Source organism: Ranitomeya variabilis, chromosome 7 (genome assembly GCF_051348905.1).
Source record: "Ranitomeya variabilis isolate aRanVar5 chromosome 7, aRanVar5.hap1, whole genome shotgun sequence".
Taxonomy (NCBI): domain Eukaryota; kingdom Metazoa; phylum Chordata; class Amphibia; order Anura; family Dendrobatidae; genus Ranitomeya; species Ranitomeya variabilis.
In genome coordinates this window covers 48,119,718-48,331,566 of record NC_135238.1, presented here as the reverse complement: position 1 = coordinate 48,331,566, position 211,849 = coordinate 48,119,718, and the positions used below count along the sequence as shown (strand labels likewise).

Below are 211,849 nucleotides of genomic sequence, written 5' to 3'. Positions count from 1 at the left end.
TGGGAAATGTTACTTATTAAGTATTTTGTGTGACATATCTCTGTGATTTAATTGCATAAAAATTCAAAGTTGGAAAATTGAAAAATTTTCTAAATTTTCGCCAAATTTCCGTTTTTTTCACAAATAAACGCAGGTAATATCAAAGAAATTTTATCATGAAGTACTATATGTCACGAGAAAACAATGTCAGAATCACTGGGATCCGTTGAAGCGTTCCAGAGTTATAACCTCATAAAGAGACATTGGTCAGAATTGTAAAAATTGGCCCGGTCATTAACGTGCAAACCACCCTTGGGGGTAAAGGGGTTAAAAATATAGTGGTAAAAATCATTGGTTCACTTGACATGGAATGACCTGATTGTGGGAAATGTTTTACTCTGAAATCACATCTTTTTACACATGAGAGAATTCAGACAGGAGAGAAGCAATTTTCATGCTCAGAATGTGGAAAATGTTTTACACAGAAATCAACTCTTGTTGCACATGAGAGTTCACACAGGAGAGTAGCCATTTTCATGTCCTGCATGTGGGATATTTTTTAATCTAAATCTCAACTTCTTAGACAACAGAGAACTCACATTGAGAAGAATGCATTGTAATTCTTTAGTGACCAAACCTAATTTTTTAAATTTGATGTCACTTTTTGTAGTAATAATGATGGATTGTCTCACGGCCGTGGCTATGTAAGCACTGAGAAGTTGCATCTGAGAGGAGCTCCAGCCATCCGTACATTATCCTTCATCATACCTGACATCTGAGGCTCTGATAAGCCTGTAAACTTCATCATCCTGGGGTGGATTTAGCCTGGCTCCAGAGGGGCTGTTTTGGTTCAGCCTCAGTTGGGCAGGGAACTTCAAATCAACCACACAGAATACAGCTCTGGAGGTGTCAGCGTCCATCTTGGGTCCATTTTCTAAGGTACAGAGAGAGAAAGCAGTGAAAGTGCTCACAGCCTACTGTGGGATATGAACTTTTTCAGATACAGCCTGGGAGCTGTGGTGCAGAGCCCTGAATAAGGGACCCACAGCCAGCGTTCCTCTGCTGGACACAGGAGCTAAGGAGGGATCTTGATTCAGTGAGATTCTCCCACCCTCCTCCCAGAGATTAGTTCACTGGCAGTGGAAAACTGATTGTGACTCTCAGCAGGCACAGAGGTAAGCTGTATTAAGAGCCCTGTGATGAGGAACTGATAGCAAGCCTTATAACTCTCTAAAGGTACCTTCACATTTAGCGACGCTGCAGCGATACAGACAACGATGCCGATCGCTGCAGCGTCGCTGTTTGGTCGCTGGAGAGCTGTCAAACAGTACATACTCACCTTCGCGTCCCGCGGCGTCCGCTTCCTGCACTGTGTGAGTGCCGGCCCTAACAGCAGAGCGGTGACATCACCGCTGTGCTGTGCTTTCACTTTACGGCCGGCGCTCAGTCGGTGCAGGAAGCGGACGCCGGGGGACCCGAAGGTGAGTATGTAGTGTTTGTTTTTTTACATTTTACACTGGTAACCAGGGAAAACATCGGGTTACTAAGCGTGGCCCTGCGCTTAGTAACCCGATATTTACCCTGGTTACCATTGCAAAACATCGGTGGTATCGTTGCATTTGCTGTCAAACACAAGGATGCACGGCGATCTGACGACCAAATAAAGTTCTGAACTTTCAGCAACGACCAGCGATATCACAGCAGGATCCTGATCGCTGCTGCCTGTCACACTCAACGATATCGCTAGCCAGGACGCTGCAACGTCACGGATCACTAGCGATATTGTTTAGTGTGAAGGTACCTTTAGACTACTTTCACAATAGCGTCGGCCCGACGTACCGACGCAAACTGCGAACAAAAAGAACGGGGGCAGCGAATGCAGTTTTACAATGCATCCGCTGCCCCATGGTAAGGTCCGGGGAGGAGGGGGCGGAGTTCTGGCCACGCATGCGTAGTCGGAAATGGTGGACTCGATGCACAAAAAAGTTACATGTAACTTTTTTGTGTTGACGGTGTGCCAAAGCATGACACATCCGTCGCATGACGGATGCGACGTGTGGCAATACGTCGCTAATGCAAGTCTATGGAGAAAAAAATGCATCCTGCGGGCACATTTGCAGGATGCGTTTTTCTCCAAAACGACGCATTGCGACGTACAGCAAACAACGCTAGTGTGAAAGTAGAACAATAGACACAGGCTGAGTGTCACAGGTCCCACAGTTCATAAACAAACACGGGCATTGCAAATAAATGGACCAGGCTGTTAACAAGGAATATAGAATGCCCCAAACAGTGAGCAAAGTCCTATATTGCCTAAGGCCTCTTTCACACTTCAGTCTTTTTGTTTCAGTGAAAATCCGTTGTTTTGTGAATAAAACGGATCCAGCTAATTTGCCCGCTGGATCCGTCTTTTTCTCATAGACTTGTATTAGCGACGGATTACGACGGATTGCCTCAAGTTTCATCTGTGCTGCGCTAGATCCGTCGGAATTTGTTTATCCGTCTGGAGAGGACGGACAAAGTAACGTTTTTTGTCTGCATCGAAACGTTGGACAGCGACGGATCCAGTGCCTTCCATCGTTGGCTAGAATGGAAGCCTATGGGCACAGGATCCGTTGCTGTCCGTCAAATAACGGAATTCAGCGATGGATTCCGTTTTTTTACACTGAGCATGCTCGAAATCTGTATTTATTAGCCAATTGGCCAGACAGCCCCAAATCTAAACCTGCCATGTGGCTCCATTCCTCAATGTGCCAGCAAGAAGTATACAAGCAAGAAGCCTGCCAGCCAGCAAGAGGCCTGCCAGCCAACGGATCTGTTGGAAGAAACGGATGAAAAGACTGGTGCAACGGATCTGGTTTTTCGACAGATCCGCTATACGGATCTGTCAAAAAAAGGGATCTGTTTTTTCACTATTTTTGACGGCTCCGTCGCGATGATGGATTTTGACTGACTCCAGAAGACTGAAGTGTGAAACAGGCCTAAGCCATTAACTGATCTCAATTTATTAAAAGACTGCTCACACCGCCTACAAAATGAGTCCTGGGAAGAGTTCAAATCTGGCAGAAAAGCTTAAAAAATATGCCAGGGCTGAACAAGCTGACTCCCCCGTGCCTAAACAACATACCTCAACAGCTAAAAATACAGAGCAGAGCAGATCTCAAATAAGCGAGAATGAGGGTAATGAATATCAAGAGGATATGACTCAAGCAAGTAACTGAACAGCTACTACACGCTATCTCTAGCTGTAAAACATCCCTATCAGGGAAGATTGAGGAGCTACATTCTGAAGTGGGGTTTCTCCGGCAAGATATGCAGGCCCTGAGAGGCTGTATAACAGAGGCTGAAAATAGGTTGTGGAGCTTGGAGGACAGGGTGGGTGGCCACTAAACTAACAAAAGTATCGGGATTAGTCATGAGCGAATATACTCGTTGCTCACAGCCGCACCTCATTTTCAGTTATCGCCCCTCCACGCACCCTAGATGTTCTTAGATACCAGAGCTCTAATGATGGGACAGCCCAATAGCACATACAGAAAAACATTCAGAGAGGTTGGACAGCACTCCCCTATTTTTGTGCGATTTCTGAGAAGTTGCCAAAATTGACAATTCCACTTTACAAGAAAAGATGATTCACAAAAAAACAAGTGTACAGCTCATGAAACATTGTGACTAGTGATGAGCTAGTACACTCGTTGCTCGGGTTTTCCCGAGCATGCTCAGGCGGTCTCCGAATATTTGTTAGTGGTCGGATATTTAGTTTTCATGAATGAATGATTTACATCTGTTAGCCAGCTTGATTACATGTGGGGATTTCCTAGCAACCAGGCAACCCCCACATGTACTCAGCCTGGCTAGTAGCTGTAAATCATTCAGCTGCGGCTATGAAAACTAAATCACCGAAAACACTAACAAATACTCGGGAACCACACTTGAGTGTGCTCGGGAAATCTCGAGCAACAAGTATATTCGCTCATCACTAGTCGGGATCAATAAACGCCTGGCGTCAAAAAGCGGATGACTTGGAAAATCATCTGCGCCACAATAATTTGCGCATCATTGGATTACCAGAGCGCACAGAAGGGCAACAACCTGAGTGTTTTCTTGAGGAGTAGCTCAATAACACACTCGGGGACACATTTTCACGTTTGCAGTAGAAAGAGCATAGAATCCCAACCAGACCTCTCCCATCCGGTGCCCTCAACGTCTATTCCTTGCATGTATTCTAAATTGTAAGGACCGAGATACCACTCTACGCTTGGCGACACAAAAAAAGCCCCATCAAGCATAATAACGCCACAATTTCAATATTTCATGACTTCTCGGTGGACATACGAAAACATCACGCCCAATTTCTGGAGGTGAAACGCCCCCTCTGTGAAGAAGCTGAATAGCGAAACTGTGCTTGTCAGGCGCAGGGTTTTGGTACAGTCCTCCTTCCACACTGCATATTACTCCAGCATCTAACGTCAGGTAAAGAGATGTTTCTACGACCAGATTCCTTTCAACAGCCACTGCTTATAGTATCCATTCCATTCTTTGTTTAGACATTTACTGCCCTCCAGTGGGCTGTCTGGAAATAGCCGCAAGGGTTTATTTAGATACTGTATATATAACAATCTATTATCCCTTTCAGCAGGCCGCTACTTTTCATAGATATATATATATATATATATACATTTTTTTCCCCTTGGGAATAGCCGCAAGGGTTTACTGAGATACATAATGATTCATTATCCCACTTAGCAGGCTGCTACTGGGCAGACATCTTAATATATATACTTTTTATTCCTGTTGTTATGTGACTGTATTTACATTTATATTTTCTGAAAAGGGGTGCAAAAAAGGGTATGACACTGTAGTCAACTCTTTAACAGGAAAACACTGTCTTAAATGCAGATAATTTGTATATTTTCCATCTGACTGTACCATTCCCTGATATCATTTGGAGATCCCTTTTTCCATCTTTTCCCTGTCTTTTTAAACTATTTTAACCTTTGTTTCAATAAAGAATTCTTTTATTCATTTACCTCTTAGTCACTTCATACCTTTTTTGGTAGATGTGATATATTGACAATTTGAAGTGCTTTTGTTGCCAATTTAAATAGGATTATGGGATTAATAGCTCAAAGGAAGGTCAGGTTTATAGGTTCTCTAATCAGCCAAACTGTTTCCAGCTGTGCTAACATACTTGCACAAGGGTTTTCAAGGGTATTATAACCATCTATTAGCCTTCTTACACACTTAGCAAACACAACGTACCGTAAGAACACTGGAGTGATGGTTGTTGGTAATGGGCCTCTATAGAACCTATGAAGATACTGAATTACATACCAGATGTTTGCAGCTACAATAGTCATTTATCACATTAACAATGTATAGAGTGTATTTCTGAATCATTTAATGTTAGCTTCATTGGAAATAAAAACTGCTTTTCTTTCAAAAATAAGGAAATTTCTATGTGACCCTAAACTTTTGAACGGTAGTGTGCGCTCCACAACAACAATTATTGGCATTACCATAGCAGACCGAACTGATACTATTGGCCTATACACGGGCGATATGGTAATATTTATGGACAAGGATGAATAAACTTTACCACAGGTTATATTCATTATAGACACATTTAGCAAATATTCCGGACTCACTCGGCACTATTGCCTCCAACATTCAGCAGGGGTCCATTTGAAGCGGCTATCTCCGCTCCCAACTGTTTCTCAACTTAAATACCTGGGCATTATTATACAGAAAGATAGAGCAAAAATTAGTTCTAACATCTCCCCCCTGCTTGACCACGCTAAACTTAAATTCACAAAATGGAGCAAATTACCACTGTCAGTTACTGGAAGGATAAATCTATTCAGGGCTAGCGCTCAGTCAGTGCAGGGAAGCGGACGCCGGGGGACGCGAAGGTGAGTATGTACTGTTTGTTTTTTTTACTTTTACGATGGTAACCAGGGTAAACATCGGGTTACTAAGCGCGGCCCTGCGCTTAGCAACCCGATGTTTACCCTGGTTACCCGGGGACTTCGGCATCGTTGGTCGCTGGAGAGCGGTCTGTGTGACAACTCTCCAGCGACCACACAACGACTTACCAACGATCACGGCCAGGTCGTATCGCTGGTCGTGATCGTTGGTAAATCGTTATGTGAGACGGTACCCTAAGCCTAAACTTAAACTGTCTACAAAGGCCCAAACAGCAAGGTGGGGCGGCACTACCAGACTTCTTTTCATACTACCTAGAGGGACAGCTTAAGGCAATTGACTCGTGGATGCCAGATACTTCTCTGCCTAACTCAAAGAATCACTTGGCACAAGCGGCAGGGACAAACTGTTTATTGGGATTTCTGGAGACAGATAAACCAAACATTCCTAGAATGTTACCTCTCAAGCTTGCCCGCATAATCTGGAGACAAGCTAAATAAAGTAGGTGATTTCACTGATGTTGTGGCAGAAATGCCACTCTGGCACAACACATACTTCCCTTCTCTACAAGAACATCCCTCCTCTGCTTTCTGGAGCTCCAGAAATGTATTGAAAGTAAAAGACATATAATCAAAACATTCTAATGTCTTTTGAACAGATACAGACTCAGTATGCAGTCCCAAGAGCTCAATTCTTCAGGTACCTACAACTTAGGTCAGCGATCCAATCCCACATAGGTACAGGATTCATCCGTATTGTGATTAAATATTCATTGGAGGGTTGGATTTACATGTGATAGTCATCTATACTTACATCTGTTAGGTTGGCTCTGCTCCGTCTATGGTCTCCTCCTGTGTGCGTGCACGCCCGCTGCTGTGGGGCTGCGTGTTGCTGGCGTCTCTCGGGCCCTGCGCTCACGTGACTGTCCCTGGGCGTTCCGTGGGTGTGGTTGCCCGATGACGCCGGTGATAACGCGGGCCTCTCGGCGGTGGACGGCGCATGCGCCGCAACAAGGCGGGGACTTTATGACATGGCAAATTTTAAAACTGTGATTGGATTGCAGCGCTATTTAATCTCTACTGGATCTGATGATGCCACTCCCCCGGAAGAAGGCACATGCAGCCGAAATGCGCATAGGGGTCGTGGCACCATCAGACCAGAGGTAATACATATGCTATAATTCTGTATATTTATATTTATATATAAAGTTTACTACCTTCAATAAAATTTTGAATTTTTGTAATTTGAGGTCTCATATGTGCAATTAATTATAGGTCATATACAAGTTCTTGTGTACAGGACCGTATGGTATATATCCTCTGATGGACACAGGGTGTATTAATAGATAACCCTGTGTATTGTTTGTCTAATTGGTATTGATAGGTACAGGCACCAGATATCTTCTCTCCCACTGATCGGCATACTTAAATCACAGGGACCACAAGGTCTTATCTCCACTCTATACACCTATCTATTGTCAGCAAACATGGACTCTATCCCTTTGGCAGTTAAGGGTATGTGCACACGTCAGGATTTCTTGCAGAAATTTCAAAAAGGGAAAATTTCAACCCTTGATTCCTAACATTCAGGAGGAGGACTGGGAGGAGATGCTGGAGTCCTCAATCAAGGTTTCCCCATCAGCTAACAACAAAATTACCCAATTATATATAATTCATCAAGAATATCTTACACCAGCTAAATTAGAAAAAATGGGCCGTTCTCACACCTCGGAATGTCCGAGGTGTCATGAGTTGGAGGCCGACGTCATACACATGATGTGGAGGTGTCTAGTAATATATACATTCTGGTAGGAGGTTACCACCTTCTTGTCATCCCTAATAACAATAACAATTCCCCTGGATCTCTTGGTGTGCCTGTTTGGGGTTGTGGAAGAAGATAATTGGGACCATTATATTATATTATTTCTCCAAGAGATGCTATTTTTTGGCCAGGAAATTAATTGCTCTGAGATGGATGGGTGGTTCACACCCAACACTGAGATCTTGGGTAGAAATTGTCAATTCAGTGATTCCATATGAAAACACGGTCTATCTAAATAGAGGGTGCCCTGGGAAATTCTATAAAATATGGGACTTCTGGAACTCAACACCCGTCCCTATCTAACAAGTGGCTAAGAATATTAACGTGTGTGGGGGGGGGGGGTGCCCAAACCACATTTACAGGTGCGTCGGTTTTTCCAGCAAAAATGTTAATTTTTAGTTATGTAAATAGTTATTGGGTATTGATCTCCAAGTTTCAAGGTCGACGTTATATGCGATCCAGTGAATGTGTCCTGAGATACCAAGGTAGAATGTGTGGTTAGATGTATGTGAAATATATAACCACAGTGTAACATTGCTGGACGGTTTATGACCAGACATGGGGATGAACACTACTAATTCATACAATGTTGCTTTTAATTTTATAAACCAGTGTAATAACAAAGCGTACTCCTGTTTATTTGTGTTTGTTCTTATGTATATTTTCACTTAAAGTAAAAAAAAAAATGATGGAATGTCTCGTATCCCAGTTATTCTGAAAATATTTTTTCCTTATATGTTGTTCTTTATTTTGGTAATAAATGTTAGTAAAAATATGCAATATTCCAGCCTTGAATGTTTATACCTGTAAACCATATACGTATTTTTCGCTTTGTAAGACACTCCGGATTATAAGACACACCCCAAATTTTGAGAAGAAAAATAGGAAAAAAAAAACGTTTTTAATAAATTGGTGGGGCTTCTTATAATCCATGCAACTTATTGCTTACCAGGGGTTGTGGCTGCGGTGGATGAGGGTCCCAGGGTCGTTGCTGGAGGCAGGAGTGGAACATTGCGGCAGGCTGGGATTAGGGGGTCTGCAGGGGGGCTCCTGTGCTGCAGGGGGGCTCCTTTGCTGCGGGGGTGTCTCCGATGCTGCGGGGGTGTCTCCGACGCTGAGGGGGTGTCTCTGGTGCTGTGGGGGGGCTCCTGTGCTGTGGGGGTGTCTCCAGTGCTGCAGGGGTGTCTCCGGTGCTGCGGTAGGGCTCTGCCGACATTTTATGAAAAGCCAGAGCCCCCGGCAGTTCGTCCATGCTTTCCTGTGCGGTGGACTTCGGGAAAATGGCTGCCGGGAGGCGGCGCATGCGCAGATGGAGATCTTGGGACCAAGATCTCGAGAGATGAGATCTCAGCACTGAAATCTCATCTCCCGAGATTCCGGCGGCCATTTTCCCGGAGTCCATCACACAGGAACGCATGGACGAACTGCCAGGGGGCTCTGGCCTTTCACAAAATGTCGCCAGAGCCCCCCGCAGCAACGGAGCCTCTAGCATCACCCTGGGCAGCAGCGGTGGCGGACAACCGCGGTGGCGGGCGGCAGTGGTGGCAGACAACCGCGGTGGCGGACAACTGCGGCGGAGGACACTCCTCATCCCAGCCTGTAATGGTAACGGTATATCCGCTTTGTGAGACGCACCCCCATTTTCCCCCCTAATTTAGGGGAAATAAAGTGCGTCTTACAAAGCGAAAAATACGGTATACTACATAAAAAAACTTACAAAATCATTTACCTTATGTCTTCGATGTCAGTAATTTTTCAAACATCTCTTTATTTTGTTTGAAGGGTTAAAAGTTTAGTAGTTTAATAATTTTTCATTATTTTAAGGCAATGTGCAAAGCTCAAGTTTTTTTAGGGACCTATTCAGTTTTGAAGTGACTTTGAGGGGCTAATATATTGGGGATTCCTCTTAAAGGGATGCTGTTTTAACCCTTTCACACACATGACTGTTTTCACCTTCCTGACCAGAACAATTTTTTTCAATTCTGACCAGTGTCACTTTGAGGTAATAATGGAATGCTTCAATGGATCCCACTGATTCTGAGACATACTGACATACACTGGGTAACAAGTATTTCATACACTGCTGATCTTTCAAGTTTTCCCATCTACAAAGTATGGAGAGGTCTGTAATTATCGTAGGTACAGTTCAACTGTGAGAGACAGATTCTAAAAATAAAAAACAGAAAATGACATTGTATGATTTTTAAATACTTATATTGCATTTTATTGCATAAAATAAGTTTGATCAACTACCAACCAGCCTGTCTCTCACAGACCTGTTCACTTTTCTTTAAGAATCCCTCCTTCTCTGCACTCATTACCTTATTATTGATTAATTGTAAAGTGCAGCGGAATATATTGGCGCCATATAAATAAAGATTATTATTATTACTAGCTGTATTAATTGCACAGATCTCTCCATTCTTTGTAGGTGGGAAAACTTGCAAAATCTGCAGTGTATCAAATAAGTATTTTCCCCACTGTACTGTACTTCATGATAGAGGTATACTTTCTTCGATATGACTTGCGTTTATTTGTGAAATAAATTGGAAAAAATGTAGAACATTTTTCAAATTTTCAAACTTTTATTTTTTTTAATTCCCTTCTATCAGAGTCATGTTACACCAAATAGTTAACAATAACATTTCCCTTATGTCTACTTTACATCAGCACAATTTATTGAAACATTACTTTTTTTTTGTTTGGAAGTTAGAAGGGTTAAAGTTGACCAGCGATTTCTCATTTTTACAATAAAATTTACAAAACCTTTTTTTATGGCCCACATCACCTTTGAAGTGACTTTGAGGAGTCTATATGACAGAAAGTACTCAAAAGTGACACCATTCTAAAAACTGCACCCCTCAATGTGCTCAAAACCACATTCAAGTAGTTTATTAACCTTTCAGGACCTACGCAGGAATTAATGGAATGTGGAAGTAAAAAATGAACATTTTTAACATTTTTCACCAAAATATTACTTTAGACCCAAATTTTATTTTCACAAGGGTAACAGTGAAATAATGCACCCCAAAATGTGTTGTGCAATTTCTCCTGAGCACGCCTACACCCCATATGTGATTGAATAGTACTGTTTGGGTGCATGGCAGGCCCACAAGGGAAGGAGCGCTATTTGTCTTTTTGAACAGCAGTCCCAGCTTCTCCTATGTGATGTATATACAGCAGTCCCAGCTTCTATGTGATGTATATACAGCAGTCCCAGCTTCTCCTATGTGATGTATATACAGCAGTCCCTCCGTCTCCTATGTGATGTATATATAGCTGTCTCAGCGTCCTCTATGTGATATAGATACAGCAGTCCCATCGTCTCCTATGTGGTGTATTTACAGCTGTCTCAGCATCTCCTATGTAATGTATATGATTTACAAAACTTATTATGACAAAACGTTGACTGCTCTCCTTTCCTGGCTGACACAAACCTGGAAAAGCAGCTTGGAATCCATGTTTTTAAAAATTTTCCAATACATTTTTAATAAATGTATCTATTCTTGGATGAAGGAGCTGATTTCCTCCGTATTCCAATTCATTAGAGTTGAAGAGTCTGGTTCCAGGGTTCAAGAGGACCATTCTCAGGATCACTGGGGCTCCCAATGGTCGGAGCCCCAGTGATTAGTAATCTAGTCACCATCTTATGGATTGGAGGCAAGTTAATATCTTGGGAATAACCCTTTAAGGCCGCTTGTCTGTACTGTATACGGGAAAATCAACCAGCGTATAGAAAGGACGTATCCATAGACTCCTAAGATCTGGACATATGCCATTAGAGCCGGGTTGGGGAACCGCCTTCTCGGAATGCTAAGCTCTGTATATCCCCCCCCACACCACTGATTGTCAGCTTTCTGTGTACACTGTGCATAGGCAGAAAGCTTCCAATCAGTGGTGTGGGTGGGGTTATATAGAGATTTGGTAGATCTGCCACAGAAAAAAAACTGATTTTATAAAAACTGCAGCAAGTAGCCCAGAAAGTGACACATCGCTGGAATCAGGCTCTCAGGCCCTACATTTCTCTGCTCTCGGAATACATAGCAAAACCTGCTGACAAATTCCCTATGAGTTCTACAGAAAAACATTTTCACTACCACTCAAAAGTAATACAGAGTATTGTTTAAATATCCACAGAACATGGGCTCAATGTATCCACACATAGCAGAGTGTAACTATATTAGCGAGGCTACATTGCCACAATCAGTACCATCATTGTGCATCACATCAATATTGCCCATATTGCATGAGTTGTAACCAAAATAAATAAATTAATTACCCATTGGTGATGAAGTGTCCGAGCTGAGTCCAGTTCCCGTACCCCAACGCGCGTTTCGCGTTCGCGTGGTGCCGCTTCCTCAGGAAGCGGCACCACGCGAACGCGAAACGCGCGTTGGGGTACGGGAACGGGACTCAGCTCGGACACTTCATCACCAATGGGTAATTAATTTATTTATTTTGGTTACAACTCATGCAATATGGGCAATATTGATGTGATGCACAATGATGGTACTGATTGTGGCAATGTAGCCTCGCTAATATAGTTACACTCTGCTATGTGTGGATACATTGAGCCCATGTTCTGTGGATATTTAAACAATACTCTGTATTACTTTTGAGTGGTGGTGCCCTTGTGTCCCGATCTTTGGGTTGCACCAGTTTTGATCAAATCACTGTATAGTAATTTTGTGTGAATAATTTGGTACTATATGTATATCTATATTAACGTGATTTTATTGGTTTCATAACCTTAAATAAAGTATATCTTTTACATATTTTGGCGTAATATGACTCTTTTTCCTCCAGTTTTAATAGCTAATGATCGAGTAGCCGCATGTATGAATATAACTACTGACGTTTCCTTTTTTGTAGAAAAACATTTTCGTTGCATATCTTATTCTTCCAATATATTTGTCTCTCAGTATAGGTTCATAATTATACATTAGTCTCAATGCGGCATAAAACCGTACGGACGGTGATGTGCGGACCGGTCGCGGGTCTCTCAACCCAAAGTCAACGGTCTCGTAAAACGTGTTTGGTGCTGATGTCACTAATTAGCCACTAGTGTTCCCTTCTATGTATACAAATATCTACTATATAATTGTCTAAGGGTCACTTCCGTCTGTCTTTCTGTCTGTCTGTCACGGATATTCATTGGTCGCGGCCTCTGTCAGGGAAATCCAAGTCGCTGATTGGTCGCGACAAAATAGCCACGACCAATCAGCGACGGGCACAGTTCGGCAGAAAAATGGCCACTCCTTACTCCCCGCAGTCAGTACCCGGTGCCCGTATACTCCCCTCCAGTCAGCGCTCACACAGGGTTAATGCCGGCGGTAACGGATCGCGTTATGCCACGGGTAACACACTCCGTTACCGCTGCTATTAACCCTGTGTGTCCCCAACTTTTTACTGTTGATGCTGCCTATGCGGCATCAATAGTAAAAAGATCTAATGTTAAAAATAATAAAAAAACAAAAAACCTGCTATTCTCACCCTCCGTCGTCCGACGATGCGCTCGCGCCTGCCGCCAGCTTCCGGTCCCAGAGATGTATTGCGAAATTACCCAGAAGACTTAGCGGACTCGCGAGACCGCTAAGTCATCTGGGTAATTTCGCAATGCATCCTGGGAACGGAAGATGGCGGCAGCCGCACGCGTATCGCCGGAGCTTCGCTGGATCCCAGGGGTGAGTATATAACTAATTTTTATTTTAATTATTTTTTTTCACAGGGATATGGTGCCCACACTGCTCTATACTACGTGGGCTGTGTTAGATACCGCGTGGCTGCTATATACTACATGGGCAGTGTTATATACTATGTGGGCTGTGTTATGTACTGCGTGGGCTGTGCTATATATTACGTGGCCACTGTTATATACTACGTGGCTGCTATATACTGTGTGGGCTGGGCAATATACTACGTGGGCTGCGCAATATACTACGTGGGCTGCGCGATATACTACGTGGGCTGCGCAATATACTACGTGGGCTGCGCAATATACCACTTGGGCTGCGCAATATACTACGTGGGCTGCGCAATATACTACGCGGGCTGCGCAATATACTACGCGGGCTGCGCAATATACTACGCGGGCTGCGCAATATACTACGCGGGCTGTGCAATATACTACGTGGGCTGTCCAATGTACTATGTGGGCAAGTTTATTTTCAGAGAATGGTGTCTGCTGTTTTGGTTGCATGTTAAACCTGTTTTCCTTCCTAGTTTTTGCCTTCTCTTCCCTTCTCTGTGGTTGTGTGAGTATTTGGTGAGTTTGAGACTTTTAGTTACCTTGTCTGTATACCCTGTTAGTTGATGTATTTATACACTGGTGCAGTCCACCTCCCTTGGGGGGAGAGGGGGCTAGTGATAGGGCCTGAACAGGAGACAGGGATACGCTGGCGGCTCAGGCCTCCTAACCATCATAGGTACCCCTGAGATAAGGGAAAGCCAGGGCCCCATTATAGTGGCAGGGACAGATGCGGGTCAAAGTACGCCGTCCTGACCCCTTTATTGCCGTTAACGGCGTGACAGTGGCGTCATGAACACAAACTTTAATACAAATCCCTTTAAAGACCTTTTCCCTTTTACTTGAGTGCCCAGGGCCATGGACCGGGTCGCAGCCACCGTGAAATCCCCTTTATCTGCACCTGGACCCGGTACCGAGTATCCCCACTGCCCTGCCGGGCGACTAACTGACTTTCCTGATTGGTAGTATGGGATACACTTAAAACCCTAGAACGCATACCTGGGGCCTCGCAGGCCTGCCAGGTTACTTGTTTTCTATTTTCTGTAAAAGTACTTTAGTTAGAATTTTGAAAATCTAGGTAATCCTCAGGTATATAGTTGTTAGTAATTTCCAGTTATTCATATATTTTTTTGTTACAGACATTTCGGTATAACAACCTTTTTTTGGGACTACCCCATATTCACGCACCTAGGGCCTTTTAGGCCTGTACTAGGTTTACATGTGATACTCAGTCTTTTTGTCTGTATTGTTGCTGGGGAAGAACTTTTATGACTCTGCTATTGCTGGGAAGAGTGTGGATACTGCATGACAGCACTGCTATATTTGTCCAGCAAAGAAGGAAAGAAAATCGGAGCGTTTCTGTTCTACTTGCGGACAAAATGTATGCAAGGTACATTCAGCCGAAAAAATAATATGCGAGAATTGTAGGGGGAATATGTAAAGTTACAAATAAATATTCCTGCACCAAGTTTGCTACAACCAAAAAATGTTTTCATAAAAAATTGCATATAGAATGCCTATATTTGGAGTGCCCGTTTACTTACTTTTTTGTTTTGAAATATACACATCTTAGGCTGTGTTCCCAGTAGCGCTGGGGTTCGCCAGAAGGGGATCCATTATGGATCTGCCCTCTTGGTAACTCCAGCTAAGGCTGCCGGAATGGCGGGATTCCGCCAGCCTTAGCTGGGGTCACCAGGAGGTCAGATCCATTACGGATCCCCTCCTGGCGGACCCCAGCGCTAGTTGGAATGCATCCTTACCTTGCAATTGTAAAATAAATTTCGAAAAGTATTTTTATTTGAGTTATTCCGTGTTATTTGCACACAGGCCTAAAAGGCCCCAGGTGCGTGAATATGGGGTAGTCCCAAAAAAAGGTTGTTATACCGAAATGCCTATAACAAAAATATATGAACAACTGGAAATTACTAACAACTATATACCTGAGGAATACCTAGAGTTTCAAAATTCTAAAGTAATTTTACAGAAAATAGAAAACAAGTAACCTGGCAGGCCTGCGAGGCCCCAGGTATGCGTCCGCCAGCCTTAACTGGGGTCATCAGGAGGTCAGATCCATTACGGAATCCCGTCCTGGCGGACCCCTGCGCTGGTGGGAATGCATCCTTACTTTGCAATAAACTTTGAAAAGTGTTTTTATTTGAGTTATTCCATGATAATTGTAAACAGGCCTAAAAGGCCCCAGGTGCGTGAATGTGTAGATTTCTATGGGTATGCGTTCTAGGGTTAAAGCATATTTGAGTGGATGTCTCAAATCTACAATCTCATATATTAAAAGAGAATCCTGTATTCGAGAGCAGAGACTGGCTGAGGAATGTAAATTGTTGGAAGTTGAATATATCAATAACCCCTCTGATGATTCATTGCATAGGTGGCTTGGTAGCGGGAGGGAGTACCTGACGCATTTGAAGGAGAAAGCCCAGAGAAAACTTTTTTCTCTAAACAGACATATTTTGAATTGGGAAAGCAATCGAGTAAATTCTTGGCATATATGGTCCAACAAAATCAAACGACCCCGTCTATTCTTGCCATCAATGCAGTGGAAGGAACTCCGCTGCTTAAGTCTGACCAAATTGCAAACAGATTTGAAGAATATTTTAAACAATTTTATTTTTCCCAACTAAATCATACTATATGAGAAATTGACGAATATTTGAACCATATACAGTTTCCTAGACTTTCTTATGAAGATCGGGCCTTTTTGGATAGAGATATCACATTGGAGGCAATTCCAGTGGGAAAACTCCAGGCCCTGATGGCATACCCATAAAACTATATAAAAGAAATCTAGATCAGATAGGGCCGGTTCTGATGCAGACCGTTTCTGAGGCACTTGCAAGACATTCACTCCCCAATCCTTTTATGATGCCACCATAGTGGTAATACCAAAGCCAGATAAACCTGCTGAGGAGTGTGGCTCTTACCGTCCTATATCTCTGCTCAATACAGACTATAAAATACTCACTAAACTAAAAGCCAACAGCCTTAAAGCAGTAATAATAAGCATAGTACATGAAGATCAATCTGGCTTTATGCCAGGAAGATCCACCTCTAATATTAGAAGAGTACAGACTCTAACTCAGATAGGACACAAGTATGAGAAGTCTTGGGCGATAACCTCTCTAGATACTGTGAAGGCTTTTGATTCAATGGAGTGTAAGTTTTTGCAATGTGTTCTTCTGAAATTTGGTTTCTCAGACAAATTTTGCAAGTGGATTGAAGTACTTTATTACATGCCCAGAGCTAATATTATTGTTAATGGCTTGCTGTCGGATTATTTTGACATGGGTAGGGGAACTAGACAGAGCTGCCCACTATTCCCAATGCTCTTTGCTCTTGCAATCGAGCCAATTGCGCTTTCAATTAGACAGGATCCTATAGTGGAGGGAATCAATATCAACTCTAGAGTGGATAAGGTCGGATCATATGCTGATGATCTAGTGCTCTTTCTGGATAAAGTAGAGCAATCTCTTCCAAGGGCAATTGATCTTTTTAATAATTTTGGGGGAAATATCAGGTCTTAACCCCTTTACCCCAAGGATGGTTTGCATGTTAATGACCGGGCCAATATTTACAATTCTTACCACTGATCCTTTATGAGGTTATAACTCTGGATCGTTTCAACAGATCCCAGTGATTCTGACACTGTTTTCTCGTGACATATTGTACTTCATGTTAGTGGTAAAATTTCCTTGACATTACTTGAGTTTATTTGTGAAAAAAATGGAAATTTGGCAAAAATTTAGAAAATTTTGCAATTTTCCAACTTTGAATTTTCATGCCCTTAAATCACACAGATATGTCACACAAAATACTTAATAAGTAACATTTCCCACATGTCTACTTTACATCAGCACAATTTTAGAACCAAAATATTTTTTTGTTAGGGAGTTATAAGGGTTAAAATTTGACCAGCAATTTCTCATTTTTACAACACCAGTTTTTTAGAGACCATATCACATTTCAAGTCACTTTGAGGGGTCTATATGATAGAAAATACCCAAGTGTGACACCATTCTAAAAACTGCACCCCTAAAGGTGCTCAAAACCACATTCAAGAAGTTTATTAACCCTTCAGGTGTTTCACATGAATTTTGGAATGTTTAAAAAAAAAAGAATGTTTAAAAAAAACAAACATTTAACTTTTTTTCACAAAAAATTTGCTTCAGAACCAACTTGTTTTATTTTACAAAGGGTAACAGGAGAAATTGGACCCAAAATGTTGTTGTGCAATTTGTCCTGAGTACGCAGATACCCCATATGTGGGGGTTAACCACTGTTTGGGCGCATGGCAGAGCTCAGAAGGGAAGGAGCGCCATTTGACTTTTCAATGCAAAATTGGCTGGAATTGAGATGGGATGCCATGTCTCGTTTAGAGAGCCCCTGATGTACCTAAACAGTGGAAACCCCTCAAAAGTGACGTCATATTGGAAACTAGACCCCCCAATGAACTTATCTAGTGTGTTGGTGAGCACTTTGAACCCCCAAGTGTTTCACTAAGGTTTAAAACGCAGAGCCGTGAAAATAAAATATCTTTTTCTTTTTCCACAAAAAAGATTTTTCAGCCCCCAGTATTGTATTTTCCCAAGGGTATCAGGAGAAATAGGACAAATTGGACAACTTTTGGGGTCCAGAGTACGCTGATACCCCAGATGTGGGGGTAAACCACTGTTTGGGCGCACAGCAGAGCTCGGAAGGAGCACCATTTTACTTTTTCAACGCAGAATTGTATGGATTGAGATCATGTTGCGTTTGCAGAGCCCATGGTGTGCCTAAACAGTGGAAACCTCCTTATTCTAACTCCAACCCTAACACCAACACGCCACTAACCCTAATCCCAACCCTAACCACACCCCTAACCCTAATCCCAACCCTAACCATACCCCTAACCCAACCGTAATCCTAACCCCAACTCTAGTACCAACTCTAACTTTAGCCCCAACCCTAACTTTAGCCCCAACCCTAACCATAATGGGAAAATGGAAATAAATACATTTTTTTATTTTATTATTTTTCCCTAACTAAGGCGGTGATAATGGAGGGTTTGATTTACTCTTTATAGCGGGTTTTTATGTTTGACAGCTTTCACACACTAAAAGACGCTTTTTATTGCAAAAAAATAGTTTTTGCGTTACCACATTCTGAGAGCTATAATTTTTCCATATTTTGGTCCAGAGTCATGTGAGGTCTTGTTTTTTGCAGGACAAGTTGACTTTTTTTTATTGGTATCATTTTCGGGCACATGACATTTTTTGATCGCTTTTTATGCCGATTTTTGTTAGGCCGACTGAACAAAAACCAGCAGTTCGTGAATTTCTTTTGGGGGGAGCGTTTACACTATTCTGCGTTTGGTAAAATTGATAAAGCAGTTTTATTCTTCGGGTCAGTACAATTACAGTGATAGCTCATTTATATTATTTTTTATGTTTTGGCGCTTTTATACAATAAAAACTATTTTATAGAAAAAATAATTATTTTTGCATTGAGGGCTATAACTTTTTTATTTTTTTGCTGATGACGCTGTGTGGCGGCTCGCTTTTTGCGGGACAATGTTTTCGGCGGTACAATGTTTATTTATATCTGTCTTATTGATTCCGTGTTATTCCACTTTTTGTTTGGTATGATAAAGCGTTGTTTTTTGCCTAGTTTTTTTTTTACGGTGTTCACTGAAGGGGTTAACTAGTGGGACAGTTTTATAGGTCAGGTCGTTACGGACTCGGTGATACTAAATATGTGTACTTTTATTTTATTTTTTTGCAATACATAAAGAAATGAATTTATTGGAACAATATTTCTTTTTAATTTATTTAGAATTCTTTTTTTTTAACATGTAAATATTTTTTTTTACTTTGTCCCAGGGTTAGACATCATGGTAAAGTGTCAGATCGCTGATCTGACACTTTGCAATGCACTGTGTCAGATCAGCGATGTGACAGGCACTGCAGGAGGCTTGCCGGCGCATGCTCTCAGCAGGTGCTTGCAAGCCACCTCACTGCAGGACTCGGAAGGCCCCCGCAGCCATCTTGGAGCTGAGGTCTGCAGGGAGTAGGACGGAGGAGACGCTTGGAGCAACGCGATCACATCACATTGCTCCGAGGGTCTCAGGGAAGCATGCAGGGAGCCCCCTCCCTGCGCGATGGTTCCCTGTGCCACCGGAATGCAGTGATCTTGTTTGATCACAGTGATCATGTTTGATCACAGTGTTCCGGGGGTTAATGTGCCAGGAGCAGTCCGTGCCTGCTCCTGGCACATAGTGTCGGATGTCAGCTGTGATAGTCAGCTGACACCCGGCCGTGCTCCCCCCATGAGCGCAGCTGATCGTGTTAGACGTACTATCCCGTCGGTGGTCGGGCCAATACCACCTCGACAGGATAGCACGTCTAATGTCAGAAAGGGGTTAAAATTAATTGGAGTAAGTCTGTGATCATGCCATTAATAGATAACATAACTGAACCTGTGCTATGTGGTTTAAAGGTAGTACAAAAATGTAAATATTTAGGCATCCTAATTAATCAAAATCTGATTAGAGACCTTAAAGATAACATATACCCTTTGGAAAATCTGATGAGGAATAAGTTTGGGATATGGTCCCGACTTCCCTTATCTGTTGCGGGAAGAATTGGATTAATTAAAATGATAATTCTTCCTAAATGCTTTTATATGCTGGAACACACATTAAGGGTCCCTAAAAATTTTTTTTTAGAAAAATTCATAGTATGATGGCAGCATTTATATGGGGTCCGTCAAGACCTAAATTAAGTATTGGATCCCTGCAGAGGCCCAAAGACCCAAGTGGATATGCGGTCCCTGACTTATATTTGTAATATCTGGCTGGTCAGCTGCGCTACTTAAAATATTGGGTAAATCAGGGTGAACTTAATAATGCAGAAAACCCACCTTATGCATTTTTTTGAGTGGAAATACTCTTTGGGCAATATTGGAGGGTTCATACAGATCACCCCAAGGTTTGTTATTTGTGCATAGCTTAGCAATACAGGTTTGCAGAGAAAGTAAACGCATTTTGAAATCTACTGATCAAATTGGGGAAGTTCAGATATGGGATAATCCCGAATTCCCGCACCTTCAGAATTTACAGGACCCGGTTTACTGGAAACAAAATTGAATAATAACACTTAGTCAGTTTTTTGAAAATGAAACTTTATTATCGTTCTAAGAAATCCATGTCAGGTTTGGAATTCCCCACAGAGACTTTTATAGATATTTGCAATTAAGACATGCCATACTGTATCAGTTCCCGTATCCCAGAACGAGAATATCTAAATACCCACTGATAGTAACACTTCCGACCCAAGGACCCACAGAAGTATTATCCTCCCTTTATACCTGTTTGTTAAACTCTAAATTCGCATCCATTCAGCTCGCAGTGGAGAGTAAGTGGCGACACCTAATCCCCTCTATCACTGATGATCAGTGGAGCGATATCCTAGAAGCACATACGATGGTGTCACCTGCTGCAAATAATAAGTTAATACAGTTGTATATGTGGCACCTCAGGAGTTCGGGTACCACAGTGGTGCTGCCTTTCTCTCGGGGAAGGTAGTGCCATACCTGGAGACAGGAGGGATCCCTTTGGCATGTAATCTTACATGCAACATATTCTGACTCCAGGCCAGAAAGGGGAGCTCTAAACCTGGTTTTAGGGGAGCTTCCCTCAATATACATCCTGGTCTGGAGGAGGAGTTAGGTAGTCTGGTGCAGACAAGAGACAGGGAAGGAGCAGAGGAGTGATCAGGAGCTAGAGAAGGGGTGCAACTGGGCCCCTCTAAGCAGAGCGCAGAGGCCGGGCACCGATCCCGAGGCTGTGTGGAACTGCAAGTCCCACAGCAGAACCAGAGGGCAGAGAGTTGAAAGTAACCTGCCCACATAAAACCTGAGGTACAGCACCAGAGCCCGGAGTCACAGCATAAAGAGACCCAGAGAAACGGCTCATGTTGCCTACCGTGCAGGTACTGTCCCAGGACAGGAGAGAACGAGGACCTTGTCAGGATACTACAGGCAGCAAAGGGACTAATAGCGCAAAGTGGAAGGCTCCCAACCAGACCTGTCAAAAGGGTTTCCACCTGTCTTCAGGCTGCCTGTACTCCATCTACACCTGTTGCCGGTATCCTGGACTGAGGCTAACTACAACAACAGTAAACCAGGTAAAGACTGCAACCCTGTACCTTATGTTTACTTACTGGCAAGCCACCATCCTTGCCCACTACACTGGGAGTCCTGGGGACCTCGCTTCTCCTGTGGGAAGTGTGTGTCACCATCTATGCTGCAGTAACATCAACCCAGAGGACCCCTCTAAGCAGCGTCCCCTCTGACTGAGAACCACAGGTGACATCATGAATACAAACTTTATTAAACCCTTTAAAAACGTTTCCCCTTTTACTTGAGTGCCCATGGCCACGGACCGGGTCGGTGCCACCGTGACCACCCCTTAGTGACAGGACCCGGTACCAAGTATCCCCATTGCCCTGGTGGGCGACTCATATATTCCTCACCAATCCCATCTGACCCCAAGTAGATTGTATAAATTTGGTAGAGGGGCGACTGATGAATGTCACAGATGTGGGGAATCCGGGGCTGATTTCTGGCACCTTATTTGGAACTGTAGGATTATGCGGAGATATTGGAGTGAGGTCTTAGCTACATTGGAGCGGATAGTGGGGATACCGATCGAATGTGGACCGGAATTTTAAATTCTGGGGGTCGTGGATGAGGAGATGTGGGTCCACCATGATAGAATATTTCTTTGGAAAGCTCTATTTATGGCTAGGAAAGCGATAGTATTGAGGTGGATGGGGGGGAAATCTTCGATTTATCAGTGGAAGAAACTTGTGAATGACGTAATTCCTTATTAAAACATACTATACAGAAACAGAGGATGTCCCCAGAAATTTCAGAAGATTTGGGAAAGGTGGTGACTCGTCATTGACGCATATGGCTAATGGTGCTATGGTCTCTTCAATCTTGCGACATGGTCCCTGATGTGTATTATCTATTCTGAATTATGAATGTGATGATCTATGTAGGATTAGATTAATAATATGTGTCTATTATAACCTGAGCTTTAAAACATTTCTAAAAACTCTGTTGATTAGGAAGTGTAATGCCTGGTAAAATATATTATACTGAAGGTTATATTTTGTTTGTGTGTACACTATATTATTGAAGGCATTTTGTCATATCTATGTCAATGTAAATGTTGATATATGGATTTTTTGATGTTATGCTATGATATCATATGTTTGTTATCTTATTTTGTGGAATCCTTCAATAAAGAGTTTAAAAGAAACAGATTACTTACCGGTAATGCTCTTTTCTAGAGCCCACGACAGCACCCACCGAGACAGGGGATCCGCCCCTAAGAACAGGAAACCTACAGAGATAAAAAGGGGCGGCCCCCCTAGCTCCTCAGTTGGGTTACAGAGAATGAGAGGAAGCGCCAACGGGCTTTAGTTAATCTGTCCCGTAATACTTTTAAAGTATATCTACATATTCACACTCTTAAGCTATATACAGTCAACTATATACAAATAACCCCTCACCACCGGAATGCACTATGTGCAACTATAATTAAGGGAGGAAAGTGAGTAGGTGCTGTTGTGGGCTCTCTAAAAGAGCATTACCGGTAAGTAATCCGTTTTTTTTCTTTTCGCCACGACGGCACCCACTGAGAGGTTTTCATAGACAATCACCTGGGGGGACCACCGTGTCAAGAACTGATCTACCATAGACTAAGTCAGTTGAGGAAGATAAGTCTAGCCTATAGTGCCTATAAAAGGTAGAAGGCGAAGACCAGGTTGCGGCCTTACATATATAGTCTTTTGGGACATTCGCTTTTTCAGCCCAGGAGGAAGCTATGGCCCTTGCGGAATGCGCCCCCACGCCTTGTGGTGGATTCCTTTCTTTTGCCGGATATGCCAGTGATATCGCGTCTCTGATCCATTGAGACAGCGTGCCCTTCGTGACCCTGGATCGATACAAAGAGAGCCCTGCTCTGTCTACAAGGTTTAGTCCTATCTCCATAGGCCAGGACGGCCCTTTTTAAGTTCAGGGCATGAAATCTTTCTTCCTCTGGTGATGTGGGGTTATCATAAAAAGCGGGAAGATAGATGTCTTGGAATCTATGGAATTTAGTAGCCATTTTATGGAGATAGGATGGGTCTGTTTTTAACACTATTCTGTTGGAAAATACTGACAAGAAGGGAGGATCAATTGACAAGGCCTGGAGATCGCTTACTCTCCTAGCTGATACCAAAGCTATTAACAAAAGTCTTTAATGAGACACACTTCATTGAGGCCGAAAGGAAGGGCTCGAACGGGGCCTCTGTTAAGGCATCCAAGACTAAGTTCAGGTACCAAGGTAATAGGCTCAATAGGCCATAGTAATACATGCATTGGGGTATAGGATATTAGTGGCCTCCGGCCCATATGTGGCCTTGTTACTCTCCTTGTGTTAATTGTTGGTGGTAGACTCTAGGTCACATATTGTTAATTAATCCCTGTTTATTTTTATTCCATGCATTTATAGTTATATCTGTTCTTTATCTGTTATGCAGGTTTTTTTCTATTGCCTGCAACGTCATAACTATATACAAAGCTCCCAGAGCTGACACTTGAACTTTTAGAGTATTAACTGACAGTCCTAACTCACATCCTTTCTTCGGGAACTCTAAGATAGCAGAGATAGGCACCCCACTGGAAAAGCCTGCTGAATGGAAATGTTACATTTTATTCCAGACCCTTGCATAGATTTTAGTTGTGGCCTCTTCCCTGCTTTTTAAGAGGGTATCAATTAAATTATCAGAGAATACTCTAAGCTTCAGTAGCTGCCTCTCAAATTCCATGCCGTGAGGCGTAAGCCTTTGACCTGAGGATGAAAAAAGGGTCCATGTGAGAGCAGGTCTCAATCTCAAGGGAGAATCCATGGGTCAGAGATTGACATTGCAGCGCCCCAGAGTCCTGGTCGTTGCAGTAATGTCGCTCTTCCACCAGGGGGAGTGATGTTACATCTGATGGCACTAAAGGAGTTCACCTGACCAGGTATCACAAGACACACACTACACTTCACACTCCAGTCCACCAGGGGGAGCAAAGGTGCTATTTACTAGGCCACTCCTCACACTCGGGTAAAACTGGTGGGTTGGATAGGAAGTCAGTCAGAAAGCTCCTGGGCTTGACCAAGAGAAGACCTGTCAGGCAGACAGGGGGAGGAGGAACATCTAAGCTGCAGACAGAGGTCCCTGTCAGGGGTGGGATCCTGGAAGAGACAGAGCAAGAGATAGAGAGTTACGGAGCTGCGCCTGAACTACATTGCAGCAGCATCCTAAGAAAGGACATGAAGCGAAGTATATTGTGGAAAGTGAGAAACGAGATCACAGCAAAAAGGAGATAATACCGGGAGGAGCCGTGCCTTAAGATCGGCAACATCCTTCTGAGGTGCGTAGCCGGCGGCCGGAACACAGAGGGAGTAGTCAGCTCTACGCATTACTTTGAACAACGGCAGGACAGTCAATTCCAGGTTGCCCAACCTTTAAACCTAATGAAGACAACGGAGGCAATTGTGGGAGCGGGGCATCACTAGGGTCCCTATAAAATAGCTCCAGGCCTACCCCGTCATACGGGTCATCCTATCCATACCATCTGGGGGACAGAGAGAATCAGAAACAGACACAACACTTGTGAGGACTATCTCGTGGTGCTCAGCAGGGAAGTACTACAACACACAGGCGCAAGTAGGAAGGCTACTGATTTCCACCTGCAAAGGGAACTCTGGATGTGCCTTCGGACCGGCCGGATTCAGCCAGCCCTGTGAACAGTGCTCTGGACTGCGGACGCTGAAGTCTTCAGTAAAAGGTAAAGAGACTGCAACCTTGTGTCCTCGTTATTTAGTGCATCCTACACCATCACCAACTACTCTACTGGGAAGCCCTGGGGATATACTTCACCTGTGGGAAAGTATACCATCTAGCTGCCATTCCATCACCTAAGCGGACCCCTAAGCAGCGTCAGTCACCCTGACCGAATACCACAGGTGGCGTCATGAACACCGTACAAACTACTCCTTTTATTTGGGCGCCCCTCATAGGGCCACGGGCCGGGCCACCGTGACATCCACCTGAACTCAGAAGCAGGACCCGGTTCCGAGTACCCCATAGCCCTTACACGTGGGGGCGCTCCAAACTTTGGCGTCACGAACAGGATCTACTTAAGCCTGAAGAATCAGGCCATGTGTGCCTAAGAACTGTGCCAGAACTGTATCTGAATTGTGAATTGCTTAAGACTGTGTATTGTGAAAGACCGCCAAAATTCCCGCCAAAACTGCCGCCATTACAGCGCCACGAGGAGCGCAGGAGAAGGGTGTGCCATGGGAGGAGACTACCACAGCGGCGCCAAAAGTGGCAACTGCCCCCTTCGACTACTGTTGCAAGAGGACGACGTGCCCAGAACCAGAGGAGATCCGCCCCCTGATTTGCAATGGCGGGAACGAGATGGAGGAGCTCGACCCCCAGAAAATGGTGGAACCGTGTGCATGTGCAGCCGTAGACCTCGTGGCAGGGGGGACGACCCGCGAGTCCCTGAATGACGACGGAGTGATCCAGGCCTGCCCCCGCTGACCAGAGGCGGACTGGAACCTGCCGCAGCTGGAGGATCCGGATTCCTCGGATCCGCCGGTGGAGGGGCCGGGTTCCCTACTTCCGACCATGGAACCGACCGCGACGAGGAAATGGAAGTCGGAGCTGTGCAAGAAGGTCGCCGTGGACGAGCCGTGGTCCGAGCCTCCTCCGATTCTAGCGTCCTCATAAGCGGAGCGGACCGGTGGAACCACATCAGACGCAGGTATGGGAAACGCTCCTGCCCCACCGACCGGTCCTGCTCCAACGACCGCTCCCCGTCCCGACAGTGACCGATCCCCCGCCGTTGAGCTCATGGTGGTAGCCCCTGACACTATGGAGAAGAGAGTGCCTCCGTTACCAACAACTATGGGAGTACCACTAGACGTGAGCTCCGATGGGGTGATCTTTCAATGGGATACCCCAAGCACTGGACCAGACGGAACCAGGCAGGAGGGTCTCTGCATCGCTGCGCTCACCTGGGAGCAATACAAACAGTGCTTAATTTCACACTGGGAAAACCGAAAAGAGACAGAACAAAACGACCCACCGAGGGTACGACAGCCAAGGACCGAACGTGGTAACCGGAACTCGGTAAAGCAAGGGACTGTAATAGCCTTTCACCCGAAAAGGGATTGGGGCTTTATACAGGAACCGGGGCTGCCCACTGAAGTCTTTGTCGCCAGCTATGACGTGGAGGTCCAATTCCGCGATGGTTATCGGGACCGAACCCTACGCAGGGGGGACCAGGTGACCTACACCCGCCATCGGGGTGGACAAGGTTCGTGCGCTCGGAACGTTAAGTGTTGTGAACCTATGGTAGCGCCCCCTGCTGTCCAGACTGAAACTAAATCTGAACTGACAAATGCTAACGCTGCCACCATGGTGTGCATCATCACTACTACTGAGCCTGTCACTAAAGCTGATATTCGAATCCAGACCCATAGTGACTTGATCGCCTCAGAGAGACAAATCAACGACAGTGACATTGCATCAGACAAGAGTACGGAGCCAAAGCCTCCCCGGATGGGAAGTGTTCATTACCGACTGATGTCTTGCAGCCTACTGTGAAAGTAAACCTTGGATCCATGAAAATGTATATAGTTCTTTTAACTGTTTGTTTTCCTGCCTTTTGCTTAAACCCATCCAGGGTTAATTCTTAAAGGGATCCCTTCGTTTACCCGGGATCCCTATTGTTTTCAGTTTTACATCACAGAACATTGGAATCATGAACTGCAAATGATCACAAACTACCTGTAAATAGTTTGCACCTTCTTAAAGGTGCCCTCTACTGGTTTTACATAAGAGGCTTTTACAGAGACTGCCTCTTACAGAAGCTGCTGTAAATTATGCTTTGCCTTACAGACCTGAAGAAAAACCCCTTGCTGCGGCAGAATTCCGGGTCACCACTACACGTCTTGTAGCCCACACGACCAACATTTGAGGGTTCGTAGCGGGTCCTTCAAATTGCATCACGTCATGTTGCCTGTTATGATCCTAGTGGGAGAGGATCTCTGGTATTCCGGCTAAGTCTGCAAAAAACATAAAACAGCTCTAGGGAGGTGGAAACTGGGCTGACCGCATCCCTGATCCTAACACACAACTAAAAGTAGCCGGTGAACATACCTACGTTGATTCTAGACGTCTCGAGCAAGCCGGAAAACTAACTATCCCTAAAGGGAAAATAAGACCTCACTTGCCTCTAGGGAAATTAACCCCAAAGATATAGAAAGCCCCCAACAAATAATAACGGTGAGGTAAGAGGAAAGCACAAACGTAGAGATGAACTAGATTCAGCAAAGTGAGGCCCACTAAAATAGATAGGCAGAAAATAGAAAGTGAACTATGCGGTCAGCAGAAAACCTTGCAAAAACATCCACGCTGAATATTCAAGAACCCTCGCACCGACTAACGGTGTGAGGGGAGAATATCAGCGCCCTAGAGCTTCCAGCGAGCTAGAAAATCACATTTTGAGCAAGCTGGACAAAAAAACACTGATAATGCAAATGATCCAAAGTATGCAAACAGAACTTAGCTTTTCTTGCATGAGACAGATGGCAAGGAATCAGGAGGAGACCAAATTGGACTGAATACATCGATACCAGGCAAGAGACTGAGTCCTAAGGAGCACTAAATAGGGAACACCCACAGCTTAATGAAACAGCTGAAGCCCAGGCCTGCAGAAAGACATGACTCATACAGTACCGTTCGTGACCACAAGAGGGAGCCCAGAAACACAGTTCACAACAGTACCCCCCCCTTGAGGAGGGGTCACCGAACCCTCACCAAGACCCCCAGGGTGATCAGGATGAGCAGCATGAAAGGCATGAACCAAATCAGCCGCATGAACATCAGAGGCGACAACCCAGGAATTATCCTCCTGACCATAGCCCTTCCACTTAACCAAATGCTAAAGCCTCCGTCTGGAGATACGAGAATCCAAGATCTTCTCCACCACGTACTCCAACTCGCCCTCAACCAAAACCGGGGCAGGAGGCTCAACAGCAGGAACCACAGGCACCACGTACCACCGCAACAAGGACCTATGGAACACATTATGAATAGCAAATGACGCTGGAAGGTCCAAACGAAAAGACACCGGGTTAAGGATTTCCAAAATCTTATAAGGACCGATAAAGCGAGGCTCGAACTTAGGAGAGGAGACCTTCAAAGGAACATGCCGAGAAGACAACCAAACCAAATCCCCAACATGAAGTCGGGGACCCACACCGCGGCGGCGGTTGGCAAAACGCTGAGCCTTCTCCTGTGACAATTTCAAATTGTCAAATTTGAATTGTCAAATTTCAAAGGGGGCGTGTCCCCTGAGGAAGGATACCGCCGAAACACGTGTCGGGGTGGGTCTGTAGCGGACGCTCTCCCCGCACTGGCAGTTGGTAAGATCCTTCAAAATGTATCTTAGATTGTTGCCTTTTTGGGCATTCACTGATGGGTGCTCCTGAAGTACATATGTAACATGGGTAATGATTTCTATGATGGAGCTGTCAGTGAGCTATGAACATCCTTTTACTGTGTCTTGCCTGTCTGCCAGTGTGTGGTGCCGTGGTCTGTCTACATGCGTACTGTACATGTTATCTGGTTCCTAACCCACTGTTTCTTTTTGCCTTGTTTGAATATTTATTTATTTATTTAATAAAGATTGTTATTTAATTCGGACGTATTTGCACCTATTTTTTTGGTAGTTTTTGGTTTAGCCCTATTATTAAGGGCAAACTCGGCCAGTGGCAAAAAGGTCACCCAATCATCCTGATCAGCAGAAACAAAACATCTTAAATAAGTTTCCAACGTCTGATTAGTTCGCTCGGTTTGGCCATTAGTCTGAGGATGAAAAGCCGACGAAAAAGACAAATCAATACCCATCTTAGCACAAAAGGATCGCCAGAATCTGGACACAAACTGGGATCCTCTGTCAGACACAATATTCTCAGGAATGCCGTGCAAACGAACCACATTCTGAAAGAACAAAGGAACCAAATCGGAGGAGGAAGGCAACTTAGGCAAGGGCACCAAATGGACCATTTTAGAAAAACGATCACACACCACCCAGATGACAGACATCTTCTGAGATACTGGAAGATCCGAAATGAAATCCATGGAAATGTGCGTCCAAGGCCTCTTCGGGATAGGCAAGGGCAAAAGCAACCCGCTGGCACGAGAACAGCAAGGCTTAGCCCGAGCACAAATCCCACAGGACTGCACAAAGGAACGCACATCCCGCGACAAGGAAGGCCACCAAAAGGACCTAGCCACCAAATCTCTGGTACCAAAAATCCCAGGATGCCGCGCCAACACCGAAGAATGAACCTCGGAAATAACTCTGCTGGTCCATCTATCAGGGACAAACAGTCTCTCTGGTGGGCAACGATCAGGTCTATCAAACTGAAATTACTGCAGCACTCGTCGCAAATCTGGGGAAATGGCAGACAAAATCACACCCTCTCTGAGAATACCAGCCGGTTCTGAGACTCCCGGCGAGTCAGGCCCAAAACTCCTAGAAAGCGCATCAGCCTTCACGTTCTTCGAACCAGGCAGGTATGAGACCACAAAGTCAAAACGGGAGAAAAACAACGACCAACGAGCCTGTCTAGGATTCAGGTGCTTGGCAGACTCGAGATAAATCAGATTTTTATGATCAGTCAAGACCACCACACGATGTTTAGCTCCCTCGAGCCAATGTCGCCACTCCTCAAATGCCCACTTCATAGCCAACAACTCCCGATTACCAACATCATAGTTCCGCTCAGCAGGCGAAAATTTTCTAGAAAAGAAGGCACATGGCTTCATCACAGAGCCATCAGAGCTTCTCTGCGACAAAACGGCCTCCGCACCAATCTCAGAAGCATCAACTTCAACCTGGAAGGGAAGAGAGACATCCGGCTGGCACAAGACTGGCGCTGAAGTAAACCGACGCTTCAGCTCCCGAAAGGCCTCCACGGCCGCAGGAGACCAATTAGCAACATCAGAACCTTTCTTGGTCATGTCCGTCAAAGGTTTAACTACGCTAGAAAAATTAGCAATAAAACGATGGTAAAAATTAGCAAAGCCCAAGAACTTCTGAAGGCTCTTAACAGACGTGGGCTGAGTCCAGTCATGAATGGCATGGACCTTGACTGGGTCCATCTCCACAGTAGAAGGGGAAAAAATAAAACCCAAAAAAGAAACCTTCTGTACTCCAAAGAGACATTTTGAGCCCTTTACAAATAAAGCATTATCACGCAGAACCTGAAACACCATCCTGACCTGGTTCACATGGGACTTTCAATCATCAGAAAAAACCAAAATATCATCCAGATAAACAATCATAAATTTATCCAGATATTTCCGGAAGATGTCATGCATGAAGGACCGAAACACAGAAGGAGCATTAGAGAGTCCAAAAGGCATCACCAAGTACTCAAAATGGCCCTCGGGCGTATTAAATGCTGTTTTCCATTCATCTCCCTGCTTAATGCGCACAAGGTTATACGCACCACGAAGATCTATCTTGGTGAACCAACTGGCACCCTTAATCCGAGCAAACAAATCAGACAACAAAGGCAAAGGATACTGAAATTTGACCGTGATCTTATTCAGAAGACGATGATCTATACAAGGTCTCAAAGACCCGTCTTTCTTGGCCACAAAAAAGAATCCTGCACCAAGCGGGGAAGAGGATGGGCGAATATGTCCCTTCTCCAAAGACTCCTTTATATAACTCCGCATCGCGGCATGCTCTGGTAAAGATAAATTAAAGAGTCGACCCTTAGGAAATTTACTACCAGGAATCAAATTTATAGCACAATCACAGTCCCTATGAGGAGGAAGGGCACTGGACCTGGGCTCACTAAATACATCCTGGTAATCCGACAAAAACTCAGGGGTCTCAGAAGGAGTGGAAGAAGCAATAGACACCAACGGAGTATCGCCATGAACCCCCCGACAACCCCAACTTGACACAGTCATAGCTTTCCAATCCAAAACTGGATTATGGGACTGCAGCCATGGCAGACCCAAAACGACAACATCATGCAAATTATGCAGAACAAGGAAGCGAATCACCTCCTGATGTACAGGAGTCATGCACATGGTCACCTGCGTCCAATACTAAGGTTTATTCTCCGCCAATGGCGTAGCATCAATTCCTCTAAGAGGAATAGGAAATTCCAAAGGCTCCAGGACAAAACCACAGCGCCTGGCAAACGACAAATCCATCAGACTCAGAGCAGCACCAGAATCCACAAAAGCCATGACTGAGTAAGAAGATAATGAACAAATTAAGGTCACAGACAAAATAAATTTAGGCTGTAAAGTACTAATGGCGACAGGATTAACAACTTTTTTTAAGCGTTTAGAGCATGCTGAGATAACATGCGTTGAATCACCACAGTAAAAACACAACCCATTTTGACGTCTATGATTTTGCCGTTCGGCTCTGGTCAGAATTCTGTCACATTGCATAGAGTCAGGTGTCCGTTCAGACAGCACCGCCAAAGGATTAGCAGATTTGCGCTCCCGCAAACGCCGATCAATTTGAATGGCCAGAGCCATAGAATCATTCAGACTTGTAGGGATAGGAAACCCCACCATCACATTCTTAATGGCTTCAGAAAGACCATTTCTGAAATTTGCGGCCAGGGCACACTCATTCCATTGAGTAAGCACGGACCATTTCCGAAATTTTTGACAATACACCTCAGCTTCGTCCTGACCTTGAGAGATAGCTAGCAACGGCTTTTCAGCCTGATTTTCAAGATTAGGCTCCTCATAAAGCAAACCAAGCGCCAGAAAAAACGCATCAACATTCATGAATGCAGGATCTCCTGGCGCCAGAGAGAAAGCCCAATCTTGAGGGTCGCCACGCAAGGAGATAACAATTTTAACTTGCTGAGCGGAATCACCAGAGGAACGAGTTCTCAGAGACAGAAACAATTTACAATTATTCCTAAAATTCAGGAACTTAGATCTATCTCCAAAAAACAGCTCAGGAATAGGTATTTTTGGTTCAGACACAGGGCTATGGATAACAAAATCCTGAATGCTTTGCACCCTAGCAGCAAGCTGATCCACACTAGAAGTCAGAGTCTGAACATTCGTGTCTGCAGCAGAGCTCCAAGCCACTCAGAGTATAAGGGGATGGAAGAAGCTAGACAGACTGCAGCAAGGAAAAACAACACACAAAAAAAATAAATAAATACTCAGAACTTCTTTTTAATCCCGCTTCTGCGATGCAATAAACATTTCCTTTTGGGCCTGGTATACTGTTATGATCCTAGTGGGAGAGGATCTCTGGTATTCTGGCTAAGTCTGCAAAAAACATAAAACAGCTCTAGGGGGGTGGTAACTGGGCTGACCGCATCCCTGATCCTAACACACAACTAAAAGTAGCCGGTGAACGTACCTACGTTGATTCTAGACGTCTCGAGCCAGCCGGAGAACTGACTACCCCTAAAGGGAAAATAAGACCTCACTTGCCTCTAGGGAAATTAACCCCAAAGATATAGAAAGCCCCCAACAAATAATAACGGTGAGGTAAGAGGAAAACACAAACGTAGAGATGAACTAGATTCAGCAAAGTGAGGCCCACTAAAATAGATAGGCAGAAAATAGAAAGTGAACTACGCGGTCAGCAAAAAACCCTGCAAAAACATCCACGCTGAATATTCAAGAACCCTCGCACCGACTAACGGTGTGAGGGGAGAATATCAGCACCCTAGAGCTTCCAGCGAGCTAGAAAATCACATTTTGAGCAAGCTGGACAAAAAAACACTGATAATGCAAATGATCCAAAGTATGCAAACAGAACTTAGCTTTTCTTGCATGAGACAGATGGCAAGGAATCAGGAGGAGACCAAATTGGACTGAATACATCGATACCAGGCAAGAGACTGAGTCCTAAGGAGCACTAAATAGGGAACACCCACAGCTTAATGAAACAGCTGAAGCCCAGGCCTGCAGAAAGACATGACTCATACAGTACCGTTCGTGACCACAAGAGGGAGCCCAGAAACACAGTTCACAGCAGTTGCCTTTAAGTGAACTTGGAAAAATTGATGATGTGATTATTTGCACTACCTCAGAAAAGACTTGGTTTCCTTTTAAAAGGAATATTTACTTGTTGCACTTAATGTTACTTCAAGAAGTTAAATAGTAGAAAAGGTTTAATAATGTTGAAAAATAGAAAGTTCATAGAAGTACTTAGAATAAAATGGAGGACAAGAGAAAGTTGGAAGCTGAATTTCAATAAAGTGAACCTGTAAGGGTATGTGCACACGTCCGGATTTCTTGCAGAAATTTCCTGAAGAAAACCGGAAATTTTCTGCAAGAAATCCGCATTTTTTTCGCGGGTTTTTTCGCATTTTGCAAGCGTAATTAGCTTGCAGAATGCTAAAGTTTTCCAAGCGATCTGTAGCATTGCTTGGAAAACTGACTGACAGGTTGGTCACACTTGTCAAACATACTGTTTGATAAGTGTGACCAACTTTTTACTATAGATACTGCTTATGCAGCATCTATAGTAAAAGATAGAATGTTTACAAATAATAAAAAAATGGTTATACTCACCCTCTGCAGACAGCTGATCTCCTCAGCCGCGTCCGTTCCTATAGATGCCGGTGTGGTTCAGGACCTTCGGTGACGTCACGGCTTGTGATTGGTCACGAGCGGTCACATGAGCGGTCACGCGACCAATCACAAGACAGTGACGTCATCGCAGGTCCTGAACCACACCATCTATAGGAACAGAAGCGGCAGTATGCAGCGGTGAGAGGCGGGAACACTCCGGGGACATCGAAGGTGAGTATATGACTATTTTTTATTTTAATTCTTTTTTTTTGACCAATTATATGGTGCCCAGTCCGTGGAGGAGAGTCTCCTCTCCTCCACCCTGGGTACCAACCGCACATAATCTGCTTACTTCCCGCATGGTGTGCACAGCCCCGTGCGGGAAGTAAGCAGATCAATGCACTCCTAGGTGTGCGGAATCTCCGCAATTCCGCATTTTTAATGAACATGTTGCTTTTTTTTCCGCGATGCGATTTTTTCGCGGAAAAAATCGCAACATTTGCACAAAAAATGTGGAATACACTGTAAATAATAGGAGGCATAGGTTAGCGTTTTTTTCGCGTTATCACGTTATAGTGAAAAAACGTGAAAAATCCTGAACGTGTGCACATGGCCTAAGGGTTAGTGAGTCCTCTAGAGAACCATAGATAGATGGTTTGCAGACTTAGAGAAAGAATGTTAAATTATTGTTATAGCACTTAAAAGATAGCCTATCCGGATGGGTAATGGTTGTTCATGGTTAGTTAATAACTGTTTTCAAAATGCCCTTTTTGCACAATGTAAGTATGTTTTTGTTTTGCAACGTTCAAGTGTTCTCACCTCCCATAAAGGGAAGCATTGTTAAATTAATTTGTTTTAAAGCATTCCAAAATTTTTGTATGTCTTTCGCTAACATGTACTGTTGTTCTTCTTTTCCCAGTCCGGGAGTATTGGATTTAACGGGGAGGGGGGGGGGGGGGGGTTGGGGCTTGTGCAGCACCCCAGAGTCCTGGTCGTTGCAGTAATGTCGCTCTTCCACCAGGGGGATTAATGTTACATCTGATGGCACTAAAGGAGTTCCCCTGACCAGGTATTACAAGACACAAATTACACTTCACACTCCAGTCCACCAGGGGGAGCAAAGGTGCTATTTACTAGGCCACTCCTCACACTCGGGTAAAACTGGTGGGTTGGATAGGAAGTCAGTCAGAAAGCTCCTGCGCTTGACCCAGAGAAGACCTGTCAGGCAGACAGGGGGAGGAAGAACATCTAAGCTGCAGACAGAGGTCCCTGTCAGGGGTGGGATCCTGGGAGAGACAGAGCAAGAGATAGAGCGTTACGGAGCTGCGCCTGCACTACATTGCGGCAGCATCCTAAGAAAGGACATGAAGCGAAGTATATTGTGGAGAGTGAGAAACGAGATCACAGCAAAAAGGAGATAATATCGGGAGGAGTCGTGCCTTAAGATCGGCAACATACTTCTGAGGCGCGTAGCCGGTGGCCAGAACACCGAGGGAGTAATCAGCTCTACGCATTACTTTGAATAACGGCAGGACAGTCAATTCCAGGTTGGCTGCCCAACCTTTAAACCTAATGAAGACAACGGAGGCAATTGTGGGAGAGGGGCGTCACTAGGGTCCCTATAAAATAGCTCCAGGCCTACCCCGTCATACGGGTCGTCCTATCCATACCATCTGGGGGACGGAATCAGTAACAGACACAACACTTGTGAGGACTATCCCGTGGTGTTCAGCAGGGAAGTACTACAACACACAGGTGCAAGTAGGAAGGCTACTGATTTCCACCTGCAAAGGGAACTCTGGATGTGCCTTCGGACCGGCCGGATTCAGCCAGCCCTGTGAACAGTGCTCAGGACTGTGGACGCTGAAGTCTTCAGTAAAAGGTAAAGAGACTGCAACCTTGTGTCCTCGTTATTTACTGCATCCTACACCATCACCAACTACTCTACTGGGAAGCCGTGGGGATATACTTCACCTGTGGGAAGGTATACCATCTAGCTGCCATTCCATCACCCCAGCGGACCCCTAAGCAGCGTCGGTCACCCTGACGGAATACCACAGGTGGCGTCACGAACACCGTACAAACTACTCCTTTTATTTGGGCACCCCTCATAGGGCCACGGGCTGGGTCACCGTGACATCCACCTGAACTCAGAAGCAGGACCCGGTTCCGAGTACCCCATAGCCCTTACGCGTGGGGGCGCTCCAACATGGCTCTCAACCATGAGAACCACGGCCTCTTGGGCTAAAACGGAGCTATTAAGAATAGTATCATTGGTGGAAAGGCATAAGCCTGGTGAAATGTCCATGGGGTTTGCAAAGCCTCGAGTATATCTGTATTATTGTCTGTCTTGTATAGTGAACCGAATCTTTCGACCTGCCTGTTGTCCCTTGTGGCGAATAAGTCTATCTGTGGCATGCCCCACATGACCGTTATCATCCTGAAGATCTAACGTCTGAGCACCCATTACCCTTGATGCAGGGTATGGCGGCTGAGAAAATCTGCTCTGAAATTGTCTATCCTTCTGACATGCAGGGTGACGTCACCGCTGCGCTCTGCTCTCACTGTACGGCGGCACTCAGTCAGAGCAAGAAGCAGACGGCAAGGGACCTGACGGACATCAGAATGTAAGTATGTACTGTTTGTTATTTTTTACTTTTACGATGGTAACCAGGGTAAACATCGGGTTACTAAGCGTGGCCCTGCGCTTAGTAACCAGATGTTTACCCTGGTTACAAGCGAACGCATCGTTGGATCGGTGTCACACACACCGATCCAACGATGACAGCGGGAGATCCAGCGACGAAAGAAAGTTCCAAACGATCTGCTACGACGTACGATTCACAGCGGGGTCCCTGATCGCTGCTGCGTGTCAGACACAGCGATATCGTATGGATATCGCTGGAACGTCACGGATCGTACCGTCGTAGCGACAAAAGTGCCACTGTGAGACGGTACCCTTAGCCGTGATCGCTCTCCATTGATGGCAGAAATGGAGTAGTCTGCCTCCCACCGGTAGGGTAGAGTTATCTGGACTTATCTCCAGACTTGAAGGGGAGTCTGTTAAACAGGTTACTTTTCTGCTTGAACGCTCTATTATTCCATTGGCCCTTATATTTTTTCCTGCCAAATGATGGCTTCCTGAATGCCCTCCTGTAGGAGGGAACGTATGGATTAGGAAACCCTTTTTTTCTTTCTCCTGCTTTGGTCAGGATGTCATCCAATACTGCCCCAAACAGGTACTCACCCTGATAGAGTATAGTGCAGAGCTTGGATCTGGTTTGAGCGTCACCTTTCCATCACTTCAACCACAAAGCCCTGCGGGCTGCATTGGTAAGACCCGCCATCCTGGCCGCTAGGCGGAGAGAGTCACCTGAAGTGTCTGATAAGGATGCCGCGCCACTAAGGGACTGGAAGAACTTAATTTGCCTCTGGACATACCGTTCTTAATATTCTGCTCTAGCTGGTCTAACCAAACCAGCATAGAGCTCCCAGTACACGTGGCTGATATTGCTGGTTTGAATGCTCCTATGCAAGACTCCCAGGATCTTTTAAGAAGGCCATCTTACGATCCATGACTGACGGGAAGTAGAGGCGACTGATGGGAAGTAGAGACAACTGCCGCATCTACCTGGTGGGCTTTAGCCCAAGAGGCCATATCTTCATCATTGAATGGATATCACCGCTTAGAAGTTGCGGGCATGAAACCTCTTTGCCATTGTTTTTTCCATTCTTTTTTATCTGCTCTTTAATCGCTGGGATAACCGGAAATGCTCGGCCTTTCCGCTGGGAGAGACCTGCAAACATAATCTCCTGAGGAGTTTGGGGTTCCTTAGCCTCTGACAACCCCATCGTGTCTCGTACAGACTTGACCAAATTGTTAATACTGTCAACCGGAAAACATGTGTGCTCCTCCTCCTCAGAGGATAAGGACTCTCGGGATAAATCTGAATTAAGCTCCCCGGAGTCCGAAGGGGACTCGGCCCTGGGAGAAGAGAACTTTCTGCTGGATCTTCTCCACACAATACTACTAGAACCCCCCAGGGACTGTAGTTTTTCTGTGATCATTAACCGGATGTCCTCCATTCTTACTGAACCCTCCTCTTGTACGGTATTCCCAATACAAATTTGACATAACCTCTTAGGATAAGTGTCCGGAAGGGCCTGGGAGCATAGTAAGCATTCCTTATGTTTGGGTTTTCCATTCTTTTTATCCTACGGATACACAAAAAGGGGGGGCATCAGCGTGATAGGTGCGATCAATAACACTCACAGAATGACGCTTGTCAGCAAGATACCGGCTTCGGAGACGAAGGCACAGGAATTCTTGTCCTTTCCAGATTTGTCCATTGAACTACTCTGCTTAGAGTGTCCACTACCACTCTTTCTGCCACTGATGCGTGAAGGCACCGTTAGCTCCTCCAGTGGGCGCGAAACAGGGTCACTTGAGGATGACATTGTAGCAAGAAACAAAAGAAAAGGAAGCCACTATACTATGCACACCACGGGCATATAAACAATAATGAAGCAAATGTAGAAACAAGAATTTATTGGCACACCACACAAAAAATATTAAAACATAATTAAAAACAATACACAAGAAAACATGGTCCATATACATATGGTAACATAATATTTGGAGTATTTAAATAAACAAAAGCAAGCCTGCACAACAACACTAATATATACCTACCCCCTAGCTCATTGGACTAAAGGACAAAATGTATAGTTATGGCCTTAGCACCTATAGATCGCCCCCAGCCATAAATACACTGGCGAGATATCCAACCGAGGCAGAGAATAGCCCTGACTGCAGCCATCAATAATGAGCCAACTGGGCATAAACGGTGGAAAGTGCACCGCAAAGATGGATCACCGCAAGAAATGCGCAGTGTGTAAGCAGATAAAGTCACCCATGACTAGAGTAAGAGATATATAACCCCTTACTGACCTCGGACTGGATAGTACATCCGAGGTCAGCTCCCCTGCTTTGATGCAGGGCTCCGCGGTGAGCCCGCATCAAAGCCGGGACATGTCAGCTGTTTTGAACAGCTGACATGTGCCCGCAATAGCGGCGGGTGAAATCGCGATTCACCCGCCGCTATTAACTAGTTAAATGCGTCCGGATATGAGCGCATCACCGACCCCCGTCACATGATCGGAGGTCGGCGATGCTTGTATATTGTAACCATAGAAGTCCTTGAGACCTCTATGGTTACAGATCCCCGGCAGCTGTGAGCGCCACCCTGTGGTCAGCGCTCACAGCACACTTGATTTTCTGCTACATAGCAGCGAAAAGCAGATCGCTGCTATGTAGTAGAACCGATCATGCTGTGCCCGCTTCTAGCCTCCCATGGAGGCTATTGAAGCATGGCAAAAGTTAAAAAAAAAAGTTAAAATGTGAAAAAAATATAAAAGTTTAAATCACCCCCCTTTCGCCCCAATCAAAATAAATCAATTAAAAAAAAATCAATCCTACACATATTTGGTATTGCCGCGTTCAGAATCACCCGATCTATCAATCTATCAATTAAAAAAAAGCATTAACCTGATAGCTAAACGGCGTAACGAGAAAAAAATTAGACACGCTAGATTTACGATTTTTTGGTCGACGCGACATTGCATTAAAATGCAATAACGGACGATCAAAAGAACGTATCTGCACCAATATGGTAACAATAAAAACAACAGCTTGGCACGCAAAAAAATAAGCCCTCAACCGACCCCAGATCATGAAAAATGGAGACGCTATGAGTATCGGAAAATGGAGCAATTTTTTTTTTTTTTTAAGCAAAGTTTGGAATTTTTTTTCACCACTTAGGTAAAAAATAACCTAGACATATTAGGTGTCTATGAACTCGTACTGACCTGGAGAATCATAATTAAAGGTCAGTTTTAGCATTTAGTGAACCTAGCAAAAAAGCCAAACAAAAAACAAGTGTCGGACTGCACTTTTTTTGCAATTTCACAGCACTTGGAATTTTTTTCCCGTTTCTAGTACACGACATGGTAAAACCAATGATGTCGTTCAAAAGTACAACTCATCCCGCAAAAAATAAACCCTCACATGGCCAAATTGACGGAAAAATAAAAAAGTTATGGCTCTGGGAAGGAGGGGAGCAGCGTGATAGGTGCGATCAATAACACTCAAGGAATGAAGCCTGTCAGCAAGATGCCGGCTTCGGAGACGAAGGCACAGGAATTCTTGTCCTTTCCAGATTTGTCCATTGAACTACTCTGCTTAGTGTCCACTACCACTCTTTCTGCTACTGATGCGTGAAGGCACCGTTAGCTCCTCCAGTGGGTGCGAAACAGGGTCACTTCAGGATGACATTGCTGAGCACCAGCACACTGAGGCCAGAGTTTTTATGCAGCTTCCCATAGGTGACTCTCATTTTTTTTTCCTTACGCGGAAGTGCTCCACCACTTCCGGGTCCTGTGCCTCCATGCACGCAACCGCCGTGCATCTCCCTGATACCCTCATAAGTATTGCCAACTACTTCAGGGGAACGTTGCTGACTGAACACGCGCACACCGGCCTGCTCAGTGGGTGCTGTCATGGCGAAAAAAAAAAAAGAGACTGACACCCTGCGTCTCTAGCTGTCTTATGTTTACCCGGCTACAATCCGGACGATCAAGCGTGCGGTGCACAGCGTGAGTAAAGTCTTTGTATCGGCGTGCGGTTGCCCACGGAAACTGGACAAAGGGAAGTCCGGCCTGATTAGGGACTGCAAACTAAAGTCGCATACTATGTATTTCTAAAGGACTGTGTGTAGAAGCCGTGTACTGTGTATTTCCAATGGTCTGGGTGAAGAAGCCGTGTATGGTGTATTTCTAATGGACTGTGTGAAGTAACACAATAATGGAACATTTTGTCTGAACTTACTTGGGCCACTGTCGTTTCACTGCGTATGGTGCTACCGCTGCATCAACATTCAAAGCTGGAATATTGCACATTTTTATTTATTACATTTATTACCAAAATAAAGCACAACATATAAGGAAAAAAATATTTTCAGAATTACTGGGATATGAGACATTCCATCGGTATTACTGCAAAAAGTGACATGTCAAATTTCAAAAACTAGGTTTGGTCACTAATGGATTACAATGCCTTCTTCCCCAATGTGAGTTACCTCATGTCTAACAAGTTGAGACTTTAAAGGGAAGGTGCCATCAAAAAAATTTTTTTTCCAGCAATTGAAAAATTGTAAAGAATTAGTGTTTACATTTTCTTAAAAAATATTTTCATTTGTTTATAATTTAGTAAAATATGAAAAATAATTTTAAAAGCTTTGGCATTTCCACTTTTAAACACTAGGGGTAGCAGCTACTAAAATTTGACAAAAACCTCGTGTACAACTAGCTCACATTACAGCACTGCAGTAATTATGGGCGGAGTCTGCTCACATGTGTGTGATGTCTCCTCTCCTCCTGGGTGTTTGCTAAGGGATAAGAGAGGATGATATTCAGGAACCCAGTGAGCAGCCATTTTATTGGTGGCTGCAGAGTAAGGCTACCGTCACACTATCAGTATTTGGTCAGTATTATACATCAGTATTTGTAAGCCAAAACCAGGAGTGGAACAATTAGAGGAAAAGTATAATAGAAACATATGCACCACTTCTGTATTTATCACCCACTCTTGGTTTTGGCTTACAAATACTGAGGTAAAATACTGAGCGTGTGACGGCAGCCTTATACTGACAAGTAGACAGTTACCGAGGATGGCAGGCAGCAAGGATTCTGGGAGATATGTGGTGGAGGGAGCAGGGTGACAGCAGCACAGAGTATTTCAGGAGAGCAGTGTGCTGGTCTATGGGGGCCCCCTGTTTGGTGCGCGGAGCAGCCAGGGATTGTACATAGAGTGCTGTATTTTATACACGTGGATGGACCGTCTGCTCCACAGAAATCCAGGAAACATTTCTGCTGATTGATGACCTGTTCTGATCCAGACATTGCATGCAAAGACCCCATTCCCCTCCTCAGATCCTGTCTTCTCCATCCTGTCCTGGCGATGTGTGAAAGCGAGGCGACAGGCGAAGTACGGGGTGACGCTGGGAAGGAAATGTAGCCATATAGTAACGATAAAAATGAGACCCCTCTCTTCAGCTGCCTCACCAGCCCTGACTGCACCTAACTGGAGGTCATGCTGCCCCTCTATTACCCCAGACCCGCGTGCAGCTGCTCAGCCAGAACCACCATAGAATGGGTCCGCTTTCTGAAGATAATACTGCCATACAGATAACACATAATACCGCCATATAGATCACACATAAAACCACCATATAATTCTCACATAATACTGCCACATAGATAGATCACACATAATCCCACAATATAGTTCTCATATAATCCCGTCATATAGTTCTTATATTATTGCACCATACTGATCAAACATAATACAACCATACATATCACATATAATACTGTCATATAGATCACACATAATGCCATCATACAGGTCACACATAATTAGCGGCATCAAGTGTGATCTATATGGCAGTGCTATGTTAAAAATATACATTATATGGTGGCATCATGTGTGATCTATATGGCAGTTTTATGTAATAAATATATCCAGCAATATTATGTTTGATCTATATGGCAGCATTATGTAAAAAATATATATGGCAACATTACGTACGGTCCATGTTACAGTATTATGTAATAGATATATCTGGCGGCACTATGTATGACCTATATGGCGGTACTATGTAATAAATATATGTGGAGGTATAATGTGTGGTCTTTATGAGTACTATGTGATAAAATATATATGGCGGCATTATGTATGACCTATATGGCAGTATTATGTAATAAATATATATGGTGGTATATTATGCAAAGGCAGGACAGTTGTGAGCTATGCCCTTCTGTGACCCCCACAATTATTATTATTATTTTTTTTTTTTGGGGGGGGGGCAAATAGACCTTATGCTTTGTCGCCCTATGATTTGTATGTACGCCCTTGGTGACGATCCTCACAGCTTGTCCTGAAAGACACGAGGCTTGCGGTGTCAGCGAGATTGAGGTGGGTTTCAGGGAGCACGAGATGGGTGTCGGGGAGTATGGGGTGGGTATCAGGGGGCATGGGGTGAGTGTCAGGGAGTATGGGGTGGGTGTCAGGGGGCATGGGGTGAGTGTCAGTGAGCTTAGTGTGGGTGTCAGGGCCCAGCCACAGTCTTTCCTCTTCTGCTCCCTGGATCACTAGTCTCAGACTGCTGCCACCGGCCCTCTGCTCTGGAATGTATAGTAGGAAGATCAGGCAGGAGACCTGAGGAGCTGCAGGACTACAACACTTAGGAGCTCAGTCCTGTCATGCTGGGCCTTGTAGTGACACAGCAGCTAGAGCTTGCTGAGTGTCATCACCCCCTGGGGTCTGCTTCCTTGTGCCAACCATAGCCCAAGTGTTAGAACAATATTATTGTGCCAACCATAGCCCACCTCTTTACACTGTGCAGACCTCCCACCTGATCCATAGGTGAAGGCCCCAGACTGCTGCCTGCCTGCACACTGATCTTCCTGCACCATGCACAGCAGGCAGCGAAGGGTTAACCATTACTGGCCAGCCTGGGTGCCGCCCCTTGTAACCACCCAGGGATCCCCGGCTGCAGAGAGTTGCTCTATTTTTAGAAACATGGACTCCAGGCTGCACCTACAGTCACCGTGTGAGTGTGATGAAGTGCAGCACATCCAGGCTCCAGCCACAAATCAGTGCTGCAGAGAAGCAGCAGACATAACGCTCCATGTACAGGGAGACACGCTGCTGCTGGGGGATTTCCGGCCCCTGGACTGAGGGAGGAAGCTTTCAGCAAGACAGCGCAGGTCGGCAGTGATCGCAGCCTGTACTGTATTACTTGTTACAGGCTGCGATCACTGCTAGCACTGCAGATACTTACCCCGGACCCTCGCTCCCAGCAGCTTCTCCCCAACATCTTCGGTCATCGCAGCCCACAGCAAACAAAATGGCCGCGATCTCCTCTCACAGCTGTGACGTAGCAGCCCAGTGGGCGTGCCCAAGTCACAGCTGAGAGGCAGGAGGAGCGGCCTCAATGAAAGAGATGCGGTCGGAGCCCGACTGCAGTCTCCTATGCCCATGGCTGCCGTAAGTGAGGAGTGCAAGTGTCGTGCCCAGACACTTACACCCACACTAATGAAAATGGCGGCCTCCAGTGGCCAAAGTAAAAGTGAATAAATAAAAAACTATGAAAGTAGTACATTTAGTTTTGTATTAAAAATAATTGATTATATAATCAATAATTATTAATACAAAAATTAAAATCACGGCACCCTCCCTTTAAATAAAAAAAAATCCCACATTCAGTACATAAAATGGCTTCTCTCCTGTGTGAATTCCCTCATGTGTAACAAGATATGATTTATCTGAAAAACATTTCCCACATTCTGAACATGAAAATGGCTTCTCTCCTGTGTGAGTTCTCACATGTCTAACAAGAGTTGATTTATCTGAAAAACATTTCCCACATTCCGAACATGAAAATGGCTTCTTTCCTGTGTGAACTCTCATGTGTAACAAGAGCAGATTTATTTTTAAAACATTTTCAGCATTCTGAACATGAAAATGGCTTCTCTCCTGTGTGAATTCTCTCATGTGTAACAAGATATGATTTTAGAGCAAAACATTTCCCACATTCCGAACATGAAAATGGCTTCTCTCCTGTGTGAACTCTCTCATGTATAACAAGTTTTGATTTCTCAGAAAAACATTTCCCACATTCCAAACATGAAAATGGCTTCTCTCCTGTGTGAACTCTCTCATGTATAACAAGTTTTGATTTCTCAGAAAAACATTTCCCACATTCCAAACATGAAAATGGCTTCTCTCCTGTGTGAACTCTCTCATGTTTAACAAGATCAGATTTGTTTTTAAAACATTTTCCACATTCTGAACATGAAAATGGCTTCTCTCCTGTGTGAATTCTCTCATGTGCAACAAAATTTGATTTTAGAGCAAAACATTTCCCACAGTCCGAACATGAAAATGGCTTCTCTCCTGTGTGAATTCTCTCATGTGCAACAAGAGTTGATTTTAGGATGAAACATTTCCCACATTCTGAACATGAAAATGGCTTCTCTCCTGTGTGAATTCTCTCATGTGCAGCAAGAGTTGATTTTAGGATGAAACATTTCTCACATTCTGAACATGAAAATGGCTTCTCTCCTGTGTGAATTCTCTCATGTGTAACAAGATATGATTTTAGAGCAAAACATTTCCCACATTCTAAACATGAAAATGGCTACTCTCCTGTGTGAGTTCTCACATGTCTAACAAGAGTTGATTTATCTGAAAAACATTTCCCACATTCCGAACATGAAAATGGCTTCTCTCCTGTGTGAACTCTCTCATGTATAACAAGTTTTGATTTCTCAGAAAAACATTTCCCACATTCCAAACATGAAAATGGCTTCTCTCCTGTGTGAACTCTCTCATGTATAACAAGGTTTGATTTCTCAGAAAAACATTTCCCACATTCCAAACATGAAAATGGCTTCTCTCCTGTGTGAACTCTCTCATGTTTAACAAGATCAGATTTGTTTTTAAAACATTTTCCACATTCTGAACATGAAAATGGCTTCTCTCCTGTGTGAATTCTCTCATGTGCAACAAAATTTGATTTTAGAGCAAAACATTTCCCACAGTCCGAACATGAAAATGGCTTCTCTCCTGTGTGAATTCTCTCATGTGCAACAAGAGTTGATTTTAGGATGAAACATTTCCCACATTCTGAACATGAAAATGGCTTCTCTCCTGTGTGAATTCTCTCATGTGCAGCAAGAGTTGATTTTAGGATGAAACATTTCCCACATTCTGAACATGAAAATGGCTTCTCTCCTGTGTGAACTCTCTCATGTATAACAAGTTTTGAATTAACAGAAAAACATTTCCCACATTCTAGACATGAAAATGGCTTCTCTCCTGTGTGAACTCTCTCATGTATAACAAGTTTTGATTTCTCAGAAAAACATTTCCCACATTCCAAACATGAAAATGGCTTCTCTCCTGTGTGAACTCTCTCATGTTTAACAAGATCAAATTTATTTTTAAAACATTTTCCACATTCTGAACATGAAAATGGCTTCTCTCCTGTGTGAATTCTCTCATGTGCAACAAGATTTGATTTTAGAGCAAAACATTTCCCACATTCCGAACATGAAAATGGCTTCTCTCCTGTGTGAACTCTCTCATGTATAACAAGTTTTGATTTCTCAGAAAAACATTTCCCACATTCCAAACATGAAAATGGCTTCTCTCCTGTGTGAACTCTCTCATGTTTAACAAGATGAGATTTGGTTTTAAAACATTTTCCACATTCTGAACATGAAAATGGCTTCTCTCCTGTGTGAATTCTCTCATGTGCAACAAAATTTGATTTTAGAGCAAAACATTTCCCACATTCCAAACATGAAAATGGCTTCTCTCCTGTGTGAACTCTCTCATGTTTAACAAGATCAAATTTATTTTTAAAACATTTTCCACATTCTGAACATGAAAATGGCTTCTCTCCTGTGTGAACTCTCTCATGTATAACAAGTTTTGATTTCTCAGAAAAACATTTCCCACATTCCAAACATGAAAATGGCTTCTCTCCTGTGTGAACTCTCTCATGTATAACAAGGTTTGATTTCTCAGAAAAACATTTCCCACATTCCAAACATGAAAATGGCTTCTCTCCTGTGTGAACTCTCTCATGTTTAACAAGATCAGATTTGTTTTTAAAACATTTTCCACATTCTGAACATGAAAATGGCTTCTCTCCTGTGTGAATTCTCTCATGTGCAACAAAATTTGATTTTAGAGCAAAACATTTCCCACAGTCCGAACATGAAAATGGCTTCTCTCCTGTGTGAATTCTCTCATGTGCAACAAGAGTTGATTTTAGGATGAAACATTTCCCACATTCTGAACATGAAAATGGCTTCTCTCCTGTGTGAATTCTCTCATGTGCAGCAAGAGTTGATTTTAGGATGAAACATTTCCCACATTCTGAACATGAAAATGGCTTCTCTCCTGTGTGAACTCTCTCATGTATAACAAGTTTTGAATTAACAGAAAAACATTTCCCACATTCTAGACATGAAAATGGCTTCTCTCCTGTGTGAACTCTCTCATGTATAACAAGTTTTGATTTCTCAGAAAAACATTTCCCACATTCCAAACATGAAAATGGCTTCTCTCCTGTGTGAACTCTCTCATGTTTAACAAGATCAAATTTATTTTTAAAACATTTTCCACATTCTGAACATGAAAATGGCTTCTCTCCTGTGTGAATTCTCTCATGTGCAACAAGATTTGATTTTAGAGCAAAACATTTCCCACATTCCGAACATGAAAATGGCTTCTCTCCTGTGTGAACTCTCTCATGTATAACAAGTTTTGATTTCTCAGAAAAACATTTCCCACATTCCAAACATGAAAATGGCTTCTCTCCTGTGTGAACTCTCTCATGTTTAACAAGATGAGATTTGGTTTTAAAACATTTTCCACATTCTGAACATGAAAATGGCTTCTCTCCTGTGTGAATTCTCTCATGTGCAACAAAATTTGATTTTAGAGCAAAACATTTCCCACATTCCGAACATGAAAATGGCTTCTCTCCTGTGTGAACTTTTTCATGTGTAACAAGTTGTGATTTCTGTGTAAAATATTTCCCACATTCTGAACATGAAAATGGCTTCTCTCCTGTGTGAATTCTCACATGATTAACAAGAGCTGATTTATGTGAAAAACATTTCCCACATTCTAAACATGAAAATGTCTTTTTTCCTGTGTGAATTCTCTGATGTGCAACAAGATTTGATTTTAGGATGAAACATTTCCCACATTCTGAACATGAAAATGGCTTCTTCCTCGTGGGAGTTTTTTTATTTTCCACACTTCTTCTCTGACTTTTATTTTGTTTAACAGTCTGTGATGAATTAGGACAATGTACTTTAAAAGGATCCATGTCTGAGATGTTAGCATGTTCTTCATATGGGTCTTGAGAAATGCTTTTTTGGATTTTGGAGCTGCTGGTACGACCATCTGTCAAGAATATAACTGATGTGATTTTTGAGTCAAATAACCTTAATACTTATAGTTATCTAAATAGAAAAAGTAAAAATAAAAAAATACAGAAATTGAAAAGTGTGTAGCAAAGTGCTATTATTAACTGACTAACGGTGTAATTTACATGATGTGATGATTTCACAAAGAATCAATTGTGCTAATGTTCATTCCCATTCGTTGGCCAGAGAAAACATCAAATAATAAAACATTTGTCATTGGTCGCATATTTTATATGAAAATAAAAACGATTGTTGTTGACAGCACATTTTCCCCTTTGTGTAAATTGAGGATGCTCTGCAATAATAAAAAAGCCAAGAGATAAGGAAACAAATCATCATTCCTTCATCAAAATGAAAGCTAATAAGCTCCAATCACCTTCTATACCATCACTCACTGCTCATTGATGAAATTATATTCTCCTTGCAGCCGCTGGATTTTATTCTTCAGGAGACGTAGGTCTGTAGCAGTCACCTCTCTGTGCTAAGAGCTTGATGCACCACCTCAAGGACTTTAAGCGAGCGGCTGCAAGGAACATATTTCAATTTCACCTGGTAGCCGCTCTCCCAGCTTAACATGCTTTAAATACTATTTAAATGCAGGTTACCAATATATACATGTATAAATAAACACGCAAATTGTCTCTTCAGAGAGGAAGAGAACTAGAACTCTAGTGCCACCTATTGGAAGTAGCAATCCTAAAAGTCAATGTCGACCCTTTGACGAACCTTGTCACATGACTTAGGATAATAGCCAAACCAGAATCACAATTTGCAGATACTGTGTTTCAAGGTACTGAAGTCATGTGACAAGGCTCGTTAAAGGGTTGACATTGACTTTTAGGATTGCTACTTCCAATAGGTGGCACTAGAGTTCTAGTCCTCTTCCTCTCTGAAGAGACAATTTGCATATTTCCAGGAGGAGCATTGCGGCTTTAAGTCAGGGCTGTGGAGTCGGTAAGCCACAGTTGCGACTCCGACTCCTGGATTTTATCAGGTTCCGACTCAGACTCCTTCATAAATGGCCAATTCGTAACAATAAATTTACTGTTGTAAAATATTAACATCGTGCTTATTCAGTTTCTCACCATCACATAAGTAATCAGATAACTTAGAGCAAAAACTATATTTATTAGAATACAATTAGAATAAAGCAAATAACTTTTATAAACTTTTCTAAACTCTTGTAAGTAAATATGCAATAAACACTTATGCAGTTAATAAGAAGAAATCTATAAATTTGTCCTCAGAAAAAGTATTGCCTGTCAGATCCTCCTTCATTGATGCCCTCAAATCTGATCTAATTATTTTGGAAGCAGAGAACAACCTCTCTAAACTAACTTGGGTTGGTGGCAAAGAAGTAACCACTCGGGCAACATCTCTGACATTGTCAGGATACAGAGGAATCGATTGTTGCACTGTTATTTTTGATGAATGGTCAAATTTCTCAATTTCTTTTAGTGCACATGAAAAATTCTGCTGAAATGTACTGGCTGTGTTCTTTGATGGGGATGACTCTTCTATGCGGGAACGCTTTGCACGGTCCTTGTGATCCAAATATTTTTCGAAATTAAATTCTTCATCAGTTGATGAGGGTGAAGATGTGGCAGCCGCAGGACGACCAAATTCATCTTGTTCCTCCTGACTGTTCTGCAACCCTTTCATCCTTACTGCCATTTCAAACACAGCTTCTTTTCCTTTAGTTAGCTGTTGATCATCTAGAAGAATCCAATGCATTGGGTCTACATAAACAGCTGCCAAAAGAATGTTATTTTGTAATAGTAGCTCCTCTCTCCGTTTCATTGATGTAGCAATGCCACTTGCAATTAACCCTCCTCTTTGGGACAGGCGAAACATCAGGTTCTTCCACTCCTTTAAGACAATACCTGGAGTTAAGTCCTCTGCTTGTAATTTTTTATTCACGGTAAATGGGTGCTCTAGCAATTTTTCCAACTTAGTCACCTGATTCCACTGACTTTCATTTAGCGTCAGTTGAGGGTTAGCCATGTCTACAAGAAAGGTTTTCAGTTCAACCAAGCGCTGAATCATTAAGTACTGCCTCATCGTGTGGCTTGATCAATTATTGCCCCTTTTCCAGCACGTCTCTTCAAAATTAAGTCAACTTTAGGGGTTCTGGCAACAGTAGCCAATTTTCTCACCTTGCCAATCAGTGCAGCAGCATGTCCTTCTCGCAGACTGTCTCTTATAGCCAGCTGTAGCGTATGCACAACACAGCGCATGTGATGAATGAAAGAACGTATTGACACAGTTTCAACAAGATCATCTAAACTATCATGTTGCTGTTCATCTGAAGCAACTTCAGTTTGCTCCTCAGTTACAATACTGTGTTCCTCTATTTCAAACATTTCTGTGTCTGTGGACCCAGAATGTTCTTCTAGGTGCTGGTCACCATCATTACTCTCATTCATTAGCTTAATAGTACTTATCATATTTGACTTGCATTGTCAGTTACGACAGAAAGAACTTGCTCTTTTTTAAGTTCAGTCTTGCAGAACCTTTCCACCAAGACCTGGAGAAACTCACTGGTGTGATGAGCTTTGGTGTCTTTTACTGCCAATGTCTTGGTAAGGCTAGTTTTACACTAGCGTTTACCTGATCTGCGGCGGGCTGCAGACTTCCTCCGTGAAGCCCCGCCCTCGGCCGCTAGCTCCGCCTACTTCTGCATGCGGCCCGCATGCAGCCTGTGTACCTATCTTTAACATTAGGTACGCAGGTCGTGCGGCTGTATGCGGATGCTACCGCATGCGTCGCTTTGACATGGGCTACTTGCACATTGAACAAGTCTGTAGGAACCTGTTCACACCACCAGAAAACTTGAAGACACAAAAGAGCACACTGAGGTCAAAAATACTCTGTTGTAAAAAAAATACACAGTAATAAGCAAGTGCTAGTCAAAAGATGTAAAGAAATCAGGGTATTTAGTTGATACTTTTTTTGTTCTCTTGTTTCTACAAGACTGGGGAGTCCACCACTCCTCTGTGGGTCATTTGCATTTAAGCTGTTCCATCCTGCATGTCCACATGGATATTCCTTCTCTGAACCCTGCTTATACAGGTACTATACAGATGATCAGGTTTTAAATACATCAGATAGGGATTACATACATTAGTTAGGACTGCTCTATAAGGGTATACCTTGACGATTTGGTGGAGCAGCTTAGTATACATTTTTTTGCAAAAAAACGTATCAACTAAATACCCTGTTTTCTTTACATCTTTTGACTAGCACTTGCTTATTACTGTGATTTTTTTTTACAAGAGTATTTTTGATCTCAGTGTGCTCTTTTGTGTCTTCAAGTACAAGATTAGATAAGGGCAGTGGAGAACAGTGACACACAAGAAGTAAAGGTACCTTCACACTAAACGATATCGCTAGCGATCCGTGACGTTGCAGCGTCCTGGCTAGCGATATCGTTTAGTTTGACAGGCAGCAGCGATCAGGATCCTGCTGTGATGTCGCTGGTCGTTGAATAAAGTTCAGAACTTTATTTGGTCGTCCGATTGCCGTGTATCGTTGTGTTTGACAGCAAAAGCAACGATACCAGCGATGTTTTACACTGGTAACCAGGGTAAATATCGGGTTACAAAGCGCAGGGCCGCGCTTAGTAACCCGATGTTTACCCTGGTTACCAGTGTAAAATGTAAAATAACAAACAATACATACTCACCTTCGCGTCCCCCGGCGTCCGCTTCCTGCACTGACTGAGCGCCGGCCGTAAAGTGAAAGTACAGCACAGCGGTGACGTCACCGCTCTGCTGTTAGGGCCGGCGCTCAGTCACTGCAGGAAGCGGACGCCAGGGGACGCGAAGGTGAGTATGTACTGTTTTTTTTTTTTACATTTTACACTGGTAACCAGGGTAAACATCGGGTTACTAAGCGCGGCCCTGCGCTTAGCAACCCGATGTTTACCCTGGTTACCAGGGGACTTCGGCATCGTTAGTCGCTGGAGAGCGGTCTGTGTGACAGCTCTCCAGCGACCAAACAGCGACGCTGCAGCGATCGGCATCGTTGTCTGTATCGCTGCAGCGTCGCTATGTGTGACGGTACCTTTAGAAATGTCTATCTCCAGCAGAACTGCTTATCACTGTTGTTCATAGTTTGATAGAACATATATATTTGAGTAAAGGTACCGTCACATTAAGCGACGCTGCAGCGATATAGACAACGATGCCGATCGCTGCAGCGTCGCTGTTTCGTCGTTGTGTGGTCGCTGGAGAGCTGTCACACAGACAGCTCTCCAGCGTCTAACAATGCTGAAGTCCCCGGGTAACCAGGGTAAACATCGGGTTACTAAGCGCAGGGCCGCGCTTAGTAACCCAATGTTTACCCTGGTTACCAGTGTAAATGTAAAAAAAACAAACACTACATACTTACATTCCGGTGCCTGTCGCGTCCCCCGGCGTCTGCTTCCCTGCACACCGTCCGTAAAGCACAGCGGTGACGTCACTGCTGTGCTCTGCTTTACGGCCGGCCGGCGCTGACACAGTGCAGGAAGCTCTGAGCAGCAGCGTGGACGCCGGGGGACATGACAGACATCAGAAGGTGAGTATGTAGTGTTTTTTTTTTTTTTACTTTTACAATGGTAACCAGGGTAAATAATGGGTTGCTAAGCGCGGCCCTGCGCTTAGTAACCCGATATTTACCCTGGTTACCATTGTAAAACATTGCTGGCATCGTTGCTTTTGCTGTCAAAAACAACGATACACGCCGGTCTGACGACCAAATAAAGTTCTGAACTTTAAATAACGACCAGCGATATCACAGCGGGATCCAGATCGCTGCTGCATGTCAAACACGATATCGCTATCCAGGACGCTGCAACGTCACGGATCATTGTCGTTCTCGTTGTAAAGTCGTTTAGTGTGAAGGTACCTTTACATTTATAAAATTCATATGAAAGTTCAATTATGAAATATTAATACATTTTTTTTAAAGCTGGAGTCTGTACATTTCTACCGACTCCGACCAAAACTAACTCCGACTCCACAGCCCTGCTTTAAGTTTCCTCATCTCGGCATGCTTAGCATGTCAATCTCTGCAAGGAGAAATGATACTTCTTGGATATAAAAAAAAAACATATAACATAAAACTTCAATTGTCCGGTCTGGTGAATGAGGAAATATTGCATCTTCTCTGCTTTATTTAGTGGTGACTCCTCACTGGGGCAGTTACCTGTAGGAACGTCCTCTTTGCACCATTCATCATCCCGCACATCACTTTCTCCTTTCTCCATTATGGCTTCAGCTTTGATATTCTTCAGATATTTTCCTGGATGTCAAAGCTGTGAAAGTAATAATATAAAAGTCACAGACAGAAGGAAAACTCACGTGGAATGTTCTAGGTGGAGGCTTTTACTACAAACTCATGTGGTACCTGAGTCGCCAAAAGATGCTGATATCTCTGCCTCCTAGATCACTGAGGCTGCCATCAGTCAGTACAGCGGCGTGTAGTGATAGAAGCAGGCATCACTGTAAGTAACTGCATTATGGCAAAGTGATTTCCTTCACTAAATGCACTAGCAGTTTTATTTTTGCATTATTTAAGCAATGTTTTATCTGGAGATGTTGTATTTTTGTGAGGTTGGAAACATTTTTTTCTTTTTTGGCATTCATTTCTGATATAAATGTCATATGTCAATGTCTGGCCTGCGGACAAAATCTCTCTGGCAGGGTGATTATATTTGGCCCACGATGTTCGCACCACCCTTCACCGGCATCACTCCAACTCTTCAGCATCCTGGATTCTGATACAGTTGAAGGTAATAATGAATGAGGGATCTCAGCCAAAATTCTCCTTCTGCATCTAATGTCTCAGCGCAGCAGGTGCAATAATAACTTCACTATTCCGCTCCAGCTGTGCTGAGCAGTGACGAGCTTCAGAGTACTCGCTATCGAGTCTGGAGCACTGGGGAGAGCCGAATATTTCTATTTTTAATGTGGGGACCATTATGTACAGTTACCGTATTTTTCGGACTACAAGACGCACTTTTTCCCCCCCAAAAAAGGGGGGAAAATAGGGGGTGAGTCTAATAGTCGCAATGCTGGCTTACCGTGGCGGCAGAGGTGCAGCGGCAGACTTGAGGGGATGAGGAGGTGCAGTGAGCAGGGTCCCTTTCACCGGTGAGTTGATGCAGCAGCCCGGTAAGCAGCAGAGCCAGGTAAATCCTGTTGTTATCGATGGTGGCGGCCATCTTCCTGAGGCCGCGCGTGCGCAGATGGAGATCGCGGATTTAGATCTTGGCTTCAGGAAAATGGCCGCCGCGATCTCCATCTGCGCACGCGCGGCCTCAGGAAGATGGCTGCCACCACCGATGATAACAGGATTCACCCGACTCTGCTGCTTACCGGGCTGCTGCATCACCTCACCGGTGAAAGGGACCCCTCTCACGCCATACCACTCACTGCGCCTCCTCATCCCCACACCTCTGTCGGTAACCACTGATGCAACCCTCCCATGGACACCAGGCCGTGGTGTCGCCCACCTAAGCAGGAAGGGACCCTGCTCAGGTGCACGCCGTGCCGCATCACCCCACCTCCGCTGACACCATGCCTTCTGTGACCCTGCTATGCCACCGCCAGCCCTCAGGTAAGATTCTGTAAATTCGGACAATAAGACGGACCCCCATCTTATAAAAAAATCTTTTTTTCTGCAATTTTCACCCCAAATTTGAGGTGCGTCTTATGGTTCGGTGCATCTTATAGTCCGAAAAATACGGTTTAAGAAAAAGTTTGGGCACCCCTATTAATCTTAATGTTTTATAAAAATTCTACTAAAAACACCAGTAGCGCTAATAACCTAGTAAACCTGCAGCAGATAATGTTACGGTCACTCCTATCCGTAACTAAAAACAATATAGTCCAAAGATATAAAAGAGAGTTATCTGCGCTGGGTTACAATTGTTCCTTCTATATGTAGAGACTTACAAGGGATAATTGCTTTACATTCAATACAAAACATGGAATAAATATATATCTCTATATATATATATATATATATATATATATATATATATATATCTTTGTTTTATAAAAATTGTTTTATTTTGCAACAGCTATTTCAGTTTCATATATCTAATAACTGTTGGACACAGTAATGTTTCTGCCTTGAAATAAGGTTTATTGTACTAAAAGAAAATGTGCAATCTGCATTCAAACAAAATTTGACAGGTGCATAAGTATGGGCACCTCACCAGAAAAGTGACATTAATATTTAGTAGATCCTCCTTTTGCAAAAATAACAGCCTCTAGTCACTTCCTGTAGCTTTTAATGAGTTCCTGGATGAAGGTATTTTTGACCATTCTTCTTTACAAAACAATTCCAGTTCAGTTAAGTTTGATGGTCGCCGAGGATGGACAGCCCTCTTCAAATGATCCCACAGATATTCAATGATATTCAGGTCTGGGGACTGGGATGGCCATTCCAGAACAGTGTAATTGTTCCTCTGCATGAAAGCCTTAGTAGATTTGGAGCGGTGTTTTGGATCATTGTCTTGCTGAAAGATCAATCCCCTGCGTAACTTCAACTTTGTCACTGAATCATGAACATTATTGTCAAGAATCTGCTGATACTGAGAGGAATCCATGCGTCTCGCAACTTTAACAAGATTCCCGGTGCCGGCATTGGCCACACAGCCCCAAAGCATGATGGAACCTCCACCAAATTTTACTGTGGGTAGCAAGTGTATTTCTTGGAATGCTGTGTTTTTTGGCCGCCATGCATAACGCCTTTTTGCATGACCAAACAACTCAATCTTGGTTTCATCAGTCCACAGGACCTTCTTCCAAAAAGAAATTGGCTTCTCCAAATGTGCTTTTGCATACCTCAGCCGACTCTGTTTGTAGCGTGCTTGCAGAAACGGCTTCTTTCGCATCACTCTCCCATACAGCTTCACCTTGTGCAAAGTGCGTTGTATAGTTGACCGATGCACAGTGACACCATCTGCAGCAAGTTGATGCTGCAGCTCTCTGGAGGTGGTCTGAGGATTGTCCTTGACTGATCTCACCATTCTTCTTCTCTGCCTTTCTGATGTTTTTCTTGGCCTGCCACTTCTGGCCTTAACAAGAACTGTACCTGTGTTCTTCCATTTCCTTAATATGTTCCTCACAGTGGAAATTGACAGGTTAAATCTCGGAGACAGCTTTTTGTATCCTTCCCCTGAACAACTATGTTGAATAATCTTTGTTTTCAGATCATTTGACAGTTGTTTTGAGGAGCCCATGATGCCACTCTTCAGAGGAGATTCAAACAGGAGAACAACTTGCAAGTGGCCACTTTAAGTAGCTTTTCTCATGATTGCATACACCTGGCTATGAAGTTCAAAGCTCAATGAGGTTACAAAACCAAAAAAAGTGCTTTAGGAAGTCAGTAAAAAGTAGGTAGGAGTATTTAAAACAAGAAAATGATAAGGGTGCCCATAGTTATGCACCTGTCAAATTTTGTTTGAATGCAGATTGCACATTTTCTGTTAGCACAATAAGCCTCATTTCAAGGCAGAAACGTTACTGTGTCCAACAGTTATTAGATATATGAAACTGAAATAGCTGTTGCAAAAAAAAACAATTTTTATATAACATTAAGCTTAAGATTAATAGGGGTGCCCAAACTTTTTCATATAACTGTAATATGGAGTATTTCTTGGGCCCATTATACTGTATAAAGAGATATGCGGGGCCATTATAGTGTATGGAGGACTATATGGAGGTATTACACTGTATGGAGGACAATTTGGGACCCAATATAATGTATGTTGTTGTCATGCTATGACAGATGTAAGGGAGAGGGGGCTAAAACAGTCCCTGGAACTGGGTCCCTAACTATTCCTGTCTCAGGGGTACTCTTGATGTTAGGTAGAGGCCTGGGCCTCCAACCTTACTATGATCTTGTCCAGCAAGGGCCAGCTGGTGTAGATTGCCTTGACACTACAATGGAACGGGAAACAGTGGCTATCCTGGAGGAACTTGAAAGGGAGAACACCACCCCTGCCCAAGGTACCTTTCAGCGTCCGTTCTGACCAGGTCTACCACGTTCTCCTCCATTTCTTTATGTCCACAAATCGAGATTTGTGTTGGCACATTTTCAAAATATCCCGAGTTAAAGGAGGAGGGACAATTTAACTAGGGCACATCGACAGGTGCTGAAGGAATTAAAATTGATGAAGGATGTGGTTATTAAGCCAGCGGACAAGGGTGGGGAACGTGGTCATCTGGCTGACGGATCTGTATAAAAAGGAGGCTTTCCGCCAACTCAGGGATAGAGCAGCAGACATTTCATTATCTAAAAATCCTGTTGGTGATTTCTCGGCAATCCTTAGTGGGATATTGGAAAAAGCTTTTCAACAGGGCATCATCCCCAAGAAAATCTATGAGGGCCTTGTTGTCAAAGATCTGGTTATCCCTACTTTTTACTTGCTGCCTAAGATCCACAAGGATCCCCTATTTCCGCAAGGGCGTCCTATTGTTACTGGCATTGGAGGGCTATGTGATCCAACATGTAAATTCATTGAATATTACCTTCATCCATTGGTGGAGACGCTGCCCTCCTATGTCAGGGACACTACAGACGTCCTGGGGAAATTAAGTGGCTTAACTATGGAACCAGACATGCTCCTGGTCACAATTGATGTGGAGTCGCTCTATACGAGTATTGGACATCCCAATGGCTTAAGGTCGGTTACATTTTTTTCTTGAAACCAGCAATCTAGACCCTGATCTGTGCTCTCTTGTCCTGGAACTGCTGGAATTTGTGCTGACAATTTTTTCACCTTTAAGGACAGGTTCTTTCTCCAGCACACGTAGCACTGCGATGGGCGCGGCGTGTGCGCCATCATACTCAAACTTCTTTCTCGGATTATGGGAGAGGGAGGTTCTTGGTGATGGTGCTCGCGCCGCTTCCCATACGCAGTGCTGGTATCGGTATATAGATGATATTTTCATCGTTTGGCAGGGTCCCGAGCCTGGGCTTCGTGATTTCAACCATGAGCTAAATCAGAATCACTATAATATCAATTTAACGTATAAAATCGCAATAAAAAATTGATTTTTTTTTGGACATCAGAGTTATGATTGATGATATGTATGGTGCAGACCGACGTATTCCGTAAGGAAACGTCGGTCAATTCATTACTACATGTGTCTAGTGCATGTCTCCTCTACAATACGAGCTGTCCCAATTGGGCAGTTCCTACGGAGGAGGATTTGCTCAGTGGATGGGCAATTTGAGGCCTAGGCTCGTGACCTCTCCAGCAGATTCCGGGATCAAAGTTACAGCAATAGGAGCATTAAATAGGGTTACCAATTGGCCAGGAAAGCACCGAGAGATCAACCTCTCTGTTCAACAAAGACCAGCACTAAAAAGGATCCGTCTTTGCGTTTTATTACCACTTTTAACGATCAATGGGAATCCATTTGCAGGATTCTACAGAAACATTAGCCAGTGTTAAAAAACAGAACCCACTCTTAAATGAGTGATTCCGGACCATCCGCTTCGGACGGCGAAGAGAGGTAGAAATTTGTGTGATATTTTGGTTAGAAGACACTATGTGGCCAATCCCCCAAATCCTTTTGGGGCAGGTAAGCAAAAATGGGGTTGTTATCCTTGTGGTGCTTGTGCAACTTGCTGGAATATTGTCCGAACTACATCATTTACAACTGCTAATGGTAGTAGGAATTGCAGGATAACTAGCTTTATCACATGTAGTACCACCCACGTGGTGTACTATGCCATCTGCATCGGTAACCTAATTTATGTGGGCTTACATTGCGTGAATTTAATATTAGGACACGGGAGCATGTGAGGGACATCGTGGCGGCCAAACAGTTGGATGGAGATGTTGAGCTCAAAACCATTCCTAGGCATTTCAAGCTGTGACATTACTCTGACCTGACCGCATTAAAGATCCGTGGGATAGATAAGGGGCATTGTGGTACGAGAGGTGGGGATTTGAAACAGGTCCTGGCACAGCTTGGATGCCATTGGATTGTTACTTTGGGCACGATGTACCCGCATGGTCTCAATGAGAAATTATCCTTTGTTTTTTATGAATACAATGCTGCATTTCCTTCATGGCCTGTATTAGGAGTTATTAGTTAGCATTATTTATGCTCACCTATGTAGCTCTGTCTGTTTTTGGTTTATAGATGGTTTTTGCATTTCCTTTTTCTTTTCTCCCCCACTAATGTTGTATGTTTTTATTTTTTCTCTTTTTTATGATCTTTTTAACAGTGTTATATCACTAGGAACATCTAGGGGATCTTCTCCACTTCATTAGATGGTTCTCTATTCCTAATTATTGAATGGACTTCAGTATCATGTAGTGGACGGACATCGTATGGAATAGTGAAGAATATATTAATTTATGTGCTGAGGACTTTATCTTCTGTCTTTCATCATCTATGTTCATTATATTGTTGTTCCTTCATTAACTGTTGTTTTATAATTTTTTCATATATATCCTTTGCATACTGCATTAATATACTTACCAGGCATGCTTTAATTTATTGTCCACATTCAAAATGGCGTGGCATTGAGCGCATGTGCGGTGGGACCCTTGCCGCCTCGCATCATTGAAGGCGTCCTGTTGGCTCGGTGCGGGTAGATGACGTCACAGGAAGTTTTCTCTTTACCCGCTCCATAGCTTGGACAGCCGGAGGTGGGACCACACTGCACATGCACCGCAATTAATGCGGTGCTAATTTCGAACACTTTTGACTGTATATATCTTGCATGCAAAGGTGGTCTATACCGCCCCCTGAGGAAGCCAACTACACGAAACACATGTCCAGGGTTAGCGTGCACTCCTCCTCCCCACATGGGTAAGCACTGTAGCATCTCATGCAATGTGAGCTGCTGTTTCTTTCCCTGATCTTGTCAAGCATATGGCAAATGGGATGGGTTAATACCCCTTACATGTCCATATGATCTTTACTAGAGCTGATTGGGGTAAATTCTTTTTGTGTCATTTTTCCCTGTGCGACAATTCTTGTTTCTGCAGAGTTTTACTACACACGCACAGGGTTCGTTATTCAGCTTAATCCTCATTTGCTATCTTTGCATGTTGTTATGGAGGTCTCCTGGTTGTAGTGACACCTGGTTTTCTTTTTCTTCCTCAATTTTAACTTTTGTCATGTTTGTTGTTAGTGGGCTACATGCCCGCTCAATTTATGTGAGTGAGCTGTTTTGACTAATAAAGACATTTTGTATTTTAATATAACTGTTTCATCTCGCTTTCATATTTCACTCAGCTGTGGCTCCTTTTTTCGTTGTAGGATCATACATATGATCATGTTAAATCCTAACCTGTCCCCTCCCCCACCCCATGCGGTTTGGTACAGAGATGTAAGGGAAAAAAGACACAAATACAAAACAGGGATAACTGATTACCACTATCATACAACAGCACTTAAGGTACCTTCACACTGAACGATATCGCTAGCGATCCGTGATGTTGCAGCGTCCTGGATAGCGATATCGTTGAGTTTGACAGGCAGCAGCGATCAGGATCCTGCTGTGCCATCGTTGGTCAGAGCAGAAAGGCCAGAACTTTATTTCGTCGCTGGATCTCCCGTAGACATCGCTGAATCGGCGTGTGTGACGCCGATTCAGCGATGTCTTCACTGGTAACCAGGGTAAACATCGGGTTACTAAGCGCGGCCCTGCGCTTAGTAACCCGATGTTTACCCTGGTTACCAGGGGACTTCGCATAGTTGGTCGCTGGAGAGCCATCTGTGTGACAGCTCTCCAGCGACCACACAGCGACGCTGCAGTGATCGGGATCGTTGTCTAGATCGCTGCAGCGTCGCTAAATGTGACGGTACCTTTACCAAAATAGGCAGGAGGATAAGGAAAGGAAGGAATACACAAACCATCAGATTGATCCATCAATGTAATTCCTATTCAGAGCAATACTATATCCACCATGACTGCAGTTTATGGGTTAGAGTTTCTATCCCTAGGATACACAGGCATCACTTGTGCTAGCTAAAACTAACACATAGCTTCCCCAACAAGTTTTGCCTAACAAGCTTTCTCATAGGGTTGGGGCTATACACATTTTTTATAGAGATTATAATAGTGAGATTGCACAGGCACACTGCTTAACAAAGTATAATAAAATCCATGTTTTAATGTCTCCTTAATTAGGGCTTATTTACCCTCTGGGTAATTTGGTATTATGAATTTTCAATTCCTATGGGTCACATATAATGTTCCATACAGAATAATAGCCTCATATAATGTTCCATACATAATAATAGACCCAATATATTGCTCCATACAGAATAATGGACCCAATATATTCACCATACAGTATATTGGCCCCATATAATGTTCCTTAACCCCTTCATGACCCAGCCTATTTTGACCTTAATGACCTGGCCGTTTTTTGCAATTCTGACCAGTGTCCCTTTATGAGGTAATAACTCAGGAACGCTTCAACGGATCCTAGCGGTTTGGAGACTGTTTTTTCGTGACATATTGGGCTTCATGTTAGTGGTAAATTTAGGTCGATAATTTCTGAGTTTATTTGTGAAAAAAACGGAAATTTGGCAAAAATTTTGAAAATTTCGCAATTTTCACATTTTGAATTTTTATTCTGTTAAACCAGAGAGTTATGTGCCACAAAATAGTTAATAAATAACATTTCCCACATGTCTACTTTACATCAGCACAATTTTGGAAACAAAATTTTTTTTTGCTAAGAAGTTACAAGGGTTAAAATTTGACCAGTGATTTCTCATTTTTACAACAAAATTTACAAAACCATTTTTTTTAGGGGCCACCTCACATTTTAAGTCAGTTTGAGGGTTCTATATGGCTGAAAATACCCAAAAGTGACACCATTCTAAAAACTGAACCCCTCAAGGTGCTCAAAACCACATTCAAGAAGTTTATTAACCCTTCAGGTGTTTCACAGCAGTAGAAGCAACATGGAAGGAAAAAATTAACATTTAACTTTTTAGTCACAAAAGTGATCTTTTAGCAACAATTTTTTTATTTTCCCAAGGGTAAAAGGAGAAACTGGACCACGAATATTGTTGTCCAATTTGTCCTGAGTAAGCTGATACCTCATATGTGGGGGTAAACAACTGTTTGGGCGCACGGCAGGGCTCGGAAGGGAAGGAGCGCCATTTGACTTTTTGAATGAAAAATTGGCTCCAATCTTTAGCGGACACCATGTCGCGTTTGAAGAGCCCCCGTGTGTCTAAACATTGGAGCTCCCCCACAAGTGACCCCATTTTGGAAACTAGACCCCCCAAGGAACTTATCTAGAAGCATAGTGAGCACTTTAAACCCTCAGGTGCTTCACAAATTGATCCGTAAAAATGAAAAAGTACTTTTTTTTCACACAAAAATTATTTTTGCCTCAAATTTTTCATTTTCACATGGGCAACAGGATAAAATGGATCCTAAAGTTTGCTGGGAAATTTCTCCTGAGTACGCCAATACCTCATATGTGGGGCTAAACCACTGTTTGGGTGCACGGCAAGGCTCGGAAGGGAAGGCGCGCCATTTGACTTTTTGAATGGAAAATTAGCTCCAATCGTTAGCGGACACCATGTCGCGTTTGGAGAGCCCCTGTGTGCCTAAATATTGGAACATTGGAGCTCCCCTACAAGTGACCCCATTTTGGAAACTAGACCCCCCCAAGGAACTTATCTAGATGCATAGTGAGCACTTTATACCCCCAGGTGCTTCACAGACGTTTATAACGCAGAGCCATGAAAATAAAAAATTATTTTTCTTTCCTCAAAAATGATTTTTAGCCCGGAATTTTGTATTTTCCCAAGGGTAACAGGAGAAATTGGACACCAAATGTTGTTGTCCAGTTTGTCCTGAGTACGATGATACCCCATATGTGGGGGTAAACCACTGTTTGGGTGCACGGCAGGGCTCGGAAGGGAAGGCACGCCATTTGGCTTTTTGAATGGAAAATTAGCTCCAATCATCAGCGGATACCATGTCACGTTTGGAGAGCCCCTGTGTGCCTAAATATTGGAGCTCCCCCACAAGTGACCCCATTTTGGAAACTAGACCCCCAAAGGAACTTATCTAGATGTGTGGTGAGCACTTTGAACCCCCAAGTGCTTCACAGAAGTTTATAACGCAGAGACGTGAAAATAATGTGTTTTCTTTCCTCAAAAATATTTTTTTAACCCAGAATTTTTTAATTTTCCCAAGGGTAACAGGAGAAATTTGACCCCAAGAGTTGTTGTCCAGTTTCTCCTGAGTACGCCGATACCCCATATGGGGGGGGTAAACTACTGTTTGGGCACATGCCGGGGCTCGGAAGGGAAGTAGTGACGTTTTGGTATGCAGACTTTGATGGAATGGTCTGCGGGCATCATGTTACGTTTGCAGAGCCCCTGATGTGCCTAAACAGTAGAAACCCCCCACAAGTGACACCATTTTGGAAACTAGACCCCCCAAGGAACTTATCTAGATGTGTAATGAGCACTTTGAACCCCCAAGTGCTTCACAGAAGTTTACAACACAGAGCCGTGAAAATAAAAATAAAAAATCATTTTTCTTTCCTCAAAAATGATGTTTTAGCAAACAATTTTTTATTTTCACAAGGGTAACAGGAGAAATTGGACCCCAATAGTTGTTGCCCAGTTTGTCCTGAGTATGCTGGTACCCCATATGTGGGGGTAAACCACTGTTTGGGCGCACGTCAGGGCTCGGAAGGGAGGGAGCACCATTTGACTTTTTGAACGCAAGATTGGCTGGAATCAATGGTGGCGCCATGTTGCGTTTGGAGACCCCTGATGTGTCTAAACAGTGGAAACCCCTCAATTCTAACTCCAACACTAACCCCAACACATCCCTAACCCTAATCCCAACTCTAGCCATAACCCTAATCACAACCCTAACCCTAATCCCACCCCTAATCCTAACCCTAATCCCAACCCTAACCACAACTTTAACCCCAACACACCCCTAACCATAACCCTAAAGACAAGCCTATTCTTAACCCTATTTCCAACCCTAGCCCTAATTCCAACCCTAAGGCTATGTGCCCACGTTGCGGATTCGTGTGAGATATTTCCGCACCATTTTTGAAAAATCCGCAGGTAAAAGGCACTGCGTTTTACCTGCGGATTTACCGCGGATTTCCAGTGTTTTTTATGCGGATTTCACCTGCGGATTCCTATTGAGGAACAGGTGTAAAACGCTGCGGAATCCGCGCAAAGAATTAACATGCTGCGGAAAATACAACGCAGCATTTCCGTGCGGGATTTTCCGCACCATGGGCACAGCGGATGGTACTGTAAACCTGATGGATCACTGCTACGAATCCGCAGCGGCCAATAAGCTAACCCCTAACCCTAGTTCTAACCCTAGTGGAAAAAAAATATATATATTTTCTTTATTTTATTATTGTCTCTACGTATGGGGGTGATAAAGGGGGGGGGGTCATTTACTATTTTTTTTATTTTGATCACTGTGATCAAAATGTAGCTGGAACGAATCTGCCGGCCGGCGCACTGCGCCCGCCCTTTTGGAAGATGGTGGCGCCCGTGGAGAAGACGGATGGACACCGGGAGGCTAGGTAAGTATGAGGGGGGGAAATCGGAGCACGGGGGGAGCGGACAGGAGGACGGAGGGGAGCGGAGCACAGGACGGAGGACCGGGGAGGAGATCGGTGGCGGTGTGCAGACCAGTGTTTCCAGCCATGGCCGATGATATTGCAGCATCGGCCATGGCTGGATTGTAATATTTCACCACTTTTCATAGGTGAAATATTACAAATTGCTCTGATTGGCTGTTGAAAGTGAAACAGCCAATCAGAGCGATCGTAGCCATGAAGGGGGGGGGGGGGGGTGAAGCCACCCCCCCTGGGCTGAAGTACCACTCCCCCTGTCCCTGCAGATCGGGTGAAATTGGAGTTAACCCTTTCACCCGATCTACAGGGACGCGATCATTCCATGACCCCACATAGGCGTCGGATTGGCACCGACTTTCATGACGCCTACGTGACGTCAAAGGTCGGGAAGGGGTTAAAGGGGTTGTCCACTACCTTCAATTAACCTCCCCAATGTATCCCCCCAGGGCCCCTAATAAATTGTGTAAATACCTTCCGTTGCCGTTTTCACCTGTGAGCGGAGCTATGCTGGTGGCTGAGTCCAGGTCACGTGACGCCCAGGCTGCAGCCGCCGTTAATTTCCGCTGACGTCACATCAATTTCCAGACTCTGGAAATTGATGTGACGTCTTGAGCAGGCGTGACCCAGCTGCCACAGACAGCGGTCACTCATCAAGAGTGACTGGGCTGTGGGCGCGCTGTGCTGGGGGCTGGCGGGGCTAGGTAGTAGGCAGGGATGTGAACGCTGTGCTGGGATGGGCGGACGCGGGGGAGTCTGCGGGATGTGCCGTGGTGCCTGCGCCGGGATGTGCCGTGGGGCTGCGGCGGGCGGTGCGGTGGGTCCGCTGGCCGTGCTGGGGTCTGCGGCGGGCAGGCGTCATTGCTGTGTGTCTCTGTGAGCAGGCATCGTCCGATGGGACTACAAGTCCCATCGGGCTCTGCCTGCTACAGTGACAGTGAGTGACACATTAGCCAATGATCGGACAGTAGTAGTCCCATCATCCAATATTAGTTAAATGTAAAAAAAAAAACATACACATATACAGTACATACAACATACACCATGTAACATGCAACATGTGACAACATGCAACATGTGGCGACATGCAACATGTGACAACATGCGCCATCATGTGACATGCAATGACATGTGACATACAACATGCGGCAACATGCGGCATCATGCGACATGCAACATGACACATGCAACATGCGGCGACATGTTCCAACATGCGATGACATGCACCATTCGACATGCAACATGTGACGACATGCGACTTGTGACATGCACCATGCAAAATACGACATGCAACATGCGATGACATGCAGCATGTGACGACATGCAGCATTGCAACATGTGACGACATGCGGTAACATGCGATAACATGCAACATACGACATGCAACGTGCGATGAGATGCGTTGAAATGCAACATGCGATGACATGCACCATGTGACATGCAACATGTGATGACATGCAACATGCGACGACATGCAACATGACACATACAACATACATATAGACATACAGTACATATAACAGATTAAATACTCACCTGTTGTGAATTCTGCTCTTGGGCTCCCTCCGGTGGTTGTTGGTGGTAGTGCAGTTGTCTCTGGGTTGTAATCCAGGGCAGGTGTTTCTGCTGATTGCAGCTCTACTGGGTATTTGGGTGTGCAGTATCCATGAGTCCCTGCCAGTTGTCCATTGTTCTTGGAGGGATTGCATCTCTGTCTGGCTCCTTATGCCTTGCTGTCAATTCAGCTAAGATAAGTGTCTGGTTTTTGTCTCTGTAGCACACATTCTGTGTGCTTTACATTTCAGTGCAATTTATTGTGTTTTTGTCCAGCTTAGACTTTGTTTGGATTTTTCAGTCATGCTGGATTCTCTGGAGATGCAGATATACATTCTATGTCTTTAGTTGATGTAGAATATTTTGTATTATCTGCTGTGGATATTTTTAGGGTTTTAATACTGACCGCTTGGAGTTCTGTCCTATCCTTTTCTATTTGGCTAGAAGTGCCTCTTTTGCTGAATCCTGCTCTCTGCCTGCGTGTGTCGTTCCTCTTATCCTCACGGTCAGTATTTGTGGGGGGCTGCCTATCCTTTGGGGTTCTGCTCTGAGGCAAGATAGAATTCCCATTTCCATCTATAGGGGTATTTAGTCCTCCGGCTGTGTCGAGGTGTCTAGGACGTGTTAGATACACCCCACGGCTACTTCTAGTTGCGGTGTCAGTTTAGGGTTGCGGTCAGTACAGGTACCACCTACTCCAGAGAATGTCTCATGCGGCTCCAGGGTCACCGGATCATAACACTCACCATCACTTGTCACTTTGTTCCCCGAAGCCAGTGTCACCTGTAAAAAATATTAAAATAATAAACAAACAATATACTCCCTGATCCGCAGAAATCCAATTAAAACGAGTGTCCCTCGCCGATCTCCCGTGGAGAACGGCAGCATCAGCTGATGCAACCACTCTCCAGGGGCTCCAGGAATACAACGATGGAAGGTATCCTTCCACAATGTATTCCTCACAATGTATTCCCACGCCCCTGTGAGAAAATAGTCCCTAGTCTCACTTTTGGCATTGCTGTGTGAGAAATTTTCCCACACAGCAATTGCCATAAAGTGAGACCAGTGAACTAAGGTAACCTCTCAGTGATGCACTGCAGGAGCCATTGCCTCCTGTCAGTGTGTCACTGAAGGTACTATAGAGCAGTGACATAACCCGATGTCACTGTTCTATACGGGAGATCGTCGTGGGACAGGTAGTATACGGTTTATTATTTTACGTTTTTTGCAGGCGCTGAAGTATGGTAAGTATGGTGAAATGAAGAATATTAAAATACTTTTTTTCTGTCTGTGTCTTTTTTTTTTTTTTTTAAACTCTTTCACTACTATAGGATTAATAATGGATAGGTGTCTTATTGATGCCTCTCCATTATTAACCCAGCTTAATGTCACCTTACAATAGCAAGGTGGCATTAACCCTTTACTACCCCATATCCCACCGCTACAGGGGAGTGGGAAGAGAGGGGCTAAGTGCCGGAATTGGCGCATTTCACAGATGCGCCATTTCCGGGGCGGCTGCAGGCTGGTATCTGTAGCCGGGGCGCGGGGGGGGGGACCAATATCCATGGCCCCTCTCTAGGCTATGAATATCAGCCCGCACTGTCTGCGTAGCCTTTCTAGCTATAAAATATAGGGGGACCCCACGTCATTGTTTTGGGGGGTCCCCCTATTTTAATAGCCAGTAAAGGCTACGCAGACAGCTGCGGGCTGATATTCATAGCAGGCTACTAATATTGGCCACCGGCTGTCGGCTTTCCCCCTCTGGCGCAGAAAATTGCGCGGGAGCCCACGCCATTTTTTTTTTCCTTTTTTTTAACTGAAACATATTGTTCATTAACCCCTTTCTGCCAGCTGACGGAATAGTACGTCAGCTGGCAGTATCCCCCGCTTTGAGGTGGGCTTCGGCAGTGAGCCCACTTCAAAGACGCAACATGTCAGCTGTTTTCAATACAACAAAAAAATTTTACATGACCGCTAAACGGCGTAGCGAGAAAAAAAAATCAAAAGCCAAGGGTCGCCGTGACATTGCATTAAAATACAATAACGGGTGATCAAAAGATCGAATCTGCACAAAAGTGGTATCATTAAAAACGTCAGCTCAGCGCGCAAAAAATTAGCCCCCACCCAACCCGATATCTCAGAAAATATAGACGCTACGGGTATCAGAAAATGGCGCAATTATTTTATTTCCTTTTAGCAAACTTTGGAATTTTTTTCACCACTTAGATAAAAAATAACCTAGACGTGTTTGGTGTCTATGAACTCGTAATCACCTGGAGAATCATAATGGCAGGTCTGTATTATGCTGTGTGCACATGTTGCAGATTTGGGTGCAGAATTTTCTGCACAAAATCTGCATCTCCTTGCAGAAAATGCAGCTGCGTTTTTGATGCATTTTGCTCACATTTTGATGTCGGTTTTTTGTGCGGTTTTGATGCAGTTTTTGGTGCGGTTTTGATGCAGTTTTTGGTGCAGTTTTGATGCAGTTTTCTTGTGTTTTTGCTGCAGTTTTTGCTGCGGTTTTGATGCAGTTTTTGCTGCGGTATTGATGCAGTTTTTGGTGCGTTTTTTTCACAGTTTTGAAGCATTTTTTTATTTTTTTGGTGCAGTTTTTGGTGCAGTTTTGATGCAGTTTTGAAGCATTTTTTTTATTTTTTTGGTGCGGTTTTTGTGCATTTTTGAAAGCTAAATAAAGATATATTATTGAACAAAAAAAAAAAAGATTTGTGATGTCATTATTGTCCAACCTCCTCTTTTACATTTGTCCAACCACCCACACAATTACACACAGATAGATGAAATGGATAGACAGATCTACATATAGATAGATCTATAGATGCATACATCTATCTATTCAAATATCTATCTATAGATATATCTATTGATAGATGTATGGATAGTGTAGGGTGCGTGTCCACTGTCCGGATTAGGCTACTTTCACACTTCCGTCTTCTGGGCTCCGTCGCAATCCGTCGTTATGGGCAAAAAACGGATCCTGCAAATGTGCTTGCAGGATGCGATTTTTCCCCATAGACTTGTATTAGCGACGGATCGCGATGGATGGGCACACGTCGTATCCGTCGTGCGACGGATCTGTCATGTTTTGGTTCAATGTAACATTTTTTGTGCGACGTGTCCACCATTTCCAAACGCGCATGCGCGGCCGGAACTCCGCCCCCTCATCACAATGGGCGTTGTAAAAATGCATCCGCTGCCCACATTGTGCTAAATTTAGCACAACGTCCGTCGGGCCGACGGCCCCGTACCTACGGAACTGTGAAAGTAGCCTTACATCCGAATTAGCTGCAGATTGGATGCTGCGTACTTGTAGTCCAATCGGATGATGCCTGCACACACCCCAAAAGACCCCCCCGCACACACCCGAACAGTGCCGCACACACCCGAACAGCCTGCAGACCCCGCCCGCACACACATATACGCATACAGTCACCGCCCACACACTTCCCTACTCCCGAACTGCAGCGTTTCTCGGACCCACATCCGCAGCAAAACTGCAGATCTTTTTTACATCTGCGGTTTTGCTGCGGATGTGCCTGACTCAATGAAAGTCTGAGGGTGCAGAAACGCGTCAGTTCCGCACAAAAAGAAGTTACATGCTGCGGGGAAAAAAAAAGGTGCGTTTCGGTGCGGCTTTTTCCACAGCATGTGCACAACAAGTCTGGGGCTCCCATAGACTTACATTGGTTGTGCACTACACTGCGGATTTGATGCAATTCTGTGCGGCAAAAAACCCTGCGGATCTGCAATCAAATCTGCAACGTGTGCACACAACCTTAGCATTTAGTGAACCGAGCAAAAAAGCCAAGCAAAAAACAAGTGTAGTATTGCACTTTTTTTGCAATTTCATCGCACTTTGAATTTATTTCACATTTTCTGTTACACGACATGGTAAAACCAATGATGTCGTTCAAAAGTAGAACTTGTCCCGCAAAAGATAAGCCCTCACATGGCCATACTGACGGAAAAATTATGGCCCTGGAAAGAAGGGGAGCAATAAACGAAAAAATCTCCAGGGGTAAAGGGGTTTAGAAACATGGATATGGACATATCTATGGAAATAGACATAGATATATAGATACATATCTATCTATCCATCCATCCCATATCTATCTATCTATCTATCTATCTATCTATCTATCTATCTATCTATCTATCCCTCTATCTGTGTGTAATGGAGTGTGGGTTGGACAAATGTAAAGAGGAGGTTGGACAGAAATGACATCACAAATCTTTTTGAAGATAGAGGGAGGGGTTTGGGTGTGTTTTGGAGTGGGTGTGCCAGGTGCAGCATTACAGGCGAGTGCAATGCATCATGGAACTTGTATTAGAGCACAATAATTCAGGAGAAAGGAAGTTGTCGATTAACCCCATGAGAGCTGGATCCAGCACTGAAGATGTGCTGCTACAGCATGATAAAAGGTAATATTGCTAAAATAAACACAGTGGATGTTTTCAGTGGCACATAATAGCAAGATTTATGAAAAAAAAATTATTGTAGTGGACAACTTCTTTAAAGTATAATGGCCCCATATAATCCTGCAGACAGTATACTAGCCCCATATAATGTCCCATAATGGGCCCCATATGAATCTACATACAGAATAATGACCCCATATAGTGCTCAATAAATAATGGCGTCACATAATGCTCCATACAGAATAATGGACCCCAAATAATGCTGTATACAGTATAATGGCCCCATATATTGCTCCATTTATAAAACAAACAAACAAAAAAAAACAACAAATACCGTATATACTAGAGTATAAGCCGACCCGAGTATAAGTATAATTTTGCCACAAAAAACTGGGAAAACTTAATGACTCGAGTATAAGCCTAGGGTGGGAAATGCAGCAGCTACTGGCAAATTTCCAAAGTAAAAATAGGTACCAATAAAAGTACAATTAATTGAGACAAAAGTATGTTAAAGGGAACTTGTCACCCCTCAGGCGTTTGTAACTAAAAGAGCCACCTTGTGCAGCACAAATGCTGCATTCCAACAAGGTGGCTCTTTTAGTTATGCTCCCTGCACACGCTGAAATAAACGTTTATAAAATGTGCCCCCTAATACCCTGAAATTGTCCCGGGGGCGGGACTTTCCCCCAATCAGACGCAGCACAGCCGTCACTCCGGGCCTGTGCGCGCCGGGCGCCTCCTCCTCTTGCTGCATTATCGTCCCTGGCGCCTGCGCTGTAAGTACAAAGGGCAGCGCAACTGCGCATGCCCGGAAAAAAACTTAATATGCATGCGCTGGGGACGATAATGCTGCAAGAGGAAGCGGCGCCCGGCGAGCACAGGCCTAGAGTGATGGCTGTGCTGCGTCTGATTAGGAAGGAAAAACGGAGCGGCACAGGAGAGGTGAATATATAACGCAGCGCTCCCCCTCCCCATTATACTCAACTGCTCCTGGCAAGGTCCCTGGTTCTCCAGCGCCGCAGCTTCTTCCTGTACTTAACAGTCACCGTTACCGCTCATTACAGTAATGAATATGCGGCTCCACCTCTATGAGATTGGAGTCAGGTCCATATTCATTACTGTAATAAGCGGTACCATGTGACCGCTCAGTACAGGAAGAAGCTGCGGCGCCGGGAGAACCAGTGACCTGCAGGGACCAGGTGAGTATTATTACGCAGCTGCCACTCCCCCTCCCCTGCCGACCCCTGGGTATGACTCGAGTATAAGCCGAGAGGGGGACTTTCAGCATTAAAAAAATGGGCTGAAAATCTCGGCTTATACTCGGGGTCCTTTCTCCCCGTTGTGTTCCCTGCTGCCAGTGCTCCAGAGTCCACTGCTCCGGTCAGGCCTCAGCATATTCTAAGTTCTGACTCCCTGTGACGTCTCAGCACAGAGAGCGCGCTGTAGTGACAACAACGTGACCTCTGCACTGAGACGTCTCAGATAGAATGACGCTAAGCAGACTGGAGCAGCAGACACCAGCGCGCTGGCATCGGATTCGGGCCCCCCTGCCTGTAGTTCACCGAGTCCCAGATCATCAGCTCAGCTAGCCGGGAGCAGCAGCAGGAAGGTCTGCAGCAGAATTCCGCCATTTTCTGCCACCACCCTTCAGGCTCCCACATGACTCTTCTAGTCTTCTTCCGGGACAGGTCCTGTTTGTACTGCACATGGCAGCCTTTTTAGCGCATGTACAGTACAAACTTCAGGGGTGGGGAGGGAAATTCACTGGACGGTGTTTATTTCTGCCGGATGCTACGGACAGCAGAGAAAAGCATCAGGTTTTTATGGACTGTCCGTAAATTTACAGACTGTTGACAACTATGACCTTGATGCAAGCTCAATAATTGAGCCCACATCTCTGCCAGCAGATGATGGATGTGATATTCAGAAATCATCTCCCTCTAAAATTGCAAAAATAGAAACCACCAGCTCATCCCTGCTACATGAGTACGATTCTCAGTACAGGGGAAGCCACTCTTGCTACACTCCATGCTGTTCAGATCCAAAAGAAAAAAATCCTTCAGACAGAAAATCCAGGTATAAAATAGAAATGTATCCCACTGCGGTAAAAACTCAAATTTTCAATTCCAGCCAGCAATATAGTATAAACTTCCTACGCATTTCTGACTATACACCAGTCCTTAATCATGGACACTAAAATTAAATAAACTCTATTGTGGTTGGGTGAAGCCATTTATTGTCACATTACCGTGCTTTCTCGTTTTAAATCATAACGACATCCCAAAACATCCCAATGACCCTGATCAAAAGTTCACATACCCCATTTCTTAATATCGTATATTGCCCCCTCTAACATCAATGACAGCTTGAAGTCTTTTGTGGCAGTTGTGGATGAGGGTCTTTATTTTCTCAGATGGTAAAGCTGCCCACTCTTCTTGGCATAAAGCCTCCAGTTCCTGCAAATTCCTGGGCTGCATGAACTCCCACAGTCCAAAGACATACTGATAGGGAATGTAGATTGTGAGCCCCAATGGGGACAGCGATGATAATGTGTGCAAACTGTACAGCGCTGCAGAATATGTTAGCGCTATATAAAAATAAAGATTATTATTAGCTCTGATTCATCAAAACCAGCCATTTTCTCACTGATCTTGATGAGTGGGGGAATTGGAGCAAACGCACCTGATTCATTAAGGGGCGTACTTCATATATCAGGCGAGGTGCGTAGTGGTGTGCACCTCACTTGAGTAAGACTTGTGGAGAAGCGACTGCTACAAGTCATGAATTTGATGAGTGGGGGGCAGCCACGTCCCCACCCAATCCCACTTTTTCAGAGCTGGGTGACAATGGAGTGAGGACGCCAAAAGTCACTATTTTATTTTTTTTTACCAACCGATTTGTGATAACTTTGACGAATCGCCTCCTTTGCTTGAGAAGCCATTTGATTGACCTACTTTGATGTGGTCCCCAGAATGATCCAGGTGATTGACAGGTCTCATGTGCGTACATAGGAAGAGATCTGTCAATCATCTGAAGTGGGGTGGAGTCCAACTAGATTTAGTCAGAAGCGAAGCAGCATTTTAGATTAAATATACCTGGCTGCAATCATGTAGCCATACTTATAATGCTTGTGGTTCAGGCAGCAGGAATCTAATGACAGGTTCTCTTTAACCCCTCTGACATGCGACGTACTATCCTGTCCATGTGCCCTGGGCCTGTCTGACCATGGACGGGTTAGTAAGTCTGCGCGATCGGCCGCACACACGGGTGGTATGTGGCCAAGTGTCAGCCGATTCTCACAACTGACACCCGGCACTTTAACCCCTGAAATGCTGCGATCGAACACAATTGCAGCATTCTGGAGCCGGCAGAGGGGCTGTCAGCCCCTCTGCCTTTGGGTCAGAGACCCCGCAGCATGACGCGGGGTCCCAATAGCTGCCATGGCAACCCGATGTCGTCATGATGACATGCGGGTCACCAGAGTTGAGAAACTTCCCGTCATGCGCAGTGCATGTCAGGAAGTCTCTCAGGTTAGTCCATAGGAACTCCAGCGCTGACAGCTTCTATGGCATGCTGATGCTGCTTCATCTGAATGCTATAGAAGTGCTCAGCCTGCACAAAACAATTGTCCCATAGTGGGACAAAGTGTAAAACTTAGAATGAAGTAAAAAAAAATGTTTTTGAATAATTGTACAAACATATATTTTTTTAAATACCGTATATACTCAAGTATAAGCTGAGACCCCTAATTTTGCCACAAAAAAACTGGGAAAACTTAATGACTCGAGCATAAGCCTAGGGTGGAAAATGCAGCAACTACAGGTAAATGTCCTGGCGCGGTCCCTGCACGTCCCTGGTTCTCTGGCGCCAGCAGCTTCTTCCTGTATTGAGCGGTCACATGGTACTGCTCATTACAGTAATGAATATGTGGCTCCACTTGAGAAGCTGCCGGCGCCCGGAGAACCAGGGAGCGCACCAGGAGCAGGTGAGTATTACTAGACAGCTGCTGTTCCCCCACCCTGCCGACCCCTGGGAATGACTGAAGTATAAGCCGAGAGGGGCAATTTCAGCCTAAAATAAAAAAACGGGCTGAAATTCTCGGCTTATACTCGAGTATAAACGGTAATAATAATACAAAAAAATCTATATTTATTCTATCACAAAATAAATATTTGAATGAAAAAATCTAAACAATAAAAATACATATATAAAAAGGCAAAAAACAATACTTTATCATCATACCGCTGAACAAACAGTGGAATAACACGCGATCAAAAAGACGGATATAAATAACCATGGTACCGCTGAAAACGTCATCTTGTACCACAAAAAACTAGCCCCATACAGCTCCATCACCGGAAAAATAAAGTTATAGTCCTCAGTATAAAGCGATACAAAATGAATTTTTTTTTTATATAAAAGCACCAAAACATTAAAAAAATGGTATAAATGAGGTATCGCTGTAATTGTACTGACCCGAAGTATAAAACTGCTTTATCAATTTTACCAAACACAGAACTATATAAATGTTCATTCTGCCTCCCAAAAATCGGAATGAAGGCGATAAAAAAAAAGTCATGTGCCCAAAAATGGTAGCAATCAAAACGTCAATTCATCCCGCAAAAAACAAGACCTCACACAACTCTGTGGGCCAAAATATGGAAAAATTATAGCTCTCAAAATGTGGTGATGCAAAAACTATTTTTTGCAATAAAAAGCATCTTTTAGTGTGTGACAGCTGCTAATCATAAAACCCGCTATAACGTCTCTTTCACACATCCTGATGTTTCCAGTACCGGAAATGTCAGTGTCCATGTGTGTAATACTTGCGGCACATGTGTGGCATGCGTGTGCCGCATGAGTACCACAAGGACGGGCGCTAGGGAAGAAGCGTTACAGTAAGCGCTGTTCCCCGGCGCAGGGTGCTGAACAAGGCTCTCATCATTCTCCCCTGCTCTGCTGGCAATCAGCGCAAGCAGGAGAGAATGATGAGTTACATTTAGGTAATAACAGTGACAGCAGGAGCGGCGGATGGGAGTATTCATCTGCAGCACCTGCGCTGTAAATAAATACGGTAATTTAACCCCTTAGTGACAGAGCCATTTACAATTCTGACCACTGTCACTTTATGAGGTTATAACTCTGAAACGCTTTAACGGATGCCGCTGATTCTGAGACTGTTTTTTCGTGACATATTGTACTTCATGTTAGTGGTAAAATTTCTTCGATTTTACTTGCGTTTATTTATGAAAAAAACGGAAATATGGCAAAAAATGTAAAAATTGTGATTTTCAAACTTTGAATTTTTATGCCCATAAGTCAGTCAGAGAGATATGTCACAAAATAATTAATAAATAACATTTTCCACATGCCAACTTTACATCAGCACAATTTTGGAAAAAATATTTTTTTTTGTTAGGAAGTGAAGTTATAAGGGTTAAAAGTTGACCAGCGATTTCTCATTTTTACAACAAAACCATTTTTTTAGGGACCATTTCACATTTAAAGTCACTTTGAGGGGTGTTCATAACAGAAAATACCCAAAAGTGACACCATTCTAAAAACTACACCCCTCAAGGTGCTCAAAACCACATTCAAGAATTTTATTAACCCTTTACGTGCTTCACAGGAAGTGAAGCAATGTGGAAAGAAAAAAATTAACATTCAACTTTTTTTTTTACAAACATTTTACTTTAGAACCAATTTTTTTATTTTCACAAGTGTAAAAAGAGAAAATGATCCACAAAATTTGTTGTGCAATTTCTCCTGAATACACCGATACCCGATACGTGGGGGTAAACCACTGTTTGGGTGCACGGCAGGGCTTGGAAGAGGAGCGCCGTTTGACTTTTTCAACGCAGAACTGGCTGGAATTGAGATCGGATGCCATGCTGTGTTTAGGATGCCCCTGATGTGCCTAAAGGTACCTTCACACTAAACGATATCGCTAGCGATCCGTGACGTTGCAGCGTCCTCGCTAGCGATATCGTTTAGTTTGACAGGCAGCAGCGATCAGGATCCTGCTGTGATGTCGCTGGTCGTTGAATAAAGTTCAGAACTTTATTTGGTCGTCCGATCGCCGTGTATCGTTGTGTTTGACAGCAAAAGCAACGATACCAGCGATGTTTTACACTGGTAACCAGTGTAAATATCGGGTTACTAAGCGCAGGGCCGCGCTTGGTAACCCGATGTTTACCCTGGTTACCAGTGTAAAATAACTAACAGTACATACTCACTTTCGCGTCCCCCGCCGTCCGCTTCCTGCTCTGACTGAGCGCCGGTCGTAAAGTGAAAGTACAGCACAGCGGTGACGTCACCGCTCTGCTGTTAGTGCCGGCGCCCAGTCAGTGCAGGAAGCGGACGGCAGGGGACGCGAAGGTGAGTATGTAGTGTTTGTTTGTTTTTTTACATTGGTAACCAGGGTAAACATCGGGTTACTAAGCGCGGCCCTGTGCTTAGCAACCCGATGTTTACCCTGGTTACCAGGGGACTTCGGCATCGTTGGTCGCTGGAGAGCGGTCTGTGTGACAGCTCTCCAGCGACCAAACAGCGACGCTGCAGCGATTGGCATCATTGTCTGTATCGCTGCAGCGTCGCTATGTGTGACGGTACCTTAACCAGTGGAAACCCCCCACAAGTGACACCATTTTTGAAACTAGACCCTTTACGAAACTTGTCTAGATGTGTGGTGAGCACTTTGAACCCCCAATCGCCTCACAGAAGTTTATAACGTAGAGCCGTGAAAATCAAAAATCGTATTTTTTCCACAAAAATGATCTTTTTGCCCCAAAATTTTTATTTTCACAATGGTAACAGGAGAAATTAGACCACCAAAGATGTTGTGAAATTTTTCCTGAGTACGCCGATACCCCATATGTGGGGGTAAACCACTGTCTGGGCGCATGGCAGAGCTCGGAAGGGAAGGAGCGCCGTTTGACTTTTTTCAATGCAGAATTGGCTGGAATTGAGATTGGACGCCATGTTGCGCTTGGAGAGCCCCTGATGTGCCTAAACAGTGGAAACCCCCCCCAAGTGACCCCATTTTGGGAACTAGACCCCCCAAGAAGCTTATCTAGATGTGTGGTGAGCACTATGACTCCCAAAGTGCTTCACATCAGAGGAGAAATTAAATGGCAAATCGCTCTTTTTTGTGGTTGCCGGTAAACGGTTAACTACCGGCGATCGTAACCCGGGGGTCGGTGAAAACCGACCCGAATCATGTTCTCTGGGGTCTCGGCTACCCCCGGAGAAAATCTGACTCTGTGGGGCGCTATACACTTTTTCCACAGCGCCGTTAAAGCGCTGTGGTTTAAGTACCCTTAACTACCGCCATTAAAAGGCATAGGCGTATCGGCGGTCGTTAAGGGGTTAAAAAAAAAACAGCGCAGGTTCCCCTCTATTTTTGACAGCCAGCCAGGCAAAACTCACAGCTGGGGACTTGCAACCCTCAGCTGTCAACTTCAGCAAGGCTACTTATCAAGAATAGAGGGGAACCCACAACGTTTTTTAAAATTATTTATGATAAGAGCCGTGTTGAGCACCCGGCGCCGGGGAACAGCGCTTACTGCAACACTTCTTCCCCGGCACCGAGGCGTGTCACATGGCACATCTACAAACGCAACATGGTGTCCGATCTGAATTCCAGCCAATTTTGCACTGAAAAAGTCAAACAGCGCTCCCCCCCCTTCCGAGCTCTGCCGTGCGCCCATATATTCTATCATACAGACCCCTCAGTGACTTCGAATGTGATGTGGTCCCTAAAAAAAAATGGTGTTGTAAAAATGAGAAATCGCTGGTCAACTTTTAACCCTTATAACTCCCTATCAGAAAAAAAAAAAATTTGGTTCCAAAATTGTGCTGATGTAAAGTAGACATGTGGGAAATGTTACTTATTAAGTATTTTGTGTGACATATCTCTGTGATCTAAGGGCATAAAAATTCAAAGTTGGAAATTTGTGAAATTTTCACCAAAATAAATAAATGAAAGTCAAATAAAAGAAATGTTACCAATATCAGGAAGTACAATATGTCAGGAGAAAACAAGAATCACCGTGATCCATGGAAGCGTTCCAGAGTTATTACCTCATAAAGGGACAGTGGTCAGAATTGGAAAAATTGGCCGGGTCATTAACGTGCAAACCACCATCGGGGGTAAAAGGGGTATTCTCATCTCTAAGATCCTATCCCAATATACAGTAGGTGTAATAATAATATTAGCAAATACCTCATATTAGAAATGTAGTATAGTTCTTCTGATTAGCTATGTTGCAGGGCATTGCAGTAGCTTTGGGATCCATGGTCATGACCACTAACAACTGTCACTATATAAGTGGTCGTAATCATGGATACCTACACTACTGCAATGCCTGCACATGAGGTATGCCCTGCGACATAGCTAATCAGAAGAACTATACTATATGTCTAACTGGAGGTATTAGCTAATGTTATTCAGTATTGGGGCAGGATCTCGGAGCTGGGAATACCCCTATAATCAGTCTCCAGCCCCCCCACATGGAGAATACATTACTAGCAGATGGCCGCAGTGTATGGGGCACAGAACAGACTGTGACAACTGGAAACATCACTAGAAACAGAACAAATCGCTGCTAATATCCGCCCACAGCTGTGAGGAGAGGCCTCCAGACCCCGCTTATGGCGCTTATTACTGCAGCATTTCCTTCCTCACACTATGAGGAACACAGGCGCCATCTAGTGGGAGCAGCGCGGTGTGGTGGGAGATCCGGCCAGGAGGCCCGGGCACCGGCCCCAGCACGTCCCCTGTACAGCCGGGCAGGATGGTGCTGCAGCCCCGGGGAGAGCTCCGGCCTCACGCCCGCCCGCTCAGCATTATCACATCATATGGGGGCGAGAAACAGAAAACCGCCTGATCCCCGTCACCCCCAGAAGGCGCCAGTCATAAATCTCACCGTGGCGATCACCGCATAACTACCAGCCCGGCATTCCGCCTGAGCACCAGCCACGGACACTGGAACCTTCCGCCGTTTCCCGCTGACCACACATCCCAAAAGCCTTTGCGCGAGTGACCAGATCTTCTCTACATCCCAGATAAAACCTTCCAATCTCATAGTTCACAATGCAATAATAACCCAGATCGCTGATAATAATCGTCGCCATCTCCGTTATTCATACGTGAAACCGTTGCAGTAAAGAGATTTGCATTGAAAGGGACTATACTGTGTAGCGGAGGGATACTACATGTAAGAAATCTTATGATGTCATCAGCCTTGAGAATGTCGACATGCAATCCCATTGGCTCTCGCTGAGTCTGGTTAGGGAGCGCTAATAAAGCTTGGTTGCAGAGTTATAAAGTTCTTTATATAATCAGTGATAATCAAAAATGAAAAATCATTAACCATTTCACGACCAGACACTTTTTTTTAGATTTTTTAGATTTTTTCTTAAGCTCTAAAATGTTTTCTCATTTCAGCATCCAAACAATTTTTGCCTTTTTGCCGTGACTCCAGGTTTGAACCTTATTTTTATGCTTTTTTGTCATTTTCATATTCTTATATTTTTTATACAGGAAAGAAATATATCTTGGTACCTTTTTTATATATTTTTTTTCTTTGATATTGAGGGAAAGTGTTGAAAAAAAAGGAAAGATCTGGCTTGTTGTTCACACGTTTTTATTTTTCGCCTCCACATGGGCCGTATCATATATTCTCAATTGGGTTCCCCGTTAGGTAGAAGTTATTTTTATACATTGAATAGTTGGAGGACCGGGGTCTCGGCAGGGCTAGAAACAGCGATACAGATTGGCCTTTCTTTTTTTTATTATTTTGTTAGTATTTTTTTTTCATATTTTTTCTTTATTTTTTCATTATTTATTATTTTACTTGATAATATCGCGCTTTTAATTCCACAGCACTTTACAGACATTATCATTTTTCATTTATTTCCTACATTGTACCCCAATATGGTCATAAAAGACCTTTGGGGGGTGGACAATTCAATATTTATACATTTCATTTAATTGGTGATTTCCCCTGTAATTATACTGGATAGATTGGGATAGGTCTTTTTAACAGACTAACATATTAACTAATACCTAAAACAATTTTTATTCCAACTATTTAAAATTAGTATAGACAAATTAACCAAAAACCGTAACCAGCAACCCAAATATACAAATGCCCCTCGTCCACCCTAACAATCCCTAATACACCCTTCCTGCCAGCGGAGGTTGGCACCCTAGCTTGAACGCAAAATGGCGCCCCCACTCAGCGACGGCTCGCCCTAGACGTAACCTGGTAAGCCCTAGATATACCAACACACAACCAGTCAACGTCAAAAGACAAATATCAAAAAGGGGGGGGGGGGGCCGTGTGGATACAAATAGGAGGAAGAGTAAAGAGGTGGAGAATGAAACTGAGAGGGTAATACCTCCCAATTAATACCAAACGTTTATACAACCATCTTGATTTCAGGAGCAAAAAATAATGCAATTAATGCAAATACAAACACTAATAAATCAACTGACTGACTGAAAAAATGGAAACCCAGACAAATTAAGGCAAGGGTGAGAAAATGAAATAAGAAGGCCTATGCTAACTGGCCCTCCATTCACCCTAAATCAATTGTCCCTGCCTTGCTGCGGAGGTTGGCACCCTAAACCCAAACGCAAGTGGCGCCCCCGGTCTCGTCGGCTCACCCTCAATTACCCTTCACACTTGCCCTCTCATCTCTCAAACTATAGGAAAAGAGAGTGAGGGAACCACGTGCGTAAAGAATATCTGTATAAAGGAGGTGCAAAGGACAAAAGAAAAGCAAGGTGACATTAACCCTTCATTACCCCATATCCCACCTCTACAGGGGAGTAGGAAGAGAGAGGCTAAGTGCCAGAACACGAAGATGTGCCTTTTCTGGGGTGGCTGGGGGCAGATGTTTTTAGCCGGGGGGGGGGGGGGGGGGCAATAACCATGGACCCTCTCCAGGCTATTAATATCTGCCCTCAGTCACTGGCTTTCCCACTCTGGCGGAGAAAATTGCACGGGAGCCCACGCCATTTTTTTCCGTGATTTAACCCTTTATTTTATCACCTAGAGCCATCAAATTTTGCACACAGGCACTTCTTACATTATTAGTGAGGAATATGTTACAAAATAAGAGATATGAAATGATTTACTGTATGTAAACCATGTCTCATATCCTGTCAGGTTTGATAAGGAGTTAGCAAAAGCCGACAATTGAATTACCGGCTTTTCTGCTATCTAGCGCTGTATTAAATATAAATATATGTCTCACTGATATATATATATATATATATATATATATATATATATATACACACTTTATATATGTTTTCACAAATATTTGAGCCCATGGATCCATTCTATGTCCATTTTGCAAGCCGGCGATCTCGCCGTACGGATGCCATATGGAGGATTACATGCGCACAATACGCAGCTACACCTTGCCTACGGAAGACATACGGATCACTATTCAGGGAACATTTCTGCGTATTTGGTCTGTAAAAAACGGACCGTATTTTTATACGTTGTGTGTGACTCCAGCCTAAGAGTATAGTGCAGCAGGTGACAACTGACATCCTGTGTTATCGGCCCTGGCTGGTTTTGCAACCGATCGGGGCCGAATAACCCTTGTTCTCACAGTGTAAAAAAAATGAAAAAAGTAAATCAGAATATGTAAAAAAGTAAAAAAAAAACAAAGTGCACAGAAATCACTAAAATCTGTTTCACCACTGAAGATGCGTTTGTGATAAAACAAAAATATAAAAGTACACATAATTGGTATCACCACGTTAGTAACGACCCGCTCTATAAAACTGGTATGATATTTATTCAGTTTGGCGAACGCTGTAAATAATAAAAAAAAAACTAGCAAAAAATGTTGCTTATTCATCAAAGTGGCTCACATAAAAGTGAATTAGAAGTGATACAAGTCATACTGTATGTAAAATAAAATGGTAAAAATTAAAACGGCAAAAAAAAAAAACAATCCCTCACATGGCTCATTAGACAAAAAAAGTAAAAAAGTAACAGCTTTCAGAATATGATGATGCAAAAACAAATTAATTTAGCTAAAATATTGTTTTTAGTGTTGTGTTAAAATATCAAATCAGCGCAGCGCTGGGGTCCTGGGTTCAAATCCCACCCAGGACAACATCTGCAAGGAGTTTGTATGTTCTCCCCTTGTTTGCGTGGGTTTCCTCCGGGTACTCTGGTTTCCACCCACATTCCAAAAACATACTGATAGGGATTCTAGATTGTGAGCCCCATCGGGGACAGCGATGATAATGTGTGCAAACTGTAAAGCGCTGCGGAATATGTTAGCGCTATATAAAAATAAATATTATTATTAAAAAAAAATAAATCTGATATAGCTGTAATCATACCAACCCAACTAACAAATTGGTCATATTTCTTTTACCGCCGGTGAACGGCACAAAAAAAAAAAAACTGAATTGCTGGGTTTTGTTAAATCTCTGTCTGAAAAATCTGAATTAAAAGCAATCAAAAAATATTATGCACCCCAAAATGGTACCAAAGAAATCTGCAACTCGTCCTGCAAAAAAATAAGCCATCCTACATCTCTGTTTGCCAACAAATAAAAAAGTTACAGCTCTCAGAATATAGCAAGGAAAAAACTACTTTTTATAAGAAAAGCATTTTTACTGTGTGATAACAGCAAAACCTAAAAAAACACGATATGATTCTGGTATCGCTGTAGTCGCACCAACCCAAGGAATAAATCCGCCTTGTCACTTATACTGCCCTGGGATCCTCATCCGCACAAAAATAAAAATAAGAACTATTCTTGTACTACTGTCTTTTTGTTCATTCTACCTCTCAAAAATCAGAATAAGGCTCACATTTATCTTGCGCTCTCCACTAAGTGCTTACATTGGGGTTTCCGTGTAAATTCCCCAAACCGCGATTCAGACAAAACTCCGACAGAACCACTCACGTATGAGGCAGATGGCGTCACTTTGGACTGTTCCAGACGTGTCCCATCATTTTAGACGTCTTTTTAGTGCATAAGTGTGGGCAAGCACAGATCTGTGCACGCCTAAAAAGATGGATAATACCGGAGCAGATACCAAACAGAGTACAAAGTGTCTCTATCTGCCTCATGGTGGGAGGCTCTGTTGGGGGTTTCGTCTGAATCACATTTTTGTGAGATTTACACGGAAACCCCGATGTGGAGACACAACATTGTATGTTAATTAACCAGACGATTAATTTTAGCAAGCCAGAAAGAATAGACTAGCAATTCGTCAAGATCATGGCCTAGGGGATATTGGTGCAATGCTGAAGATACCAGGAGTATTGATTGTGGCCTTATAGAACTATATATCTCCTTTGGATATGGACTTATCTTTATTGGTGCATCCTGATAAATGGACTCTTGTTCTTATGTATCATGTTTTATAAGTCCACCTTTATTTTCCACGATGATTGTATTTTGCCTGTGTTCGATAGTGGGATATATAGACATTAGGGTAGTTCGATATACCTACCAGTATTTTTTGGTATGTCGGCATTAGTATCTCCCTTTGACTGGATACTCACCATATAGTGTGAATATGCGGGGGTTATGGGGGTGAACAGTGATGCGTTGCTGCATATTGGTATCCTGTATGTGATCCCGCTATCTGCCAAGTAAATCTTTAACATCTCCGCTTTTTGTGGCGACATTAATCAGGTCTTCTTAGGCCGAACACAGCGCAGGGGATGTGGGTTCATGCGGGGGCGATGGTTACTGTCGATGCCCCATCCTGCAGGGGAGGCGTCGGCTGTGCCTCGCTGTCCTTTGCATGATTCTGCCCCGTTGTGTCACGGCTTTGCGGGGGTAGTTTTTCCGTCTATTTCCGGTAGCTGGTGCCGGTGTTTTTTAATTCTCATCTGGCACTTGTGATTCATGTCTGCTGTGCATGAAACAGCGCGATGGTGATGGGTTTTAGAAATTCGGCATTAGATGCGCTGGCTTACCAATGGTGTGGGAGTCGGCACTTTTAGAGCACTTGATTGGCCGAGGTAGCACCGTTGTGATTGGTTTTATTTGAAGTATGACTCACCGGGGGTAAGCCCCAGTTTGGCAACCTGATTGGTTGCTTCTGCATTTAAGAAGTAGTGACGCCTTACCAACGACACGCCCCCAGGAAGAAGCAGGTGCGAAACGCGCGTCGGGGTAATAGAGTCTCAGCGTGCCACGAGGTTCGAATTGCTTGAGCATCCAGGTAATATGTATTACATCCGATATTGTCCCTAATTTGGTTTCACGGTTGGGACGTGTTCTTTGGAGCATATATGATATAAAAGTTTAAGCTGAAATTGCGGTTTGACTTTATCCTTCATTTTGGTTGGGTAAGGTTGTTTGTTCTCAAATAATTTTTTGTGAGGTGCAGGTGGCTACTTTGTGCCGTGGTAGACTATAAGGCCCAGGAACACAGTAGTTGCTAATTTTGACTATACTGAACTTTATGTATTGTATACAATGAGAGTGGGGTAATTTACTATTGGGTTATGATCTGCCGGAGGTCCTGTACTATAGTAGGATGTGAATGCACTTTATTGGGACCTGATCAGTTACTTAGTCTGCACTGCCACTTTAAATTTAAGTTAGTTTTTCTCATCTCTTTGCTGCATACTTACATTTATTATGCATATTATGCAAGGAAATATTTGATGTACCTGGATTTGCATAAAGCCAAAATTCGCTGGTCTCTATATTGACATTTTTATCTGTGATTGTGAGGCATTTTTTAACTTTGTGTATTTTTATGTGTTAATAAAGATTTTTGGTTAAGAATTCAAACGCTTCATGACTATGGGAGTTTAATAACTCTATTGTCAGTATGTTCTTATTAATGCTGAAGTGTTTCCCATTCTAGGTTTAGTGGAAATGGGTTTGTGCTTTATGTTTATTATATACCTTTCTGTCTTTTGGCAGTGCACAGGTTGGTCTATTATGGACTTCAAGGCCAAAGAATTGACCTGGCGTCAGAAGGCTTCTACTATTTTTCAAACCAATGCCTCTCAGTCAGTAACCGACGTTTCTAACAATGATAAAGATATGATTAAACAATATAGAAATTATGTACACAAAAAGACTAAGGTTTGGTGGACCAAGACCACCCTAGAGAACTATGTGAGTCAGAAAATCATCCCCAGGGGTTTGCGGGTGCAGCTATACCCTACCTTTGATCTGGGTGAGCAACAATTAGTGGACCGGTGGATGGCAGCAGCCTCAGCTTGTTCCCTGGAGTTCCTACAAATTATCATTGACAGTAACACTCTGTCTATCAATAAAATAGAGGATGAGATCAATAAATTGGATCTTTTACTCAAAAAAGAGTTGAAGAAGGAACAATTTGAGATCTTTCTCAAAGAAATCACTAGTGACTTGGAAAAGTGGGAAAAAGACATTTGTTCTGGCAAAATGAAAAAATATTCTAGGGATGTTGCTGATTATGAGAACAACAGGATCTATAAATGGCAGGAGCCTTGCCAGAGTAGGGAGAAGAGGGAAATGAGAACTACCTCTATCAGCTCCACGTCATCGATGTCTGATGCTGGCACTTCAAATCAGGGGGCTGATACAGTGCCATGGAATAAACGTACTAGATATGGGGGCAACTCTAGATCATATGATTTTTTTAAGAAGAGACCATATCAAAGGAACGATAGGATGAAGGTAATTAATTTGTCATCTCATATATTATCTGATGAGCAGACATCGATCCTTGAAAAAGGTCTTACCTTTTGTCCTTCTTTTTCTTTAGATTCCTTCACATCCGTGAAGGACCTACATCTTTTTTCGAGGAAGTTGATTTTAAAGAGGCTCCATCACAAGGGACAGGGTGATAACACTTTTGATACGGAGGAAGAGAGGGAGGCTCTGGCTAACTTAGAAGCTTTGGAATTGGAAAGTAATCCTATTGAGGTGAGTGGATTCCCGAACCATTTGGTCGGGAAACCAAAGAAATTCCCAGCTTTCAATACTTGTCCAGCAGTAGAGATCTTCACGAAGCTGGTGACTAATGATATAGAGAAACTCGCCCAGAGGGGCTTTGGCCCTTCCAATATTAGACAGTCTGAGAAGAAAGCATTGGATATCCTGAAAGGTTGGGGGGACGTTGTTTTTAAACCGGCCGATAAAGGCGGAAATTTAGTGATCTGGCCCCATACTTTGTATGAGAAACAGGCATATAAATTGCTTAACAATGGAGATTGTTATAAAAAACTGGTCGGTAACCCCTTGAAGCGTTTTCAGGACCAATTGAGTGATGTATTGGAAAGGGCTTTCCAGGAGGGCATAATTCCTAAAAGACTGTGGGAATTGGTTAGAGATATGCACCCCAGGATGCCTACGCTATACTTGTTACCTAAGATACACAAAGACCCCGTTGATCCTCCGGGCAGACCGATTGTGTCCGGCAACGGTGGTCTCTGTGAGGTAATCACCCAAGTCCTGGATTATTATTTGAAACCCCTGGTGTCACAACTTCCTTCTTTTATTAAAGATACTACAGCTGCTTTGCGCAGACTGGATAATCTTCAACTCAGTCCTGGGAGTGTTATGGTCACCGCTGATGTAGAGGCACTGTACACCTCAATAAAACATGCTGATGGGTTGAGAGCGGTGGCCTGGTATTTGGAGTGCAGTAATTTAGATAGAAAGCTAGTCCAACTATTGCTGGAGTTATTGGAATATGTGCTTTCACACAATGTCTTTGTTTTTGGGCGTGGCACGTATCTGCAGTTACAGGGCACCGCTATGGGGGCCTGCTGTGCCCCCTCCTATGCAAACCCTTTCCTGGGGGCCTGGGAAAGGGACATCTTTATGAGTAATCCCATCCCCCAGTGTCATCTCATCCAAGAATGGATGAGATATATTGATGACATCTGGTTTGTATGGGAGGGGAGCACAGCGGAGCTTAATTCCCTGATGACCAACTTGAATCAGAATGAATTAAATATCAGACTTACCTTTAAATACGGTAGATCGGTGGATTTTCTTGATTTGCAGATACGTGCCCGCCCGGAAGGAGACATTGTTACTAACGTATTCCGGAAGAGTACTGCTACAAACTCGTTGCTTCATGCCAGGTCAGCACATTTGCCCTCTACAATCAGAGGAATACCCGTTGGTCAGTTTTTACGGGTTCGCCGCATTTGTTCCAATGAGGCTGACTTCGTGATGCAATCAGAGGATCTAGCTGATAGGTTCTCACAATGCAGATATGGTCGGAAGACCATTAGGAGAGGGCTCTCGAGAGCAAGAAATACATCTAGGGACGTTTTGCTGTATGGTAACAACAGTAGTAGAGGGAAGGATGATAAGAACCAGATACGACTTATCACAAGTTATCATAACAAGTGGCAGGATTTTAGGCAAATTGTGGAGAGTCATTGGGCAGTTTTGTTTACAGACCCAATTTTAAGATCAATTATCCCCAAAAAACCAGATATAGTGGCTAGAAGATCAAGAAACCTTAGGGATATCTTGGTGCATAGCCACTATGAGCCTGTAAAGAGGAAAGATGGGGGCACGGATTTGGTGGGTTTCTTTCCGTGTGGCAGGTGTAAGGCCTGCGCCAACTGTATCAAAACCAAAAAATTCACCAATTTTGATGGCTCAAGGGTATATGAGATTCGGAAATTTATTTCATGCTCCACGAAAGGGGTGATTTACCACTCCACCTGCCCTTGTGGCAAGGTATACGTGGGCCTTACAACTAGGGAATTGAAGTTACGTGTTCGGGAACATGTACGGGATATAGAGAAGGCTGTGACGGTTGAAGATCTCGCCAGTCTCAAGACACTCCCGAGACACTATAAAAAGTTTCATAACTGCAATCCCCGTGCTATGATAGTTAAGGGTATAGATCTTGTGACTATAGGTCCCAGGGGTGGAGATTTGGGCAAAGCCCTAGCGCAGGTGGAGAGCCGGTGGATTTACCGTTTGGGTACACTGGCCCCACAAGGGTTAAATGAAAATTTTGGCTTTGGGTCTTTCTTGTAAATTGCCATTTCCTTGGTCTTTTTGTGTACATGGTATGTTAATGACGGTCTTTTATAAAAAAATTTTAACTTTGTGTGTGGTTTTTTGGTTTGGTTTTTATTGCTTTTGATTGTTTTTAATTGTGAGTTTATCACTTTCAGAATCCGTTGCCAGATTGTGATCTTTTGGACCTATGGTCAATTGTTCCGATTATATAAATACAGATGTGGATGGGATCCTGAGAGTTGGAAGATTCTGTACGTTCAACCACGGGAGCAATTCGTCAAGAACATGGCCTAGGGGATATTGGTGCAATGCTGAAGATACCAGGAGTATTGATTGTGGCCTTATAGAACTATATATCTCCTTTGGATATGGACTTATCTTTATTGGTGCATCCTGATAAATGGACTCTTGTTCTTATGTATCATGTTTTATAAGTCCACCTTTATTTTCCACGATGATTGTATTTTGCCTGTGTTCGATAGTGGGATATATAGACATTAGGGTAGTTCGATATACCTACCAGTATTTTTTGGTATGTCGGCATTAGTATCTCCCTTTGACTGGATACTCACCATATAGTGTGAATATGCGGGGGCTATGGGGGTGAACAGTGATGCGTTGCTGCATATTGGTATCCTGTATGTGATCCCGCTATCTGCCAAGTAAATCTTTAACATCTCCGCTTTTTGTGGCGACATTAATCAGGTCTTCTTAGGCCGAACACAGCGCAGGGGATGTGGGTTCATGCGGGGGCGATGGTTACTGTCGATGCCCCATCCTGCAGGGGAGGCGTCGGCTGTGCCTCGCTGTCCTTTGCATGATTCTGCCCCGTTGTGTCACGGCTTTGCGGGGGTAGTTTTTCCGTCTATTTCCGATAGCTGGTGCCGGTGTTTTTTAATTCTCATCTGGCACTTGTGATTCATGTCTGCTGTGCATGAAACAGCGCGATGGTGATGGGTTTTAGAAATTCGGCATTAGATGCGCTGGCTTACCAATGGTGTGGGAGTCGGCACTTTTAGAGCACTTGATTGGCCGAGGTAGCACCGTTGTGATTGGTTTTCTTTGAAGTATGACTCACCGGGGGTAAGCCCCAGTTTGGCAACCTGATTGGTTGCTTCTGCATTTAAGAAGTAGTGACGCCTTACCAACGACACGCCCCCAGGAAGAAGCAGGTGCGAAACGTGCGTCGGGGTAATAGAGTCTCAGCGTGCCACGAGGTTCGAATTGCTTGAGCATCCAGGTAATATGTATTACATCCGATATTGTCCCTAATTTGGTTTCACGGTTGGGACGTGTTCTTTGGAGCATATATGATATAAAAGTTTAAGCTGAAATTGCGGTTTGACTTTATCCTACATTTTGGTTGGGTAAGGTTGTTTGTTCTCAAAGAATTTTTTGTGAGGTGCAGGTGGCTACTTTGTGCCGTGGTAGACTATAAGGCCCAGGAACACAGTAGTTGCTAATTTTGACTATACTGAACTTTATGTATTGTATACAATGAGAGTGGGGTAATTTACTATTGGGTTATGATCTGCCAGAGGTCCTGTACTATAGTAGGATGTGAATGCACTTTATTGGGACCTGATCAGTTACTTAGTCTGCACTGCCACTTTAAATTTAAGTTAGTTTTTCTCATCTCTTTGCTGCATACTTACATTTATTATGCATATTATGCAAGGAAATATTTGATGTACCTGGATTTGCATAAAGCCAAAATTCGCTGGTCTCTATATTGACATTTTTATCTGTGATTGTGAGGCATTTTTTAACTTTGTGTATTTTTATGTGTTAATAAAGATTTTTGGTTAAGAATTCAAACGCTTCATGACTATGGGAGTTTAATAACTCTATTGTCAGTATGTTCTTATTAATGCTGAAGTGTTTCCCATTCTAGGTTTAGTGGAAATGGGTTTGTGCTTTATGTTTATTATATACCTTTCTGTCTTTTGGCAGTGCACAGGTTGGTCTATTATGGACTTCAAGGCCAAAGAATTGACCTGGCGTCAGAAGGCTTCTACTATTTTTCAAACCAATGCCTCTCAGTCAGTAACCGACGTTTCTAACAATGATAAAGATATGATTAAACAATATAGAAATTATGTACACAAAAAGACTAAGGTTTGGTGGACCAAGACCACCCTAGAGAACTATGTGAGTCAGAAAATCATCCCCAGGGGTTTGCGGGTGCAGCTATACCCTACCTTTGATCTGGGTGAGCAACAATTAGTGGACCGGTGGATGGCAGCAGCCTCAGCTTGTTCCCTGGAGTTCCTACAAATTATCATTGACAGTAACACTCTGTCTATCAATAAAATAGAGGATGAGATCAATAAATTGGATCTTTTACTCAAAAAAGAGTTGAAGAAGGAACAATTTGAGATCTTTCTCAAAGAAATCACTAGTGACTTGGAAAAGTGGGAAAAAGACATTTGTTCTGGCAAAATGAAAAAATATTCTAGGGATGTTGCTGATTATGAGAACAACAGGATCTATAAATGGCAGGAGCCTTGCCAGAGTAGGGAGAAGAGGGAAATGAGAACTACCTCTATCAGCTCCACGTCATCGATGTCTGATGCTGGCACTTCAAATCAGGGGGCTGATACAGTGCCATGGAATAAACGTACTAGATATGGGGGCAACTCTAGATCATATGATTTTTTTAAGAAGAGACCATATCAAAGGAACGATAGGATGAAGGTAATTAATTTGTCATCTCATATATTATCTGATGAGCAGACATCGATCCTTGAAAAAGGTCTTACCTTTTGTCCTTCTTTTTCTTTAGATTCCTTCACATCCGTGAAGGACCTACATCTTTTTTCGAGGAAGTTGATTTTAAAGAGGCTCCATCACAAGGGACAGGGTGATAACACTTTTGATACGGAGGAAGAGAGGGAGGCTCTGGCTAACTTAGAAGCTTTGGAATTGGAAAGTAATCCTATTGAGGTGAGTGGATTCCCGAACCATTTGGTCGGGAAACCAAAGAAATTCCCAGCTTTCAATACTTGTCCAGCAGTAGAGATCTTCACGAAGCTGGTGACTAATGATATAGAGAAACTCGCCCAGAGGGGCTTTGGCCCTTCCAATATTAGACAGTCTGAGAAGAAAGCATTGGATATCCTGAAAGGTTGGGGGGACGTTGTTTTTAAACCGGCCGATAAAGGCGGAAATTTAGTGATCTGGCCCCATACTTTGTATGAGAAACAGGCATATAAATTGCTTAACAATGGAGATTGTTATAAAAAACTGGTCGGTAACCCCTTGAAGCGTTTTCAGGACCAATTGAGTGATGTATTGGAAAGGGCTTTCCAGGAGGGCATAATTCCTAAAAGACTGTGGGAATTGGTTAGAGATATGCACCCCAGGATGCCTACGCTATACTTGTTACCTAAGATACACAAAGACCCCGTTGATCCTCCGGGCAGACCGATTGTGTCCGGCAACGGTGGTCTCTGTGAGGTAATCACCCAAGTCCTGGATTATTATTTGAAACCCCTGGTGTCACAACTTCCTTCTTTTATTAAAGATACTACAGCTGCTTTGCGCAGACTGGATAATCTTCAACTCAGTCCTGGGAGTGTTATGGTCACCGCTGATGTAGAGGCACTGTACACCTCAATAAAACATGCTGATGGGTTGAGAGCGGTGGCCTGGTATTTGGAGTGCAGTAATTTAGATAGAAAGCTAGTCCAACTATTGCTGGAGTTATTGGAATATGTGCTTTCACACAATGTCTTTGTTTTTGGGCGTGGCACGTATCTGCAGTTACAGGGCACCGCTATGGGGGCCTGCTGTGCCCCCTCCTATGCAAACCCTTTCCTGGGGGCCTGGGAAAGGGACATCTTTATGAGTAATCCCATCCCCCAGTGTCATCTCATCCAAGAATGGATGAGATATATTGATGACATCTGGTTTGTATGGGAGGGGAGCACAGCGGAGCTTAATTCCCTGATGACCAACTTGAATCAGAATGAATTAAATATCAGACTTACCTTTAAATACGGTAGATCGGTGGATTTTCTTGATTTGCAGATACGTGCCCGCCCGGAAGGAGACATTGTTACTAACGTATTCCGGAAGAGTACTGCTACAAACTCGTTGCTTCATGCCAGGTCAGCACATTTGCCCTCTACAATCAGAGGAATACCCGTTGGTCAGTTTTTACGGGTTCGCCGCATTTGTTCCAATGAGGCTGACTTCGTGATGCAATCAGAGGATCTAGCTGATAGGTTCTCACAATGCAGATATGGTCGGAAGACCATTAGGAGAGGGCTCTCGAGAGCAAGAAATACATCTAGGGACGTTTTGCTGTATGGTAACAACAGTAGTAGAGGGAAGGATGATAAGAACCAGATACGACTTATCACAAGTTATCATAACAAGTGGCAGGATTTTAGGCAAATTGTGGAGAGTCATTGGGCAGTTTTGTTTACAGACCCAATTTTAAGATCAATTATCCCCAAAAAACCAGATATAGTGGCTAGAAGATCAAGAAACCTTAGGGATATCTTGGTGCATAGCCACTATGAGCCTGTAAAGAGGAAAGATGGGGGCACGGATTTGGTGGGTTTCTTTCCGTGTGGCAGGTGTAAGGCCTGCGCCAACTGTATCAAAACCAAAAAATTCACCAATTTTGATGGCTCAAGGGTATATGAGATTCGGAAATTTATTTCATGCTCCACGAAAGGGGTGATTTACCACTCCACCTGCCCTTGTGGCAAGGTATACGTGGGCCTTACAACTAGGGAATTGAAGTTACGTGTTCGGGAACATGTACGGGATATAGAGAAGGCTGTGACGGTTGAAGATCTCGCCAGTCTCAAGACACTCCCGAGACACTATAAAAAGTTTCATAACTGCAATCCCCGTGCTATGATAGTTAAGGGTATAGATCTTGTGACTATAGGTCCCAGGGGTGGAGATTTGGGCAAAGCCCTAGCGCAGGTGGAGAGCCGGTGGATTTACCGTTTGGGTACACTGGCCCCACAAGGGTTAAATGAAAATTTTGGCTTTGGGTCTTTCTTGTAAATTGCCATTTCCTTGGTCTTTTTGTGTACATGGTATGTTAATGACGGTCTTTTATAAAAAAATTTTAACTTTGTGTGTGGTTTTTTGGTTTGGTTTTTATTGCTTTTGATTGTTTTTAATTGTGAGTTTATCACTTTCAGAATCCGTTGCCAGATTGTGATCTTTTGGACCTATGGTCAATTGTTCCGATTATATAAATACAGATGTGGATGGGATCCTGAGAGTTGGAAGATTCTGTACGTTCAACCACGGGAGCAATTCGTCAAGAACATGGCCTAGGGGATATTGGTGCAATGCTGAAGATACCAGGAGTATTGATTGTGGCCTTATAGAACTATATATCTCCTTTGGATATGGACTTATCTTTATTGGTGCATCCTGATAAATGGACTCTTGTTCTTATGTATCATGTTTTATAAGTCCACCTTTATTTTCCACGATGATTGTATTTTGCCTGTGTTCGATAGTGGGATATATAGACATTAGGGTAGTTCGATATACCTACCAGTATTTTTTGGTATGTCGGCATTAGTATCTCCCTTTGACTGGATACTCACCATATAGTGTGAATATGCGGGGGCTATGGGGGTGAACAGTGATGCGTTGCTGCATATTGGTATCCTGTATGTGATCCCGCTATCTGCCAAGTAAATCTTTAACATCTCCGCTTTTTGTGGCGACATTAATCAGGTCTTCTTAGGCCGAACACAGCGCAGGGGATGTGGGTTCATGCGGGGGCGATGGTTACTGTCGATGCCCCATCCTGCAGGGGAGGCGTCGGCTGTGCCTCGCTGTCCTTTGCATGATTCTGCCCCGTTGTGTCACGGCTTTGCGGGGGTAGTTTTTCCGTCTATTTCCGGTAGCTGGTGCCGGTGTTTTTTAATTCTCATCTGGCACTTGTGATTCATGTCTGCTGTGCATGAAACAGCGCGATGGTGATGGGTTTTAGAAATTCGGCATTAGATGCGCTGGCTTACCAATGGTGTGGGAGTCGGCACTTTTAGAGCACTTGATTGGCCGAGGTAGCACCGTTGTGATTGGTTTTCTTTGAAGTATGACTCACCGGGGGTAAGCCCCAGTTTGGCAACCTGATTGGTTGCTTCTGCATTTAAGAAGTAGTGACGCCTTACCAACGACACGCCCCCAGGAAGAAGCAGGTGCGAAACGTGCGTCGGGGTAATAGAGTCTCAGCGTGCCACGAGGTTCGAATTGCTTGAGCATCCAGGTAATATGTATTACATCCGATATTGTCCCTAATTTGGTTTCACGGTTGGGACGTGTTCTTTGGAGCATATATGATATAAAAGTTTAAGCTGAAATTGCGGTTTGACTTTATCCTACATTTTGGTTGGGTAAGGTTGTTTGTTCTCAAAGAATTTTTTGTGAGGTGCAGGTGGCTACTTTGTGCCGTGGTAGACTATAAGGCCCAGGAACACAGTAGTTGCTAATTTTGACTATACTGAACTTTATGTATTGTATACAATGAGAGTGGGGTAATTTACTATTGGGTTATGATCTGCCAGAGGTCCTGTACTATAGTAGGATGTGAATGCACTTTATTGGGACCTGATCAGTTACTTAGTCTGCACTGCCACTTTAAATTTAAGTTAGTTTTTCTCATCTCTTTGCTGCATACTTACATTTATTATGCATATTATGCAAGGAAATATTTGATGTACCTGGATTTGCATAAAGCCAAAATTCGCTGGTCTCTATATTGACATTTTTATCTGTGATTGTGAGGCATTTTTTAACTTTGTGTATTTTTATGTGTTAATAAAGATTTTTGGTTAAGAATTCAAACGCTTCATGACTATGGGAGTTTAATAACTCTATTGTCAGTATGTTCTTATTAATGCTGAAGTGTTTCCCATTCTAGGTTTAGTGGAAATGGGTTTGTGCTTTATGTTTATTATATACCTTTCTGTCTTTTGGCAGTGCACAGGTTGGTCTATTATGGACTTCAAGGCCAAAGAATTGACCTGGCGTCAGAAGGCTTCTACTATTTTTCAAACCAATGCCTCTCAGTCAGTAACCGACGTTTCTAACAATGATAAAGATATGATTAAACAATATAGAAATTATGTACACAAAAAGACTAAGGTTTGGTGGACCAAGACCACCCTAGAGAACTATGTGAGTCAGAAAATCATCCCCAGGGGTTTGCGGGTGCAGCTATACCCTACCTTTGATCTGGGTGAGCAACAATTAGTGGACCGGTGGATGGCAGCAGCCTCAGCTTGTTCCCTGGAGTTCCTACAAATTATCATTGACAGTAACACTCTGTCTATCAATAAAATAGAGGATGAGATCAATAAATTGGATCTTTTACTCAAAAAAGAGTTGAAGAAGGAACAATTTGAGATCTTTCTCAAAGAAATCACTAGTGACTTGGAAAAGTGGGAAAAAGACATTTGTTCTGGCAAAATGAAAAAATATTCTAGGGATGTTGCTGATTATGAGAACAACAGGATCTATAAATGGCAGGAGCCTTGCCAGAGTAGGGAGAAGAGGGAAATGAGAACTACCTCTATCAGCTCCACGTCATCGATGTCTGATGCTGGCACTTCAAATCAGGGGGCTGATACAGTGCCATGGAATAAACGTACTAGATATGGGGGCAACTCTAGATCATATGATTTTTTTAAGAAGAGACCATATCAAAGGAACGATAGGATGAAGGTAATTAATTTGTCATCTCATATATTATCTGATGAGCAGACATCGATCCTTGAAAAAGGTCTTACCTTTTGTCCTTCTTTTTCTTTAGATTCCTTCACATCCGTGAAGGACCTACATCTTTTTTCGAGGAAGTTGATTTTAAAGAGGCTCCATCACAAGGGACAGGGTGATAACACTTTTGATACGGAGGAAGAGAGGGAGGCTCTGGCTAACTTAGAAGCTTTGGAATTGGAAAGTAATCCTATTGAGGTGAGTGGATTCCCGAACCATTTGGTCGGGAAACCAAAGAAATTCCCAGCTTTCAATACTTGTCCAGCAGTAGAGATCTTCACGAAGCTGGTGACTAATGATATAGAGAAACTCGCCCAGAGGGGCTTTGGCCCTTCCAATATTAGACAGTCTGAGAAGAAAGCATTGGATATCCTGAAAGGTTGGGGGGACGTTGTTTTTAAACCGGCCGATAAAGGCGGAAATTTAGTGATCTGGCCCCATACTTTGTATGAGAAACAGGCATATAAATTGCTTAACAATGGAGATTGTTATAAAAAACTGGTCGGTAACCCCTTGAAGCGTTTTCAGGACCAATTGAGTGATGTATTGGAAAGGGCTTTCCAGGAGGGCATAATTCCTAAAAGACTGTGGGAATTGGTTAGAGATATGCACCCCAGGATGCCTACGCTATACTTGTTACCTAAGATACACAAAGACCCCGTTGATCCTCCGGGCAGACCGATTGTGTCCGGCAACGGTGGTCTCTGTGAGGTAATCACCCAAGTCCTGGATTATTATTTGAAACCCCTGGTGTCACAACTTCCTTCTTTTATTAAAGATACTACAGCTGCTTTGCGCAGACTGGATAATCTTCAACTCAGTCCTGGGAGTGTTATGGTCACCGCTGATGTAGAGGCACTGTACACCTCAATAAAACATGCTGATGGGTTGAGAGCGGTGGCCTGGTATTTGGAGTGCAGTAATTTAGATAGAAAGCTAGTCCAACTATTGCTGGAGTTATTGGAATATGTGCTTTCACACAATGTCTTTGTTTTTGGGCGTGGCACGTATCTGCAGTTACAGGGCACCGCTATGGGGGCCTGCTGTGCCCCCTCCTATGCAAACCCTTTCCTGGGGGCCTGGGAAAGGGACATCTTTATGAGTAATCCCATCCCCCAGTGTCATCTCATCCAAGAATGGATGAGATATATTGATGACATCTGGTTTGTATGGGAGGGGAGCACAGCGGAGCTTAATTCCCTGATGACCAACTTGAATCAGAATGAATTAAATATCAGACTTACCTTTAAATACGGTAGATCGGTGGATTTTCTTGATTTGCAGATACGTGCCCGCCCGGAAGGAGACATTGTTACTAACGTATTCCGGAAGAGTACTGCTACAAACTCGTTGCTTCATGCCAGGTCAGCACATTTGCCCTCTACAATCAGAGGAATACCCGTTGGTCAGTTTTTACGGGTTCGCCGCATTTGTTCCAATGAGGCTGACTTCGTGATGCAATCAGAGGATCTAGCTGATAGGTTCTCACAATGCAGATATGGTCGGAAGACCATTAGGAGAGGGCTCTCGAGAGCAAGAAATACATCTAGGGACGTTTTGCTGTATGGTAACAACAGTAGTAGAGGGAAGGATGATAAGAACCAGATACGACTTATCACAAGTTATCATAACAAGTGGCAGGATTTTAGGCAAATTGTGGAGAGTCATTGGGCAGTTTTGTTTACAGACCCAATTTTAAGATCAATTATCCCCAAAAAACCAGATATAGTGGCTAGAAGATCAAGAAACCTTAGGGATATCTTGGTGCATAGCCACTATGAGCCTGTAAAGAGGAAAGATGGGGGCACGGATTTGGTGGGTTTCTTTCCGTGTGGCAGGTGTAAGGCCTGCGCCAACTGTATCAAAACCAAAAAATTCACCAATTTTGATGGCTCAAGGGTATATGAGATTCGGAAATTTATTTCATGCTCCACGAAAGGGGTGATTTACCACTCCACCTGCCCTTGTGGCAAGGTATACGTGGGCCTTACAACTAGGGAATTGAAGTTACGTGTTCGGGAACATGTACGGGATATAGAGAAGGCTGTGACGGTTGAAGATCTCGCCAGTCTCAAGACACTCCCGAGACACTATAAAAAGTTTCATAACTGCAATCCCCGTGCTATGATAGTTAAGGGTATAGATCTTGTGACTATAGGTCCCAGGGGTGGAGATTTGGGCAAAGCCCTAGCGCAGGTGGAGAGCCGGTGGATTTACCGTTTGGGTACACTGGCCCCACAAGGGTTAAATGAAAATTTTGGCTTTGGGTCTTTCTTGTAAATTGCCATTTCCTTGGTCTTTTTGTGTACATGGTATGTTAATGACGGTCTTTTATAAAAAATTTTTAACTTTGTGTGTGGTTTTTTGGTTTGGTTTTTATTGCTTTTGATTGTTTTTAATTGTGAGTTTATCACTTTCAGAATCCGTTGCCAGATTGTGATCTTTTGGACCTATGGTCAATTGTTCCGATTATATAAATACAGATGTGGATGGGATCCTGAGAGTTGGAAGATTCTGTACGTTCAACCACGGGAGCAATTCGTCAAGAACATGGCCTAGGGGATATTGGTGCAATGCTGAAGATACCAGGAGTATTGATTGTGGCCTTATAGAACTATATATCTCCTTTGGATATGGACTTATCTTTATTGGTGCATCCTGATAAATGGACTCTTGTTCTTATGTATCATGTTTTATAAGTCCACCTTTATTTTCCACGATGATTGTATTTTGCCTGTGTTCGATAGTGGGATATATAGACATTAGGGTAGTTCGATATACCTACCAGTATTTTTTGGTATGTCGGCATTAGTATCTCCCTTTGACTGGATACTCACCATATAGTGTGAATATGCGGGGGCTATGGGGGTGAACAGTGATGCGTTGCTGCATATTGGTATCCTGTATGTGATCCCGCTATCTGCCAAGTAAATCTTTAACATCTCCGCTTTTTGTGGCGACATTAATCAGGTCTTCTTAGGCCGAACACAGCGCAGGGGATGTGGGTTCATGCGGGGGCGATGGTTACTGTCGATGCCCCATCCTGCAGGGGAGGCGTCGGCTGTGCCTCGCTGTCCTTTGCATGATTCTGCCCCGTTGTGTCACGGCTTTGCGGGGGTAGTTTTTCCGTCTATTTCCGATAGCTGGTGCCGGTGTTTTTTAATTCTCATCTGGCACTTGTGATTCATGTCTGCTGTGCATGAAACAGCGCGATGGTGATGGGTTTTAGAAATTCGGCATTAGATGCGCTGGCTTACCAATGGTGTGGGAGTCGGCACTTTTAGAGCACTTGATTGGCCGAGGTAGCACCGTTGTGATTGGTTTTCTTTGAAGTATGACTCACCGGGGGTAAGCCCCAGTTTGGCAACCTGATTGGTTGCTTCTGCATTTAAGAAGTAGTGACGCCTTACCAACGACACGCCCCCAGGAAGAAGCAGGTGCGAAACGTGCGTCGGGGTAATAGAGTCTCAGCGTGCCACGAGGTTCGAATTGCTTGAGCATCCAGGTAATATGTATTACATCCGATATTGTCCCTAATTTGGTTTCACGGTTGGGACGTGTTCTTTGGAGCATATATGATATAAAAGTTTAAGCTGAAATTGCGGTTTGACTTTATCCTACATTTTGGTTGGGTAAGGTTGTTTGTTCTCAAAGAATTTTTTGTGAGGTGCAGGTGGCTACTTTGTGCCGTGGTAGACTATAAGGCCCAGGAACACAGTAGTTGCTAATTTTGACTATACTGAACTTTATGTATTGTATACAATGAGAGTGGGGTAATTTACTATTGGGTTATGATCTGCCAGAGGTCCTGTACTATAGTAGGATGTGAATGCACTTTATTGGGACCTGATCAGTTACTTAGTCTGCACTGCCACTTTAAATTTAAGTTAGTTTTTCTCATCTCTTTGCTGCATACTTACATTTATTATGCATATTATGCAAGGAAATATTTGATGTACCTGGATTTGCATAAAGCCAAAATTCGCTGGTCTCTATATTGACATTTTTATCTGTGATTGTGAGGCATTTTTTAACTTTGTGTATTTTTATGTGTTAATAAAGATTTTTGGTTAAGAATTCAAACGCTTCATGACTATGGGAGTTTAATAACTCTATTGTCAGTATGTTCTTATTAATGCTGAAGTGTTTCCCATTCTAGGTTTAGTGGAAATGGGTTTGTGCTTTATGTTTATTATATACCTTTCTGTCTTTTGGCAGTGCACAGGTTGGTCTATTATGGACTTCAAGGCCAAAGAATTGACCTGGCGTCAGAAGGCTTCTACTATTTTTCAAACCAATGCCTCTCAGTCAGTAACCGACGTTTCTAACAATGATAAAGATATGATTAAACAATATAGAAATTATGTACACAAAAAGACTAAGGTTTGGTGGACCAAGACCACCCTAGAGAACTATGTGAGTCAGAAAATCATCCCCAGGGGTTTGCGGGTGCAGCTATACCCTACCTTTGATCTGGGTGAGCAACAATTAGTGGACCGGTGGATGGCAGCAGCCTCAGCTTGTTCCCTGGAGTTCCTACAAATTATCATTGACAGTAACACTCTGTCTATCAATAAAATAGAGGATGAGATCAATAAATTGGATCTTTTACTCAAAAAAGAGTTGAAGAAGGAACAATTTGAGATCTTTCTCAAAGAAATCACTAGTGACTTGGAAAAGTGGGAAAAAGACATTTGTTCTGGCAAAATGAAAAAATATTCTAGGGATGTTGCTGATTATGAGAACAACAGGATCTATAAATGGCAGGAGCCTTGCCAGAGTAGGGAGAAGAGGGAAATGAGAACTACCTCTATCAGCTCCACGTCATCGATGTCTGATGCTGGCACTTCAAATCAGGGGGCTGATACAGTGCCATGGAATAAACGTACTAGATATGGGGGCAACTCTAGATCATATGATTTTTTTAAGAAGAGACCATATCAAAGGAACGATAGGATGAAGGTAATTAATTTGTCATCTCATATATTATCTGATGAGCAGACATCGATCCTTGAAAAAGGTCTTACCTTTTGTCCTTCTTTTTCTTTAGATTCCTTCACATCCGTGAAGGACCTACATCTTTTTTCGAGGAAGTTGATTTTAAAGAGGCTCCATCACAAGGGACAGGGTGATAACACTTTTGATACGGAGGAAGAGAGGGAGGCTCTGGCTAACTTAGAAGCTTTGGAATTGGAAAGTAATCCTATTGAGGTGAGTGGATTCCCGAACCATTTGGTCGGGAAACCAAAGAAATTCCCAGCTTTCAATACTTGTCCAGCAGTAGAGATCTTCACGAAGCTGGTGACTAATGATATAGAGAAACTCGCCCAGAGGGGCTTTGGCCCTTCCAATATTAGACAGTCTGAGAAGAAAGCATTGGATATCCTGAAAGGTTGGGGGGACGTTGTTTTTAAACCGGCCGATAAAGGCGGAAATTTAGTGATCTGGCCCCATACTTTGTATGAGAAACAGGCATATAAATTGCTTAACAATGGAGATTGTTATAAAAAACTGGTCGGTAACCCCTTGAAGCGTTTTCAGGACCAATTGAGTGATGTATTGGAAAGGGCTTTCCAGGAGGGCATAATTCCTAAAAGACTGTGGGAATTGGTTAGAGATATGCACCCCAGGATGCCTACGCTATACTTGTTACCTAAGATACACAAAGACCCCGTTGATCCTCCGGGCAGACCGATTGTGTCCGGCAACGGTGGTCTCTGTGAGGTAATCACCCAAGTCCTGGATTATTATTTGAAACCCCTGGTGTCACAACTTCCTTCTTTTATTAAAGATACTACAGCTGCTTTGCGCAGACTGGATAATCTTCAACTCAGTCCTGGGAGTGTTATGGTCACCGCTGATGTAGAGGCACTGTACACCTCAATAAAACATGCTGATGGGTTGAGAGCGGTGGCCTGGTATTTGGAGTGCAGTAATTTAGATAGAAAGCTAGTCCAACTATTGCTGGAGTTATTGGAATATGTGCTTTCACACAATGTCTTTGTTTTTGGGCGTGGCACGTATCTGCAGTTACAGGGCACCGCTATGGGGGCCTGCTGTGCCCCCTCCTATGCAAACCCTTTCCTGGGGGCCTGGGAAAGGGACATCTTTATGAGTAATCCCATCCCCCAGTGTCATCTCATCCAAGAATGGATGAGATATATTGATGACATCTGGTTTGTATGGGAGGGGAGCACAGCGGAGCTTAATTCCCTGATGACCAACTTGAATCAGAATGAATTAAATATCAGACTTACCTTTAAATACGGTAGATCGGTGGATTTTCTTGATTTGCAGATACGTGCCCGCCCGGAAGGAGACATTGTTACTAACGTATTCCGGAAGAGTACTGCTACAAACTCGTTGCTTCATGCCAGGTCAGCACATTTGCCCTCTACAATCAGAGGAATACCCGTTGGTCAGTTTTTACGGGTTCGCCGCATTTGTTCCAATGAGGCTGACTTCGTGATGCAATCAGAGGATCTAGCTGATAGGTTCTCACAATGCAGATATGGTCGGAAGACCATTAGGAGAGGGCTCTCGAGAGCAAGAAATACATCTAGGGACGTTTTGCTGTATGGTAACAACAGTAGTAGAGGGAAGGATGATAAGAACCAGATACGACTTATCACAAGTTATCATAACAAGTGGCAGGATTTTAGGCAAATTGTGGAGAGTCATTGGGCAGTTTTGTTTACAGACCCAATTTTAAGATCAATTATCCCCAAAAAACCAGATATAGTGGCTAGAAGATCAAGAAACCTTAGGGATATCTTGGTGCATAGCCACTATGAGCCTGTAAAGAGGAAAGATGGGGGCACGGATTTGGTGGGTTTCTTTCCGTGTGGCAGGTGTAAGGCCTGCGCCAACTGTATCAAAACCAAAAAATTCACCAATTTTGATGGCTCAAGGGTATATGAGATTCGGAAATTTATTTCATGCTCCACGAAAGGGGTGATTTACCACTCCACCTGCCCTTGTGGCAAGGTATACGTGGGCCTTACAACTAGGGAATTGAAGTTACGTGTTCGGGAACATGTACGGGATATAGAGAAGGCTGTGACGGTTGAAGATCTCGCCAGTCTCAAGACACTCCCGAGACACTATAAAAAGTTTCATAACTGCAATCCCCGTGCTATGATAGTTAAGGGTATAGATCTTGTGACTATAGGTCCCAGGGGTGGAGATTTGGGCAAAGCCCTAGCGCAGGTGGAGAGCCGGTGGATTTACCGTTTGGGTACACTGGCCCCACAAGGGTTAAATGAAAATTTTGGCTTTGGGTCTTTCTTGTAAATTGCCATTTCCTTGGTCTTTTTGTGTACATGGTATGTTAATGACGGTCTTTTATAAAAAAATTTTAACTTTGTGTGTGGTTTTTTGGTTTGGTTTTTATTGCTTTTGATTGTTTTTAATTGTGAGTTTATCACTTTCAGAATCCGTTGCCAGATTGTGATCTTTTGGACCTATGGTCAATTGTTCCGATTATATAAATACAGATGTGGATGGGATCCTGAGAGTTGGAAGATTCTGTACGTTCAACCACGGGAGCAATTCGTCAAGAACATGGCCTAGGGGATATTGGTGCAATGCTGAAGATACCAGGAGTATTGATTGTGGCCTTATAGAACTATATATCTCCTTTGGATATGGACTTATCTTTATTGGTGCATCCTGATAAATGGACTCTTGTTCTTATGTATCATGTTTTATAAGTCCACCTTTATTTTCCACGATGATTGTATTTTGCCTGTGTTCGATAGTGGGATATATAGACATTAGGGTAGTTCGATATACCTACCAGTATTTTTTGGTATGTCGGCATTAGTATCTCCCTTTGACTGGATACTCACCATATAGTGTGAATATGCGGGGGCTATGGGGGTGAACAGTGATGCGTTGCTGCATATTGGTATCCTGTATGTGATCCCGCTATCTGCCAAGTAAATCTTTAACATCTCCGCTTTTTGTGGCGACATTAATCAGGTCTTCTTAGGCCGAACACAGCGCAGGGGATGTGGGTTCATGCGGGGGCGATGGTTACTGTCGATGCCCCATCCTGCAGGGGAGGCGTCGGCTGTGCCTCGCTGTCCTTTGCATGATTCTGCCCCGTTGTGTCACGGCTTTGCGGGGGTAGTTTTTCCGTCTATTTCCGGTAGCTGGTGCCGGTGTTTTTTAATTCTCATCTGGCACTTGTGATTCATGTCTGCTGTGCATGAAACAGCGCGATGGTGATGGGTTTTAGAAATTCGGCATTAGATGCGCTGGCTTACCAATGGTGTGGGAGTCGGCACTTTTAGAGCACTTGATTGGCCGAGGTAGCACCGTTGTGATTGGTTTTCTTTGAAGTATGACTCACCGGGGGTAAGCCCCAGTTTGGCAACCTGATTGGTTGCTTCTGCATTTAAGAAGTAGTGACGCCTTACCAACGACACGCCCCCAGGAAGAAGCAGGTGCGAAACGTGCGTCGGGGTAATAGAGTCTCAGCGTGCCACGAGGTTCGAATTGCTTGAGCATCCAGGTAATATGTATTACATCCGATATTGTCCCTAATTTGGTTTCACGGTTGGGACGTGTTCTTTGGAGCATATATGATATAAAAGTTTAAGCTGAAATTGCGGTTTGACTTTATCCTACATTTTGGTTGGGTAAGGTTGTTTGTTCTCAAAGAATTTTTTGTGAGGTGCAGGTGGCTACTTTGTGCCGTGGTAGACTATAAGGCCCAGGAACACAGTAGTTGCTAATTTTGACTATACTGAACTTTATGTATTGTATACAATGAGAGTGGGGTAATTTACTATTGGGTTATGATCTGCCAGAGGTCCTGTACTATAGTAGGATGTGAATGCACTTTATTGGGACCTGATCAGTTACTTAGTCTGCACTGCCACTTTAAATTTAAGTTAGTTTTTCTCATCTCTTTGCTGCATACTTACATTTATTATGCATATTATGCAAGGAAATATTTGATGTACCTGGATTTGCATAAAGCCAAAATTCGCTGGTCTCTATATTGACATTTTTATCTGTGATTGTGAGGCATTTTTTAACTTTGTGTATTTTTATGTGTTAATAAAGATTTTTGGTTAAGAATTCAAACGCTTCATGACTATGGGAGTTTAATAACTCTATTGTCAGTATGTTCTTATTAATGCTGAAGTGTTTCCCATTCTAGGTTTAGTGGAAATGGGTTTGTGCTTTATGTTTATTATTGTCTATATGTTGACTTCTGAATGTATGTATTTCTTGCTGGCTGATGAAGAAAACAGACTTTTGCTTGTGTAAGCCTTTAATATTGACTTGTAAGTTGACATTTGATATAGCATATTGTGCTCTTACCCTTGATAACTAGTTTACTGATTTGCTAATTATACATTGTCTAGGCCAGATAGTTTGATTTTTTAAAACAGAGGACAATCTATGCAAATAGATTACGCAATCAAACAGTGCGACTTGGTCATCACCATTCTTCCCCTTATCTGTGATGCTGGATTGAAGGACACTTGTTAAAAAAAGAGATGATATGCCTCTATGAGACAGAGAGAGAGCCAGAGATTCAGCCAAGACATCCAAGGACTCCACAGGAATGCAGCCAAGACATCATGGGTCCATCGCAAGGGACAGATTTATTATTCTACAAGATGCCAGCTGGAAGAATACAGATCTGCTCCATTGACCATCGTGAACCCATGGATACGTTTGGAGAAAGCCAGGATTGGGACCTGCCGGTCATCTGGCTTCATGGAGATGTTTGAAGAAGCCAGGTTGTGACCCTCGGGTCAACTGGCCTTGTACCTCAATGGACTGTCATTTTCCAAGTTTTCCAAATTTATTGATCACTATCTGAAGCCATTAATCGAAACGCTCCCCTCCTATGTCAGAGACACTACGGATGTACTAACCAAGGTTAACGGACTGTTTCTGGAGGATGGCATGCTGTTAGCAACAATTGATATTGAATCTTTATATACATCAATTAATCATGCAGATGGCCTCAGGGCGGCCCGCTTTTTCCTGGAGACAACCAACTGGGATGGCCATTTGATTGATTTAATTTTGGATTTACTGGAATTTGTGTTGACTCACAATTATTTTGTTTTCAAGGAGATTTTATTTACAGACACAGGGGACTGCCATGGGGCGGCCTGTGCCCCGTCATACGCCAACTTCTTCCTTGGATACTGGGAGAGGTGGCTATTCGATGGTGACGGGGTACAGGTCTCTGACCCAGTGATAGGCTGGTTCAGGTACATCGATGATGTTCCGTTAATCTGGAACGGAGATGACGCCAGCCTATCCAAATTCATGCAGCAACTCAATATCAACTTTTAATTTGAAATTTACTTATAATTGGCATCCTAATAAAATTGATTTTTTGGATATTAGTTTGTGTGTTGGAGAGGATGGGGCTATTGAAACGGACCTTTACTGTAAAGAAACATCAGTGAATTCACTGTTGCACGCCTCTTCAGCACACTATTCCACAATTAAGGCCATCCCAGTTAGACAGTTTCTTAGGAATAGGCGGGTCTGCTCCACTAAAGAGCGCTTTGAGAATCAGTCCGTTGCTTTGACCGATCGCTTTTGTGCCAGGGGATACAGCCATCGGTGCATTAGGGCCGGGTATAGAAGGGCCAAAAACACGAGAAGAGAGGATCTACTCGTTCAACCCAAAAAAAGTAAACAGATGGATGAACCCGTGGTTCGATTCATCTCGACGTCGAATTGCCATTGGGATCGGATCCATGGTATTTTATCAAAGCACTGGTGTGTACTACGTACAGATCCTACGCTGGCAGCGTTACTACCTGCGTCACCGAGGATGACACAACATAGAAGTAAGAATCTTAGGGACAATTTAGTCAGGAGCCACTATGTGGCAAAACAAAAAACTTTCTTCAGTGTCGGCAGTCCTAAACATGGATGCTTCCCATGCGGCTCATGTGTCGCATGTCCTAACATTCTCAGATGCAAAACATTCACATCTTCGGACGGTAAGAGAGAATATAAAATTCGAGACTTTATCTCTTGCAATACCACACATGTGGTCTATTATGCCACGTGTCCATGCTCTCGTATATACGTCGGACTTACATCAAGGGAGCTCAAAGTTAGGACACGCGAACACGTGAGGGACATCAAGGCCACTAAAGATGTAACAGACACCTCCATGTTGAAGACACTGCCTAGACATTTTCGTGAATACCATGGATCCGACCCTGGCCTTTTGATGGTGAGGGGGATCGAAAAAATTCATGGGGGTGTCATGGGTGGCAATCTGAATCAGCTTCTAGCACAGCGGGAGTGCAGATGGATTGTCACCCTTGACACTTTGACACCAAAGGGATTGAACGAGAATTTGAGCTTCACTCCGTTTTTATAACTTCTCTCTTCTCGTGTATTATGGTAGTGATATTCCTGTTCCACCACTCTTATCTTCAACCCTCTGTGGGTTGGTAATTGGTTTAATAATGTTCTCTCCGTTTATCCCTGGAGTTTTTCTTACCATTTGCTTTTATTTTAATTTGTGTCTTTGTCTCTTTTAGTTATGTATATGTGTATTTGGGGGAACCGGATCTCTCTCAGGATTTTTTCCGTATAATCACCTTGGGACATTTCCAGCTACTTACGAAGGATTCAGAAAAGGAAGCCCACCGTCGCTCGCTATATTATTGTTGTTATCTACTTATTTATTTTTTCTTATTTCTTATTCATTTTTTTTTATTGTTTTTCCATTTATTTTTCCATTATATTCATTATATTTATTTCGTTTTTGTCTTTTGGTAGTTTATTATTATTGTTTTTTATTTATTATTTTGTCCTCTGTTTTTGCTGCATATGACATAGTCAGGGGGCATTGCACATAGTATTCACCAGTGTATCATATGTGGTAATGGATCTGAATTTGGCTCCATGACATTTTTTGCACATGCGCACTTTATTTACCCATCTGGGTTAATAGCACAAAGTTGCACGTTATATTTCTTCTTTTGAAGGACACGTAGGCATAGTATTAACCCTATGCCTGTGACACACTTTTTCCATAAGTATTTGTCACCACATTATGTCGCACTTACCACTTTAGAGCGTGATAGTGTGGATGTTTCCTTTTGTTTTATCCCTAAGATCATGGCCGCTTGACCTGGTCTTCAATAAGATGGTGGCTGTTGGTGCGCACACGTACCCTGGCTGCTGTATTCCCCTTGTCTCGGTGGCTATCTACTCAGGTGGATTGCGCATGTCTTAGTGACGTCAGAGGCTGGAGTTCCGCCCACATGCGCACTTCCTCCACGACGGCCACTGGGATGATGGGTAATGTAGTCCGGGACGTGTGCGCCACTTTCCTCAGACACTTCCGGTTTCCCCTTATATAAACCTGAGAGACTAGCTTATGTGTGTCTCCCCTTTGAGAAAGCTGGACCGTGAAACGCGCGTCAGGGAGTCCGTGGGACTTACTTTCTACGATGGGTAAGCACTTATAATCACACCGGTGTACTCTGGCTGGCTGTAGTTTGACCTAATGTGGTTACGGATTTGATGACATGCTGTGCCTCTTGTATTGTGTACATTGGTATATGGACTGGGCTTTTACCATGGTATAATATACCTTTTGTGTTCCCATGAACTCTCTGCTATACCACTAGTCTGTTCCTGAGATAGTTCCTGTGTATAATGTACTATGTTGATATGTTATAACTGTTCTTTCGTATTTATCTAATAAACCGAATATTTTATAATGATTTGTGAGATTTTGTGCCTACTCCATTTTTTTTGTTTGGATTTGTCAGGGAGTACTCTCACACAAAAAACTATTATTGTGGTGGTTTCGATGGAAGGGTGATATTAGTTTAATCTTGGCCACGGTGTAACCCTGCGTTTTATGACCCGTTAAATAAGTATTTTGTGGTTAGAAAATTTTTAAAAATACAGGCCACATATTGAAACAGTCTTGTTATCTTCGTCCGACAGGCAATTTTATGTGTGGCCTGAAAACATTTTTTTTTTTCATACATACATTACAATTTTTGGCCTGTCTAATACCCTAGGTCTATACACTATCTTGGTTAAAATAAATTTTTTTTTACAGTGTGGTAGTTCTGTGACATGCCTCATCTATCTGTGGGCTACAAAGTGTGCTTTTGAGGCTTCCATTCTCCATTTTTTATTGTTACCCTAGCTCAAAACAGTAAACACTATTTTGTCATGAATCGTTTTTTTACCCGCCATTGGGGAAATGTTGGTCAGTCCATACACTTAGTGTATGGACATTACGAATCTAGGACACACACTCCTTGGTAATGGGACAGTTTTGTTTAGGAGGCCCTCCTCCATGTTGCTTCCAAGGGGAGAATTGGGGTGCGTGCATTTTCGTCAAGACGGTTCTTGTATTCAATGCATAAGGAAACTGTATGGCAGGACCACCTGAATAATGTGAAGTGGGTTTTCCAGTGGCCATCCAGTACCTGGGCTCAAAGGCTTATTGGGGTGCATATGACTTTGTAGCAGGGCAGGCCTTGCAGTCAATACATAAGCAAACAGTATGGCAGGACCGACTGAAGAATGTGAAGTAGCTTTTCCTGGGGCCATCCAGTACCTGGGTTCAAAGGCTTATTGGGGTGCATATAACTTGATAGCAGGGCAGGCCTTGCATTCAATGCAACATTTTTTCAGGAAGCCCTCCTGTACCTCTCGGGAAAGGGTATTGGGGTGCGTTGTAATTGTTGGCAGCCCAGCCACTCACTTCATAGGCAATAACAGCATAGGAGACCCACTGTTTAATAATGGCCCTTTAGAAATTTTAATGCCACCTGATGCCCCTCTAAAAATAGGCTCTGTGACTTTAAGACAGAGTTCCTCTTTCATAAATTAAACAAGATGTGCCTTCCTTGTTAGTGATGAGCGAATATACTCGTTACTCAAGATTTCTCAAGCATGCTCAGGGGTCTTCAGAGTATTTTTTAGTGATCGGAGATTTAGATTTTCTAACGAGTATATTCACTCATCACTATTCCTTATGTGTCACACACCACGTGGCCAGCTAGGGTTGTTAAATGTTACAATGACATTTCCCAGTGAATGCATTTGTATTGGTTGAAAGCAATGTCAAAGTTGAAAAACGCATAAAAAACGCTGCATGTGAACAGAGCCCAAGTGGTGGCGGAACATTTCGGTCTGGGGTTAATTATTTTGCCTTATATAAAAGTCATTACCCTGGAAAGGATGTACCTTAACATATTTTCCAGCAAAATCCATTTTGGTTTCGTTTTTATATGTGTTTTGGTGCACCTGTAAAAATGGCGTGAAACTCTGACAACATTGCTTAAAGCTGTGACCTAGGAGCCAGAAATGCTTCCAGGGGCGATCCCGATGATGTTCCTGTGTCATTTGTTTCCATCATTTTCAGACTTTTTAGACCTTAAAAGAACCCCCGGGGGGGGGGGGGGGGTAAATCGCAGTAAAAATGCTCAGGTTTCCCATAGACTTAGGGTACCGTCACACAGTGGCATTTTTATCGCTACGACGGCACGATTCGTGACGTTGTAGCGATATCGTTACGATCTCGCAGTGTCTGACACGCTACTGCGATCAGGGACCCTGCTGAGAATCGTACGTCGTAGCAGATCGTTTGGAACTTTCTTTCGTCGCTGGATCTCCCGCTGTCATCGCTGGATCGTTGTGCGTGACAGCGATCCAGCGATGCGTTCGCTTGTAACCAGGGTAAACATCGGGTTACTAAGCGCAGGGCCGCGCTTAGTAACCAGATGTTTACCGTGGTTACCAGCGTAAAAGTAAAAAAAACAAACGGTACATACTCACCATCTGATGTCCGTCAGGTCCCTTGCCGTCTGCTTCCTGCTCTGACTGTCTGCCGGCCGGAAAGTGAGAGCAGATCACAGCGGTGACGTCGCTGCTGTGATCTGCTTTCACTTTACGGCGGCACTCAGTCAGAGAGGGAAGCAGACGGCAAGGGACCTGACGGACATCAGATGGTGAGTATGTACGGTTTGATTTTTTTACTTTTACGCTGGTAACCACGGTAAACATCGGGTTACTAAGCGCGGCCTTGCGCTTAGTAACCCGACGTTTACCCTGGTTACCAGCGAACCTCGGCATCGTTGGTCGCTGGAGAGCGGTCTGTGTGACAGCTCCCCAGCGACCATACAACGACTTACCAACGATCACGGCCAGGTCGTATCGCAGGTCGTGATCGTTGGTAAATCGTTATGTGAGACGGTACCCTTACATTGGGCTTGTTGCTCGGGTCGAGTGCCCGAGTATTCCAATTTGCTCGACCCGAGCAACGAGCACCTGAGCATTTTAGTGCTGGCTCATCACTAATTATGACCACTCTCTACTAAATGCTCAAAAACTGGCAAATTATTTTTTTTTCTTACGACTGGTATACCTATGGTGATTCAGTCTTGTTTTTAGGTCCCATGTGGACTCTCCCACATACAGTAAATTACAAGGACACTGCAGTAGCTATATAAGAAATTTGGAAGCACATGTTAGACCAATTTCTCATTGGTCTGAGGATGTAAAAATTGGTTACCCTTCAATATATAGGCAGTGACGGGCACAATTAACACAATTCAGGGATAACACCCAGTCTTCTTGGTTCTTGTTGAAAAATGATTGTTTGCTAATTTTGGAAGGTTCAATATCCGCATGTGTTAATTTGTATTTTAGACGTTAGAAGAGGGGGAATTCCTATATTCCAGAATCTGAGGCACACACTTACCAACCATAGGCCAATGTTTTTTGAGAATACCAGAAATACCAAAAATTGCATTACTCTCTTCACAATGTTCTTGTAATTTATATGTAGTTTAATTTAATTGTGGTTTATGCATCCTCTATTGTGCATTATCTATTTATATGCACTTTATTATGTAACCTGTTAAACACTGATTGTATACATGTATATTGTAATCATTTTTACAACTTTGGATGGCACTTATACACTTTATTACTGTAATCAATTTATAATAGATATATTGCTAAATATTCTGCTTGCTCACATTTCACATTGCCTGAGAAAGGCTCACACTTTGAGCTGAAACATCGCAGTAGCCTATATGGGCTATTAAACCACCATTTTTCTCTAAGAAGGATTGCTGTTTTTATCTTTTTTGTATTGTATCAAAATATGGCGATGCAAAAACTTGTTTTTACAATAAAAAGAGTGTTTTAGTGTGTGACCGCAGCCAAATGTAAAAAACAATATAAATCGGGTTGTAATCGCACTGACACAAGCATAAAGTTGTCTAATCTCTTATACAGCATGGGAAACTGCATAAAAAATAAAACCAATTCTTCACCTGCTATTTATTTGTTCAGTCTCCCAAAGATAATGTAAGGCTCGGCTCACATTTCTTCTGCGCTCTACGATGAGCGCTTACACTTTGGTTTTCATGTAAATCTCTGAAATACGTGATTCAGACAGAACCCCTGGTGATAGAATCCCTATATCTAGGTCGATGAAGGCACTGTGGACGTCGTATGTCCTCTGATCCAGCAGTGTCCAACTTTTTAGATGTGCATAAGGAGCTAAATAAGTTCCTTAAGAAGTCTAGTTTCCAAAGTTGGGTCATTTGTGGGCGGTTTCCATCATTTAATCACATCATACATCAGGGACTCTTCAAACACGATGTGGCATCCGCTAATGATTCCAGCAAATTTTGCATTCAAAAAGGCAAACTGCGCTCCTTCCCTTGCGAGCCCTGCCATGCGCCCCAATAGTAGTATTCAATCACATATGGGGTATAGGCCTGCTACAGAGAAATGGCACAACAAATTTTGGGGTGCATTATTTTTCTGTTACCCTTGTGAAAATAAAATTTGGGTCTAAAGTAACATTTTTAAATGTTTATTTTGTTTCCTTCTACATTCCATTAATTCCTGTTACTCCTGAAGGGTTCATAAACTACTTTAATGTGTTTTTGAGCACATTGAGGAGTGCAGTTTTTAGAATGGTATCACTTTTGAGTAGTTTCAGTCATATAGACTCCTCAAAGTCACTTTAAATGTGATGTGGTCCATAAAAAAAAAGGTTGGCAAATTTTATTGTAAAAACTTCCTAACTAAAAAAAAATTATGCTTCAAAAATTGTACTGATGTAAAGTAGACATGTGGGAAATGTTATTCTTTTAACTATTTTGAATAACAGGAGTCTCTGATTTAAGGGAGTTAAAAAATGTAAGTTTGAAAATTAAAAAATGCTCTACATTTTTCCAATTTTTTTCACAAATAAACACAAGTCATATCGAAGAAAGTATACCTCCATCATGACGTACAATACAGTGAGGAAAATACTTTATTTAATAAACTGCTGATTTTGCAAGTTTTCCCACTTACAAAGAATGGAGAGATCTGTGCAATTAATACAGGTAGTAATAATAATAATCTTTATTTATATAGTGCCAACATATTCCGCTGCACTTTACAATTAAACAATAATAAGGTAGTAAGTGCAGAGTATGAGGGATTCTTAAAAAAAAGTGAACAGGTCTGTGAGAGACAGACTGGTTGGTAGGTGATCAATTACTTATTTTATGCAATAAAATGCAATTTAATTATTTAAAAGTCATTCAATGTGATTTTTTTGTTTTTTATTTTTAAAATCTGTCTCACAGTTGAAGTGTACCTACAATAATTACAGACCTTCCCATTCTTTGTAGGTGGGAAAACTTGAAAAATTGGTAGTGTATCAAATAATTATGTTCCCCACTGTATGTGAGCATGTTTTAGAATCAGTGGGATCCATTGAACCATTCCAGAGTTATTACTTCATAAAGTAACACTGGTCAGAATTGAAAAAAATGTTTCTGGTCAGGAAGGTGAAAACAAGCATGTGGGGTGAAAGGGTTAAAAAACCAACCTCTTTAAGGGAATTCCCAATATATTAATCCCTCAAAGTCACTTCAAAAGTTTGAATATTGCATATTTTTATTTATTACCAAAATAAATCGCAACATAAAAGGAAACAATATTTTCCGAATAACTGAGATATGAGACATTCCATCGTTATTACCACAAAAAGTGACATTTCAGATTTCAAAAATTAATGTCTAACAAGTTGAGATTTAGATAAAAAAAAAAACACATTCGGGACATGAAAATGGCTACTCTCTTGTGTGAATTCTCTCATGTCTAACAAGATGTGATTTATCTGAAAAACATTTCCCACATTCTGAACATGAAAATGGCTTCTCTCCTGTGTGAATTCTCTCATGTCTAACAAGAGTTGATTTATCTGTACAATGTTTCCCACATTCTGAACATGAAAATGGCTTCTCTCCTGTGTGAATTCTCTCATGTCTAACAAGATTAGACTTTATAGTAAAACATTTGCCACATTCTGAACATGAAAATGGCTTGTATCCAGTGTGAACTCTCTCATGTTCAACAAGAGGTGATTTATCTGTAAAACGTTTTCCACATTCTGAACATGAAAATGGCTTCTCTCCTGTGTGAATTCTCTCATGTTTAACAAGATGGGATTTTAGAGTAAAACATTTTCCACATTCTGAACATGAAAAGAGCTTCTCTCCAGTGTGAATTCTCTCATGTGAAACTAGATTTGATTTGTTTGTAAAACGTTTTCCACATTCTGAACATGAAAATGGCTTCTCTCCTGTGTGAATTCTCTCATGTTTAACAAGATGGGATTTTAGAGTAAAACATTTGCCACATTCTGAACATGAAAATGGCTTCTCTCCTGTGTGAATTCTCTCATGTTTAACAAGATGAGATTTTAGAGTAAAACATTTTCCACATTCTGAACATGAAAAGAGCTTCTCTCCAGTGTGAATTCTCTCATGTGAAACTAGATTTGATTTGTTTGTAAAACGTTTTCCACATTCTGAACATGAAAATGGCTTCTCTCCTGTGTGAATTCTCTGATGTTTAACAAGACGGGATTTTAGAGTAAAACATTTTCCACATTCTGAACATGAAAAGAGCTTCTCTCCAGTGTGAATTCTCTCATGTAAAACTAGAGTTGATTTCTTTGTAAAACGTTTTCCACATTCTGAACATGAAAATGGCTTCTCTCCTGTGTGAATTCTCTCATGTATAACAAGATGAGATTTTAGAGTAAAACATTTCCCACATTCCGAACATGGAAATGGCTTCTCTCCTGTGTGAATTCTCTCATGTGCAGCAAGTTGTGATTTTAGAACAAAACATTTTCCACATTCCGAACATGGAAATGGCTTCTCTCCTGTGTGAATTCTCTCATGTGCAGCAAGTTGTGATTTTAGAACAAAACATTTCCCACATTCCGAACATGGAAATGGCGTCTCTCCTGTATGAATTCTCACATGTGTATGAAGAGTTGATTTCATTGTAAAACATTTTCCACATTCTGAACATGAAAATGGCTTCCCTCCTTTGTGAATATGCTCATGTGAAACAAGAGTTGATTTATCTGAAAAACATTTCCCACATTCCGAACATGAAAATGGCTTCTCTCCTGTGTGAATTCTCTCATGTCTAACAAGAGTTGATTTATCTGTACAATGTTTCCCACATTCTGAACATGAAAATGGCTTCTCTCCTGTGTGAATTCTCTCATGTCTAACAAGATTAGATTTTACAGTAAAACATTTGCCACAATCTGAACATGTAAATGGCTTCTCTCCTGTGTGAATTCTCTCATGTGCAACAAGTTTAGATTCATTTGTAAAACATGAAAATGGCTTCTTCCTCGTGGGAGCTTTTTTATTTTCCACACTTCTTCTGTGACTTTTATTTTGTTTAACAGTCTGTGACGAATTAGGATATTTTACATTAAAAGGATCCATGTCTGAGATGTTAGAATGTTCTTCATATGGGTCTTGTGCAATACTTTTTTGGATTTTGGAGCTGCTGCTACGACCATCTGTCAAGAATATAACTGCTGTGATTTTTTTAGTCAAATAACCTTAATACGTATATTTATCTAAATATAAAACATTAAGAAAAGTATAAATACAAAAATTACATAGAAATTGCAAAGTGTGTAGCAAAGTTCTGTTATTAACTGACTGAAGTGAAATTTACATGATGTGATGATTTCACAAATAATCAATTGTGCTAATGTTCATTCTTAATCATTGGCCAGTGCAAACATCAAATAATAAAACATTTGTCATTGGCCGCATATTTCATATGAGAATAAAAATGATCATTGTTGACAAGGCATCATTCTCTTTGTGTAAATTGAGGATATTCTGTGATAAAAAAAAAGCCATAAGATAAAGAAACAAATCATCATTTCTACATCAAAATGAAAGCTAATAAGCCCCAAACACCTTCCTATACCATCAATCACTGCTCATTGATGAAATTATATTCTCCTTGCAGCCGCTTGATTTTATTCTTCAGGAGACGTAGAGGTCGGTAGCAGTCACCTCTCTGTGTTAGAGCTCCATGAACCACCTCAATGACTGGAAGAAAGCGGCTGCAAGGAACATATTTCAATTTCTCCTGGTAGCCGCTCTCCCAGTAAAACAGCCTAACATGCTTTAAATACTATTTACTTACAGATTACCAATATACCCACAGGTAAATAGCATTTTTGTAGCTGACATGTTATCTTTAGGGGTTCATTTACACAGGCAGGTAATGGACCTGTAACAAGCACTGATTCATGATATGGGAGCAGCTTTCTTCTCTCTCCCCAAAGAAAATAGATGAATGCTTGGCTGAACCGTCATGGCTATGGTGTATTTCAGAGACAGAGCCGTCAGCAGACTCAGGAACAAGTAATGTCTATACTAACATCTCTAATTACATGTCTATGTCTGTGGTCTGGACTGTTTTAGAATAATAAAGCATAACTGGATTCCATGTTGCATCCTCTGGTGTGTGCTGTGGAAATTACAGTATGTCTACAGGGTGGGTCATTTACATGGATCCACCTAAATAAAATGGGAATGGTTGGTTATATCAACTTCGTGTTTGTGGCACATTGGTATATGGGAGGGGGAAAACTTTTCAAGATGGATGGTGACCATGGCGGCCATTTTGAAGTCGGACATTTTGGATCCAACTTTATTTTTTCCAAAGGGATGACGGTCATTTGACACATGAAACTTATTGAGAAATTCACAAGAAACACAATGGTGTGCTTGGTTTTAATGCAACTATTCTTTCATGCGTTATTTACAAGTTTATGACCACTTATAAAATGTGTTCAAAGTGCTTGCCCATTGAGTTGGATTGTCAATGCAACCCTCTTCTCCCACTTGACACAGATAGCAACACGCAGAAGAAATGCTAGCACAGGATTCCAGTGTCCGTTGTTTCAGATGCTGCACATCTCGCACCTTCACTCAGACAATTGCCTTCAGATGACCACAAAGATAAAAGTCTAATGGGGTCAGATCGGGAGACCTTGGTGGCCATTCAACTGGCCCACGACGACCAATCCACTTTCCAGGAAACTGATCATGTAAGAATGCTCGGACCTGACACCCATAATGTGGTGGTGCACCATCTTGCTGGAAAGAGGGCAGCACATCATCATGTAGCAATTTCAGATATCCAGTGGCATTGAGGTTTCCACTGATGAAAAATGGCCCCACTATCTTTGGACCCCATATACCACACCATACCATGAATTTTTGTGTTCCAACAGTCTTGGGGGATCTATCCACTGTGGGTTAGTGTCAGACCAATAGCGGTGGTTTTGTTTATTTACTTCACCATTCACAGAAAAGTCTGCCTCATCACTGAACATAATGTTCTGTGTAAACTGAGGGTCCTGTTCCAATTTTTGCTTTGCCCATTCTGCAAATTTAGCATGCCGATCTGGGTCATCCTTGTTGAGATGCTGCAGCAGCTGGATTTTGTAAGGGTGTCATTTGTGAGTAGCTAATATCCGCCAAAGGGATGTTCGACTGATGCCACTCTACAGTGACATGCAGCGAGTGCTACGCTGTGGGCTCTACACTGTGTGCAGAATTATCAGGCAAGTTGTATTTTGATCACATGATACTTTTTATACATGTTGTCCTACTCCAAGCTGTTCAGGCTTGAGAGCCAACTACCAATTAAGTAAATCAGGTGATGTGCAACTCTGTAATGAGGAGGGGTGTTGTCTAATGACATCAACACCCTATATAAGGTGACCTTAATTATTAGGCAACTTCCTTTCCTTTAGCAAAATTGGTCAGAAGAGAGATTTGACGGGCTCTGAAAAGTCCAAAACTGTGAGATGCCTTGCAGACGGATGCAGCAGTCTTGAAATTGCCAAACTTTTGAAGCGTGATCACCGAACAATCAAGCGTTTCATGGCAAATAGCCAACAGGGTCTCAAGAAGCATGTTGGGCAAAAAAGGCGCAAAATAACTACCCATGAATTGAGGAAAATCAAGCGTGAAGCTGCCAAGATGCCATTTGCCACCAGTTTTGCCGTATTTCAGAGCTGCAATTTTACTGGAGTAACAAAAAGCACAAGGTGTGCGATACTCAGGGACATGGCCAAGGTAAGGAAGGCTGAAAAACGACCACCTTTGAACAAGAAACATAAGATAAAACGTCAAGACTGGGCCAAGAAATATCTTAAGACTGACTTTTCAAAGGTTTTATGGACTGATAGTAAAGATACCGTCACACTGAGCGACTTTACAACGAGAACGACAGCGATCCGTGACGTTGCAGCGTCCTGGATAGCGATCTTGTTGTGTTTGACACGCAGTAGCGATCTGAATCCTGCTGTGATATCGCTGGTCGTTGCTGAAAGTCCAGAACTTTATTTGGTCGTCAGATCGGCGTGTATCGTCGTGTTTGACAGCAAAAGCAACGATGCCAGCGATGTTTTACACTTGTAACCAGGGTAAATATCGGGTTACTAAGCGCAGGGCCACGCTTAGTAACCCGATATTTACCCTGGTTACAAGTGTAAAAGTAAAAAAAAACACTACATACTTACCTTCTGATGTCTGTCACATCCCCCGCCGGCGTCCACAGGGTTAAACTGCTTTCGGCAGGAGCGCTGCTAATGCATGCTGCTGCCGAGAGCTTCCCTGCACTAAATGCGTCAGTGCCGGCCGTAAAGCAGAGCACAGCGGTGACGTCACCGCTGTCTGCCGGCGCTGAGACATTCAGTGCAGGGAAGCTCTCGGCAGCAGCGTGCATTAGCAGCGCTCCTGCCGAAAGCAGTTTAACCCTGTGGACGCCGGCGGGGGACGTGACAGACATCAGAATGTAAGTATGTAGTGTTTTTTTTTTACATTTACAATGGTAACCAGGGTAAACATCGGTTACTAAGCGCGGCCCTGCGCTTAGTTACCCGATGTTTACCCTGGTTACCCGGGGACTTCGGCATCGTTGGTCGCTGGAGAGCTGTCTGTGTGACAGCTCCCCAGCGACCACACAACGACTTACCAACGATCACGGCCAGGTCGTTTTGCTGGTCGTGATCATTGGTAAGTCGTTTAGTGTGACGGTACCCTAACTCTTGATGGGCCAGAGCCTGGATCAGTAAAGGGCAGAGAGCTCTACTCCGACGCCAGCAAGGTGGAGGTGGGGTACTGGTATGGGCTGGTATAATCAAAGATGAACTTGTGGGACCATTTCAGGTTGAGGATGGAGTGAAGCTCAACTCCCAGACCTACTGCCAGTTTCTGGAAGACAACTTCAAGCAGTGGTACAGGAAGAAGTCGGTATCGTTAAAAAAACAACATGATTTTCATGCAGGACAATGCTCCATCACATGCCTCCAACTACTCGACAGCGTGGCTGGCCAGTAAAGGTCTCAAAGAAAAAAAAATAATGACATGGCCCCAGTGTCGGACGGGGGTGCCTAGGGCCCACCATTGGAACTGACTCCAGGGGCCCACTCTACATTTCAATGCTCAGGCTAGGTTCACCTTTGTGTTGTAGTATGTGTTAGAAGGCTCAGCAGTAAGTTTCATCATATTCACTAGTACAGATACAACATGCTGCACATTGTTTTCTGCAAAAAAAATGGACACTAACGGAAACAACAAAGACCTGATTACTGTATTTAATTGGTTCTCTCCATCGCCATTTTTGTCTATTTTTGACAGATCCATTTCTTTAAGGCTATGGTCACACTATGGCTATGTGCACATGTTGTGGATTTGCCTCTGGAACTTTCTGTGCGGATTCTGCATCTCTTGGCAGAAAACGCAGGTCAAAATCTGCGCGTTTTTCTTGCAGATTTTATGAGTTTTTAGCCCTGCGCATTTCTATAATGGAATGGGTGCAGAAACGCACAAAGAACTGACATGGTCCTTTTTTTAATCCCCTGCGGATTCCGTGCGGATTCTTCCGCACCATCAGCACAGCACTTTTATTTTCCCATTGATTTACATTGTATTGTAAATTACTTACGGTTCTGCACGGAAAAAACGCAGGAAATCCGCAACGTGTGCACACAGCCTATCGGTATTTTACATCAGTTTCTGCAGCAAAACCTGAGTGCTTGGCAGGTTCCACTGCATTTTTGGTGCGTTTTTTCATGCATTTTTTTTCCATTAAATTCAATGGGTGAAAACACTAAAAAAAGCTGAAAAAAGTGACATGCTCTACATCCAAAAAAACATGCAAAGCTCAAAATACTGATAAAAAAATAAACCAATGTGTGTGCATGAGATCTCTGAAATTTCATTAGCTTTGCTGGTACTGTAAAACGCAGGTGAAAATTAGTATAAAAAATGCATTAAAACATAGCAAAAACGCCCAGTGTGAACGTAGCCTTAGGCCGAGGTCACGCTTCTGAGTGCAATGCGAGAGATTCGCACAAGTCTCTCGCCTCAATACCCGGCACTGTATTTCTATGCAGCCGCACACTCCGATCCCGAATGCCGGTGGCAGTGCCGAGTATTGAGGTGAGAGACTCGTGGGAGTCTCTTGCATTGCACTCGCAAATATGACCCCGGCCTTTTACTTTCCGTCTGACTGTTCCTCTCCTGGTTTTGGCTTACAAATCCTGAGGTAGAATACTGACCAAATACTCATTGCGTGATCGCAGCCTTAGTTTAAACCTTTAGCAACCGCTGACACTCATTAAGCTAAGTGTCCTTATTTCCTCATCGCCGTTCTAAAATGGCAATCAGGGATAAGGCTGTAGCGCCCCCCAGAGTCGGAAAATCTCCAGGGTCTCAGCTACCAGGGTTACCCGAGACCCCGGAGAACATGAGCAGGGCCGGATTTTCTGCTGTCCGATCATGTGATTGCTGTTATCGCCCCCCAAGATCTGCCCGCCTGTACCCCGCAACAATAGGACATTTTTCCTATTCTTTCCTTTTGATCACTGTTATAGAGCACCCAATGCAAACTGGAGAGATGGCATTTTTTTTACTGTTATATTTTTGTGATAAATGATATTATAAATATATTCATTGTTCATTCTGCATATAAAAATGCCAGGTATGTTTTTAAAAGGGACATGTGTTTTGTTGCGGCGCTTTTTAATGTCACATGTATGCACACAGTCACTTATTGACGTAAATGCATTGCAGACACACTGTACTTCTCTAGATAGTGTACATATTAGGATTTGGGTACACACCTTATACACACACAGAAATAAGATTTCGGGCATCAAGTGCCATGAAGAAGATGGGGGCCCCCTGTCACTATCACAGGTGGCAGTGGGGGAAGGTAAAGTGATATCAACAACTAGAAGGCAGAAAGGGTAGAGGGGGTAGAAAGAGTGCAGCTGTGAGGGGCAAACAGAAAAAACAAACAAATATACAGTGTGTATACTGGCGCCTAGTCACCTGAAAGGGTAGAGTAGAATGCTGTGGGAGCTGCGAGTGGTTGCAACAGGCTCTGCGCCAATCCTGTTAGAAAAAACAACCAAGTAATGAAATAGAAACCACTGCGCTTCCCAAAAGCAACAGAACAAGCAGATAAAAACTAGACTTACTTGATAAGGAATTGGTTAATGGGTATAGGAGCCGGAGGTTCCCATAGAAGTGGAGTAAAACCTGATTAAGATATATAGCTGGAAGAAATGTAGCACAGTTAATGGGGTGTTAAAAAAGTGCAAATGTAATAATAGAGGGTATTGTATACACACTCACTTATTATAAGAGGCTATTTATATGCTGTACTGTAAGAAGTGTTCCTATGTAGGAGCTGCCAATCCTGCTTCCTTAAAGGGTGTTTCTAAGGAGAAATAGCGGTTTACTAATAAAAGGGTATATACATACAACTTCAACCTATTAATAATATAGATACAGACTACTCACTGCTTATATGGGGGTCCGGTGGCTGCACCGGTGGTGCTAGCTAGCCGCAGTGTAGTTAAGTCGATACTAGTATGAAGAAGGATAGATGATGATATAAGCGATCTATCGTACCATAGATAATCTGTCCTGGAACATGCAAAACTAACAATAGCAAAGGGATAAAGTTGTCCGTTCACTCACCCGATACTGATAGGGTCAATGCCTCTGGGTGTGATAGCGCTAGTTAGGTCCGGCAATAGATGGTGCAGGGGAATACCAGGAGTTTTCTGCAGAAGCGCGTTCTAGCAAGCGTGCGGGAGCGCGGGAGATCACCAGCGCCTCGCGTGCCCCGGCCGGAAGCAACGCTGAGGACGCGGCGGTGACTAGGGGGCGGAGCTGTTGTGACGTCACACAGAGTAAGGACGGGAGCGTGGTGGAGACAAGCTGCCTACGCGTTTCGAGGGTTAACTTCCCTCTTCGTCAGGGCTATGTCTCCACTATAGGTGTCCGTCCTTATATAGTCTCCTGATTACTGGATAAGCTCTCCTGGAGCCCCTGATTAGCAAATGACACCCTAATGGAGGTTAATTGGCCGCATAAAGTGATCCCTGATTGTCAATCAACCTTATAGTTTATGCTGGGATTCCAGACGGTATACTATTTATAAAAATGCCGTTTATTAATCACCATACCATAGAATAGTAAGAGGAACCCTGAGCTATGTAGAATCTTAAACATTAGATACTCCTACAAATACCATTAGGTATTTAAATAGATAATTAGGGACCTTTATTGATTTATACTGGCAAGATATATTATACTTAAAGGGAGATAGTATAACGTTAAAAACATATTTTTATTATTACTTTTTAAAAAAGATAAAAACAGACCAAAGGTGAATAAAAGTGTATGTAAATATGAATATAAACATAGTATATGGTAGACAATAAAATATAATAAAAAATACCAATTAAAAATGAAAAATGGTGAAAGGAAAACCAAACAGCACATCTAGCCATCCCTGTTATTTATTTATTAGAGCCTAAGGGGATTAGCAAATGTAGATGTGGATAGAAATATTATTTAGTGATCCTAACATTAATCATATAGATAACTAGTGCAAATACTATAAAAACACTATATAAAAAATGTACTAAGATATATAACTGGAAATAGTCACAATCTCAGACCACACACTTCCCCTGCATATCTCCGTTACTCTGCGTGATGGGGTTGTAAGGGAGGGGGTGAATGACGGGGGGCGGGGCAAAAAAGGTTATATTAAAAAGCATATAGTTCAATTTCTTGGTTTAAGCCAGTCGGAGCCAGACTGTCTAAGGTAAATATCCACCTGGACTCGACCCGAGACATGGCTTTAATATAATCCCCCCCTCTGGAATTGCGTGGGACCACTTGGATGCCCCAAAAAGATGTACCATGGAGGGAGTGATTGTGTTGTTCCAAATAGTGTCGGGATAATGGGTGACCTATGAACCCCTTACTGATGTTATTAAAATGTTCCTTAATCCTGTCCAAAAGTCTTCTTTTTGTACGACCTACATAAATCTTACCACACGGGCATTTTAATATATAGATGACCCCTGTGGTCTGGCAAGTAATATAGTCGTGAATAGCATATTCGCTTAATTCATTGGCGTCCTTAAAACTAGTGCGAACCACTTTCTTACTGGAGACTTGTTTACAGCATGTACATTTGCCACATGGCATAAAACCTTGTGGTTTTGCTTTGAGCTCAGTTAGATATGTCTGTTTTTTGGGGTTTTGTATGGGAAGTATGGATTTCGTAGTTGGTGCAAGTAAGAGTCCCAAGTTTTGTGCCTTTGTGTAAACAAACTTGGGTTGTGTGGGTAGCAGGTCGCCAATGCACTTGTCCCCTTTTAAAATGGGCCAGTGCTTATTAATAATATTTTTGAACCGCCTATAGCCTGAATGGAATTGTGTTATTATTGGGACTTGCCCTATCTGTTCTTGTATAGTAGGGGGATTGCAAGTGGCTTTGGTTCTATGAATTAAAGCGTCCCTCGGCATAGTTTCTATTTCCATTCTTGTTCTATTGAGAATGGGTGCATCGTAACCCTTTTCCTCAAACTGTGCTAACAAGTAATCACTTTCCCTTCGATAATCCTCGACTTCTGTACAGTTCCTTCTAATTCTTAAAAACTGGCTTTTTGGAATATTGGAAAGCCATACTGGCAGGTGACAACTACTGACATGTATATAGCTGTTTGAGTCCACTTGTTTGTGGAAACCCTTAGTGATTATTTTGTTCTGTTCTATACAGATAGTTAGATCTAAAAAATTTACGCTAGTATGGCTAATGGTGGGTGTAAACTCCAGGCCATAGTTATTGGAGTTGAGGCTGGAAATAAAGACTTGTAGGTCTGGTAGTGGACCCTTCCAAATAAAGATGATGTCATCTATAAAGCGGTGCCAAGTTTGAAGGCCTTTTCGGAGATGACCGTTCTCGTAGATGAATTCAAGCTCCCACTTTCCTACATAAAGATTTGCGAAACTAGGCGCGAACCGCGTACCCATAGCGGTCCCGTGGGTTTGCAGATAATACTGTTTTTCGTATAGAAAGTAGTTGTGTTTTAGAATAAACTCAATGCCCTCAATTATGAACTGGATTTGTGTATTTTGGTAGGTGCCTAGTTTTTTTAGAAAAAAATCTGCTGATTGACATCCTTTTAATGGGTCAATTACCGTATAGAGGGACTTGATGTCCAGAGTTCCCAGGATGAAGTCATTTTGCCATTCTATCGATTCCAAAATCTGTAGAGTGTGCGTGGTATCCTTTAAGTATGCAGGCAGAAGTGGCATACATTTTTTCTTAAAAAAAGCATTAACAACCCAGGTACTGCTACCACCACTTTAAATCAGCCACCCATGGAGTATGTCCATACTAATTTAGCCTGTCCATCTATGTTCAATCCCCTCAATGAGTACTCTAACTCATTTCGGGCTTTCGAAACTATGGTAACTACAGATATTAAGAAAATGCACAAAAGAAATTCAAAATATACTCCACAATTTATCCAGGTACGTGGATACCCATCTCCAAAAATGTATGCCACTTCTGCCTGCATACTTAAAGGATACCACGCACACTCTACAGATTTTGGAATCGATAGAATGGCAAAATGACTTCATCCTGGGAACTCTGGACATCAAGTCCCTCTATACGGTAATTGACCCATTAAAAGGATGTCAATCAGCAGATTTTTTTCTAAAAAAACTAGGCACCTACCAAAATACACAAATCCAGTTCATAATTGAGGGCATTGAGTTTATTCTAAAACACAACTACTTTCTATACGAAAAACAGTATTATCTGCAAACCCACGGGACCGCTATGGGTACGCGGTTAGCGCCTAGTTTCGCAAATCTTTATGTAGGAAAGTGGGAGCTTGAATTCATCTACGAGAACGGTCATCTCCGAAAAGGCCTTCAAACTTGGCACCGCTTTATAGATGACATCATCTTTATTTGGAAGGGTCCACTACCAGACCTACAAGTCTTTATTTCCAGCCTCAACTCCAATAACTATGGCCTGGAGTTTACACCCACCATTAGCCATACTAGCGTAAATTTTTTAGATCTAACTATCTGTATAGAACAGAACAAAATAATCACTAAGGGTTTCCACAAACAAGTGGACTCAAACAGCTATATACGTCAGTAGTTGTCACCTGCCAGTATGGCTTTCCAATATTCCAAAAAGCCAGTTTTTAAGAATTAGAAGGAACTGTACAGAAGTCGAGGATTATCGAAGGGAAAGTGATTACTTGTTAGCACAGTTTGAGGAAAAGGGTTACGATGCACCCATTCTCAATAGAACAAGAATGGAAATAGAAACTATGCCGAGGGACGCTTTAATTCATAGAACCAAAGCCACTTGCAATCCCCCTACTATACAAGAACAGATAGGGCAAGTCCCAATAATAACACAATTCCATTCAGGCTATAGGCGGTTCAAAAATATTATTAATAAGCACTGGCCCATTTTAAAAGGGGACAAGTGCATTGGCGACCTGCTACCCACACAACCCAAGTTTGTTTACACAAAGGCACAAAACTTGGGACTCTTACTTGCACCAACTACGAAATCCATACTTCCCATACAAAACCCCAAAAAACAGACATATCTAACTGAGCTCAAAGCAAAACCACAAGGTTTTATGCCATGTGGCAAATGTACATGCTGTAAACAAGTCTCCAGTAAGAAAGTGGTTCGCACTAGTTTTAAGGACGCCAATGAATTAAGCGAATATGCTATTCACGACTGTTGTGAATTTGCTTTTTGCTCCCTCTAGTGGTTACTAGTTTTCTGACTCTGGTTTTTCTGTCATTCCTTTTATCCGCACCTGGGTCGTTAGTTAGGGGTGTTGCTATATAAGCTCCCTGGACCTTCAGTTCAATGCCTGGCAACGTAGTTATCAGAGCTAGTCTCCTGTGCTCTTGTCTACTGATCCTGGTTCCAGTTAAATCAGCTAAGTCTGCTTTTTGCTTCTTGCTATTTGTTTTGGTTTTGTATTTTTGTCCAGCTTGTTCCTAATCTATATCCTGACCTTTGCTGGAAGCTCTAGGGGGCTGGTGTTCTCCCCCCGGACCGTTAGACGGTTCGGGGGTTCTTGAATTTCCAGTGTGGATTTTGATAGGGTTTTTGTTGACCATATAAGTTACCTTTCTTTATTTCTGCTATCAGTAAGCGGGCCTCTCTGTGCTAAACCTGGTTCATTTCTGTGTTTGTCATTTCCTCTTACCTCACCGTTATTATTTGTGGGGGGCTTCTATCCAGCTTTGGGGTCCCCTTCTCTGGAGGCAAGAAAGGTCTTTGTTTTCCTCTACTAGGGGTAGCTAGATTCTCCGGCTGGAGCGTGTCATCTAGAATCATCGTAGGAATGATCCCCGGCTACTTCTAGTGTTGGCGTTAGGAGTAGATATATGGTCAACCCAGTTACCACTGCCCTATGAGCTGGATTTTTGTATTCTGCAGACTTCCACGTTCCTCTGAGACCCTCGCCATTGGGGTCATAACACACGACTATATTACTTGCCAGACCACAGGGGTCATCTATATATTAAAATGCCCGTGTGGTAAGATTTATGTAGGTCGTACAAAAAGAAGACTTTTGGACAGGATTAAGGAACATTTTAATAACATCAGTAAGGGGTTCATAGGTCACCCATTATCCCGACACTATTTGGAACAACACAATCACTCCCTCCATGGTACATCTTTTTGGGGCATCCAAGTGGTCCCACGCAATTCCAGAGGGGGGGATTATATTAAAGCCATGTCTCGGGTCGAGTCCAGGTGGATATTTACCTTAGACAGTCTGGCTCCGACTGGCTTAAACCAAGAAATTGAACTATATGCTTTTTAATATAACCTTTTTTGCCCCGCCCCCCGTCATTCACCCCCTCCCTTACAACCCCATCACGCAGAGTAACGGAGATATGCAGGGGAAGTGTGTGGTCTGAGATTGTGACTATTTCCAGTTATATATCTTAGTACATTTTTTATATAGTGTTTTTATAGTATTTGCACTAGTTATCTATATGATTAATGTTAGGATCACTAAATAATATTTCTATCCACATCTACATTTGCTAATCCCCTTAGGCTCTAATAAATAAATAACAGGGATGGCTAGATGTGCTGTTTGGTTTTCCTTTCACCATTTTTCATTTTTAATTGGTATTTTTTATTATATTTTATTGTCTACCATATACTATGTTTATATTCATATTTACATACACTTTTATTCACCTTTGGTCTGTTTTTATCTTTTTTAAAAAGTAATAATAAAAATATGTTTTTAACGTTATACTATCTCCCTTTAAGTATAATATATCTTGCCAGTATAAATCAATAAAGGTCCCTAATTATCTATTTAAATACCTAATGGTATTTGTAGGAGTATCTAATGTTTAAGATTCTACATAGCTCAGGGTTCCTCTTACTATTCTATGGTATGGTGATTAATAAACGGCATTTTTATAAATAGTATACCGTCTGGAATCCCAGCATAAACTATAAGGTTGATTGACAATCAGGGATCACTTTATGCGGCCAATTAACCTCCATTAGGGTGTCATTTGCTAATCAGGGGCTCCAGGAGAGCTTATCCAGTAATCAGGAGACTATATAAGGACGGACACCTATAGTGGAGACATAGCCCTGACGAAGAGGGAAGTTAACCCTCGAAACGCGTAGGCAGCTTGTCTCCACCACGCTCCCGTCCTTACTCTGTGTGACGTCACAACAGCTCCGCCCCCTAGTCACCGCCGCGTCCTCAGCGTTGCTTCCGGCCGGGGCACGCGAGGCGCTGGTGATCTCCCGCGCTCCCGCACGCTTGCTAGAACGCGCTTCTGCAGAAAACTCCTGGTATTCCCCTGCACCATCTATTGCCGGACCTAACTAGCGCTATCACACCCAGAGGCATTGACCCTATCAGTATCGGGTGAGTGAACGGACAACTTTATCCCTTTGCTATTGTTAGTTTTGCATGTTCCAGGACAGATTATCTATGGTACGATAGATCGCTTATATCATCATCTATTTCTTCATACTAGTATCGACTTAACTACACTGCGGCTAGCTAGCACCACCGGTGCAGCCACCGGACCCCCATATAAGCAGTGAGTAGTCTGTATCTATATTATTAATAGGTTGAAGTTGTATGTATATACCCTTTTATTAGTAAACCGCTATTTCTCCTTAGAAACACCCTTTAAGGAAGCAGGATTGGCAGCTCCTACATAGGAACACTTCTTACAGTACAGCATATAAATAGCCTCTTATAATAAGTGAGTGTGTATACAATACCCTCTATTATTACATTTGCACTTTTTTAACACCCCATTAACTGTGCTACATTTCTTCCAGCTATATATCTTAATCAGGTTTTACTCCACTTCTATGGGAACCTCCGGCTCCTATACCCATTAACCAATTCCTTATCAAGTAAGTCTAGTTTTTATCTGCTTGTTCTGTTGCTTTTGGGAAGCGCAGTGGTTTCTATTTCATTACTTAGAAAAAAAAAACAGCTTTTGTTGGTGTGGAGGCCAGGAGAGAGTCAGGACAGACATAAACAGGAAGCTCACTCAGGTCAGCACTGTGTTCCTCTGGGGCCTCCCCTCCCCCTCCTGCCTGTGCCGACGACAGCTCAGAGCTTGGAGCAGGGCAGGAGCTGCAGACGCCTCTTCACTTCCATTAGCACTTTCATCACTGCTAGCTTCAGTGACTGCACGGCTCTCCTGGCCGTATGTTGCAGCACAGCCTGACCCGGTCCATGCTGGTGTGCAGGACTTACTGCTGTCAGGCTCCAGGAGCAGCGTCTGAGTGCAGGTCAGGTAAATGGCTGTCTGAGCCTCCCGAGTCCCTCCTCCCATCCTAGCCAGAGACTCCGGGGAGGGAAGAGATCCAGCCCCAGCCGCACACTGCTCTCTAATGCTGCAGTCTGAGGTAGTGATCTCAACACCATTATAGCAGGCATATGCCAGAGCACGGCGTTTCTCTCCTCTTCTGATGGGCGGGGAGAGGCGGAGTTTAAATCGAGCATGCAGCAATGCTCAGAAGAGAGAGACTGTCGGAGGCAGGGGCCCTCTGGGGGAGGGGCCCACCAGGGGATCAACCGATTCCCCGGTGGGCCAGTCCGAGCCTGCATGGCCCCCTTGTTCACCTGATCTGAACCCCATAGAGAACCTGTGGTCCCTCATAAAATGTGAGATCTACAGGGAGGGAAAACCGTCCACCTCTCGGAACAGTGTCTGGAGGCTGTGGTGGCTGCTGCACGCAATGTTGATCGTAAACAGATCAAGCAACTGACAGAATCTATGGATGGAAGGCTGTTGAGTGTCATCATAAAGAAAAGTGGCTTTATTGGTCACTAATTTTTTGGGGTTTTGTTTTTGCATGTCAGAAATGTTTATTTCTAAATTTTGTGCAGTTATATTGGTTTACCTGGTGAAAATAAACAAGTGACATGGGAATATATTTGTTTTTTATTAGGTTGCCTAATAACTCTGCACAGTAAGGGTATGTGTCCACTGAGCGTAGCCGCGGCGGCCTCGGCGCAGCGGCGAAGCCGCTCGGCGCTAAGCCCCGCCCCCTTAATGGGACGCGATGGTGCCGGATGTGTACAGTACACATCCGGGATCATCGCACCCCCTCCCATAGGGCCCTGTGATATGCCTTGCGGGGACGCTGCGTCCCCGCAAGGTATACCGACATGCTGCGATCTGAAAAGACGCGCAGCATGTCCGGAGTCGCAGGGTCTCCGCGTGCGTGTTTCCACGCATAGTGGACACGGGATTTCAACAAATCCCCTCCACTATGCTGGAACATCTGGACGCTGCTTGTTTGACGCTGCAGCGTCAAACAAGCAGCGTTTCCTTACCGTGGACACATACCCTCATAGTTACCTGCACAGATATCCTTCTAAGAGAGCCAAATCTAAAAAAAAGAACACTTCAACGTCCAAAAATATTAAGCTTGGATATTTATGAATCTTTTGGGTTGAATGAGAACATAGTTGTTGATCAATTATAAAAATAATCCTCTAAAATACAACTTGCCTAATAATTCTGCATACAGTGTAGCTGAATGAAGCTAGGACAGCCACTGATGTTTCTTCATTAGTGAATTTTATTGAGTCCACATTTTGGCAAATCCAACACTGAACCTGTTTCACAGAATTTGGCAAGCAGTTTGATAACTGTAGCATGGGGGATTGGTGGCCTCGTAGGGTGTCTTGCATTGAAATCTGCTGCAATAACCCGGGTACTGCGTTCACCAGATATCAAAACAATTTCTATCCGCTCCTCACGTCTTAACCTCTGCGACATGTCAATGGCGGTAAGCAAAGAGAAACATGGACTTCAAAATGGCCGACATGGTCACCACCCATCTTGAAAAGTTTCCACCCTCTCATATACTAATGTGCCACAAGCAGGAGGTTGATATCACTAACCATTCCCATTTTATTTAGGTGTATCCACATAAATGGCCCACCCTCTATTCTTCAGTGAGCACTTCAAATCGACCACTGGCACCCAATCCTCCCATGTGAAGAGTGTAGGACTTGCTCATATTGTATTACTTATGTCTAGAGAAATGCTCAGGCGGCAGTGCTACTAGGTAGTGTCCGTCTCACACAATCGCTGACCGCTACATGCAGAACAGAGGAGACGTATGGTCGTGTATTAGGAAGTCATGGCCATGGAGCAAATATAAAGATGGATAAGCCCAGGCAATTCTCTGCTTTCTCTTATAATATACTCCTGGCTGTGACTATGAGACAATTGTCTTAAAACAGTTTTTTTTAATCTCCAGATAGTTCAGTATACCAAATAGGTTACTTGGGTTATATACACTCACTGGCCACTTTATTAGGTACACCTGTCCAACTTCTTGTTAACACTTAATTTCTAATCAGCCAATCACATGGCGGCAACTCAGTGCATTTAGGCATGTAGATATGGTCAAGACAATCTCCTGCAGTTCAAACCGAGCATCAGTATGGGGAAGAAAGGTGATTTGAGTGCCTTTGAACGTGGCATGGTTGTTGGTGCCAGAAGGGCTGGTCTGAGTATTTCAGAAACTGCTGATCTACTGGGATTTTCACGCCCAACCATCTCTAGGGTTTACAGAGAATGGTCCGAAAAAGAAAAAAAATCCAGTGAGCGGCAGTTCTGTGGGCGGAAATGCCTTGTTGATGCCAGAGGTCAGAGGAGAATGGGCAGACTGGTTCGAGCTGATAGAAAGGCAACAGTGACTCAAATCGCCACCCGTTACAACCAAGGTAGGCCTAAGAGCATCTCTGAATGCACAGTGCGTCGAACTTTGAGGCAGATGGGCTACAGCAGCAGAAGACCACACCGGGTACCACTCCTTTCAGTTAAGAACAGGAAACTGAGGCTACAATTTGCACAAGCTCATCGAAATTGGACAGTAGAAAATTGGAAAAACGTTGCTTGGTCTGATGAGTCTCGATTTCTGCTGCGACATTCGGATGGTAGGGTCAGAATTTGGCGTAAACAACATGAAATCTTTGGGATGTGGTGGAATGGGAGATTCGCATCAGGGATGTGCAGCCGACAAATCTGCGGCAACTGTGTGATGCCATCATGTCAATATGGACCAAAATCTCTGAGGAATGCTTCCAGCACCTTGTTGAATCTATGCCACGAAGAATTGAGGCAGTTCTGAAGGCAAAAGGGGGTCCAACCCGTTACTAGCATGGTGTACCTAATAAAGTGGCCAGTGAGTGTACACTGCTCAAAAAAATAAAGGGAACACTAAAATCCCACATCCTAGATATCACAATGAAATTCATTACATAGTGGAATGTGATGAGAACAGTAAAACCTAAAAATGATCAATGTAAATCACAACTAATATCCCATGGAGGTCTGGAGTTGGAATGATGCTCAAAATCAAAGAGGAAAATCAAATTGCAGGCTGATCCAACTTCAGTGGAAAAGCCTCAAGGAAATGATGCTCAGTAGTGTGTGTGGCTCCACGTGCCTATATGACCTCCCTACAATGCCTGGGCATGGTCCTGATGAGGCGGCGGATGGTCTCCTGAGGGATCTCCTCCCAGACCTGGACTAAAGCATCCTCCAACTCCTGAACAGTCTGTGGTGCAACGTCACGTTGGTGGATGGAGAGAGACATGATGTCCCAGATGTGTTCAATCGAATTCAGGCTGTGGAACGGGCGGGCCAGTCCATAGCTTCAATGCCTTCATCTTGCAGGAACTGCTGACACACTTCAGCCACATGAGGTCTGGCATTGTACTGCATTAGGAGGAACCCAGGGCCAACCGCACCAGCATATGGTCTCACAAGGGGTCTGAGGATCTCATCTCGGTACCTAATGGCAGTCAGGCTACCTCTGGTGAGAACATGGAGGGCTGTGTGGCCTCCAAAGAAATGCCACCCCACACCATTACTGACCCAATGCCAAACCGGTCATGCTGAAGGATGTTGCAGGTAGCAGATCGCTCTCCACGGCGTCTACAGACTCTGTCACATGTGCTCAGTGTGAACCTGCTTTCATCTGTGAAGAGCACAGGGCGCCAGTTGCGAATTTGCCAATCCCTGGTATTCTGTGGCAAATGCCAGGCGTCCTGCATGGAGTCGGTTTCTAACCATTTGTGCGGACACATGCACATTTGTGGCCTGCTGAAGGTCATTTTGCAGGGCTCTGGCAGTGCTCATCTTGTTTTTCATTGCACAAAGGCTGAGGTAGCGGTCCTGCTGCTGGATTGTTGCCCTCCTACGGCCCCCTCCATGTCTCTTAGTGTACTGGCCTATCTCCTGGTAGCGCCTCCAGCCTCTGGACACTACGCTGACAGACACAGAAAACCTTCTTGCCACAGCTCGCATTGATGTGCCATCCTGGATGAGCTGCACTACCTGAGCCACTTGTGTGGGTTGTAGAGTTTGTCTCATGCTACCATGAGTGTGAAAGCACAACCAACATTCATAAGTGACCAAAACATCAGCCAGAAAGCATTCATACTGAGATGTGGTCTGTGGTCCCCACCTGCAGAACCACTCCTTTATTGAGTGTGTCTTGATAATTGCTATCTGTTGTCTATTCTATTTGAACAACAGCATGTGAAATTGATTTTCAATCAGTGTTGCGTCCTAAGTGGACAGTTTGATTTCACAGAAGTTTGAGTTACTTGGAGTTATATTCTGTTCTTTAAGTGGTCCCTTTATTTTTTTGAGTACATTAATCCTTGAACCAGAACTCTGATGGATATAATGTAAAACACTAGATACTTTGCCCATGAGGTGTTACACATCTTTGATGATCTATGATCCCAGTCTATTCTTAAATCTATATTATAGATGCACAACCGACCTTATTACATATTGCATCATTACATTGTCAGCCCTATAAAATCTGTATTTTAGCTGAATGGGGAAATCTATGGCCAAAAATGCTGATAAAACACATAACAAAAAACGTCAAGCCTAAAATTGTCCAGTCCGGTGAATGAGGAGATATTGAGTCTTCTCTGCTTTATTTAGTGGTGACTCCTCACTGGGGCAGTTACCTGTAGGAATGTCCTCTTTGCACCGCTCATCATCCCGCACATCGTATTTTCCTTTCTCCATTATGGCTTCAGCTTTGATATTCTTCAGACATTTGCCTGGATGTCAAAGCTGTAAAAGTAATAATGAAAAAGTCAAGGATAGAAGGAAAACTCACGTGAATGTTCTAGATGGAGACTTTTACTACAAGCTCATGGGGCACCTGAGTCGCCAAAAGATGCTGACATCTCTGCCTCCTATATCACTGGGGCTGCCCTCAGTCAGTATGGTGGGGTGTAGTCATAAAAGCAGGTGTCACTAAGTAACTGCATTATGGAAAAGTGATTTCCTTCATTAGCCAAATTTTTGAATTCTGATCAATGTCACTTTAACACTAGAAGTCCCAGAGACGGGTCATTTGACATTTCTACGTTTGAAACCCAGAGAAGGGTCAAATGACCTAAAGGATTTTATCTATCGCTTATCTTATCTCTATTCACTGTCTTTTGTTCTGTAATTAAGGCCATTACTGTTGCACCACAGGAGGTTGTTTGCTGTTTTCCATGGAGTTTACCCATGTAGTTTCAAGTTTCAAGTTAGGGTACCGTCACACTCTGCAACTTTCCAACGATCACGACCAGCGATACGACCTGGCCGTGACCGTTGGAAAGTCGTTGTGTGGTCGCTGGGGAGCTGTCACACAGACCGCTCTCCAGCGACCAACGATGCCGAAGGCCCCGGGTAACCAGGGTAAACATCGGGTTACTAAGCGCAGGGCCGCGCTTAGTAACCCGATGTTTACCCTGGTTACCATCGTAAAAGTAAAAAAAAAAAACAGTACATACTCACCTTCTGCTGTCTGTCAGGTCCCTTGCCGTCTGCTTCCCGCTCTGACTGAGTGCCGCCGTAAAGTGAAAGCAGAGCACAGCAGTGACGTCACCGCTGTGCTCTGCTCTTACTTTCCGGCCGGCAGTCAGTCAGAGCGGGAAGCAGACAGCAAGGGACCTGACAGACAGCAGAAGGTGAGTATGTACTGTTTGTTTTTTTTTACTTTTACGATGGTAACCAGGGTAAACATCGGGTTACTAAGCGCGGCCCTGCGCTTAGTAACCCGATGTTTACCCTGGTTACAAGCGAACGCATCGTTGGATCGGTGTCACACACACCGATCCAACGATGACAGCGGGAGATCCAGCGACGAAAGAAAGTTCCAAACGATCTGCTACGACGTACGATTCTCAGCAGGGTCCCTGATCGCTGCTGCGTGTCGGACACAGCGATATCGTATGGATATCGCTGGAACGTCACGGATCGTACCGTCGTAGCGACAAAAGTGCCACTGTGAGACAGTACCCTTAGTTCTGTTCAGTTTATTGTATTTGATAATATAAAGAATATACGTATTGTATTTAGTTTAGTTTTATTTGAGCAAAAAAGCGCTGAAACAATGAATCATTTTTTATATATTTTAAATAGAGAATTAGAAATTTTAGAGCAAGGTACAGCTGTGAGTAATGACCAGAAGCATTTGTGTCTAAGGCTATGTGCACACTTTGCGGATTCCACTGCGGATTTTTCCGCAGCGGAATTCCAAAATCCGCAGTGAAAACCCGTTGCGGTTTTTACTGCGGATTTATCGCGTTTTTTACTGCGGTTTCTTCTGCGGATTTTCATCTGCAGTTTCCTATTGGAGCAGGTGAAAATCCGCAGAAAAGAAGTGACATGCTGCGGAATGTAATCCGCAGCGTTTCCACGCAGATTTTTCCGCAGCATGTGCACAGCGTTTTTTGTTTCCCATAAGTTTACATTGTACTGTAAACTCAGGGGAAACTGCTGCGGATCCGCAGCGGTCAAAGGTACCGTGACATGTTACGATCTCGTCGACGATATAGTTAGAAATGTCACGTGATCACATCGTTCGTGCAATCAGTTTCACATCGTCCAAGAGGCGTCACATGCAACTATCTTGTTAACGATGTAAATTTTGGCTCCGCGTTAGCCTCATTGCAAACGTTTGACCGAACGATTTTTCACAATGGCAGGAATAGGAGAATTTAGACCAACATCGTTCATCTCAGCGTTACACTGAACGATGCTGCACATCTTCTGACACAAAATTGGACGAGGATCGTCAGATTTGAGATCCTGACCTCAATTCTGCGATCAGCGATCCAACAATGTGTTCGTCTGATATCTTCACGTTACACGCAACGATGTGAAAACGACATCGCATGAACGATGTGATCACGTGACGTTTTCAAACGATATCGTCAACGAGATCGTAACGTGTAACTGTACCTTTAGGCCTCAATCACACTAGCGAAAAAAAATCGCAGCATGTTCATTCTTGTGCAAATTTGTCGCGAAAACAAAAATTTGCACAAGAGGACTGAAATTTTTGTGTGAAAAATATACAAAAGAACAACTGTTATTTGTTTCGATGCTTTTTATTTTTTTTTAAAAACCAATACGATTTTTTTTTTCACTAAAGGGTTATTTCACACCAACATCAAACAAATAGTCACATTTTCAAGATGAGCAGTGTATAAGCGGCATGGCCAAACAAATGTGATAAAACAGTGAACAAGAAAACAATATAATCAAATTATACAACAGGGAGGGATGTTGGTGGAGGAGTGGGAAGAGGGGAGGGGGGAAAGGGTAAAGACAAATACATGGGGGTAGGGGAGTAAAGGAGCACGCATCAAAGGATGCTTTTTATTTTTGTTATAAAAATGTTAAAAAAATACAAGGAATAAAACAATTCCACACATATTTTCAATAGGCTGCAGTGGGGGGCTGTGTGTGTGAGTGGCATGTCCTTGTGTGACTAGCATTTCAGCACTCACTCAGCAGTCTGTCTGAACATGTCGGAACATACCTGGCACTGCCTGGGTATGTCCCTGATACATTTGCCACACGTGTATTTGTAGCAGTCAACACATCTCTCAGTTGCACAATTGTTCGTGCATCGATGTTTGACCTGACCCTTTTGCCAGGGCTGGGTGTGGAAGGAAGTTGCCAAAGGAGTTTCTCCTTGCGTGCCTTCTTTTCAGTCACATGACGGCCACCTAACTCTTTTGCAAGCTCAACCAGGAAGTCCACCAGTCTCTCCTGCACCCCAGTGCATGCCTGATAAAGAACATGAGCATTGAGTGCTGCCATGTCAATCATGTTGTAGAACACGGCGACTGGCCATCTCCGTGTTCCTGCACGCACGCTGTACTCCCGCACCATTTGGTCCATTACATCCACACCGCACTTTGTGTGGTTGTATTGTGTGACCGTGTTTGGCTTCCTTTTCTTGGTATCCTCAGTCTCAACCACGCTGTGCATGCTGCTGAGAATGTAGACGGCCTTCTTTCGTTTGGGTGCATACACTGTCAGCGTGGCACCAGTGGTTGAAAACACTTGAGTGGTGAATTCAGTGAGGTCCATCTGTCTAGCGGATTGAGGAATTTCTTGGCGACTCTTGTTGACTGTGCCGAGGATAGTGGTTTCCCGGCTAAGCAGTCGTTGTGCAAGTGACAATGATGTAAAGAAATTGTCCGTGGTCACAGTTCTGCCCTTGTCCATGGATGGTTCCATCAGCCTCATCACTACAGTTTCGGACAGTCTCTCCCCGCTGGGACGACTGGGGTCCTTGCCAAGATATGGGAGGACATTACAGATGTACTTTGATTTCAAGTCGCTAGCCACCCAAAACTTGATGCCAAACTTGTCTGGTTTTGTTGCAATGTATTGCAGAAAACAGCAGCGAGTCTTTGACGGGAAAAGCTGTTCATCAATAGTGATGTGTCGACCAGGGTTGTAGGATGCGATGCAGTTGGTGACAAACGATCTCCACACATCGGAGATTGCAGCAAACTTATCGGTCTCCACTCGCTCACTGCGCGTGAACATGTCATCAAAGCGTAGGTGTTGCATGATGTCTTGAAAGCGGTTTTGGGTCATAGTGGCAATGATCCTTGGGTTTCCCAGGTTTGCTGACCAGCTGTCAAGTAGTGATGGAACCTTGGTCACCCCCCGCAAGATAATGACTGAAATAAATGTCATTAGTTCCGGGAGACCCATGAACCAATCCACCTGCTCCGTGTGACGTGCATGTTGAGTAGTCCATTCTTCAATGCTACGAAGCATGTCAAGGCTGATAAAACAGAGGAAGCTCTGAAGGCGACTCTGGACACTTCGTCTGGCCTTAGCACTTGGCTCTCCATCTGTAGGGTACGGTTCTATTGGTGTCAAATGGAAATGTTTCCCCACTTGTACTTCATGCCACACTGTGCCATCTATTGCGGTCTCTGTCGGCTCACTCGCCAACCGAGCTCTCTTTTTTGGTAGAGGCAGAGTCTCCTCATCTGCAAGATAAATAATTTCAAATAAGCATTTTGTTTTGGTTCAAAATAAAAAAAGATAGTCAGGAAATAAAATAGGTAACTCACACTGCCTTTTTTGGCATCCTGTTCTGTCCATTTTTGAAACAAGCAGAACAGGATCCCTTTTGGCCCCCATGCACCGTGGGTGATGTCCGTGTGCTATCCGTGAATCCACAGATAGCGCTGTCTGCTGTCACCACATACTCACCTCCCTCCAGCGCCTCTTCTCCTCTCACTTCCGGTTCACTCTTGGGCTCAGTGAAGTGAATATTCATAAGCCTAATGAGCGGCACCGGAAGTGAGAGGAACTGTCAGCGCTGGACTGAGGTGAATATGAAATTCTTTATTTTTAGGCTTTTCACACGGATGACATCTGTGTGCATGGACGTTTTCGGCAAAAAGCAGTCCGTGCTTCCGCAAAACAACGGACATGTCTCTGTGGAGCAGACGGACACGCATGTGCTCCACACAGAGACACAGTTCGTGCGGAATGGGGCCATAGGGGAACATGTGTCCCGTATGTCCGTGCCTACGGCATGTGTCAGCACAGACCCCACATGTGCAGGAGGCACAGATGTGTGAATCATCCCTAAGAGGGAGAACCGGGGATGAGACAGCCAGAGAAGACAGGTAAGACAGGGAAGACACAGAAAAGAGAGAGACACAGGGGAGAGACAGAAAAAGAAAGCCACAGAGGAAAACACATTAACCCCGCACCACACCCACCCTGCACCGCAGCGTACTGCCCACGCACCACACCTGCCCCCCACCGACCCTTATCTGCACCAACCCCTGCAAAACATAGGATCCAAATGAACAGGCAAAAAAGGGAGTGTGAAGCCAACCTAACCTGAAGACAGCTCAGAGTCCGAATCCGGTTGAAGGACTATGTCTGGTAGGCACGGTACTGTATAAGGAATGTGCCTCTGACTGCAGAGCCCTTAAGGGATAGCTAGAGGGGAAAACTGTGCAGTGCCCAATTCCCCCCTCCCACTACTTTCCCAGGTGAGGTCATGATCGGACGCCCAGCGGACCGGCCGGGGAGGGGAGTCAGGCCACACCCTCAGGGGTTAAATTCTAGTGCTGGGGCCGGATTTTCCCTCTTTCTCCCCGGCTGACCCTTGGAAGCGGTTGTTGTGCGGGCGCCTGGCACCGGCGGGCAGCGGAGCCCGAAGCAAACGCCGCGACGTCCGCCGCGTCCCCCCCCCCGGCGCTCCGGCTGACCATGGCGCAGGGGCGCCGCCAGGTAGACGCTCGGGACGTTCCTCCCATCCCCCTGAGCGCCTGCGTGTTGGAGAGGAGCCGGCGCTGCCAAGTCGCCGTGCTTCTGCCCCACGCACGGCTCTGGGGGGCGCGGCGGACGTCGCGGCGTTTGCTTCGGGCTCCGCTGCCCGCCGGTGCCAGGCGCCCGCGCCATACTCCGAACGCGTTCGGGCCCCGGTCACTTCCGGTCCCCTCTCTGAAACCCGGGGCCCGGCGCGCTTAGTGGAACCCCCGCCCCCTCACACTGTCCAGGCCCGCCCTGTCTCCCAGAGCGCAGTGCGGGCCTGGCGGGGCACGCCCACTTCCGGCCCCACTTCCTCCCAGCAGGCCCATGGCATTGCGGGGGCAAGCAGGGGACCGCCCGCCGCCTTGGTGTCCTCAGCGGTGCGCCAGCCGCTCAAGAGGACCGGGGTGCGGCGTGGGCAGCCAGCCCAGGCACACCGCGAGTCCCCTGCAGCGTCAGGGAGTCTGCCCTCCCTGATGCCGGCATGGGACCGCCGAGCCCCGCCCACCTACTCCCCGGGAAGCAGTAGTAGCGCAGCGTTAGCCTGTGGGGCCCCAGCCCGCAAAATCGGTCGGGGGGGCACCTCACAGGCGGCGCTCACTAGCCCCCCGAGCCAGATCCCGCCACGTAGCGCTGCAGCGTCCCCTGCCACGCCAGGGCTGCACCACCGTGGACCTCTGGCCAGCCCACTCCTGGCCTGCCATGTCCCCCCAGCAGGCACATCAGCATTGCCTTGCGGGGGGGCGGGCGGTCAGGGGCCAGAGCCACGAACACGGCCGCAGAGCGTGATGACCGGTCTAACCGAACCGGCCAGCACGCTCTGCAGCCAGGAGAGTATGCACCAAGCACGCACACGGTCGCACTAAGCACTAACACAGCTGCAATAAATTATGCGCCACCAACACCCCCATGGTCCCAAACGCAACTCGCAGACAGTTTTCTATCAGCCCCCGCCCTTTTAAGCTCACCCTGCGGTGCTAGCCTAACAGTCGCTGCGCCTTCCCCAGCTCTACACCCTGCACCGCCGCTCACGCCCCATAACCAAATTAACGTCCCCCCTACTCCCGAATTAAATGCCCATAACACAACCCCAAGACGGGGCGATCGCAGGCATAGATGCCGCAGATCGTCCTCACCCTCATCAGTAGAGTCCCGCCACCGTCCTCGCTGTCCCTCTAGCTGTCGGCATTCCCACTCCAGTCGCCGACACCACTCATACAGGAGCCGCAGGAGCCACCATAGATCCCGCTCCTCCAGATGGCGCTCGCCATCCTCAACCAACGGCTCAGACACATCGGGGAGTCACAACGAGCGGTACCTGTCGCACGCCGAAAGACAGCGGCCTCACCGGACACCCAGAGTGGGTACCCGGTGGGAACAGACATTGACACCCCCCGTCACCGACCAGGCGGAGGTCGGAGCCCCAATAGCCTCTCGTCCTCGAGCACATGACAGATCTCATCCGTCACGTGCTCCGTCTCTGGCTGACGCACAGGGAGAACTTCCATACATACCTCCCCGGTCCACCAGCCAGCACCGATCCATCGAGGCAATAGAAGCCGGAGCACCTCCCTCTCCAGGAGTCGCTCGGCATCAGTCGCAACACAGCGGACAACATCCCCGTGCCACGGCGCTGGCCTGCCATCTTCATCCTTCCGGGCGGGCGGTCAGCACCAGGACAGCGCCACGGCGGGAGCCAGAGTACCTCCGTCCGGAGACACTCTGCCTGCATTTGACAGCGGTGAGTTCCTTGATTTCGGTGAGCACTCTATCATAAAAAATGTGGGAGAAAGCGAGCTGGCAGCCGCTATCCAGGCCCTAGTTCAGCAGTTGACACGCCCAGGCGTACCAACTGACAATAGCATCACCCAAGCAGCCAGTCTGCACAAGGACGTATTTTTCTGTGGTGTTAGCCCACTGGGAGCGCACGTAGACTTGGAGACAAAGCAGAAAATATGGTGTAACGATTACGTAGATATATGGTCACTGCTATCGGCCGACCAACAGTCCGTAGATAAGGAAAGGAGGATAGGCGAGCGGGTACAAGATCGGAGCAAACCAAAAATAGCGCAAACGATGAATAACTGGCTTCAGGCTTTCACGGTTCTCGGCTGCATCATGGGCCAAAAGCACCCAGAGCGCTGTTCCGAATTGTTTATTTACCAGGATCTAATTTATAATTCATATAAGTGTCACGGCGGGTCTGCATGGAAACGGTACGACGAGGAGTTCCGCAGGCGGTTGGCCATGCAACCAGACTTGGGCTGGGGGGTAAAAGCGACGGACGTATGGTTACGACTCATGCTGTCCCAAAAACAGCCCCCCTTTACAACAGCGACCACTTATTACTCAGCAGCAGCAGGCCAGAATACAGTGGTCGTACGCGGACCTGGGGCCTGCTTACTTTTTAACGACGGATACTGCCGTTTCCACAGGTCCTGTAAATATAAACACGAATGCTCCTCCTGCGGAGGTGGACACCCTGCATCCAGGTGTACCCACCAAGCAAACAGAGCGCCTGCGAGGATTCACCCCGGTGAATGTAACCGCAATGGGCCCATGGCTAAACCGTTACCCCAATAAAGAAGCGGCACAGCAGCTATATTTCGGTTTTAAACACGGTTTTTATATCCCCTTCAAACCCAGCCCCTCACCGACTACGGCAAGTAATTTGAAATCGGCACGCGAATTCCCCGAGATTTTACATAAAAAAATCCAGAAAGAAGTAGAACTGGGCAGGATGGCGGGCCCTTTTAGATCTTTACCATTTAAGAATCTCAGGATCTCACCTTTAGGTATCGTTCCCAAGAAAGAGATAGGAAAATATCGGCTAATACATCACCTTTCTTACCCAAAAGGCGCATCGGTTAACGATGCGATACCCGCGGAAGAGACGTCCGTGACTTACTCTTCTTTTGACAGGGCTGTCGAGCTCGTGCGCGCAGCTGGGCCCGGTGCCCTGCTGGCGAAATCCGACATAGAGTCGGCCTTCCGCCTTTTGCCCGTTCACCCTGAGTGTTTCCATTTATTAGGTTGTGAGGTGGACAGGCTATTCTACTTCGATATGTGCCTACCTATGGGCTGCTCCATTTCCTGTCATTATTTTGAACTTTTCAGCACCTTCCTAGACTGGGTTTTACGATACGAAACTGGTAGCAATTCAACGATTCACTACATCGACGATTTTTTGTTCGTCGGTCCCAGGGACTCCAGACTCTGCTCCTTTCTTCTCCAAAAGTTTAGGTTTTTAGCTTGTAAATTCGGAGTACCACTCTCGCCGGAAAAAACAGTCGGCCCTTGTAACGTTCTGCCTTTTCTAGGTATTGAAATAGACACCAATGCAATGGTGTTTCGTCTACCAGCCGATAAACTGCAAAAAACCCTGCAAATGGTTAAAAACTTCCATGAAGCAAAAAAAGTCACCCTACAGCAGATGCAGTCCCTGCTAGGATTGCTCAACTTTGCCTGTCGTGTAATGCCGGTGGGCAGAGTTTTTTCACGCCGACTATCACTGGCAACCAAGGGCATAGCCCAGCCGAGCCACAGAATTAGACTAAACCGCTCCCTGAAGGCTGACTTGCTGGTCTGGAGGACATTCCTGGAGTCCTACAATGGGCATACATGCGTTATGACACGGAAGATGCCAAGCAAAGACTTAGGCCTACTGGTTGGTGGAAATATTACGGATGGTTTCGCGGCAATCTACAAGGACCAGTGGTGCAAAGGCCAATGGCCTAAACTATGGACCACGGCTGCATGGGGCCGTGACCCATCACTGGTGGAAATTTTGGCAATAGTAACATCAGTCGAGCTATGGGGTGCCCAATTGGAAAATACAAACATCAGATTTATAACCAAACAGCTGAGAACAGCAAAAGCCCTAAACAGCATGTCCTCTTCTTCACAGCCAGTGCTCGCGCTGTTGCGCCGCCTAGCACTACTATGCCTGAAGCACAACATCTGGTGCCGGGCCAGATTTGCGGCGACTGTAGATGATAAAATTGTTAACTCTTTGTTATCTTTCGATTGGCAGGCATTCAAACTCTTCCTCCCCAGAGTGCAAACATCGGGCCTACAATGTCCTCCTTCCCTCTTGGACATGGTGGCCAATCACTGATGCCCTTGATCCGCGCTTCAGTGACACCGGCGACGTGGCAGGTTTACGGTAAGGAGTGGGAGGAGTGGTGCTCGCTAACGCAAGGAAGACCAGTCGATAGGTGCGACCGGGCGAGATGCGACGTGCTAGAACTCTTAGAACGGCTCAGGTGGAGAGGCGCGTCAGGGACATCAGCGCAACGTCATTTATCGGGAATAGCCTTCTTCTTTCAGCTGCTGGGGTGGGTGGACGTAACCAAATATTTTTTCATAAAACAAGCCGTTAAAGGCTGGAGAAGGCTTCAACCTAGCCAGGAATGCCGTCGCCCAGTTTCCTTAAGGCTACTGGATGACATAATTGCAATATCTTCATCAGTGTGCAAGTCACAATACGAGGCAACGCTGATATCTGCAGCGTTTGCAATCGCCTTCTTCGGGGCGCTTCGCATCAGCGAATTAGTGCCGCAGTCAAAAACAGCATCAGTATGCGGTTTAATCAACGAAGACCTCGTCATATGCAGCGAAGCTCTGCGCATTAGAGTACGGAGATCCAAATGCGACCCCACCGGGAGGAGGACATGGGTAGTGGTCAAGGCGTCAAACGGCCCTATATGCCCCGTAAAAATAGTTAAACACTATGCGGTAGTAAGACATCCGGGTAGATTTTTTCTTTCACACACCAACGGGTCCCCGCTCACAAAATATCAGTTTCAAGCGATTTTTAAACAGTGCCTAGAGGCAGTCGGCGTGGCCCCAAAAGAATATGGGACACATTCCTTCCGAATAGGGGCGGCTACCGAAGCAGCTAGAGCGGGGGTATCGGAAGTTGAGGTGCCGAGAATGGGCCGCTGGAAATCCGCATGCTTCGCAAGATACATAAGACCAGACCTGCTTTAACACCTTTTGTCTCTTACAGGCAGCTGTAGGCCCACAGTCTGGGTAGTGGGGCATTCTTTTGTCTACTGGGCGTGCAAAAGGGCCAAACTAAGGCCGGGTGGAATCAATTTTGGCTTCCCGAATCTGGAAGTCAATTGGAGAGGCATCCGAGGGCTCCGGTGGCGTCAGATCTTCCCGGAGATGGTCGACATCGCTAAGAGGGCCAAGGGGCCGGTGGTTCTGGTCCTACATGCCGGTGGCAATAATTTGGGCAAGCGGAAAGGGGCCGAGCTGTACACAGTAATGTCAACAGATATCGAACGGTTTGTTTGTTTACTACCGGATATGGTGGTGGTGTGGTCTGAGATAATACCTCGAGCGGTTTGGCACGGAGCCAAGGACGTGAAAGCCATGAAAGCCATCGAAAACTCAAGAAAAAGGATTAACACAAAGATGTCGAAGTTTGTGAGAGAAAATTACGGCATTGCGGTTCGCCACCAAGAACTAGAAGGAACAATTTAGCTTTACTAAGACCGGATGGCATCCACCTCACGGAAGTCGGGCTCGACATATTCTTAGAGGGTTTGCGGGATGGTGTTGAACAGGCTCTAATGTTGTTGTGTGGCGGTCGGAGTCCTGTGTAGGTCATACACATGATCCTCCGTGGCGGTAGGTAGAGGGGGGCAAAGGTTCGTAACCTCTCATCGGCTTGCTGGCCCAGCGGTCGTCGGCTGGGGCCTTCAGCAATGAGTCCGTTGCAAAATGTAATTGCCCTTCTCTACTTTGCAAAATAAACCGTGACCGACCTGTTCAACCCATCCAGGCTTGTCGGTATCTTTTATGACGGAGTGGTGGGACGGGGGAAGGCACGGTTTACGACACACGGGTCTCTGCAGTCTGGTAGGCACGGTACTGTATAAGGAATGTGCCTCTGACTGCAGAGCCCTTAAGGGATAGCTAGAGGGGAAAACTGTGCCGTGCCCAATTCCCCCCTCCCACTACTTTCCCAGGTGAGGTCATGATCGGGACGCCCAGCGGACCGGCCGGGGAGGGGAGTCAGGCCACACCCTCAGGGGTTAAATTCTAGTGCCAAGGCCGGATTTTCCCTCTTTCTCCCCGGCTGACCCTTGGAAGCGGTTGTCCCACCCGCCCTCCCTTATGAACTTGTAATTGTACTGTGTTGTTACTTTGTAATTGTCCTAAATTATTCAAAAAAAAAACACACACAAAAAAAACACAAAAATCTTGATGTTCTTTTTTACACGTCACAGCGGTAGGTAGAGGGGGCAAAGGTTCGTAACCTCTCATCGGCTTGCTGGCCCAGCGGTCGTCGGCTGGGGCCTTCAGCAATGAGTCCGTTGCGAAATGTAATTGCCCTTCTCTACTTTGCAAAATAAACTGTGACCGACCTGTTCAACCCATCCAGGCTTATCGGTATCTTTTATTACGGAGTGGTGGGACGGGGGAAGGCACGGTTTACGACACACGGTCTCTGCAGTCTTCTCCATCTGAGTCAGAAGAGTTTGTATTGCTCAGAATCAGTTCCAATGCCTCTTCAATGGTGTGCCTTCTCTCCATTTTCTTTCCTGTGAACAAAATAGGTTTCTCCCCCACAGCACATAAAGCTGCATGCAAATTTGCTAATGCAATGCTGGGGGGGGGGGGCAGACACTCAAGAGCAGCTAACATTCTTTGGGTATGGACACACTTCAGTTCCTGATCAGTTTTCTTTCAAGATTGACACCTGTTCTGGGTTTTGGAGTCACTTCTGGGCCCTAATGGGGCCGTCACACGGGGAGATGATTCCCGGCGATGTGGGAGCGATCACGTGCGTGTGCACATCGCCGGGGCATCACTGGTAACATGACACATGCGGACATGTCGCCGGCGAACGTCTGTGAAGGATCGCCTCGGAACCAGCCTGTAGTTCAGAGGCGATCCCCGGGCCATTCTCTGGATGACTGTACCTTCTCTGCACCAACCCCTGCCTAACAGGATGCAAACGATCAGGCAAAAAAAGGCACTGTGAAGCCAGCATCTCTTTCTTGTGAGCAGCAACCCCCACACTCAGGAATAGCTTGCATTCTTCTGTTTACACACTCTTATCTTAGATAATCCCCCCTGCAGATTCCTCAGGCAAGAGCACATTTACAAATGAAAGGATGCTAATTAAAGTGTCAATATGGACTGAGGGTCATTTGACCCTCTCTCAGGACTTCAGGGGGGATCTTGAAATTCTAAATGTTAACAGGGTAATAACTCTGGAATTCTTCAACAAATCCCACTGATCTTGAGACTTTTTTAATGATATGTTTTATTTATAAAAAATATCAGAAATTTGAAAAAAATGTAAAAAAATTTCAAACTTTAAATGATTACTCCTCTACTCCAGATAGTCATACCACAGAAAAATATTAACAAATAACATTTCCCTCATGTCTGCTTTACATCAGAATTATTTATAAAATGTTATTTTATTTTGATAGCATTTTAGGAGGTTTTAAAATGTAGCAGTAATTTTTCATTTTTTCATGGAAATTTACAAAATTTATTTTAAGGGACCTATCCAGATTTGAAGTGACTTTGGGGTCCTATATATTGGAAAAACCACAAAAGTGATACCATTTTGAAAACATCACCGCCCCCCCACATCCACATATATTGAAAACTGATGTCAGATAGTTTATTAACCCTTCAGGTGATTTTAAGGAATAAATGTAAAATGGCATGACAGGAATGAGATAGTGTATTTTTACCACCTAAATGTCCCTAACTTCTGAACAGGCCATTTTGAAAACAGCACCCCCGACATATTGAAAACTGTTGTCAGGTAGTTCATTAACCCTTCAGGTTGTTTTAAGGAATTAACCCCTTTACACGCAAGGGTGGTTTGCACGTTAATGACGGGGACAATTTTTACAATTCTGACCACTGTCCCTTTATGAGGTTATAACTCTGGAACGGATTCCGGTGATTCTGACACTGTTTTCTCATGACATATTGTACTTCATGGATAACATTTCTTTGATATTACTTGAGTTTATTTGTGGGAAAAAAAAATGGAAATTTGGCGAAAATTTTGAAACTTTCACAATTTTCCAACTTTGAATTTTCATGCCCTTTAATCACAGAGACATGTTAGACAAAATACTTAATAAGTAACATTTCCCACAGGTCTACTTTACATCAGCACAATTTTGGAACCAACATTTTTTTTGTTAGGGAGTTAAGGGTTAAAAATTCACCAGCGATTTCTCATTTTTACAACACCATTTTATTTTAGGGACCACATCACATTTGAAGTCACTTTGAGGGGTCTACAGTCATGGACAAAAATTTTGAGAATGAGACAAATATTAATTTTTCCAAAGTCTACTGCTTCATTTTTTCTAATGGCAATTTGCATATACTCCAGAATGTCAGAGTGATCAGCTTAACAGCAATTACTGTACTTGCAAAGTCAATATTTGCCCAGAAAATGAACTTTAACCCCCAAAACACATTTCAACATGATTGCAGTCCTGCCTTAAAAGGAGCAGCTAACATCGTTTTAGTGATTGATCCATTAACACAGGTGTGGGTGTTGATGAAGACAGGGCTGGCGATCAATCAGTCATGATTAAGTAAGAATGACATCACTGGACACTTTAAAGGGCCACTGTCACCCCCCCCCCCCCCAGCCGTTATAAACTAAAAGAGCCACCTTGTGCAGCAGTAATGCTGCAGTCTAACAAGGTGGCTCTTTTAGTTTTTGATTCATTTATTACCTCAATAAAGCGTTTTAAAAATTGGCCACACATACCAGATATTGTACCAGGAGGCGGTCCGAATCGTCCTCTATCAATCTTCCAACTGCCGTCACTCTTCTCTTCAGGGCCGATGGTACCCGCCTCCTTCGCGTTGTTGCTTCTTAAATCCGGCGCCTGCGCTTTGCGTGCCTGCCTGGGGCCTGCGCAGTGTTCTTTGTCAGTCACATCTCAGATGCCGGGTGCCTGACTGCGCCCTGTTACTGAATCCCCGCCCCGCACTGTGTTATTCATTATGCACAGTGCGGGGCTGGGGTTCCTGGGAAGGCGGGGGAGCGTCAGAGATGGGAGAGCGTCCGAGATGGGGGAGCGCCTGAACAGCGCAGTGCGCATGCCCAGGAATGCCAGCCCCGCACTGTGCATAATGAATAACACAGTGCGGGGCGGGGATTCAGTAACAGGGCGGCCGCACTGCCCGCACAGGCGGAGTCAGGCACCCGGGCATCTGAGATGTGACTGACAAAGAACACTGCGCAGGCCCCAGGCAGGCACGCACAGCGCAGGCGCCGGATTTAAGAAGCAACAACGCTCAGGGGGCGGGTACCATCGGCCCTGAAGAGAAGAGTGATCGCAGTTGGGGGATTCTCAAAATTCAAATTCAATATTCAAAATATCTGGTATGTGTGGCCAATTTTTAAAACGCTTTATTGAGGTAATAAATGTATCAAAAACTAAAAGAGCCACCTTGTTAGACTGCAGCATTACTGCTCAAAATTCTCAAAAATTTTGGCCATGACTGTATATGATAGAAAATAACCAAGTGTGACACCATTCTAAAAACTGCACCCAAGGTGCTCAAAACCACATTTAATAAGTTTATTAACCCTTCAGGTGTTTTACAGGAATTTTTGGAATGTTTAAAAAAACATTTAACTTTTTTTCAGAAAAAAATTGCATCAGATCAAATTTCTTTTATTTTACCAAGGGTAACAGGAGAAATTGGACCCCAAAAGTTGCTGTACAATTTGTCCTGAGGACGCTGATGCCCCATATGTGGGGGTAAACCACTTATGGCAAGGCAGAGCTGGGAAGGGAAAGAGCACCGTTTGACTTTTTCAACGCAGAATTGGCTGGAATTGAAATCAGAAGCCATGTCGCATTTGGAGAGCCCCTGATGTGCCTAAACAGTGGAAACCCCCCAATTCTAACTCCAACCCTAACCCCAACATACCCCTAACTCTAATCCCAACCCTAACCCCAACACACCCCTAACCCCAACTCGAACACACCCCTAATCTTAATCCCAACACACCCCTAACCCAACCGTAAATGTAATCCAAACCCCTAACCCCAACCCTAACTTTATCCCCAACCCTAACTTTAGCCCCTACCCTAATGGGAAAATGGAAATAAATACATTTTTTTATTTTATTATTTTTCCCTAACTAAGGCGGTGATCAAGGTGGGTTTTATTTACTCTTTATAGAGGATTTTTATAGCGGGTTTTTATGTTTGGCAGCTGTCACACACTAAAAGATGCTTTTTATTGCAAAAAATATTTTTTCCGTCACCACATTTTGAGAGATATAATTTTTCCATAATTTGGCCCACAGAGTCATGTGAGGTCTTGATTTTTGCGGGACGAATTGACGTTTTTATTGGTACAATTTTCGGCCACATGGCATTTTTTGATTGCTTTTTATTCCGATTTTTGTTAGGCAGAATGAACAAAAACCAGCAATTCATGAATTTCTTTTGGTGGGCGTTTATATTGTTCCACGTTTGGTAAAATTGATAAAGCAGTTTTATTCTTCGGGTCAGTACGATTACAGCGATACCTCATTTATATCAATTCTTTACATTTTGGCGCTTTTATACACTAAAAACTTTTATAGAAAAAATAATTATTTTTGCATCGCTTTATTCTGAGGGCTATAACTTTTATTTTTCCGCTGAGGACGTTGTATGGCGGCTCATTTTTTTGCGGGACAAGATGACGTTTTCAGCGGTACCATGTTTGTTTATATCTGTCTTTTTGATCGCATGTTATTCCATTTTTTGTTCGGCAGTATGATGATAAAGCATTGTTTTTTGCCTCTTTTTTTTAATAATTTGCTTTACGGTGTTCACTGAAGGGGTTAACTAGTGGGACAGTTTTATAGGTCGGGTCGTTACGGACGTGGCGATACTAAATATGTGTACTTTTATTATTTTTTTATTTACATAAAGAAATGTATTTATTGCAAAAGAAAAGAAATAAAGAAAGAAATGTACTTTGCAAAGCACTGTGTCTGATCAGCGATCTGACAGGCAGTGCAGGAGGCTGTCATAATCAGCTGACACCCGGCCGCGCTCCTCTCGTGAGCGCGGCTGATCGCATATGACGTACTATCCAGTCGGTGGTCATACGGGCCCAGACCACCTCGACGGGATAGTACGTCTAATGTCAGAAAGGGGTTGATGCAAAATGGCATGACAGGAATAAAAAAGTGTATTTTTACCACCTAAGTGTTGCTAACTTCTGAAAAGGCCGCTATAGCCGGGAGACTCTAAAGGCCCCGTCACACATAGCGAGATCGCTGCTGAGTCACAAGTTTTGTGACGCAACAGCGACTTCAGTAGCGATCTCGCTATGTGTGACACGTACCAGCGACCCGGCCCCTGCTGCGAGATCGCTGGTCGTGTCGGAATGGCCTGGACCGTTTTCTGGTCGTTGAGGTCCCGCTGACATCGCTGAATCGGTGTGTGTGACACCGATTCAGCGATGTCTTCACTGGTAACCAGGGTAAACATCGGGTTACTAAGCGCAGGGCCGCGCTTAGTAACCCGATGTTTACCCTGGTTACCAGCGTAAATGTAAAAAAAAAACAAACAGTACATACTCACCATCTGATGTCCGTCAGGTCCCTTGCCGTCTGCTTCCTGCTCTGACTGAGATCCGGCCGTACAGTGAGAGCTCAGCACAGCAGTGACGTCACCGCTGCGCTCTGCTCTCACTATACGGCTTCACTCAGAGCGGGAAGCAGACGGCAAGGGACCTGACGGACATCAGATTGTGAGTATGTACTGTTTGATTTTTTTGGTAACCAGGGTAAACATCGGGTTACTAAGCGCGGCCCTGCGCTTAGTAACCCGATGTTTACCCTGGTTACCCGAGTGCTGCAGGGGGACTTCGGCATCGTTGAAGACAGTTTCAACGATGCCGAAGTCGTTCCCCTGATCGTTGGTCACTGGAGAGAGCTGTCTGTGTGACAGCTCCCCAGCAACCACACAGCGACTTACCAACGATCACGGCCAGGTCGTATCGCTGGTCGTGATCGTTGGTAAATCGCTATGTGTGACGGGGCCTTAAGGCCGCTAGTTGGCCATTAGTGATGAACAAATATGCTCGTTGCTCGGGTGGTCTCCGAGTATTTGTGACTGCTCGGAGATGTAGTTTTCCTTGCTGCATGATTTGCGGCTATCTGACAGCTTGATTACATGTGGGGATTCACTAGTAACCAGGCAACCCCCACATGTACTCAGGCTGGCTAGCAAGTTGTAAATCATGCAGCTGAGGCAAGGAAAACTTAATCTCTGAGCAGTCACAAATACTCGGAGATCACCCGAGCGTACTTGGGAAAACCTGAGCAACAAGTACACTCACTCATCACTATTGGCCATGAATTGTCATCAGGATCACACAATCATGATCTCAGGATGTCGATGAGGATAAAGCGGAAGCCCCCACAATCTGTTAACCCTATATAGGATGTAGTCACTATTGACAGAAGCATCTAAGGGGATAAGAATATATGGACGGGGCCATCATTGATCGCTGCTGAAACAGCAAGTTGTCAGCTATAGTGTACAGCCGACAGCTGCTGGATTGTCACCTGTATGGGGATGCTAGTCACATATCTCAGGTCAGTAAAAAGAAGTATTAAAGGGTTAAATGCACTACCATTTTTATTTTTGCATTTTTCAAGCAATGTTTTGTCTGGAGATGTTGTATTTTTGGAATACACGCTATTTTTTGAGAGGTTGGAAGCATTTTTTTATGGCATTCATTTCTGATATAAATGTCATGTTAGAAAAGTTGTCCACCCATTTTTTTAACATTTACATGAAGCCCAGTATGGTTTAAACCACACGTCAAACTCTGGCCTGTTGGCCAAATCTGTCCGGCAGGGTGATTATATTTGGCCCACGGTGTTCGCAGCCTCAACCCCCCCCCCCCCCCGACATCACTACAACGGTTCAGTATCCTGGATGCCGATACAGTTGAAGGTAATAATGAATGAGGGATCTCAGCCATAATTCTCCTTCTGCGTCTGATGTCTCAGTGCAGCGGGTACGATAACATCACTATTCCGCTCCAGCTGTGCTGAGAAGGCGAGCTTCAGAGTACTCGCTGTCGAGCCTGGAGCACTGGGGAGAGCCGAGTATTTTTAATGTGGGGACCATTAAGCCACACGGAGTAATAATTCGGGCCACAATACTGTATGGAGGACTATGTGGGACCATTACTCTGTGTGGAAGACTGTGTGTGGCTCATTATACTGTATAGAGGACTATGTGGGGCCCATTATACTATATGGAGAACTGAGTGCGGCCATTATACTGTATAGAGGACTATTTGGGGCCATTATATACTGTATTGAGGACTATATGGAGTCATTACACTGTATGGAGGACAATTTGGGGCCCACTATACGTTTTGTAGGTGTCACGCTGTGACAGACGTAAGGGAGAGGGGCCTAAAACTGTCCCTGGAACCCTAACTATCCCTGTCTCAGGGGTAGTCTTGATGGTAGAGAGAGCTGGGTCTCCAACCTTACTATATTCTTGTTAAACCCTAATCTGTTCCCTCCCCCATCCCATGGGGCTTGGTACAGAAATGTAAGGGAAACAAGACACAAATACAAAACAGGGATAACTGAGTACCACTATTATACAACAGCACTTACCAAAATAGGCAGGAGGATAAGGAAAGAGAAGAATGCACAAACCATCAGATTCATTCATCAATCAAAACTCCAACAAACATCCAGGGTCGCGGAGCGGCGTTGGAAGAAAACACGCATGCCAGATAATTTCACTGCGTTCAAACAAGCTACACTTGCCTTCAAACTAGCCCTCACTTCTGCTAAACAGACCTATTTCACAAACTTTGTATCTTCATTATCCTACAACCCGAAACAACTGTTCAGCACATTTAAGGGTATGTTTCCACTTGCCGAATCGTCTGCGCTTTGGACGGAGCGGAAAACTCTCTCCGCCCAAAACTCATTGTTCATTGCACACATCTCCGCACCCCATTCATAGGGAGTCGAAGCAAGGTAAACGGACATGAAGCTTTCTAAAAAGGCACGCCGCATGTCCAGAATCGCAGGGCCACCGGATGCGTGTTCACACGCATAGTGGAGACGGGATTTCATAAAATCTCCTCCACTATGTTGTAACATCTGGACGATGCGAGTTGAACACTGCGGTTGTATGCAGCGTTCAATCCGCAGCTATTCCGGATGTAATTCGGCAAGTGGAAACATACCCTAACTCTCTCCTCCGCCCACCACTGCCACCTCCAACTCCCCTCATCTCTTCCGAGGACTTTGCCACCTACTTCAAAAACAAGATCGACCAAACCTTTACTGTTCCACCTCTCCATATACCAGACCTCTGCCCTTCCCTAATAACCTCCCTCTCTAACATCACTGAAGGAGAACTTACTCACCTCCTTTCCAAATCATACCTCACCACCTGTGCACTTGACCCCATCCCTTTCCACCAGCTCCCCAACCTCACTAACATGCTCATTCCAGCCCTAACCCATCTCTTCAATCTATCGCTATCTTCTGGTACCTTTCCCTCTGCCTTCAAACATGCCACCATCACACCCATCCTCAAAAAAGCTAACCTTGACCCAACTGCTATGCCCAGCTATCGCCCCATATCACTGCTCCCATTTGCTTCCAAACTCCTTGAGCAGCCTGTCCATGCTCAACTTTAATACCACCTCTCATCTAACTCTCTCCTTAACAACCTCCAATCTGGCTTCCGCCCCCATCACTCCAACGAAACTGCTCTGACGAAAATTACGAATGACTTACTCACAGCCAAAGCTAACAGACAGTTCTCCATCCTCCTCCTTCTCGACCTGTCCTCTGATTTCGACAGTCAACCACTGCCTACTGCTACAGATTCTTTCTTCCCTTGGCATCAAAGGCCTTACCCTGTCCTGGATTGCCTCATACCTTTCCGACCGCCCATTTAGCGTTCCCACTCCCACACTACGTCCTCATCCCGCCCTCTCTCTGTTGGAGCCCCTCAAGGATCTGTCCTGGGGCCCCTACTGTTTTCCATCTATACCCTTGGCCTAGGACAACTCAAAGTCCAATGGCTTCCAGTACCACCTGTATGCGGACGACACTCAGATCTACCTCTCTGGCCCAGATCTCACCTCTCTGTTATCCAGAATCCCGGAGTGTCCATCAGCCATATCCTCCTTCTTCAACTCTCGCTTCCTAAAACTCTATGTAGACAAAATCGAACTCATCATCTTTTCCCCATCTCGCGTATCCCCCCTACCTGATCTATTATGGTAAACTGCATCACGCTCTCTCCTGCACCTGAAATCCGCTGCCTCGGGGTAACTCTCAACTCTGCCCTGTCCTTTAAACCACACGTCCAAACTCTTGCCACCTCCTGTCGCCTCCAACTCAAAAATATTGCCAGAATCCATCCCTTCCTCAGTCCACAATCTTCTAAAACTCTTGTACATGCCCTCATCATCTCTCGCCTCGATTACTGCAATACCCTCCTGTGGCCTCCCTGCTCTCTTGCACCGCTCCAGTCTGTCCTCAACTCTGCTGCCCGGCTAATCCACCTCTCTCCTCCCCTGTTTCTCCCCTCTGCAAATCCCTCCACTGGCTCCCAATTCCTCAAACAATCCAGTTCAAACTACTAACACTGACCTACAAAGCCATCCATAACCTGTCCCCTCCCTATATCTCTGAACTAATCTCCCAATATCTTCCCTCACGTAATTTTCGATCCTCCCAAGACCCCCTACTCTCCTCCACTCTTATTTGTTCCTCACACAACCGCCTCCAAGATTTCTCCCAAATATCCCCCATCCTCTGGAATTCTGTGCCTCAACATGTCCGATTATCCACTACCCTCGGATCTTTCAGACGGAACCTGAAAACCCATCTCTTCAGGAAAGTCTACAGCCTGCAATAACCATTCTGCCGCCTCACCAACCACCCGAGCTGCCGCCTCACCAACCACCCGAGCTACCGTCTCACCACCACCCAAGCTGCCGCCTCACCACCACAAGAGCTGCCGCACCCCCGACCTTGTCTCTTCCCCATTATCCCGTAGAATGTAAGTCTGCAAGGACAGGGTCCTCTCCCCTCCTTACAAGGTCTGTCATTGTAAATTTATTTACTGTAAACGATATCTATAACTTTGTACGTAACCCCCTTTCTCATGTACAGCACCATGGAATTAATGGTGCTATATAAATAATAATAATCTAATCCCTATTCAGAGCAATACTATATCCACCATGACTGCAGTTCATGGGTTAGAGTCTCTATCCCTAGGATACAAAGGCATCACTTGTGCTATCTAAAACTAACACATAGCTTCCCCAACAAGTTTTGCCCAACATGCTTCCTCATTAGGTTGGGGTTATACATTTTTTATAGAGATTATAATAGTGAGATAGCACAGGCACACTTGTTTTTTAATTTATGCACCACTATTTTTTAACAAAGTATAATAAAATCCATGTTTTAATGCATCCCTTAATTAGGGCTTATTTACCCTCTGGGTAATTTGGTATTATGAATTTGCCATCCCTATGGGCCCCATATAATGTTCCATAAAGAATAATGGCCTCATAATGTTCCATACAGAGTAATGGCACTCATATAATGTCCCATACAGAATAATGGCCTCATATAATGTTCCATAAAGAATAATGGCCTCATATAATGTTCCATACAGAATAATGGCCTTATATAATGTTCCATACATAATAATGGCACTCATATAATGTTCCATACAGAATAATTGCACTCATATCATAGAATGGTAGAGTTGGAAGGGACCTCCTGGGTCATCTGGTCCAACTACCTGCTCAAAGCAGGATTTACTAAATCATCCCAGACAGATGGGTCATTCCGTGGTCAAGTGGACCAGTGGTCCCCACTCGACCTTCTCCGATTTTGCTGAAAATTTATAAGGATGTACATGTATGTTTGAAAAGAGGTTCTGTAATTTTTTAGGGCCAGATCTCAAATACATTGGCCACTGTTGACCTTTCACTGGAGGTTCCACCAAGCCTGCGGCTTCAGCTAAGAGGATTTTGCAAACTTTGGCACATAGCCATTAGAGTTCTATACTGGCTATGATGCTGAAATTTGGCATACTAGCCCAACTTTTGGTGCTAAACACGATAAAATTATTACCGAGTATGACAAAACAATATTTGGGCCGCAATTTTGTGTCAAAGTAGCTTGAAAAACGTGTTGCATAAAATTTATGCCAAACTTTGCCCATATATAACTCAAGACCAAAAACCAATAGTAACTGGTGCTTTGCCCTGTACACCAAACATCTACATGACTTTGCATTGCTGCAATATCACAGTCAAAGCATATGTATTTGTGGAAATATTCACACCCACATATGATGAAAAACTTAAAAAACCCGAATTTTACCTATTTTTAGGTCAAATTTCTCAAAAAGGGTACCCCTAAAATATATTAATTCTGATATCATTAGAAAGAGCACATTTTTCTCTACAAGGATCATTGTTTGTTTTTTTGGAGTCTCTCAGTTTAAGAAATGAAAAATGCCACTGAACATGGTGTTATTTATTAATATGCAATGAATGGTAACTGCACTATTCAAACCCTTGCGTTGGTCCATGGTGTTTATACCACAACCAATTCCCTAAGAATTGGTATTATAATCCTATTAGAATTGTAATAATGCTGTCTTTCGAGAATTGGCAGCCCCATCGCCTAGGAGCCATGGCCGATAGCCGTGCAAGGCGAGCCTCGGGCGGTCTCTTTATTGCAGGTTCCGAAGCCTGAGGGTGGGTGTCTTTGCCTAGGATCCCAAGCCTAATATTAGGTATCTTTTGTTGGTTCCCAAGCCATAATGTTCAGTCTAAGTGGTCTGGAATTGTTGCTGAATTTGCAACATAATCGGTTCAGAGAAGCTGTATTGTCAGCCCATTGCTGTCTAAAAAGGTCCAAATCTTGGCATTGGCACCTAAAAGTTGGTCCATTAAGGCTATATCAGACGAATTCGGTGTCTCTGAACGAATGGTCAAACAAGCTCGAAAGCTTAAATGTGAACATGGGATCTTAGCCTTACCTAGAATTAAGTGTGGCAAGAAAGTTTCTGAGGAAGTGAAGAAAAAGGTGCAGGCATTTTTTGAGGATGATGAATTCAGTCGAATGTGCCCTGGTACAAAAGACTATGTATCAGTGCGAATAGCAGGAGAAAAAAAGCAGATGCAAAAGCGACTATTACTGAGGAATATGAGGGAAATGTTTGTTGCCGATCGGGATCGGAATGGCCCTCAAATTGGATTTTCCAAGTTTTGTGAGCTTCGGCCAAAGTGGTGCGTAACCGTTGGATCTGCTGGAACACATTCCGTTTGTATGTGTACCATTCACCAGAATGTGCTTGCAGTATGCCCAATCAATGATGACTACAAAGAGCTCATATGCAAAATGGTCTGTGGAATTGAATCCAAGGACTGTATGCTTGGCCGTTGTGATAAATGCCCGGGTCCTGAAGTTTTAAAAGAATTTCTAGTCAATGTGTTTGTCAACAGTGACCCTGAAGATATTATTGAGTTCAAACAATGGATTCACACTGATCGAGACACGCTTGATGCCAAACAACTGACTACAGAAGATTTCATTGAAGAATTGGTTTTGAAAATTTCTAAACTTTGTAGCCATCACTACATCGCCAAGCATCAACGTTGCTATCTGAAATCGTTGAAGGAAAATCTGAGACCTGGAGAGCTTGTGATCCTTATGGACTTTGCTGAAAATTACTCATTTATTGTTCAAGATGCCATTCAAGGTTTCCACTGGGAAAATAGTCAAGCTACAGTACACCCATTTGTAATTTACTTCAAGGAGTAAAATGGTGAAGCTGCGCAGAACATCAGCTTGTGCATAATCAGTGATTGCTCACAACATGACACAGTTGCAGTCCACACTTTCTTAACAGTAATTGTGGAGTATCTCAAGACTCTCATCTATGGGATTCGTCATATCCACTACTTCAGCGATGGATCTGCAGCCCAGTACAAAAATTTCAAAAATGTTCTCAACTTGTGCCACCACAATGCTGATTTCAATATCAGAGCTGAATGGAATTTTTTTGGTACCAGTCATGGAAAGTCGCCCTGTGATGGGATTGGAGGGACAGCAAAGAGGTGGGCAGCTCGTGCCAGTCTTCAACGCCCAACTGAAAACCAAATACTGACCCCGGTGGATTTATTCAACTTTTGCAATGAGCAACTGCATGGAATCAAGTTTTTTTTTGTTCCAAAAGAAAAAATTGACGAAATACGGGTAGTTCAAGAGGAAAGGTTCAAAGATGGACATACAATTGCTGGAACAAGAGAAAATCACCAGTTTGTGCCACTTGATGACAAAAAGATTCGCATTTCAAGGGTGTCAAATGACCCATCATCTTTCATTGCCTATGTAGATAGATCTGTCAGATCAGAAATGCCTTTTGTGCCAAATGCAAACCTCCAGCCAGGGCAATACATTGCCTGCATTTACGATAGGAACTGGTGGATTGGAAATACTTCTGAAATTTCTGTCGACGAGCATGATGCATTAATAAATTTTATGCATCCTCATGGACCAGCTAGCTTCTTTCACTGGCCTGTGAGAAATTATACATGCTGGATTCCCGAGTAGTCAATCATTGCAATAATTCCAGCACCAGCTGCAACATCAATGGGCCGACAATACAGCTTCTCTGAACAGATTATGTTGCAAATTCAGCAACAATTCCAGACCACATAGACTGAACATTATGGCTTGGGAACCAACAAAAGATACCCAATATTAGGCTTGGGATCCTAGGCAAAGACACCCACCCTCAGGCTTCGGAACCTGCAATAAAGAGACCGCCCGAGGCTCGCCTTGCACGGCTATCGGCCATGGCTCCTAGGCGATGGGGCTGCCAATTCTCGAAAGACAGCATTATTACAATTCTTAATAGGATTATAATACCAATTCTTAGGGAATTGGTTGTGGTATAACCACCATGGACCAACGCAAGGGTTTGACTAGTGCAGTTACCATTCATTGCATATTAATAAATAACACCATGTTCAGTGGCATTTTTCATTTCTTAAACTGAGAGACTCCAAAAAAACAAACAATGATCCTTGTAGAGAAAAATGTGCTCTTTCTAATGATATCAGAATTAATATATTTTAGGGGTACCCTTTTTGAGAAATTTGACCTAAAAATAGGTAAAATTCGTTTTTCATCATATGTGGGTGTGAATATTTCCACAAATACATATGCTTTGACCGTGATATTGCAGCAATGCAAAGTCATGTAGATGTTTGGTGTACAGGGCAAAGCACCAGTTACTATTGGTTTTTGGTCTTGAGTTATATATGGGCAAAGTTTGGCATAAATTTTATGCGACGCGTTTTTCAAGCTACTTTGACACAAAATTGCGGCCCAAATATTGTTTTGTCATAGCCAGTAATAATTTTATCGTGTTTAGCAGCAAAAGTTAAGCTAGTATGCCAAATTTCAGCATCATAGCCAGTATAGAACTCTAATGGCTATGTGCCAAAGTTTGGAAAATCCACTTAGCTAAAGCCGCAGGCTTGGTGGAACCTCCAGTGAAAGGTCAACAGTGGCCAATGTATTTGAGATCTGGCCCTAAAAATTTACAGAACCTCTTTTCAAATATACATGTACATCCTTATAAATTTTCAGCAAAATCGGAGAAGGTCGAGTGGGGACGATTTTTAAAACTGGTCCACTTGATGTGGAATGACCCAGATGTCTGTCCAGCCTCTGATTGAAAACTTCCATGGAAGGAGAACTCACCACCTGTACACCAAACTGTACAGCGCTGCGGAATATGTTAGCGCTATATAAAAATAAAGATTATTATTACCGTATATACTCGTGTATAAGCTGAGTTTTTTAGCACTTTTTTTGTGTGCTGGAAATACCCACCTCGGCATATACACAAGTCAATTGTCCTAGAGGGCCTGGCGGGGAAGGGGGAGAGGCGGGTCACAGAGGCAGGAACCGGCGGCTGTAACTGTGCCCGCTGCTAAAGAGAAATGAATATTAATTTCTCTTATAGCGCGCACAGTGACATCTGCAGCCGCCGGCTTCCAGAAGACATCCTACTCAACTTCCTGCGCTCCCTCGCATCTAGTTGGTTCCGGTGCCAGCAGCATTTCCGGCCGAGCGATCGCGTGGCCCTGCTCATTAAAGGGAACCTGTCACCCCTAAAATCGATGGTGACCTAAGCCCACTGTCATCAGGGGCTTATCTACAGCATTCTGTAATGCTGTAGATAAGCCCCCCGATGTATCCTGAAAGAGGAGAAAAAGAGGTTAGATTATACTCGACCAGGGGAGGTCCCGCTGCGGTCCGGTCCGATGGGCGTCTCAGGTCCAATCCGGCGCCTACTATCTTCATTCCATGACGTCCTCTTCTGGTCTTCATGCTGCGGCTCCGGCGCAGGCGTACTTTGTCTGCCCTGTTGAGGGAAGTACTGCAGTGCGCAGGCGACGGGAAAGGTCAGAGAGGCCCGGTGCCTGCGCACTGCAGTACTTTGCTATGCCCTCAGCAGGGCAAAGTACGCCTGCGCCGGAGCCGTGGCGTGAAGACCAGAAGAGGACGTCATCGCCCCTGGGTGAGTATAATCTAACCTCTTTTTCTCCTCTTTCAGGTAACATCGGGGGCTTATCTACAGCATTACAGAATGCTGTAGATGAGCCCCTGATGACGGTGGGCTTACCTCTCCATCGATTTTGGGGGCGACAGGTTCCCTTGAAGGTAATGAATATGAATACCTCTCCACTTCTGCTCGGCAAAAACAACAAACAATGCAGTGAGGTGCCCTGATGTGAATACACTTAAAAACAGTTACACAAATGATAAAACTAGCACAAAAACAGGCATCAAGATGGGCACCAAAGAGCGTTAATGAAAGGGTTAAATGACTTTGGGCCATGGATACCACACTGCAGACATATAGAACAGGGAGCCCTACAGCAAAACCAGGTCCCTCCAGCCTGGCCCAAATAGGTTCTGGGCATCAGAACTGGCATCAAAGTGGGCAAAAAGCCCATTTTCACAGATTTGAATAAGTGATGTTTTTCAGGGGTTAAATGACTTTGGGCCACTAATCTTATTCTTAAAATACAGATATTGATCCTCTGCATCAAATCCAGATCCCTCCAGCCTGGTCCAAATGGGTTCAGGGCATCAGAATTGGCATCAAAGTGGGCAAACAGCCAATTTTTACAGATATGAATAAGTACCGTATACTCGAGTATAAGCCGAGATTTTCAGCCCAAATTTTTGGGCTGAAAGTGCCCCTCTCGGCTTAAACTCGAGTCATGGTCGGCGGCAGGGTCGGCGGGTGAGAGGACTGTCGCATACTCACTTGCTTCCGGGGCTCCTGGCGCTCCCCCTGCCTATCCCAAGGTCTTCGGGTGCCGCAGCTCTTCCTCTGTTCAGCGGTCACGTGGTACCGCTCATTAAAGTTATGGATATGGACTCCACTCCCATAGGGGTGGAGCCACATATTCATTCCTGTAATGAGCGGTGCCAGTGACCGCTGACAGAGGAAGAGGCTGCGGCACCCGAAGACCATCTGTCCGGGATAAGGAGCCAGGGACGCCGGGAGCAGGTAAGTATGTCATATTTACCTGTCCGCGTTCCACCCGCCGGGCGCCGCTCAGTCATCCAGTCCTCTGGCTGTGTTGTGAACTATACTTCTTGGCTCCCTCTTGTGGTCACTAGTGGTTGGGCACTTGGATTGTCTTTTCCCAGGTTGATACTCACCTGCTTCGTTAGGCCTGGGGTGTTGCTATTTAAACTTCCTGGATTCTCAGTCCAGTGCCTGGCATCGTTGTAATCAGTTCATTTCTGTTTGCTCCTGTCTTCAGGTCCTGGTTCTTTCAAAATAAGCTAAGTCTTGCTTTCTTATTTTTGTTTATTTGCATTTTTCATATTTTTGTCCAGCTTGTACAAAATGTGATTTCTAATATCGCTGGAAGCTCTAGGGGGCTGATATTCTCCCCCCCTCACCGTTAGTCGGTTTGGGGGTTCTTGGATATTCAGCGTGGATATTTTGCAGGGGTTTTTTGCTGACCATATAAGTCATCTTACTATATTCTGCTATTAGTCAGTGGGCCTCTCTTTGCTAAAATCTAGTTCATTCTTACGTTTGTCTTTTCTTCTTACCTCACCGTTATTATTTGTTGGGGGCTTGTACTATAACTTTGGGGTCTTTTCTCTGGAGGCAAGAGAGGTCTTATTTTCCCTGACAGGGTTAGTTAGTTCTCCGGCTGGCGCGAGACGTCTAGGATCAACGTAGGCACGTTCCCCGGCTACTATTAGTTGTTTGTGCTAGGATCAGGTATATGGTCAGCCTAGTTACCACTTCCCTATGAGCTGGTATTTATGTTTGCAGACTTTGCTGTAATCTCTGAGATTCTCTGCCATTGGAATCATAACAGTATGCCAGGCCCATGAATAGTTAATGCATTGCAGAAGTGGGATTAAAAGAAAAGAAGTTCTGAGTTTTTTTTCCTTTCTTTCTCCCCTTTATCTCTGAGTGGCTTGAAGCTTTGCTGCAGACATGAATGTTCAGACCTTGATTACTAGTGTGGATCAGCTTGCTGCACGAGTGCAGGGCATTCAGGATTTTGTTGTTAGCAGTCCTATGTCAGAGCCTAAGATACCTATTCCTGAGCTGTTCTCTGGAGATCGATTTAAATTTAGGAATTTTAGGAATAATTGTAAATTGTTTCTATCTTTGAAACCTCGTTCGTCTGGAGATTCAGCTCAGCAAGTTAAAATTGTGATCTCCTTCTTGCGTGGCGACCCTCAGGATTGGGCTTTCTCGTTGGCGCCAGGAGATCCGGCATTGGCGAATGTTGATGCGTTTTTTCTGGCGCTTGGATTGCTTTATGAGGAGCCTAATCTTGAAATTCAGGCAGAAAAAGCTATACTGGCTATCTCTCAGGGCCAGGATGAAGCTGAAGTGTATTGCCAAAAATTTCGGAAATGGTCCGTGCTTACTCAATGGAATGAATGTGCTCTGGCTGCAAATTTCAGAAATGGCCTTTCTGAAGCCATTAAGAATGTGATGGTGGGTTTCACAATTCCTACAAGTCTGAATGATTCTATGGCGCTGGCTATTCAGATTGATCTGCGTTTGCGGGAGCGCAAATCCGCTAATCCTCTGGCGGTGTTGTCTGAACAGACACCTGTCTCAATGCAATGTGATAGAGACCCCGATCCGGCAATGCAATGTGATAGAATCCTGACTAGAACCGAACGACAAAATCATAGACGTCAGAATGGGCTGTGTTTTTACTGTGGTGATTCTACACGTTATATCAGCATGCTCTAAACGCCTAACCAAGGTTGTCAGTCCTGTCACCATTGGTAATTTGCAGCCTAAATTTATTTTGTCTGTGACTTTAATTTGTTCATTGTCTTCCTACCCTGTTATGGCGTTTGTGGATTCAGGTGCTGCCCTGAGTCTTATGGACTGGTCGTTTGCCAAGCGCTGTGGTTTTGTCCTGGAGCCTTTAAAAGTTCCTATTCCTCTTAGAGGAATTGATGCTACGCCACTGGCGGAAAATAAACCGCAGTATTGGACACAAGTGACCATGTGCATGACTCCTGAACATCGGGAGGTGATTTGTTTTCTTGTTCTGCATAAAATGAATGATTTGGTCGTTTTGGGTCTGCCATGGTTACAGACCCATAATCCTGGTTTGGATTGGAAGGCTATGTCTGTGTCGAGTTGGGGTTGTCAGGGAATTCATTGCGATTCTCCGCCGGTGTCTATTGCTACTTCTATTCCTTCTGAAGTTCCTGAGTATTTGTGTGACTATCAGGATGTATTCAGTGAGTCCAGGTCCAGTGCTCTTCCTCCTCATAGGGACTGTGACTGCGCTATAGATTTGATTCCTGGCAGTAAATTTCCTAAGGGACGATTATTTGTCTGTACCCGAGCATGCCGCGATGCGTTCTTATGTCAAGGAGTCTTTGGAGAAGGGGCATATTCGTCCATCCTCTTCCCCTCTTGGTGGGGGATTCTTTTTTGTGGCCAAGAAGGACGGGTCTTTGAGACCTTGTATAGACTATCAGCTTCTGAATAAAATCACTGTTAAGTTTCAGTATCCTTTGCCACTATTGTCAGACTTGTTTGCTCGGATTAAGGGTGCCAAGTGGTTCACCAAGATAGATCTTCGTGGTGCGTACAACCTTGTGCGCATTAGGCAGGGAGATGAATGGAAAACTGCATTTAATACGCCCGAAGGTCATTTTGAGTACTTGGTCATGCCCTTTGGGCTCTCTAATGCTCCTTCAGTGTTTCTGTCCTTTATGCATGATATCTTCCGGAAGTATCTAGATAAATTTATGATTGTTTATCTGGATGATATTCTGGTTTTCTCGGATGATTGGGATTCTCATGTAAAGCAGGTCAGGATGGTGTTTCAGGTTTTGCGTGATAATGCTTTGTTTGTGAAGGGCTCAAAGTGTCTCTTTGGAGTGCAGAAGGTTTCCTTTTTGGGCTTTATTTTCTCCCCTTCTGCTGTGGAGATGGACCCAGTCAAGGTCCGAGCTATTCATGATTGGACTCAGCCCACGTCTGTTAAGAGTCTTCAGAAGTTCTTGGGGTTTGCTAATTTCTACCGTCGCTTTATCGCTAACTTTTCTAGCGTTGTTAAACCTTTGACGGATATGACCAAGAAAGGTTCTGATGTGGCTAATTGGGCTCCTGCAGCTGTGGAGGCCTTCCAGGAGCTGAAGCGCCGGTTTACTTCGGCGCCTGTTTTGTGCCAGCCTGATGTCGCACTTCCCTTTCAGGTTGAAGTGGATGCTTCTGAGATCGGGCTGGGGCTGTTTTGTCGCAGAGAGGCTCTGCTTTCTCTGTGATGAGACCATGTGCTTTTTTCTCTAGGAAGTTTTCGCCTGCTGAGCGGAACTATGATGTTGGTAATCGGGAGTTGTTGGCCATGAAGTGGGCATTTGAGGAGTGGCGTCATTGGCTCGAGGGTGCTAAGCATCGTGTGGTGGTCTTGACTGATCACAAAAATCTGATGTATCTCGAGTCTGCTAAGCGCCTGAATCCTAGACAGGCTCGTTGGTCATTGTTTTTCTCTCGTTTTGACTTTGTGGTCTCGTACCTGCCTGGTTCAAAGAATGTTAAGGCTGATGCTCTCTCTAGGAGCTTTGTACCTGACTCTCCTGGAGTCTCGGAGCCAGCTGGTATTCTTAAAGAGGGAGTAATCGTGTCGGCCATATCTCCTGATTTGCGACGTGTGTTGCAGAGATTTCAGGCTGGTAGACCTGACTCTTGTCCACCCGACAGACTGTTTGTTCCTGATAAATGGACCAGCAGAGTCATTTCCGAGGTTCATTCCTCGGTGTTGGCAGGGCATCCGGGAATTTTTGGTACCCAAGATTTGGTGGCTAGGTCCTTTTGGTGGCCTTCCTTGTCACGGGATGTGCGGTCATTTGTGCAGTCCTGTGGGACTTGTGCTCGGGCTAAGCCTTGTTGTTCTCGTGCTAGCGGGTTGCTTTTGCCCTTGCCCGTCCCGAAGAGGCCTTGGACACACATTTCCATGGATTTCATTTCTGATCTTCCGGTGTCTCAAGGAATGTCTGTCATCTGGGTGGTGTGTGATCGTTTTTCCAAGATGGTCCATTTGGTACCCTTGCCTAAGTTGCCTTCCTCTTCCGATCTGGTTCCTTTGTTTTTTCAGAATGTGGTTCGTTTACACGGCATTCCGGAGAATATCGTGTCCGACAGAGGATCCCAGTTTGTGTCCAGATTCTGGAGATCTTTTTGTGCTAAAATGGGCATTGATTTGTCGTTTTCATCTGCCTTCCATCCTCAGACTAATGGTCAAACGGAGCGAACTAATCAGACACTGGAGGCTTATTTGAGATGTTTTGTTTCTGCGGACCAGGATGATTGGGTGACATTCTTGCCATTGGCTGAGTTTGCCCTTAATAATCGGGCTAGTTCCGCTACTTTGGTTTCGCCATTCTTCTGCAACTCTGGTTTTCATCCTCGTTTCTCCTCGGGTCATGTTGAGTCTTCTGACTGTCCTGGGGTGTATTCCGTGGTGGATAGGTTGCAGCGGATTTGGAATCATGTGGTGGACAACTTGAAGTTGTCACAGGAGAAGGCTCAGCGTTTTGCCAACCGCCGCCGCGGTGTGGGCCCCCGACTTAGTGTTGGGGATTTGGTTTGGTTGTCTTCTCGGTATGTCCCTCTGAAGGTTTCCTCTTCTTAGTTTAAGCCTCGCTTTATTGGTCCTTATAAAATTTTGGAAGTTCTTAACCCGGTTTCTTTTCGTTTGGATCTTCCGGTGTCGTTTGCCATTCACAACGTGTTCCATAGGTCTTTGTTGCGGCGGTACGTTGTGCCTGTGGTTCCTGCTGTTGAGCCTCCTGCTCCGGTGTTGGTTGAGGGCGAGTTGGAGTACGTGGTGAAGATCTTGGATTCTCGTCTCTCTAGACGGAGGCTTCAGTATTTGGTCAAATGGAAGGGCTATGGTCAGGAGGATAATTCCTGGGTGGTCGCCTCTGACGTTCATGCGGCCGATTTGGTTCGTGCCTTCCACGCTGCTCATCCTGATCGCCCTGGTGGTCTTGCTGAGGGTTCGGTGACCCCTCCTTAAAGGGAGGGTACTGTTGTGAACTATACTTCTTGGCTCCCTCTTGTGGTCACTAGTGGTTGGGCACTTGGATTGTCTTTTCCCAGGTTGATACTCACCTGCTTCGTTAGGCCTGGGGTGTTGCTATTTAAACTTCCTGGATTCTCAGTCCAGTGCCTGGCATCGTTGTAATCAGTTCATTTCTGTTTGCTCCTGTCTTCAGGTCCTGGTTCTTTCAAGATAAGCTAAGTCCTGCTTTCTTATTTTTGTTTATTTGCATTTTTCATATTTTTGTCCAGCTTGTACAAAATGTGATTTCTAATATCGCTGGAAGCTCTAGGGGGCTGATATTCTCCCCCCTCACCGTTAGTCGGTTTGGGGGTTCTTGGATATTCAGCGTGGATATTTTGCAGGGGTTTTTTGCTGACCATATAAGTCATCTTACTATATTCTGCTATTAGTCAGTGGGCCTCTCTTTGCTAAAATCTAGTTCATTCTTACGTTTGTCTTTTCTTCTTACCTCACCGTTATTATTTGTTGGGGGCTTGTACTATAACTTTGGGGTCTTTTCTCTGGAGGCAAGAGAGGTCTTATTTTCCCTGACAGGGTTAGTTAGTTCTCCGGCTGGCGCGAGACGTCTAGGATCAACGTAGGCACGTTCCCCGGCTACTATTAGTTGTTTGTGCTAGGATCAGGTATATGGTCAGCCTAGTTACCACTTCCCTATGAGCTGGTATTTATGTTTGCAGACTTTGCTGTAATCTCTGAGATTCTCTGCCATTGGAATCATAACAGGCTGTGACTGTTCAGGTGAGAGGGTGCGATGACGTACTAGTGTGCGCGCCGCCCTCTGCCTGAACAGTCACTGCGGAGAGACGCCGAGACTGGACGCTGAGGAGCTGCGGGCAGCAAGAGAGGCGAGTATGTCATTTTTTTTATTGCAGCATTATATATTGCACAGCTTTCTATGGAGCATCTATGGGGCCATAATGAACGGTGTTACAGACGCCGCTCTCCTGCGGCGCCGTTCTCACCGCTCTGTTCCCAACGCTGCGCTCCTGCGTTCTCGCTCCACCGCTGCACCGCCCGGGTCCCGCCGCTCTCACCGCTCTATTCCCAACGCTGCGCTCCTGCGTCCTCGCTCGGTCCCGGCACCTGCTTCCATCTGCTCTGCTCCTGGTCCTGTGATCGCCGGATCTTCCTCCCCTGCTGCTGCATGTCCCCGGCTATCCATGTCCGGGTCCGCGCGCTCCTCTGCTTCCCTAGCAATTCCGGTGTCCAGGTCCTCAGCAGGTATTCTCTCTTTGCGCAGGCGCTCTAGCTTCCCTCAGGGACGCAGGCACAGCTTCACTGTTACCTCTTCCTGAGGTCATGAGGTCATCTGTCTCTCACCCAATCCCGTTCCTGCCTCTACTATAAGAGGTAGGTCTTCCTGCTCCCTGGTGCCTGATTGTTTTAGCATTTCTGCTATTGCGTTTGGCCCTCCATTGTTTCTCTGCTCAGCATTCGCACTCCGTTCTTGTCCGTGCCAACCTTGTCTTCAATTCCGTCCCCTCCTTTGTTTTTACCCCTCAGTTCCTGGTTACCCGTTCCTATTGTTTACCTATTGTTTTGTTTTGCTTTTTCCCTCAGCGGTCTCTCCGTTCCGGCTTCCCAGTCCTCCTGGTTCTCCCGCTGTTTTCCGTATTCCTCTCCAGTTTCCAGCCTTCTTCCTGGAGCCGTCCCTCCTGGTATCTTCACCGTGGGTAAGTGACCTCTGGGCTTGCTCCTTGCGGTCCCTGTATAGGGGTCGTTTCTCACCTAGGCCGCTCGCCCAGAGGTAGGTCTCCCCAAGGTCCAGAGGGTCCACTCTAGTTTCCTCTAGTCCGCTATAAACGGTATGGAGCATTATATGTGGCACAGCTTTATATGGAGCATCTATGGAGCCATAATGAACGGTGCAGAGCATTCTATATGGCACAGCTTTATATGGAGCATCTATGGGGCCATAATGAACGGTGCAGAGCATTCTATATGGCACAGCTTTCTATGGAGCATCTATGGGGCAATAATGAAAGGTGTAGAGCATTCTATATGTTACAGCTTTCTATGGAGCATCTATGGGGCCATAATGAACGGTGCAGAGCATTATATATGGCATAGCTTTATATGGAGCATCTATGGGGCCATAATCAACGGTGCAGAGCATTATGTATGGCATAGCTTTATATGGAGCATCTATGGGGCCATAATGAACGGTATGGAGCATCTATTTTTATTTTTGAAATTCACCGGTAGCTGCTGCATTTCCTACCCTAAGCTTATACTCGAGTCAATAAGTTTTCCCAGTTTTTTGTGGCAAAATTAGGGGGGTCGGCTTATACTCAAGTATATACGGTAACTGATGCTTTAAGGCAGGGGTGAGGAACCTTTTTCCGGCCGGGGGCCATTTGGAAATTTCTACCATCATTCGAGGGCCACATAAAAATGATCACCATGAAAATTCCCCCGGTAGGTTTAGTCAAACAATTAATTACGGTAACTCACCCTTAATGTGATGGCTGGAGCTGCTTCTCTTTGGTGCAGCTGTGATGTTAGGTGATGCTTATAACACAAATGTAAAATAACCCGAAGTATCCGGCACTAGGCTCCTGTAAATCCCACCATACAACTTGTTGTTACAGGATTTATTGCGGGATTGTTCTGAATGTGCTGACAGCAGTCAATAGGCGGTGCTCCACTGAAAAAGGTGTATATGAACGATCCAATATAATAAAAAGAAGAAAGTGGCACTCACCAAGATCTTGCTAGACAGTGGTTTGTCCTTTATTGCAATATCACAACATAGCGACTTTTACATGGAGAGGCGGCAGGTTAGAGGTAGGGTGCGGGGAGTGAGGAGAGTTTCTTGGTCACAAGCGCGAAACGGCCGTAGTCCTCTCCTCACTCCCCGCACCCTACCTCTAACCTGCCGCCTCTCCATGTAAAAGTCGCTATGTTGTGATATTGCAATAAAGGACAATCCACTGTCTAGCAAGATCTTGGTGAGTGCCACTTTCTTCTTTTTATTATATTAGGTGATGCTTATGTTGCTTCTCACAGTTGCTTTTCCAGGGGTGGCACAAAGATCACAGGGGGGGGGGGGGGCACAGAAATCACAGGGGGAGACAAAGATCAAGAGAGGGCACATAGCTGGGAGACACAGAGATCACGGAGGGCCACACACAGCTGGAGGAGACAGATCACAGGGGGCACAGTTCAAATGGGAGCACAAATATCACAGGGGGGTACATAGCAGGGGGCACAGATATCATAGGGATGCACATAGCTGGGGGCACAGATATCACAAGGGGGCATATAGCTGGAGGGGCAGAGAGATCACAGGGGGAACAGATCACAGGGGGCATATAGTTGGACGGCACAGAAAGCACAGAGGGGCATATAGATACGGGGCAGAGATCACAGGGGGAACAGAAATCACAGGGGGAACAGAAATCACAGGGGGCACAGCTTGGAGTCACAGAGGGCTTATAATTGGGAGAGCAAAGATCATATTGGGGCACATGGATCACAGGAGGGGCACAGACATGACATGGGGCATATAGCTTGGAGGCACAGAGATCACAGGGGGCTTATAGTTGGGGGAGCAAAAAGATCATTGGGGCACAAAGTGGGTGGCACAAAGTGGGTGGCACAAATCACAGGGGCACATAGCTGGGGGGTACAGGGATCACAGGAGGGGCACAGTGATAAAATGGGGCATATATCTGGGAGGCACAGAGATCACAGAGCTTATAGTTGGGGGAGCAAATAGATCATATTGGGGTGCATAGCGGGGGGAACAGAGATCACAGGGGGCACATAGCTGATGGGCACAGGGATCACAGGAGGGGCACAGAGATGACATGGGCCACATTGCTGGGAGGCACAGAGATCACAGGGGGCTTATAGTTGGGGGAGCAAAGAGATCGTATTGGGGCACATAGCAGGGGGGTACAGAGATCACAGTGGGCACATAGATTAGCTGAGGGACACAGATCACCTGCAGAGCTGCCAGCAGAGATCGCTCTGGACTCTCTGGCTGCAGCATCTCCTCTTCAGGGACAGTAGGACGGGAGAGCATTTGGTGCAGGCCCCGCCCACCCCAGCCACGCCCACCTGATGCTAACCCTGCCCACCCCGATGACACCATTCCTGTGCAGGGCAGGCAGCATGCTGTGATGAACATTGCGTGCGGTGCACTTGAAGTTAAAGGGCCGGAAGGATGCGGCTGCTGCCCAGACATTGCGGACACCGAGGACCGCATGAGAAGGGGGTTAAATGACTTTGGGCCTCTGATCTCACACTAAGAATACATAGATAGTGATGCCTTGCATCAAACCCAGGACCCTCCAGCCTGGCCTAAATGGGCTCTGGGCATCAGAAGTGGCATCAAAGTGGGAAGTCGATTTTGGCCATTTGAATAAGTAACTGATGTTTTTAAGGGGTTAAATTACTTTGGGACACTGATCTCACACTAAGAATACACAGCGGCGCCCTGCATGAAACCCAGGTCCCTCCAGCCTGGCCCATATGGGCTCAGGGCATGAGAACTGGCATCAAAGTGTGCAAACGGCCCATTTTCACAGATTTTGAATAAGTAACTGATGTTTTTAAGGGGTTAAATACCTTTGGCTCACAAAGCACACACAAAGAATAGAGACATTGATGTTGCGCATCACACCCAGGTCCCTCTATCATGGCTCAAATGGGTTCTTGGCATCAAAGTGGGCAAACAGCCCATTTTCACAGATTTCAATAAGTAACTAATAACTGATGTTTTAAGGGGTTAAATGACTTTGGGCCTCTGATCTCACACTAAGAATACACAGATAGTGATGCCCCGCATCAAACACAGGTCCCTCTAGTCTGGCCAAAATGGGTTCTGGGCATCAGAACTGGCATCACATTGGGAAAACATCTGATTTTCACAGATTTGAATAAGTGACTGATGTTTTAAGGGGCTAATTGACTTTGGGCCACTGATCTCACACTAAGAATATACATCTGTGTATTCCTGTGTGAGATCAGTGGCCCAAAGTCATTTAACCCTTTAAAACATCAGTTACTTATTAGTGATGAGCGACTATATCCGTTGCTCGGGTTTTCCCAAGCATGCTCAGGTGGTCTCCGAGTATGTGACTGCTCGGTGATTTAGTTTTTGTCGACCGCAGCAGACAGCTTGAATACATGTGGGGATTAACTAGCAACCAGGAAACCCCCACATGTACTCAGGCTGGCTAGCAGCCGTAAATCATGCAGCTGCTTGGACAAAAACTCTCCAAGCACTCACAAATACTCGGAGATCCCCAGAGCGTGCTCGGGGAAACCAGAGCAACAATGCTACTCGCCCATCACTATTACTTATTAAAATCTGGGAAATCGGCTGTTTTTCCACTTTGACGCCAGTTATGATGCCCAGAACCCATCTACTATATAATTGTCTAAGGGTCACTTCTGTCTGTCTTTCTGTCACATATATTCATTGGTTGCGGCCTCTGTCTGTCATGGAAAGCCAAGTCGCTGATTGGTCGAGGCAAAACAGCCACGACCAATCAGCGACGGGCACAGTCCGGTGGAAAAATGGCCGCTCCTTCCTTCCTCCCTGCAGTCAGTGCCCGGCGCCTGCATACTCCCCTCCAGTCACCGCTCACACAGGGTTAATGCCGGCGGTAATGGACCGCGCTACGCCGCGTGTAACGCACTCCGTTACCGCTGCTATTAACCCTGTGTGTCCCCAACTTTTTACTAACCTGCTATTCTCACCCTACGTAGTCCGACGATGCGCTCGCGCCTGCCGCCAGCTCCGTTCCCAGAGATGCAATGCGAAATTACCCAGAAGACTTAGCAGTCTCGCGAGACCGCTAAGTCATCTGGGTAATTTCGCAATGCATGGGAACGGAAGATGGCGGCAGCCGCGTGCGTATCGCCGGAGCTTCGCTGGATCCCAGGGGTGAGTATATAACTATTTTTTATTTAAATTATTTTTTTTTTAACAGGGATATGGTCCCCACACTGCTATATACTACATGGCCAGTGTTATATACTATGTGGGTTGTGTTCTATACTGCGTGGCCTGTGTTATATACTACGTGGCTGCTATATACTACGTGTGCAGTGTTATATACTGCGTGGGCTGTGCTATATATTACGTGGTCAGTGTTATATACTGCGTGGCCTGTGTTATATACTGCGTGGCCTGTGTTATATACTGCGTGGCCTGTGTTATATACTGCGTGGCCTGTGTTATATACTGCGTGGCCTGTGTTATATACTGCGTGGGCTGTGCTATATATTACGTGGCCTGTGTTATATACTGCGTGGGCTGTATTATATATTGCGTGGCCTGTATTTACGCATCGGGTATTCTAGAATATGTATTTATGTACGGTATATAGCAGCCACATAGTATATAACACAAGCCACGTAGTATTTGTCTGCTATATACTACATGGCTCCTATATACTACGTGGCCTGTGCTATATACTATGTGGTTATATACCGTACATACATAAATACATATTCTAGAATACCGGATGCGTTACAATCGGGCCATCATCTAGTTTAAGTAATAATAATCTTTATATAGCGCCAACATATTCCGCAGCGCTGTACAGTTTGCACACATTATCATCGCTGTCCCCGATGGGGCTCACAATCTACATGCCCTATCAGTATGTCTTTGGAATGTGGGAGGAAACTGGAGGAAACCCATGCAAACTCCTTGCAGTGCTAACCACTGAGCCATCGTGCTGCCCACTGGCCCATTTGGGCCAGGCTGGAGATTCCTGGTTTTGCTGTGGGGCGCCCTGGTCTATATGTCTGCAGTATGACATCAGTGGCCCAAAGTCATTTACCCCTTTCATGCCCATTTTTGTGCCAGTTTTATAATTTTTGTAGCTGTTTTTAAGTGTATTCACATTACGGCACCTCGCTGCATTGTATGTTATATTGTGATGCTTATTTTTTTGTCGTTAAACCTACAAAAAAAAAAATTGCCGAATAAGAAACCAACTTCAGCCTCGTTAACAACTCACTACGAGTGGTCGTAACCATGGATACCTACACTACTGCAAAGCCTGCATATGAGGTATGCCCTGCCACATAGCTAATCAGAAGAACTATACTGCAGTAGTTTTAATTGGACGTATTAGCTAATGTTATTCCATATTGGGGCAGGATCTCGGAGCTGGGAATACCCCTATAATCAGGCTCCAGCCCCCCACATGGAGGACACATTACTAGCAGATGGCCGCAGTGTATGGGGCACAGAACAGACTGTGACAACTGGAAACATCACTAGAAACAGAACAAATCGCTGCTAATATCCGCCCACAGCTGTGAGGAGAGGCCTCCAGACCCCGCTTATGGCGCTTATTACTGCAGCATTTCCTCCTTCACACTATGAGGAACACAGGCGCCATCTAGTGGGAGCAGCGCGGTGTGGTGGGAGATCCGGCCAGGAGGCCCGGGCACCGGCCCCAGCACGTCCCCTGTACAGCCGGGCAGGATGGTGCTGCAGCCCCGAGGAGAGCTCCGGCCTCACGCCCGCCCGCTCAGCATTATCACATCATATGGGGACGAGAAAGATAAAATCTCCTGATCCCCGTCACCCCCAGAAGGCGCCAGTCATAAATCTATCTCACCGAGGCCATCACCGCCCCAGCACCAGCCACGGACAGTAGAACCTTCCGCAGTCTCCCGTGACCCGCTCAGCACACATCCCAACCCAGAAGCCTTTGCGCGAGTGACGAGATCTTCTCTACATCAAAGATAAAATCTAATCTAATCGATCACAATCCAATAATAATATCCCAGATCGCTGATAATAATCGTCGCCATCTCCGTTAGTCATACGTGAAACCGTAGCAATAAAGCGATTTGCATTGAGAGGGACTATATTGTAGAGCGGAGGGATACCTAGAGTAAGACCATAACTAACAATAGCTTCTAACGGCTTCGTGAGAATGACGTTCTGCGATCCCATTGGCGCTCGCTGAGTCTGGTTAGAGAGCGCTAATAAAGCTTGGTTGCGGAGTCATAAAGTTCTTTATATAATCCGTGATAATAATCGAAAATGAAATATCATTATGACCATTTCACGACCAGACACTTTAAAAACAAAAAACAAAAAAACATTTATATGCATTTTTACTAGCTCTAAAATGTTTTCTCGTTTAAGCATCCAAATAATTGTTGCCTCTTTATTTAGTGACACCTTGTTTGAACCTTATTTTTATGTTTTTTTTGTCATTTTTATATTCTTAATTTTTTTTCTTTGATATCGAGGGAAAGTGTCGGAAAAAAAAGGAAATATCTGGCTTGTTTTTCAGTTATTTTTTTCATGTTTTTATTTTTTCCCACACATGGGACCTCTATTATATATACTGAATTGGGTTCCCGTTAGGTAGCAATTATTTTTATACATTGAATAGTTGGAGGACGGGGGGCTCGGCGGGGCTAGAAACAGCGATACAGATTGGCCTTTCTTTTTTTTATAATGTATTTTACTTGCTGATATCGCGCCTTTAATTCCACAGCACTTTACACAGATTATTATTAAGGGTAAGTTCACACAGGGCGTTTTTGCTGCTTTTCTTTCTGTAGCAAAACCTGATCTTCTTGTCAGGAAAGAAGCTGCATTAAAAACGCAGGTTTAGGTGCATTTTTTTGTTGTGTTTTTTTTTTTTCTCTTTATCCATGCTAATGTCCTTGAATTTTCAGCAGCAAAAACACAGCAAATAATGATACCTGCGTTTTTGCAGCGTTTTTTCAACACCCATTCACGTTAACGGGTGAAAAATGCTGAAATAACGCAGCAAAACCGCTGAAAGAAGTGACCTGTTCTACGTCAAAAAACGCAGCAAAGCACAAAATCCTCACAAAAAACCAATGTGTGTGCATGAGATTTCTGAAATCTTATAGGCTTTGCTGGTAATGGAAAAAGCAGCTGAAAATTAGCATAAAAAAAGGAGCAAAAACGCCCTGTGTGAACTTACCCTAAAGTCTATGGAAATCTGTGTAAAATGGATGAGAATCAGAGGACAGACTTTGTACTTAAAGTTTCCCATCCGGCCCAGTGCTCACCACCGTATTTTTGGCCTGAGTGCTGTCCATCAAAAAATAGGATCGCACTCGGACCAATATTATTCAATGGGGCGGTGCAGATGAGCGACTGTTTTCACTGACCGAATCTGCATGTGATAATAAAAATTTGGCCTGAAAATCTCGGCTTATACTCGAGTATATACGGTAATTTCACATGCTGTTGTGCAAATGGAATAGACAACAGATGGAAATTATTGGCAATTATCAAGACACCCTCAATAAAGGAGAGGTTCTGCAGGTGGGGACCACAGACCACATCTCAGTACCAATGCTTTCTGGCTGATGTTTTGGTCACTTTTGAATGTTGGTTCTGCTTTCACACTCGTGGTAGCATGAGACGGACGCTACACACAAGTGGCTCAGGTAGTGCAGCTCCTCCAGGATGGGACATCAATGCGAGCTGTGGCAAGAAGGTTTGCTGTGTCTGTCAGCGTAGTGTCTAGAGGCTGGAAGCGCTACCAGGAGACAGGCCAGTACACCAGGAGACGTGGAGGGGGCCGTAGGAGGGCAACAACCCAGCAGCAGGACCGCTACCTCAACCTTTGTGCAAGGAGGAACAGGAGGAGCACTGACAAAGACCTGCAAAATGACCTCCAGCAGGCCACAAATGTGCTTGTGTCTGCACAAACGGTTAGAAACCGACTCCATGAGGATGGTCTGAGTGCCCGACGTCCACAGATGGGTTGTGCTCACAGCCCAACACCGTGCAGGACGCTTGGCATTTGCCACAGAACACCAGGATTGACAAATTCGCCACTGGCACCCTGTGCTCGCCACAGATGAAAGCAGGTTCACACTGAGCACGTGACAGTCTGGAGATGCCGTGGAGAGCGATCTGCTGCCTGCAACATCCTTCAGCATGAGCGGTTTGGCAGTGGGTCAGTAATGGTGTGGGGTGGCATTTCTTTGGCGGGCCGCGCAGCCCTCCATGTGCTCGCCAGAGGTAAATAAACCTACATAGAAAATAAATACCAATTGTACTAATAAGTATGAAAATAGGATACTATTACCACAAATCCAAAAGAAAAAAAGGAAGTATCCAGAAGACAAAGTAATAATTATATAAACTTTATTAGACGACAATAAGAAAAAGACATCATTGTACAACACAATTTAAAAAGCATGTGTGGCATGCTAAAACACAAAGAATAAAACCAAGTAATGAGGTGAGGGGGCGCAGTGTGCCAACCGGCCAGCATAATCAATAAAGGAAAATCAATCAGATATTAAGTTACCCAAAGAATAATCGTATATGGCATTATTCTTTGAGTAACTTAATATCTGATTGATTTTCCTTTATTGATTATTTATGCTCGCCAGAGGTAGCCTGACTGCCATTAGGTACCGAGATGAGATCCTCAGACCCCTTGTGAGACCATATGCTGGTGCGGTTGGCCCTGGGTTCCTCCTAATGCAGGACAATGTCAGACCTCATGTGGCTGGAGTGTGTCAGCAGTCCCTGCAAGATGAAGGCATTGAAGCTATGTACTGGCCCGCCCGTTCCCCAGACGTGAATCCGATTGAACACATCTGGGACATCATGTCTCGCACCATCCACCAACGTCACGTTGCACCACAGACTGTCCAGGAGTTGGCGGATGCTTTAGTCCAGGTCTGGAAGGAGATCCCTCAGGAGCATGCCCAGGCATTGTAGGGTGGTCATACAGGCACGTGGAGGCCACACACAATACTGTGCATCATTTCCTTGTCTTGAGGCATTTCCACTGAAGTTGGATCAGCCTGTAACTTCATGTGGGATTTTAGTGTTCCCTTTATTTTCTTGAGCAGTGTATTTTTTTATACAGTCGTGTGACCCTATACATTACCTAGAGTCAGTGCACAAAAAACGTCAGACCAGTCACCTCTATCAGTTTTTAAAAATGGATGAGCCATAGCGACTTGATGGATGAATTATCTGTAGGAAGATCGATCTTGTGTGAGCCTAGAGAGCAGGGTCTTCTGCTGGACCGATCTCTATGTACTGTATATAAGCATATCTAATGTCTTTGTGTTTTCTTACTACAGAACCACGGTTTTGACATCTGATCATTTTGTCCATCAAAACTATTCTTCCCCTGGAAACTTTCCCTTCTTGTTACTGCTTATCTCCATGAAGCCAATTACCAAAGACACCATGAGAGAAAGACTGGGAACTTCACGGCCATGTTAACCTTACAAGGTACATGTTGTTGGGGGTTTTGATCTTGGTTCTCTTTTGGCAGATCTTGTTCTCACTAATGAGGATATATTGTGGAGGGGGATCGGCTCTCTGTGCGCTGACATGATTATGTCCTGGGCTTGTGGTTATACACAGAAACCCATCTGATGAAGCTGAGCAGCAGTGTAAAGCATGGTGAAGGGTCAGAGCAGCAACAGAAAGGTGGCAATACACATTAGATGAATATTAGTCCAACCTGCTGGTTTCGGCGGAATCAGATGACCACCACGGACTTGAGAGAAAGAAAGATCAGGCATATTGAATTTCAAAATGCTCAATCCTTTTGTTCTAAAGATGAGATGCAGTCAAGGTAACTGGCAGCAGCATAATCCTAATATTGTGGATAGGGAAGGAGTCAAGATTTACACAGCTGTTTAAGCTGTATGGCTATCTTAAAGAGGCTCTAATAGATCCACTCAGGGGCGGACTGGGACTAAAATTCAGCCCTGGCATTTGAAGTTACACAGGCCCACTTGTCACATGGTGACTGTATAATATCTTTGTACACCTGTAGGTTACAAGAAGTGAGGGGAGTAACACGACTATCTAATATATAAAGCTGAATATGTGTGTGTGTATGTGTGTATGCATACCTCCCAACTTTCGAGGAAGGGAAAGAGGGATAAAGTCAGCGGCACGCGCAGCGGCAAATTTTAGGCCACACCTCTGACCACACCCATTTCGCAACTAGTCACGCCCCAACCACACCCATTTAGCACTTCTGATCACAATGTTTCGTAAACAATAATTATAAACAAAAAAATATGGCCACCCATGACGCTCCATACTGTATAACGGCCACACATGACGCTCCATACTGTATAATGACCCCACATGATGCTTCGTACTGTATAATGAACACACACATGTTGCTGCGTACTGTATAATGGCCACACATGATGCTCCATACTGTATAATGGCCACACATGATGCTCCTTACTGTATAATGGCTCCACATGATGCTCCATACTGTATAATGGCCACACAGTGCCCCATACTGTATAATCTCCACACATAATGCTCCATACTGTATAATGGCCACATTATGCTCCATACTGTATAATGGCCCCACATGATGCTGCGTACAGTATACTTGCCCCACGTGATGGTCCATACAGTATAATGGCCCCACATGATGCTTTGTACAGTATAACGGCCCCACACGATGCTGGGTACAGTATAATGGCCACACATAATGCTGGGTACAGTATAATGGCCCCTCACGATGCTACATACAGTATAATGACCCCACGCAATGCTGGGTGCAGTATAATGGCCACACATGGTTACCCCACCCCCATCATTGCCTTCTCCATCACTACACACACACCTTTCACCGCGCTCCCTCGCAGCAGCCGGCAGGTTCCACTCCCACGGCTCTGAATGGTGTCATCCAGCTGCGCCGCTGACTGCTCACGTCACTGCAGCTGTGATACGCCACTGATAAAGACCTCCTGTGTCTCCTGTGCCAGTCAGTGTCAGAGCGAGGAGCAATATCTGCTCCGATCCGACACAGCCAGCGTCCGCTCCGTACACCCACGAATCCGCTCCATACACCTTGCACATGCGGCTCCGCTCCGTACACCTCGTACACACACAGCTCCTCTCCATACATCTCATACACACACGGCTCCTCTCCATACATCTCGTACACACACGGCTCCACTCCGTAGACATCGTACACACACGGCTCCGCTCCATACACCTTATACACACATGGCTCCGCTCCGTACACCTCATACACACACGGCTCCTCTCCACACATCTCGTACACACACGGCTCCACTTCGTACACACACGGCTCCGCTCCATACACCTTATACACACACGGCTCCGCTCCGTACACTTCATACACACACGGCTCCTCCCCATACACCTCGTACACACACAGCTCCACTCCGTACACACACGGCTCCGCTCCGTACACCTCATACACACACGGCTCCGCTCCGTACACCTCATACACACACAGCTCCTCTCCATACATCTCGTACACACACGGCTCCGCTTCTTACACCTCATACACACAAGGCTCCTCCCCATACACCTCGTACACACACAGCTCCACTCCGTACACCACATACACACACAGCTCCTCCCCATACACCTCGTACCACACGGCTCCACTCCGTACACCTCGTACACACATGACTGCGCTCCATACACCTTATACAAACTCCTTGAGCAGCATGTCCATGGACAACTTTCCTCCCACCTCTCATCTAACTCTCTCCTTGACAACCTCCAATCTGGCTTCCGCCCCCACCACTCGACCGAAACTGCCCTGACAAAAATTACTAATGACCTAGTCACAGCCAAAGCTAACAGACAGTTGTCCATCCTCCTCCTTCTTGACCTGTCCTCTGCTTTCGACACAGTCGATCACTGCCTACTGCTACAGATTCTTTCTTCCCTTGGCATCAAAGACCTCGCCCTGTCCTGGATTGCCTCATACCTATCCAACCGCACATTTAGCGTTTCCCACTCCCACACTACCTCCTCATCCCGCCCTCTCTCTGTTGGAGTCCCTCAAGGATCTGTCCTAGGACCCCTACTTTTTTCCATCTATACCCTTGGCCTAGGACAACTCATAAAGTCCCATGGCTTCCAGTACCACCTGTATGCAGACGACACTCAGATATACCTCTCTGGCCCAGATGTCACCTCCCTGCTGTCCAGAATCCCGAAGTGTCTGTCAGCCATATCCTCCTTCTTCACCTCTCGCTTCCTAAAACTCAATGTAGACAAAACCGAATTCATCATCTTTCCCCCACCTCACGTATCCCCCCTACCCAATCTATCTATTATGGTGAACGGCATCACGCTCTCTCCCGCTCCTGAAATCCGTTGCCTCGGGGTAACTCTTGACTCTGCCCTGTCCTTCAAACCTCACGTTCAAGCTCTTGCCACCTCCTGTCGCCTCCAACTCAAAAATATTGCCAGAATCCGTTCCTTCCTCAGTCCACAATCTACCAAAACTCTTGTGCATACTCTCATCATCTCCCGCCTCGATAACTGCAACACCCTCCTCTGTGGCCTCCCCGCTAACTCTCTTGCACCACTCCAGTCTGTCCTCAACTCTGCTGCCCGCAACTCTGCTGCCCGCCTAATCCATCTCTCTCCTCGCTACTCCCCTGCTTCTCCCCTCTGCAAATCCCTCCACTGGCTCCCAATTCCCCAACGAATCCAGTTCAAACTACTAACACTGATCTACAAAGCCATCCACAACCTGTCCCCTCCCTATACCTCTGAACTAATCTCCCACTATCTTCCCTCACGTAATCTTCGTTCATCCCAAGACCTCCTACTCTCCTCCACACTTATTCGTTCCTCACACAATCGCCTCCAAGATTTCTCCCGAATATCCCCCATCCTCTGTAATTCCATGCCTCAACACGTCCGATTATCCACTACCCTCGGATCCTTCAGACGGAACCTGAAAACCCATCTCTTCAGGAAAGCCTACAGCCTACAATAACCGAGCCGCGCGCCTCACCACCGCCGCCTCACCCCTACCTTCTGTCTCTTCCCCACTATCCCATAGAATGTAAGTCCGCAAGGACAGGGTCCTCTCCCCTCTGTACCAGTGTGTCACTGTAAACCTGTTTACTGTAAACATACCTCCCAACTTTTGAAGATGGGAAAGAGGGACAAAGTTAGCGGTGCGCAACGCGCGCCGCGGCAAATTTTAGGCCACGCCTCTGACCACACCCATTCATAACTAGTCACACCCATATCCACGTCCCAACCACACCCATTTAGCACTGCTGATCACACTGTTTCATATACAATAATTATAAACAAAAAAATATGGCCACACAGTGCTCCATACTGTATAATGGCCGCACATGATGCTCCCTACTGTATAATGACCCCAAATGATGCTCCATACTGTAAAATGACCGCACATGATGCTCCATACTGTATAATGACCACACATGATGCTCCATACTGTATAATGACCGCACATGATGCTCCATACTGTAAAATGACCGCACATGATGCTCCATACTGTATATTGGCCGCACATGATGCTCCATACTGTATATTGGCCGCTCATGATGCTCCATACTGTATATTGGCTGCACATGATACTTCGCACCATATAATGGCCACACATAGCTACTCCTACACACGTGGCTGCGCTCCTTACACTTGCACACATGGCTCCTCTCCATACACCTCGCACAGACACGGCTCCACTCCATACACCTCGCACACACACGGCTCCGCTAAATACACCTCACACACACACGGCTCCGCTCCATACACCTCACACACACACGGCTCCGCTCCATACACCTTGTACACACACGGCTCCACACCGTACACCTCGTACACACACGTCTCCACACCGTACACACGGCTCCGCTCCGTACACCTCGTACACACGGCTCCGCTCCATACACCTCGTACACACGGCTCCGCTCCATACACCTCGTACACATGGCTCCGCTCCATACACCTCGTACACACGGCTCTGCTCCATACACCTCGTACACACACGGCTCCGCTCCGTACACCTCGTACACACACGGCTCCGCTCCGTACACCTCGTACACACGGCTCCGCTCCGTACACCTCATACATACGGCTCCGCTCCGTACACCTCATACACACGGCTCCGCTCCGTACACCTCATACACACACGGCTCCACTCCGTACACCTCATACACACACGGCTCCACTCCGTACACCTCGTACACACACGGCTCCTCTCTGTACACCTCGCACACACACGGCTCCACTCCGTACACCTCGTACACACACGGCTCCTCTCCGTACACCTCGCACACACACGGCTCCACTCCGTACACCTCATACACACATGGCTCCTCTCCATACATCTCGTACACACACGGCTCTGCTCCATACATCTCGTACACACACGGCTCCGCTCCATACACATTGCACACACTGCTCCACTCCGTATACCTTGTACACACATGGCTCTGCTCCGCACACTTCGTACACACGTGGCTCCACTCCGTACACGTCTTACACACACGGCTCTGCTCTATACACCTTTCACACACTGCTCCGATCCATACACCTCGCACACACATGGCTCTGCTATATCCACACTGTAAACACCTCCTGACCTCACACATACCCTTACCTTCCTCCAGCGCCATGACAACCAGCAGAGTCCTGTACACGGAGGTCCTCCCGATCATGTGACCCCCCTGACTCCTCCCATCCTGTGACTTCATCACAGGTTCTGTGCGCACAGAGAGTCTGCGGGTGCAGGGGCTCAGGGAGCTGACCGGGTGATATACACCTCTCCCAACCAGTGCAGGACAACTAATGTCCCGCCCGGGATCACAGGGCTGACTGTCAAAATAGGGACAGTCCCGCTGGATCCGGGATGGTTGGGAGGTATGGTGTATGTCCGGGATTGGCATCTGCACCGTCGCAGCTACAGCCACACAATTTTGCAGTCACACGTCTGGACCCCGAGAGCGTCATAGGCTATGTTGTGAGGCGAAATTTTAACCCTGCGCATTCCAATTCACCAAACAATTTTGCCCCTTTGTCACTTTTTCCCCATTACTGTAATGGGGAAAAAGTGAAAGGAAAAGTGTTGGAGGCCAATTGACAGCTGCCAGATGTGAACAAGGGGGACTTAAAGAGAGAGATGGCGCCAAAGAGTATATACCATACAGTTGCTAAGGTGGGGCCCCGACATGGGATACTCACCACCACGGGGATATGAACACACACTCAAAATGCGCCACACACTACCACGTGCTTGAACACATATACCACCCTCAGCACACATTTCACCACACATACACCAACCTCGCCACATAAAAGTCGAAACACAAAAGTCGTCACTCAAAACTCGCCACGCGCAAAACTAGCCACACGTGCAAAACTCATCTCATGGAAAACTCGCCACACGCAAAACTTGCACACGCAGAAAAATTGCCACATGCACAAAAGTTGCAACACATGCAAAAGTTGCCTCACACAAAACTAGCACATACTCAAAATGCACCACACATAAAACTCGCTACGCGCAAAACTCGCCATGCGCAAAACTTGCTGCACACAACTTGCTACTCTAACCTGTCACATGCAACTCGACACCCAAAAAGTTGCTACACACATGTTGCCACACAAAACTCATCTCACAAAAGTCGCTACATGCATGTCGCCACACGCAACTCAACACACACAACTTGACACATGAAACTCACCCTAAAACACACACAAGTCTGGTATTATCCTTCAAAAATAAAAATCTGATTAATAAGCAAACTACAAGAGCAACAAATGTACCATATAGGAAATACGGCAGCTGTCAGTCACATGACCTGTCTATTATGTGTATGTGTGAGCTAATATATACTGCCAGGAGAGAGGGCTTCCTGTTGGCTGGGGATTTATCAGGCTGCCAATAGCAACCAATCACAGCTCAGCTTCTATTTTGCTACAGTTAATTAATCTGAACTCTGATTAGTCATTATAGGCAACAAAGGACATTCTCAGTATGACAAAGCTTGTGTGAGGTAATAGCACGTCAGTTAGGGTGTGTTGGTGGAAAGGCTGATGTCAGTCACATTACCTCTATGTGAGAGGATATAGAAACTGCCAGTTACAGGCTATTTTTACCACAATAATGCCTCATAAGAAAAGGAATTCCATGGCACAAATGTCAGCTTATACGAAAAGAAACGGGCCAATGTAAAATGTGAAGACCGAGAAACAAGGCTGACACACATAAGAACAGCTGCTGCTTCCTCAAGAGCCAATGAACTTTCTGAGGAGAGGGAAGAGAGGCTTGCAGACATGAAAACAAGAGCTGCTTCCTCAAGAGCCAATGAACTTAGTTATTGTCTTTTAATAATTACATTTCTATCTATTTGTTTTGTGGCAAAGCCGGGTAGTACAGCTAGTATAAGATATAATTACAGCTGTATCCAGCATTATAGCTCAGTCCTATTTATTGCTTTTAGTTGCAGTACCAAGAAAAGCTGCTACTTTACCTACATAACTAGATCTCATAGATAATGAATGGATGAGACGACCAAAGGCTATGGAACCTCATTCTGATGCTCCATACACTTTGTCTACAGCCACTTTTGGTTCCGCTGCGCAGCACGAAACCCGGTGACTGAAGAGCGGTGACATCAGTAACATCACCGCTCTTGAGATATTCCGGGTCTTGCGCTGAGCTCGGCGACTGTGAAGAGCAGTATTGTTACCACTGTCACCACTCTTCAGAGTCGCTGGGTCTCGCTAGGTCTGGGCTAGTAGTGGGGGTGTCTGATAGACACCTCTCCATTACTTACACCAGGGTAGCAGCTGACATTACACAGCTGACATCAACACAAAAAATCATTACACACCAGAATTAAATGCTTTGGCGCTGGGAAAAGCAGTAGAGTTAGCGCTATTCACAGGCGTCGGCTGCTAACTACAACTGTCATCATCCTTGCCTCATCTCCCTGCGAAGCATTTCTGCTGTATTTACATGCACAGATCTCAGGCCGCTAAACGAGTGTGATCGACAATACTGAAGTCGTTCGCTTGTTTCCCGGCCTCTTTACACCAACTGAGAAAGAATGAAGAGAACAGAAGAATCACAATTAGATCAATCTGTCCCCATACAGTATCATGCTATCAGCAGATCTATAGTTTACACTGGCGATGTGCTGCTGAGAACAAGAATTTCTGTTCCCACATAAACAATCCAATCACTCGATGAATAGGCAGCATTTTGCTTCTTTAGTATAATACACCCCATAGTCCTCCATATATTATAATATGCACCTCAGTCCTCCATATAGTATAATACACTCCTCAGTCCTCCATATAGTATAATACACTCCTCATAGTCCTCCATATCGTATAATACACTCCTCAGTCCTCCATGTAGTATAATACACTCCTCATAGTCCTCCATATATTAAAATACACTACTCAGTCCTCCATATAGTATAATACACTCCTCAGTCCTCCATATAGTATAATGTACTGCCAGTCCTCCAAATAGTATAATACACTCCTCATAGTGCTCCATATAGTATAATGCACTGCCATTGTCACCCATGTAGTACAATTCACTTCCCATAGTATAATACACCCCATAGTTCTTCATATAGTATAATGTATTCCCCATAGTCCTCTATACAGTAAAATGCAGCCCACATATAGTATAATGATGCCACCCCAGAGTATAATGCAGCCACCCCACAGAATATATTGTAGCCCCGAGTATATGTAATACCCCCAGAGAATATAATGCAGCCCCCTCATAGAGTATAATGCAGCCCCTGCATATATATATGGTAGCCCCCTCATAGAGCAAAATGCAGCCCCCCATAAAATATAATGTAGCCCCTCCATAGAATACAATGCAGCACTCCTCATATAGTATAATGCAGCTCCCCATAGAATATAATGCAGCCCCCTCATAAGAGTATGATGCAATCACCCCTCACAGAATATAATACAGCCCCCCATAGAATATAATGTAGCCCCATAGAATGTAATACAGCCCCCCCATAGAATGTAATGCAGCCCAGCCCCTATAGAATGTAATACAGCACAGCCCCAATAGAATGTAATACAGCACAGGCACCATAGAATGTAATAAAGCCCCCCATAGAATGTAATACAGCACAACCCCCATAGAATGTAATACAGCACAACCCCCATAGAATGTAATACAGCACAGCCCCCATAGAATGTAATGCAGCCATCCCCCATGGAATGTAATAAAGTCCCCCCAATAGAATGTAATACAGCAATGTAATGCAGCCAGCCCCCACAGAATGTAATGCAGCCAGCCCCCATAGAATGTAATAAAGCCCCCCACAGAATTTAATGGAGCCAGCCCCATAGAATGTAATAACCCCCCCACCAATAGAATGTAATACAGCAATCTTATGCAGCCAGCCCCCATAGAATGTAATAAAGCCCCCCATAGAATGTAATACAGCACAGCCCCCATAGAATGTAATAAACCCCCCATAGAATGTAATACAGCACAACCCCCATAGAATGTAATAAAGCCCCCCAATAGGATGTAATACAGCAATGTAATGCAGCCAGCCCCCATAGAATGTAATGCAGCCAGCCCCCATAGAATGTAATGCAGCCAGACCCATAGAATGTAATGCAGCCAGCCCCCATTGAATGTAATGCAGCCAGCCCCTATAGAATGTAATGCAGCACAGCCCCCATAGAATGTAATAAAGCCCCCCCTATAGAATGTAATACTGCCAGCCCCCATATAATGTAATGCAGCCGGCCCCCATATAATGTAATAAAGCCCCCCATAGAATGTAATACAGCACAGGCCCCATAGAATGTAATACAGCACAGCCCCCATAGAATGTAATAAAGCCCCCTATAGAATGTAATACAGCATAGCCCCCTATAGAATGTAATACAGCACAGCCCCCATAGAATGTAATACAGCCCCCCCAATTGCCCCACAATCCAGTTATCACTCATTGATATATTTAAAAAAAAACACTCTCCTCACCTCTCCTCGTGCCCCGCGCTGCTCCCAGATCCGGTCTCAGCAGCTGCAGTCTCCCCGGCCACACAGCAGGTGTGCGATGATATGGCGCCATCGCGCACCCGCAGTGTCAGATCGAGGCAGAGCAGGGAATGATGGGAGAGGGAGCGACAGCGGACGCGCTCTCCTCCATCATTGCATTCAATTGTTACAGTTAGGGTACGTTCACACAGGACTTTTTTGCTGCTTTTTTTGCTGCTTTTTTTTATGATAATTTTCAGCTGCTTTTTACAGTACCAGTAAAGCCTATGAGATTTCAGAAATCTCATGCACACACGTTGTTTTTTTGTTTGATCAGTATTTTCTGCTTTACTGCTTTTTTTGGACATAGGGCATGTCACTTCTTTCAGCGTTTTTGCTGCGTTTTTGCAGCGTTTTTTCACCCATTGACTTGAATGGGTGATGAAAAAAAACGCTGCAAAAACTCTGAAAAAACGCATGTAGCATTATTTGCTGCGTTTTTTGTGCAGAAAATCATGGCCAGCAGGAAGGGATCTCACAGCCAAGAGCTTAGGGGTGTGGTTAGTGAGGTGTGAAGAGCCATTGTGAGCCATTGTGAGGTGTGAAGAGCCATTGTGAGGTGTCCTGATTGTGATCTATTGTGAGGGAGTTCCTGGTGGTAAGGTGTGAAGAGCCATTGTGAGGTGTGAAGAGCCATTGTGAGGTGTCCTAGCAGCTGAAAATTGGCATAAAAAAAGCAGCAAAAATCTGCAGCAAAAAAGTCCTGTGTGAACGTACCCAAAAAACGCACCAAAATAACGCACCTAAATTAGCATAAAAAAAAAGCAGCAAAAAAAAGCAGCAAAAAAGTCCTGTGTGAACGTACCCTTACAGTTAAATGCGGGGCGGGCGATAGGGGGGAGAGTCGGCCCTGGCACCGCTGATAGCCGAAGCAGCCCACTCCTGGCATTTGCCAGGAATGCCTGATGGCGGCCAGTCCGGCCCTGGATCCACTCTATGATAGGGCACTGTTCTTAAGATAAGATATTGGTCCCAGTGATTTCGGAGATGAGAACACACCTTTAAACCTCTGATGACTTTGGAGTTGGGCGTTTAAATTGTATACCTAAGGGAACACTAATTGCCGAAATTAATGCTTAAAAATAAATTCCTCACTAATTCAGTCGCAGCCTTTCCTGCCTGAACCTGAAAAGTTCAGTTTTTGTAGAAATGCAGGGCAGAGGGGGGAGGCTCCTGCTGCAGACAGGGCAGAGGGGGGAGGCTCCTGCTGCAGACAGGGCAGAAGGGGGAGGCTCCTGCTGCAGACAGGGCAGAGGGGGGAGGCTCCTGCTGCAGACAGGGCAGAGGGGGGAAGCTCCTGCTGCAGAAAGGGCAGAGGGGGGAGGCACATGCATCAGCCAGTTGCTTTACTACCAGACCCAAGATACTAATAAAAAGGACATTACTGAGCCCCTATCACACAGAGAGAAGATTCCTTTACATGTTCATCAGTCATAATTGTGATATGAGACAGAATAGGATAAAAGAAAAGGAGATTAGGGAGGATTCCCCGGGATATTTTTATGTTTTCTGATAATTTTCTATGTTTAGTGTTCCTTTAAGGATTTAATAGAAGGTTCTGTGATAGGTACTATCGCTATTAAGGCTCCGTTGTCTTCATTATACTGGACCTAACACTACTACATCCTTTTTCTGCACAGAAAGTTACCGCTGTTGTATTTTGGATTCCAGATATTATAAGCAGTATCGCCATAGCTGGCCCTAGAGAGACGACCACCACCGGGCAGAATATCAGCATATCCCTGCACATCTTTGGAAGGTAAGTGTGAGTTGAGGGGGTTGTCAACCTTTAGGCACAATTGTTTTTTCCTATTGAAATGCATGGATTTTTTGCAATATTTTAATTTTTTTTTGCTTTTCCATTAACATTTTGCACCCTTGAGATCTATAGCTTTTATGTTGCACTGTCTACTGCTGGCTGTAGAATGGGTTAACTCAGAATCTGTCATTCTGATGTTCAATGGGAGAGTTTCTAACTCTTTTACCTGTGTTTTCTGAGCTCCTCTCAGCTGATTTATGACCACATCAAAGTCGAATGTGCAGAAAACAAAGGGCCTGTAAAAGCAAAATGGTGCAACATTTTTAATGGAACCCAATTGCAAAAATGATTTCTAGTTCCAAATATAATTTAGGGGTTAACAAAAATGTCTCCAGAGGTGAACAACCCCTGACCAGGCTGGAAATATGATTTCTGTGTACAGAAACTTCATATTATGACTTGGGTTTGTAGATATTATTCACTGGTAGCAATCAAAGATCTTAAAAATGGTAGAAATTAGATCACAAAGTGTATTAGAAGCCTGCAGAACATTTTACATTGAGTCATACATACAGTGCGTGTATGGGGGAGAAGTACAAATTCTGATTACACCCACTGCTGTCTGACAAAGTGCAAGTCCTGGAATCCAAACACTTCAGTTACTCACGCCTTACTGTGCAAACACAACATGGAGAAACGTATTGGATCTCATAGACTTCAGGATTGGTATTTAGTCTAATTGCCCTCAGTGTATAACATCTGGCCCCTCGCCCCATGTGTATAAAGTCCAGCCCCTCATGTATAACAACCCGCCCCTCATCCCTGTTGTGGAACATCAGCGCCTCCCCTACCCGATGGATAACATCCAGCCCACCTGCCTCTGGTGTATAACATCTGGCCCCTCGCCCCAGGTGTATAAAATCCAGCCCCTCATGTATAACAACCCGCCCCTCATCCCTGTTGTGGAACATCAGCGCCTCCCCTACCCGATGGATAACATCCAGCCCCACCTGCCTCTGGTGTATAACATCTGGCCCCTCACCCCAGGTGTATAAGATCCGGCCCCTCGCCCCCGTGTATAAAATCCTGCCCCTCGCCCCCGTGTATAACATCTGGCCCCTCGCCCCAAGTGTATAACATCCTGCCCCTCATCCCTGTTGTGGAACATCGGCACCTCCCCTACCCAGTGTAAAACATCCAGCCCACCTGCCTCTGGTGTATAACATCCTGCCCCTCATCCCTGTTGTGGAACATCGGCACCTCCCCTGCCCAGTGTAAAACATCCAGCCCACCTGCCTCTGGTGTATAACATCTGGCCCCTCGTCCCTGTTGTGGAACTTCCGCACCCCCTCCCCCATCCCAGTGTATAAGGTCCGGGTCCCCTGCCTCTATTATATAACTTCCAGCCCACCTGCCTCTGGTGTATAACATCCCGCCCCTGGTGTATAACATGTATCCCCTGGACCCCGATGTATGACATCCAGCCCTGATATATAACATCCGACCTATGGATCCGGTGTATAAAATCCAACCCCCTTAGGCTACGTTCACATTTGCGTTGTTGTGTGCTGCGTCGGCGACGCAACGCACGCAAAGACGCATGCAAAACGCAGCAAAATGCAGCGTTTTGTGACGCATGTGTTCATTTTTATAGCGCAAAAAAAATGCAACATGCTGCGTCCTCTGCGCCCTGACGCTTGTGCCAAAAAAATGCATGCGTCACAAAACGTAAGACAACGCATGTCCATGCGCCCCCCCATGTTAAATATAGGGGCACATGACGCATGCGTCGCCGCAGCTGCGCCCGATGCTGCGCCGCACAACGCTAATGTGAACGTAGCCTTACATGCCATCTACCTTTACTAACCTGTGACAGAATGACTGGTGGTGCAGAGCTCCCTGATACCAGCGCGGTCCTGTAATAGGAGCCACCGGTGTAACAAGTCTATCCTGACATTTCTTCCCTTCTAAATCTTCCCCCTTTACGTTGAGTGATATTATTGAGCAGAAGGAACTGCAGCAACTCAGCCATGAAGTGGAGACCCCGTAACGTTACAGAGAGGGGGGGACGAGTGCTGAGTAGCAGAGGGAAGAAAAGTCAACAATGATCTGCTGACTCCATGACTGCAGAGTCCAGACTTCCTCTGATATTAATATCAGCACCAACACTGCACCCCCACTGGAGGCTTCATGGCTTAGCAACTGCATGCAGACGTACATCACCAAGCACAATCCATAGCATCGGATAGAGGGTGGTAAAGCCGCTGGAGTGCCAGCCTGGGCCTAGGGGTTACTTGGTACCGGGTCCGATGGTCGTTAAAGGGGTGGTCACGGTGCAGCGACCCGGTCCTTGGCCCTGGGCGTCTAAGGAAAAGGACTTTAACCCCTTTCTGCCAGCTGACGGGATAGTACATCAGCTGGTAGACTTCCCCGCTTTGAAGTGGGCTCCGGCGGTGAGCCCACCTCAAAACTGCGACATGTCAGCTGTTATCAACAGCTGACGTGGCAGCAATGGGTGCAAGCAGAATCACAATCCGCCCGTGCCCATTAACTAGTTAAATGCTGCTGTCAAACTCTGACAGCGGCATTTAACAAGCGCCCTGCCGGCCACGCGGCCGGAAGCGCTCGCACCGCTGACCCCGGTCACATGATCGGGGGTCAGCAGCGCATTGCCATAACAACCCGAGGCCTCTATGGTTGATGATGGCATATTGCTTTGAGCGCCACACTGTGGTCGGCGCTCATAGCAAGCCTGTTATTCTGCTGCATAGAGGTGATCTGTGCTTCACCTCTATATAGCAGAGGTGATCGAGATGTGCATGCTTCTAGCCTCCTATGGAGACTATTGAAGCATGCAAAAAAAAGTGTTTAAAAATATAAAAACAATATAAAAGTTCAAATCACCCCCCATTCGCCCCAATCAAAATAAAGCAATAAAAAAAATCAAACCTACACATATTTGGTATCGCCGCGTTCAGAATCGCCCGATCTATCAATGTAAAAAAAGGACTAACCTGATCGCTAAACAGCGTAGCGAGAAAAAGAATATCAAAACGCCAAAATTAAAATGCAATAACGGGCGATCAAAAAACGTATCTGCACAAATCTGGTATCATTAAAAACATTAGCTCGGCACGCAAAAAATAAGCCCTCACCCAACAACCAGATCACGAAAAATAGAGACGCTGCGGGTATCGGAAAATGGCGCAATTTTTTTTTATAGCAAAGTTTGGATTTCTTTTTCACCAATTAGATAAAAAAAAACCTAGACATGTTTGGTGTCTATGAACTCGTAAAGACCTGAAAAATCATAATGGTAGGTCAGTTTTAGCATTTAGTGAACCTAGCGAAAAAGCCAAACAAAAAACTAGTGTTGGATTGCACTTTTTTTGCAATTTCAGCGCACTTGGAATTTTTTTTCGTGCTTTTGTGCTCTATTACACGACATGGTAAAACCAATGGTATAGTTCAAAAGTACAACTCTTCCCGCAAAAAATAAGCCCTCATATGGCCATATTGACGGAAAAGTAAAAAAGTTATGGCTCTGGAAAGAAGGGGAGCAAAAAGCAAAAACGAAAAAAGCTCCGGGGGTTAAGGGGTTGTTGAATAAAAAAAATGTTGTGACGCCACCTGTGGTATTCAGTCAGGGATAACCGACGCTGCTTAAAGGGGTCCTCTGGGGTGATGTTTTGGCAGCAGGGATGGTATGGCTTCCCACAGGTGAAGCTGGGTACCCAGGGCTCCCGATGTAGTTGGGACAGAAGGTAAATGGTGTAGAAAGAACTAGAGGACACAAGGTTGCAGTCTCTTTACTGATGCAAGGCAGCCACATGGAAGCGACTCAGGAATCCCCTCAGCCAGGTGGAATCGGAAGCCTTGCTGCCTTAGGCATCACATAAGGTCCTCACTTTCTCTCTGTCCCCCCTTTAGGTAGGACAGTAACCCGCATGGCAGGTAACGTGAGCCTTATTACAGGATCTCTAATTATGACCCGCGCTCTTTGTTACTGTGCCTTCAGGTGTTAATGGTGGACAGTTGACCTAAAATCCTGCCGTCCGCCAGTTTCTGCCGTGGGGCAAGAAGTTACCCCCCACAACCTCGGTCTTCTGGCTACCAGAATTCTGCGCTTCAGAACAGAGGAAGCTCAGTCACAGCTTCCCTCCAGCTCTTTACTCTCCTGTGCTTCTCTTCCCTTCCAGTCTCCTACAGACTGCTCTGCTTTTCTTTCCTTCCAGGAGCTGCAGATCTGCTCGTCTGCACGGCCCCAGCTCTCTTCCTGTACTCTCTCTGTCTGCTTCCTCTCTCTTCACTCTCCTCTCACAGACTGACTAACTCCTCCTCCAGACCAGAATATATAGGGAAGCCACCCATAAACTGGATCAGAGCTCCCCACTTCTGGCCTGGAGTCAGAATGTGTTGCATGTATGTGTTACCTGTTAAAGTGATCTTTTCCTTGCTTCCAAGCATGGCATCACCCTCCCCGTGAGGAAGGCAATACCACTGTAACAACCGGTTACCTGGGGTGTTACACCGCCACCATTGGACTGTGAAGCAGTGGAAATGTGTTGTGTGCAGTGACAGATCTACTGTGTGGCATCTGATGGATGAGTCTGAATTTGGAGAATTTGAGAAGAACGTTACCTGCCTGACCACATTGAGCCAGATGTAGTTTGGTGTGGGAGGATAACGCCATGGGCTTGTTTTTCTGGGGTCGACCTCGGTCCTTCCGTTCAAGTGAAAGGAAAAGTTAAAGGAAACCTGTAATTTACTTGCAGTCGTAAGGGTAAACAGCATTTTGTCATGTAGTCGACTTACTGGAAGCACTGATATAGAGAGAAAATGGAGTTTTATTCCCCCTACAGCTGCTCGCTTCCTGTTCTCGGGGAGGTACAAGGAGCAATTACAGTCACTGCTCAGTACACAGTAATCGTGTTGTGACCAATTCCCCTGCACCATCACCGACAGCGTGCTCTGCAGCATGTGTGTGCAGCATATGCACACAGAGCTGGCTGTCAGTAATTGTGCAGAGGAATAAGTTCAGCCGTGCTCACGTCATAGAGAGCAGTGATTGTAACCACTCCATGCTGCCCCTATGACTGGGAGCAAGCGGCTGCAGGGATAATAGAACTTCACTTTCTCCCTGTAGCTGTGATCCAGTAAACCTGCCAGACATAAGCACTATTTACCTGCAGACTAACCCTATTTCTTAAGGTAAATAGCTTTTCTGGAGGTGACAAGTTCCCTTTAAGGCTATGTTCACACATTGCGTTTTTCTAACACAAATTTTAAGCTGCGTTTTACAGTATGAGCAACATGTATGAGATTTCAGAAATCTCATGTACACACATTGTTTTTTTTTCTGACTAATTTGGAAAACTGTTTTTTTTTTTTAACTGCAGCATGTCACATCTTTCAGTGTTTTTTCATCCATAGGAAGCAATAAGTGCAAAAACGCAGGTATAGGGTTTTGCTGCGTTTTTGGCACAAAAACCTGAAAGTTGCATTATGTTTTTTGGGCGGGCATTAACTTTATCAACATGCGCAAGAGACAAGTGTACTTGGTAAAAAAAACAGCAAAATCGCAACAAAAAATGCAGCATAACATGCTTTTTGTAAGCAGCTTCTTTACTGCCAAGAGAGCAGGTTCTGCCGGCAGAAAAAAGGCAACGTGTGAACATGGCCTAATAGTTCAGCACCAAGACATTTTGGACAATTTAAGCCTCCAGACCCTTTCCTGTTTTCTATGACTGTGTCCCAGTGCACAAATTCCATAAAGACATGGTTGGAGGAGTTTGGCATGGAATAACATGACCAGCCGACCTCAACCTCATCCGATACCTTTGGGGTAAACTAGAACGGAGATTATGAGCCTGACCTCTCCAACATTAGGGTCCAACCTCACAAATGCTCTTCTGGATGATGGGGCAAAAATTCCCCCAGACGCCTCCAATATCTTGTGAAAAACCTTTCCTGTAGAGTGGGAGACATTTTATCTGCAAAGGAGGCATCGACTCCATATTAATGCTCATGGATCATGATTGTGTGGTGATAATGGCTGGTAGTAAAGAGTGGGTGTACTGTGGAGGGGGCACAATACTATTCTCCTTCTCCATCCAGCATATGTACCGTAGATGGACTGGAATTACCTGTACCATCTCTGTAATGTACATAAAGAAGCGACATTATCAGCCCATAGTGTGGACTATAGCAACATGGAATAATGGTAGAAGACGTATCACATGACAGCCATTTTTATTTTCTCTATCGTTCAGCCGTAAATTATAATATTGATTGTAGAAGAGATCTGCAATGTTCGGACATCGCCTAATGCTGCGGATGTCACTGCTAAAGTTCATTACAGAGGGTGAAATGTTCTGCAGGCCAGCTACATTTCCACAATGTTACTGCAGATTTTTCTCTCTAGGGCCACGGGCACACACTGAGTGTTTGGTGAGTTTTTTCACCTCAGTATTTGTAAGCCAAAACCAGGACTGGGTGATAAATACAGAAGTGGTGCCATGTTTCTATTAGGCCATATTCATACAGTCAGTATTTGGTCAGTTTTTTACCTCAATATTTGTAAGCCAAAACCAGGAGTGGAACAATCAGAGGAAAGGTATAATAGAAACACATCACCACTTCTGTATTTATCACCAATTCCTGGTTTTGACTTACAAATACTGAGGTAAAAAACTCAAAAAGTGCTCAGTGTGTGCCCGTGGACAGAAAATCCACTCCATTTTCATTGTGCAAATGTAAAGCCACATGCACACATTGAATATTTGGTGGTTATCTTTTTTTTACCTCAGATGAAACTTGAATACACACGAGGGGTTTTGGGTGGGAACGGGTAGAGGTGTAGGCACATGTGGAGGAGGTGTTTCAGATCCCTCTCGAGTATGCAACTGTTGAGTTGTTTGAAGACGCATGAGGTTACGTGGTGACAGCTGCCACCTCTCAATGTATTCAAATAACAGGCTATTTGGGGGGATGTATGCATCAAGAAGGATTTAAATGCACCCTCTCACACGTAGCCTCACCTCACGGGCTACCGGACGGAGGTACAGGGCCAGGCTCTGCAAATAGGCCTACTCACCCTCATCCTGAGCAGCCCTGGCCAGAGTTCACATGTCTCCTTCTTTCCATCAGCTCTCTCCTTCTGCGGTCACGGCGTGAAGTCACAGCAGGCTGTGGGGAAGTCTCCAGTGGGACAGTCGGGCTGCTGCTGTTCTCAGGATCATCCTGGCTTACTGGAGCTGGTGCTGCTGTGGGTGGTGGTGCAGCATCTGGGCCTGTTGTTGCCGGAGCTTGGGGTGCAGCAGAAGATGGACCTGGAAGGATCCGAAGATGGGCCAGCCACCTCTTCCCCTTCCCCAACCGAATCAATGACAACCTGAGTCGGACCCGGTCTCCCTCTCAGTGAGGTTGGGCTGTGTTCTGTTAGAAAAGTATGAGAATAATAAAATCACATTTAATATACAGTATGTCCATTCAAAACATTTGGGTAATGTGTTGTGAGCATTGTACTTACGGTCTCAGATCCATACTGGGATCCAGAAAGGAAAGTCTATCAAAATATAAATATTTTCTTTTTTTTTGAAGTAGCAGCTGCCCCACTCCTGGCCCGCTGCTGTCTTTCCCTCCTGTATTGGTCCCAAATGCTGCGCCATCGTCTCATAACATCTTCCACTGCAATGACAGAGAAGAAAATAATGTATAAGGCCATTGTGCACAGTGGTACCACAAGGTGTCAGTGATTTTACATATTTATGTGGCCTAGTAAGCTGCATTTCTTACAAAATATCTTCAGTAATACAAATAAACACACAAACAGCACAATAGGATATAAGGGGATCCCCATAGAATGTAAGTCCACAAGGACAGGGGCCTCTCCCCTCTGTATCAGTCTGTCATTGTAATTTTTTTTACTGTAAACGATATCTATAACACTGTACGTAACCCCTTTCTCATGTCCAGCACCATGGAATTCACGTTGCTATATAAATAAATAATAATAGTCTGAAAAACTGCTAGCTACTGCAGTTTAGAACATTAATAATAGAGAAACATGAGTGAACTTACTTATTTGCCTCTGGCCCTCACGTGGCCGCTGCTCATAATCAGGGAAAAGGAGGCCACATATGCTCCTCCAAGCAGCCTCTTTTTTTGCCCAGTTGGAGTAATGGGCATCCCTTTGATCCCAGATTTCTGGCCCTCTTGGACCAGGACCAGATCGACATTTATGATAGATGCCATGATGCAGGAGACTCCGTGGAGGCGTGCGGCAGACTTCTGGGATGTCTGCCTGGCTTTTTCAGCTAATTAGCATGTCTAAGCTTCCTGATTGAGGGCTTGTCACATTTCCTGTCAGCTGCAAAAGTCTAGCGTATTTCTCGCAAGTCACACTCATGGTCCATGTGCAATCCATATTTTTCGCGCACCCATAGACTTTCATTGGCAGATTTTTTGCACAATACGATGACAAACGCAGCATGCTGCAATTTTCTCAGCCCGTAAAATACGGCTGCGAAATATACGGCAGACAGGAGCTGCCCTATAGAGAATCATTGGTCCGTGTACAATGCGTTGTTTTTACGCCTCTCATATGTTCGTAAAAACTCTCTAGTGTGACGCCGGCCTTATACATGACATATGTTGACACTTGTTTGGTCAGGTTCTTGGATATTGTGCTACTTTAGATCCAGCGTGTCGGACATACAGGTGCTTCTCACAAAATTAGCATATCATCAAAAAGTTAATTTGTTTCAGTTCTTCAATACAAAAAGTGAAACTCATTTACTATATAGAGTCATTACAAACAGAGTGATCTATTTCATGTGTTTATTTCTGATAATGTTAATGATTATGGCTTACAGCCAATGAAAACCCAAAAGTCATTACCCCCACTGATTGTGGAAACTTCACCCTAGACCTCAGGTAGCTTGGATTGTGGCCTCTGCACTCTTCCTCCAGACTCTGGGACCTTGATTTCCAAGGTCAAATGTGAAGTTTCCACAATCAGTGATGGATGGGGAGCCATGTCATTTGCTGGTGTAGGTCCACTGAATTTTATCAAGAGCAAAGTCAGCGCAGCCGTCTACCAAGAAATTTTAGAGCACTTCATGCTTCCCTCTACCAACAAGCTTTTTGGAGATGGAAATTTCATTCTCCAGCAGGACTTGGCACCTGTCCACGCTGCCAAAAGTAGCAATACCTCGTTTAAAAACAACAGTATCAGGCCGGCGTCACACTTGGCGTAAGACAATACGCCACGTATTATACGTCCGTACTACGGCCGTAATACGGAGAAATGTTCCCAAAATATTGATCCGTAGTCAGGGTGTGTCAGCGTATTTTGCGCATGGCATCCTCCGTATGTAATCCGTATGGCATCCGTACTGCGAGATTTTCGCGCAGGCTTGCAAAACCGACATCTAATGGATTTATGTGCTCAAATGTTCGGGAAAACATATATACAGTATATATATATATATATATATATATATATATATATATATATATATATATATGTCATTGAGACACATATATATATATATTCTGTATTTAGATTTCATTCAGTGCGATATCTGTGAAAAGCCGGTAATTCAATTGCCGGCTTTTCATTTCTCCTGCACAAACCCAACAGGATATGAGACATGGTTACATATAGTAAACCATCTCATATCCCCTTTTTTTTGCATATTCCACACTACTGTTAGTAGTGTGTATGTGCAAAATTTCAGCGCTGTAGCTGCTCAAATAAAGGGTTAAATGGCGGAAAAAATTGGCGTGGGCTCCCGCGCAATTTTCTCCGCCAGAATGGTAAAGCCAGTGACTGAGGGCAGATATTAATAGCCAGGAGAGGGTCCATGGTTATTGGCCCCCCCCGTGGCTAAAAACATCTGCCCCCAGCCACCCCAGAAAAGGCACATCTGGAAGATGCGCCTATTCTGGCACTTGGCCACTCTCTTCCCACTCCCTGTAGCGGTGGGATATGGGGTAATGAAGGGTTAATGCCACCTTGCTATTGTAAGGTGACATTAAGCCAGATTAATAATGGAGAGGCGTCAATTATGACACCTCTCCATTATTAATCCAATTGTTTGAAAGGGTTAAAAAACACACACATGATTAAAAAGTATTTTAATGAAATAAACACAGCGGTTGTTTTAACCCCTTCCCAACATGTGACGGAATAGTACGTCACATGTCGGGACCCCCGCTTTGATGTGCGCTCCGGCGGTGAGCGCACATCAAAGCCGGGACATGTCAGCTGTTTTCAACAGCTGACATGTCCCCGCAATAGGCGCGAGCAGAATCGCGATCTGCGCGCGCCTATTAACTAGTTAAATGCCGCTGTCAAACGCAGACAGCGGCATTTAACTACCGCATCCAGCCGGGCGGCCGGATATGAGCGCATCGCCGACCCCAGTCACATGATCGTGGGTCGGCGATGCTCCTCCATTGTAACCATAGAGGTCCTTGAGACCTCTATGGTTACTGATTGCCGGTGCCTGTGAGCGCTCCCCTGTGGTCGGCGCTCACAGCACACCTGCAAATCTGCTGTGTAGCAGCGATCTTATGATCACTGCTGCATAGCAGAGGCGATCGGGCTGTGCCTGCTTCTAGCCTCCCATGGAGGCTATAGAAGCATGGCAAAAGTAAAAAAAAAAAGTTTTTAAAAATGTGAAAAAAATAAAAAAAATATAAAAGTTTAAATCACCCCCCTTTCGCCCCAATCAAAATAAATCAATAAAAAAAAAACCCCAACCTACACATATTTGGTATCGCCGCGTTCAGAATCGCCCGATCTATCAATAAAAAAAAAGCATTAACCTGATTGCTAAATGGCGTAATGAGAAAAAAATTCAAAACGCCAGATTTACGTTTTTTTGGTCGCCACGACATTGCATTAAAATGCAATAACGGGCGATCAAAAGAATGTATCTTCACCAAAATGCTATCATTAAAAACGCCAGCTCGGCACACAAAAAATAAGCCCTCACCTGACCCCAGATCACGAAAAATGGAGACGCTACGAGTATCGGAAAATGGCGCAATTTTGTTTTGTTTTGTTTTTTGCAAAGTTTGGAATTTTTTTTCACCACTTAGGTGAAAAATAACCTAGTCATGTTAGGTGTCTATGAACTCGTAGTGACCTGGAGAATCATAATGGCAGGTCAGTTTTAGCATTTAGTGAACCTAGCAAAATAGGCAAGCAAAAAACAAGTGTGGGATTGCACTTTTTTTGCAATTTCACTGCACTTGGAATTTTTTTCCCGTTTTCTAGTACACGACATGCTAAAACCAATGATGTCGTTCAAAAGTACAACTCGTCCCGCAAAAAATAAGCCCTCACATGGCCAAATTGACGGAAAAATAAAAAAGTTATGGCTCTGGGAAGGAGGGGAGCGAAAAACGAAAACGGAAAAACGGAAAAAGCTCCGGGGGTGAAGGAGTTAATATTTTATTGCTCTCTCAATCCATTTGCAGGCCCTCGCTTGGCAAAATAATAAACGCACAAGATACATACCCTCAGCTGAACCGTCACGTCCCACGAGGTAATCCATCTGAAGGGGTTAAGATAATTTACAAGCAGGAGCCCTGCTAATGCAGCGGTGTGCTCGTGCTTGTAATTCCCCGGAGAATGAAGGAAATGTAGGTCATTGACCTACATTTCCTTCAGTCGCGGTGATGCGCCCCCTGCTGGATGTCCTCATATGACCTGGAGCGTGGGAAAAAGTTCCCAGGCTGCAGTTCATGAGAACATCCACCAGGGGCGCATCACCGCGACTCAATGTAAGTACAGATCCAGCTTTCCTTTCAGCACCCGGGTGATTACAGACACGAGCGAGTGGTTTATCGCAGCTCGTGCCTGTAATATTAGTTAACCCCTTCAGATGGATTACGTCGTTGGACGTGATAGGACATCAGAAGGTATGTATCTTGTGCGTTTATTATTTTGCCAAGCGAGGGCCTGCAAATGGATTGAGAGAGCAATAAATTATTACAACAACCGCTGTTTATTTCATTAAAATACTTTTAAATCATGTGTGTGTGTGTGTGTGTGTGTTTTTTTAACCCTTTCAAACAATTGGATTAATAATGGATAGGTGTCATAATTGACGCCTCTCCATTATTAATCTGGCTTAATGTCACCTTACAATAGCAAGGTGGCATTAACCCTTCATTACCCCATATCCCACCACTACAGGGAGTGGGAAGAGAGTGGCCAAGTGCCAGAATAGGCGCATCTTCCGGATGTGCCTTTTCTGGGGTGGCTGGGGGCAGATGTTTTTAGCCACGGGGGGGCCAATAACCATGGACCCTCTCCTGGCTATTAATATCTGCCCTCAGTCACTGGCTTTACCATTCTGGCGGAGAAAATTGCGCGGGAGCCCACGCCAATTTTTTCCGCCATTTAACCCTTTATTTGAGCAGCTACAGCGCTGAAATTTTGCACATACACACTACTAACATTAGTAGTGTGGAATATGCAAAAAAAAAAGAGGATATGAGATGGTTTACTATATGTAAACCATGTCTCATATCATGTCGGGTTTGTGCAGGAGAAATGAAAAGCCGGCAATCGAATTACCGACTTTTCACTAACACTGCTGCGTATTTCTCGCAAGTCACACTGCTGGTCCGTGTGGAATCCGTATTTTTCTCGCCCCCATAGACTTTCATTGGTGATTTTTTTGCGCAATACGCTGACAAACGCAGCATGCTGCGATTTTGTACGGCCGTAGAAAGCCGTATAATACTGAACCGTAATATACGGCTGATAGGAGCAGCCCCATTGAGAATAATTGTGCCGTATGTTATGCGAGTTTTACAGACGTAGTTTCTGCGCTCTTACGTCCGTAAAACACGCATGTGTGACGCCGGCCTCACTGTGCTTGATTGACCAGCAAATTCGCCTGACCTTAACCCCATAGAGAATCTTTGGGGTATTGTCAAGAGGAAGATGAGACACCAGACCCAACAATGCAGACGAGCTGAAGGTTTTCTGCTTTGGAGGACATATCCTATGGGCAACTATAGTCATTTTGCTATCAGGTCAGATTAATATTGAGGATCTGAGAGGCCAGTAGTACCTTTTTACCTTTTTGTTCGTTGGTTATAGGGCACTTCCTTCACTGTGGTACCCCTTTGTTTTTGTTTGGCTAATTTGGCTTTTTACAATTTCACCTAATGTAAGTGAAATCTGGCATTGTACTATACCTATATTTCTCTGCTGTATCTGTGCATCATGAATCGTGGCATGTGTTAAAGGGGGGGCCTACTGAGACTCTTTCACCCAGGGCCCTCAAAAACCTGGAGCCTGCTCTGACCTCTACAATATGAAAATATTGAAATACTATTATTTTTTTCTATTTCCCTGTCTCTGAGCTGTTGCTAGGGACAAACATATCTCGTTGGACACAATCTGGCATCATATATATGAACCTGTGTTCACCCCTCCCTTTTCTTATTTACTTTCATCGGTGGATTCATATACTTAATTTTTTTTTTTTTTATTTCAGTATCTTTATGTCTCCTCATTCTCCACCACTACATTACCAGGCTCAACGTCTTCAGTGCTGCTACAGGCAGTCCAATTTTTGGCAAGGGTGTCTATGATGCCCATAGTATGTAAATGTATCCCCCTTGGGGAAATGTTTTTCAGCCCATACAATTAGTGTATTTGCATTACAATTCTAGGAGACCCGCTCCTTAAGGCCGGTTTCACACGTCAGTGGCTCCGGTACGTGAGGTGACAGTTTCCTCACGTACCGGAGACACTGACACACTTAGACCCATAAAAATCAATGCATCTGTGCAGATGTCATTGACTTTTTGCGGACCGTGTCTCCGTGTGCCAAACACGGAGACATGTCAGTGTTCGTGGGAGCGCACTAATTACACGGACCCAATACAGTCAATGGGTCCGTGTAAAACAGGGACCGCACACGGACATTCTCCGTCTGCAGTCCGTTTGCGTGCAGGAGACAGCGCTACAGTAAGCGCTGTCCCCCCCACATGGTGCTGAAGCCGCGATTCATATGTTCCCTGCAGCAGCGTTTGCTGCAGAGAAAATATGAATAATAGTGTTTAAAATAAAGATCTATGTGTCCGCCGCCCCCCCACCCCCTGTGCGCCCCCCCGCTGGTCAGAAAATACTCACCCGCTTCCCTCGTTGGCCGTGGCAGCGTCCTGTCCCGGCCGCGGCTTCTCTACTGTATGCGGTCACGTGGGGCCGCCGATTAGACTCATGAATATGTGGCTCCACCTCCCATAGGGGTGGAGTCGCCTATTCATGAGTGTAAATGAGCGGCCCCACGTGACCGCATACAGTAGAAGGCGCGGTCAGACCAGGAAGCCGCACAGCCAACGGGGGACGCGGGTGAGTATTTTCCGAACAGCGGGGGGGCGCACAGTGGGTGGGGGGGGGGCGCCGGACACATAGATCTTTATTTTAAACACTATTATTCATATCTTCTCTGCAGCAAACGCTGCTGCAGGGAACATATGAATCGCAGCTTCAGCACCGGATGCTGGTACGTGTGGTACCCAGCACGGTGCGTGTATGTACACAGGAAACGTAGGGGCACACGGACACGGATAATTCCGGTACCGATTGTTTCCGGTACCGGAATTATCTGGACGTGTGGGACAGCCCTAAAATTGGGCCTAGTTTTTAATGAGGCCTTCCCTTCATTTTCCACCACTAGATCACCAGGGTTCACGTGTTCCATGCTGATACAGACGGTCAATTTTTTGGCAAGGGTGTCTATGATCCCCATTAAATATTTTTTTTAAATGTACCCTCCATGTGAAAATGTTTGTCACCCATACACTTAGTGTATGGGCATTACAAGTCTAGGAGACCCGCTCCTTAAAATTGGGCCTAGTTTAGAAGAATGCCTTCCTCAAAATATCACTAGTAATGAGCGAGTATATTCGTTACTTGAGATTTCCCGAGCATGCTCGGGTGTCCTCCGAGTATTTGTAAGTGCTCGGAGATTTAGTTTTCATCGCGGCAGCTGAATGATTTACATCTAATAGCCAGCTGGATTATATGTGGGGATTCCCTAACAACCCCCACATGTACTTCTGCTGGCTAGTAGTTGTAAATCATTCAGCTGCGGCGATGAAAACTAAATCTCCGAGTACTTACAAGTACTCGGAAGACACCCGAGCATGCTCAGGAAATCTCGAGTAACGAGTATATGCGCTAGATCACCATGGTTAACAGTGTTTTGTGCTGCTACAGGCAGGCCAATTTTTGGAAAGGGTGTCTATGATGCCCAGAAAACATTTTTTAAAATTGTACCCCCTATGGGGAAATGTTTTGACAATTTTAGTACTCCAAATGTTTTATTTTAGGGTCATAGCCTACTTATAGACACTTTTGTGGGCCCTAAAAAAACAAGAACACATTTTGATCACTTTATCATCTCCATCAGATGCACCGTGTATCTGTGGTGTCCAAATCCTTCCTTTGCAGACATACATTGCATTTTTTAGTCTGCTATACTGCTACCCTTGGTGTATACAGTATTTTGTTGCTTTTAAAATTTTAAAAAATACATCCCACATATTGAAACAGTCTGTTATCTCAGTCACACGTCTGGTCTATCAGTGGTCTTCAAATCTTGTCCTTTCAGACATACATTCCATTTTTTGCTCTGATACCCTTGGTGTATACAGTATTTTGTGGTTAGAAAATTTTTAAAAATACAGGCCACATAGTGAAACAGGACCAAAAACACATGGGCTACTTGCACAGTGAACAAGTCTGTAGAAACCTGTTCACACCACCAAGAAACTTGAAGACACAAAAAGAGCACAGCGAGGTCAAAAATACTCTGTTGTAAAAAAGTCACAGTAAAAAAGCAAGTGCTAGTCAAAAAATGAAAAAATACAGGGTATTTCCTGTCATGTGCTGCTCCATCCTGCATCCCCATCCTGTCATGTGCTGTTCCATCCTGCGCCCCCATCCTATCATGTGCTGCTGCATCCTGCGTCCCCATCCTGTCATGTGCTCCCATCCTGCGCCCCCATCTGTCATATGCTGCTCCATCCTACACCCCCATACTGTCATGTGTGTGCCTCCATTCTGTCATGTGCTGCTCCCATCCTGTCATGTGCTCCCATCCTGCGCCCCAACCTGTCATGTGCTCCCATCCTGCACCCCCATCCTGTCATGTGCTGCTCCCATCCTGCACCCCCATCCTGTCATGTGCTGCTCCCATCCTGCGCCCCCATTCCGTCATGTGCTGCTCCCATCCTGTGCCCCATTCTGTTGTAATGTGCTGCACCCATTCTGCCTGTTCCTGTTTCCATTCTGCCATATGTTGCTCTCATCTTTCTCTCTCCGGCTCTACTGCCCGAGTTCGGCTGTGCTGAGTGCGGGCGGCTGTGCTGAGTGCGGGCGGCTGTGCGTGGCTGTGCGGAGTGCGGGCGGCTGTGCTGAGTGCGGGCGGCTGTGCTGAGTGCGGGCGGCTGTGCTGAGTGCGGGCGGCTGTGCTGAGTGCGGGCGGCTGTGCGTGGCTGTGCTGAGTGCGGACGGCTGTACGTGGCGGTGCTGAGTGCGGGCATAAGCAAGTGCTAGTCAAAAAATGAAAAAATACACGGTATTTAGTTAAAATACATTTTATATCTATAATATAACGCTGGGAGCGTCACTCTGTCCGAAGCCTTTATAGACTGTGCAAGCGCCGGCGCAGTCTGGACCCCACAGAGTGACGCTCCCAAGAGATCGCGGTATGCGTAAGCACTGAACGCACACCGCGATCTCCAACGGAGAAGCAGGGACGAGCCAGGAGGGTGAGTATGCAATATTTACCTGTCCCACGTTCCACCGCTGCTCCATCGTCTGCCTGCGACGTTCAGTTCAGAGGGCGCGATGACGCGCTTAATGCACGCCGCCCTCTGACTGAACAGTCACAGGCAGAGGACCCGGAAGATGGAGCGGCACGCAGCAGTGGAACGGGGGACAGGTAAATACAGCAAGTGCCGGGGGCCTGAGCTAGCGGCGACTCCGGCACCTGACCCGCACAGCGCGCCGGGTCCCCGCCTGCTCAGGCCGCCAGCACTCGGCGCCCAGCACAGACGCCCGTGCCCAGCACAGCCGCCCGCACTCACCACCGCCACGCACAGCCGCTTGCACTCACCACCGCCACACACTCACCGCCACTCAGTCGCCCGCACTCTCACCACTGCCACGCACAGCCGCCTGCACTCACCGCCACGCACAGCCGCCCGCACTCAGCACCCCCACGCACAGGCCCCCGCACTCTCCACCGCCACCCGCATTCTCAGCACCGCCACGCACAGCCGCCCGCACTCACCACCGCCACGCACAGCCGCCCGCACTCTCAGCACCGCCACGCACAGCCGCCCACACTCACCACCGCCACGCACAGCCGCCCGCACTCACCACCGCCACGCAGCCGCCCACACTCACCACCGCCACGCACATCCGCCCGCACTCTCAGCACCGCCACGCACAGCCGCCCACACTCACCACCGCCACGCAGCCGCCCACACTCACCACCACCACGCACATCCGCCCGCACTCTCAGCACCGCCACGCACATCCGCCCGCACTCACCACCGCCACGCACAGCCGCCCGCACTCACCGCCACGCACAGCCGTCCGCACTCAGCACCGCCACGCACAGCCGCCCGCAGTCAGCACCGCCACGCACAGCCACCCGCAGTCAGCACCGCCACGCACAGCCGCCCGCACTCAGCACAGCCGCCTGCACTCAGCACAGCGGCCTGCACTCAGCACAGCCGCCCGCACTCAGCACAGCCACGCACAGCCGCCCGCACTCAGCACAGCCACCCGCAGTCAGCACCGCCACGCACAGCCGCCCGCACTCAGCACCGCCACTTACAGCAGCCCGCACTCAGCACCGCCACTTACAGCTGCCCGCACTCAGCACCGCCACGCACAGCAGCCCGCACTCAGCACCGCCACGCACAGCCGCCCGCACTCAGCACAGCCACGCACAGCCGCCCGTACTCAGCACAGCCGCCCGCACTCAGCACAGCCGCCCGCACTCAGCACAGCCGCCCGCACTCAGCACAGCCACGCACAGCCGCCTGCACTCAGCACAGCCGCCCGCACTGAGCACAGCCACGCACAGCCGCCCGCACTGAGCACCGCCACGCACAGCCGCCCGCACTCAGCACCGCCACGCACAGCCGCCCGCACTCAGCACCGCCGCCCGCACTCAGCACAGCCGCCCGCACTCAGCACAGCCGCCCGCACTCAGCACAGCCGCCCGCACTCAGCACAGCCGCCCGCACTCAGCACAGCCGCCCGCACTCAGCACAGCCGCCCGCACTCAGCACAGCCGCCCGCACTCAGCACAGCCGCCCGCACTCAGCAGCCGCCCGCATTCAGCACAGCCGCCCGCACTCAGCACAGCCGCCCGCACTCAGCACAGCCGCCCGCACTCAGCACCGCCACGTACAGCCGTCCGCACTCAGCACAGCCGCCCGTACTCAGCACAGCCGCCCGCACTCAGCACAGCCGCCCGCACTCAGCACAGCCGCCCGCACTCAGCACAGCCGCCCGCACTCAGCACAGCCGCCCGCACTCAGCACAGCCGCCCGCACTCAGCACAGCCGAACTCGGGGAGTAGAGCCGGAGAGAGAAAGATGAGAGCAACATATGGCAGAATGGAAACAGGAACCGGCAGAATGGGTGCAGCACATTACAACAGAATGGGGGAACAGGATGGGAGCAGCACATGACGGAATGGGGGCGCAGGATGGGAGCAGCACATGACAGAATGGGGGTGCAGGATGGGAGCAGCACATGACAGAATGATTGCGCACGATGGGAGCAGCACATGACAGAATGGGGGCGCACACATGACAGTATGGGGGTGTAGGATGGAGCAGCATATGACAGATGGGGGCGCAGGATGGGAGCACATGACAGGATGGGGACGCAGGATGCAGCAGCACATGATAGGATGGGGACGCAGGATGGAAGAGTACATGACAGGATGGGGATGCAGGATGGAGCAGCACATGACAGGATGGGGGCACATGACAGGATGGGGATGCAGCAGCACATGACAGGATGGGGGCGCAGGATGGAGCAGCACATGACAGGATGGGGGCGCAGGATGGAGCAGCACATGACAGCATGGGAGAGCAAGATGGGAGCAGCACATACCAGGATGGAGACCATATACCAATATAAATGCTCGCCACCTGGGCGTAGAACGGGCTCAATAGCTAGTTATATATATTATACTTATATTATATATATTATAGCTTAAGTTAATATACATTTTTTGCAAAAAACGTATTAACTAAATACCCTGTATTTTTTCATTTTTTGACTAGCACTTGCTTTTTTACTGTGACTTTTTTACAACAGAGTATTTTTGACCTCGCTGTGCTCTTTTTGTGTCTTCAAGTTTCTTGGTGGTGTGAACAGGTTTCTACAGACTTGTTCACTGTGCAAGTAGCCCATGTGTTTTTGGTTCTATAATCGTTCTCTTGTTTCTACAAGATTGGGGAGTCCACCACTCCTCTGTGGGCCATTTGCATTGAAGCTGTTCCATCTAGCATGTCCACATGGATATTTTCTCTCTGAACCCTGCTTATACAGGTACTATACAGATGATCAGGTTTTTAAATACATCAGATAGGGATTATATACATTAGATAGGACTGCTCTATTATGGGTATACCTTGTCGATTGGTGGAGCAGCTTAATATACATTTTTTTGCAAAAAAAGGTATTAACTAAATACCCTGTATTTTTTTCATTTTTTGATTAGCACTTGCTTATTTACTGTGACTTTTTTACAACAGAGAATTTTTGACCTCGCTGTGCTCTTCTTGTCTTCACATATTGAAATGGTCTGTTATCTTCGTCCGATAGGCAATTTTATGTGTGGTCTGAAAACATTTTTTTTTCATACATACATTCCAATTTTTGGCCTGTCTAATACCCTAGGTCTATACACTATCTTGTGCAAAAAGAAAAAAAAAAGAGCATGAACCGCACATCCCAAAATCATACGTTGATCTAAAGCCGCTAGGCAAAAATTTAAATACTGAACATGAGGTTTTCAGTTTAACATTCTGATCAGACTGTATGAAGCCCACTGCCCCTTCACGGCAAACCTCGTAGTGGGTCCTAACGTATTTAAATTTTTGCCTAGCGGCTTTAGATCAACGTATGATTTTGGGATGTGCGGTTCATGCTCTTTTTTTTTCTTTTTGCACATAGCATGTACTTGTCTCTTTTTTTGGACCAGCACTCCTCCCATTTGGCTCAGGTGATTTTAATTAGCAGGAGACTGCAAAGTAAGGGGTCTAGCCCATTTTGGCTCTCACTGAAGAGCTGGAGGAAGGTGAGTTTAAATGCTCCCTTCATTTTGGTGCTGGTGCTGTGTGGCGGCCATTGTTGCTGTGGCTTTGTGCTGGTGGGGCGGCGCGGTCTGGAGTCATGGGGGCTCATTCTCGCAGCATGGGTGCTGTGGGGCAACAGGCCGTCCGCCCTGCTGGTGCATGGCCGCTGCGGCGGTGGTCGCCGCACGGCTCCTGTCATGATCTCCATGGCCAGAGAACATAGCATAAGCCTATATAGGAACAAGCTCTTGGAAGATGGTAACTGTACTGACCATGAACTAAACCTACCGCACAACTAGAAGTAGCCAGGTAGCATGTCCTACTTTTTATCCCTATATGCCCAGCGCCGGCCGGAGAACTAAATAATGCTAGCAGAGGGAAATATAAGACCTGACTCACCTCTAGAGAAATGCCCAAAAAGGAGACAGAGGCCCCCCACATATATTGGCGGTGATTTTAGAAGAAATAACAAACGCAGCAGGAAAATAGATTTTAGCAAATTTGAGGTCCGCTTTCTAGATAGCAGAAGACAGAAAGCACACTTTCATGGTCAGTAGAAAACCCTAACAAAACACCATCCAGAAATTACTTTAGGACTCTGGCATTAACTCATAATACCAGAGTGGCAATTCCTGATCAACAAGAGCTTTCCAGA

General features: G+C 44.8%; 1 protein-coding gene and 1 long non-coding RNA gene across 2 annotated transcripts; both read right to left on the bottom strand.

Moving 5' to 3' along the window:
* Positions 1 to 43,685: 43,685 nt before the first annotated feature.
* On the bottom strand, positions 43,686 to 142,053 carry LOC143786231 (uncharacterized). The gene is given in 5 exon segments (XM_077275510.1): positions 43,686 to 44,705; positions 44,707 to 47,725; positions 114,750 to 116,483; positions 134,889 to 134,984; positions 142,023 to 142,053. Coding segments are annotated over 5 exon segments (5,115 nt in total). The 3' UTR covers positions 43,686 to 44,470.
* LOC143785879 (uncharacterized) lies at positions 52,957 to 79,839 on the bottom strand. Its single transcript, XR_013218132.1, has 3 exons — positions 79,774 to 79,839; positions 66,392 to 67,192; positions 52,957 to 53,539 (listed from the first exon to the last, which is right to left on the bottom strand). It is a non-coding gene; the product is annotated as an uncharacterized LOC143785879 (long non-coding RNA).
* Positions 142,054 to 211,849: the final 69,796 nt, after the last annotated feature.